Below are 277,210 nucleotides of genomic sequence, written 5' to 3'. Positions count from 1 at the left end.
AGTGAAGCTGAAGTGCCTCGAGAACATCTACAGCAGTTCCACAACCCACGGACAAAGTACGGCGCAAAGAATGAGGTGGTTTCTGTACAATTCACAGACACGCCCGCCAAAGAAACTGGTGAAACAATAGACATTTGCCAGTAGTCAGCGGCAGCAATACCTCCACAGGACCTCCGTTAAATCCATTCATTTCCTTTTCGCACAACGCAGCGCGCGGCTACTAATCTAATTCTCCGGCAGCAGCGTTTAGGCCTTTCGATGACAGGGCACGATGCCGTGTTGCTTTCATCAATCATCTTCCATCGCTCCGCGGGAGCTTGCGGGCGCCCCACGCGCCACGCTTACTGACGTATGCTGCCGCCGCTGCTAACGAGCCACCGAACCCCCGGCGAAGGTGATTAATGTCGAAAGACACGCTTGTGGTGCGTACCCGAGGGAAATGGAAATCATCAATTTCGACCAAACTCGCCCGGTTCCACGGGCGCTACCGAAGAATGGTTCCCCAGCTGTTCCGTGGGAGTCGGGTGGACAGTTAAAAAGTACTACGCATCCGCCGGTTGGAGGAGAAAGAAAATTGCATCGATCAGTGTTCCCACGGCGACAACCGATCGGCGACTTCCACAGGTGGTCCTGGGTGTTGAGACCCATCCCTGGCCAAGGGATGCCACCCGGGAGCACAAGCGGAATGGCGGGCCATTCGAAGCACAACACAGAATGAACAGATGGCAAAATAACCGACTTCCGTGCGGAGTCCGGTTTCCGGGGACCCGGCAATCAATATTGAGTTACAGAGCCACGGTCATGGTTCGCCCATCGCCCGAGCTACCGGGTAATTCGGGTAATCGATTTGAACGACAGAAAAAAAAAACGATCAAATAATCATCCCTGCTCCGGGGCAGCTCGGTTGGCCACCCACTCCGGTGTGTGGGTGTTTGTGGATGTTTGTATTGTTTGCGACATGCCACAAGGTTCTTGTCTTTCCAGCCAATGTCAGCAAACAGGTTGGCAAACTCAAAATGGCCAACCGCCGACACTGTCGCCGTTTGAAGTGGTTGGGTCGGGCAGAAAGTGTTGATCGTTTTTTGATCGATTTAAAGCCGATCTAATCAGTTAGTGCGTGGGGTTTGTATTACTTTTTATCAGCTCACCGGCCAATCCTACTTCAGGTATCGTATCGTGGGAGTGATTAGATATAATTATGAAGTTAAGCTGATGTTTCAAAAAAATCGGAAATCTGGTCTTCCTGATGACAACTTTACGGTCGAGTTTTCGTGACCGAAAGAAGAAATAAGAGAACCGTCACGACGAAACATGACATCACTTTCAGTTCAACCTAGCCAATGGGCAAGATGGAAGAAAAGTTTTTCAAATCATCAAACCGCGAACGGTTTCTCGGTATTAATCGAAACTTAATTCACAAAGTAATCAAAGTTTACGCGTCGCCGAAAGAAGTATTTCTGCGGCGAACGAAATCGAGCCAAAACCAAATCGTCCACCGGATCCGTGTGCGGACCACGTTGCCACGTGGTGCCCGTCGCCGCCGCCGCCGCCGTGTGCTAATGATCTTGCTTCGCCGATCAACGCGTCCTACGCGAATTCCTTCTTCTGGCTTGGCGGACGGGCGTCCGGCGTTCGTGAAATGGTGGTCACGCTGGTCTGAGACACATGACACACGGCCCCATGAATGTGCTTTGGTGCGTTATTTGCTTCCAGCAGCTTGGTACTTGGTCCGCTTTCCAGTGGATACCAAATTTGGGCACCGAACCGGGGAGCCAGTTCTTGGCGGCTTCAAACACGCAAATGGCGGCGCAAACAATGCACGGATTCGTTGGCCACGCTGCTGGCGTGTGGGTGTCCCTTTCTGGTGCCGGCTCTCCCGGGAAACGGGTTATGGCAGCTGGTCCGTGCGTGTTCTTCTTTGGCACCTCAAAAAGATGATCATACGCGTGCGGCGTGGGTTGATGGTGCTTTTTGGCATACTTTCCGTCAGAAGCTCAGTCGTTCCGTTGGCCGCCCACACCGACGGGGAGGCCCAAACTGAGAACCGGTAAACCGATATCGATCCGTGGTTTTAGGATGGCTGCGTAGAGCGTCCGTCCAGATTTTCAAGACTCTTGCCGGTGTTCGGTGATAAAGCGCACGTCTACGATTGTGCAACACCGACAGATCGTTAGTTGCGCCATGCCGCAAGTCGCTGGCTAATGAGCGAAGGTCAGCAGCGCTCGTGGCCCGTGTCCGTAAAAAGACCCGGCACCCTGAGGCGCATTGCTGGTGCTATCGATCCGCCGCGGGCCGTGTCGTGCCGTGTTGCTCTTCGGACGCCCCAGACGGTCCGATTTCCAAAAGAAACCATTGCCAAGCCATTTTCGGACACGCGCAACCTCCAAACCGGGGATGGCCGGCTCGTGGTGGCCACTTGATTTGTTTATCCTTCCACCGCCCAGAGTGCAGGGGGGAGAGAAAGAGAGTAGTAGAGAGTGCCCGAAAGCCTGCACTTGATCGAGTCCGTAATGGGCGGTCATCGACCAAAAGCCGACCTGGCTCTGCCCAGCAATTTCGAAATTAGATCCGATCGATTTCGCTCCATCAGCCGCGAGCCCAGGGTCGGGTCGCGTGGCTCCGGTAATTGATGGCTCGTGTTCGATGGACACGACGGAGAGGAGGTAGAGGGGCCCGTCCCCGAAAAATGGGTAGCTCGTGGCGGTGGCTCCGTTGTTGCTCTGGCCACAAATGGCCACTTGGCATGTATTCGTGGGCAATTTGCGTGCGCATCAGCGTCACTGCCACGGGCATCATCTGCTCTGCCCCCCGGGCCGGCTAGGACACTCTCGACGGTGGCGGCGGCCACAATTAGGAGCTCAATCGATAGCCCACCCTCTGGTCGAAAATGGACCGGAAAGTTGAGTAAAAAATCGGGTGGAAAGTTTGAAAGCTCCGCAAATGGAGCGCACTCAAATTGTTCTTAAATTATCAGCCCACGATTGGCCGGTCCGATTGCGATTCCCCGCCCGATGGGGACCTCAATTAACACTACCCGCGAGGGCTGTCGAAAACCGGAAGCTCCCACCGACGATCGTTTACGGCCGGTGGGCCCGAGCTACCGTAAGCGGCGAATCGAATTACAGCCGCAATCGATTACGTAGAACTTTCCAACCGCCGGTGCTGGATTATCGGTTGAAGCACCGAAGTTGTGGCAACTCCCAGTGGCATTAATTTACATCGCCCACTTGCCGGCCTTTGGAGGTTGCACTTGCAGCGGCCCTCGGTGGGATCCGGCGCTTCACTCGAACTCCGCCGAAACCTGCCGGGCTGGATGTTGGAGCAAAAAAAAGAATCACTTACTCAATCGTCAGCCTGTTGCTGCCGTCGGGCTACCCTGTCGGAGGGGTGGGCGGGGGGTGGGCAACTTTTGTGCCGAAAGTTGCCGATAAGCGAACCGAAACAATTGTAAACCGGAACCTGATGCGTTGTTTTCAATTCAACGATTCATTATTGATTTCTGGATCGAAAAGTTTTCCGACAGCCCGACTGGATGTTGGTGCTCGCCTCTGACTGTCCGACGCCAGATGCGCCCAAAATGCAGTGAGTTCATTGTGAGACTACTCATTTTTGAACAATATTGGAATTTTATTGAAAAATTCCAGCTCGGATGCCATTGGATTCAAATTCAAAATTCAAATATCCATATTTTCCTTCGGAGCTTGACTTTCTATTGGAGCATTCCCGAGACACGCCACGGATTCACCTCTGTTTGTTTTGTTTCGTTCGAACAAAATTAGTCCATAAATTGGCATTTTTGATGCTTTGTTCGCTGCCGACAAATCATATATTTCCATGAGCCACAATCCGCGCGCGTCGGATCGCAATGATATTAATTATTGATTTATCGCCCGTGGCGCCGTTTGAAACTCGTGGCGGCCGCCGGAACGGTCGATAAGCATTTTTAATTAAATGTGCAAACCAATCGCACATCTAACATTTACCAACCATCGTCCAACCAAGGGTTGCCCGGTGGCCGATACGCTCGTCCGCATGCGTATTGGGGCAATCGAAAAGCAATGCCACTTTTGCTGAATCCTTTTAGTGAAAGGACTTTTTGCAGCTATCCGCGTTTTTTTTCATCAATTATTGCATAATTCAATCAAACAAACTTAAATAACTCAAGCAATAGAAGAACCTCAAGCAATAGAAGAGGTCCTCCTTGCTTCGCTAGATATATTCTCAAAATATTATGAACATTCAGCCTTAGTGTCGGAGCACCACAAACACCGAAACCTTAGGACGGTCCCAATACTCATGTTTTGCCATGCTGGACAGGCCCCCCCGGTGGACCAACAATTGGAAGCAAATTGATTCCGATTTATATCACCACCAACCGAATCCGGAGTCCGTATTGGGAAAGAAGGAAAGAAATACCCGGACCAGCCCAGGTCAGGCCCGTTTACGGATGATCGATACGATTGGGGTGCTCTCGAGGGGAAAACATCCGCAAGTATTGACCAGGAACACTGGGCCAGGCCGACCGCGAGAATGGGCGTTTAGGAAATGCTTTTTCATTCTTTTTCGGCCCTTCCGGTTTCCGCCAGGACGCCTCGTGCGGTGTGCAGTCGAGCTTTGCGGTTTGCGGCCTGAACATTTTGCCATCGATCCACGGGCGCGTGGATGTGTGTTTGCCAAGGTGGACCACGGCGGTCGGTGCGCTTGGTGCTGGTGGTGAGTGGGCCACGAATGCGTATTATTTATGGAAATTGATGGGGCGCGCTGGCCATGGTAACCTTCGACTCGTGGTTGGAATGCTTCGTGCGCGCGCGACGGCGTTGGCGGTAAACTTGAAACGCTCAGCGGAGGCGGTGAAAACACCCGCGCATCGTCACCTTCGAGGTCACTGTGCTCACTCCGTTGGGGGGACTATCTGTTTGGAGCAAACGAATCCCGGCCGATCGGCAGAAAGCTCTGTCCGAAACTTGGTCCGTTTTCTGGGAAGTGAAATTAATTAAAATGGTATACTTTGCCACGCCGAGCCACAATGATTTGTGAGAGTAATAAAAGGGCACGGTTGCGGCTTGAAATGGAACCGTTGCGAACGGAAAGGAAAGCGTTACCAACAAAGCGGCCAAAGGAGTAAACCTCTTCACTCTCGCGCTCACAATGTGTGGCCTCTATCGATGGAGGCCACACAATGTTTGATTGGATTTTCCATCCGACTTTTGCTCGTCAATCAGTCTGCCGAATAGGGGCCAATTAAAATGTGCAGATCGAACTCATTCATCCGGTGTTTGCGCTCCATAAAATCGAAAAGATTGGCAACATGCCAAAAAAATGGTGTCTCAACTTAAAATGCAGATGACGGTCGTAGCTAGTTTTGCATACACTAATGGCCATTAGCCGGTATTGGTCGTTATCGCTTGCAGATTGGAGCTTGCCACTCATTTGATCGCAATCGCACCCTATGCTGGCCAGGAAATTGCAGACCGTTGGCAGCTCCGGCAGATTAAAGCATGGTTGTAATGTGGTGTTTTCGGCATTGTTTATTGCACGCTCGGCACTACGAAAATGACTCAACCCAACAGCTTCACGTTCAATTAGGCACGAAACCAATCAGATAGGACCACAGCTCGATACGAAATCAACCCTCACGTCAACTGAGCGTCTAATGTGTGGTTTAGAAATTTAATGCTTAAATCTTGGTACTTCGGTGAGAACCAATGTCTTGGGAAATCGCTCCGAAACTCTGGCCCGTGCCATCTGCGCTCCAGTTAGGTGTCCATCAGCGAGCTCGGCGTGGAGTTTCAGAAAACCTTCCAAAAACCTGGCGCAAACCACCATTACGTAACCGAATTAATCGTGCTTTCTTCACGCTGTTGCCTTCTTTCGCCCATTCATGCGTGGCGCCGACTATTGGAGCCCTGCTGCGGCCCTACGTGGATTGAGAGTCAATCATAAAAAGTCGACAGCTTCGGGCGGTAAAACGGTAAACGCCTCGGCTACGTTGTGTTGGCTTGGGCTTGAGCTATGCCAAGATCTAGAGATACATCGGCCTCGAATGGAGTCGAAAACCTGTACCGACCGCTCGACCCAAAATGGCATGGACCAGTTGCTGGTGGCTGGTGTCATAAATGGTGTCCAAAACTGGACGTCTTTGCTGCGTGCTGTCTACGTGTGACTGTGTGTGTTTTCTGACGGTCGTCAGGCACCGGTCGGTGGATCTGGTGGAAGATCGCAGGGTTATTAACCTCTTTTAATGAAAAGCGCACACACCTGGGCGGATCGCGAAATAAGGAAGATTATGCAAATTGTACCTCCGCGGGCGGAGAATGTCAGAAGAACCGTACCGCCATGTCATGAATCAATCCCGTGGCTCCTTTTTGGGCAAAACTCTCCTCCGTTGGTGTTTGTTAGACAGATAATGTCAGATTGGGGAAGAACCACTTAGCCGTCTGGCTGTGTCATCAGTTTCGGTTCTGTTTCGCCCCCTTCACGTTTCTGACTCATCTCCTTCGCTGGTGTGCTAATTTGGGTATAAGCATTTCTCCAACGGAGAGCGAGTTTCGCCAGCTCTTCGTTTGCAAGTTCGATAGCGACATCAGAAGGACAGCATCGCTTTGGGCCACAGCATCGAGAAAGCGAGAGAGAGAGTCACCGGGCATTAATTACGTTAATTTGGCCAAACAACTGGCCGTCAATGTTTTCGCCCACACACCGTCCGGGATCCGGCGGGCCCATCAAGCACCGGCCACGCAACAGGTCCCACGATAATGACCGAATGCGAATGCGTCAACCATTGCTGATGCGGCCTACAGATAGAACCCGAAGGCAATAAATTGTACCACCAAATGGGCCATCGCCGCTATCCGTCAAACGGAGCCAGCGCTATGGCTGGCTATTTCCAACCGATGCCAGTTAGGCTCCTGGCGGGCGACCCACAGAGAGAGAGAGAGTCTTTTGATAACGTGCGATAACGCCGGCGTTGAAGTCCGTCGCCTCGGCTGGCGAAACGAGGTGAAAATTATCAATTAATTTCTTCCCCATATGGAAGTGAGCCATTGCGGAGCCACCCCAACACCGGAAGGGAGTAGAAAGCTTGGACCCGGCCATGCGGAAGAGTTACGCCGCCGGGTGTCACTTCCTCTCGGTGGTACGCGCTTGATGGCACACCTGGCATGTAAGCGTGGCCCAACGTATATGCCATCAGCAGCTTTAATCAAGTTTAAGTTTCTAATTTTCGTGCCAATTTGTTGATTGATTGTTGTCGGTCGGTGCGCGAGAGTGCTTTGCCGGCGGCCAGGTTGGCCAGGTTGGGCTCAAAATGAGCTCTTGGGGTCGAAACTTTTGGGCTGGCGCTTCGGGCGCCTGTTCTGGAGCGCTTATTTAAATGACATCCGTAATTGTTGGCTGGCGTTGTGTGCTTCTTGGAAGTTTGTTCCAATGGTTCCTTGGTTGGGCATGAAAAATGAAGCTCGTTTTGGTTGTTGGGTAGGTGCTTCGAGGGAAACATGAGTGGTGTACCAGATACGGGCACGGTGGCGTTATTTATGGTTTCGGTGCCGGTGATCTGTCGGCTGACTGTTGGTGAAGGTGAAATAAATGAGTGTCTGTCTGCGCCGTAATCCGAATGTGGCGAACTGATTAAGCTCTAATTCACACACAGGCATAAGTTTGTGACCAGTAAGGTTAGCATTATGAAATGTTCAACAATATTAGGAGAATAATTGATGGGGCAGTTCATGTCAGCGAGTCCTTGCCCTTGAGCGATTTAAGCCGGCAGTTAACGAGTGTCCCTTGAAAGAGGTGAATAAACACCGCTGTTTGAAACGCCACAATTCAAGTAATTGGATCGTGATTGGCAGAAGCTTCTTTGGGCCACAAAATGGACCAGCGAACCACTCCTGGTTACGATAAATTTCATTCATAAATTAGCAAACACCACACGGGCGCGGACGGCACAAAAAAGCTGCGATCAAAAGAATCCGGAAACGTCGGGATCTGCGAAATCTTGTGAAATATTCACAACCACCCTCACGCTAATTGCCTCAACCGACTGCAAACGTTCGCTCAGCGGCCAATTCCGGCAGCAATGACGGCGATGACGATGCAGCAGCAAATCTCATCTTGGCCGCAAGGAATAAATTCTTGCGGCACTCGGGAAAGGAATATCTTTCCTCGCGCGTGGTGCAACTCTGGAAGCCGACGCGCGCACCCATAAATGTGCACTCCCGGTTGCGCTCGCGAACGGAAACGTGATTATCTGCGGCGGGCACGAACGAACGATGGCGATGCGGTTGGTATAATATTAATTGCATCCGAAAGCATCCCCTGGAGTGCCGAGGGCTGAAGCCGGGTAGAAGCAGATCGTCCTTTTTCGCACTCAACCGTCGCGCTGAAAGTCGTAGAAGAAGTTGTAAAATTACTCTGCGTGTCATGAATGCCGGTACGCCCCGTCGGTGCCGACGAAGTTGGACCCGTTTTTGTGGGTCACTTTAAAACACGAACGCTTCAAGATGCGCTAGGTCGGTGAGATAAGGAGTCGGGTCCGTATCCGGCCAATAACAAGCTTTATTGACGTGCGCGGCCACCGGGTGATTATTACGTTTTATTGTTCCGAAGAATTTCCATCAAGAGGCACATCCTTGCGGAGGCACCCATAGGGTTGATGGCTCCCAAGGTCTCCCACGGCCCCTGTTCAATGATCAATATTTATGGAGCTTCATGTGTGAGTAAAACGGCACCGCTTGGGCCAGGTCTGGGAACGGTAACGCCTCCCGGGGGTGCTCGGTAACTGGAGCAGAAGTAACAACGGGGCCAGTAATCCTTTTCCGGGCCAAGACTTATGCATACCAACAAGCAGTGTTGTGTGTGACGGGTCACCCGATGGAAAGCGCAGTTCAATCTTGCCAACGGGACGACTCGATTGTACCCCTCTATCTCTCTCTTTCACACTCCCCCGGAAGACCCCGATGTCCTGGGGGATCAGCCCCCGGGGGTTTTGGCTAAAAATATCCCAATCAGGCAACATGATCCCTTGACTGCGCCCGGGATCGGGACGATGCTGTGTAACTGTAAGTGTAGTTCCGGTTCCTTCAACGAGAAGGATGCGCTCTGTACGCCGATGGTGTGGTTAACGTGCAACTTGCTACATTCCTGATGTCCCGGCCCCATATGGTCGCCTTATCTACGCCTAGAGCTAGATGTTGCCCACCAGATGTTACGTGTGCGGCCTTCTTCTCGTAACGTAGATGGATCGATCGAGCCGGCCGCTGGAAGGTGTTTAAACTCCATTAAACCATCGCGATGGTTAACGATTTACAGATAATAGCAACCCATCAACGGGCCACGGGGCATCTTCCATCGGCCGCCGTTGCCGACCAACATTACTTTTGACCTTTACTTCCCATGGCCCAAAAGCCTGCGGAAAGGGGGTTTCCTTAGTACGCCGTGTGCAATAAATTAGATGGCAACATACCCGAAAAGTACCCCCAAGGGGTTAACGATGCCCGAAACATTGTAAAATTTCGCTACTCTTACGTCAGGAACTCAACATTGGCTCGGTGGGGGGTGCGCTAACCTAACGACAAAAAATACAAGCCGAAAACGCAATCGTAAAATCTGTCCGTCAGCCCTCCGGCAGCACGTCGGGGGCTTATGCAATGAAGCCCAGTTGCGGTACACTCGAAAAAAGCGGGCCCAAAACTTGTCTTCCTAGTGGGAGTCCTGTCGTGGACTAGGAGTGCTTGATAGACATCATAGACCTGACCCGACCCGAACTACAGTACAAAAACCGAACGAATCACTCATGCTCGGCGCATAACAAAGCACCATCATTAATCCAGTTTGTCAAGCAGCATCCCCTTCCGCGCAGCAGCCCGCCCGTTCCCGGCGGTGAAAGTGTTTTCTTGACGAAAAACATTACCACTCCGACAGCCCACCAGATTACCGCCGTTCCGCCGGCGGCTCGAGGGGCCCCGGAAGCCGGCACCGGACCAAGGCAAGGTGAGAAAGTAATTAAGGTGGGCCATCGGGTGCCAAATTGATGTAAACCACGCGGGAGCACTAGAGAGAGCCCCGCCCGGTTGTTGGTGGGCTACAACTCAATCGACCGACAATGATCGTCACATTTCGGTTATTTGATTAATCGTCGTTCCAGAGGACCGCCGCCGCAAAGCCCACCGGCCGGTAGTAGCTTAAACTGCAATCAACGTCGGTCGCAATGTACTTTGCAATGCCCAACTGGTGGGCAAATATTCAACACCTTCCGCGACCCATTCAGCGGCGAGATCCCCGTGAAGGTAAACCGTGAAAGGGGCTCGCGGCACACACTATGTGGCGGGATCGACAGTTGGTTGGGCAAAATATTTATTCTCAAAACTTACGGCCATGCACCTTGGCCATTCAATGGTGACAGCGCTGCCCAGCTTATTATTATTAATAATAAGGTTATTTTTTGTGCTAATTTTCGTACTTTTGTGTATCATCATTTGTAGTAAAAACTATGAACACCTTGACAGAAGATAGAATTTATCTCAATTTTTTACCAATCACCAATCCCGCTGTGCCTAACGTACTCATAACGTTTGTTGCCGCTCCGAGGTTTGGCTCCATGCCACGCCGCATCGCAGGTGCTCCTCGTTATGCTTTTAATGCTTCCACTCTCATTAAATTAGCCGCCAACTTATGCCACTCCCAAAGTGGCCAAGCTCGTGGCCATTCTGAGCCGAAAAGGGTCGGCCGCTCGTCTCGTACGGTCGGACGAAACCACCATCCGGCGGCTCGCACGATTAATCAACATTTTCACTTTCATCGCTCGGCGGACCGACCGATTACATATGTAGTAGGCCGGCAGCCAGCCTACAGGTACAGGAAGGAAACTCACGTTGACTCCGGTGGCTTGTCCGGACTCCTTTCCACGAGATTACGCGGCGACACGCCACCGACCGGTGTGATATCGGCATCTGCATCCGAGCCCGAGCGCTTCCTGCGTCGAAGTTAATGCAATCACGCTCAAGGGACAGACTGTTATGCAGACGCTGGGCGTCATGTTTGTCGCTCAAGTGATTGATGTCCACCGTCGGCGCGGCCACCGGACGGACGGACGGACAGGCGACAAATCGGTTCGACACGGATTGCCCGGATTGTGGTCACCGGGTAGACCGGGAATGACGGTCCCAGATCTGGTTTCAGTTAACACACGCTGCAGCGCTGGTAGTCGTGCTCCCAACGGCACACCGGCACCGGCGCTTAACCACACTGATGTAAAGTTAATTGCATACCGCAGCATGATTTATGTTTGCAATTAAAGCATCCCGCGCGATAGCTTATCGGGCAGCAGCAGCATAATTCGCGTCCGCGTCTCGATGTAATCTCGTTGGAAAATGTAAACAACGGCCAATGTGTGCTGAATATGTGACTACAAATGGAGCGATGCGAACAAGCGAATGGCAGTAACAAAGAGAGTGAGACCACCCATTGTAACCATCACGTTGCATTTAACATGCTTCAAATGGGCTTCGAAATTAACCGGAATGAAGTGTGCGGTAATTTAGTACCTTCTACCCGCGGGGAAAACTCGGAAACGTCGGAGGAAACGCCACTTTTGGGTGACCCAAACACACCCAACTGTAACGTACCAAAGTTTACCTTTCAGGGCTTCTTATGCGCCATGCACGGTATTTGTGTGTGGTTTCTCCAAGACGTTTTTCTTTTGCTTCTCTGGCTGTGAGAAATGCTTTCACGGTCGCCGGGCTCGTAGTCCCTTCAACCACGTAAGCACTTCGAGGCAGTGCATAGTTTGTGACAAAAGTTGTCACCGTAGCACTTCGGACCTGCAACTGCACCGGGCCACACCGGCTCCGGGTTCGCGTTTCGGGCAGGATGCTGGTTGCTTTCGACCCGGCCCGTAGAAAGCATTTTTCTGTTCGTCGTTAGTTCGTCGCCACGGAGTTTTGGTCCCCTTCTGGAAAGCGGTTTGTGTTGTAAATAACTCGAAGCGGTTCAAAAAAAACTCCAGCCCACCGGTTGCAGCTTGGAGAACTTTTCGTTTATGTGCACTTTTCAAAGAACACATTTTCAGCACCGGGAAAGCGGCCGCACGAAACGATGAGGTTTGCCGACCGATGGTGACTATCGTTTCATGGTGTTGATTAAACTTGCAGTTGCGAGTAGTGAATGTATGTTTTATATTTTGACAGATTTGTTTTCGTAAGTACACTTTCGACGACATCTTCAAAAACATTAAGTTTATTATCTGATAATACCATTTTGGTGAATAGTTTTGAGCATATAAATGTGTTCTTCAACTAAACTGAGTAGGCTGACGAACAAAGGCAGAGAAGGTTGAATTATTTTTATGTTGAACCAGATTCTTAAATTTCTAAAGAGAAAGTGGAAGCAGTAATTGTATAATAAAACGATTGTTACAATTAAATGCTGCTGCTTGCTTTCCCTATCACAGAAGCCTTTGAGCAGATGAGTATGAAGTGAGCATGAGCTATGGCTGAGATGGTACTTCTCACTAGCTATGGGTCTTGTACCGGGTAGACGGTCAAAAGAACGAACACAGATAAACAATACATAAATGGGGAAGATGTAAATGCCTCACAATTGGAACTAATCTCCACATACATTGGTACACAGACCAACAGAACAACTGCTCGAGTTTGCTATTTCGAGCCAAACGGTTCAGTGCAATCAAAAACAACTCCATCTAACTCTCTCTCCTCCGATAGCTCCCGTTTGTGGCTCCAACCATCAACAACTTCAACAACAGCACTTTGGAACGATTAATGTGCATGTGCTGGAGACAGCTGCAAATCACCGGGATCGCCGAAGCCGAAGCAAAAACATAAAACGGATGTCCCAGCCGGTCCCGGTGGCCCGGAAGGTAAAATCGGCGTTTATGAGGAGCGAACATTCCAGAAGGGGTCAACACAATCCGTGTCCGATTTGTTTGGAGTTTTCGTCCCCGGGGGCTCCGCAGGGCTGTACCCTGATTAGAGTCCACCCTTGACCGCCACCGGGTGGCTCTGCTCGGAACGACAACACGACGTCGGGGGGTCGGGGTCGCCGGGTGGCCCCGAGTCTCCAGGAACCGGTCAGCGCACGGACTCATTTAATCATCAACGCATCCTTTCCGTCCGCCCTTCCAGAATGGTGGGGGGCTCCAGAAAAAGGCACTCATAATGTGCCGAGCCGTTTGGGATGTCGCAGTGAGGCAATATAAAATGATTACGTCGGTTGAAACACCGGTCTCGCTAATGTCCCTCCAGGGCCCCCGGCCGGCCCCGACCGAAAGGACGGACGGCTGCGTCCGATGCGATATCGCATGTAATCCTTTGAAGTGCCCGAGCAAGGCAGGAGCAGACAGCGTTCATTTCAGCGTTACTTAGGGGACCTTTCGGCGAGCAGACAGAAAAATTAGCCCGGAAAAGCTTTTCGGGGTTGGTAAATTATGCGAACTGCGTACTGGCGGCGATGGAGAAGTCACCGGAACTCTGGGGAACGATCAGAGCCATTGAAACCACTGAATTAGTCATTACATAATGGATTGTGAGCGCGGTGATTGCAATATGAGCCAATCGAACGAACGTACGAATTGGCTTTGAGTGGTCAGTTTAAGCCCGTTCGGATAAAGCATGCGCCCTGTCGAAATTGTTAACGAAAGCTACAAACTGCGAACAGCATCTAAAACCAGGAATCCAGGCGCAACCATCCGTTGGACACTAACGTCCCTCGCGTGGTGGCAGAAGCAGTGTTCGCAATGTTCGGCTATTATATTTGTAAACATGAGTCACGGCAACGGAACAAGAAATGGAGTCCTGACCGGCCGGCTGGACCGGTTGGACTCGAAAGGTTAGCCAATCACTTCGCCCGAATAAACAATGCGTCCGAATGTCGGTTCCGGATTAGCCATTAGTGTGGTGCTCGTGAAGGCCCCAGATGACACGGACACGGAGCAGGACCCATCGCACGCAGACGTTTTGTGGCTGTGTTTGCCTTCTTACGGGGCGTACACATCGTACATGTGGCCATTGCATGCAGCAGTTGGTGCGATAAATATTATCGTTATTTACTCCCCGAATCACTAATCCGTGCGAATTCCTGGAAAGGACCTGCATGCGCATGACACGGACCCCTTGAGCCGGTTTCCGGTCCGTAACAGTTAATGTTGTGCCACTCAACCCGGTGTGTAGTACGGTGAAGAACGGACAAACAGTTCCACTGTCTCGCTCAAATGGTCTCGTGCAGGCAACATTGTTTCAATGACACCTTTGAAGTAAGCAGGACACGGCATGCAGCCGAGGATTTACTCTGAAAGTGGCCCTTTGTAATGAAGGGAAGCATTCAACAGTCTAAAGATGCAGCGGCTTATCAGTGTGGGTGTGCCAGAAGAATGGGTCGCTTTTGAAGTAACGAACGCTCTTCATTTTAAGCTTAAGAAACTTCAAACGACCTCTCCAAAAGAACTCCAGGGCGAGCCGTGACGGCTGTAAGTACTCTGATGCAGGTGGCAATTTTACCCTCGGAGCCTTTTCGATTCAACCCATTAATTATGCAACGCTTTAGAGTTTAAACACGTTTTACGGAATTGAAGCGCTTAAAGCATTATTTCATAATAAATGTGTCAAGCATTCGGAGATCACAATCTGGATCTTTTTACTTTTGGTTTTAAGTGAGAAAATGGTCGGGCACAATCGAATGACAAATCAATGCTCTGTTTCCATTGTTTTTATTTTTCAACAAATGGGGAATTGAAACGCTACACTCACGGCAACGCAATCCCGCCAGGGGTTAACCTTCAAAAATACTCCGAAAAATAACGTGAACAGCCGACGATAAATAAACTCCGTAATGGAAGGTACCAACACAAACACACAAACTGCGCCCCACATTGGCGGATGTGATTGGAGAAAGCAATTTTCTTTATCGCCGAACGCCGTGTCCTGATGAAGCTTTTACGATCAGCGACTTTCGTTCTATCGCTGATCCGCAATGTCAACCGAACCGGAATGTCGTGCTAACCGCAGGCCATCGCCGTTCGGAGCACAGTTCGGCCTAGGAAAGGATTCAAGACGCGGGACTCGTTGCGGGAAAAACTTCACCCAGCGAACAACCGAACCCGGTGATGTCGCAGCCACAGGGTAAACAAAAACATCCCTGTGCAAGTGGCTCGCACCCGCAAGGATACGCGACACAGGTGAAAGAGTTTCCGAAAGGCGTTCGATCGAACGTGAGATTGATGATGTTCGGGCGATTGTTTTTGACAACAAAACCAATGAAAATCGGCTTATCGGTTGTGGAGCCTTTAAAGTGTGACCAAAACTTTGCAAGCATAAATTCGCAAGCAGCGAACATCTTCTGAACTGTCTTTAAAATGCCAGGACAGGAGAGATTGCCGTCAACCGCTGGCCGGGAGTTTGGGAATTCGCAATGCACCCACCGGGACCATCGTGTTTGTTGGCATCGTGTTTGCCGAGAATTCCCATTAATTCTAAACGGTTTCCACTTTCACCAAAGTGAAATGGTTCCATCTCGGTAACCGGTCGAGCACCGCCGGGGTAATGTAGTACGCCCTCCACTTAACGGCACTCGGGATCTGGAGCACGGGGTTTGTGCGTGTGTGCTTCCACAGCCAAGTAGCATATTTCTGGTGAAAGCACAGAATCATACTCCAGAAGGTGGCGAGGAGGTGCCAAAAAGTCCCTGTGAAGTAGCAGAACCCATGGTACCCAGGGTTTGGTACATTCTTCCACCTTAAAGGCATCTCCATATCGGCATCCGTGCGCCAGGTTGTTTTCGGGGCCAGGTGTGAAAAGGGATCCGGTATCGGTCGAGATCTCGCCGTAACCTTCTTAATCCTAAGCGAAATCTGTATACTAAACCAACTAAAGCCGTTGCCGTTTGTGTCGCTGTGGGAGTTTGGCGTCTTCGAAAGTGGCATAATTTCCAAAGAACAAAAAAGTTTTTTCATTCCCCAAAAATGGGAACACATTCACATGGAGTCGAGCAGCCGCTTCACCGACGGAAAGCGTTTCCTTAGGCCAGCAACGGGCTTTCAATTACTTTGCCGAACGTTTCCGTCAAGCAAATCTACGCGAAATGATACAAATCATCTTCTGCGTGCCAGGACGGCGTGCGATGAAGCGTGTGCGTTAAACGCTGCGTACATCAGCCGCCGGCTTCCTCCCAAAAGTCAGCCTCGGTTTTGGTTCCTAAATCATCTTCGATTACGCCCATCGACCTGTCGGGATTCCCGCACCGCTCTGATGCTGTGCCAGCCACAGCGTGCAGATCGGAGGTCCTGGATCCCCATCGAGCCGAGAGCGTTCGAAGAGAAGTTCAATTTTCCCGCCCATCGGTGCGTTTCATCGCGCACGATGACCGACCGGCCATCGTTGGTGAGTAGGGTTCGACCGGGGAAAACTTGCGAATGTGTTTATCTTTCTTCGAATGGAACTCTTTCATCCAGGTGATTGAGTTGGCAAATATTTCTCTTACCGAGCGCTGGCCGGAAACCAGCGGCCAATGTTTGACTTCACACGAAGCACACGGGCATGTGGCGTGTAATGTTTGCCCCAGGGTTCGGCGACGTGCGAGTTGGCTTATGAAACTTATTTCCGTTCCGAGCGTTACTAATATTAATCCATCGGGTTTCCACTTTTTTCACATAACACAGGGCCAGCGATGTTGAACTAAAAGTGGAGTATCCTGTTGCGTTAAAACTCTAACAATGTTTGTGTATTTAATTTGAGAAATTTATGAATTTCTCAGTAAAAATATAGATTGATTGGCTATCTTTTTGGTTTTATCTAAAATCTGTTTAAATACTCAAAAGTAAAGACAGCGATTACTTCAAGAACTCTTTTAACCACATCTACTTCTTATCAACCCAGCTATTCGTGGTGTCGGCTAGTAAAATGATTAAAATAAAGTTTTAATTGAATCCAGCGACCCAGTTGCAGTGTTGTTGTTAAACGTTGAATTCATATTGTAATTCTCCCTACCAGACCAATCCGGAAAGGTGGCCACCGTTTTATGCATGTTTTACGACCATCCTCAGGTGATGGCAGGGGTTCTCATTCGGTGGAATCGGTGCCACTGATTAAACCGTGTTGCCGCGTTGAAGCAATCGGCATTTTGGTTCAATTTTTGTCCCTGTCCTTTTGCTGGGATGAAGTCATAAACACGCTCCGGGCGCACCGTGGTTTATGTTGTGTTGAGGGCTCTAAAGACAAGCATCCGGCTTTGGCGGCGCGATTGCTGACGATGGGATTAGCGGGCCGGCGGTGCTTGATTAAGCGACAAAGTGGGGCGCATAAAAAAGGATAAACATAATCCTAAATGGGCATTACAAGCACCGGTCTGGCAACCGATCCTGTCTAATTATATTTTAAAGTATAAATTTAGTGAAGCTCTTTTGTACGGTGACATCACGGTACTGCAAACAACACTTTAAAACAGTATGTTGTAAATATTAAATGAAAAGTGGAACCAGTGCGAACCGAAGCACTGAGGTGTTGCTCCGAAACATGGGGACTCCATCTCTCCATTGCTGGGGCTTGTCGAAGGAACTTATGTTCTGATTAATTTCGGTCAATGCTTATCGGTATGTTACCAGCCACCAGTTCATTGGCCTACATCGTACCACGAGCCTAGATGTAGAAGGAAACAAATATGAAAATGGCTCGCCAGGCAGAATCCAATGTCGGGCACCGGTCAGTTTGACCGGAAACCGGAAGTAGGCGAACATGTGGAGCGATGTTTCGTGATAGCAGCGTGTACGTCAACTGAGTCGGACACAGGCGATAAAGGCCCATTCCTGCACCCGTGCCAGGACCGTGCTCGAGAAACGTGCCCATCGCGGCCGATCGAAGTCGGAGAAAATTGGTCACACGCCCGCTTGCCCGCCGGAGGATGCCACCCGGCGGAGGTGCCGCTTGGGCACTCTACTTTTGACCATTTCTACGTTTGTGTGTTGTGCGCTATCAAACGGTTTTTTTTTCTCGGAATCGAACATCACGAAAACGCCATAAAGGCGGATGAGCAGCAGGAAGAAGCAATCCATACTGGTTGGTGGGCTTCCGCCGCTAGCAGACGGCGACAAAACGATGAGGATGATTCTCGATGTTTACGACAATGTTCAGACGTCGTTACGCCGTCGCAGCACACGATCCCATCCCGTCGGCCGGTTGTGCTCCCGACGCCCGTAAAGTTTTGCTTGCGTATTACGTACCGCAGTTTGGCACTGCCGAGCGCGTCGAAAGTGGTCCGTTTGGCCGTGATTGGGAAGCCCAGCGAGCGGGCGTGTTTGAAACACGAAAACATAACATTGTTGAATATATAATCAAAAGCGTCGGGGGAAGAATTCTGTGAAAGATGTTTTCACTCAAAGAACGGGGGTTACATTGTTGCCGACTTCCGTCGGCGTTGTTTGTTGCCAAAGTATTTTATTTCCATCTGATTGGAGTAAAGCCTGATTCGGTTTCGCAATTTACGGTATGCAGAACCCTTTGCCGGATTTCCTCACGGCTACCGATCCCGGGAATCTCAATCAAGCAAAGATTTTAGTTATTTCAAATGGAAATGGAAGTCGTTCTCCGTTGCGCCTGATGCGAAACAGGATACTGTCCTCGGTTGAATGCTTAATCAATCGGTTACCCGAATAGAAGTGATTTTGCATAGGAATTACTTTCAAGTGTTTTTTTACGGATCTCGATAGAGCCGTAAGGCAGAAATAAAAACCTCAAAATGGTGAACTTAATCGCACGACAGAAGGCAGGGATTCCAAAACCCAAGCATATCTTTCTGAGTCATTTTGATCATGGTGAAGAATGGTCCATCGTACGGCGGAACATATACCATATTGAATGCTGCTTTAGGCTACACGTATGTTGGTCAGCAGTATTTTTATGTTTCATCCTCCGAAGGTACAGTCTTTGTAATCAGAGATAATGAATCATTCCCCGAACATTGTGCTCATTCTGCTGCGAGGCCAAATTATGAGACCAAACCTTGATCATGATCCATGTCCCCGGTCGGTCGGTCCGCTCGATGGTGCAGCATTCCCGACAACGCGGCTTATGGCGTGCTATTTGCTCATCTCGGGCTTTTATGAGGAACTCATCAGCCCCTAATTGCATTGTCATCAGCCATCAGCCATTTCCATGAAACCGAAACACGAAGGGATTCCGGGCGAATGATGAACACCACACCACCCGGTTGGCCCGTGGCCAGAGCTCTGCTAAATTCCAGACGAACCCATCCTGGCCGGTTAGTTGGCCAGCTCTGTAGTTTCATCTAATCTATTCTGCGTTCGATCGATTGAGCCCCCGTGGTGCTTCGATCCGAATGGACAGGAAAATGGATCATTCGGTGGTGGGTTTTATTTTAAGGTCCCCTACAACCGATCGCAACCGGGCAGTGTCTAATCTGCCACAATAAGGTTCTGATCCGCGGCTGATTTTAATTACCGCCATGTTGCCAGCGCATCCAACATCAATTGGAGGAAATTCGTTGAATAATTAAATCAAACACGATTACGGGCTTTACAGCTGGCAATCAGCTCAATGGTGAAGCCCAGCCCGACTGCATCGAGCGTACCGATGAAACTGATTATAAATTAAACAAATACCACCCGTTAATGGGTTTTTTTGCCGTTTTGTCACCGATTGTAACACGGCCACATTCTGGCGTTGCCAATCGGCAGTGTCGACAGGGGCATTAAAAACCGATTACACGATTGAACAGCTCAAACACCATAATAGACCCTTCCTCAATCAAGAATGGGCTTTACGCTAGGCCGGTACATTATGCCGTTTAATCAGAAAAGTGAATTATCCCCATCATCAAGGAATGACCGAAGAATGTCTGCCTGGCCGTCATCTAATGTAATTAGCGGCAATGGCAGCCGATGCCAACGCCGCAAACTTTTTCCACCGCAGATGCACTTGGGAGATTCAATGGAGTGCATGATGAGCTTTCATTTTGCGCAGTACCGTTGGTGCATATAAAAATCAATTAAATGCCGTTTTATGAGGTTTGTTGGCTATGCATCGCCTCTTGTTCAGCTAATCAATGGAAGTGAATTAAAGCGATTCAATAGGGTTTGGTGTCACATTTATGGTAAGCTTCTGCTCATCAGCGCTGACATGGTTTTCAGTTTGGGTGACATAAAAACGGCAAAGAGAGCTGAATTATGGCCTCCTTAACCAGATGGCGGTCGGTTACGAGATCCAGCGACATAAATGTGGAGCATATGCATGCGGCTGGTACCTGGTTCCAGCCTGTTTCACTTTCACGTCATCGTGAATGTGGACCACTCTTTTCACAGCTCGTAAACCGTTCGTTACGATATCTGCTAGTAAATTCGTCGTTCACGGGTGATGAATAAATTAATCAATAATACGAGAGGGTTGCGTGGCGAGACAACTGACGAGTGAAATGTTACACTTTGATGCTTCGCTTGTCATCTCGGTTCAGCTTGGAAAAGGTTATGACGACATCGATATGAGTCGAAATTAGGCTCGACATTGTGAGGCTGATTTCCGTAGGTCTTATCACAGGTCCGTTGGCAACAGAAACTTTCTTCTCCATCCTCCGACATAAATCAACTTATTAGACCCCAACGTGAATTAAGTGCCAAGTGAAATACGGCTCACAAATTCGCGCCAACACAGACCTAATGGTGCGTGGAACCAGAGATGACCACGAATTTGTGTCGGCTTGTGGTGTGGCCATTACCGCACCTCCCCCGAGACGGTATCGTTATTCTTCGGAGCAATTATGCTCTTTCTGTGCGGTTTTGCGCACCTCACCAAGTGCGAACATCACTCCCGGCCGGAGATGCATTAAAAATGAGTACAATTTAAAGGCAATTTAGCCGAAGTGCTCAAGCCGTCGGCCGGAGCACTGTGTGACGGATGCCGTGCCATGTGGTCGCGGCCAGAGTAAGATTGATATCGCTCTAGTAACGTACCTGCAACAAGATAAAATTGCGAGGACGGGAAGATGAGAGTAAAGTAAATACAATTTAAGCGGTACGGATAGCCTGAAGCCTCACGGAACGATTCTGACGATTTATGACGGTACCGCGCTTTGGCCGTTGTGTTTCATTTCGTTTCGTGTGGACTTGTGCCACGTTTCTAATCTACCGTGTGGCAGTAATCGTTCCATGAATGTTGTGAATTTTATAATTGAAATAAATCATGAGATGCTTGAAAAACTAGTCTCAGCCTCAACAGTTTGATGAAAATCTCGAATTCAGCTCTCTTGCCGATTCCTTGCGTCAAATCAGATATCAAAGGACAGTGTGAAGTATCGCACTCAAATTACGGGCTCGTAGTTGAAGTTCGTAGTTCGATTTGAATATGTCTCTGTCTTCGCCAACGCAAAACCATTTCCAGCTTTGTGGTTTCATTTGTCAGATCTTATCGATTGGTTTCCGTTGGCCCAGAACGGCGCATCCTGTCACCGTTGTCATGTCATGTTTGCCAAGTAAATGTCGGCCTCCATCTGCCGCGTTGATGACGCACGGGAGCGGAGGTCCTGAAGTGTGCCCAGCTGCCCAGTCTTACATACCGTACGTGGAACGCAGACCCCGTCTCATCCCCTAGACGCCCGGGCCACGGTGGCGAAAGCTCGCCAAAAATAGCCCCAGCCCGGCACCGTTCGTTGACTGCATCTCTAATCGTTAGCCCTGCCAAATGTCAGCGACAGGACAGGCCAAAAGTGCCTCCCCCCTCGGAATGCCCACTCGCCGATCGGTAAAAATCGACCAGAACGCAAACGAAGACCGGCAACGGCGATGGCGCTGCTGCTTGTACTGGAATCGTTCATTTGCATATTTTGCGCCCCGCGGGCCCGTTGGCGCAGAAGCATGCCGGAGCAGCGAGCCGGTTTCGCCGGATTTTTATGTTCTTCGCAGCATCTTGTTTCCCGGGTTTTCGGGACTCCAACACTGACATGTAGCGCCGACGACTGCGTGTTGCCCCTGCCACTGTTCGTCCTCGCGCTGGAGCGGCCAACCGGTTCCAGGGGGCCAATTATTCTCGCCAAAGCTTTCGGCCGGTTTTCGGAGGCCAAAGCCCGGCAAATTGAATCAGGTTTTTGGCGAGGCACAAAAAAAATGGTTAAATGAATTTACGACTATTGAAAAATCACAACATAAAAATGCATCGGTGAAGAACGACGGTGGACGGTCCGCCACGGACGAACGAAGCTTGATCGATCGAAGCGGTCCTTTCAGCGCACCTGTTCTGCAAGTGCCGTGGCCCGTTTGCCTTGAAAAACATCGTTCCTCGTCGTCGGCAAGTGAACCGGCGCGTTGGAAGTTCGCTGGTGGTCAGCCACGGCGGCAGCCGATATGCTGCAAATTGGCAACCGGTTGGCGGTCGGCGTGATCCGGTTGCAGGCGTACGCGTCAGCAGCAGCGCTGATTAACCGGACCGTTTGAAGGTTTATTACGTAAACCCGCGTGGGGCCAATGCGAGTGTGCGGTTTTTACATTTGTCCGCATCGTCGGCGTGCTTCCAAAATACGGTACTATGTTTGGCAGCTTTTGTCTGCATTTTCAAGAACATAACCCCATCATCGGGAACATTTCAGCGAATCCCATGGTAAAAAACGTCCATTCTGTGCTGCTCGGAGATACAGTGCTCTGAAAACCTGTTCGCGTATCCGTGTAGCAACCGTGAAGGACCTGAAAGCACGCGCCCGAGCTGCTGGGCAATTATATTGACGAGTGCAGAACGGCGAAACGGTGATGGTACAGAACAAGTTTGAGCCACTGAGTCGATGCTGAGGTTCACGAGCAGCCAGGTGCAGCTAAAGGAATCATTTCAATCAGCCGAGTGGCTTTGGCTCGGTATCTCGGTTCTTCGAACGCTCCTTCTAATCATCCGCAAAATGGCAGAAAAGCTTTCGGCATGTTAATGAAACAATCTCTTTTTCTGCTGATGTCCGTCAATGCGCCTCATTTATGCATCCTTTCTTCAGCAGCTTCGATGGAGTTCGATTGGAAGACAAACTGGATCGATTTTCCTTCGGAATGCTGCATAAAGGAAGCAACGCTCCGGAAAACTGTTTCATCTTCCTTTAATTTCGATTCCCTCCAGCAAACCGCAATTAAAGGTAGGCAAAAAAGCTAGTGAACCATGTCCTTTCATCCCGGAAGCAGGGAGACCTTTGGCTACGTTAGGGCCCCTTGAAAAATATTCTCTCGCCCCACCGGAGGTGCTCGAAATAAACTCATCAAGAGTGTCACCCATCTCGGAGAGAATTTATTGCATTCTTTATCGAAACGGTCCGAGATGCAGGTGTGCCTCGTGCGGTCGATGCTCTAAGCACGACACGGCGTACTTCGATTCGACCGACGGAGAATCGAGATTTTTTGCCACCTTTTCGAGCACCGTTATGACTAGCCGAACGAACGCAAGAGCCATCGGATCGGTGTCGAAGGATGGAACTTTTGTGGGAACGAAAAATGTGTCCTGCCTCTTGAAGCGCGCACACAGTAGAGAAAAAAAATGCGGGAACTCAATGGCGCTGCCTGCTTCGATCGATGGTACGTAATATCTGTAAGCCAGCACCGAGCTAACTGGAAACGGAAAAGAAAATTCAATTCATTCCACACTCGAAACGGAAATGATCGCCTTTCGCTCGAGGGGATCATTGAAAAGGCACGACTAGGGATGCGAAGGCTGGCTGAAAGGATTGCCACCCCAAACGGGGCACATGCAACAGGAGCTGAAGGACACTTGGAGAATGAAATTTCAATTTCCGCAAATGTTTGCGCTATGCCGTCGGTGAAGCGTATTGCTGGTTAGTGGAGCAACAACATAAAACGATGCGTTTTTCAAGTAAAATATTTCCTCACAACTCATCGCTTGGTCGCTTGTGAAAAATGGATCGAAAAGCTTTTTGCCGGGAGCATGGGACCATGTTGATCGTTCGGTGGAATCGTTTTCGAAGGCAGCATTTAACATGTTCCAAAGCATTCCACATTCGTGGCTACTCGAGCGCCCTTCGGCACAGCATTAAGCATTGTGTCCAGAGCGCGCCATTCGATATTATGTTTCAAACCGATGTTTGCATTGCGATTTCGAAAGGACAATTTACAATGGACGTGCACTCAAGCGGACGGCTATTCGAGATTTAAATCCGCTTTAGCATAGGTGAGTACAGCAAACGCGAGAAGAAGGCGACATTGCTCCCGCGGACAATATGTTGGTGAATAAAACGGGAGCTCACTTGTAATCGGATCGGATGCATGCTGCACCTCATTTTGATGTAATTTAGATCTCGGCACACCGCTACATTATCTGCACAACTCTGGTGTCTCTCTTCGCGAATCTTTGTCAACCGGCGAAGTGGTGCCTTTCAGTGGCGAGCATCTTTTATGATCATACCGTGCCAGCCGTGAAACCTCCATCTGCGGGGCACTCTCATTTTCCACCCCGACCAAACACGGAAACCCGCCCCAAGACGAGCGGCTGCGCTTCTTTGCTTCCGTTAAGCATTTCACGTTTTTATTGGCCCGCTCCCACTCGGCCGTAGTGTTTAATTTCACCCACTGCTCGCCACCCAGTGCCCGTAAACGAGCATAAGTTAGAAATTAAACAAGTGAACAACAAATTAAACCTCAACGAAATGCACTTTCGGTACTTGATTTGTTTTATGGGAAGCCGCCAACCGGGCTGGTGAACAATCGAGGCCCCGGATTGGACTTTCTACCCCGTTTCCTTCAGGCCACCGATCCATAGGATTTGCGACCGTCCTAGGAACGAGTTTTCCCTACTTCGCCACAACAGCAAACCGATAGCCGACCGGCGGCGACCGGGGAACTCTAATCAACCCGATCAAGCAGCCCGAGACGTAAGTGGATACCGACATAAAGTTCCCCGCTTTACGGCAACATTTTGTTTCTTTACGGACCAGCCTTCCAGTGCACCAGGGCCGGAACCGGAGAGGCCAAAGCCCACACACACACACACACGTGAGACGCGCACGTCTTTCGATGAAAAGCGGAAGTCCCGTCCCGTTGGTTTGCTGAAATTTTCCCGCGTATGGGCAAAGGAAAACAATTTCGTCCGATTTTCCGCTACCGGACCGGTACCGGGGCCGGGGCATCCTGGTCTGGTTTCCTTCGCGGGTCGCGATGAAAGTTTCACTGTTGCCGGTGTCGCCGTGATTTTTACTACAGAAAATAGGGCCGGGCTTTTTATGCGACGTTTTACGAACGGTGGATGTGGACTTCTTTTGGGAGACCATATTCTTTGATTTGGAACCGTCAGACGGTCAAAGGGTTTTCCGTGTTGGCGATCTTCGCTGGTCGTCTTTGGCACAAACTATGCTCTGTTTGGTTAGACGGGAAAAGTTTTATACGTTGACGAAACTGACCCGTTTTCATCATTTTGCCAGGAAGTTCTTTAAATAGTTGCATTTCTAACTTTTTGCTACCAAAATGCCGATGGGATGTTGCTTCTAAAAAATAAAGTAACTTGGTTATTCAACTTCCAAATGTTGAGTTTCGTTCCGAATAATAGACATTTGCGGAAATCACTACTTTTGCTTTTTCACTCGCAGAAAAGCCGGTCGAAACCCATCGTTTGTTTTTGAAATCTTATGATGAACATATTCCAGCAGTGAAAACGAACATGTTCCAGTAATTTAAAGACGAGGAATTGCAGAAATTGTTGGATGCAGAACCATCCCAAAGACATGTGTCTCAAACAGCAATTTTCCTTCCTTAGAAAAAACTCATAGAAAAGAATGGTTGTCACACAAATTGAACGAAATGCGAATGAAGCATCGCAAATTCTTATGTAAAATGCTTCTTTGACGACACCAAAGAAGTCGGATGATCACTAAAGATGAAAAATAGATTATTTTTGAGAAGTCTAAGTACAAACAATTGCGGCTTTTTCCTGGTAAAGCCTGCCAATCCACCGTTGTAAAAATTCGTAAAAAATTGTAAAACTTCGAATAAAAATTTGTTGAGGCTCTCCTGAAAATTACGTCTTTTCGTCTTCTAAAACCGGACAACTTAAACTTGTACACATGGTATCTGCTAGGTTTATAAGGAACCTTCAAAAACATTTTTTTGCCATGTGTCAAATTGAATTTTCGAAAAGTATATTGGGATCAGACACTTTTAAAAAAAACTTAACTATAAAACAAATTAGACTCATAATTTAAATACTGTTTCTTAGCCTATCAAATTGCCCTAAAACGTAAAAAAATGTTTAACTCTAAGTTCAGCAAACTTTTAAGGAAATACTCATCAAAAGATCCTCTGATTCACGTTCTACTAGAACTCACCCGTTCGAACGATTTGAGGTTTGCCTTCACTCTGCGGTTTAGTAAAGCAGATTTTGGGCAACCTTTCGGTGGCCCCCACCGTACGGCAGCCGTTTGTCATTCTGTGCTTACAAAATAAAACACCTCGAACCAGATGTTCCTTACCCTAACCCGTGTGATGTGATTGTAAGTAATTTAAGTGCAACACACGCACCCGTGCCACCGTCAGTGGTCAAGCGCCCGTGAGCAAGCCGTAACATTGCTTTCGGGGGGAGGGCCGACAGCATCATTTAGATGATGAATGGGCACCAACGGTAAGCGGCTGCTAATAAGACGGCCTCGGTTCTGGACTGGGGCCGGAGCGGAGAAAGTGGCAAAGGGGCCCCCCCCCTTTCGATTTCCCACCAGTCCAGTTCAATGTGCGGGGCACTTGGCCGTTAAGGGAACTCGGTGGCCGAAAATTGTTCATAAATCTTCGCCACGTCCATCTGCGGACGGGCTCGGGCTCGGTAACAGGGTGTTGACGAGGTAAGCAATGGCAAAAGTGGAAAAAGAAACAGCGTCGGAATGAAGCAAAACACGGAAGTGACGGCCAAGGTCAGCCACCGGATAAATCTTCCACCGCGCGCCCGAAGAGGCGTCCGAAAGTGAAAGCATAGTGGCGAGTGGCGAGGTGCTTGTCCGCCTGCTCGCGCTTTTACGGGTGGTTCGTCGTTTTCTTCCGCCTCGAGTGATACGACGCTTGAGTGGCGTCGATTTCAGTTCGATAAAGATGAGACGTTCGATTCGCGCCGCCGACAAATGGTTCGCCAAAGCCAAATTCTTGCCGTGAAACGTGGACAAGTGGACACGTGGAGGACGCGTCGCGTCGACGGAGATGAACCGTTACAATCATCGCAACCCAAAGCTGGGAAGCCCGAAGAAGGGTTTCACTTTCTATTTTACCCTTTTCCAGCAGCTCTTGAGTTGAGTGTGATGAATTGTGATTACGATTCGAGGTACCGACGGCCGTTTGGAGGGCGATGGGCGATGGGAGTCGCTCTCGTCTGACGCCTGTAGATGGATGTTTGTGGCATGTTGTGGTCACGGGGTGAATTTCCAGTATGCGAATGGCGTTTGTCGTGATGTTTCTGATAACGTATCGGAAAACAGCCACGCTAGGTGCCAGTTAGTGCCTTCTATCGAAGCAATAAATGTTCATGGCGAAAGAAAACGCTTCAAAGTTGAGTAACGATAAAAATTAGTTACAGAAGAGGATTAAGTAAAGGGTACCAAGATATTTTTCTAATCGAGGAATTGACTGTTTTCCTTTTACAAATTATAAACCTAACATGATTTCTCGCCAAACACTTCGTTTGCCTAACGTCTGTGCAAACAAGGAGAAAAACGCTTCGCGGCTCCATTCTATGAATAAAACTTCATTTAAACTGGTTCACCGTCCACTTTCTCAGTATTTTGTGTTTCGTAGCAAGATCTTCCGAAGCCACTCTTCGATTTCATCCCACCCAACACGACGACCGGCCCCGGCGTGGATGGGAAAACAACCTTTTTTTATGGAAAACTCCTCCGAACGCTAGCTAGAAAATGGATTATTTACCTTTGCGCGAATGGATGTAAAAAAAAGCGGAGCACATCATCGGGTTACAGTTTAATTTAATGCCTTTTAATTATCGACAAACGTGTTGTGTGGCTCGCCGCCGAAACGAGGGTTTGACCCTTTTTACTCCGCCCAACAACCCAACGGGGACCAAGTTCAAGCCCGTCCGAACGGTAGTGGGCACCGTTTCCTAACGAGGCCGTGTGTACGAACCACCTGCTGCAACCAAACCCAAGTACACGATGTTGTTACATGCTCATCACCCTATTAACCGTGTCTTCTGCCCAAGATGGCCCCCGGGCACGAGGTGGAAGGTACGCGCATCTTTTGGTTGGTCGTTTTTTTGGGTGGAAATTCGTGCACAGCGGACTTGCGGACGGGTTTCGTTTTATGGTGGATGTTCTTGTTCGTGTGGGCTGTGGAGTCGGAACCACGGGACGAGTCCCTGAAACAGTTCCTACAAATAAGAAAAAACACCACCATCATCATCATCATACATCCGCTGAAACCGTCCGCGAAATGTTTGGTCCGTGACGTTCGCGTTTCGTTTAGTTTTTGGAAAATGCAATCGAGTCCCACTTGATGGCACGGATCGGAATGCGGTACACTTCAGTGGCGTTCAAGGGTTTTTGTTTCTTTTTCCAACGATTCTGTGAATGGAGCTATCGTGGGCATGCGAAATGAAAACGTTGTTTTGTTTTCACAGAGTTGTGTCCAGTGGATATCCAGAAAGGAATCGGCACAGAACGGAAGAAAATTCACCGAAGGCTCTTATTGGGTGGAAGCTTACGCTAAACAGAGCAGAAACAGTTAGCTTTGCCACAGAGAAGAGTGTTACAAATTGAATAAAACATTAATTTAGACGAAGGAATCACAAAAAAATCCAATTCCTGAAAACGAATAAAATAGGCCTTCATTCCATTGAACAATATTCATCACTTCAGATACAAGACTTTAAGATTTGACGTGCAAGCATCCCCATTGCCAGCGCCAGTTCGTGTGCCATAATGATAAATTCATTAAATTAAATTGAAATGACATGCAAATTGAAATGAGGTCGTCCGTTCTAGGCGCCACCAATCTAAAGCCCCGGCAGCCCTCTTAAAGGCCACACAGTTCCGGCGCGGTATCGATGTTTCGATTAAAGTGCGTCTAATTTTGCTAGTCCACCCCATTGGAAGCTCTGGCGGCAAGCTTTTCGGTTGAGTACGGGCCGGTCGACTCGGTCAGGAGATTATGTCGGTCTTCATGAGCTCGCTCCATGAAGCATAGCCTCAGCCTCTACTCGTGTGCCGGTGCCGGTAAATTGGGGGAAAATCGACGCCGTCAGTTTCGATCTCATTTTCACCTCACCTCGTCCTCGGCGGCAAATAAACGAAATGAAGAGAACCTCGAAGCGCGTAGCTCCGAGGGTGGCAACAAAATGGCAACGCGAAAGCCGGCGCCGTTTCCGGCTTCGCAAACTAATCTCTGGCGTCATTATCCGCGTGCGCGTCGCGGAGCAAAATTCCGGCCCCGCCGAAGCCCAACCGTCATAATTCCCGGTGGGGGAAAAAAAGAAACGGAACAGGTTTTGCGGGCTGGTCTGGTCGTGGCTTCGGAGGAGACACACCCGGTGCCGCCCCCGGGGGAACCGAGGCTTCGTGCTTCGATTGCAAAATGTCTCCCGATGCTTCCGGAACGCGCCGTGCGTAATCACGCGACGCCTAATGGCGGTCCGGTTGGGGTGTTGAGTCAGGGCCAAAAGGCAGGGTTTGTTTTCACTGCCATCCAGATAGCGGCTATGATTAATTGAAAGTTATATTGATTGCAGAGGTAGCAAATCTCCGTTCAGAGGTAGCAAAATTAGGCACTGATAAAGTAATGGAAGCCATCTTATCTCTTTTTCGGTAGGCCGGTGCCTCGGAACGTCGTAAGTTTGCAGTTCTTGCTGGACACTTTTGGGTTTAGGGCACCATGGAACACCAGATTTCAGGACAGGGCAAATTGAAAGAACCGGTCCATAAATTTGTGCAACAAAGTTTAATCTTTTTTGATAAAAAAACAGTCTTGAAAGGTTCTTTGGACCTTAATGACTGCGCATTCCGTAGTCTGTATGTTTTTGTAGCACTGCAACATTACGAGACTCGTGTTCTCCATTTAGTTGATCCAATTTGCTGGCACTCTTCGCTGCCCATCCTGTCTGTGTCAGGTAAATTTGCTTTGCATGCTTCAAACGAAAACAAGTCGCTCGACGAGCAACTTTAGTATTCGCTAGAAAGGCAGCTCTCAACGATGGGTGGCCCAACATATCCTCACCCAGATGCTGCGAGTTGCAAACGAAAGGAAACGGATTCCCAGAGTCGATCGAAAGAATGCTGGAGTCCTGGTCCCGGTACACGACTGGAATTTTTTATTGATCCACTTAGAAAACAGAGAAAACACCCGATCGAGAGCAGCCAATTCCGAGCGGCTGCCCGTGTTCTGGGTATTTTGCTACTCTCCGGGCAGTTGGAGCTCCGGTTGTCCTCACCTTCAGAATTAATGGCAAATATGTATTAGGGCGCCGAACGTAAACACCGAAACAAACCCCCCGAGGAAAAGGGAAGACCCAAAATGCGAAACAAAACGAAAAGAAAAGAAAAGGGCAACTCAAACCTTCTGCCTTCGATCGATGCCGTCGCGTGTAGGAGTTTTGGGAGTTTTGATTCGAATTTACACTTCCGGCGAATGTCGGCTGACGGACGGGCGGAACTTAGAGCTGAGCCCCTTTCGTGCGGGAAGCAACAGCCGCGCCCCTGACCTTCGAGGACTCTCTCACACACAAACACACACGCAAAGGACTTTTCACTTTTCGTAGTACGTTTTCCGGACCGTTGCGTTTTCTGTAGGTCAACCCACAGGCCACTGCACAAGCACCAACACTTGATCAACACTCCCCAATCTGTAGGTGTTAGAGATGGCGCTTGTGTGTTACGGAATTCTGCACCTCGCCGATATCAACACGGAGCACTAGCACTCTTCCGGGTGCGGATCCTGTCTCCTGACCGCTGGAGCTTTTTCACCAGTTTTCCGGAGAGGAAAATATTGCTCTAACCGTTCACTCTACTCGCTTCACACGGGCAACTTGATTTTCGCCTTGTTTTCACTGCGATTTCGATGATCGTTAAGTACTTTTTGTGCGCGCGTTGATCATAAAAGCACTTGGAAGATAATGAGAGGATAGAATGTGTAGAAAGTAAGGCAAATATTGACGGTGGACGTACCCACTTTCGATGGCCACGATAAACATGTTTGGGCACGAATGGCCTAACTTGATCCTTGAGTTCCGTTCATTAATGTTTTTATCAGTGTTTAACAAAAGCTTAGCAAAACCTTGGGTTGAATTGGTCAGTTTGGTTGAGATCTTTGAGTCTCTTTTAGCATAGAAATGTGTTAGAAGGTATCACTTTCGGGCTCTATCTATCTCTTTTTCGTTTAGTTATAAATTATTTCTTTTAAGCAGATTTTGTCTGAAGCTATTTTAATTTAATTCTAGATTTTATTGAAAGGTTTCTTTTTCCTTTTCCTCGTTAAAAACAACCGGCTTCAGGGGACTTAAGCGGACATTTTAACTCCAAAAGGCTCAACCAATATCAGCATCAACGTCACACAACAAACGGCATGTTCCCCACTATCTTAGAGTAAGAACCGCTGTGGTTCACGTAAACACTAGTTCCTCGAAAGTATTCTACCCGGTCCTACATTATATACTCAGACTCAGACGATGTTTTAAACCTCCCCACGTCAGACATTCATTTCGAAGGACCCCTCTGGCGTAATGTCTGAATAGGGCCAGTTTGAGATTTACTTTGCTTTGATCTCCTTTTAATTTGCTTCTTCAACACAACTCCGGATGGTGAGTAGCAAACAATCTCTATCGTGCGACCGGAAAGATAGAAGAGAAGTGAGGCTTGTCTATCGATGGCGCCGCCCGGATGAGGGGGGGCCTGCGGCGTACGGCGACGTACGACTAAATAGTTGATGCACACCGCGCTTGCCGACAAATCGACCGCCAACGGGCATGGTCGGAAAAAGGAAACATTTCACTTTCATCATCATCATCGCCATCGCCATCGTCGTCACATCATCGTCCGGGCGACGTGTGGCCAAAAGCAGTTTAGATCCGAGTTCGAGGGTTGGGTGTAAAAACTGCAAAAACCCCGGTACGGATTGCAGTTTGGAATTCACGCAACACACACACACACGAGGGGGGGTTCGGTCACGTACGTCTCTCTCCCACTCTCTGTGTGGCCTGCACAGGTGGTTAGGATGCATGCGATGCTGGGTCTTCTTATCGAAATGCACCTCTCCGTACACCAAAAACCTGTTGCAGGCCCGCGGGCGGACGCACATGGCGAATCACGGCGTCAGACGTGGTCGTCGCCGTCGGAAAAAGGGGCCACCGTAGAAACCATCAATCACCTGCACTTGCACATCGGCACACTGTCGGGGCATCCGTCACTGTTGGGGTGGCCCCTCCGGGCGACCGGGCGCTTTCCTCATAATCACTGTGGCTTTTCTCCAACATACATTTTCGCGATGGTTTGACTCTTGAACTGCTGCGGCGCACGTCGGTGGGAGCGTTGGACTGAGCCCCCCGGGTTGCCGTGACAGTGACACTGCGGCGGCCGGGGCTTCCCGCTGATGGTTTGTCACAGACGGAGCTCACGATAATGCTCGCCACTTTTCGCACAATTAACGATTTTCCACCGCTTTTCCTACCTTTTGTTGCGTTCACCGGACTGCGGAGCCACGATACAGCACGTGAGCAGTCGACGGGGAAAAGTGGTCACATTCCTGAACGGGACATCCGTACAGACGCACGCACACACACACGGACACGGACATGAGCCACTTGGTTTTCTATTCTTGTCGTCACTTTCCTGTTGGGTGAGCGATCAGCACGCAACTAAACCGTCGTCATCTTTTCAAGGCGATCGTTGTATAAGGCACACACGAACATGTCTAGAACGGTTCTACATCGACCTGGGATGGGCCCACGCCCACGGACAAAAGCCGCAAACGTGCTAAGAGCAACCAGCAATGCGTAGAATTTGTAGCCAACATCGCGAATAAAACACTCGCAAAACCCGGCGTCCTAACAATGGCTGAAACAAATCCGTCTCCTCATCCCAGAGCCCAGTGGAAAAAGGGAGTGTAAAGGCAAACAATGCAGGACCCTTTGTCGGGCCCTTTTGACTCCTCTGGGGGCACCTGCTGGCATGCTGGCAACCATTTTACGGCGCGTTGTCGTTCACCCAAAGGTAAACAAAACGGAGTGCGCCATTTTGGTGTGGACCGCGGCGGGGCAGGTGGCCCGCGTGATGGCTTTGCATAATGATGAAGTTGCCCTCATCCTCGCACACACACACACCGACTCCTCGCCACGCTCGCGGACGAGCGGTGATCCTTTTGCCCGCCACGGCCCAAAAGCTCCCAACCCGGGGGCCAAGCTCCCCGGGAAAGCTCCGGTGCCAGCGATCAGCCCTTCTGCGTGCGTGTGGGTGTGTGCGCGCGCGCTCAACACTGAGGGTCGTCCTCCCGAAATCCCCAATCTCCCCACCACTGGCCACCGCCCACCGTTCACGGTTCTCGGCACGGTTTTCGAACGAACGCAAAGGAGGAATAAAAATTCACGAGATGGTCACCGTTACGTTACCTGTTTGGGGCGTCCGCGGCTTGGCGTGGCCCGTCACGGCGCGATCTGTCACCGGCGACGTCAGATTCGCTACTGAGTGCGATTGTTGTTGTTTTGCTGCCGGAACCACTCAGCACCGGTGGAGCCCAACGCCCAGCATCCGACGCTGGGTCACTCACGGTGACTCCGGCCCCATCGGCCGGAGCTTTCGATCCGGCGTGGTCGGTCGTCGTGCGCAAACTCTCGCTTTCGTTCGGCTGAGTGGCCGAACCGACCGACGGTCCGGACGCCGTGCCGGTTGCCGGAGCGGCGTCGGACTCTGGCTTTTGTTTTGATTTGCGGGTCGGCGAATGGGGCGCCACCGATGGGCCACCGGAGGTGGACGAGTGGGGCTGAGTGCCACTGGACGACGAGGACGACGTCGGGGGTTGTAGCGTAAAATCGAAAGCTTGCTTCCCGGCCACAGAGCTTCCCGGAGCACGGTGTGCTACTACGGTCGACTCGATGATGGTGGTGGTAGTAGCAGTAGTGGTGCTGGTGGTGGTGGTGGTGGTACTAGCCGTGGTGCTCACGATGGTGGTGGCCACCGGACCACTTGCCACCGTCGTTTGAGGCGTGGTGCTGGTTGTTGTTGCACTGGGCACCCCTGACAATCCTTTCGTGGAAGGACCCTGCGAATAAATCACGGTACAAAGGGGGTAAAAGTAAATTAAAACCGGGTGAGATGAGCGTGAGAACGAGCTGGGCTGTGCGGATGGTGGTGAGCAAGATATCTCACGCGGGCTGGTGCCATAGAAACGCTTCTTTCGCGGTCGCCCAGGATGAACCGGAACTCTACGGTACCTTCCGGGGTGGCGATTTTGTGAAGTTTTTGGGACACTTTCCATCGGTCACTGCATCACTGAGAGCATGGAGGACTTCCAGGAAAATTACCCCAAAAGAGGCTGCGTGCGATGAACGCAATTACTTTGCACTACCTGGCAGAGGTTGCTTTGCTGCGACCGACAACCGGGACCGAGTGTCGGGAGCGCTTTGCTTAATTAGTTGGCGTCTACGCCACATGAAAGATCTCGTAAACTTCTAGGGAACATTAGATACTGGCTGACACCGGGAGGCGGACCCTCTGGGGGCTTAAGAAGCGATCTGGCTGGCGTCGCAGAAAGAAGCGTTTCGTGGAAGGCGAACCTTTTCGCGATGGCTTCTTTCTTCAAACAACGGTTACGCTTAACAACGCGGCTTAGATGGGGTAGAGCATATTTTCACCCGACGAAGGTGATGTTTTGCTGATCAAATTGGGCATGACCGGTGTTTACTTTTAATTATCTTAACGTAAACGTTTCTTTAAAGGTCCTTTAGCTCATCTGTTTCGCTTGAATGAAGATGAAGACCCTTGTGTTTGTTTGTGGTCAATAAAAGAAAGGTGCATTTAGTGGAAGTCTAGGCCGATGAAAAAAGTGAAAATTTTCTAAGTGTTTAGAATTTTTGAAGAACCAACTACTTTAATTGCATTTTGATTGTGCTGCTGCTTTTCGGTGCGGCTCTTGACGAACGGCTAGGTATCACTTTAAGGCCACAACACCCCAAGCGAAGCGATCAGTCGAGTGGAAGTGTGAACTGGAAAAGTTTGTGAAACAACTACGGCGGAAGTAATAAATACGGTACGGCGCGATTCGCCACGGTCCGGTTTTGTGGAAGTGGAGAAATAGAAACAAAAAGAAAAATCAACGTGCAAAAGTAATTTATGGGATTGGCCTTAACGCGCCACGGCAGTTGGCGTCCACTTTTTCACCTTTGCCTTTGCCGGAGATGGAGAACAAAATTAGACACATTTCGGAAATTCGGAAACACGGTCCGTTGCTGAAACAAAACTCAGTCACATCAAGCGCGGAACTCATTTTTCAATTCAGAGTTTATACCTTTTGCCCGAGGCAGAAGATGTAGGAAAAGCTTAGTTAGAATCGAGCCCGACAAATGGAAATGAGTGAATGGTAAGCCCGCAAAAGGCGAAGACAAAACATAGAACTGGCGATCAAACGGCGAAGGCGAAGAAAAGTGTCGGGTCCTGTGAAGTGCAGGTTGCCCTTATGCTTCAAATTCTGGCCCAGGAATATCTCCCGTGAGTGCTGATAATGAACAAGCCGCGGGTTGGGCCCCGTTGGGCAGGACGCACGTTGTGCATGGTGCACGGTGAGTGCATTGACCCAGCACCACGCACGAACGAACCACTTTCGAGCGAGCGAACGACCGATAGTAAGTCAGCTCCATTGACACGCATAAGAGGCTGGGCGTTGCAAGATCTTCGGAGGGTGACAAACTCAGCCAAAGCCAAAGAAAAAAGACCGCACCCCATCCATCGTCCTTTTTGCCATCCTTGCCTTTTCCAACGGGCCAACGACATGTAAACACATCGCCGTACACCGTGAACCGAACCGCAAACTTGAGCATCCTGGACGTCCTGGGTATTGCGGGAAATCGTTGAATGGGGAAAAGCACGGAAAACGAACGTCTCCGTGTGGCCCTTTTCTCGCACGCCGTGGTGGGCGCGCCACGCCGGCCCCCTCATGGTTTATTCATTGTGCCCTAAAGGCCGAGCCTTTCAGTAAAGTGCCCACTTTAGTGGCGACAGCTCGGAAAAAAAGAACGCGGAAGGCGTCGCCGATTCCGTGCAGCTGAAGGACCCCATGAGGGCGCCTCGGGCTTGATGTGTATTTTCAACAGAAAAGCCCTTCCCGGGAGCGCGAGAGGCCGGTTTTTGAGGACCCGCTCCCGAGGACGAGTCCGAATCCGTTTGCATGTTCATTAATTTCGGTCCGGGTATAATGCACGGAACCGGCACGGAACGTTCCACTTGATTGCTTCTCTTTTTCCTGCATTTTTGCATACATCTCAAGACGCTCGCAAATTTGGCAGCACTGGGTTTGGGGGGCAGCGCAAATAATTAAAATTCCTCACAGGTCCCTCGGGGGTTTTGCTCGCCGGTGCGCAATGGTCGCGCGATGCGAGTAATGGATCTGCTGTGAGCGCGAACGATCAAAGATCTGGTTTCTGGTTCCCACACGAGCCGGGTGCCACAAACAGTGTCCCGTTGGCACCGTAATAATGGTTGCTTCCCGTGAAATCCACCACCGGAGTTGGCTCATGTGAGGCGTGCTGCTTATCGATTGGTTGACTTTCGACGCATCAAAGATTTACGACGAATTCAATCGGCATCGCGAAGAGGCGAGGATACTCTGGCACCGGCGGACCGGGGGCCGGGTCACGGACCCGAATGGCGAAGAGTCGAAATAATTGCGGCCTTCCAAGAACGACGAAGCGGGCGTTCGTTTCGCAGAAGCCCGGAGAACCTGTGGATTATGAGAAGCTGTCAGCGATTGTCAGAATAATTACACACACTTTCCGTCAAGACGCAGATGCAGACGGCCGGAGCAACGTGGGCCACCGTGAGCGATAACAAATCCATAAAAAGAACGGAAAACCGATATCTTGCTCGAAAGAAAACAGGAACGGTATGGCATTAAGGCCGTCTTTAAAGGGGCACTGCTACGGTGGAGAGTCTTTTTTTGGTCTTTTAAATTAGAATCTACATTTTTTTCCAAGACAGAGTTGTTCATTTTCACCTTTTAAAACGTTTTCGTTATTCTTTATCAAAGGAAAGGTATGTTTTGCTGTTGTTTTATGTTTGTTTGTCATGAAAACAATAAATCTTGCCGTGGACACAACCAGCAAAGCGCCGGGGCAATATTCTTCCCCTAAACACGATCATTAAAAATTATGCCCAAATTCTTCCGGCTCTGGCCACAAGCCGGTACGCTGTGTACCTGTCGGAACGAAGGCATGCTTCGGTTGCAGCGTCCCCGGTAACCGATACGATGCGGGCGCAATTATGCAAAAGTCTACTGATAAATTATGCTCTGCTACCCGTCAAAGTTGGACACAAAAGACCAGCACCGGCGATGTGTCGGCCGTGGCGGTGAGCACTGAACTTGAAGGACACCCAGTCCCCGTGTACCGGGTGGCCATTTGTCACCCACGAAGGCGCTCGGTTTGGGGGCCACTATCAGGTGGGCCATGGCGGGAAGAGCGGAACAAAACAGAGCCGTAGAAGATGAAAAGTTGCCCACGAGGCTCTGCACTCTCCGCTCCTGCCAGGCTCGAAGGCGAAGGAAAAATGGTACAACTTTTCCGTGGCTCTAATCTGGCCCGCTTCTGGCCCGAACAATGTACTGTGAATGTCAATGGAGTAATTTTTTTTTGGCCGACAACAGAAAGCTACGCAAGAGAGAGAGAGAGAAAAAGAAAACTGCAAAATACTCTGACGCCGAGTACGCAGCGCGGTAAGTGAAGGGATTTATATTTTGCCCAATTTCATTATAAAAGAAATGAGTATTGCCTACAATAAATCTGTGTACAGGGAGGAACTATTTAAAACGGGAAAAGGAGAAAGAGAGGATGTCAGAGATGGAAGGAGCGTTCGGAGAAGTTTCATAATCTGGCCGGGGTTTTGGGGAAATTGTTTTTGGTTTTGTTTAACAGTAAAATGATAAACTTTGAAGAGCGACACTTTGAAGGCCCTCTTTAAGGAGCTTATTTCTTACGGAAGCGGCCCAGGTTGTCGCTTCGGAGGGCCCTCCCGCCGTAAAGCAGTCGCGCCCGTTTCGGCTGTATTCTGTTTGGGCGCAATGGCACATTAATTGGATTGATGTTTAGCTCGGCCACCGGCTTTGAGTTTGCTGCCTTAATACAATCTCGTGAGATAAGTTTGTAGTTAAAAGTTTTCCCGCTCGTTGCCATCATGTTTACAATTGAAATTAGCGTAACTTTAACGCTAGCTCCATGACGTTAGTCGTTTAAAACGAATTTGGTTGATTTTGTCGTTAAATGACGCGTTTCGTGCGCGTTTTTTAGTATGACAAGACCCAACGTTGAGTGAAATAGGACCTTAATCACTTCAGTTCAGTTGTTCGACATTCAATCCACCATTCAGTAGCTACAATTCGTCGAACAATTGGTTCGAGGATGTGGAACAATTACTCACGAATCAATCATGCACCCAAATAATCATTAAACATTACATCGTGTGTCACTGATTTCATTTTCCATTGATAAAGATTTCTTTAGAAAATATAAATAAAATATAATAAATTGGTGCCCATTGTTGGCGTAAGGTCCATTTTGTTCGGTAAAGCAATTTTACAATCGACCGAAACATATCAATAGCATATTTTTTGTTCCGCTCAAATGGACAATGGATCCTTGTAAAACAAAGAACCGTTCAATCCGAAACCCAATGAATAACGAAACACGGATGGTAGCCGCGCTAATGGATGCCGCCATTTTCGTTTTGCCCATAAACAACGACATCCATGCGCCTACAAAAGATGGCCGAGTCGCCGGTGTGTTTTCAATTTTCTCCGAACGCCCCACGAGCCTTCTGGGCCACAACCCATGGTGGTGGTTTCCTCAATCAGGGCACATTCATCGCTACAAATTGTCGTTCGCCGGGTGCTGCGGGTTAAGCGGATTAAGCGACCGGTACACTCGGTGGGTGGATAATTAGGATGCGAATCAGGGACACGGCCTACCACACTGGTGGGCCTGAGACCGACTATACTGCTGCTGCCGCTGCTAAACAGCGGTTGGAGCCTCATTACTGACCCTCGACAGACACTCTTCACAAACCGGCGAGCGTGGCACGTGGTTCGTTTGGGCCGGGGGTCACGGAGCATCACGGGTGTCTCCGGGTGACACCACTTCCGGGAACAGCCAGAAGGGCTTTAAATATTCACGGCGAAATAAACACGCCACGCGCTTCACGAGTCGCAACCACAGCACGCTTGGCGTGCTGCGTGCCATCCACGTGCCGCGGCGCCACAAAAAGCCAGCGTGTGCTCCTTTGCGTGAGATTAGCTTGCCTTCGATTCGTGGTGGGACGGATACTCCAGAGATTGGCGGCCGCAAGCGCAAGTCCAGGTGACAGGACACTTCCAGCGTGCTGGCGCCCGAAACCCCATCAGCGCGAAACCCATCTCAAGCGTTCAACGTCTTCCCAATTAATTAGCTGAATTATTTAGCGCCGGTAATTATGACGCTTGTTTCCGTTTGTCGGTCTCCTCGCTCCTCGACCTCAAGGAAACACGAAACCCGCAAGTGCGGCGACAGTCTCAGCAGAAAAGTCGGATTACAGCTCCAGGGACACACGACACAGCACGAGTCAGGAGTTTAATCTTATCGCCGGCGTGCCCCGAACCACTGGCCACCAGCGGTCGTTGTCACACGGACGGAACAGACGGAAATACAGATAGATGGACCCAAAAAAAAAACAAAAAACAAAATCGACGGAAGCCAATGAGACAACTTCCCGACAATACGATTCCGGCCGGCGATTGGAATCGATCGAGTGAACCGATTACCGTGCAAACCGTCGGCTGATAGGCGGCGACGGTGCGGGCGGGTCGTAAGTCAGCACAGAAGTACGCCCCCCGCGCAGGACCAGACGATGTGCGACGGTCAATCATCCAAACCGGGGATCGCTTACGGATGAAGCGTTTCGGTGGCGTTCTCAAATGTGCTCGGTTCGAATGGTACAAACCCTGATTATCGTCCTAATCCTTGGAAGTGACCGAATCGGGTGATTATTGAGCGGTAGAGCCGGTACGACCAGATCGACAGTTCGGACGGAGCGTGGACTCGCTGAGCGGAACGAACGGTAAACAGTCAGATCATTGCGGGTCCGTCGGGACTGAGAGCGACTCGCATTCGAACAGCAAATGTTTAATCCCAGCGTACCCAGGGCAGGGCAAAAATTTATTGGAAGCAATTCTCTCAATTACGGATTATGGATTGGATTCTTTCGACAAGTCGAAGGCAAGCATGTTCGGGTAATCGAGAAGTAATCAAGAAATGTTGGAGCACCCTGCATTGTCCTGTAGTAGGGCGAAGAGAATTGCGGCTACTTACTTTAATCTGGGGAGAGGACAATGAATTTGCATCGCTTAAGGCTCTTGTGAGTGTGAAATTCGCCCAGGAATATCCTCGCGCGGATACTAGTGACCGTACAATAAAGAAAGGAACGGATCTATGAAGTTTAGCACCCATAATTTTGTTTCAGTAATAAATGCGAAATCGTCCATTACTTCGGTATTTATTCGAGACGTTCTTAGTGTGAGAACATCGTCTTAACGCCATTTTAAAGTATCCGGTATTAGGTCGTTCCCGAATTGGCTTCCACGGCTAGCCCTTGCTCAATTGTATTGCTTTGCTCCTGCTCCCGTTGTTTTATGTGTCCTGCAACTCGGAATTGCTGTGTTATTGTCTTTTTTCCGGATAAAATGACCCACTCTTTGTCGTAACAATTTTTCGACTCTTCTAGATTATGATGTTTACAATCGAGGAGACACACACAAAAGGAGGCTTAAGAAGCGACATCAATAGGACTGGACATCACCCGGTAAATGGCTAAACGGATGACTGTCTAGGTCCATATGGCAACGAAGAACTAATGATATAAGGCTTAGAAGAGATCATTAAGATTTCTACGACGTGTAAAACTCAAAAGAAAGTTTAAGTAAATTCCAAGAACTTAAAAGCTTGGGAGCTGTTTAACAATAAAGTCAGTTAACAACCATCGCTCTGACCACTAGTAACTAGTTCTCCTGTAGTGTGTTCAATATGGAGAACGGTTGAGTTCAACCCAGAGAAGGCCCCACAATCCGAGGATGTGACTTACCGTTCCCGTTGGGCCACGGCTGCTGACTCCCGGCCTCTCGTACACCTTGTCGCTCAGGAACACCTCATCATCGTCGTCCTCCTCCTCGTCGTCGCTAAAGTCTTGCGCAACCCGTCGCTTGCCCCGCTGATGTTGCTGTTGCTCCCGGGACTTCCCGAACTCCCGGCGCCGCGTGCTACCCGTCGTGGCCCGCCCGGGCAATGTCCCGCTTCCCGTGGTCGGCTCTTTGCGCACCCTGGTGCCCTTCTCCTGGCCCGTGGCAACCGCGTTCGGGGCCACCGGTGAGCGGTCACGCTGTATCGGAGTGTCACCAGCCTGATCGCCTGCCTTCAACTTCATCGTCCGCTCACGAGACTTACGCTCGGCGGTGGCCGTCACTTCCGCCATGTTCGGCACTTCCACTTCCACACGTCCCGTTCGTCCATAATTTGCCGGCGACACGCTTCTCGCAGCCGGTTTCGGTTTACCGCGGCTCATCGATCCACCGGTCCGACCATCCCGGTGTGTCGGAATGGTACTGATCGGTGGCGGTATTGGCTTCCGAGCGTCTTTGCTGATTTCCGCGTACTCGTGGCCCATCGCCAGTAGCGAGGAGGAGCGTCCGCCGACTGACAACGGGACAGTCGGCTGCGCGGGGTGTGGCTGTTGCATGCTGAAGGACTTCGGTAGGGTTGAGCCGGCCCCCATTGGGCGTGGAGCCTCCCGGATCACGCTGTAACCGCCGGCGTCGCTGTACTGTTGCCGGCGTCCGGAGCGTACCGAAGAGGGAAGCGTGCTAGATTGGTGCGGTCGCCGAATCTTGGAGTAGTGTGGACTCGGAGACCGGCGCTCCGCGTACGGGTACTGCTCGGTGTCGGTACTGCGGCTGGACCGGCTACGACGGGTCGGCGAAAGTAGCGCCTCGTGGCTCTGGCTGAATGATTGGCGGGCAGCGCTGAGGCTACCGAGGCCGAGCGCATCGCCGGAAGGGACGCCCACCATCGGGATGGAGTACGGCGGATTGCGGAGCGTTTCGTAGGTCGGTTCCCGCGCCTTAAGCAAACCGGTGGCCGCCGATGACATCATCCCGACGTAGGTCGGTGGCGTCTCGTAGATCTTGCCACCCGCCATCAGGTGCGTTCCGGCGGCCACCGGTTGCTGCGGCGGTTGGCTACCCCGCTTGACCGCGCTCACGTGCTTCATGAAGTCCTCGGCGTACGGTGGGGCCGCATAGTAACCGGCCGCCGGATCCGGGGCGTGCGATGCCCGTGAGCCACTTTTGCTCCGCGAGCCGGCGTGCGTCGTGGTATCGTCAAAATCGGACGAAAAGTAGCTCGACGAGCAGTCACAGTTGCGACAGTCCGAGTAGCGGCAGGTGTCGGAGAAGCTACACTTGTCCACCTCCACGCTGCACCGCCGGCAGCTTTCGGACGCAAACCGACAGCTCTCAGAGCTGCCAAAGTAGCGCCGATTGGCCGGGTACGAGAACAGCGAATCGCCCAGGCTGGAGTCGGACATGTTCCCGCCGGTGCGCCCGTAAGGCTGCCCGGCGGGTTGGCCACCCACTGGCGGTGCCTCCGCCCGGATGCTGGGGTGAGTGAGGTGTGCCTGCTGTCCTTGCAGCTGATGCTGCTGCTGCTGCTGCTGCTGTAACTGCTGTCTGTAAGACCCGTCACTCCGGCCGGACGCTTCACTCAGGATCGACGCGTTCGAGCTGACCTTGTACAGCTTCGCACCGACGCCGGTGGAAGGTGGAGCTCCGACCACTAGTTGCTCCTCTAACGGTGGCGCCCTCTGCTGGTAGACTCCGGTCGTCGAGCGGTGGTACAGTGGCTGGTCACGCTGCAGCCGGCGCTGGTGCAGCGAATCGCTCGACGAGGACGATTTCTTCCGGCTTCCGGCAAGCTCCTGATAGTAGTCGGACCCGGATCCAGACACATTGCCGGGCTTCTGGTGGAGCGGCTTCTGGTAAATGTGCTGCGCGGCGGGATCTTGACCACCTCCTAGAGGTCCCGGCAAGGCTCCCTGGGGGGGCTGGGGTTTGTAGTAGATCTGCTGTAGCGGACTGTAGTCGGAGCTGAACGCGACGGGGGTCGTTTCCAGTTTGTAGACATTCGGATTGCTCGGGTTGTACGACTGGTACTGGAGCACGTTCCTGGAGGCGTACAGGGCTGAGGCGGCACCGTTCAGGTCTTCGACGCTTCCAACGTATCCTTGACGCTGCTGCTGCGGCTGTTTCTGGCGGCTTTGCTGGGCTTGCAGTTGCTGCTTCTGTCGCTGGTACAGCTCATCCATGTCCAGCGATTTGGAGGCCTTCGTCCGGGAGGTTAACCCAGTGCCAGATCCGCTGCCAGCGGACGAACCGCCGGAACCGTGCTGCTTCAGCTGCTCGTAGATGTTCTGTTGCTTCTGCTCGGCCTGCCGCTGCTGCTGCAGCTGGTGGTGGTGGTGTTCGTGCTGCTGGGCCGTATGCTGAGCGGCACGGCCATGGCACAGGTCACAGCTGGCATTGCTGCACTGCTGGACGCACAGCTCGCAGTCGATGAACTGGATTTTTTCGTCGTTCGTCTCGCGACGCTCAGCGCCTGTCGCCTGCTGAACGGCCGTTGAATCCTGCTGTGGGACGTCCTTCAAGTAAATCCCTTGCGCCTTGGGCCGGTCCTCGAAGTAGATCTCTTCGTAGATGTTTTCCTCACACTTGGCCACCGGCCGATGTACCTCATCCGGCACCCGGTGCTCGGGTGGACTTCCCGCGTCCATCACGGCTGCCGGTGGTTCCGGCAACGCAGCCGATTGCTGCCCATCAGCCACCGGGGCCACCGGAGCCGAGCGTTGTTTGAGCAGATTCTTCTTCGACGACTTCAAACCCTCCTTCAGGAGGTAGTAGTTGAAGCTCTTGATGCCGATCTCGCCCTTCAGGAACCGTTTGCCGATTTGAAAGCGCCCGCCTTTCGAGGCACTCGCTTCTCGATCGCCCGCTTTTGCCTCCTCCGGGTGCGAAAGTGGGTCCTCTATCGGCTCGATCGGGATCGGAACTACATCCCGTTCGATGGTCTGCCGTCGGGTGTGGTTTCGATTCTTCCGACTGCCACGTTGCTGCTGTTCTGTTGCTCCCGCGTCATCGACGCTCGCCACCGTCGTTACGTAACTCCGCCGGTCTAGACTTCGTCCGCGAGCCCGATCGAGGGTCGTCGCTTTCGCTGGCAGTCCGTCGGAACTGCTCGACTCGTCCGTATTCAGCAGGCGGTTCAGTAGCTCGGCGCTCGTGTGGTGATTGTACTTCTTGCGCCGTGGCTTCACTTCCGGCACGTTAAGCCCCGCGCGCCGTATCGACTCCACGTCCAGCGTGTAGAAGTCTTCGGAGACGCCGGTGCCACCGCCACCGATGTGCAGGCTGCCGGAGCCGCGCGAGTAGTCCTTGCCGACCGAGTTGGACTTCTTCTTCGGTATCATGTAGAACTTGCGGCCGGGATCGTGCTCGGGGCCGCTGTTGCGGCGCATCGGAAGCGCCAGGTGGCGCACATCCTCCGTGTACGCCGGATCGTTGATGAACTTCTCCCTCACCGACGACGACGAACGCTCCTTCAGCTGTGGATTGGGGAAAGGGAGAATTGGAAGACGAGGTTCATGTCGGTTCTCTGTCCTTAAGCTTAAGATGTTCTCAAAAACGTTTTTGTAATGAAATTAAAACGAAAGCGCTCGATTTAAGTTAAGCCCGATTTGCTCACCCGAAACTTGCTCTTCTTGCGCTGCTTCTGGGCCCCAGGTACCGGTGCACCGGTGGGGTCTACGAGAGACCCGGCGGACCCGGCCGCAATGGCAGCCATTGGTGGCGTAGGGGGACTTATGATCGGTAGCCTACGCCACCGGTACTCGGCAACCTGGGGAAGTGCTAATCAAATGTGGTCATATTTAACGGAACGCTGCAGCTTCAATTCCTAACACGTCCCGGCGATTGTTTGTCGAACTGGATTTTCTGGAAAAAAGAGACGACGAAATAATATTAAAATACAGTTCATTTTAGTGCTCGAATCATATTAAACGTTTGAATTGGAAGAGATACCAGAGTGTTTCAGAAGTCCATTCCGAACAGAACATCCCGATGGGTTTCATTTCAAGGACATTCATTTCAAGAACTGAGGAATGGCAGTCGTGCAAAAGAAGCACCCAATTCGAGAGGATTCGTCAAGATTGGCACATTGATTAATGATGCACCCGAAACGCAACCGGACTGCGACCCCGGACCCCGTTGCAGTGGTTTAGCCTCAGTGTCTGTGCTGGTGTCAAAATGATTTATTGCACGAGGCGACTAAAGTGACACACACGCCGGGCCAACCCCAGGCCGGGCCGACTGTCACCAATTTAATGCCCGTTTACACAAACCCTTAACCTGTGCGCCGCCGCGGGTTCGCAGGATTCGGAAATCGATCGAGCATGCAGATTGCGTACGAAGGCTGCCGCACCAGAAGTGCTACCGTTGATTGGGATGAAGTCTTTAAATAAATCTTTGCACGCTGACTGACGAATGGCAGTTTTGGATTATTTTCTGCTTTTATGTTACAAAAATTACTGCGAAGTCTTAGCGTAAGCGAACGGAATGAAGGCAAACCGTCTTGCATCGTCCGCCGTTTCGTGACGTTCCATGCCGGCAGTGAGTTGTTGGCAGAGCTAAAAGGCTTACAAAGTTCCCGGTCCTTAATCCGACTGGGTCGTGGGAAATCATGGGCCAGCGTTATGGGAAGTGATGGCGGTGAAAAGAAACACGTTGTCCGTCAACCACTCAATGTCACCGGCTCCGATGGTCGAAGCTTGGCGTTCGCGGACTGAGCGCAGAAGAAAAACTATCGTCTTAAAAAGCGCTCACCAGCGCGGTTCACAATTCACGGCTCGATGAACCTGACAACGCAGAAGCCCGTCCCGTTCTAATATTTCTTTCGCTCTGATATTCCTACGGCTGATCCGTTTTTTTTTGCAACCAAATCACCTTTGTACGTTGGGTAGATTCATGTTTCGTTTCGTGAAATCTGAACAACGGGAAAGGCGAATGACTTTTTGCTGCTGGCAAGGCAAGGGCTTACCATTCTTTCTTTATTCTTATGCCACTTACTTTCGCTAGACATCGCAATACACTGGAGGACACTGATCTCCTTGCACCGAGTATGTGGTTTGGGGGGATGCAAAAAATCAATGAGAAACTATCCTTACTAGAATTCTGTGCCTTTTGGATGACATACTCGTATGCTGCAAACTCGACAGTTTTATGCGAAAGCTTAGATGACCGAATATTTCTTTTTCCTCTTTCCTCTTACTCTGGTATCAAATCTGGATAAAAAAGCGACTTGTCGTTTCAGTTTCTGCTCAGAGCAATTGGTCAACAAGTAAGCAGTAGTAGATACTAAAATAGTTACCAATCCGTGAACTAAACTTATGAAACTTTTAAAGTAATTCAAAACGTGTCCGTCAAGTCCGTCAAAATCAACTTAAAGTAAGAACAACGAATCCATCAGCCCCATTAAAGCATGGAGAACTGTCTTCTCGAAGTTGGTAGTTGAATAAAGTTGTTTTTTATGGTAGGGTAGGAAAGTGCCTTCTGTTTAATTATTCGTTATTTATCGAAACGTTGAAGGTTGCAAAATTAAGACTATTTAAGACTTAAAACCTACTTTATCCCACCCTACTGTCCACCCGTGGAATGCTCATCAAATCAACGTACGGAATTCCGTGTGCCCATTCCATCGAAAAAAAGTTCTAATTTTAATTGGCCTGTGCCGTGCTGATGAAGCCTGGACGGCCTGCGCCACTGCCGCATAATCCGATTCTTCCAGGGAAACAGAACAAATTTAATGATCTAATGAGCGTCGCTTCATTTCGAAATGTTTCGCCACGGCACGCTTTGATTGACCCCATTTTTCTGCTTCGCTTCGTTCCATGAAGAAGGCTCTTCCCCACGGTTCACTTCCGCCTTCCGAGGATGCCAAAGCATCCCGAAGGAGCTCCTGGAGACTTCGGTCGTCCTGGTCGAGACCCGTTCCACTTGGAATTCGATGAACTCCACCGAGAACAAGAACATAACTTTGCAATTAGACTTCATTCAGCAGCAGTCGCCTCGATTTAAACGAAGCACAACATTGGAAAGTGCAAAACCAACATCTTTAGTGCAGCAGTGGCAACGGTGGCAAAGAAATCAATATCTTTCGCAGAGCTCGTTTTGTTAAGAGTAAACGGCTACAATCAGGGCGCCTCCGGAACGGCAGACTTAATTACGGGCAAAAATATTTCCCGTCAAAGGACTCTAACCTCCAGCCTGGAAGAATCGCTGGAGACTTCTGCCAATTCCTATTCTAGTATTCATGGCTTGTAAAAACCATCCATTAATGCACGACGTGCGAATTGTTTGTCAAACGAAATCTCCCGAAATCTGTGCCGCACTCGGGAACCACTCAACGGCCAACTAGCAACGGGTCGTTATCGGTGCTGCGGATCGGAAAATACGGTGCCACGATGGTGTTTAGTTTTTCATGTGGTTCCATTAAAACTACAAACCAGGACCAAGCTGTGGGGCGTTCCATTTCATCGCTTGCCGCCTTCAGAACGTTGCCGGGTCGTTGTCTCACTGCGCTGCGGGCGCAAGACTTCCGCCGTTCCGGGTAATGGTTCGGCGTGCAAAGAATTGGATTAACCGCAAGCTTGCGCATAGGAAAGCGATAAAAGATGAAAACCTTCGCATACATTCCGCATACTGGGCCAGTGTCTTGGGCCCAAGGGCTCTTAAAATATTTCGCAGCCCTGCCAGAAACCCTCGGGGGGTGTGTGTGTGTGTGTGTGTGTGTGGAAAGAAACAACAATCTCCAAGAATCAAGAATGGCGCCGTACGGGAGGCTCGTCCTTGGGTGGCGAAGCGCAAGGACAAAGAGTCACAGACCACAAGAAACGAGCCCCGAGGACAGGAAATAAAAGCATCCATTCCAGGGTGAGCTTCGGAGACGCCGAGCAGAGTGTCACAACCGACAATCTCCGCTGGGCTCCGAGGAGCATCTGCTCTCTCGCTCTCGCTTTCGCTCTCGCGTGTTTGAATATCCCACGGCGAGAAAAGAGGTCCTGGTGCAGCCGTCTCTGCCGTGGTTAGCGTGCTGTAAATCGTTTACTTGGCACCCAACGCTCCAAGCCGGAGGTGCGCCATCCGGGAAACATCCGACTCTCGTTAGAATCCAGTCCTTGGACCGCGCCCGAAATAAAAGCAGCAAAAGAACACCGCACCCGTAGTGGGGCCCCACAAGGACCTCTTACATTTTTGCACATTCTGACGAACGAGAAACCTTTTCGGCTAGCTTTATGACTGCGCTGCGAGTGCGCGAAGGGCCAATACACTCCAGAACACGCACCAGAATGGGCTACCGTGGCTGCCGGGCGATTCCACGCGAGTGCCTTCCGATGAAGAAGTTTCGCCGGCGCTTAGCCGGGTGCTGATGGCTGCCGCTATCATCCTGGCCCCGGTTCGCTGCGCTCAGCCATTTAGCGAGATTGTTTTAGCCAAACACATGGCTCCGGAGCAGCGGCTCGGGTCGCTTCAGCTCCTCCCAAACGTGACGGCGGCGATGTATTGTTAACGAGGTGTGCTGCGAATCTGGTGCCTTCCTTCCGTCGGCGGGCCACTAAATCAGTCCAGCGTGTGAAGCAACCTGTAGTGTTTGCCACCCCTCGCGCCATGGGGCCTTCATATATGCAGCCCTTCATAGTATAGCAGGAACTTGTAATGAGAAATTGAAGAGCAGGCACACTTCACCAGGTATCCCGTCGGCCAGCCGCCTTCGTAAAAGGAACTCCAACAAATTGCAGGCGCGATAGTGTGAACAGCCATTGATTGGTGGAAAAAGGTTGCTATCGATTTTTCTGCCGCAGATAGAAGCGATGTTGTTTTTCCGACCAGTGTTGGGTCCAGTGTTGTTTGCCCACAGAGACCACAGAGCTGCTTCGAGTGGCACAGAAACGGCGTGGAGTGATTTGATGTGTTTTTGGGGCGCTTTTATGAGGTTGTCTTTGTTGCACTGATGGTGGTGTTTTTCGGTTCTTTTATTATTTGTTTGTTTCAATCTACTCCAAACTATTTCATGTTTGTTTCTGTTTCATTCACTCACAAGATGGATGCTTTCATTTTGTATAATATAAAAACTTTCCGGTTCATTTGTTCGTTCTGTTTCTGACTTCTTCAAAATAATAATGTATGTTGAACTAGTACAAGTGTGTTTGAATGATATTTGCATAAATTCTTTCCTAGACTGTAAATCATCATTATCATCATTAATCATGGAAATTTAACAAGGCAGATATTTTGTTCTTTTCAATTTAATGCAATATACATGGAAACAATAGAGTTTCGCGTAATTTGTAAATGAAAAGGACTCGAAAGTAAGTTTACGTTTTATGCTCGTATATAAAAGCACATTAAACCCGTATAAAGGTTTGCCATGTGCCTCAACCGTCACTAGAGACGAAAAGCTCCAGCTATTTCAGGGCCCAAAATAGCGCCGCCAGTGGGCGTCGGCAACGGTCCCAGCTGTAAATTTGTGCCCGTAAACGACCAATTAACAAATCGTTAAAACTGTTGATCTCCCACAACGGGCGGAAGTACTAAACAGCTTATCCACACTCGTTCCGTACTCCGTCCGTGCCCGCGGAGATGAAGCCGTGGGGCCAGTGCTCGATTTACGGTGCTCGACGGTGTGGCCGTGGGGGCCCCCGGGGCGGCAATCAATTTCCGTTCATTATTATATTTGACGTGAGTTTTTATTTTATTCACAACAAAGAAAAGGGAAACATAATTCGATTCGTTGTACGCCGTCACCCTTTGGAACCGGTGGAATTCCAGGTTTCGTTGAAACCTGGAACTCTGTCAATCAATTACTTGTGCGAACGACAATAAAAATTATGCGTTAATACCAATCTTTTGCACATGTTGACGTTGCTTGCTGACATCGATTGGATGGAATCGGAAGGTATTATTTATTCCGCCCATCGTTTTTTTGCATTCCATTTTAGATGTTTTCATCACATCAAGCCCTACGAATCGAGCGATACCCAGAGCGGTCGCAGAAAGTTCCCTCTGTGGACTGTCGTCTCGAAGGACCAATTCCAATTATCCGCTTATCGGCCCATGTGCGTCTTTCGTTGGCTAATTTCAAGAAAATCCAGCTTTCCCATTTCCGGTGACGAGCGACATACAAATTGTCTACCGGCATCCGGCACCACCAGCACCGTCATCGATCAATTTTATTCCCTTAGCGTGCGGTCCCTCAAGATGTCGGTTTTTTTTTGGTCCCGGTCCCGCAACATCCGTGGACACTGACGGACTACATCGACTGACGTAACGAAAATGAATCGACGGGTCCTCGCGACATGGGTTTGGGAGCGAGAGAAGAAAAACAAAAACACGCCTTAGCCATATTGGCGAGGTGTAGAACGGGCAAGTAAACTGCAACAACACAGTTTCAGTTTTCTCTACATTAGCTACATTAGTCATATTTAATGGCCCCGGGACGCAACATGAAATCAATTTACTTCTCTTTTGACAGCAAAAAAGAAAAAATAAACACAGAAGCGACAGCACGGAAGAGATTCGGATTAAGTAGCGCAGAATGAGAGACAACCTTTTTGAATTTAAAACTGCCACCCATCCCTGAGCTGAGCCCTGTTTCGAGCCCTGCAAGTGACCAGCTGCAGTTTACAAATTTAATAAAAGCTCCCTGGGCCGGAGTAGCCGTTCCATGCGGCCGCTCCTACTCAAACTATGGTAGTGGTCTCCGTACCGTGCGAATGGCCATCGCTGCATTGTGCCGTGCATTGTTTTTTATTACATTGCACTCCACTTTCTGGGTCTTATGAAATAGCAAACAACCGTCCGCGTTCGCTTCGCTTTTGTGCCCATCGGGGGCCCTTGGCCTGGCGTGTGGCGCAACGTAAGCACCGTACGGTACGGTGCTGTCAGGATCAACAACAACAGCCAGGGTTTCAATTTCGCCATCTCCAGTGCCAGTGCCCCTCACTCAGCAGAAGGCAGCAGAAAGTAGTGTAGCAAATAGAAGTGTAGTGAAAATTGCAGTGAAATAGCGTTTCACTCCACCGTAAGTAATGTGCTGTGCAGTTCAGTTGGTTCAGGTTTTCGCCAATTTGATTCATGCCTTCCAATTGCTGCTGGAGGACGGCCGGGCGATCTCCCTCGGTTGGCTGGCAGGACACACTTGTGGTCGGAAAGCATTCGATAAAAGAAACAAAGTTTGTCGGCAAAGCAGTTGTGCAAATGCAAATAGCCCTTCACCAGTGAGAGGGTCCATTTTCGTACGTTTTATTTCGATCACTTGACATTGATTAAAAACGTGTTTTATGGCAGAAACAATATTGGCATCAGAAAACACCACTCCGCCAATCACTGTGTAACGAAATCAATGTAATGAACTGTCGTGCATAAATATAAAGGCTTCTGCTAGCAACACTAAATATAGTTTGTGTCACGGTTTGGACGGCGAACCAAGATCGTCTCGATTCGCCGGCTCGGCAGCTGGTCGAAAGTCACACCACACCGACGGAAGAAGTCGAGAGACCGACGCAGCCTGTCGCATGATTGACATAAGACAGGCCCTGACACCCCACCACCCGGCACCAGGGCGTGCTGCTGGAATTTTCTCCCTGACTTGAGGCACGTTCCGCCCAATGAATAAATTACGGAACTTCGGACCTCGCTAGGGCGTCCCAAGTGCCAAGGGGAAGGGCAAAAAAGCGAGGCCAAACTAGCCCGCCACTGCTGCGAGCGTGTAATGCAATCAGTCATCGCCAGAGTCAGCCAGCGTATCGTACGCCGCCGGCAACGTCTCGATAAAATCTAATTAAAGACCGAAGCTTATTGGCTCCGTAGCGCCCGTGTTCGGCACTGTTCGGGCTGCCACATTGCAAGATCAATCGGCGCGAGAGGGATGATTATTATCATTTGCGGGCCTCAATTAGTCGCTTGAGAGGAGGCTTGACAATAATTATTCAATTTTCCCCATCCGATCCGATTTTCCCAACGTAGAGATTATTTGTTCGAATCAAACAGAATAACGAATAGATTGTTTAACGATCGCATCATTATTTAAACGATTTTACAAGCCACCAGGCGTCTCCATCGTAATCGCATTCAACTACCAGGCGCCTCCATGCGGATATTACTAAAAGATAAATTTAATTTTGCCATGCCCTTTGTAATCCTTAGTTACCTCGTTTTCACGGGAAAATCTGTGCCGCAACCTGCAATGTTTCGTCACAGTTAGCTTCCAACGAGCTCTTTTAATTAAACTTTCTTTCCGCTTCATTTCACCACCACGGCAGTGGATGGATAATGAAATGAAAGAGGCCGTTTTTCTGCGAAATTATTCATGACTTACGCTTCCAGTACACACGGAACGCCTGTCACACCGGTGTCTTCGCCCGAAATCCTTGTCTTTTACAGCTGCTGCGCAAATTGGCCTCGGTCTCGGTCGCTGCTGACGGGGGCACTAAGTAACTGTCTGGAACAGTTGTTTCAGCTTGGCGGCAACCATCGTGCAGAGGATGTGCGTTTACTTACGCTTCTTCAATGAAGCGCTAAAGTGTTCGCCCTCGATGATCAACTACGTCGCTTCCCACACACTCGCCCAGACACTTTGACAACTTAAGTCACTATTTCGACGTGTGCAGCTCATAACGGAGCGGCAAAACAAGCGCCCCACAGTCACTCGACAGTGTCTGACGAAGGCGCCAAGCCACGCAGGGATACACGATGGACACGCACAACGTCACCGTTTCGAGGAAGCTCTTAACAGACACGACACTTTTGCCCGTCCGTCCTGTAGAGCACTGGGGCAATGAATTATCCCGCACCCTGTGCGTGTGTGTGTCCACTCCAGTTTTGTGGCACACTAGTTTTGGGACGTGTTCCGAGAAGTGGGGCGCGTGTTGGAGAAGTTTGAAATGATTTTCCAAATTTCCCGAAACGAGCCATGATTGAAAGCGAAAACTTTAGTTCCGCTTCGTGTGGGGAGGTTTCCCGTTTTAAAGTTGTTCCGGAAAGCGGCCAGTGGATAAATGTTTAATAGCAAGGCACGTGCAGGGTGCCGATGGAACGTAAGGATTCTATCGATCTCTTTTCCGATTCATACGGTGGAGCCGGTTCGTTTAGTAAACCTAGGCCATGGTTGAGCACGTGCCACAATGAGGTACATGAGACGTGCATTAGAAACCCTAGTTGGGTAACAGGGTAAGAAACAATAAACCCAACGGCTGTGCGGCTGATCGAAACAAATCGATGTGCCAACGGCAACCATTAGCCGGTTGTATTGAGAGGATTTTGCAATTTGAAAAACAATTTTTCAACCGCGCTGCAAACGACAGCCGCCGTTCGGACCATTGGGTTTACAACGAATCGAAATTTGTACCAACCAAATGTAGCCGTGGTGTTGGTGGTCAGCGGCCGCATGCCAAGCGGTTGACCTTGAAGGTTTACTGACACGTGCGCTTATCTCACACGTGTCCGGTTCATTTCTAAGGAACCTAGTAAGGGTGCTGCTAGCGCAGCCATGTGTAATGGGGACTGTAATGGGATTGCCAATGTAACAGTTTTTTTTCTAAATCAAACATCCACCAGTATTATTATCCTTTCAACATCCATCTCGGTGTGACGGTGGGACGGCAATTCGATTGGAAAATAAAACATAATTTTCTGTCATTTCTGCTTACAACGGTTGGCTTTGGCCTTGGCGCAGGCCCTGCGTGAAATTCAGAATACTGAATAATTCATCATTTAGGAAAAAGAGATCCTGGCTCGGGACCGACGCTGTCCAGGACTCGTAGCAGCAATAATGTTTATCGTCGTTCTAACCTTCCAGCAATCCTGATCCAGGGATTTTGGATTTCCTGTTCTGTTATGGTGTTGGTTTGCTCGCTGAAAGGGTCTCGGCTGCCAAGCGGCAAGCCGGCCATCGAACAAACATTGTCATAATCTTGATCCACTCGCCAATCGCTGGGCACGCGAAAAAAGCCATTGTCAGGCGCCTTCAATTTGTCTCCTCGGCATAAATAAGAATCCACGGCCAATCCGCGGCGTCGTGGTCTTCGTTCAAGGGGCCCGTAAATTGTCTTGATAGCGCACGTTTTATGATTAAGAAGCACTCGGGTGGCGTCTTTTTAGCGATGGCTCATTCGTTTGACTTTCGATCCGATCGGATAGTTAAACATTGATAGTGCTTTGACCCTGACGCACGAGCTGTCGTATATCAGCCAGCTTGTTAGTGGCGTACTGAGAGTAGCTTATGCTAAAGCCACATAGTTAAACAGTTCTGTTTTCTTTTATTGCATTTCTGACACGATTTGGAACGTGTTGGGTGAACAAAAAGGGAGCGAACAAGCTCTGATTGTAGACACACAAGCCCAAGAAAGTGGTGCCTGAAATGCCCGATGTCAATTAGGGGCGTTCGCTTTAGCAAACATAGACGGGGCACGTTTCCTGGCTACGGTCCGTGCGTGTATTATCGTTCGAACGAGGTTCTGTGTGCGGTTTTGACCTTGTTGAGACTGTGTTCCAAAGACACTTCGAAGCTTGTCAGCGACACGTGCAATTAAAGCCACTGTTTAAAGCCGACATTATATTGTGGTCCGAGGCAAGGAATAATCATCGGAAAATGTCGAGGGTTGACATCGAACGGCGACCTATCCATCGTTGTCACTTTTCATCAACAGTGACCCCAGAGAGAGAGCGCCTCGTTCATTTATGCCCGGCGCTACGTGACCCAAATAGAGAAGGAGAACACATTTTTTAACATGCCTCGGTAATGCTTCGATGAACGACGTAACCTTTCGTTCGGCCGGGTGGAGGTTGTTCCATATTCCTACGCAGCCAAAGAGAAGCTCCCGCTATTGGAAAGGTCGTCCGGTGGGTGCTCATTACGCAGAAGCAACAGTAACTGAATACGTCCACAACCCTGGTACGAACGGAGGCTCAGACAGGTTTAGGCCAGCGTTGGAAGAATTCATCGTTGGCGGATCGATCAATTATCGGTTAAGAAGCCAAATACGTTTCTTTTTTAATCACCACAAACCAACTGTTAAGGAGTGACTAGCACCATTAACGGAACTATTTACACTTGCTCCTCAGCAGCCAAATTAATTAACTTGGACGATATTTTATTTTCACGTCCACATTCTGGGCACTCAGGAAATGGACTGAATGGGCCAACATCGTTCAGTAATCAGTTTCGTACAAAACCGGTAATAAAACTTTCTGGCATGTCAGCAAATATGCGAGTTCCGAGATGAGTAAGTCCGAACCACGAATTTCGCTTCCCGGGCCTGGACCAAAAGAGTCGTCGAATTGACGTCGTTTTTTACGGCCCGCGCCAGAGTCTTGCCAGCCGTTGGCAGTCGGCTCGTTTCGAACGATGAGCAATTTCCGTGTCCGGCGAGCGGCGAAGCCGACGACTTTGGTGTTTGCCTATTTGCTCGCTCGCTACACCGCTGCAGGTCGTACCGGAAATGGGAACAGACAGTTATTTGAAAAATCAACCAGACTTGCAGTCCTTACAGGATCTTTGATTTTGCTACGCTTTCGCTCATCCCGACGGCCGTAAGATATTTTGCCAGCTATTACGAAACGAAGCTGAATAAATATGATGAGTTATGTGTGTGTTTTTCCAGGGAAAGCAATTTGAGTAATAGGCTAACAAATATCGCAATAAGGAGGTTGGATAAACCGCAGGACAGCAGAGGTCACGGCTAAACCAACTGAGCAAACGAAATATTTTGAATGTGTTTTCTATACTCGCAAAGTTTTCTGTTAGATGAGCAAAGAGAAAATCTTTGGCCTTTAAAATGGATGCTTTCGAAATGGCGAGGTTCAAGAATCACGGTAACAAAGTTCCTTTCATCAACGAACAATACAACGCCTTCCTGTGAAACTCTGTTCTTGGAAGCAGAAGACGCAATATCGATTGCTTGGGCCACAAAATTAATTTTAGACATTAAATTAATCTTAATGCGCTTTTTAGCATCACATTCCAAGCGTGCTGGCCAACCAACGGGCGTAACGCTACTCCGTTTGGCATAAATATTTATTGACTCGTTTGGGTATGCTAACTGGCCCGATAAACAAAAGGCGAAAAAACCACAACTTCCGCTCGAAGCTGACTCATCGATCATCTTTCCATATTTCGCTTCCCGCTCACAAAAAGATCTCAAGCAGCAGCTGCAGCAGCAGGTTCCGGTTCGTCAATTCCGCCGGCGGTGAAGCTGCCGATGGTTGTCGCAAAACGAGCTCAGTGCAAAGAAGGAAATTATTACGACAAAACGAAACCACTAACGGTGGTTCGTTGTGAAAAACGATAAAAAAACATCGACAGTCCCTATCGAACCGTGGCGGCCCGTATTTATGTGGCGCGATGTTTTTATATTCGTTCTTTTATGCTTAAGTGCAAAAGTTTCCGCCGGCGAGCAGACCAGACCAGGCCATGCCATGGCCGGCAGTGACGGAACCGATGGTGCGACAGGCAATTCAATGAACCGTAAAGCTATTAAACTTAAACATTTTCGCAATGAATAACAAAACCGATTCGCCATCGCCATGGCGAACCGATGCCGATCGGACGTTGGCGGTCACTTTGATGCTGAAAACTTTTAATAATACCCTGTGAGGTTTAACGCAGCAGACGCACTTCAATGGCGGAGCTAGGCTGTGCCCTGTCTGGAAGGTGGTTCAAAAATACGTCCCTGGTTGAATGGTTGATGGAACGACATCATCGTCTCGACGGCTCTGATTCAATTTGTGAAAACACATTCGGTCGTCTTAATCGAATCGAAAGAGGACATGCCGGTTTTGCTTGTGGCTTGGTAGCACCACGCATCAGGCCTACTGTGGTTGCCAAATTGGAAAGCCTCTTTCAATCGAAACCGGAAGCGTACAAAAATGGATCGAAACGTAAGCAAATGGACCACCTTCTACCTTTATCGATCACTAGTTCATTAATGTTCATACGTTTGTGGATAATCGGAGATTAGTAACTTTGTCATATATGAACCATGGCCGCTCAACAGCGATCGTGACAGCGATGGTTTTGACAGATGGTCTGTCAATGGGCTCACATGCTATAGTAAGTTCTCGAGTTATTCAATAAAATACCTTTTATTGAATAACGCGAGAACTCTTTACTCGCTTACTCTTCAAATTTCTGTAATTTTTCCATTTGATATTGAATTTTTTAAAGTCATTATTCCGTAATGCTTCATATTTATCTCTTCACGATACGTTGTTTCAGCTTTCAACACTAGGGCAAAAAAGTTTAAGAGCTTATAGGCCTTTAAAAAAAATCTATAACATATGCATGTTGTTTTATTTCCTGTGTGCCATGTTTCTGTTACCCGTTAATCTCTTCGAAAGTTCCTACCAGACACTTCATTAATAACTACAGAGGCCCCCAGCTAAGCCCCTACCAATACAACTGGTCTCAAGCTTAAGGTTTTCCCATTTCACCTCCATATGTAGAGCCTGTACCATAAAATGCCTCCCGTAACCCCATTGAGTGGCAGGGTTCAACGGTTTGCGGTTTCAGCTGCCCGTCGCGAGATAGCCGGTGAGATGGTGGATGAAATTTGGGCAAATTCTTTCGGGCCAACCAACGGGCCGCGTTTCGGTCCCTGCGGAGCATAAAGTTCTGATGCCCGCGAACATTTGCACAGCCCGAACCCCGCGGTCGCCGAAAAGCCAGCGAAGGCTCACGGGAAAGGATTGCTGGCCCCGTTTGGCCAGCGTTTCGAGGTGGATTTTCGGCGCGTCCCAATGAAGCCGTAAGCCGATTGTAGATAAATTTAATGGAATGCCTCCAATGCTAGCTAGACAGGGGCATCAGGAGAAGCAACGCCGAGTTGCCGAACAAATGAGCCCGGTGGTGTGGTTGAGTGCAACAATTTCCAAACGGAGGGCCAAGATTTGTTATTGCTGGGTGGCTTTCCCAGTGGTCCCACAGCAGCGGGGCCGGGATTTTGTCTGCCAGCAAGCTGGAGTTTTGTGGGCAAACTTTCCTCAACTTTTTCCTACCGTCCGTGGAAGCTGAGCTCATTTGTCAGGGGACATAAAAGCGGAGGTCGTACGGTTTACAACCCTTCCAGCAGCGTTCCGCTTCTGTCATTCTGTAGTCGTTAACAATCGGAGTATATCTTATGGGGGGGTTTAAACTGTCACTGTGAGTGTTGTGGCTGCCAGTATGGCCAGTATTTTTAATTGAAATGGAAATCATTATCTGTTTTATAGTGTTACACGACAGCTAAAGTTCGAGTGCGGCCTCGTAAGGCTTTTCGTTCTATTGGCGAGCCTGTTTAGTTGCCATCAATTTTGACAAGAGGTTTTTAAATACGCTTTTAATCAATCGTTGCTCAAAAGGTATTGTATGTTCCGTTTTCTTCACGAAAATACATAATTGGATTGAAATATTCATTGAAAGCAAAACCACAACATAGTGAAAACATTTTAATCTTTTGAATTCAATGATATTGGCTTTAACTTTCCCACTAATAAGGAAAAGTTGGGAAATATGATTTTTTCCTGAGACTTTTGCAGACGTTCTGCTGAATGTCCTTACATCACGGGGATCGTATCAGCGAACTGGCGATACTTCCATCCATCAGTAATTTCAATTGACACACTCGAATACATTCCACATCAATAGATGAGCTAATGTGGAGCAGAAGCCACGCGTGTTTGTACATTCACAAATCGACATCTCAGACTCACGTCCTGCTCTTGTTTCGTCCGCACATCTCGGCTCGGTGCTCCAAACGACGCCCTTGGCAATGCCTGTAAACGAACTGCAAACAAGCGACCTTCGGCGAGCATTGTAAGCATCGTGTGTCGAAATGAAATTAGCTGCAGCCGTTCCCAGAATCCGACCCAGTCCAGTACGGATGGCCGTATTTGCAAGCCATACGCACCGGAAACGAAACCATGAGCCATCACAGCAGGATGCAAACCGCACACACCATACACGCTACCAGATGGAAATGTGGCCGACAGTCACTGCCGCTCGGTGTCGGTGTCGGACCATTCCGTCGGGAGTTTCATCCACATCCTGCAGATTGTGCCCGGGTCCTGCTGGGCCGTGGATTTATGCTCGCCGCGCGTACCACGGCCATGAACGAAGCGCTTTGTTAGCGCTCTGTGTCCGAGGGAGCACCGGATTAACATCACTTACAAATCGCTTTCGGTTCGCAGGCTTCGTTCAGCTGCAACGATGCAGCAAATGTGTGTGTGGTGCAATGCGATGCAATCGGTGTGGTCGTTGTTTGTTTTGGAGATTTAATTTTCCACTCTTTTCCACGAACTTCGAACGCTGCGAGCTTATCACAATTCGCGTTTTTGGACCGGCGGCGCGCATTATCTCGCCAGGCGATTGTTCGGAACGATTGTTAAGCATAATACTTCAAACTTTAAAATGAAAACCTTTTTTGACTTAAACTTTACGTGAATTCTAAACCCATTGTCTACGGCAAGTGTCCAACAAATTTCGTATTAAAATTTGAACCCATTTATGAAACGACCAATGATTGTGTTAAATCTTATTTTTTCACAATTAAAACGTTTGACCCTTTTCCAGCGGCGTAGTTTTCATCGAATTTTCATCGAAATTACGCCTGAAAGCACACAATTTGCATTACGCCACAGCGAACTGCCAACCAAACGCGCCTCAAGGTATGCAATCGTGGTTGCTCTCGTTACTACTTTCGGAATTTCAACCGCAGATTTAAATGCTTCAACGAACTCGATTTAATATTGTGCCAAATTCCAGCAAAAAATATGTGGAATTTTATGTGGAAGCTCGAGATCCACATAATTATAATGGCCAAACGAAGGGCGCGCCCATTGTGTGCATTTCCCAATAAGCGCTATCCCCATCATCTGGTGCCAGTGCAAAGGCGCAATTTAACTTTGCCAGGCTAACCTTCATCGCTCTCAACCGAGCGCCGGCCGTGAAGCGGTAAACAATCGCCTAATCAAATATGCCCGGATTAGGGGCTGAAGAGGTAGCGCTTCGGAAGCCCCTTGGCTGCCCGGCGGCAACCGAAAGGCATAACCCGGGGGCGCTCCGTAAGCAGGTGGCCCTTCAACCAGTGCGCGCGTTAGCGATAACATCAGCGGCCTTCCGGTGCCGGTGGCAGCGTGCGAGAAAAAACAAACAGCACGTAGAAACAGCCCCTTCAGTGCAGAGCAGCGAAATGCGCAGCAAAGTGGCAGTGTAAAGGGGGCGGCGAACAGTAAAGAAGCAAAACCGTGCTAGGGGCACGGCTGGAGGCGTCCTTACATCCCACACAAAGGGACTTCCTGTTCGTTTCGCTTTTCGCCGTCATCCCGGTGAAACGGCTTGTACAATGATTCATTGCACTTTGGTGAGCAAGAAAATGGAAGTGCTTTTGGCGCGCTCGGCTGTCCGTGCACTGTCCCCTTCTGCTAAGGATGCTTTCCGCGGCCAGAAGAGTCCTTCGACACCGCAAGAAGCGTCTCCCATTAGTGGGCGCTAATATGCGCCACGCTGTGTGTGAGTGAGAGAGGCAGAGAGCAGAAAGGAGTAGTTAGGTCCACTGGCCACCATGGTCAGTGTAAGCGCAGGACACGTGCACCGGACTGGAGGCATCTCGAGAGCGTAGCCCAGAGTTGTTTGTGCACGCGACTACACCTAGCTCCACGGGTGGCAGCCACGTTTTGTGTGCTCCACGGTCCTGACGCGGTCCTGTCACGGTTCCGAGCGACCCAAACCATGCGCTACGCGAGCGTGAAGCAAGGATTTGGGTTTAAATTGGATTTTCCAGTTCCAGTCTCGGGTTCCAGGGCGGTCTCGCAACGGTTCCCTGGCCGGGATGCACTGGATGCAACCAGCGTAACGACCGCTGCAGCATCCCTCGTTTGACCTCGCAGCGTGGTGCGCGCCGGGTCAACCCTTGATTGGTTCCCCAGCGTGTCATTGACCTGATTTGCTTGCCCTACTGCACCATCACGCGCCGAGTGGGGCTGTGTGTGTGTGCGAGAGGGAGTCATTTTCGCAGAAGCGGACTCTCCGGGGTGAACATAAAACGGAATCGAAAAGAACACACCACAGGACCACCCTGGACTGCTGTTGATGGGATCGAAAAAGGGGTACTAACCTTCCGTTCCATTGGCTTTTTGCAATCCTTTGACCGACGCATGACGACGACCGAGTAAAATCCGTCTAATTAGTGAACTCGCCGTCGTTTCTGGAAGTCTCAAAGGACATCACAGTCGAAAGCTGAAACTCACTCATAAATCGCACGACTAGACGCCGCCTGCCCACCACAGCTCACTGCGTTAAGGGTTGCTGCGCCCCGTCTTACTCTCTCACTTTTGCTTTTCGCACTACACACACACACACCTAAGCACTAAGGGCTGCTAATCACGTGCGCGATGATTTTCCCATTCGACACACGACACGCGCGGCCTGCCAAGGCCTGCTGCTCGTTCGCACTTTAAATTTTCCATCAAAGCCGCTTCCGCACTCACACTCACTAATCACACCCTCGAACACATCATGCACACAGTTGCACACTTATTGCTCACACACACCCAGGACACTGACACGGGGCCTGTGGCACGCATTCGGAATGAAAAGGACATTTAGTTGCGCTGCTGCCATTATGATTGTGTTTTGTTTTTGCTAATAATTCGCAGCTCGCAAGCGAAGAGTGCATCCATTCTCTGTCTCTTTTCGTCTTCCCCTCTCACTCGCTCTATTTTTCGCTCTCTCTCGCTCTCTCTAGCAGCGTTCGGCGCTCACTCGAGCGTAATTATGTAATCCATCGTCTCCGTCGCCGTCGTCCGCTCGAACGGTCCTGATCGGGCACTCACGGCCACTCGCGGGCTCCACACCCCAATTGAGGAGTCCCGTTTCGCCACCCTCGGTGCGGGTACTCACGTGGAAGAATTGGCAAACAGCGAAGCTTTCTCGATGGTCGTCTGCAGCATCCTGGCTTTGGAGGGGGACCGTGTTGTGTGCAAAACCGCCGCCTTGTGCAGGACACAGGGCACTGGGTTCAGCGAAAGGAAAAGTCATTCTCTTCCACCTCCCGCTGCTGGGTGGCATCCTTTGGCTGTGGGGTGTTATCCAGCCACTGGCGGCGGCCGGCCTTCTTCAGCCAGCCAGGGCGTGTGTAGAACCCGCTCACACACACGCACGTACACACACAGGAGACCGACCGGAATGGAACCGGAATGTCTGTGGGCCTTCGGGCGGTTAGGCGTTTTCTTTGTCTCAGCCCAGCGAGTCGGCCTAGTCTGCACCTAATGGCGCATGAAGAGTCTGCGTTTCGTCCCCCCTTGGAAGAGGGCTGCCATTCGAAGCAGGGAATCCTGAAACACGTGCCCGGAATGTGAGGCGAACACACGGCACGCACGTACCCACGCACTGACAATCACTCGCCGCCGTACAAAAAGTTGAAACCGTTTTCACTGTCTTGCCTTTCGTGTGTTGCACAATGCGTTGGAAAATGCGCCTTTTTTGCACCGAGGATCCCGGAAACGGAAAACACAGAACCTAAATAAAAAACTAAAACCATCGCTTCACGGTGCGCGACAGATTGGGAGGCCCTTAGGAAGACATCCAGTTCCGACAGATGCTCACCGTCTACTGACGGCCCCGAGCACGGCCCGAGCGAGCCCACCGAGTGTCAGCTGCTCGGGTACCGTGGAGAACTCGGCCCAGAACTCGGCACAATCCAGTCGGAAAAGGACATCGGCTCTCTTTCTCCCGTTCGCTCATCACTTTCGAAGTGCCATTGTTTATGTTGTTGTTCTCACAACGGTTCCCTGTGCCATTCTCACGCTTTTTGGAGTGTGTTTAGGTTGCCCCTCCACTGGCGGCCTTTCTGTTGTTAAAGGATCCGAAAGCGAGTTCCGTGAGAAGCGTGTCTCGGTGGACACGGGTCTCCTCTATCAATGTGTATCGCATTCATCTTCGCTTTCCCGGCCTTTTTTTGTGTGTGTCGTGTGTCAAACTCTGTCGTGAATAATGCTTTGGCAAATAATAAGAAATGGTGTCGTTGCTGAAAGGACTCGGCTGAAAGCTTTCGGTCATTTGCTTTGGTTTAAGGGTGATAAAAGGAGGCGAGGCGAAGCTTTCTGAAAGCTCCCTGTTGGTGTACGTGACTCTCTGAAAGGAAGCCAAATTTATGTGAATGTAGACCAGGGGCGATGCTCAACGTCAAAGTTCTAGCTACTTTATTATGACAACGCGCGTGGGCCAATTGAGCTGGTATTTTATGATGGAGACGCCCAGTGATTTTCATTCAAGTTGTGATTCAGGAGAACTCCAAGTGTCGTATTGTGGAACGATATAGTAACATTATAAATACCACAGATTATGGGTCCAATAAGTCCTACAAATTCCTTGTAGTGCGACTTTAGTAAACTTTGTGAAGAAATCTAGCCTTACACACAACTTTTGGCCAGCATAACCGCTTTATTTTATAAACCGAAGCAAACGGCCAGTCGTTGGTTTGCTTGCCTCTTCACCGCAAACGTTTCGGATTCGGAATACTCGAAACCAAACCAAAAACCTGTAATTTACAACGTTTTTCTTTATTATGATTACCAGCAACATATGCCATAAATAAATAAAATTATATTTGTATCACACACAAAGAGAAAAATAAAGTAGCGATGCTTGCGATGCTTCTTCTATCGGTAGTTTCGGGTAGTAAAAATAAGGCGTAAGAGAGTAAGAGGCTGCGCTGTGTACAAGGAAGAAAAGAACGTTAAACATCAACACATTCGGACACGGGTACGGAAGCGGATTAACGGATCGCCCAGGCCGGTTCCGCCGGTGCCCCGGTTGCGAATGCTGGGTGACGGCCGCAAGCCGTCACTATCGTACTACCTACAAACGTCTCACCAGCTGCGTGAAAGCTCTCTATGAATCTAGCATAAATTTGCGATGCTCTTAGTAATGTATCATCTCTTGTTTTGTGTAACTTTTCGTTAAAAATCAACCCCTATCTGTCGTTCTCTCTCTCTCTCTCTCTCTCTTATACCGTCGTGCTATTCATTCATGTATTCTACAATCTTTCAACCATCTCTCTCTCTCTCTCTAGCTCTCTCTCTCGCTCTCGCTCTCGGTCCGTTCTCGTCGCCACTTCCTCGGCAGCGCAGGCAAGCTGAACGGCTTTTCTTGATCCGAATGGGAAGAAAAGGGTCGCTTGAAATATTTCACCATCTGCCACCGAAGCCACTTGCATGGTTGTTGCGATGTTGTACGCAAGTGTTTTCCTTCATAGTTCGTGCATTCGAGTAGTTCTGCTCGAACGCGCTAAATACGCGTGCCTTTTTGGGATTGTACCGAAAACTCTGCGCGCTCTCCCGGTTGTCGATTAGTGTTTTGCTTGTTTTTGGTTTCGTTCGAATTAAATGACGCATTAAATGTGAGGGTGAGGGTACCGGTGTGCTGACCCCGTTTAGCGAGCATGGTTTTTGCAGAACGGGCGTCCGCCCTTCGCGAAGAAGCTCTGTCCCTCGAGGTTCTTTTTGCAGCTCTGAAAAAAAGGATGTTGAGCGATGAGTGGTGTGAGCCGAACCGAGGAGAACCGGCGATCACTTACGGTGCAGTTGAAGCACTGGCTGTGGTAGTTGTTGTTGAGGGCCTCCACCCACTTGTCGCCGGCCTCGACCGGGAAGCCGCAGGCGAAGCACTTGGTCGTGAACAGGTCATTCCAGTCCTTCTCGCAGTACGGCTCGCCCTCCTCCAGGAAGAACGGGCTGTTGCCGAACTGCTTGCCGCAGTACGTGCACTTGAAGCACTCCGGATGGAACTGCTTGCCGATGGCGTTCAGGCAGTCGCCCTGTCAACGGAAAATCCCGTTCCAGTCACATTGGATTGCTCACCCGGGGGGAACCCCTTGTCAACTAACGTACCTTAACTCTGCCATTGCACTTGGAGCACAGCGGCGCCAGGAACTCCTCGAAGCAGTACTCGCAGTACAGGTCGCCCTTCTCCTCGACGAACCCGATGTCGGCCAGCGGGCGCTTGCAGTTGGCGTTGTGGCAAATGAAGTGGTCCGGGCACCAGATGCGTCCGAGCGCGGTGATGAACGGACCTCTATAATCCGGAACGAAACACCTGCCATTAGTCTCTGGGCCATGCCGCATCTCCGGATTCTCACTTCTCCCCACACAAGCAACCAAACCGGTTCAGTAGGACCGGACCCACTACTTACGTGACGATCCGGTGATTGCACTGGTTGCAGATCGGTACCTTGTCCTTGAGCAGGGCGGCCAGCGCAGGCCCACCTTCGGAGGCATCCTGTGGCTCCTCCTGGGGTTCCTCCCGAGACTGCTTCGTGCCGCTCGGCTGGAGCAGATTGTTATTGCGCTCCACGTACGATCGGCGATCGCGGGCATGCGAGGTTAGCTCCGTACCTACCTTGCGCCCATTCACCACCGTCTGGGTGCCGTCCGCCTGGCTGTTGCCGTTCTTGGCGCGCAGCACCACCTTACCCAGTGCCGCGGGCGCGGCAGTGGTGGCGCTGGCCGGGTAGACCGTCAGATCCCCGGTAGCGGCCATTGGGACGAACTTCGCCACCGGACCGATGGGCGCCGCCGGTGCCTTCAGTGACTCTATTTTCTCGGCAACCTGCGGCGACTGAAGGAAGACTCCGTTGCCCGGGAGGTTCTCCTTGTTCTTGGCCCGCACCGTCGCGTCCGTCGTGCGGCGCAATCGCGCCTCGAGCATGTCGCGCAGCACGTTCGACGCCTGCTTGCGGTAGTCGGCGTTGCCGGTCATGCAGGCCAGCTTGCTTACCGAGCTGTCCAGCAGCACCGTGGCGGCGTCTACCTCCTCGATCTTGGCCACTGCGAGCCGAGTACGGGGGGGTTAGTGACCGAAAACAATGAAAGAAAAGCAGCACACGTCAAGCAGCGAAAACAAGCAGCAGGCTATTCAGCCCAGCGATGGACACAGCAAATAACCTAAAACTTCTATGTCGATATACCCTGCTAAGGCATGCCTAGGATTAGCTCTCAACACAGGTCTGACATCAGCAAACGTGTGTTCTTTCGAGATTTGTGAGCGGAACAAAGGTCTGCGTAAAGGAGTCGAAGATCCGGCTATGTCTTCTTGTGACGTGCGACTGTGAGTTGCATTATCAGACTGAGAATGCTGTGAGTTGAATTGCAGTGCACTGACAGCTGTCAAAGTTTGCTGAAAACAATATATGACTTGGTTGACAAATGAAGTTGTGACCAAAAGGGTCACAACTCACAACTCCAGACTCGAACTATCAATAGGATCCACATCCAGTTGACTTCGATAAACTAATCCTTGTTTGACTTGATGACTTACATCATTGAATTGTTAGTTTTGCTGTGTCCATCCGTTAGGTTTCCGTTTTCCGGTGTTCATGCTCACGGCAGACTCACGGCTCAGACAAGATTCTCTCAGAGATCCTCGGGCAAGCGAAGAGAAAGGCCAACCAAACACACACACACACACACACACACAGGGAGCATCCAAACGAGAAGTGGCAACGGGCGCACCTGATCTGCTGGCTGCAGCACCCGCAGAGCGGGACTCGTCCGCCCGGGCCGACCGCCTTGTTCAGTACGCCCCGTCCGCGGTTCGGGGCCGACGTGGAGCACGCAGCCCGTCCCTTGTTGTACGCGTTCGAACCTGCACCGGAGTGGCGGCGATCAGAATTGGGAGTGAAAGTGGGTCGATTGAGGAACTCTAGAAAGGCGTTGCTGTTACTGCGGCTCGACGGTTTGCTTGCGGTGCCACCGCCGTTACCGGCCGCCCCCGCCGGTGCCCGTCCATCGGGACCGGCGGTGGCGGCGGCGGCGGCGGTTGGCGGCGCCCCGTTCGTGTTAGTGGCGGCGCTGATGGGTGGCGGAAGTTGTGGTGGCCACGATTGGATGAGCTTCTGCGTGTCGCTGCGCGTGTCCTGCGGGCGTCCGTCATCCTCCTCGCGCACCGCCGGCATCGGCGGTAGCGGAGCGGCACCGATGATGAATTCGTTGAACTGCGCCTTGAACGACGACGGGCTGGGGCAGTCGCCGGCCCGACCAACGCCACCCTGCCCCGCCGACAGCAGGACGCTCACCTTGCGGGCGCTCTTGGTCGGGAAGTGGTCCACGTACTGCTCCTCGTCGAAGAGCCGCGTCGACGGGAAGGCCGAGGGCGGTGGCGCCGGTTTCGGGGTTGGCGGATCGACGTGCCGGATCGGTGGGCGCGGAGCGGCGGCTGCGGCCGCTGCCGCCTGTCGCTGCGCTTCCTCCTCGGCACGCTCCTGCTGCTCGATCAGCGCCTGGATCTGCTGCTGCTGCTCGGCGGCTCTCAGCTCCTGCTCCGAAGGTGGCGGCGCCACTAGTGCGCCAAGCGACGCCTCGTCGTGGCCCGAGAAGCGGCGCGTCTGCTGCGCCACAAAGCCCCGCTGGGGCGCCTCGTCTTCCTTGATTTTGGAAGAATACCGTAAGCTGTCGGAGGCAGGATCGGAGGGGCCGGCGGTCTGGCCGCGTGCTATCGACTGACTACGGCTACCACTACCCGGTGACCCGGTGTCTTCTTCTACGAAGCGCGTGCGCTTTTGGATCAGCGCATTGCCTACCTGCTGGGCGCTCTGCTGGGCGCTGGACGCCGCTGCCGCCGCCTGCTGCTCGGCGTGTTGCATAGTTACCTGGGGCGGCGGCTGCTGCTGCTGCTGCTGCTGGGCGGCGGCGGCAGCGGCGTTGCGGCCGAAGCGTTGCGTCGCTTCGGCTGCCAGCTGGTGCTGCATCTTCTGCTGGATGTCCTTAGGCACGTGGTCGTGGTGGGCATACCAGGGAACGCCGTGCAGCTTGCCCATTGACAGGTAGAGACCCGACTCAACCGGGATGCCCTCGCGCGACGGCGGAACGTGCGGTTTGAGCGGGTTCGGCGGCGGGCCGAAAGCCGGCGACCGGGTGCGGCTCGGCTGGGGTGTCGTGTGGCCATCGAACTGCTTCACCTCCGCGAAGTACTCCTCGAAGCCGAGCTGGTGCTGGTAGTACGGGATGCTGGTCGCGTGCTTCGTGAGGATGAGCGACGGCGTGAAGGACTGGCCGCGGTCGATGACACCTTTGTGTTGGAGACGCGCGTGAGCACTGGTGTACTGGGCCAGCTCGGCGTCCAGCTCCACCTGCCCGCCCTGCACGACCGGGATGGCGCGGTTCTGGATGGTCGTGTAAGGGGCAACGGCCGCCCGGTGGCTCCCGGGCGTCGGCGGCTTATTTACAGTCGGCGGCTGAGGCTGCGGCTGCGGCGGCTGTTTGGCGATGGGTTTGGTTAGGTGCGCGTTAGAGTGAGTATTTACAAAGGCGAGCGGCACGTTCGTGCGGAGCTCCTCCGGCTCGGGCGTGTGCGGCGGGTTCTGGGTCGGCAGGTTGAACCACTTCCGCTGGTACGGCGGAATCTCGGCCGGTTTGTTGAGCGGCGAAGCCGTCTCGCGGCGCGGTGCCAGCGAGTAGTGGGGCATCCCCTCGGCCAGGTGGTTCCCGTCCCGTTTCGGATACGGCGGTGCGGGGCCGCCCACGGCGGCCGCCACCGCGTCACCCTTCGACGAGCGGCGAGAACTTTCGGCCGTCGGTGCTTCCGGCGGCGAGCTACTTTTCTCCGACGAGGGTGGTGCCTGCGGCTCCTCTGCCTGAACCTCCTCCTCGTCGTCCCGGATCCGCACCAGTGGTTCCGGTTCGCGGATCTCGGGCACGCGGATCGGGACGAACGGTTTCGGGGTGCGGTTTCCGCCGACGTTCGCGAACGCCGAACACTGGCGGTCGGGGTCGAGCGGCACGGACGGCTGCTCGGACACCATCGCCCGGTACACGTCCGAGTTGGTGCGGTGGTCAAAGCGCACCTCCGAGAACGGGGTGTACGGGCGGTCGGGTGCCGTGGCCAGCGCGTCCATCATCGAGACCCGCCCACCGACTGCCGCCTCCGGCAGCACCGGGGGTAGGTCCTCCAGCTGTGACGGGATCTCGCGACCGAACGCCTGAAACGGGGTGTAAGGGGCGGTCTTTAGCGCCTCGACGAACGGGGACGGTGCCTGGCCGGAGGAGATCCGCTCGGTGCGGATCGGTTCCATCGAGTGGGGAGGAGGGAAGTAGGGCTGGGTGGCGGCCGGCAGTGGCACCGGCGGTGGCACGAACCGGGCCGGGAAGCGCTCCGACCGGACGGTCGATTGGGCCGCCCCGGCCAGCACCTGCGCCATCACCGAGCCGGTGCGCGGCACCTCCAGAGGCGGTCCGGGTGGCGGCGGCGTCGGTTCGGGCGCCGGCGGCTGCTGCTGGCCAAGGCGACGCTCGAGCGCGTCCACCTGGCGCCGGAGCGCCTCAAGCTGGCGGCGCTTCGTGTCCTCCTGTTCCCGCCGGTACGCCTCGTTGCGGGAGCGCATAAAGTTTGCCTCCTCGATCTCGGCCGCCGTCAGATGGATCGGTTCGGTGGGCGCGACGCAAAGGGCCTGCACCAGCGCCGACTGCCACTGCTTCGGCGTCGGATTCGGGATGGCCGAGCGGGGCAACTGCGGCGGTTCGGTTGGCCGGATGAACGGTAGCTCGTAGTGCGGGAGTTGCTCCTTCGGCTCCTCCCGGGGCCGGGCGGCTGCTTCGGCGGCGGCGACGGCCGCTTCGTGAGCTTCCTGCTCCGCCCGCAGGAAGCGCTGTAGCTCGCGGCCGTAGTCGACGAACTCGACGCGCTTCTCGGGCGCCGTCGGCTGCGGCGGCTGCTGGCAGCAGCTCGCGTCGGTCAGCGGCCCCAGCGGGGGTCCCTCCTCTTCCTCCTGCTCCTGCTCCTCCTCCTCCTCCTCCTCGGGGGGCGGATCGCGGAACACAAAGTGCGTGTAGGATGCGTCGGACATGGCGCCGGTACTTGCCTGGGCGCTGCTGCGCGGCCCCGACCCGGAGAAGGGCCGCTCGAGGACCTCGTACTGGGGCGTGTCGTAGTACGTCACGATCGGTTGCGACGTTTGCGTCTGGTACATCCGGTACTCCTCGGACGAGGCCGACGTGGCCGCCGTCGTCGTCGTTGCAGTCGTTGTCGTCATGCCGAACGAATCGGACAGATCCTCTTCGTCCTCCGGCGGCTGCTGGGTGCGGGAGCTCAGCTCCGGCGCTGACTTACTCTGGCCCGCCTGATTCGGCCGCCCACCATCACCGTCGTCCGGGGGTGGCGCTCCATCCGACGGCTCTTTCGCCCGGGGTGGCGGCGGAACCACCGTGAGCGGTTTGATGATGACGCGTTGCGTCTCGGGCGGTGCCACGTAGATCGGCGTCGCCGTTGGGATCGCATCCGGAACGGACGGTTTCGGTGGCCACGCAAACAACGGCACCGGTGATTCACCGGCCCCTTCCTCCTCCGCCGTAGGATCCACCACATTCTCCGGTGCGCCATCAGCGCCATCTGGCGACGCCACGCCACATCAACCGTCGAGCGTTAGTTTAATGAGAAAGCGGGCAGCGGCCAGCGAGCCACAGAAGCACACACGTGAAGCGGGACGCCACAAGAGATAAAGAGAGAGAGAGAGAGCGAAGGGACAAAGAGATGGAGAGAGAGAGAGAAAGAGAGAGAGAAAGCAAAGCAATAGAAGCGATGAGCGCAAGGCGACGTCGGTTCGACGGAAAGACACAGACACGCACGCCAAGACTCACGAGTCAGGCCAGCAGGTTAGCAGCCGGAAAGGAAGGTGGGTTTAGTGGCACAAAGAGGGACGCACACGCACACACGCGGGCAACAGGGTGAGGTGAGTCGAGCGGTCAGAGCGCGCTGTTGCTCCAGGAGGTCCTGGGCGTACCTCGGAAGTTAAAGATCGGTCTCTTCGCAATCGGTGTCTGCTGATGATGGGGATGATGGTGGTGTTGGTGTCGATGAGCATGCCCTGGTGACGTCAAACGGGCGACGGGCGGAATGACAGTGGGGTTGGCGCAAAAACAGTGGGGTTTCGGGTCGGGAAAATATGGATGATTGAAAAATGTTTGAACAGAAAGTGGTCAATGTGAGGTGGTGGCGGTGGGGTGACCTGGGAACCTATCTATAATCGGGTACTCGGGGAGAACACAAACAAACCGGAAACGGAACGAAAAAAAAAGCGGGAACGGGAACATTTAGTAACAACCTTGTGGAGCTGGCACGTTCGCCGGAGCGAAAGGAGCGACTGCCGGCGCTGGGGCCTGAGCCGGGGCCGGGGCCAGAGCTGGGGCCGGGGCCACAACCGGAGCCGGGGCTGGGGCGACCATGGCCGGGGCCGGGGCTGGGGCCGGGGTCTGCCCGGTGAGGGCGGCCGAGAACGGGGTCGGGACGCTGCCGGCCACCGGCGGGTACGATGCCGGTGGTTGGACCTGCGCCAACGGGCTCACCGGAAGTGGGGCACCGAACGGTTTCGGCGTAATGTTGTTCTGGTTCACCTGCGGACGAGGACGAGACAGAGAGAGAGAAAGCGAGAGAGAGAGGGAGACAGAAAGCAAACAGAATGGTGTTAGGTCGGCGCCATCTCGGTCGGTCGGTCCTCGGCGGACCTGAACTGAAGTGAACTGAATGCGAATCTCGCGATCAGTGGAATGCGTCAACCACTTCTACGTGGCCGTCGACACGCAGCGAACTGTCAGCCATTAACATGCCGCTAGGGGGCCGCGCAGCGTGAAGACCTCGCCTAATCTGTACGGAAATAACCTTCCGAATGATCGTCCGTAGCTCATCCGTCTACGCTGTGGCAGTGGGCAGTGGGTTAACTTGAGTGCAAAACGTGTAAACAGATGCACAACAACAACAATAACTGCAAAAGCCTCTATGCTAAGGATAGTAGGCTTCTCTTGCACGACGCGTGTAATTCGTGTAGATTTCCACCGAGGTGGAAATAACCATACACGAATTGAGCTTTTCCAATTTCTTACAGTTTGAGTTGAAGACTAGACATTTTGGAAATATGTTTAAAGATTTTCTCAATTTTCTGCAAGCGTCCCATTTCGGTAATGTAAAAGTTTTTACATATCCACAATGAAGTTTGAAGTTTTAAAAGTAAAGTAAACGGTAGTTTGAAAGACTTGATGGATCACCCCATAGAAAGGTTTCAATGAGATTAAACCATCTCCGCATTCGGGCAGGTACGAAGTTTTTTCCAATAAACCTAGTTCCATGAATATTGAACCAGTTTTCGTATGTTTTATGTTTATATTTTCCTATGCCCCATTTCGAAGCGATCTCCATAAAAACAGACACCAAAAAGGATCCAAAGATACTAAAAAGAGACTGTAACATGAATGTCAAACAATTACCAGTGATGAAGTTTGCTGTTTTGTATTTCGAGTTCAAGGTCTGCGTGTCATGAAAACGATCCCTGTACTTCCTTAAGTTGGGAACCGTGCAGATCCAGTGGAGATCGTTTACGGTTGGAACCCGAAGGAACCTGATTTTCACCCAATATAAGGTCCTTATTCAATGTCTATTTAGTGCAAGTTTTGTATTTATAAGATTATCAAAACCTAGCCCAAAAATATCATCAAAACACAAAGCAACGTCGAGCGTTGTCATCGGTTCGTCGGTCGGTGGTCTCCGGCACAGATGGGCTTCGTCAAGGTCGACCATCACGATTCCTGCCTTCAAATCGTCAAAACACGAACATTCGAGCAGTTTCGAGCAGAGCCATCTTGAAAATAGCGCACAACCAAATCCACCGGTATCTATAATTAGGTGCCGCGAACGTCTCGAATCAGAGAAACGTCTCGATTTCAGCTGGCCACGCGAGCGCGCGTGACCGAAGTCACGTGTCCGGTTCCGCTTCGCGTGCCCACAACCACGGCGGATGATGATCCCGTATCCCAAGCCCCAAAGGATCGAGTGTTGTGTGCGGTATACCACACCACGTGACGCGGCGACGACCACTTTCGTGAGCCAACCCCCCTGTCCGACCGGAATCCCTTCGGGTCGGCACTCGCGCCGTCGGTGGGTGCGCTCGAACGAGAAAAAAAAGAACGATTATATTTTTATGTCCTCACACAGACAAGACAAGAATTCGGGCCACGCCACGGCATCCTAAATATTTCAACACGTTTCCGCCGCCGTCACCATGGCCGCCACCACGGGTCTCTCTCAACTTCCTTCCCGTACGAGGCGAGGACCTCGCTCGGTGCAGCGACGGCAACATTGTCACCGCTGAGAAGTACGCACCGCACCGAGCGTGCGCGCACACACGATCTTATGTAAAACACCCCCCGCGCCAAGGGTCAGTCACTGCACTCGGCTTAGGATGGCTCAGGACACTTCACTTGCGTTAGTAGAACACACACAGCCCGCACACCAAAAACATGCGCCGTTAGTGGGCAAGCCCGGATCCGGATTCCCGGCTTCCGAATTACCTCCTGCTGCTGCCGCTGCTCACACAGGTCCTGGTCCCTAGGACCCGCACTTACCTTGTAGTTGGAGCTTTTGCCCGGCGGGAACACGCTGCGGATGACGCGGCCACCCATCGTTTGGTAGTAGAAACCGTAGTCGTTGTCCGTCACCATGGCCCCCTCCGGGGTCGGTGGTTCGGCCGCGGCCGGCGTGGCCAGCCCGTTGGCCCCGAACACCAGTGCCGCCCCGGCTTCCTCCGGTGGTGGCGGTGGTGGCAGCGGCAGTGCGCTGTCGGACGCGTCCTCCATGATGGCCGGCGTTGGCTGGTGGTTGGCAAACGGAAGCGGTGGTGGTGGCGGTGGCAACAGGAGCGGCGGCGACGGGGGGGAAGCAAAGCTCCGATCGATCAGCTCGTTCTCGCTGCTGGTCCGCGAATGCAACGGGGACACCTTGGTCGACGGCACCGGCGATAGGGAGCTCGAGTTGCAGTAGCCGCTGGTCGAGGACGTGGTGCTACTTGATCGCGAGTGGGACGGCGATTGACTGACGGTGCCCTGCGCGGCGACGACAGCATTGTGTTTTTGCGGTTCCGCCGTTCGTAGTGTGCGAAACCGCGAAAAGTGTCGCGAAAACCCACGGCACGGCACGGCACGGCGCATGTCAGTCAGCCCGCAGCGAACGTCATCGGAGCACACGCATTGCATAAGCGGGTTGTGCAAGCCCACGAACACGCACACACGCACACGCATGCAGAGGTTAGTTGGGGGGAAGGAAAAGAAAAACGTTAAACAAAAACACACACAAAGCACAACAACCGCAAAACGACACCTTTTTGGTGACACTGATCGACACTGATGGGTTCAAATTTTGGGCGTTTATGGCGCCACCCAGCTGACGTCAGTCGGACGTGGACCAGCGTGAAAACAAAGGGAGGCCGTCGCCGCCACCGCCACCTACGGTGGGGTGGGTTTCGGGGAAAAGCGCTGACGAAAATTGAGTCGCCGCGAGTCGTGGCCGGTGACTAAATTTAAATCGCCCCCCCGAGCAACCGATCGTCGATCGTTGATCGGGATCGATCGCGACCATCGAGCGTCGATCGGTGTGTGTGTGTCAAAGTGTGCCACTCGCGGTGGGCCGAAAAGGAGGTCCCAAAAACGGAAAACACGACATGATTGAAACACACCCTTTACTTACATTAGCACCGTACGGTGACTGCGAGCGGCCGTTCAGGTTGGCGTGTGCGTTGAGTGCGGCCGAGATCGCCTGGACGCCCGTTTTGTGGCCCCTGTCGTGGGTCGATGAGAGAGAGAGCAAAGAGAAGAAAATGGGGGAATTAGTACGGTGGGGACCGGCGGACTTACGGTCTTCACCGCCGACTGACAGGCAGCCGTGGCGGGTGACTTACGCGGTCGGAGCGATTTGCGAACGGAAAATGGGGTTTGGGTGGGATTAGCGATTGGGATCAGGATGCGCGGTCGGTGTGGCCAGCTCGAAAGCTCACCCTATTCTCATGAAACTAGCGACGATGTTTTGATAGAAACTTTCTGATATTGGCTAATCGAAGATGCTCTACATGAAACTCAGTTCGGGATGGCTCAGTGATGACAGAACGGGACGGAACCATAGCAACGAGAGGGAACGACACTTACTTCAAGTTCGAAATCTATTCAAGCGGTTCCTGCAAGCTCCACTCCTTGTCTGCTCGAGTTCTTCTCATTCACTACCAGGCATCGGATCAAACGAGGTTCGGGTTTTATTAAAGCTACTTCTAGGGGTTCTGGGTTCCTCTACAGCGCTAACGTAAGTGGCTTATCCTAACTACGGGCGGTGGCAACCTGTCACCTGCCCCTCGCTAGTTACTCTCTAGAACGGTTTTGCTCGGAATGCTAGTGTACACAGCTTGGGTGCGCCACCGGGGGTTCATCGGGGGTAAAGAATAAGCCGGGGAAAAAGGAAGAAAATAAGGGCAAAGAAAAAGGAGAAAGTAACAAAACAGCACACCAAATACAAAACGGCACAGAAAGACGTGGAGAAGTGTGGAAAATTGTATAAAGAAAGTAACGAAAGAAGAATAATAGACAAACGAAAAGGAAAAATAATAAAAGCAATAGAAAAAAAGGGGAAAGAAAGAGAGAAAGAGCGCAGTTTTAGGTCCCGGACTGGTTGTTGGGCCCCCTCTCGATACGTACGGTTTCGTGACAGTGAACGGAACCATGCCGTTGGTGCCGGGCGGCGGGCTGTTGAGGGCCGCCAGGCGCGCGTGGATGTCGCAGTACAGCTTGTCGTTCAGATTGAAGTAGCCCTGGTTCTTCAGGGACGTGCCGCAGGTGGCACACTTGAAGCAGTCGGCGTGCAGGTTCTTGTCCTTGATGCGCACGAACACGCCACTGTGGCGGATGTTTATTGTTGCCCCAAAAATCGGGGGGTGTGTGTGTGTGTTGGGCGAGTGACGTGAGAAAGTGTACAAAGAGTCACAACAAAGTCACACGCACGGTAAAAAGAAACAACAACACACACAAGAAAAAAACACAAACAGCAAACGGCGACGTCGAAAGTGATCCCCGGAATGGAAACAGAAAAAAGAAAAACAACAGGAAAAAAGTAAACCATTAATGCGAATGAAGGTCCATGCTGAATCGAAACGAAACGATGAAAAATGGTGGAAATGGTGAGGATGCGATGAGACACGAAACCACTCGATCCGCAATCGATCGGTCGATCGACACATTCACATTCACCGAGATCAACACACGCGCACACACACACACACTCGCACACAGAGCCGTGAGCCTTTCGCATCGGATTCACCCAAGTGCCCCATCGAGTCGTCGTCGATCGTCGTCCCCGAGAAGATCGAGCAACGAGCATCCCGTATCCCACCAAAACGGAACGAAAAAAACAATAGAAACTCATGCAAAACTTCGAACACACACACACGGAACGGCTAGCGGAAAGGAGAGTTGGAAATCGCAACCAAAGTCAACCGTGTCGTGTCGTGGACCTCTGGCGTTTTTCTGGAGGTCCCTTCGTGTGAGCTCCTTCCGAGCTGTCTGTGGGTCCTTACTCGTTGTGAACCCTCGGCGGGATGCCGGCCCGGGGTGCCGAATTCGGGGCAGGCCGGAACGCCGAGCCGGCGGGTGCCGGAGCGGCGTGAGTTGGAGCTGGAGCTGGTGCCGGTGGCTTGGCTGGCTGCTGCTGTGGATGCTGCTGTTGGAAGGCCGGCATTTGCGGTGGGGCAGTGGCCGCACCCATCTGCGGCATCATCGGTGGCCGCGGCAGGGGCGAAGGACCCCGCGGGCGCTGACCGGTCAGGGGGCCGACGGGCAGCCGGCCAGCCGTCGCGTACCCACCGATCGCGTGGCTCTGCGTGGCGTAGAAATGCGACGACGCTGATTCGAGTTTGTTGACCGAGTAATGGAAATTGTTGGAATAAACACTATCTACTCTCAGGTGATGGCCCAGGATACCCCTCCCCCCCATTCCAAGAACGAAAACACACAGAGACAGAGTAGAGTCCGGGGGCCGAAAGGCCGAAGTCCAGGAAGTGTCCAGGAGCGTCAAGCGTCACACGCGGCAGTTGGAGTGGTTTTTAGTTCGTCGTCGGCGTATTTACAGCGGGGAACACACGACAGGACAGTGGACACAGGACGACGACAGGACGACATGATGGCGAGCAATCGAGGAGAGAGAGAGAAGGAGAGACAACAATTAGACAAACCTCTACGGGGAGAGTGGTGCTGAACCAACACGGAACCCGAATCGCAGAGTGCGTGTGTGTCCGTGCGTGTGTGTGTGTTCTGATCCTGAACTGAACCACGTGGACCCCACTCCGACGCCCGGCCCTCAGCTCACGATCTCATTCGCGCAGACGAACCATTTCGACCTCTCACACACTCTCGTTCCGTTCGCACACGCCCGGATCCAGTGGTGGAGGCGCTTGGCCATCCTCAAGGACCCGGGTCAGTAGGATGAAGTAGAGAGACACAGAGAGAGAGAGAGAGAGCGAGAGATGTGTGGGAGCCAGCTAACTTACACGATCAAGCGCTCGCAGGAAGAACAAATGTTCTGACCCGGCGGAAGTCCGTTGGTGGACGGAGCGACCGGACGGTCGACCGGAGCGGCCACGTGGCGTGTAACACCGGTTTGCTGTTGTTGTTGTTGTTGTTGCTGCTGTGGCTGCTGCTGGTGTTGGTGTTGGTGTAGTGCTTGCGCTGGCGGCTGCTGCTGCTGCTGTTGCGCTGCTGAGTTTGACGGAAGGTGAGGTGGTGGTCGAGTGGATGTGATGTATTCTGGTCTGAGGTTAGTGGCTCGTTAGTGGGTTAGTCAGTAATGGTCAGTAATCGTTGTTAGCGCTGGGTGGCGTCCAAGACAGTAAGACAGACAGATGTTGAACTCAAAAGACACGGCCAGGTCCAGGTCGACAATGCAATCTACAGTCTCGAGCAGGTCTCAGTAAGCAAAATTGGAGGTTAGAGTTCGAGTTAGCACCGTTAGTTAGTGGCACACACGTTAGTCACCCAAACCACACAGAGTCGTAGACGTCTGCCAATGGCGGTCCAATGGGAGTCTTTGGGGTGTCTAGTGTCTGGTGAATGGGTGCATGTTACGGCTGTGAGGGCTACTACAAATCAGATCCCGCTCCCTGTACTGTGTCCAGCATCGTGTCCGTCACCGTACGGTATCAGAGTATCAGGTCCCGGGGTGGCGGTCGTAGAAGTCGTTACCTGGCTCGGGATCGTCACCCTGCTCGTGCAGCATCTTGTACACCTCGGAGTTGGCCGGCGAGTAGACGCGCTCGTTCTTCTTAAAGTTCACACTAAAATCAGAAAGAGAGAGAAGTGAGCGCACTGTAGACGTTGGGGGACCCAAGTTCTGGCCTCTCACTTACCCGAGGACACCGCCGGCGAGGACTTCCGCCTGCGAGGAGAGCGTTTCCGCGATCGTTTCGTCACTGTACATGCCCACCGGGGTGTTGTACTGGTTGTTGACGATGCTCTTGATCTGTCCGTCGTTTCCGTTAACCTGCGGAAAGTGAGGAACCCAGTGAGCGAGTTGTTTGGACTTCCTGGACGTGGACTTACGGCTGCGAACGGTTTGGCGGCATTGTTGTGGCCACTGCCGATGGGCTTCATCTCCTGCGGGGTCGCGGCCAGCGAAGTTCTGGTTACCGGGGTGACGTTGCCCGGCAGCGATGGCGACGGTGATGGCAGCGATCCGGTCGGCGTCACCGAGGGTTTCCAAGTGGCTCCACCTCTGCAAGATCGAGAATAGGGGACTGCTGCCACGGACAACGACCGGCGAGCGACGACTTACCTGGACACCGTCAGCTCGAACGAGTTGCCGGCGGCCACGATCACATCCTGGGCCTCTTTGTGGCGCATGTTGAAGACTTCCGTTCCGTTGACCTTGATCAGTGCATCGCCGGCCATCAGACCGGCCTGATCGGTCACGCTGCCACCGTTAACCTAGAACGAACGAACGAACGAAGAGTTGAAACCAGCGTCAGTGACAGCGCCCCGTCTGTGGTCGCTTTTCGTCCTCAAAATAGTTCAACCCCAACCCTGTTGTGTCCCAGGCCCCCCGTTCAATGTCAACCGTGGTTTACCATTCACGCGCGCGCCCGATCCGATTCCCGCAGTCGGCAGGTTTCCGCTTTCGATGGCATCGAGCCATAAGCTCAGCCTCCCAGCAAACCGCAATCGACAAACCCAGGCGCGTCAGACAGCGCGGGATGCATAACGCGCCGAGCGCTTCTTTGTTGCGAACCAAGGACCCAGCAACCGGCAATGTCACGCCGCGCCATAATTAACCAACACGCGCACTTCGGTAAGGGCTGAAGTGGCTCGCGAGGAATGTGACGATCAGCAGCGCCTCGTTAATGAAGCAATTAGCGGGGCGTTGAAGGATCTTCGTCGCGTATCGCTCTCCGATTTGATCGCTAAATCGTTTTGATTCCTTTAATGGGTATATTTGTGTGGTGTCTCCGAGGTTTTCCGCTTTATTGGATAATTGAGGTAAATGGGCAACGGAACTGCACGACGTCATTGATCTGCTCTGCTTTTGGAGTCGATAATAGGAGAGTTGTGCAAATAAAAGATTGTTCGATAGATTGTTCCATTTCCTTATTTGATTACGAAGATTATTTGGGATCCAAGCTTTTTCTTTGGCCGAAACCTCGAAGTATTGTAAAGTGAACTGATCCAATGGGATCCAGGAATGTGAGTTGTAATGATGTACGGTTAACAAACTGAAGGCCGTGTTCGTCGTATTAAAGCAGGTTAAAAAAATCAATCAAATCCAAAATATTCGACAAAAAATTCAGTCAGAAGGTTAAGAAGTCCTTTCTGAGCATGTCATCCGACGTAGTCTATGGAATGCAGGTAATTGAAAATGACTACCTAGCCGACACCACATCAGCACATTTTAACACCCAATTTATTGTGGTCAAAGGTTCTCTGGACTGATGAATGTTTACTGGAACTCAACTACAGTTATGGAGAGTTCAATCTTGTCCCGAAAAGGTTGACAAATATTAAGAAGCAAATGGAGAATAGATTACCAAGACCAGTTAACTATTGAGAACGTATGGCCTCTAGTCAGCAAAAATATTAAATCTGAAGACAAATGGTAAAAAAATAAACATTATGTTACGTGAGAGGAATTTAGGTGGGTCTAAATATGTATGGCCAAATTCTTTCGTGTGCATCAATGATTCCTAAATAATAAGCAGAAGAACATGAGTCGATGAATTTTGAATTTTGATTGAGTAAAGTACACTTTCCATCCTCAAAATTCATATAATTGTTTTGTTGAAACAAAGCTTGTTATGAGTATTGCTTATACCTAACCAATAATGAAAATTAAATGAGTAAAATGTATCTCTTGACTAGTTATTGCTTTATCAAACGAGTCTCTTTACGGTGCATGAGTACTCATAGGTTCTTGAGATACACTGCAGTCATTTGGTGTCCATCTTTCGTGATTGACAGACCTCAACACGAGGCCTTACGAGTGGCTAGACGTGTAAAACAGCATGCAAAGTTTGTTTAACCAAATATGGGCTTTATCAAGGCACTCTGTGGTCTGAGGTCTCGGGGGCCTGCAACTACGTCAGACCCACCGTTAACTGTCAGCTCATTGTTATCAAACATTCGAAAGTGTTACGGGCTTGAGCGGTCACGCTCGTTTTGCTCCGTCAACGAATGTCAACGAATGTCGGTCCGCACAACCGAGCACGCAGCAACGCAATGCTCCGGTTTCCAGCAAATCAACCCACGGCGCACCGAATTCCTACGAACGCAGCGGGAAGGCAGTTGCTGCACCGCGATGCATCGCCCTTCACCGTGCCGATTTCACTTGCGTTTCGGACCGGGCCAACGGAGCCACCGAAAGCAGCCGGGCTGCCGGGTTGACGAATGAGTCGCGCGAACCCATTATAAATCAATCAAATCCCATTAACACGCCGCGCCGCGCCGCGCCCGCCCTGGAATCCTGTAGTTTCGCTTGTGCCAATAATGTCCGTGCGGACTTCCGTGCGAAAAGAACGCTGCTCGGTACGTGCTTCTGGCAAAACGGGCTCAATGTTTAGAAAAGAACGCACGCCACACGGGGCCACGGGGTGCGGCCACGTCGAGACGTCGTTTTTGCTGCTGAACCGCGGGTTTTTGCGGACCGATTTTTGCGCGAATCGATCATGAGTCACACACGCCCGGGCGTTGAGTAATGTACGGACGCTTCGGCGAACTCTTATCGTTGGTAGGAGCTCGCGAACATGTCGCCCGCGGCACTCGAAGGTGCGTAAACCGGTCGGTGGCCGCGGAATGCCCGAAGACGGTGCCAATCAGCGACTCCACGCCGACTGGCCGATGAGATCGAGCCCGTTGTGTCCGAGCCCGGAGTAGTCCGCGCCAAAATGGACCTATTTAGGAGTTTGATTTATGATTCATTTTCTTCGCTCTTCTGGCAGCAAACCAACGGAAGCGGACAAAAAACCTGAACTCACGAACATCTCACGAAGTTCCCGATCGCGCTGGAGTTTATGAGAACTTTGAACTTCTTGCGGGACCCACAAGCCTATCTGTTGCCCTGCGCTGCGTACCATTTTATCGCACCATTTTATTCTAGGTCATAAATTATTGGTCCCACTCCAGTGCGGGGCCGCCAATCCTGGGCCGATACGCCAACCTTTATGGTGTTGTTGCGCTGCTGCTGGGCGTATGCTAGCGATATGCTGCAACATGAGCAGCATAATGGCAGGAAAAAACCCCCGTGCCCCGTGCCCCACTGATAATTACCAGGAAACCGGAAATTCACACACGACTCCTCATCGGAGCGCTTTCATTTATCTTGCCCGTCAGCCCTTCTATGCTTTGTTGCTCGAGTGTTTGGGTGTTCTCGAAGCTTAGAGGTAGCGTTGTGACGAAACTGGAGCATGATCAGTCCCCGATAGCCCCGAATGGTGCGGGAGCTGACATTTCGAACCCTTCGGGTCGCTCGATAGACTAATTTAGGTGAAAGACAATAGCAGTCCTGGGTGGATTGCCCACCCATTAGGGCGGCTCTTTTGGGTCAGGAGCGTTAGCGTTGGAGGATGACTCACTCTAAGACACTCATAATGTTTTATTATTGAACTATGTATTAAACTACAAATGCAGCATTGAATAAAAACAAATAAAATTGAATAATAGAGTAAATGGCAGCATTTTGTGAATGTACCAATAATAAGGCAATAATTTGAACCGTTCCACGGCATGTTTTGCACCAGGTGCCTGCGCATTGGAAACACTTTAATGAGCCACATTAACCATTCTTTTTAGCCCATCCAACATACTTCTTCGCCGCGGGCCCACCACAGGTGAACCCACGGGCGTAGTTACGGCCGAACAACTTCACACGCTGCGTTTAACCACTCCTCGGTGGTGCGGTCGTAAAGTTGCAGGGCCGTGTTGAGGTGTTCCCCCCCTCGGCCAGCAGATTCGACAGCGCAAAACCGACCATCAACCGGCCCACGGCACCCCATCTTGGGTGGTGGTGACCACGTCGTGGATGTGCATAAAAATTTCCCGTAAAAATTTCAATTTATGCACCACAATAAAACAGGTTCCCGGGGTCCGCGGCCCCGGGGGTCGGACTGCCCATTTGCGATTTCACTGTTGCTCACTGTCACTTTCCGTTGTGGCTGTGGCAAATATTGTGACGAGAGTCGAGCGTCCCGAAAGAGACCGAAAGTGGACTCCGCCGGCCGATCGCTAATTTATGTAATTTTGTTTTCAATTACAGCTCACGTAACGTTGGCTCACGGCGGCTGAGTGTTGTGTGTGGTCCGTGCGCTTCGCACCTCAACGAGGGACCCCTCGACCCGAAACGAAGCCCAGCGGACAGCGAGATCGCACCTACAGAGATTACCGAATGTTTCGCAATCCTGCGTGGGTCCACCTCAATCTCTACACACATACCTTCCTAATTTCAGGTGCGCACCGGAGGGTGAACCGAATTCCGGTGCACCGAAGCGAAGCGAAGAAGAATTCGGAGCACCAGAGGTCCCCAGACCCCGGCCGGGAGGAATTCCGATCAATGAATCATGGGTGCATTCCGGAGAAGCTGCGAGGGTCCGCCGGTCCGCCTTTGACTCGTCTGCCGCTATCGTCGATTCCTTTCGTTTACACACTTTCGCCCCTCCACACAGCATAAAACCCCTTTTTCGGTTTCCTTGATATCGTCGTCGTCGTCGTCGCACGGTGCACGATGCATTATTGAGCTCCAGATAACCAGCCCGGTGTTGGATACCCCGATGACTCATGCACCGAAAACCGGGGCATAGAAACTGCGGTGAACGCATAAAAGCCCAAAGCCACTTTCCCCCCTATCATAGAACTCGATTCGAGTCCTCGAACGTTCATTCCGTTCATTTTGAGTTCATTTTGCTATAGCTTTCTTTTTCTGCCCTCTCTCTTGCTGTATTCGGCTTTCTCTCTTGTTGTGTTCACTCGAACGGTAGAATTTCCGTTCGAGAACCATAATAGGGGGGTTTGTCTGCGTCATGCATCGGGGACCCCTACGCAGGGTCACTGAGGGCGAGAAAATGCGGGGAAAAAACAGCAACAGGTTTCGCCTGACACTGAGTGCGTCGCTGGTTTCCGCGTTTTTCTTGCGGTCTAGACGACGCTCGACATCGCACACCGCACAGCGAACAAAACTTTGTGAAAAGTAATTAAGCTAAACTTAGTCGTCAGCCAAGCGGGAGCTACGTGCGAACCGGGGCGAACGTGTCCTGAAGTTGAGTGTACAAAATAAACTATACCTTTATGTGTGACTAGAGCCGAACTGGGTCTTCAAGCGAAACGATACAGAACGATTACTTATTGTGTGTTGTTTAAAGTATGGAACTGTAATTTGAAGCACATAGGGAATGCCAGATACTGGGAAGGTAATCTGAAACCTGCCTCTCAACCTGTTGCCTTCACTGCGAAGAGGAACAGGCGTTCACGCTTCATTAATCGAAGCTTTTTTGTAACGCAGTATGCCCTTCAAGGTTCCAGTTCCAACGTAAGTTTCTTTAAGCAAAAATTTTTCATTTTTATTTTTGTTCAATTCAATTCTAAGATTCGCCTTCGACTGCATCGCGAACCCGGTTCGAGACAGACCGTCTGTGCTACCTTCCCTGCGCCGGTTAATGAGCGTGGCACTTAATCACGAGTCCCTCGAGGAGCCAGATGAATGAAACACACCGCTACCCAGGCAGCCCGGGCAGTGGTCGCGTTTTACAACCCTGCTGCATCTCCGGGCAGGATGCCTGCCGGGTTGTTTCGCATTTGATTTAACCGGCGGAATGTCCCAAACATGGCGCACGACATGCCGTAATCGGTGTAACGTTTTATGGCTTAACCGCCGGGTCCGACCCGACCATTGCCCGGTGGACAGTTTCCGGTCAGGTACCGGGGTACGACCACCGTCAGCCCCCGACGTCTGCACCGTTTCCCGTCGGGGACCTGCCGGCAGGTACCGTCGGTGGTGCCGGACGGTACCGGAAAGGACCGAAACCAATCATAATCGTTAAACTGTTCGGTTGGCGGGTTTGTAGCAGCGGCGTAACGATTATTGACAGGAGATGTAAGATAGGGCTGGCGGGTCGTCGCCGTCGTCGGCTGCCGGTTGGTTATCGACCGCAAGTGATGCCACAAACAGCCACGGAGACATTTATCTGATAAACGGCCATGGGCATGTCGCCGCTGTAGACACAAACATGCGGACCTCAACGAGCGGGCTCTGTAATTCTCGATCGGCGACATCGCTAGACTTCGAATTGATGGAAGTTTGGTGCTGCTTGAAATGGGATCTCAAAACAATCCGCAAAACGATCCTACATGAAAAATGATCGTTCTATCGATTGCCGGTTGTGTTCCTAGTTCACCAGATAACGACAGGTACAGTGGCGGACAGAGTAAGGTATCTACTTTACTGCTTTTTGAAACAAATTTATTTTAAGCCACTGGGAGATACACGTTTGATTCTTGTTCCTGTTTCAAAACCGTGAACCTAAATTAATAAAAATATTCCATACATTGTGGAACTCATTTTTTTCTGTCGGTCACTGTACGCCAAAGATTCGCTGCAAAGAATAGCGTCGTGTCCGTGTGGTACATCCTTCCGAGATAGGCTCAGTAATGTGGCACCCGTGTCGCTTGATGGTAACGTTTGACAGAATAGATCGATCTCGAGATCCCCGGGCCATCTCTCTCTAGACGGCAAGAACCTGCGAACCACGTCAACTCTCGGGCGTCGGTAAAAAAGTGTACGCAAGAAAGAAAGAATAAATGACATCACTTAGAAGCGCGCCGTACCGGCGAAGGAAATTATTTATGATCGTTTCGGGCCCGTTCGCTGTTTCCTTTCTGTCATTTCTACTTCCTGCGGCCACCACGCGACCCACGGCGCACAGTTCCAAACGCAGCAGCAGCTAAAGTGGCCATCGTTCCCATCGCCAAGAATCGCCGCGGCTTGCGCTTTCCGACGATTAACAGAAAATTAATAGAACTAGTGCACGCGGTTGGCGGAAGAAAAAGTGGCAACCCTCGCAGCCCGCAGCCTGGGAACATTCCTCGGCGGCGGCGGAGAAGCGTCCCATCGGCATCTTTCAAGATGCCGCCATGCCGTGAGATTATGATTGAAATTGAATCCCGTCGGCCGCGCGCCACGCATTGCGCAGTGCGCTGCACTTTGCGTTGCACACGGGCGGGCGGGCGCGGGCGTACCGGGAATGGGCCGTGGCAAGGCTGACTGGCTGGCTAGAGTTCAAGGGCATCCACCCCCTGGCAGGGGAACTGGCCGGCCCGCCCGCCGGTGGGCGATTGTTTTATTGATAGCTGGCAGTTTATGGGCCATTTATGGGCCTCATTGTTGTTGGCCCGATGCTGGCGATAAGCGCTCGGAGTCGGATATCGGACGATGATGAACAATTTACATTGCCCACATTTCGTGTCGCAACATTCCTCGGCCACTGGGGAATTGAAACGAGTTTGCTATATTGTTTTAAATACATTAAAGTTACCAAAACTTCAGAAACTGCAACTTCAATCTGTCACAGTTTACTGAAAATATTCTCCTAATCAACTTACGCGTCAACATATTTCAACCCAAAGCCCGAAGATCGTGATCTTCGCGTGCATCTTTCATCTCCATTAGTCATCCCGCGCGCAGGGATTACTCATGGCCTTTCGATCGGCGATCATTTTGTCACCGCTCAGCGCTCGAGACTCAACACACTCAGATGACACATAACGAGCCGGCCGACCGAAGCGTAGCTTTGCATACATCAACCCTAAGCCCTAAGCATCGCCGAGACCACCCTGCGCTACGCTAAGCCCCCACCCGGGTGGGGGATGATCGCCGCCCGATGAGGCCGCTTGGCCAGCCATTTCGACACACCATTGCGACGGCGACACACCGTCGTGGACACTTTAATCAATCATAATTTAGCGCAAACTAAATCGGCCGCCGGGTCGGACCGGGCCCGTTCCGATCACCTTAATTACGTGATCGATCGGTGCGATGTAGGGTTCCGAGCAATGGGCACATAATTTCGAGCATTAGCCCAGTTTAGCCGCGGTAATAATTTCCTGAAGTTATGGTCCCCACACTGGCGCGTCGCGTAAATTCTGTAATGATCCTATCTCTGTCGCCAGCGCAGCCAGCGAACGGGCCACCCTCCAACAAATCGATGGCTGGAACCGTACCCGTGTTCGAACTCGGGCTTTTGAATGCATTTAAGTAACGGGAAGTTTGTATTAAATTGTAATCAAACCTATTATTCCAGTACTTCAAAAACTGTCCTGAGAGACTGCTGCCGCTGCGATCCAAAGCAGTGACGCCTTCAAGGTGCCAACAAGCGGGAGTGGCCATTCCCGCGCCTTAGACGCGGCCCTCCAGAGATTGTGCCGGTGTTTATTTTTCCATTTTATTACGGTTGCTCATAAGCAACGGTGACATTTATCACTGTCGATAATTAATTGGACCCACCCGGGACCCGGCACCGGCGCCGTGCAAGACGGGTTCGTGACACGCGGTTGGCGCACGATCTCGCACGGTCCGGAGCTGGGCGAAGAAATTTGATCAGCCAGAAGTCTGCCCAAAAAGTGGGTTAACACCAAAGGCGGTTCCGAAAGCAGTCCCCAGACCACGCAAGGCCCGCGCGCTGGAGTAATGGTGGTTTACTTAATTTATTGAAATATTGCCCACATTGTTGGTCGGCCGCGGCCGCGGCCGCACAGCCGCAGTTGGGTGATAAAATATTGTAATTGGAGCGCCATTTTGTTCGACGGCGGCCACGGTGGGCGTGCGTGAGGTGTGAGGCACCGAGCCGGTTCCAGAAGGATCACGGACGGTGGGCGCGATGGATTAGGGCGAGGGCGATTAGATGGCAGCCATCTTAATTGCTGGCTCGCGGGCCGCGGGCCTGACTAATAGGTCCTTTAATTGGACAACCATTTACAAACAATTTACGCCCCGACCGCGTGGTAGCGTGGGAGCCCCCGCTCCGGTTTCTGTCCACTCGCTGGCACATTCCGCCAGGCGCACTTTCACCGCCACCGGCGCGACGCGCTCTGTACTTACCCTCTGTAGAACCAGCGGTGCCGAGAAGTCCTTGCCACCCTGCAGGCGGAATCCCCACGCCTGTCCGTCGGTACGCTGCAGACGCACTGTCATCAGATTGGCCATATCTGGAAGGACGAAGAATCAATATACAAATAAATCAAACCATTCTCTGATTGAGTTGTAGAGATGTGCCCGCTGGTGCCGCCGTTGCGGACATCGAACCGAGAGAGCCGGAAGTTTATCGACGGCGACTGCTCCCAGACGATCGTCGACGCCGATCTTGCTGACCTTCGTGTAAGGGGGGGGGGGGGCCTTCTCTCGTGTGAGCGATTATTATTGGTATTTATTTACTTTTCAATTTGTGTCCGCGTCGCGCCGAGCAGCGGACACTAACTTGTGGCGGTGGGACCTGATCGCGCTCCGCAGTGCATCCGCGAAACCGGAGCCCGGAGTCTGAAGAATGGGCTGCCCGCCAAGGGCTCTTGAGGTGGCGTTTGATCAGTGCCGCCACCGGTGCAATCACCGTTCAGCGTGGGGTGGGCCTTCGCCTTCGTGACGAACTCTTCAATTGGCGGCGACGATCGCCGCGACCCGACCGCGACTGGCTGTCGTCGTGATGCACTTTCTGGTCCGGTTCACTTTCGAACAACAGAACGGAACGCAAGCGCAGAGGTCAGCCGCTCAGGACAACCCCGAGCGATTTGGAGCACTATCGTTCCGGCAGGAATGCGCAACTTTCGCTCTCCGGTGCACCCAGGAGGTGCGATCCTGAAGTTGGGCGCCGTCTCGTCCGCCGATTGAAGCACCCCCCGTCCCCCTTCGGGTGTCCATTGATTGATCGCTTTTCAACCCGATCGCCCGGCCTCGATAGGCTGCGCCAAAAGGGCCGTTTCATCGTTCGCCGTGGAAAGCCGCAGAGTCTCGGGTGGGGAAAATTGCGCCCGAGAGGGCGCACTTGACAGAGAGTAATGGGAAGATTGTTGGGCCAGTCAATAGGGGTCGCGGGATGCAAATTTCTACACACCCACCGGCGGCCACTCCACGGAGACTTCAACGCGCGTCCGAAGGGGCGTCATCCTTGCGTGATTAATGGTGAGTTTCAATAGTGTTCTCCCAGGGCCCGGTCCGGGCGTTTAGTGTTTGTCAAGCTGGCTGACTGATGTCCGGGGTTGGCGCGGGGCAAATTAATAACTTCGCTGGTATGTTGTCCTCCAGCGGGTTACATTTTATGTGAATTAAGGCCGCGTGAAAGCACTCGGTGCGCCAATTATGCGCCGCAAGCGGCTCGGAATCTTTGAAGATGGGCTACCCATTATCGATCTTTCGTTTGCGGAGATGGATTTCTATTAAAGGGCCGAGGTTGGCGGAAGGGAAAGCTGCTATCGGTGGACGCTTATGGGAGGCGATAATTGATGGATCGGTAATGGCTAAGTAATGAATTTGTATCACATTTGTACAAAACCTGGACAACATTCTGATTCCGAAATTTGGATACAAGTTAAGCATGAACAGCATCAACAAATGTCTATCAAAATTCCAAGAACAGGCGACGGTCTTCCTTGAAGGTAAGGGAAATTTGCGCCTTTTGTTGTAGCAGTTCATTTTAGAAAATAAATCGTTTACCAATAGAACAACGTGTTAAAATTATTAAAACTTACTACTATAGTGGGGATTCAAAAACGCAAAATTTTCCAGTAAAATTCCAGCTCAGCGACAAGTCAAATTTTACACTTGCCGGCTACAGAAACAAGCAAAATTTCCAAATCTTGGGAATTGAAACCCCTTAATCATTATTATGGTGGCTGGTGGCGTCATAGGACCATATTTTTTCGAAAACGACAATGAAAGGACCACTATTGTCAATTCCTAGCGATATCACCAGATAATAAAAAATGTTGTTTGGCCTGCAATTGAAGATATGGACTTAGGAGATGGTGGTGGTTTCAGCAAGACGGAGGAACCAGCCACACGAGCGGTTTTTGATCTATTTTCTGATAAAAACAGCATTTCATAGAATTCTTATTTTTTCATGTTGAACGGATTTGAACTTATAAATCAGCTCTGTTTTGCCTTGTGTCTTGTCCTTCAGGACCTTCAGGAGTCCACTGGACCACTTCCAACCATCAAAATACGAAATCAGAGCTTCGCAATTCTGCACTGTGCCTTTTTCAGGATGCTTACTAGATTTAAATGCCCTTACTCCTGAATGAACGTTCATTACTCACTGAAACACAGTGAGTAAACAATAAAATATGAATCTTTGTGTAGCCCATGCCTAGTTTTTATATTGTAAAGATATTGGCTCCGTTCGCTTCTTATCTTTCTTTGTTCGCTCCAGACAACGTGCGTGTGCCATTTCGTTGTTGTTGTTGTTGCCGTTCATCACACACAAAAGTGTCTGCTTATGTCATGCGGCTTGTGCTTGTGTGTTTACATATGCAAACACGAAAGGGTTTCTAAAGACCCTGCACTTTGCGATCATCTTTAATCACTTGCAGCGTTTGCTCGTCCGCTAAATTAACTCGCCGTCCATCCTCACTCGCTCTCGATCATATTTCATCGACACTAACAAGGGACGCCTTTGTGTCGCGATCCGAACGAAACTGGACGCCCGGCATGACATCATAATGAGTCTCCAAGCCGGCCGGGCGGTTTATCGGTCGGCCAAGTCCGATCCTTTCTTCCGCAGTTTGTGGCGGAGGCCGTTTCAGCGACTGCAAACACCGTCGGCCGGCCAGTGACGAAATGGCCCCAAACCTTCGACAAACCGTGACTCAACGTGTGCGCGGGGTTGAAGTGTTTTCACTTTTATTTGCACCATGTCAACGGCCATTAGCAAACAGCGTCATTGGCTGGGGCCATTTAATATCCTACCTAAAAAAAACCTCTGTCTTCCAAACGCGCCGTTGAGTAATTCGTATTGATCGCAAAAAAAGACGCGGCATTCAATGACAGCATAACTGTCTGGGGCGAATGAAAACTGAAACGGCCAGCGCATTCCATAAACGCGCCGGCGGCTAAGTGGAGACCCTCGGTGAACCTTCTGGCGCCTTGACGCGCGATTAAGGGGCCACTTACAGGGGGGAAAGCCAGCCAGCCAGCCAGCCGCAGCCGTTTTGGGGTCTTCTTCGGCAGCGTCAGCATTCTTGCGCCTTTCGTTGGGCACGTTGGCGTAGAAAACAAAAACCATCAGGGGCTGCAAAAAACACAGAAACAACATTACCCATCACCGGAACACCGGAGCGACCCCCAAAGGGGCGCAATGCCGCACATGGCTCACGCAGCACCGAGGAAAGTGGAAAAGAAAATAACATCTTCCACGGCCAGCCAGCCATGCCATGCGAACGTCGGAATGGCTCCAAAACGCACCGGATTTCCCAGCCGCCTTTTCCCCGTTTCTGGACGGTTTCACGTGCAGCAAACTGCACGTTTTCCCGGCACTTCACTAGTGTGATGTTTGTGTGGGAATTTTACATCGCAAATAATTACGGACGTTCCGACGTTCCGTGGTAAGTGAAACAAATGTTGGAGACGGTGTCCAATGGTGAAAAGCCTAAGGAAACCTCCGAGCCCAGCTTCTTGCTCCAATTTTCACAATCTTGTTGAAAGTATGAGCTATGCTTTGCAAAATGAGAGCAAAAAGGAAATAAAACCAATAAATCACATGGAATTGAACCGTTTTTAGTATTTTAATATTAACTTAATCCTTGATATCTTCAACTACTGAATTTCAACAAAATTAGTTGCATCCATTCTAGAAGCCATGCGAAAAGCTAATTCTACAGGTTCTCGAACGAACGATCCATTGCCAAGGCCCTTCGCAAAGTGTTCCACGTGCCTTCGTCGTCTGCCAAGGGGGCGACCTGCCAAGAATCCCGTCGTCGTCGTCGGCAGCCCCCGACTGACGGGACGGTCCGCGTCAAGAGATCGAGCCAAACCGATTGCCCGCGTGCAGGCTTGGCTCGACTCGGTGTAGCAGCAACGACGACGAAGACGCCAGGATGTGGAGCCAACAATTATTTAGCCCAGCGCAGCGCAATGAGCACTGCACCGTGCCGAGTGACTGTGCACCGAACGAATGTTTAAATCGATGTTGGCCGGTCGGTCGGTCGGTCGGTCGGTTGGTCGGTGGAAAAGAAATTAACATCATTTATCGAGCGTTCTAGCGCGTCACCCTTCCGTGGGACCCTGACTTGCCTCCCCCCTCCCCGCGGGTGCTGGCATCTTCGCTTCGCGGGGTTCGTTACGCTCGGCGCGGACGCGGGCGCGCTATCAGATTGGGCGCGAGCGGAATACGAGCGAACACGAGCTTCCTGTGAGCTCAGGACGGGCGGGGACACAATGGGATGCCCGCAGTACCGGAAAGCTGCTGCTAAGTTCTTCCGATCGTGAGATTTCACATCGATTACGGTGTACCCAGGTTCAGGAGCAACTGCCGCTGCCGCCGCCGCAGTGTTGGGAGCACTGAACTTCGAGGCGAGTCTCAAGGTGTCGCCGACGAGGCGAGGCTGACGATTCCGTTGACACGCTGGATCGCCGGTTGGCCGCCAAAAGGCCGGCCGGAGTATTTATGTAGCGGAGTGTCGGTCAGATGACACCCATTTAGCTGCCAGTCTCGCGACACCATCCTCCTCCGTTGGAGGTGATGATTTATGGTGAGATCGGGACGGTGTGAGCAAACGCGCGATCGGGCAAGTGCGAGCACAAGTGCTCACAAATCACGCCACGGCAGGGAAGAAGGCATTTAATTTCATTTTTATGATAATTTCACTGTTCGCTTGATGGTTGCCATTAAAACAGGGCATTGAATCATAAGGCCATGTAAGTGGGCAATCCTTCATTTTACAATACGGATCGCTTGGGATCGTTAAGATACGAGGGAATAAGATAGTGAAATTTGCAGCATATCTTCTGACAGTGATCTCACCAAAGTTTCAGTCAGTTTGGGCTCGTAGTTGCTGTGAATAATCGTTTGAGCGAGTTGATGTCAGATTTTTGATTAAATAAAATCGTGTATCATACAAAAACATCGCCAAAACATTGCGAAAACATCGCCAATGAAACGCGTTGGTCACTTCCTACATTTCAGCAGATCTAGCCAAACGTGACTTCTTTTTGTGCCCTGATATGACAATTTTCGTCAAACGAAGGGGCAATCAACTTCAGAAATGAAAAAAAGGTCCTTATCTTAAACTTTTACAAATAATACAACAAATATTTTACATTACAAATAAACAAATAATATTTTACCCAAAACCAAAATTCTTAGCATGCTTGAAGTGTATCGGCACTCCGTTGCACCCGGCAACCATCTACCTCATCTCCTACCCGCCGGCAATGGTCTATTAAATGGAATTAAAAATCACCACCGATGCTATTGAACTAATTTGGAACCCGTTCCGTGGACCGCGGCCACATGCACCAGTTAACTTCCCATAAACAGTCGCAGACCCATCTTCGGGCGGGAAGCATCCTGAGCGAAGCTCATTAGTGCAGCAAATTTATGCACTCCGATGCCGTGCCGGTGCCGTGTGGCCGCGGAGCATAACCGAAGAATGCCGCCCTTCGGCACGGCCCGAAGGCGGTTTGATGATTCATTAGCAAATGAAATGCATCGCTCCCGCCTTCTCGAGCTGAGCCCTTCTGCCCCGGCGCGGCGCGTTCCCTCGGGTGTGACTGATTTACGCCGAACCGGTGCACCGGTGTTCGCGGGGCGATGCAACGCGATGCAATCACCTCGCCACGATCCGTGGCGCGTTACAAAAAACAACCTCTCCCCCAACCCCGCCGGGTGTGTCACCCACCCTTCGCCGCGGTCAGCCACGCTCTCAGCCGCGTGTTCGATTTATTTATGATATTTTTTCAAACGAAACGTCGCTACCGGCGCGAAACTCGAGAGGAGTTATTTTTAAAACAAAGTCCCGCTCAAAGTGCCTCTTTGCGTGCGCGGTGGAAGCCCGTTGGAGGATACTCTTTTTTATTATTGTTGGGGTAAAAAGTGCATGGAAGATAATCGCGGTCGAAAACGTAGACAGTGGCCGTTGACGGACACTCAGAGTGTGGCTTTTGAGAGATAAACACCGTAGCCGCAGACGCCTTCGCGCCCGGGGATGCATTCACCGTCCCGCCGTTTGATGGCAAAATTACTGCCCAACGACGGCGACGTGTCTACCGCTCCACTCTTCGACCCAAGCGCGCGCATCTAACATTGACATTGAATTCACCCGTCACACACGCACCTTTCGAAACGGTTCGCGACGACCACCTGCGGGCCACCAACCCAGAAGACGGCCGTCCTGCGCCGTCCGCTACTTAGTAGCATCACTTTCTCGGCGGCTCACGGCGGTGAGTGCGCCTTCCCTAGCGCCTTTCGGTGACCTATTTTTAAACATTACTCAAACCTCGTCGGGGTCCGTGGTCGTCGGTGTGTGTGTGTGAGATTTTGCTCAATTGCGCACCTTCGCGAAGTGTTGCACACTTTTTATGCTCAGCATGCTGTTGGGATGGGATGTTCCCGGAGTGGCCACGCAGAATCGTGCACCACGCGTAATTGGACACCGTGTTTTGTGTTCGAAACCCCAATCAAACCACCGCTTGATGTTGCCCAGAGGCAGGCGATGGGGCACTTCCCGAGAGGATCAGTTTGATTTGTACGATCTCAATGATTTTGCTGAACATTTCTCAGTTAAACTAAAATCTAAAATCTAATAGACTTCTGTTTACCACGAAGTGCTCTGCAGATCTGGTGATTGACACGAAATTCCATCCTCGTTGTCTTCGATGATTTAAAGCACATGACACATGCGGTCGGTAGGTTGCCATTTTGTTTTTTGTTGGCCGGTAGCTAACCATGTTGCCAACCAACGGGGGAGTCACGGGGGTGACCCAAGCCATGTGGGCGAGCACTTCGGGTTTATTTATTCTGCAACAAGCACGAAAATAGATCATCCGTTTGGCGTTGTGGCGGACGGAAGCGGATCTGGCCCATCGGACGTCGGACGATGATCGTCGTGTGCAGGCCACGCCCTGAGAGTCATCGTTCGATTTGTCCGCAAATGTTTGAGGTAATTTCGGGCAGCAAACAAAGAATGCTGCCATGTTGCAAGATTTGCTGGATTCTTGGACATGTTATCGATTCGAAGTTCAAACAGGAACGGCCTTTGGCCTTTGAACCTCCAAGAAGCAGGGTCTCATCTTCTTGATCGGATTTGCAACGAACCCGAACGTGATTGTTGATTGGACAACCAACGAAAGAGAAGCGAAACTCGATTCTTCAACGTGGCCGTGTCGAAGAAAAGGGCCGTGAGCCGAGGCAGACTGCAAAAGAGAAATTTCGTAGGTCACCGTTGTGCCGTTGCGTGCCTTCGGATCGTTCGCCAGCCGCCGCCGCCGCCACCACCCACCAGGAGGGCCTTCTGGTCCTTCATCCGGGTTGTAAATCATCCGTCCTTCGCTTAATTGCATCGCTTTTGTCGCTCGGTTCGCTCTTCGCCTTTCCGGTACGGGGTCTGATGGCGGGACAAAACTCGGGCTTCTCACGCGACAGACGTGCGTGGCCCCCTGTTCACGCGATCAGCTTTCGTCAGCCGGCCATTTGCATTTCCCTGAACCGTTCCCGCGTGGGGAGTCGCCCGCGGGACGCCAAATAGTCCTTTCGTCCTGGCCCAAGGGTGCTGGCTGACATCAGCACTTCTGGCACCCGGGCACGTACTAAGCCGTATTGTTTAACATAATTACTGACCCCGGTGACGGCGTCCCGCTGCGCGTCCCGGATTGCGCATTGGTTGGAGAAGCCGAAGACGCGCACACGGAGATGGTCTGGCTGTATCCTTTTCCGCCGTCGGTGCACCGATTCAACGGCACACGATCACCACGGGCACCCGCGGGGATCCCGGGGGAGGTCAGACACCGAGACGAACGTGATTTTTTCGGTTTTTCCACCATCCCACAGCTTCGTGATCTTCCGCTCAGCCGCTCCGGCAGAGGCAGTCCCGGGCAGTCGCCGGAACTGCCTCGGAATTAACTTCGGACGCGCACCAGACGGGCGAATTATTTGTTTAATTTTCGGTCCGAATTCGCGCGGTCGGTGGGATTTCGGTGCAATCCGGTGGAATGTGACCTTTTTCTGCTCGCCGAGCGAACACGAGAGTAATCCACTGCTGGGTCGCGCGCATAAATAAATGTCAGTTCCAGCGGATTGGATTTTTTCCACCCATTTCACCAACCGGGCCGGGACCGGAACCAACCGACGGCGAAGCACCCCCTCCAGGTTGAGACGGAAGAATTGGGTCCGAAAACAGAAATAAAGGCGGACGAAAAATGAGCTTCATTTTGGAAAGCGCAAATACATCCCACGTTCCTCGTGGACCACGGGCGGCAGACATGGGGCAGAACATAACTTGAGGCACACGGTAATTTACTTCGATCGTTGATTTAACACACGTTTGTTGTGCACATCACCGTATTTGGGAGAACATTCAGTATGTTCCGCTCGCTTTAAAGCAATCAAACCAAATTTTGTGTCACCCTGTGAAGTGTATTAACTTAAAGGAAGGTAAACGTGCAACAGGAAGTTGAGGTATCTCAAGTGAAATAAGATGGATCAACCTGCGAACCTTAAATGAACCTGGCCCAACCGGGCAGTGTGGTCCAAAAATACATCCTTTCCTCCATTGCAACAAAGCTCCATCTAATCCTGTAACTCTCGCAACGGTTCGCTTACTCTGCCCGTTTGTTTTTCCCGACCGTAATTTAATCCATCGCGCAATTTGGCACCACTCTAAGCCCGCTCTCGAGTGTGGTCCGAGCATCTGGTCCATCGTGCCTCGTCCATCCTCAAAACAACAGGAAAAAGTCTGCCTTCTGCCAACTGTCAGTCCACGGCACGGTGGCGAAGATCGACACCAAAAATGCTGATGCCCTCGGGGGAGGCGCGAGCGGGGGCCCACGGTTCTAATTTTACAATCCGCGGTCCGCACCGGTTTCGCTAATCCACTTTCGTTTTCCGCCTCGCCAACTCGACCAACCGATTGCCCGACCGCGACCGCGGGCCGAAGGAGTCTCGGCCGAACGACGCTTGCCACATAAATTCGAGGCCGATTGTTTTCCCGGATCCCCCGGATTGCATCAGGTTTTCTGGATTTTCCCGTGTTGTTTTCGATCGCCCGAACCCGCAACCCGACCGCTGATCCAATCGGAACTTCCGATCCGATTATGTAAACGGCCCGCAACGAGGGAGAGACAACTAAAACGAAGGATCTATTTTCGAATTCGAGTTCAATTAGCGTGTTGCTGAGCGAAAGACAACGCGACTCTTTGGTCCACTGGATGACACTCGAGCGGCTGGATCAAACTGTCCATCCCAGGCACAACGGCTGGACCCAGCCGCGATCGAAGAGTTCAAGGTCGTCGGACAGCAAAGTTGGTTGCAAAAGTGAAAGTCCCGTCCCGATGTCTTCGTCACGACACGCGAAGAACTGGTTTGGAACCTGCACACTCATCAATCACGGAGACCTTCTCCTCCTCGACCACATCCGGAACCGGCGAAACCGGGGTGTCCTCTTCGTGTTTGACCAACGCGGTCGCTGTGTGAGGTGACGTGTGCGCGACGCTACGTACGTCAGCGTGACGCAAAGCGGGGAAAGAGTTAACGGGCGACGCGTTACGTAAGATTTCCGCTCCGAAACGGCACATTTCCATCGGTTCAAGAAGACCTGCTCATTACCTGCCACCGCGAACCGATTGATATTTAGCTGAATCAACAAGCGGCCGGTTGCAACACCCGAGAATCCGAAAGCCCGGCGCTCACTTGATGTGGCCTAGTTTCGCTTCCGCTTCGAAGGGCACCTAATGCCCCGACCGGCAGCCGCATCTGCCTTGTTGGTACTGTGTTCGCAGTCAAAACAGATTACTCGCGTCCGACACAGGATTTGTGCCGGAGAAGGTCGACCGACCGACCGGCGGCTGAGTCAACACAGCACACGTTCGCTGGGCCCCATAACATAACTTGGCTGTGGTCGATCGGTCGCCCCGGGCATGGTAACAAGCCGTCCAGCATACAGAGTTGCAGTCGCTGATAGTTTGGGACGTGTTTGGGGCGAGTCAAATTAATTTTGTTTGTATGTTCATCAGTCGCTTGGTGTCTCGAACGATGCGTCCTGGGCAGCTGCTGCTGACACGTTCGTGTCGCTTAACGAAACCCATCACAGGATATTGGATGGGAATTTAGCAAACGCATGGAGCTAATCACTTTACCTAACCTACCTCAAATGTTTAGGGCTGTACGAAATGCTGCAACGAAAAACAAATGGAAATCGAAGCGTTAGAGATGCTACTTTTTACAGTCGGAGATTCACAATTCCTATAGCTGTGAGTCATCGCGCGCCAGGGGGTTTTTGCGTCTCAATTGGCGACTCAAACACCCGAATCACGTTAATCGAATGACACGCCATTTTTATCACGTATCTGGTAATTCGATTACGATATCTGGGAAGGTGTTGCTTTTTGTGCTGATAACGTGCAAACTCACTGTGGCTTTGTGCTTTTTGAACGGTCGAATGCTTCGAACCGAAAGGTCGAATCGATTTCGTGTCGTAAGATTTTTTGCTATTCGAAGAGAGTCCAAGGTTGGTGACAAACCAGCTTTTAGTAGTTGATATGAGGTAGACAAACCATTTAAATTGGTTTAAACTATAGGCGACCAACAAACTTCGGGCATGAAACATTCACTAATCTTAATGTGCTTCTCAAAATGCTCAGAAATAGCAGCTTTCCTGACAGCAATCATTGAGTAAGAAGCCTATCATGAAATCGGCGAGAATAACTCCCCATTAATCGGCCTCCACGTGAAGATCTGCTACGGAGCGGATACTTATCGTGTGGGATAAAAACGGCGTGTGAAGCCGCGGATTCGAGGGCACTGGGAATGTAGGTAACCGTCCGTTTGATAGGCGCGTCGCATTTATTTACCGTCCTTTCCTAACGGGAACCAAAGCCGAGCTTCTCCGAAGAAAGCTGTTGGGCCTGCAGTATGTGTTATCGCCTCTATCTTATCGGAAGTCGCGGCTGGACACATTAATGTCACGTCGGATGGGCCATCAAGCAGCACTAGTCACGTTTGCTGTTGCGTGTTGTTTGCGCACTTTCGGTTGCCGGCCTGGCCACCCGGTTTTCCCTATTCGCCCCGTTTCTGGTTAAATAGTTTACTTATTTGCAATCTCACCACACCCTGCCACACTTCGACTTCCGTGGAAAGTTTTGTAACCGAAATGAAGGCACAATCGGGTATCGGAACGCTGCTCCTTGGCCGCTAGCGGGTTGCCCAAAAACCGAAACCAGATGAAATTGAGTGAAAACCCTCGAATGAAATCGAGGAAAGCGGCGCGAAATGTGCGACTGCGGCCTGCCGGTTAGGCCCTGTTGCTGTTCGCTCAAGATTTGGGGCTAAAAATACTCATCCGAATCGTCCCAAACACACACACACGCAGACGGGGTGGCCGTTTGGTGGAGGCGAGCTGACGCACCCGCCAGGAACTCTCGCCGGAGCGGCCCAACCAGCACCGACCTGCCCGCCTTGGGCTGAACGAATGCAAAGGGTTTTCACCACCAAATTGCGGGTGTGTGTGTGTGTGTGACCTCGGAACCACATGCCATCGCAGTGTGTCCTAGCGGCGTACTGTGCGCATGCGGCCCCCACCGCGGATCGCGAGAGATCTTGAGGCCACACACTTGAGAAAAATTGGAGAAAAACGATCTTCGGTTTTTCTTCGAGCATATTTTTAAAACACCGATGCGCCCCAGAAGAGGGGCCCAGGGGGTGGCGCATACGGAATTATAAATAATGCTTACCTTCGGGGCCAACATCGGGGTGTTACAACATTTCGGCGCGAAATAGGTTAGGGTTACTGTTTGGCTACCGAAGCGCCTCGCCGACGGCGACGCATTTTCCCAAACATGATCGATGGCCAAGCACGGCCAAGACGGCCGGGTTCTCACGCCCACTGGGGGTGGCCCACCTATTTTTGTAGGTCAGGAAAAAGGGCGCCCGCGTGTGTGTGAATGATTTGCAGCCAACAGCAACAGGTGGGTCAATAAGTAGTGCAGCTAGTGTCACTGGCCGCATGGTATCGGGACTTTTGGGGAAAGAGCTGCTATTTGAGTGCAAATGCTGTGCTTTGATTGAGCGAGATCCTTCAGGGTCCCAAATCCACCAACAACTAGTGCGATTCGTAGCTGTTCACGAATTTTAGAGAGCTGTGGCTTGGACTTTGATTAAAAGAAACGTTTCGGCCAAAGTAGTGAAATGTTTTTGAGGCTCCGCAGCCTACTTCTGCCAACGTAGATGGCGATCACATATCGCTTAAGAAGATATCAACACATATCACCCATCTAATGGCCGTGCAAGAAAGTTGTCCTTCTGACGTCAAATTTTTGTCGTCCTGATTCATGAGAGTAATTAGAGGGTAAAACCTCAGGACCCGAACCTGCCCAAGGGTGTCGGGTGATCATTCTTTCGACGCGACGCTACATTGCTTGTAACACGCCCAAGTCCCAGCACGTGTGACCTTGTCACGTGGCCAAAATAGAACGATGGGGTAACCGCAGCTAATCGAGCCATCTCGCGCCCGTCGTGATTCGGAATGGGATCAAGATCGCGAGACTTATTTTTACGTTACCGCGGGAGACACTTCAAACCCTCGCCGAAAGGCTCGCTCGCTAGCTTGAAGGACCTCAAACGGCACAAAAGAACACAGTTGACCAATCGTAGCTACGCCATCGCCGGTAGCATCTTAATTCTTCACAAACTCCACACCGAGCTCCACAGAGGAATCGCGAACCGAATTGGCGCAAATTACGGCACGCTGCGAACTTGAAATTCCTTTGCGCTGAAACGGCCGGCACCTAGGAATGCAGCTCGTGGGGTGGATTGGCGGTGAGTCGACCTTCAACTGGGGCCCGAATAAAACCGGCTCTGGCGATCCCCGCGCGGCTGCTCCCGCGATGTTGCCGGGCTGGAGTGTTGCCATTTTGCTTCCTTCTTGCATCGTTTTTCCCCCCGCTAATTCCAACGACCATCACCGGGATGGCGGGAAGCCGTCACAACATCTTTTGACGATCTGCTAATTGAAGCTATACGCTTCGGCTGCAGAACTCAGCGCGACTGTGTCCAGCGGGGAACAGATTTGGGTACGCAATAGATGACGCATTAGGACGCCAATCGGTCGACTGCCGAACCCAAAACCAAACGCAGCCCTGTGGGGAAAGCCTCTCTCGGTTGTCGGAGATCCGGAGTCGGACACTTGTTTGCCTGTACTTCAGTTTTGGAATTCGCCACCGGAGGGGCGATGCGACCGTTCCCGGTCGCTGCCACTGTCCTGAGACACGCTCCGCGAGTGGGTGTTTGAACAGCTGCGTCCCACTGCCTAACCGATTCCGCACCTTCCACAGGCCGCCGCGGTGGTCGGTGTCGGTGAATTAGTTTCGTGCGCCATCGGAGGCCATTCCGCGGCGGTGCGGCTAAATATACGCTCGATGCGTTCAGAAAAGAAGCAATTGGTGTTCTTATTTGCCGCCCGCTTTTTTTTCTCTCGGGGTCTCTGGTCTTGTTGTTATGCCTCGCGAGGATCCGCAGAGGGACGCGAAGCTCCCTGTGACACTCGCCGTGCGCTGGGGTTGAGGGTTTTCGCTTTTCATTGCGCTCGGCGCGAAAAGGCGCGTCGTACGCGCGGACGTATATTTAATTTTTAACGGCCCCAAGACACCTAGCGGAGCTGCGTTGTAGTGTGGCCACAGCCAGTCGGTGGTTTGCGAACTCATTAAACTGGTTCCGTCGCTCGGTGTTCCGTCTGTCTCTCTCTCTTTCGCTCTCTGCGGGAGGATGATCGTACGCAGCATACACGCGTGCGCCGCGAGTTTCGCGCTTTTTAGCCCAAGGAATGCTGGCCTTTTGAGCGCCCAAGAACGATGGTGGTGGGCACCGGAACGGAAGGCAACGTTTAATAAAAAAAAAAAAAAAGAGCGGGCCACACGAGAACCAATCGATGGCAGATGGGAAGGCCTCGCCGAAACAGGTACGATATGCAAAGTAGCCTCTCTTCGACCCTCCGGATTGGGGGCCATAAATTTGGCGCTTCCATCGCGCTTCGTGACAACCGCTGGACCAGGAAGAACCCGGCGGCGGCGGCGGCCGGCACACGGAAACGCACCGGCTTGAAGGGGTGCCGGATAAGCCTTCGCCCAGGCTCGCTGCAGGCGCATCGAGCATCGAGCCCGGGGCCGAGCAGTTTATTCAACTCCAACTTCCGCAGGCTCTCGACGTGCACATCTTGCGTGCCGGGGCGTTCTCGTCCCCTCGGCTCCGGGCGAGAAAAAAATAAAATCAGTTCTCTTTTTGCCCGCGATAAAGCCGATTTTGCATGCAAAACGAGCAGCAGCAGGTCCGTGGCGCGCCGCCGAGCCGATAGTCGTATTTTTAGTTCCCCGGTCTCCGGTCGTATCGTCGTCGCCGTGCTGCCATCGAAATGGCGGATACTTCTGCCTCGCCGCCCACCGCCCGGCGCATCCGGATCCTGCCTGTTTTGATTCCTTTTCCGAACCCCCCATCGTTTGCGTGTTGCCGCGCCATCAGACGACGCGGCCTTTGGCCTGTTCACACCTTATCCCGAAACACTCACCTTTGCGTTGGAGTGGTGTTGGAGAGGTCACCGAGAAAAATCGGACCGGGCGACAACGGAACACGCTCCTCAGTGGCGGAAGAGCTTCCTGCGTGCCGTGCGAGTTGATTACACACACTTGAGGTCACTGTTTTGGATTTTGATTTCGATTTGTTGGCTCCTTTTTACCAACACACAGACACTCTCTCTTTCTCTATTTCTCGCTTTCGATCACAACGCCCACTCGGTAATTATCACACACACACTTTAGGGAAAACTCACACACGCTCACTTGATGGTGTTACGCAAACCGCAAAATCTGCTCCTTTACGGATGGGGTGCGCCTGTTGAATCTCTATACTGCGGAGAGATTGAACTGATTAGTGGGGTTTGTGGGGTCCTCGAACAACGCGTATCCTTCGCAGGCGATCCCGCCGGAAAACCTAAACACTGGAACAAGGAACGGACACAGCACCAAGCGCATCGGATCGTTCGATTGATTTTGTGCGCTTAAAGTTGTTTTCGATGTTACCGTGTTCTATGTTTTTTTTCCTACTGAAGTCGGGCTACTCGGAGTGGAAGGAAGCCACAGACAGGGACAGCCAGGTACGCTTAGGACACGGGAAAACCAAACTACAACCGAAACGGTGTTTGAAGAACACAGAAGAAAATCCGTCCTCTGGCTGTGGCTGAGCAGCGTTGCCACGACGGGTGCTTGGCGAAGGGGGTCCGCGTATCCCGCCGTCACAACGACCGCATCGCCACACGTCGTAGGGGATGAACAAAAATGTTTGCTGATTTTTATTTTTAGATTCAACTGAAAATTTCTTCGAAATCCACGGACTCGGCGGAACGGGCTTGTGACGTAACGTGCGGAGACGGAGAGCGCGGGGCGGTGCACGAAAATCGGACAGCACTATCACCCCCGGCAACACTGGGCCAGGATCGTCACACTGTAAGGTCTGCACTTGATGAGTGATCCTTCCTGCACCACCAACAAGATCCCTGAAGGCAACTCCGCACACGAACTAGTCATCAATTTGCCTCACATTCCGAAGGGTCTAATCACGGTCAACACACACGAGTCATCAGTCCCTCAACTTTTCACCCGCTTCTCTGTGGTTCGTGAAGTCATCGGAACCGCTGAGGACTACGACAACGACTCCACACAGCACGCGAATCCAAAGCACGGACCCAACACTTGCCTTTCGCCCCGACTGTACACCGACCAGCTTTTCCGAACTAACTTTACCAACTGAACTGAACTGATGATGCGAAGACCTGATTCAGTCGAACTGCCCGTGAGTTACCCGTGGCGCTCTCTCGAGCGCCCTGCGCATGCTCTCGCGCGACTTACGCATCCACGGCAAAAGCGCAACAGGTATCTACTGAGGCTAAAAGTCGAAAACCGGATTTTTTTCAAAGAAATCACATGTTTATTGCATTGAAATGAAAAACTCTAATTTATTTAAAGTATGTGCCATCGCTATACATTTCTCCAAACCTCTCTGCTAAATCGTGGATGCCACACCGAAAGAAATGTTCGTCTTTTCCGATATGGAGAACTTCCTTTTTAATGTGGTTTTTTCGGTTTTCCTGCTGTCTTACATGTGGCACACATTTTCCAATTTTCTAGATCTTCCACAATTCTTCTGATTCGCGAATTGTTGTTGCGTTTGCGTGTCATTTTCGCTCAAAAGTGCTTGTAGTTCAGCGTCCTTTCTAGAGTATCGTCTAGAGTCTTCCGACGCTCTTTGTTTGTTACGTGAAAATCGCCATGTTAACATATTTTGAATCGCTTAAAGTACTGCGATCTTCCATGATGTAAAAGCAAAGTAATGTTGCCAAAAACCATAATTAGGATGACCAAACTGATAGCTAGAAACATCTGTTTACACAATCCGATTTCATGGTTCTAGGTCTGGTAGGGAATCGATGGTCAGGGCGAGTGCGTCGAGCCACACGCGCATGCGAGAGCGCCAAGGAGAGAGAGAGAGTGAATCAGCACCAGGAACCCACAGAAACCCACCGGTTGCTGAGTGGTTCGACGATCGCTGCTAGCAACATAGGGATTAGGGAATTAGGGATGCGTTTGGGATGGCCACATAAAACCGCTTAGTTACTTATCACTTAGTACTACTTGATTGTTCGAAGTGGCGCCCGGGTTGACCGTTTCACTTTTCAAACAGCCCCAGCTCCCGTTGAGTTCGCCCGCGGATCCCCCGACGATTGCAACATCGTCGCACGAGGTTCAGAACGTGCCAAACAGGTTACCGACGGCCGAGAACACAACGAAACGATCAAGCCAAGAAAGAACATCCGCCGATGCTGTGTTGCTGTGGAGGTCACCGAAAATTGCGCTGCAAGATTTTCGATGCACGGCGTCAACGGCTAATCGAAGCGGCTTCCCGAGGCAACATACTTTTGGAGGGCAACATATTGCGGCAGTCGCGACAGCATGCTTTGAACTTTGTTCTGAATTATTATGAAACTATATTTATCCATCACGGCCCACAAGCGAGTTGATTGCTGTTATCTTCGGACTTTGGGCGCGTGTCGCTAAAAATATCGCACCGCGAACACCTTCATTTTTGCCCTGAAGCACCATGTACAAAAATGCTTCGGTATCATCCATCATCGGGTGCTCCTGAACCGCAAACTCCCATCGTTAAATTGTGTATCCTTCGAAGCTCACATTCCTCCGCATTCTCACTCACTAGCGAGAGACAGTTTCAAATATTTTGGCACGTTTCGCGTTTCTCGATTTCTGGTTTTGTTGACGTATCATTTTTTTCACGCAACAAATTTTTCTATTGGAAAACATCGTTTTCTACTTATTTCTTTTTTGCATCATAGGTTTTCTCAAAACCACGGACAGAACTACGTATACCAGAGCGTAAATACAGCGACACGTAGAAATCGGATGGTTTTGTAGATAACTTTTTTACTCGGCCATAAAATGTACAGTCAAGCAAAACTATAAATACATTGTGCGAATCGAGGAAGAGGGATGTCGCGCTATGGAATCGGCCACTTAAAAAACATTTTTCGCAGAATATGAACCATTTGAATATGAACCGCAGCCGACCATTTTGAAAATATGTTTGTTGCTCAGCGATTAAATCTAAACTCTTAACGTTGCTGAACGTCTAAATTTATGCAAATAAATAAATAAATAAATAAATGAATCACCCTAATCACCGTGAGTAGTATTGCTAATTTTTCAATGACGCGTATTCGTTCGTGGTTCTCCACGCAGACTCCAACGCCGACCCTCGGGCGTTTCGAGAGTCCTCCAACCCGGGGCACGCAAGCAGAACGTACTCCGGCGACTCCACGACGCCCAATCCGGTGAAGGTACTACGGGAAGTACGCATGCCCAGTGAGGAACTGGGTTAGGGTGGGTGTTGATATCCGGTGTAGCCAGTATTCAAGGTCCGTGATTGGGCGACACGTCAACGAATCTCAGTGCAGCTGAGTCGACATGATTTCATCGTGGGAAAAATCAACCCAGAAATCTAAACTAATCCTTTAATCGCATTGTTCTTGGTTTCAGGACGATTTCAGAGCGGTCGTCTTTTTGTATGCTACCTCGGCCAATACTCTCTTCTCTCGTCTCACGATGTTACTATTATCTTCGCACGCCAAAAATACGCCTGAAATGGCTGCAATTTGCAGCACAAACTCATGCACGAAAATTATTTTGTGTGCTATCACATTGCACACAAGCTCGAGAGACATGTGTGCAAGAAAACTCAAAAGTCGCAGAAAGCTCCAGAGTGGGCGCAACCAGTAGCTCGATTTCAAACTGTAACTCATTCTCTCGACAGGTTTTTGAATCATCAATTTCATCACCACCATTAAAATCGGTGCGCTGCGATTGGAAATGTCGAGCGCGGGGTTCTGTGAACCACTTCATCACTTCGGCACCATTACGCGGCTTCAAGAGCACGAACGAACACCGGGGCAATGGGATTTTTATAGTCTGTATACATCATCAGTGCAGCTCGTTGTGAACTGCTTAGTGAGTGAGTCCTTTGATTAAATCTGATTCCGTTCATTTGTACCCGGTGTGGCTAGTTACAACGGCGAATTTAAATTTGATGTTCCTGCTCCTGTCATTCGGCGGTGTAAGGGACACCGGAAAAAGGTCACCTCGTGAGTGCCCGAAATGCCGGAACGGAAGCCTGCCACGGTGGGCGAAGCTTTTTCGTCCCACTTTCGGTGCAGTGCCTCTGTTGTGACCGGAATGAGCGTGCGGTTGGTTGGTGTTGTTGGTGTTGGTCTCTCGTTCACTGGCTCTGCTAGCTATCGTCACGGGACTCGGGAGAGGTCGGGAGAGCGGCCGAGCGGCACGCTTTCGTGAAAAGTAGCAACCTTGTGCACTTCCAGCACCAGCGAAATTCTCCGCTCGCGCGACCACTGACAGCAAATCATGATCGGCGATCAGAGAGGAGAGCGTTCCGAGAGTCTACCACCAACGCGTGCGTGCGTGCGTGTGTCGGTGCGGTACCCACACAGGCGAGCGAACGGGCGAACTCGGAAAAATCGTTGCCCACCGAAGCCACAGTTCGCCACAGTTGGGCCAGTGAGTGAGCGTCGAGGTCAGCAGGTAGCAGCAGTGCGTTTTCCTCCGCGTGCTAGGTCCTCCGAGAAGTTTTCGCGAGCGCTACCCACAGCCGTCGCTGTGAGGAGGACAAGGTGTGTGTGTGTTTGACTGTGTAGGTGTTGGGTGTACGTGTGCCGTGTGGGAATCGCGTGATTCGCGCCTGGTTTTCCGCCACAAAACGTCACAAACCCCGGGGAAAGTCGCCTTCGGGAGTCCGGAACTCGGACGGGAACTAGTGAACCGCACCGCGAAGGACTCCCGTAGTTGTGTGGTTTTTTTCTTCTTCTCGCTGTTAAGTAACCAGCCAGTGAATGGTTTTGGGCCACCCCGAGACCCATCGTCCCCGAAAAACTCTAGTGCCTGTGAGCACATTCGCATACTAATTGGCACTCGAGCGGTTTGACGGAGTACAGCGAGGTGGAGAGACTCAACCTCGAATATATATGGGTTTCCGGTTCGTTGGCGTGTGAATGGTAGCGAGTCGTTAACGCCAAATTTTGCTGCGGCACGGAAGTCTGCTAGGGAGAGGCGGTACTGTTGGGTACGAGCTGAGGTAGAGCTAGACCCACCAGGGCTATAGAGTGGAGGAACTTCTGCACCTGCCATCACCATCATCATCATCATCGCCAACATCATCGTTATCGCCTCGCACGCTTTATCATCTCAATCGCACATCCTCGCCAACCACTATCACCGCAACTAGGGCACACTCCCAGACGCGGCCACCAATACAGTCGGGCGGACCGTTTCCAGGAGTTCCCCTGGCTGGATGGCACGGCCCAGGATCACCCACTCAACACTCAGCGTACATACGACCACACGACCACACGACCCCAACACACACACCCGGACGGACATTCAGACTCAGACAAACATCACGCACCGGACTAGGATATACGTACGGTGACAGCGTTGACAGCGTGCTGTGCGCCTGGGGCTGCCTCAGATACCGACTTTCCACCCGGTTCACCGGCCGTGCATAACGGTCCAACCTCACACCCCTTCAGGCCGTTGGGATTGTGGCCTACCGATCTGATCCTTAAACTCACCCGCAATCCCATGAGGCATGAGGCAGAAAAGAAAAAACGGATGACGGGTGACTAAGTGCCGTTCATTCAGGCAGCCTCACATATGATTTCGTGAGACGGTGTGTGTGCGTGCGCACGCGTTTCCGAGAGAGCGAGAGAGAGTTGGAAATCAATCGGAGAGTCCGCGGGACACTGAGAGACACATGCTACCCCTACCGGAGCAGCAGTGACTAGTAGCTGCACACCGCGGCGAGTTGATGTCGGGGATGAAACGACTGCGAAAAGCTTGAGCACCGGTGCCCCACGTATCTGTGTGTGTGTGTCAGGAACGAGTCGAAGGCGAACATAGGGGCCACTCACTTTACCACTACGGGCTACTAATATGCGTCCAGGCGCGCCTGATACTAATTCCGAGTGGCCGTGAGCGTAGCGAAGAGAGAGAGCGAACGAGCGCTCCATGTTTTGTGATCCTTTTTTTCTTTTCCTCCTTTTCGGTGCTGTGCCGTGCTCTCCGCACTCTGTATACCAATCCAGTGACCTCGCAGTACGCATGAGTGATGTTATCGATTGATTGCGCACGCAAACCCTTTGCTCGTCGCGCCATCTCGCAGCAGCAGGAGCAGCAGCAACAGCAGCAGCACTAGTCGCAGCCGAAGAATCAGAAACACGTTCCGTAAAAATGCTGCTGCGTTCGCTGCTACCGTGGTGCCAGTAGTAGTAGAGTGCGTTCACCGAATGCCGATTGTCCGGCCCGTCCGACCAACCGTTGCCGTTGCGGTCGGAAGGAAAGTAGCAGCAGCGAAACGGCCTCGCACACGGGACGGGTGCTGTTAACACTTCCCGCACGGGGCGCAAGGAGGGTTAAGAAAAAACCCTGGCACCCTGTCACGGCCCACGGACTCTCGGCCTGCGGATCCTCCGAGCTATAGGGCCCGGTCCCGTTTCGTTCCCGGGGTGATTCCTGATTCCTGGTGCTGACCTGGTGATTGTGGGCCAACGGTTCGGTTCACCTACCCAGATCTTCCCGTCACTTCTACTAGAGTGTGTGTGTGTCTGCGTGTGTGTGTCAGTCAGGCCCAGTGGCGGTGTGCGGCGTTCCGTTTCGGGCCAAAATCGTTCGGTGTCCGTGTTTCGTGTCCAGGGTTTCCAGAGTCGGTCGGAAAGTGAGGCTAGGAGCCTGGCCTGGAGCCCGCCGTGCGGTGTGGCAGGGGACGGGGCCCGGCGGGGAAGTGCTGTTGTGGTGAGGTTGGTGTGTGTGTGTGCGTATGTCGGCGAGGCGTACTGTTGGCAGCGCGGCTGATGGCAAGATGGCCGCAGGCGGGCCACGCTCCGGTTGCTAGTGCCTGCTGCTGTCCCCGGTGCTAAGGTGGTCAGGGGGGGGGGCTCCCGGCCCGAAGATGATCCCGGCAGTGTCCGTGATCCGTGATGTGATGATGCTAGCGCAGTTGATGGTGCTGATCGTGTCGCAGGTGATGATGATGGTGGTGGAGAGCAAGTCACTAAAATCGTTCGTGTCGCAATCGCTACTAGTGCCAATGGTGAAAGTGTTCCAACAACAACAGCAGCAGCCACAGCAGCACCACCAATGTCCGCAGCAGCAGCAGCCACAGCAGCAGTTGTCTCCAGTAGTGCCGTGCAGTGTCAGTAGCGCGTGTGTCGCCCGCGTAAGTGCGGGCCGTCAGTGCGGACCATCAGTCCGACAGGTACAGGCGGAGCGCCAGTGTGCGGCGCGGCAGTAGAGCGACCGTCCAAGCGTCCCCCACCCGGCCACAGGAAGTAGCAGCAGCACCACCAGCCGCAGCAGCAGCAGCAGCAGCAACGGCAGCAGCAGTAGCAACAGAAGCGGCAGTGGCAAGCAACGGGACGGACGCTCGCGCACGGACGGTGGAGGAAGATGATGGGGCCATGAGCCCGAGCCCCGAGGTCGTCACGAGTCGCAAGCGCGTCTCAAGCGGGCCTGCACCATGCTAGCGCCGCCGAACCCGAGGTCAATATGCGGCCAGGACCCGGGCTGGTCGTGATGGCGCTTGCGTTTATTTCAGGGGCTCGGCGAGGCACCGGTCTACAGAGCAGCAGCAGCACCAGCGCCAGCAGCAGCAGCAGTGCCATTGAGAGTGGCAAGTTGGGCAAATTTGGAGAAGACAATACGGCAGCAGGAGCAGCTGGAGGTGGAGGTGGTGGAGGAGGCGGCGGACGGGGAGCACTATCGCGGATAAATCCGTGGCTTTCGGCGTGCGATCTGGAGCCCAACTCGGCACCGGATCTCCAGGTAGCGTATCCTCTCTCTGTTCCCGTGTTCCCCCTTTTCGTCCAAACCACCCCCCGACATATCCTAACGGGAAGCCAGGATCCTGGCCACCGGTGACATCATGGTCCCTCAAGGCGAGCAACTTCCTACGGGTTGCCAGGGACTCTGAAGCCAGTTCGTGGGTCGTTTATACGAAGTGATTAGGTGACTGCATGACTGTGTGTGTGTGTGTGTATTCCGGGATGACTTTCGTTTAGTGGTCCTGTCAAGTCCGTTGGGGAACCAATGCCTTTCGGGCACATCACAGTACATCCCATTCATCAATTATATAATAATAAAATTCAACCGAGACCAGCATCCTGCTCGCAGAGCGTGTCACAGAGAGGGAGAGAGAGATAGACGGATAGAGAGTGCGAGAGAGGGAAGTGGACACAGAAGGAGAGCGAGAGACAGATTCGTGGGATGCCAAACAAAAACCTGGACCGCGGTCTTCCACCAACACCATCAAAAAGGGCACAGGACCCACAGAAGTTACCCAAGAGATCTGGTGGAGCATGTTTCTCTCTCTCTCTCTCTGTTCGGCGCCCAGGTTCTCTCCCACGGCCTCTATACGCGGCCTGGAACTGTAATCTCATTCGCACAAGGAGCTCCGAAGGAAGACAAGCAAAAAAACGGGCGAAAATCGAAAGAAAAACACCATTGACTGCCCGCTCGAGCGTGCTGCTGCGCGAGGGGTATGGCGACTCTCTGTGGGTGTGCGTGTGTCGTGAAGGAGACCACCACCGACACACACGTGGGCACACGGGCGAGCCACAGTGGGGTTCCGATTCCGCACTTTCTACAACAAATTATGCTAATGTGCTCCTGGAGAGAGCGGGCTGCGAGTTGTGATTTGGTGGCGACCAACAACGGGGCCAACAGCCAGACATCCTCGCAAGGAGCGGATATGAGTTGTTGGCCGCATGCTGGTCCGTTTTCCGTGGGTATGTTTTTGGACCACAATCGGGAGCACGTTGATTGCTTTCATTGATTCTTGGCCAAAGGAAAAACATTCGCACGGACAGAGGATATCCACCCCGATTCGGACACTTTCGGGGCGGTTTGGGATACCGTTCCGAAGGGCGATACTTGGAATGGCCAACTGGCATCCACAAAGGTTGGGCAAGGGTTCTAAGCTTCATGGGTCTTCCTAGGAAGCTCTTACTTACCTTACTTACCTCAACTCTTAGACGCAAAACTAGAATGTGAAGGTTTTGGGAACTCGTTGATTTATTGGCCACTATTAGTCGGTTGACTTATTGTTTCTTTAGTTCTCCAAAGAATTAAGAGTTCTGGTCCTAGTTCGACCCTTTTCAATGCTGATAGCTAGAGAAGGTGATCCTGATACATTGTTGCTGTTATCAGATCTGATGCTATGTGATGTTATCTTGTTACATTGTTACATTGCAAGACTCCATACGGTCAGGGTGCGAACTGGAGATGTGTTCCACGAACTGGCTGTTATAGACAACCGGTTCGGTTATCAGTTATGTGTCTTACACAACAACCAGCGAAGAATCCCTCAGCGTCGGGCTGGTAACACCGATGGATTACCGCGAAGTAGCGCTGCACACCCGTTTCTAATGAAGTAAGCCAACCGATAAGAGGCACGCACTCCGTGGAGAAGTAGCTCCGACACTCCGCCCCACGCCACTGTGCCTTCGACCAGCAGCCGCGCGTGTATCGGAATTTGCGCTCAAGAACCAGCTCCCCACCATCCATGGGCTTATCCCATCAAACCCCGAGCCGACCTCGTCGTGTGCCCTTCTGGCAAACGTGATAAAAATGACTCCGGCCTACGCCTACGTTGGCGACGCGGACGTACCGGAGGACGGGCCCCGCGGGAGATGGATGGATTGATGCCATCTTCATCAACCATCGACCGCATGATCACCGGTACGTGAGATAAGCGGCCCCGATATTGGCCCGCGCCGTGGAGGACGTTCCAATCTTCGCGATTGGAGGGCTCCGGCTCCGGCAGCCACTCGAGGATGCGGGCCTTCACCATCACCACCATCATCATCATCACCACGCGCAGCATTACAACAGTGGAGGGTGTGAAAAAAGAACTCCCAACCACATCGGCCATACATCGGCCAGCCATTTTGAGAGCCACACCGAGAGTATGTGTGTGCAAGGGAGAGAGAGAGAGGGAAGATAATGAAAGAAAACCCCCCGTTCAAGGGGCCAACCCCCCCGACGTCCGCTCGGTGGGTGTGCGGGCTCCACAAAGTTCTAGGCCTCATCAGTCTTCTGAAGAGACGGCATTAGCATAGGACGATTTTATTGCTCAATTCATCCCTCCCGTTCAATGCGAGTGGTGGGGTCGGGAGGCCCTCTTTGACCTACCCTCCGAATCGATAAGACTCGTCTCTGGTCACCCCCCAGCGGCCGGAAATATCACTTTTTGCACTGAATCCCCCTCCCGGTGGAGGTCCTTTTTTGGGCGCGCGTGTTGTTGTTGTTGGTGTGACGGTCCAGCTTTCGTCCTTCGAAAGGTGGTTGCCCCACCGCGACCACGAATCATTAACATACAGCAGTGGCCGTGAGTGTCCCGTTCAGATCCGCACGCCCGGAGGTGAGTGATTCTGGCTCTCTCCCTGTTCCTGCTATTGTTTTCCCAGCAGCCATTGGGGAAAATTTGGGTTTTCCGTTACACAACCCACATCTCTTGGGCATCATTTGGGGTCGGTCGTGTCACGATGGCCATGCACGACTCGTACCAACCCGGGAGGGGGGGGCGGCTGCTAAATCTGGTCTCAATAAACACACACACTCGTAGCCACAGGGCTCCCGAGCTCAGCTGAGGCCATCCGGTCGTGTCACCAACACCAGCGCAGCCCATTCCGACGAGAGCGCGAGCAAAGTCCTTCCAAGGCTCACTCTCTTTCGCGAGTACAGCGAGAGAGACAGAGAGCGCGAGAGCAGGAGCAGGATACGCTGCCTTGACACACTTATACCCCGACCGACGGCGGCCGACGCTGCCTGCGTGTCCTAATCCGAGCCCATTCACAAACTATCCCTTCTTGGCAGGAAGGCGCTAACACCTCGAACGCCCTGGAAGCCGCCATTCAGCCGCGGGCGCGAAGATCGCACGGACCAACTTTTCCGGGGACCCACGACCCACTTGCGAGGTAGTTGTCAGACCTCGCCCTGGGGCCGTGGAGGTTTTATCCCATGTGGCAGCGGTCTTGTCTCGCCAATCTACCCTCTCGTCCGCCGTATTGATTTTAATTGACCACTCCGTTCGTTATTTGAAGCAAATGGCTTTATTTGAGCACATGTAATACATCCTATTCGAGAAATGTTCGGGGAACGATTTAATTGGCGTCATGGTTCCAACAGCGGGGAAGCTGAATGTCCTCATGGGACTAACGGGTGAGGATTTGCCCAAGTCCGACATGCTTAGGGAGAATAAACTAATAATCAACCAATTGAACCAATTTGGAAGCCCCAGTTCGATGCGCTACCCGTGAAGTGCTGCGACAAAAGACCTACCAATAGTTCCAATAGCTCTGAAATAAATTCAGTTTAATGAACATTTAGTTACTCGTTTTCAGAAGCAATATTTTGAAAATCGAGGGCTATGAGAGATTGTTAAAAAAAGAACTTAAATGAAATTGAACTCAGAAACTCGACGTTGAAACTAACGACCAACTAATAGACCTTTTTTGTTACCCTAAAAGGGCTTAAAGTGTTCTTATGTTTGTACATTTTTAGTTGTATAAAAGTACCCACAAATGCCGAATCTCGTCCCATTTATTTGTGGCATCCCTGCGTCGTAGGTTGCTTTGTGAATCAATCTTAAAGGAAAAAAGTTTTCAATCGCAAGTCGTTCCAGTTGAAGCGGCAACTCTTTTCGTTTATATCCATTAGAGAAGCCTACTGTGTTCATCGACTCTGAAAGCGTTTGACATTTATTTTTGTGTTACATTTTGTGTTATGTTTTGTGTGGTATATTTGATCCTAACAGTAGTTCTAGAATCAAGTTTTCACCAAACTATTGCTAGCCTTTTTCTCGGCTTCGTCTCCAAGAAGCATTAACCCAATTTGGAAGCATCTTAAATGTAACTGAGCAAAACTAGACAGGAATAAATTTTAGGTCAAAACTTAACGTATTCTTATATAGTACTAAGTTTTAACACAAATCTAAACCTACTTTATTTACAGTTTACCGATTAAATGGTCCCCAGAAAATGGAACTCAGAAATTCAATTATGTCTGATTTAAATGGAGTAATATTTATTTGTTGCGCCCCAAAATTTATCCGTAAAGGATAAAACACTTTGTCAGCAATCGTTTAACCACATCGACTTATCAGCAGTCAAAAGCTTATAACTTTATCATCCACTGAACTAAATGTGAAGAACTATAGTTATGAATCCAACGCATTATATCAAACCCTGCGTAACGAGTCACGGTGATTGCATAGCTTTGATCCACAACCATCAAACACTGGTTCGGAGTATTTTTCTCCCACTGCCGAGCACTGAAAACTTCGCACAGTTCCATCGTGCGCATGCAATGATCGTGCAACTTTGGTCACGCCGAAAGTTTCAGAAAGAAGACACATCATAACATCTTCGTTGCTTTGCTCTGGCTTTTCCGACACAATGGTTTTTGGTGGTTCGAACTCTCGACCGTCCGTCGAGCGTCGCGAGTTCGCTGTTACGAAACCCACAGCCCATCGATCCGCTGTGCGGCAGCGGCACGGCAACAGACGGACAAAAACCGACCGAACGGATACCGGTGAAGGGAAAACTTTCCAGTGTTTACCGGCGCAGCTCTGGTTCCTGCCCGACCCTACCTTTTCTTTTCCATTATTTCTAGCCTTTTCCGTTTCATTGCGCTCGATCACGAAGATTCCCTACACACTTATCACCCGTGGCCACCACCACCGTTCGCCGCTCTCGCTCACCCGCTCACCAACCTCACTCGCTCTGAAGTGGAAAACATTTTCCCGAGCACCCCCGAGAATCGAGAAACGAAGAAACTGGACGAATCCCCTGGCCGTGCCTCGGACGTTGGAGCATCTTCTTCGGCCCTCCCCATTCCCCTCCCGGCTTTGGAGCACTGTTTCTCCTGGCGTCCGGTTCCGGCCGCACGGCCGGCCGATTGTCCCTCTCTCTGTTTCTGACTTTTATTAATTGATCGGATCGATTCCGATCCGATTCCGGAGCCGCCCGCCCCGCAGTTGGCAGTGGGGGTTGTTCGTTTCCTATCGCTCCCATTTTATCGTCTTTCTCGCTCTCTCTCTCTCCCTCTCTCGGTCAGGCCATGAACCGGGGTCGGCAATCGTGTCCGTTTCGGGTCGCCATCTAAATGCCAGACCAGACCGGCAGTGGGGTAGCGCTCCGGTTCCACTATCGTTCCGGGCGTCCCATCGCAGACGGTGATTCGGGAGCTCTTGATAGAAACCGTGGCTAGAAGGGATCAGCCCTTCATTCGTTAATGTGTTGCAATGCTCTTTGTGATGGGCGCTTCGTTGGGGCGTCGGCGATGATTGATTCCCCTGATTCGACCATACGCCCGGGTTCGATTGGTTCCCGGGCCCCTCTCTCTTTCACCTCCACCTTCGCTCTCTCACTCTCGCGGCTCATGGCCTCAATTTTTCAAACACTCATCATAAACACGGACCGAGGTGGCTAAGGATTGCATTGACAGATCGACGATGGTGTGTTGCTGTCCGCTAGAAGGCCCCAGGGCCGGCCCGAGATGCGGGTTTTTGTCGATGTGGCAAATATTTGCCCCATCACCTCCGTGTCAGTGCGTGTGTGTGTGCGCTAAGTATGCTCGGCGACGAGAAATGACAAGTCCAGCGAGAGCGTTGGTACGGCCGCTGATGGTATCCGTTTCGCCGATGGTCCGGTCGAGGCCGGTCGAAGATACGAATCGGCCGCCCGTTCGCATTAGCCGCTTGCCGCTTTCCTTCCCGCTTCCGCCCGCCACATTGTGGTCCCTTTTTCGCAAACCCTCGTTCGGTGCGGTCGTTCCTTTCTCCGAACCCACGGCCCGCCGAGTGGATGGCGGAAGGAAGGTGCGAAACGGACCCGCATCGCGAAGGATTCGTCGAAAGAAGCACCGAAAACGAGGTGCCTCGGAATGGTACGGACGTCGATAGGGCGGACAGGGATAGGGCCACGGTTCCCGCGAAACCGTGTCGTGTCTGCGGTGGTGGGTAAACATGGAAATTTCACTCTCCGTCTGACAGCCAATTAAATTAATATCGTATCAAGAGTGGGGCCCTACAGGCCACCCATTTTCCGGGAGCTTCTCGGGTGCTGTTGTTGCCTGTGAGAGGTGGAAAAATTTAGAATAAATATCGACCGTGGTCTAAAATTAGGACCCCAATAATAATAAGGGAACCCCCCCCCCCCTGCCCGGTGGCCGTCGAGCTATGCTGTGGACCAAGTAATTCATATTTTAATCAAGGTGTGTCCCTCCTTTCTCGTGCCAAGCAGATGGTCTCTGTGACAATGAGTGTAGGGGATGATGGGTATTTTTGGTAGTGCCTGTGGGGATGTTATGATGAGGTTGCGCTACGGCATGATCATGCAAAACTGGCAACACTCGGATAGTGTTCCAAAATATGGAACCACTTATGTAACCTCCTGTATAGTATGTATGAGACTGTGTTGCTGGGGAGATCAAATCCGTAAACTTAACAGGTCCGAATAAGGACTTAATAAAATATTCATTTAATTTTGTTAAAAGAAAGTAATGCTGCAAAAAAACCTCAAGTCACTTGATAGGAAGAAAGGAACAACTAATGCCGCCTTTAGTCAGTTACTTTATTTAAAGTATTCATCTAAATTGCGTAACGTGTAATGTGAGAATTACGTGAAGGTCAAAATGGCATCCTGTACCGCAACTTCCTGAAGAATTAATTAGTCATAATCAAGTGGCATTTGAACCAACTCAGACGTGCATTGATTTCAAGAAGTTTGCCTTCATGCCGTTCTCTCGCGGCCCACTTTTGCCCGGTGGCCGGTCGTATGGAAAACCAACCAGATATCCTACCCGTCCATCATGCATTCCGGTTCCGTTTGACATCCCAATTCTCAGATCTGCTCCGATTGGCTCGTGACTGGACCGTAAAGAGGTGTATCAGATGTTGGCGTGCCCTGTTTTTTTTGTACTCCTTTGCGTGCCGCTCCAACTCCGGATCCAAGATCGGTTCGAGCCGGTACTGCACGGAGAAATTGTTCGGCCTGAATATTTATAGGATCTGCATGACGGGCCTGCCTGCCGGTCTTACGGCCCTGCACGGCGGCACGCATGTGTCGTTGATAGTATCGAATTTCGAAAATAGTCCTTCTCGTGTTCCCCCTTAGGGGCTCGCCGTAATCTCGGCGTACTCTCGGGGTGAGCTATGGAACGAATTGGTACAAATTATTCTTCAACCAAATCGAGCACCAGCCTGTGAAATATAGGTTCCAACTATGCTGCTCCGAAGGAGAGACCCGTAATTTTATTATTTTATTTCAATCTCAAAAGTTTGCTGTTCTATTTTCGAAGTTTCACAAAACTTTTCGCAACTGCACTCAGCATTGTGGACATTTTTAAAAGATATTGGAAAAATTTTCAAGGGTCACCCCTTGCTAGACTTCCGGAACAGCACACATGTGCGTTGTCCGTAGTGAATTAGAAAAACTCCACCGTGCGACTCTTCAAAACTTGTCAGCCAACCCTGTATAAGGGAAGTTGTCCCTGCACTGGACAGCACTGGAGCAGAAGCAGTCGAATTTGTCGATGCACCGTGTTGTTGCGTTCGTTGTCGTGTAACTCTTTAAAACATTTCGCCTGTCACGGTCCGCCCACGGTTGCCCTTGTAACATCCTCCAGCTCGGAAGCACTGCACTTGACTCGTCCGAAGCAGCGAAGAAGAACGTCCATCCTTGGAGCGCCCACCGGAGGAGCGCAGTAGATTGCCAACGTCAACTGCCACCACCAGGCCAGGCGTAGGTCGTCCTGGAAAGGAGCGAAGATTTGAAGGGGTAGGAAAAAAGAAAACACGCTCAAGTGCTCTCGGGGGCAATGAGACAACCACAGAGAGGGCCCCGAGCAACCCGAACCACCATCCACACACATACACACACACGTACACGCACACAGTCACGGCAGTAATTGACCTTCGATTTTATGGAGCTGGAAAATTTATTGAGTTTCCTCCGCTGGAGCCACAGCCACAACCTGCCCACACCCGATGGCCACAATGTTTTCCGATGTTGTGGACTCGCTTCCAGGAATGGCGAATAATGCGATGCTCTGTCGGTGGCGGGTTGGGTTTATCGGCTCGCTGACAAATTGGAGCCATGGAGCTCGCTGGACGAATCGGCTCCATCGCTTAACGAGTTCACTTCGTTCGTTAACTAAACTAAAGCATTGCCTTATGCTTAGAGTAAGCTTCAAACAGAACCGCAGAACGCGCGAACATTCAGTGCAAATGATCACCGATGGACCTTAATCAATGGCATCATATTGATCACATCATTCAAGAGAAGCAATTTATGCTCATAACGATCATAGGAGAGCTTGCGATCATCTCGAACACTGTAAACAAAGGGGGTTGGCACGGGGCCAACAATCCCGCCAGTAAAAACACAACGGAAAGCAGTTAAAACAGTTAAATTGAACCCATAATGGTTGCAGTAAAACGTTGAGTAACTGTACTGCAATCAGAAGTAGCACAGGACAGGAACGGATCGATCGATCGGATTTACCCTAATCTAATCTCTATGGGCATTGCATCCAATTTGTTTTGGCATAATTATGTTCTTCCTCCTGAGGGATTTCCGATGCTTTTCGAAGCGAACGATATTGACGACAGCTCGTCGGATCGGTGGTCGAAACCCGCAACGCTGAGGATCGCTCGGCAACTATTGCCTTTTCCCTTTCGCCCACCCGGCCCGGTCTAGCCTGGCGAGGGATGCTTGGAATGTTATGCTGGCCCACCGAACGGCGCATCCGCACCGTGTTCCTGTCCTGTGCGCGTGAGTGGCCCATAAATCGACGCGACCGCTCGGTCGCTCAGCTCAACCTCGTGGCGTCGATGGGCGATAAAAATAGACCACCCGCAATCATGCTCCACCCCACACGACGGCCACCCCACAAACTCGCCCACTCGCCGCCTGGCCGCTGACCGATAAGATTCGATAACCGATTCGTCATCGTCTTCGTCGATTCGCCGACCGCGGTCTCCTGTCCGAATCGACTCATAACCGGAAAAATCCAGCGTCCGCAGCGCGTTTCCGGACAAATCCAGCCCAAACCACAAGTGGCTCGGGGTGAAGCGAACCCCCGGCGGCCGACGGCGGCGTTCTAGTATTTTGCCGCTACCGGGTCGACGCATTGACGGTTATTTATTTGCATTATGCTGCGCATGCGAGACTGCCCACTTCGGCAGCCGCCCTTTGGCCTCCGAATTTTCCGGATGCAAACGGACGAAAGTGAAGAAAAAGAAATACTTCATCTCCTTCGTTTCGAAACGTCCGGAAGGTTGTTCGCTTAAAGTGGCCATTAAAATGTTTCCACAGACCCAACGGCACAGGCCACACATCACCGGGGTGGATCACCCCGGTCGGATCATCGTTTGCGGATCAGGTCAGCTTCGGGGCGGGCGGACCGGGGTGCCCCGCACCATTATTCGGCATGACAATGGAATTTGTGTGATGAGGGAATCCGTTGGCTCCGTTTCCGGGGCCGTGAAAAGCGAAATGCGAAGTGTGCTAACATTTTTTTCCAGCCAAACCCCGCGGTCTCGTCTTCCGCCTCCCAGGCGACCCCGACCACTTCTTAGTCGGGTGTGAAAGCCGCTGGGAGGTGGCACCACCCTGGTGGCCGCTTGGGAAAACACGCGAGTGAAGCCGCGAGCCGAGCTGTTTATTTATCCAAGACGCTCCGGCGTGAGGCAAAAGTTTATTGGTGAGCGATGGAAATGAAAACGCTCCCGCCCGATGGGGCCAACGCCTTCGGGGTGAGCAGAACAGGCAGAATTTTCCACGTCGAAGGAGCGCTCCCTGGTGCGGCCCCGGAACAGTTCCCATGCAATTGTTTGTCTCTAAGTCTGCGTGTGTGTGGAGTGCTGGCTAATGAAAACATCAGACAGTCCAGATAGATGAATTATGGTTATGGAAACCCGACCCTCCCTCCCTTGGCCACCCGCCACCTTCTCCGGTGCAGCCTCAGCCTGGTGATCGCGAAGGCGAAATGCCGGCGAAGCCGATTCGGCTGGCGGATTTTTCTCTCGTTCGCTTCACTTCAAGTTTGTTTTCGACGATCGTAATCGATCAGGAAGTGTTCGGAAATGTCCGAGCGAGGCCGATGGTGGACGGTGGGCGGCTACCATCAAACACTCTAACGCCAACATCCGGCGGAACCCGGTCGGGCCCGGTCAGATAAGAACAAATAAATTAAAACTTCATTGAAGTTCCGGCGCCGGCACATGACACGCCGGTCGTTAGCTTCGCGGTTCTGGTTCGGGCTTTCTTTTCTACCTTCTCTGCGGGAGATAAATTCCTTTCGTTGGTTTGGGTCGGCGAAAACGTCTTCGGGCAGGAACACACATAATGGTGCCACGCTGACGACGGCGAGCCCTGAACACACGATCAAAGAGTTGGCCGAGTGTAACATGCATCGGAAGAGAGATTAAATCCCTTTCTGTTTACAATTGCTAATCAAAGGTTCCAATTGGGAATGTTTGTGCCTTTTTGTTGAACGCGCTAATTGTTGAATCATCAAATGGATTATGTTTAACGAATATTTACTAACTGTGCGCTTTCTTCCGCTTAAACTCCTTCGTTTGATTCCTTCCCATTCCCACCCATTCATCCTGTGACGCTCAACCAATTGAATTGACCCTAACGTGTCGCCATCTCTTCTGTTTTCGCAGGGTCAATGTTCAGCCAGTACACTGCCCGTGGCCTGGATAGACGAAGGTCCTGGACCACCGCGGTGTCCACCGCCGTGTGAACATTTTCATACACATGCTAAATCTAATAATAATAATAATAAAAATAATAATATGAATAATAATAATAATAATAATATTAATAATAAAGCTAGCGGTAAGTCATACAATATTGATAATACTAACTATAACATGGAGAACCGGTTAAATGATAAACGACAGTGCCTTGACTATTTGGGCGATAATGACGAGTTAAGTCCAGCACAAATTTGTAAAAAATCGTCACAAAGTATTGAGACCAAGCTGAAAACCTTACGTTTAAGACATTGTTGTGAGCGTACCGTTGGCAGTGCTTTACACAACGCGGCCCACGCCGAGGTGCTGGGCGGTGGGGCGCCGTGCTCCGCCCGGCTGCTCGAGCTCCTGGAGACGGACGCGCTGGCGGCACGGATCACATGCGAATTTACCGAGGTGCTGATACGGTACGACTGCGGACAACCGTACTCCATCATCCACCACTGTGAGGATTGTAAGGTAAGTGCACGCGTTTCTTCTATCAGAATGTCCCTTTGAGCCGTAGCGTTCGAAGCTTTCAATATAACCTCATAAGAAGTACTCAATTAGGTTCAGTTCAAGCTATAAAAGTTGGATCCTGTTAAATGAATTTATTTAGGCCAATCATTGGGCCATGCAATCATTGATATCGATTATGTTTATTAATATTAATATACGATTATTAAAGAGCGGCTCCTAATGCCATATCAGTTTGTGATGCTCTCATTATTCTGAGCTAAATATTAATCGCCTACTGTGGATGGTGTGCTCCTCAATGTTGCCGTTGGTCTGGGACGGCCATGAGCAAATGATTGATGTTTCGTCGCTATGGTAGTATGGTGAAGACTGAGGCCATTCCAACAAATTTCAATATTACATTTTCAAATGAGCAGCAACAAGAATGTTTTTAAGCTGCAAAACCATTCAACCACAACCAACGGCCGGTGCGGATTGTTCATTAGTCGAACAGGATACATTCCGTTGAAAATTTCGTTCGTCGAATAGACGTTCGATAATTTCCCCAACAAACGTCACGCACGAATCGTATTCTGGTTCCGCTGCCATCCTCGCAATGACGGTGGCCTCGCTTGAAAAGGGTGTTATTGTGGGACGACGCTGACCGCACGCGCCGCGCCGCTTGTTGTTCGCGGTGCCCCGCGGAACAGAGCATAAACGGTTTTGGGCCACACGGTCTGCTACAATGTTGGCCTCGCCTTCGTCGGCGTCGCCTGTTTGCGACTCTCGAAATCATCACGATCATCACGAGTCGGTAATGAGGGCCAAACCGCGTTATGATGGAGCAGATGGTGCCGGTCGAGGTCACACGGTGACCAAGGTGATGATGACGATGGCGGCACAAAACACACCGAGAATCGGTTTGAGCTTCGCCAAGTTTTACGATTCCTGCGCCATGATTCCGGGTCCCACCCAGGGTTGGGTGGCCCGGAAATGAGCAAACCGGAAGCTCGGGCTCAGGCTCGGAATGGAAACGGAGGACACATGAAACCAAGCGACCGGACTCGGACATTGTCTCGGAGGAATTCGGCCGGGCTGAAGATAACCGCTACCGGTACCCGGCCCGTTTGTCGAAACTGGGCCAACACATACCGGACCGTCCGCTGTGTGTGTGTGGGTGTGGGTGCAAATATTAGCGCAATGCAGATGAAATGAAAAATGATCCTTAATCGGTCGCCGGCGGTTGCGACAAACCGACGATGGGCCAGCGGGCAGCTTGAGGTTATCCCCGGGCTTGGTTGCTTGATGGTTGGCAAATTATCATATCTCCACCGTGCCCTTCGTCCCCCCGACCGGGAACGAGGGTTGCAGGGCCACCACCGCCCCCGGGGGCCGTAATTACTGCTAATGTTTCAATGACTACTTGTGCACCGTCGCGCGCTCTCATTGGCGCTACGCCGTTTGTGTTATGCTGGAGGGGCATTTTGAAGAGCCTCAAGTTCAAGTGAGGCTACGCCGGAACTTTCACAACATCATGTGCGCGCTCTCCCTCTCTGTCTCTCTCTCTTTTTCTCTCCGCTTGAGGACAAAAATGTTTGAAGTAGAAACAATTAAAACTATTAGCCCAACCACGCCTGTCCTTTGCGTTGTTTGGCAACGTGGTTAGGGGGCGCCCGTACGGGACCGTCAAAACGATGACGATGATGATCCCGAGGGGCTGATGATAATGGGCATTGCGGTGAATCGCAATAGGAAACGAACGCGGTTGTGTAATCTGCTCATTCTTCGTCGTCGTCGCCCTCATTGAGCTGGACATCTGTCTACTGAGTCTACCGAGCTGCATCCAATGCTTGCCTTTGTGTTTCCAAAACTCAAAAGTGCATCTTCAGTGCACCAGTTCACGGACCCTCCGGTGCCGCACCAATTGCTGGGTAAAACAAGTTTGAAGCACTTTGCCCGGCGCTCGACTCGAAAGAACTTTCGGTGAACAGAAGATAGGCGTTTTTCTTTTTTGGACAGTCTGTACTTCAATCAGCCCAAAATCACGCTGCCACACCGTACCAACTACGGCTACCAACGGAACGTGATACTTTTACCCGTGACAATACATTGTCTGATCCGTGCGCGGTCCTTCTGAAGGACAAAGAAATGTTTCATTTGTTTTCGCCCACGATTACGGCCAACACCGCGACGGATGCAACTCAGCCGGCAGCGGAGGGATTGACAGGAAATTGATTTTAATAATAGATTTGACAACGATGCCACTCCATCAGAGAGAAAACCAGAGCGTGGTGGGCCGATAGGGCCCGGCCCGCAAGGATGCACGTGGCTTCAGCCGAATCCCGGTGGCGGTGGGACCCGGTGGGAGCGTCAGTATCTGGGGCGGGTCAGCTGATTCAATTACTCCACAAGGCCACAGCCGAACGGCAATATTGTTGCCCAAATGGCCCTGTTGCAACACGAAACCCCCTGAACACCGAACGAAATCCCGCAGCCCAGCAGCTTTCAATTAGCGCCGATCTATTAGCGAATCGTGCATTAATAAGGAATTATCGTGCGGTTGACGCTCGCCGCAACAAGCTACCGACCCGCAGGGAGTTTGTCTATTTTTAGGTGTTGCCTACTTTCCCACTTTCGGCAGTTTTGTCTCCGTCAACTGGAACTGGTGGAGGCGCCTGGTGTTCCGTCCGCCGCTAATGGAGGCGCCTGGTGGCCTTTTCGAACAGAAAACAAGTTGAATGGCTTGACAGTAGCTCAAGATACGCGGAGGAAGCGTGTAAATGGTAGAACTACGAGCTTGCGGGTCGTATACGACAAGGCAAAACGTAGCAACATTATTTGCTATGTGCCGTAAATATCGCATTCCTTGGATCCGGCGGATTCCGGCCCACGATCTTTCCGCATTCCAGTCCGGGTAGCAGGAGCACTACCTAGACTCGAAGATACACAAACACAATTCCGGGTACTGCAGCGGAACCAGCCATCAAGAGGTTGTGATCTGCGCCAGGGCGTACGAGAAGGCGTTTGGTGATTCCTAACCTCAAAAGGTTAACCTCAAAAGCGTTTCGAGAGTAGGACGGACGCCGCTAGCGGAGTGAGCACCGACACCGACGTAATTGCCACGAAAATATCGTTCTTATGTTTCCATTTCATAACGCCGAAAATTACCATATCCGGACTAACCCGGTTTGGTGGCAAACCTTTTCTGGCCCACCTAAACAAACACCGATCTTTCGGACCGAACACCGAAACTGATGCCATTGTGACATCCTTTTGCGCACGATGCTCGATGCTACGGTTGGCGGCTGGCTCACGTTTTTCCATTTGACAATCGCACCGCTGCTGCTGGTGGCATGCATCAGTTTAAAGCGGATTTCGCGGAGCATTAACGATCCGCCGCCTTAAAGCCGCCGCAGCGAAGTGGCGTATGCGAAAAAGGGAACGCTTAAACGGATTTTCCGGCCTCACGCTCCCAGCAACGTGCTCCCGCGGGGTTGCGGACGGCACCGTGGCCGCTGTGGCAACAATAACGCAACAAATTGGATCGATCGGGATCACAGCGGCCTGCCCGCAAGCCTGCCATTCCGCAAGCGACTGCAAAACCTACACCCGGTGCCCGGTGTCACCAAACACTGATGGCAGTGCACCGTGGCAGAACCGAAGACCTCCAAAACGGGGCCACAACCTCGCTTCGTTTTCCGCTTTCGAGTGGGGCATTGATTTCACATAAATCTTGTTACGACCCTCTCCTAGCCCATAAACCTGCCAATCTCGATGGTCACCGGTGTCACCAACCGGGAATCGGGCGGCCCTCCCTAGGGGTGGAAGGCAAAATAGAGCAACTCCGGACGAACCGGGCACGTCAAGCATGGTGGCGGCGGCGGTGGCGGCAACATGGTAAACTGTGTCATCCCGTCCACCGTGGACCACCGTGCGCCATATGTCACTAATTAAAGGGCCGGGACGAAGTGTTAACAATGCTCCGGAGGGGGCCTCGCCCGATGTTTACAATCAATTTTACGACTGTTGATTTGGGGTGTGATTTTTTTCTCGCTTTCCGTGTCCCATCACCCGTTATTGAATCCACCAGCAATGGGTCATAAAACAGTGGAATTTCCCGTTTGTTGGTGGACGGGGACGGCTACGCTCTCCGTGGTGAAGGCTGGATTAAGCGAGAAGATGTGGTATAAAGTATCCTACGGGAACGGTGCAAGGTTCTGGTGTAGTCACCATTAACCTCGCCTGGAATAGGATACTGCAAACGAGACTCATTGTGGGTGTAACGAAGTCTAACTCCAACATATCGCATTCCGATCTCGGTCAGACAGTTCAATTCGAACAGGACGTGACGCGTTATTTAAATCCAACCAAGGTAATGTTCCAAAACAATGAAAACACATCGTTGTTTTGTTGTTCGATGTAAATAGCCATCAAAACAAATGTTTATAGTACCGAATTCGGGGATTAGAGTTGAGTTGTTATGAAGTTATGAAAGCTGCTAACCGCATGAATTTTTAATTATCCTGTACACAATTACTCATTAAAGTGGCCAATTGATGACTTCTTTCCGGTTAGTAAGTGGTGTTTGAGATAATGGGAGCTTGAAGAAGCAAACTGCATTCGACACGACTCACTTTACTGTCAAATTCATCGGCACAATTTCAACACCAACACTCTAACCCCAGCCTACTTCGGAACTACATAAAACGGAACACATTTTCGGTAAGGTCAAATGAAACACAAAACGCGCTCGGAAAATAGTTTCCATAGGATAGGGGGCAAACTTTCCAACCACCGTTCCCGTTCGGACACTGCGAAAACGTGATGACCCGCGTCCCAGCGGCACCCGGATAATTGGGTGGCAATTAGCAAAAATGGGCCGAAACGGCCCCGGGTTCGCCTAGCACCGTAGTGCGGTGCAGGGTACTGTCTCGTGGCCTCTCTTGGCCAATAATTATTATCCACGACGCCGAACGAACGGGATGATGGACACACATACAGTACACTGCGGCGTGCAACGTCCCACGGTTCGGTGGAGATTTTCCGAGCCAAAAATCATCAATCCAACCCACAGACCCCCCGAGCGCCGACGTAGGCCGGTTGGTTGACCTTCGTCGGTGAAGGATCCGCATCAATCAACATGGAAGCATTCCGGCCACCATCAAGTGAATCACGCTCGCGATCGGATCGTCGTGGGGATCGACGGGGCGTGATGGGTGCCGCCGATTGGGGGTTGATGCGCATTTGCATATCCGCGCAAAATCGGCCGATGATGAATGCTATTTCGGTGCCAAATGGGCCGATAGTTGCACACCGTGAGTGACAGCTTCCACTCGTGTCACGTCGCCGTGATTCGCTTATGGTGGTGGAATTTTGGTCGTCCCCACCGAAGTTGAATGTTGATAAAAAGACACGAAGAGTACGTGTTTATTGTACCAATTGCCACGCTCAATTATTCTCAGAGCATTGGCATTGTCTTTCTCATAATTCGTTTACGAGAGGTTGAACAATGCAACAAAAGGTTTTATTGTACAACTCGAAAGGACTAATGAATATGCTTACTGATGAAGGTGCAACACTAAATTATGTCTTGTACTTGATCGAATTATATTCTTTTCTAGCGGAAGTAAATTATACATTTAATTTACATTTACATTAAATTACTATTTGAGCATTCGCTTTGAAGCTTGTTTGTGAACCTGAATTTCCCTTAAATGTTCCCAAAACACCATAAAAAATGGATTGAATTTGTTGCCGAATCGAGTGGCTAGAATCAGCTGCATGTTGCAGGAATCCTGTTGCAGGATTGAGGAACCTCAATGCTGGCCAATGGCCGCCATCACCGGTGAAGGGTCGCGCTGAAACCGGAAAGAGATTCATCATCCGTCCACCAAACTGAAGATGGCCTGCCCTTTCGCATTCACCGCAACCCCCGTCCCGGCCCCTTTGGCCGTGCACGTTGCCAAAAATGTTTGATTGACACAATTTTTGCCACCTCACCCGGCTGGCGGGGTGTTATTTTTACCACCCAACCGCGACCAGACGCCGCAAGGGGGAAAGACATTTTTCTTCGGCCCATTCGAACACAACAAGCAGCAACGGCGAAAAAGGGCCACAAAATTGCGAAAGCAAAATCCATTTTCGAGCAAAGTGAGCTACAATTTCGGCACACACACACACACACTCAAACACAATTTCGGAGAGTGTGTCCGAGTCGGTCGGAACCTCCTGCGTTGCATTCGCGTCTGCTGTCGGTGCAGATCCGGTGCACTCTCGATCCACCATGCACCTCTCGGTGTTCGCGTTAAAGGGGGCTACCGAGGGCCTCGGACGGTTGGTTGGCTGCATAGAATAAATATTTTCGATAATAATTTCTTCGGTTCTCGACGCTTTTGCGGCTGCTGCGGCGAAGGAGGCTGCGGCGTGTGAGTGTAGCGCGGCGGCTACTTCACCTCACGAGCCCTCGATACGCAAGCCACTGGGATCCACATCTAGGTCACAGCACTCGAACCGGGCGGTGGGGGACCTGGTGGTGTAATTCAGTTTTCGGCGGGGATGGCTGGTGGCTGAATAAAGGATGAGCGGCACTCGGATTCGTTCTGGGTCCGCTGCTCACGCGCCGCGCCAGCACTGCGCGTTGTTCCGCTCTTTATCCTTTCTCGCTTCCGGTGCGGTGCCGATAGTTTTTGTTTCCAAGTGTGTTCGCGCGGCTGTGTGAGTGTGTCTGATAACGGGCGACTGTGTCAGTGAGGCAAGAGTTGCTTCTCCCTCACGCACCCACACCCACAACACTCTTGTGCAGTCGGGTCGAGCCAAACAGGACGACGTGTCGGGCGATCACGTAGAGACCATCCATCTGAAGCATTTCAAGCAAGAGGCAGCCCACTGGAGAGAGAAAGAGTGAGAGAGAGACAGAGAGAGAGAGAGAGAGAGTCTTCACCGTCGTCGTCGTTGTTCCGAGTCGTCCCGGTTATTGTTGTATCTGGGTCAGGCGAAAAGAAGAAACGAAAGAAACAGCGTTAGAGCAGCGAGCAGAGTGCTCTTACGCGAAAGACATAGTTGCCGGGTGGTGGGGGCCACAGTCGAAGAAAACCCGCTTCGACCCGCGGCCGGAAGGACGGCGGCTGCACGGCACGACGTCTCGTGGGTGGCAAGCCAAAAGCGAAGGAAAAGCAGCGCGCAGCACAAATGTAACAAAATGTCAAAATGAAAAAGGTGCAAAGCGTCACCACACACATCCTTTCGGTGCTCCGGCAGTGCCGTTTGAATTGTTTGTGACAACCGAGGATAAATCAAATCCGCCACGAAAAAGAGAAGAAAAAAAGGAAAAACCCCAAATGGGTTTCGCTCGGTCTGGAGTGGGCCCCGTGGAGCGGTAACAATGGGCCTGGGCTGACTAAGAAAACCTCGCACCCGGTGTTGGATTTCGAGACGGATGAACAATGTATTAAAAACATTACAAAAATTCCAAAACACTCCAGCAAGCGAGCAGGAGCAGGTTGGTGGGATGTTCCGGTTGAAAGATGCTGCGTTCGGATGGGATTTGAAGTGTTTAATCGATTGTTTAATTGTTTGTGAGGTGGTTTTCCAATTTTCCCATTTGCTTTGCTCCACGTTTTGGGATCCGATTCGAGCAGTTGTACCGGTTCGTAGCTCGATCATAGTAGTGCGTACCTTTTCGACATTGCTTTGGGCTCGTGAACCGGTTTATAACCGGTTGAAAAACGGTTCCCATCGGGCCCATTAGCGAACCCTGACCGATCCGTAGACAAGTTGTCGGCATTTCCATCGTGTCACGCATTCGAAACCAATATCGTAGATGGTGCAAACTAATCGGAGCGACGAACATCGGCCCCGTTCCATGCCGTTGGCTACCCGTACATTGTTGTGCACCCAGCCCAGCCGTTTATCGTCCTGCGCATTTGGTGAGGAGATTGAGTTTGTGTTGTTTTGGCTCGCTCGCCCCACAAATGGGGCCATAAATCATCAACCGCTTTACCAATAACAACCGCGGCGCACGGCGCGTTGTTGCACGAACCTTGGCCCTGGCTTTCATATAATTAGCTTAACGCTTGCTCCGCTCATGACATCGTCGTCGTCGTCGCCGTCGTCGCGGTCGCCGATTGTGCATCGATGACGTGACAAAATGGCACAAATCTGCACTGCGACGGCCACGACGACGACGCCGACAAGAATCCGTTCAAGCGTTCAGCCGACCAATCGTCGTAAACTTTGCTCTACTTAATTCGCAAACAACCTTAGAACGAACGGGGTCCCATCGACGAGAACACGACTTTGTACAGTTTGTGTTGCTGCGGCGTCCAATAGATATTGGTCCGTTCCACCGGCAGTTATAAGTGCGGTCCCCGTTCCGAGGTTTAATTGTCTAGAAAGTTTCCGGGCCACGGTGGTACCGTAGTGTCCCGGGCAACCATCTTCGTGCCGTGGGTGCGTTCCGGTGCGACAAAGAACCCCTGCGGTCGGTGATGCTCGGCATCCGCTTGAGTCGAAGCAGGGAACGCACCATAAATCGCACCGCCCGGTATCCGTTCTGATCTCTCTCTCATTCAGACGGGGTGGCCAGAGGGGGCGCGCAAATAATGATGATGGTCCATTTGGGTGATCCGGACCCCGGATACCTGGGGCCTTTCCGGTTCCTGTCTGCCGGTATTGTCATGTTGGTGTCATGCGGAAAGAAAAAAACAACAAAATGGTTTCGCTGTTTTCCCATGCACGAGCCGTCAAACGGTGCGACCCTTTATCGTGGCCGCCTTTGGGGGGGGGGGGGGGGGGGATGGGCGACAGGTACACACGCATTTCAGACGCCGCATACGGCCAGGGCGGACTTCCTTGAAGGACCACCATCAATCGACTCACGGTCGCCCGCTGTGTAATGGTGTCCTCCGGCGCACCGGCGCACGACGCAACCACCGACGGCTTGACATGGCCCGATGAAAAATGGATCCCTTAAAATGGGATCAATCTGTGCTGGAGGATGAGCAAAAAAAAGGCAAATTTATGCCATCCGCCGCCATTCCAATCGCACCGCATTTTATGGCGTTTGCTGCGTAAAGCAAAAACTTACGGCAACCGAAGCCTCAAACACAGGAGGCAGCAGCAGCAATTAGTAACAACACGCCTTAAATCGTAAACAGTTTTCGAGGCACATGTCGCCAGTGACTTCCGGTAACATTGACGGAATTTTCATTGTAATTCGCTCATTACCGAAAAGAACTAGAACCGGATTAGTCACTGTTTCGCAAGGAAGGAAGATCCGTCGCGGTTTTCTCTCGCTCTCGCTCTCTCTCGCTCTCGAAATGATATAACAGACCCGCACACGGGACACCCGACGGCGTTCCGATTGTCTGTCAACGGGGGCCGCCGCGAGTGTATTGGTGCCTGTGCGGAACTATGCGCAATAGAGTTCAGCAGGTTCGCAGCGACGGTAACCAAGCCGATGTGGCTGATGTGCACACATCATCATCACCATCATCACCATCATCAGCAGCAGCACCGTCATCAACCGCTCAGGGCAATGATGGGACCAGCGCTGATTCATTGATGTTTTTATTGGCCTCGGCGTGAGCGCGGATGTTTGGGGAGTTTTCAACCCAAAACTATGAACTCGTTAGGCACGTTTTACGAGAAAATTGTGTTCTAACATTTCTTAACAGTTCCCAGAGTAACCACAAGCAATGATCAATGTTTATTGCATTCAACATCGAAATCATCGTTTGTTATAGAATTGAATGGTCCTATCGTCAGTCGAATTGGTTCCCTTTTCCGATAATTGCCGTCGATAACAGATTTCAGGGGGGTGGTTTCGGGAAAACCCTTATTGAGGATCAGATAACCCAGGTCCCAGGAAAGTGAAGCCTGCTAGCGACAGGTCTGAAAGTTGCAGGCCAAAGATGTATCATGTTTCTGGACCGCTGCTGCTGGCAACTGCGGCAACGGCACGGTCACCGGACCGCTCACGAGCGACGGTTTTCCCGTGTGCTCTCCACCGCATTCCAACTGGGAAAACTTGGGGAGGCTAATAGCCACCAGAACCAACAAATTACGTACCAACACTAGCGTGGGGCTCTCAGCTCCTACACACGCAGGTTCGCAGGGGCGCTTGTCCTGGCTGGTGACAGAATAACAGGGACACACACGCGCAAGGACTCGGCGGCCTTGGCCAGCGCGCACTCATTCGCTCTTGGTCTCGTGCTTCTCTCTCTCTCCCTCGGTATCTCTCTCACTCCTCTCCTCTCTCTCTCTGTCTTTCTCTCGCTAGTCTCGGTAGGCCATTAGAAGGTGCAGTTCCGGAGTGAAGCAATTTTTCATCCAAATTTGCTCGACACGACACGGGCCAACGTGTGTGTGTGTGAAGGATTTTGACAGGACTTCCACTCCGGGAGTCTACTGAGTCGAAGGCGACGATTTGTAAATACATTGCCACAGCAGGGGCTCACACCGAAATGAAGAGTATTTATGGGGTTAATTTAAAAGCACGGGAGCGTTAGTGTGTGCGTGCGCCTGGGAAAGTGTGCTCCCGACGGGCCACCTTCGTTGGAGCCCCCCTCCGCACGAACGAGTGAAAGAGCGCGCGGCAGCGGGATAGAGCAAGAGGCACTGTGCCACTTTTGGGATGAATGAGTTCACGACAGACCCAGCTCTGGCTGTCTCCGAGCCCAGCGCCTTGCTGGGGTGACCCGAACCGAATGCTGCCCATGGCCCAGGTGGTCGGCTGGGTCGAAAAGTTGTGTTTGTTGAAGGTTGGAGCACCATTTAGCCTGACTCGACAATAGTTTATCGAAGCTTTCGTCCTAACCAAGCTGGCCGTCGTGCATTCTGGCTCCAGTTTGCAGTCACACTTCCGGGTGCGGAAATGATGTGGTCGGGACACGGGTGAGCGGGACCCAGCTCAGCCCCAGCCCTCGGAGGCCACACACACGCGCTGCTGCCGAGTGACAGATGCAAGCTGTTGCGAAACTTAGTTACTGTTACGTAACTTCGAGCGCTGTCGATGAGATGGTTGGCGCAGAGAAACCGTTACATAGACGCGTTGCTACATCATCTCAATGGTGCACGGTTTGGGCCGTCCGCTGGTAGAGGGGTGGTCGGTTGGCAAGCGAAGGCACATTAGGGGTGCTAGTTATGTCATGCCGTTCGGGTAAACTTAACGCCAAAAGGAGCGAAAATATTTCAAACTTTGCGAGACTTTATTTATACGCTTATGGGTAAGTTAAATAATAAGTTAACAGAAAGGCGATTTGTCATACTAATTAATAGGCGATACGTAATTGATAAGCAATTCGAGGCTATAACCGGAAACTGTCTACTCAAAGTCGCCGAGGGGATTCTCCCATCATTGGCTTCGCGACTCCTCGGCGGTACGCACTACCGACATTTATTGCTCATTAGCTTCGTCGTAACAGTATCCTGGGAGCCATTCGGAGAGCATAAACCAATCGCAACCATTGCAATGATCCAAATGTGCTGTCCAAAGAGCCCTCAACAGTCGTATCAGTGGCTATTGGAGACAGTTGGCTCTCTTTCTCGCACGGCACACATAAACCCCCGTTTGGCTGGTTGGCAGGCAAAAGGGCTTCTTCATTATGCGTTTCGTAAGTTTAGTTGATTACGTACCGACCGAACGCCCGTGCCCCAGGAATGGTTGGTTGGAGGGGAAGCAAGCAATCCACTCGGTCGTTCCAGCTTACAATCCGTTGCGACTTTTCGTCACCCTCCTGGTTCGCCGTTGCGCCTTTTCTTTCGCTGGGAACTACGGCGGCGGCCATAAAAAAGAACGCTCCAGTCGCGCTACATAAGAAACCGGCACTACACGAAGACACCGGCCTCTTAAAGTGTGTTCTTTGCTTCCGCTACAAGGGGTCCGTTTTTAAGTCCTGCTAGCTCGGGCAGCTTTATGAGGTTTGGCCTCCTGTACACACGACCGACCTATTACACTGTGAAGTAGCGACTTCCGGGAACTTTAATGACCGAAACTTATGGGCCAACCAGAACCAGCGCGAACACGAACACGGCCTTTTATTTTTGCTTCGTACTTTAACCTTTCGCTGGGGTGTGCATGCCAAAGGGCTAACGGTCACGAAGGGCTTAGGAAGTTTTAGTGCGGTGCAATGTTCAGTGCTGCAGATATTATGTTGAACGAACGAGCCAAAGGATTTGCCGTGCGCTGTTTGCACTGTTCGACGCTGTCCGACGCGAACCTGTGGCTTAAACGGTGCTGCCCTCTCATTGTGCTGCGGTGGTGACGGAGAAGCACCGCTACTTGAATACTACTTTAAATTCGTACGGTTTGTTGGACACGGCTCGCAGCTCGGGCAGCGGAAAATGAGTTGGAACAAAGATTACATAAGAAAGCTTTTCTAAATGACCCTCAAACGGGCTTTAAATAATGCATTTAGCGGTAAAACATCTATCGCCAGTATCTTTTCTTAGCAATAATGGAGCTGTACCTGCTATTGCATACCTTTAGGCGCACACATTTTTAGACGATTTCGAAGCGATAGAACGGCTAGATTAAAAATATGTGCATTCTTTTATTTGGTTTGTTCGTTTGGCCGTCGGTCTTTCTTCTTAAATAGCTATGTATTCACCGGAAACTAAAGCATGTTTTACCACGAAAATAACTTAGTTGACTCACCTTATTCATTTGTTTCTGTTCACTTTCTTACAGGAGGCATATCGAAGGTGGGGCTGCAGCGTTTTTATACCGTACTTCGCGTCGGGGGACGACATCGAAAGTGTTAACAATAAAACCGGTAATCGAGACAGTGACCGAGCAACCCAGGGTAAATCGAACGCCAACCACGTGGATGCCGCGAACAAGCAGACTGAACCGAATTTGAATGATGCGAACAAACAGCAGCTAGTAAAAAATATATCAATCACTATAAAAAGGTAAGCGCAAGTGGCTGAGGAAGCGCCACGAGGCACCGATAAACTGTTTTCAGGGGCTCTGAAGTGACTGCATAGTGTACAGTGCCATCGAAGCTCGTGAATCGGTGCACCTTTAGTGCCCTCGCTGTTTTCCGTTTCCGTAAGATGAATCAGTTAACAGGCTGCTAAAATCAATCAATCAACCAAACGTCTCCCATCGGGCTGTGCTTTTTACGATCGACGACTGTCGACAGTCGAAATCGCACGCTTTGAATGGTCCGCTTCGAACGGATCGTTTCCCCCTGAAATGAAGGACAAACTGCAGGAACGGGTGGACAGCACGGGCTCTGCTACGGGCCACTATTTTCACTGCCTTCCTAATTCTCTCAACTGAACCCCGGGGCTGGGTCTCTCGAGTCGCATCGGGAACACTTTTAACACGAGCGTTCGTTGCTCGTTTGCCCGTCAGTCGCCCGAAAACCGCCGGCTGAACGTTGTGAATAAATAATTCGGAACCATTTCATTCGGGAGTTTCGAAAGCCGTTCGGTCGGCTGGCCACAAACCGCTAGCTGCTGCTAGGGAAAGAGCTAGACACACGAGTAAAAGAGAAAGAAAGAGAGAGAGTGCGACCGAAAGCCGAAAGGTGGAACACAAGAATGTTGTGGAAGTCGGCACACTAGAGCCACTTTGGCTGCCGAGTTCGTTCGTTGGATTGGAAAAATCTTCAACACACTTCATCCGAGTCCGAGTCAATCAAAGGAAAGTGAGCGGCAAGAGTTTTGTGGTAAAGATTTTTCCCCGAGAATCAGGAAAAGAAGGTGTAGGAAAACGGAACACCCCGAGAAGCCTGAGCTACACGGCCGTTCCTCGTCCAAAAACCGGTGCAGCCAGTAAAGCGAAACCCTGATGGATCGCTGGGCAGACAGGCTAATTGATTAGCTAAATGGATGCACATCAGGGCAAATCGACAAAAGTTACACCCTCTTCACCGTTCGCCGGCACCGACGTCGGTGCATAATATATGGGGACAGATTAATAATCGCTCAAACTTCTTCTTCCCGGACCATCGGCCCTATCTTCGCTCGAGCAAGACGAATTAACACGGCGTGAAGGGCCACATCCTTTAGCACGTCGTCGTCGTCTTCGTAGTCGTCGTCGTAATCGGGAGCGAACGATTGATCGGGGCTTGAGCATCAGTCTCGGGGAGATTACCTCTTCTTTTCTGTGCCCGGTGCGGGGTTTTTTGCCCCACCGAACCTTCGAATCCGGGCCGGGGCAAAAGAGCGCCACCAGGCGTCTCCATCGGGTTACGGGTGGAAAATAAAAACTCCCCACGGAGCAAAACACAAACACCAACAAACTAAGGGCACACACACTAACCGCCGGGCAGTTGGATAGACTCGCTGCCGTGAGGCAGCGGCCGACATGAGAACTCCAAGTCCGTCGGAAACGGATAAGTTTTGCAATGAAAATAACCTATCGAAGATAGAGAATGGAGAAAAAAACGGACAGGAAGAAGGCAAGTGAACAGAGCAGTGAACAGAAACACGAGTGACACACGAAAAAATTGTCAGCTTTCGGAAACTTCACAAAGGTTAAAAAAATGGCAAACATCTGACACAAGGGCTGGAAGTTGAGCGGGTTTTTGTTAGGGACAGCTCACGAACTGAGTGTGTTTGAGGAATTTTCAGTGGTACTATCCGACCACGCGCTCTCCAGACGTTCTCCCTTTGTCACATCGTTAGATACGCTTTGGTTTTTGGCTCACTTTATCCTTCTTGTCTTTCAGCGCACGCCGAAAAACGCAACGAGTACGAGTACGACCGTGTCTAAATGTATGCCAAACCGTAGAGCAGAAGTGCCCGTATATGCTCCCGGGGGACCGAGCGCCAGCCTACCCGACGCAGTACGCCGGTGAGCCGACGTTTCTTTGCCGAGGTAAGTAGCCCCCTTATTGGTGGCCGTCAGGTCAGCTCCAGGATTCAAGACGAGTGTGCCAATTGCATTCGAAGAAACATCAGCACCAGCTCAACGAAATTTTGTAAAACACACCTGCTATTATTGTTAATGCTTTTGTTAATAATGACCGTGCCAAAAATTGAAAATATGACACCTCGTCTAATACCGTCTTTTTGCTCCGTGCCAGATCTAAACATCGAAGAGACAGGAGAGCAGCTGCGCAAATCGAACAACGGTCCGACGGGGTGCTGCTACGATTACTGTGGGATGAACCCGGCCACGGGACTGTGTGCCCGCTGTGATCCGCTCCACGGTGAGGTGCATTCGAACGATACCGATCTGACCGACAGCAGTGAACCGCCAACGATATCAGCCGCGTGCCCGAGCATAACGAGCACGACGCCGAGCTCCTCCCTGTCCGAACAGTGCCGGTTGGCGCAGTCCGGCATCAGCTCCACGGTGGCTACCACACCGGCGACGGCCATCAGCAGCAGCACCAGCACCACCATCATCCCGAAGGGCGTAACTAGCGCCAGACCGAGCACTGCGCCCACCACTACAATCATGCCGACGGCGAGCAGTACGGCCAGGGCGATGTCGTCGTCATCGGCAGCAAGCACTTCCGCCTGGCGTGCCCTTGCCGCACTGCTAAGGACCCTGTGCGCTCTGGTGACGGTCTACCGGACGCACTCCGCCCACTGGTGGATTGTCCTCGTGGCGATGCTGACCATCGGTACCGAGTTGGTCACCTGTACGAAGCAGCTGGTGCACCTGTTCGTCATGTTATAGTTCATGGCGTCCCGGCGTCTCCTGCTGGGTCTCTAGCAGAGCCCTCTCCGAAACGGCAGGGACACCGGGAAGTGACCACTCGCAACACACATCTCCAACGAACTAGCACCCGGGGCCAGCAAGCCGGGCTGGGCCGGCGCGTGCGAAATAATCATACCGGATAGCGAACCCGCAACCGCAAAGGAGCTGGTCGCAAGGAAATAACAAAATAAACAATACCAAACAGTTGGTTACAAACAGTTAATAGTAGTTGTATGCAATTGTGACCCCTTCCGCAGTGGCGGTGCAAACGCACTCGAAGCGCAAAAGTAGACAAACCAAGCCGAGAGGAGCAGGTGAACATGAAAACCCCAAAGCGGAGCCTTCCCTCGCCCACACACACACACAGGGGCGGAGGGTGGTGCGCTGCTCCGCCGACAGCGCCGGCCCGAGTACTGTGCGTTCAATTTTAGAAAACATAAACTAATGATTACAAACGTAGACGGGTGTAGAAAACCAGCACATGAGCCCTGTAAGTTGTCACACGCGTAACGGTGACAGATAGCCGCGCAATAAGAGGGCAAAAAACAGGAAAACCGAGACGAAACAGAGTAACACGAACATGGCAATGGCGAAAAGAGTAGAAAAGACAAAACGCCGAACCAAATCCCAGAAACCGGGCAGAGCAGCGGCGGTGCTTCGGTGTGTTCGCTTATTATCTTTCAAACTCACGCTCGGCTTCCGGTTGGTACCGAGCCAAGCTGTAAAACATATAAAACAAATAAGAAGTGGCACACACCAAGCGGCAGTAGTCTAATGGTACTGGTTGCACCACCGGTAACGGGTAGAAGTCGGTTCTACACACGGCACGTGTGTCAGTTCCGCCGTTGAGCGACTATTCGGGTATCGGGTCCGGGTATCGGGTATCCAGATCTGATAAGGCTGGCAAGACATATGCGTATACAATAAACGTTAGATGGTACGGGAGATGGTACCGGTTGACCAGCAGGTGGGCAGACAGAGCGCGAACAGCAGCCGACCGTTAGTAGGCAAACAGCAAATCAGCACACAGATGGGCAAATTAGGTGAAAATATTGAAAATGACTTATCGCTAAGACAGATAGAAAGAGAGCGAGAGAGAGAAAGAAGAAGAAAGAAAGGACGTTGCAACATAGATTTAGTAAAACAGCACGAAGAAGAAGAAGAGAAGCAAAAACAACCCAAAGGACATGAACAGTTTTTGACACTCTCAACTCGTTAAGTCGGTTCCGTAACGCGTCGTAACGCGTCGGTAACGTTGGCTTGCTAGGTTATGGTACGAAAACCCACAGGTGTTGACAGGAGCTACTCAATAGCCGTAGTGCGGTTCCGGTGAAACCAAACAACATTGTGTACATTGTTACTCTCTAGGAACGGAGCCCGTCGGGTGTCGGGTTTTTGAAAATCAGACGAATAAATAATCGACGAATCGAAACGGAGCCGTAGGAGTAGGACAACAAGTGGCGGGAGCGAACAAGATTTTAGATAAGAGCAACGCATGGGCGGGATTAGTAGGACAAGTGTTAGTTTTGTTTGTTGTGATGTGGAACTGTGGATGTTTTCCGTGGAACTGGTTATGTTGTTTGTGTTGAACGTTTTTGCACATCGGTTCACAAGCCGCGAGCAAGTCCCCGCGAGAGAGACTGTTAATCATGGTGGTAGCAACAATAAAGTAAACATAATATTAAACGGTAGTCATAGTAATAACGGGCCAGCGGGCCAGCGGGCCAGCTGGCTGAAAGGAACCCAAAACCAAACACGAACGCAACGCTCCTACCGAGCTGACTTTGACCGCAGGAATGTGAGATGTACTCTAGTTTTCACTCAATCTTCCACTAGCGGACTTCACTCGCGAAACTGTAGGCTGGCCAGAGGGGGTGGCTGAAGGTGCACAGCTCACGTACACACACTGACTGCACTGTCCCCATTCACCTCCCGGCGTACTCATGAAATACACCTACCTTCATACACCATATATTATCTCTTTCACTCACTAGCAATGAGAAAGTTTACTACAAAAGAAAATAAAATAAACCCAACACACAGCCACACACACACGCAGACACCCACATACAACCAGCAATGGTAGTAAATCTAGGCAGGTGCAAGAAAGAGAGCAAACAGTCAACAAAGTAGCAGTAATAAGATCAGCGTGAAACACAAACACACCAACCAAACGGCTTGTTAACGGTTAACTTTGAGCGTTGAGGAAGATGAACGAAACGGAATAATTATGACATGAATCACGAAAAGGACGCAAAACTCATCCCAAGGATATAAGCGACGAGACAAACAGTGGTCGATACCACAAATACAAACACACGGCGTTACCAGCAAAAACATTGGGCCGAAGAATACACACACACAACACACACATACACAGACAACCGGACAGATATCGATGGTCCCGGTATCTGAGACTAGTAAACCCGTGAACACACTCTTTATAGCTATATTTAAGTAACTACTATTATAATTAGTCCGTCAATTTTTACAACAATTGTTGTTAGTTAATGAGTATAAAACGCAAGCCGAGGGGCGAGCAGGACGCAATTGGCAGCACGCAGCCCGTGGGAGTTCCGTTCGCGTTCGAGGCCGCGTGATCGATGGGAGGCGGTGGCTAGGCGGCCGCCCCACACCCAAGAGGGCACTCTTTACCACCACTAGTTCTAACAAATTCAAATCAGAAGCTAGGGAGCAGCAGCAGCGCGGCGACAGCAACTCAGTAAAACCCAACGATCCACGTGCAATGATTCGGCGCGTCGTCGTCGTGTGTATGTGTGCGTTGTTTTAGTAAGCAAACAATCGTTGACCAGTGAGATGCACTAATGGGAATTAGTTTGGAGGCAGTCGGGGTACCGGGCCCCGACAGTATAGGTTCGAAACCGCCGAACATATTCGAACACCGTCATAGGGAAAAGGAAGTTTAGGAGATTTGCACACCAGCATCCCGAGGTAAGGTGAGGTGGCAGCACTTTTCCCAATAAATTATAGCAATCGACTAGCGATAAAGGGCACCAAGGACCCCAGGCAAATCCCAGGCAGGCTTTCTCGTGCAACGTCGCCAAAAAAACCCTCCGATGACACGGGAAAGGCAGAGAAAGTTAACAGCTGACATTACCAACCGCTAACGGTCGACGATACACGTGCATCGTGTTTATTCGAAAACCGAACGGAAACAGTTGGAAAACAAAGCCACACACCTACACACACCCGAAACAAGCAGAGATGGGCACGCAATGAAACAGGCAGCCAGTTCTCTAGAAATTATAACCAATAGTTGTTAAAATATAAATGTGAGACGTAGAGCATAAAACAGAAACCAAAACAGACAGCAACCACCTGGGGCAACTGGGGGTGGTTCGGTAGTGGAACTACCCGGTCCCAAGTTGGCTCGACTTTGCAAACAGAACAAAAAAACACGTGCCAGGAAAGTCGGTTGCGAAGGCGTGTTGTTCAACGGGGGGGGGCTTCGGGATGTATCACAATTTAACTGACGAAATGGTAACAAACGTTTAACATGCCAGAAAACAATAACATTAATGATGAAACATTAGCAGAGTACGCGAATGGCGGTAAGTGGTAGAAAAAGGAGCGAAGCAAAACAAAGAGGAAGAAGAAGGAGAAGAAACAAGAAACAAAACATTAAATCGTTCGTAAGATACCAAAAAACTGAATTAAACTACGAATTAATTACAAGCGTCTTCAGGAAGGAACTAAAAATCGTTGAATTTAACAAAGTTGAACAGTGGGGGAGGCGGCGTGAAACGGAAAAAGCGGCGAACAGTGAGAGGTTAAAAGTACACCAGCACCCCTAGCACACACACACACACGCACACGCCAACATTCACACACAAGCAGCACCATTTGAGGAAAATTTAAAACGTAAAAAAAAACAAATACAACACAAAATCGAAGCATAGCGTTGGATCGAATACGGACTCGATAAGGACACGAAACAAAGCAAACCATTCAAAACACGAGAAGAAGGAAGTAGACGATGAAGTTGGCGAACGCTGTAACAATGTTTAGGTAGCCGAGTAGCGTAGCATCCCAAATAAAAAGATCCCACCCAACAGTTGTTAGAATGCCATGGACACAAGCACACACACAAACACACACACGCAAGCTAGATCGGGGCTAAGAAATATCGCACAAATCCACGACTTTTTTACGCGTTACGCCATGCCACTCCCGTGTGCATGGGCGTCTATGATTTCGTTCACGCCGCCGACCGAACGAGTGTGGACTGAGAGTTTATAACCGAAAAAGGAGCTGCGGCCATCAAACGTGACACACACACACACAAAAACACACACTACTTTAATCGCTCTCCGTGTCTGTCTGTCTCTCACTCACTCACTCTCGCCCTCACTGTCGCTCTCGCTGTCTCTCCACAATCTTTGCCGCATCGTTGATAAAGTGTTTGGTATTTTGACGTAGACTGCTTAGAGTATTGACGGATGGTTGACGGGATTAGTGCACTGGGCAGGGCGACTAATAGAGAAACCAAAAACAAAACAAAGCGCAGTATTACCGTCGCAGCCCACTGCCGAGCGAGGAAGGTGTTAGAACTTCAGAAAAAAGGAAATACGATAAACAAAGCTAAAATCGAAACCAATCGGGGCTCGTGGAACTCGTGGTTACAAACATAGTGATCGAAAGAATTTGCTGTTGGTAATAAATTTGTTGTGGTTGCGGGTGTGGCGCCAAGCGAAGGCCGAGAGACGAGGGGAGTAGGGACGCCGAGCGACAGAAGGGAAGAAAAATACATATATAACAAGCAGTATCATTAATAAGCTAGAGTGTACAGATTTGAAATTGGTCATACAAAGCCGAAGAAGAGCAAAAAAAACATACAATAAAAGGGAGCACTGGGACAACACGTGGGCACGTGTCGGACGCAACGTATTATAATATATGGCAAACGGAATCGAGAGCGTGAGCGGTGGGACGCAAAAACTGAAGCAAAACCGAAAACACAAAACCTTCAAACAAACGAAAAAAAAAATTCCGAAAACAAGCCAGGAAAAAAAACAAACAAGCAAACAAACGACATAAAGCAACAAAACGTAAAAATCAACCGCAATTTAACCTTTTGCGCGGAACACGACATGTTTGTACAGTAGATGATGTAGCAATTGTTTTCGCAAATCTATAATCACCCCAGGGAAAAGAAAAGAGAAAGAGAAAAGAGAGAGAGAGAGAGAGAGAAAGAAGTAGGAAAAACTACCAACAAATATCCCCGTTATTGAGCGTCCCGATCATTGAGTGTAGTCTTTCAGTTAACTTCTGCTGAATTCTGCCTTTGCCTAGAGCACTGTTTTCTAGCTAAACGGTCGACTGTCGATCACAAGTTTAATAGTAATGGAACGTTGGTAAAAGAAAAACACAGAGAACCACATTCCACGCGAGCACGTGTGCAACAATGAGAGAACAGGTTTGTTTCCCTTTGCACAGCATAAATAACGTACTCGCTTCGAGTTTGAAGCGGTTGTAAGCGTCAGGAAGCACAGGTACTAATTTTACATACTTTGTGGAGAGATTCTCGTATCGTCCTTATTGTCGGTCCTTCGATCGAACCTTTCGTTTGAACAGACTTTCTGGAAAGGCAATCTTGGATATGTCGAAACCGTTAAGCAAAAAAAAATGGAAACTCCATGTTGAGAAAACCCCGTCTAGATGACGCGGCTGACGACCGGAAATCGATGCGACGTTCAAATTGTGGAACTGCAGCGGAAATGTAATCGTCCTAGTGCATAGATGATACTGCGCAAACTTTAACAGGCGAAACAAATAAACTCAAACATAAAACCGAACAACCAATACTCATACTCAAACTTCTTCTCACTCACCCGGTACTGTTCAGTTCAGTTGCTACCAAAAACACGGTGCACTCGACGGCACCGGCTAGTAATCGATTGGAAACTGTTCCCCTCAACCCGACAACCAAAACCCAAACAAAACAAAAATAAACCGAAACAAAACATCAAATAGCGTAGAGGGGGTGCGAAAGAACGTGGCCCCGAGCGCCAGTCAGCAAATTCATTAGATAATTTCAAAAGAAGGATCGCACCGGTGGACGGCCGAAAATATACAAAATCTAGGTGTGTTTTATAGAGCGAAACCAACAAAAAAAAACCCAAAAAAAACAAAACAAAAGAAAACCCAAAACTAGGAAAACGTAAGTAAAGTACGTGAAATACCACAGCCATCATACGGCAGACAAACCGTTTACCGACAGGCGAGGAAGATGAAAAGTCGAAAGAAACATAGAACACAACCACAAGCGCAAAGTCACTACGTAGTCTACGGCGGCACGTGGCGGAACGCAAGGCAAAAGTAACAAGAACGGAACCCGCAAAAAAGTATATATATAATTGAACAGTAAGCATTGTTAAGGAAAGTTATCTAATTCTACATTGAAAGCACGAACTGCATGGCGGAACATAGACGAGACGCAGCAACAGTCAACAGGAACACAAACCGCACACAGACACACCACCAATCAAATTCAATCAACAAACAACCAAACCGGAAAAACCCCTTGGAACGTTCGTTCCAATCGTCCTCACGCATCAAACGATTGGGAATGCACATTAGTGTTAGAGGGCGACACACTTTCCTGTTGTTCATGGCAACCTACGAAAGAACTAACGTTCTGATGGGTGCCGAATTATTCGAGCATATTTTGTTTCCCATTTTTACAATCTTGACAAGGAGGAAAAATTTCGTACTGCTCGTTGTAACGGCTTCGTCTTAGTAGAATATTAGCCGCGTTTTTTTCTTTCCACAAAGCTACCCGTGAGCCATTTTGATGTTCCATGGAGTTTCTGTGGTTCTGGTTACCAGCTAACAGTAAGGGACAGTGGGCATCCTTTTCCAGACAGCAAACTAGCTTTGCCGCGGGGTGTTGCGGTGATTTTAATAACCTTTGACTTACACAAAAGCACAGACACATCGCAAGCGCACGTAAGAGTGACGTGTGGCCTAGTAGACTGTTATTACACCAAATCGAACGAGAACGCTGAGCAAAACGGCAAACGTGCGCGAGAGAAAACTCCAGCAACATCAAATGTTATGGCCTTACGAAGGCACGCGCACTTGTAGCAAAATTGCTGGCTTGTTTGTGTGATTGGTACACCTTTGGTGGCCCCAGCAATCGAACCGAACCATTTCGCCATTTGCACCGCGCGTTTGCTTATTTTAGTATAATACTCTATTCACCACAGGTGGCCACAGCTTCGATGCTAGTTTTCTGCCGCTTGTTTTATGAGTTAGTGTTGCGTTGTTATCGAGACGGAGTAAGGCAAACATCTGGGCATCTGGTCTCGCACATTTTACGGAAGTAATGCAAGGGTCGGTAGATGGCAGTCGGCCACACTGAAGCGGCGCCACCCGAAAAAAAAGAGAAAACATTTTGAACATGCGAATCAAACGATAAGACAAAACACAATGAATTGAAAGGCGTTCTCATTGCACCAGTCATTGCTATCTGAAGATGATTTGTATATATTGTTTGCTTGCGTATACTTTTCGACATGCTGTTCATACACGTTAGACGCCAAAAGTATATTGAATAAAAGAAGATAATGTTAGTAGCGAAACAAAAGAAAGTGTTGAAAGTGAACGAAACGAAGCGAAAAAATTAACAAACAAACGAGTTATGCAAAAGTTCTAGAATTACGAGAAAAATACTCAACAAAACAAACAACACACTGCAACACGATACGACCACAGACACACACACAGAGACACGAAGACACAGTTGGTAGGCCGTGAGCCGCCGCGTTGGCGAGATGTAGCGAATCAGTAAGCAAACAAAGGTAAACGAAGACATAAATAAATACAAACAAACGAATTCACGCGCGAATGCAGCCAAACCCATAAACCCTATAGAAGAAAAGAAGAAGATGAAAAGAAGCGAACGGGGCGCGAATTAAGATGCGCGGAGAAAACACGGCAGAGCGACAGAGAAAGCCAAGAGAAAACCTATAATTTGTTTATTATTTCTAGCGAAAACAAAACATAAGAGAAAAGGAGAAAAAAAACAAAATAAACAAAAACCGAAAAGAAAGGAATAAAGTATTAATATCCGAAAATGAACAGTGTGTTTTGTTTGATTTCTATTACCTCTATCTGTTGCCTCAAACACCGAAACCTGAAAACCTGGAATGAGACGTTCTGTTCTGTCCGTGGCCTCTACTTCTGTGTGTGTCTGTGTGTCAGTGTATGTGTGTTAGCTTATGGCGAATTGTTTTCCCTAGAGTGTCCTTCATGCATGTGTGGCCAAATTTATGTCTTTTCTATCACACCCTACCTAGCACAGTCTACCTCGCTAACGTGTTTTCTTTCTCCTGCAACCGAATCTCTCAAATCTGTTGGCAATACACCTGACTATTAACCTGTTTCTTCGTTTCCAACTATTTTCTATCTACTATTCCCACGGGTCGGTTCACTTTTCCAGTATTGTATTTTTAGCACATTTGTATTGCCTGTCTGTTACGACCTTTGCTTTCTGCCTCTATTGCAAGTCTCTTTTAGCTCTCTCTTCAATGATTATTAGCGCTTCTTCAATAATAGTTTAATAACACAAACCGCTACAAATAATCGCGCCGTGCGAAGTGAACGTAAAGTAACAAACCTCCAACAATTAGTTTAACGTATGAACAGCATGTAGCAGCAGCAAAACGCACAAGAAAATGGTAAACACTTGCAAGGAAAACATAGACTAGGGTTCGCTTGAAACGAGTTGACCACTCTAACCGAAACTTTCCCAAAATAGTAAACAAGTAACCATACTGCCAAATAACCACGAACAGTCGCGATGCGGGATGTAAATTCATAGTTCTAACTCTTAGATCGCTCGTCGCAGTCCAGCCAAAGCTAAGGTACACCCTGCAGGAAGTAGTAGTGTTTGCGTCACAAAACCAGGAAAGCAAAAATCGGCAGCTGGTCTGCCGGCGGCGGCAAATGTGCTAATTGACAAACACCTTGGCAAAAAACCCCATTATCATGCGGAACCGTCGCGTGGAAACATGTTCGATGTTGTGTTTACAGTCGCAAAACTGAACCTGAACGATGTGAATGAAGAAAAAGCCTCTTAAACGCGGTACGAGCTGGGAAGATAAGGACACTGTAGGAAATCAAAACGCGCATCTCATCTCAAAACGAGAATGAGCATCCAAACGATGGGATTAACTGTGTAACGCTGGTGGGTGATGTGGAACCCGCACTGATTTCATCCTTTGAAAGCCCTATGCGGAAGTATTGGAATCATTTTGAACTGCTTCGAACTACCGCTTCTGGCACTGTGCACGACATCTTTCGACAGCGGCCAAATACGGTACGGTCCCCAAAAAGTGGCACAAGGTTTGAACAGTTGATGCGATTGAAGTAAGAACTCAAAGTCTCACCAATGCAAACCGCCCTTCCCGCGTATTGTTCACCACCACGGTCAAAAAACGGCAAATAAACACAAACACAGCAACAGAAAGAAGTAAAAATACTATATTAGGCCTTACAATGCAATACACTATATTTTTAAAGTAGTTGTGATAAAGAGAACAAGCCGGACATGGAAACCAAAAAAAAAGACGATGAAACAAGTAAAAAAATACCGAAACCATGAAACCATCGAAAGAAGGATCGAAACCGTGGAGTGGCGTATCCGGCCACGAGCATACGGGATCAGACGGGTACAGGCGGTAGCGATGGAACGGGCCACTCGACCAGAATCCGGCGGTTGAGCGCGGACAAGAAATCAAAAAACCAAACTATTAAAGCTAGACGGGAGAAGAAAACTGATCAGCCAAGCTATACATAAACAATAATGACGAAACGTAAACCATTGACCGCCACCACGTTTGGAATATTTGATATTAGTAAATAGATGGTATGTTGAATTGTATTTAATAGTTAACATGGATAGTTGCCTATAGCGGAAACGGAAACATGACGAGACAGACCGAGAAAAGGAGCGCAGGGAGAGCGAGAGCGAGCAAATGTAAGAGGAAACCACAAAAGCCAACAAACGGTGTTTATTAGCGGAGTATTGATATAGGGCGGTGATGTTTCAGCGTTTGCTTTTTTGGTAATGTCATATGTTATCCGTTATCAAAGGGTTTTCTTTTGGATGTTAGAGTATATGTTATAGAGTGTCCCTCGTCAAACGTGAGAAGTAACGTTACTATAGCAAAACTAATAATAAAATAGCAGAATAACAAAATGAAATTAATGGGCTCGCGTTGCGGAACAGGGTTCCGCGGAAAGGAAGCGGACTGTTGAAGAGCCTGTGGACGTAGCTGAAGCGACGCGGCCCCCACGTTGGGCACGTTGGGTGTGTTATCTTCGGCCAGCTGGCGGAGAACACTTTCTTCTAACTTTAAATCTAATTGCAAAGAAAACAAATGCAAAAAAACACACACACACGCAGATACACATTGAACTACTGTTACTGTACCAACAATTGATAACACTAATTTCTTACACTACCTAAGCGAAAGTAGCAGGCGCCGGCGCACACACGCACCGGGTGCGCGATTGATTTGCTTGAAGGTGCTTGAAGTTCGATCAAGTCGACCAACCATCCTCCCGTTCCCGTTCCGGTAGCCGAGGCTGAGACCGAGGCAGGAGCAGCAGTAGTATGCAAACAAACAAACAAAAAACAATGGCCAAAAAAACACACACAACACGTGCACAATGTTTTCCACATCAAGTAATTAGTATCGAAGCTACGGTAATTTAACGATTGAAGGACACGTCGGGGTACTCTCACTCTCACACTCTTCGATGGCTCAGCGGACGGGCGAACGAGCGAACCGGAAGTTGTCGAGCAAGTCGACAAACCACGAAGGATTCTAACGAAGAGGCGCACCGAAGCAAGAGACACTCGAGAACAGACCACTGAGCAGCCTACTGAGCGGGGAAGGTACTTGTACAATTGTGACATAGTAAATCGTAACGAGTAGGTATAATTTAATTCACGATCTCTGTACGAAGACAGCTAACTAGAACTTGAAGAATTACCTATGTAGAGTAAAAAAGTAGAATAAAGATATATTAATTACGACATGAGAATAACTAATAACTGGGTTGCTGTTTACTTACTGATTACTGTTCTTGTTCAATTAAGATGATTTCACCGAAGTGGGTCTATTGTCCGAAAGGAAAGCATAATATGGCCATTGGGGCAAGGAATCATAAAAAAACAATTGCCACCAAGCCCCGAAGGCCTTTGTGCTATGCAAAACCTAAAAACATAAAACTTAAAAATATGGTAATTAAATAGCATGTTCGCCGACAATCAAAAAGTTTACATTCGCTCTGCTTGAATACTTTTGGTCCACGGTGTGCAATGCCTGAAGTAATGCTCGTCTCCCGTTCGGGTAATTATGTTTACCACGCAGTGAGCTTTCCGTGGCAAGCGCACCGTTATGTTGCGTGAGGTAGGTAGAGGAAGGATACTCTCCGAACGGCATTAAGGATCCATCAGCATCCGTCATCTGTTCCGTCGTCGGGTCCAGGCGCCTGCGTATTGGTCGTCCAACGAAGGGCGTATGTTTGAAGCGGTTTTTTTGAAGCGACACTTCATTAAGGCGTCGAGGAGCCACGACGACGTGGTGACGGACGTATCGGTTGACAGTGTGATTGTTTTCCTTGCGCTTCGGAAAGCGACGGATTTTTAGTTTTGGTGTGCCGATTGTAAGTGCCTAATGTTTGCAGAACTTCGACCGTCGAGTTGGGGACTGGAAAAAGCCTCCACAACGGATACCAAGGCCAGGAAAACAGGAAGGTATTTGATGAAACTTCCTCCACGAAAAACCGAATTAATCTAAACATTTTATCTTGTTTTAACATTTAATCAGTGACGCAAGCAGAGCGATGAACTGTTAGTATGATGCCCATCGTGAAGCATACCTTTAGGCGCACCTTATTCGTTCGAAGCGTAGGCCCGGATCAACTATAATGTTGCCATCGTTCCGGAAGTCGCAGCTCCTCGGCTCGTTTGCGCTATTGGCAGTGACTTTTGTAGGTAAGTAGTTCCCTCCCTAAACAACAGGAAGCTTATATTTCCTCAACGTTAAATTAATAATCTGTTAAATAGTCGAAACACATCGGAAGGAATTGTTCGGTCTTCTTAAAAATCAAGCACGGTTCAATTCTGTTCATGCTACATTTGTGACACGGTGCTCTCTCGAAGGTACTTAAAGGTTCTCTCGTGCATTCTAGGGGCCTGTGCGCTCGAGAAGCGCAGCGTGTTCTACGTCAAGCTCAACACGACGGAGAAAACGTACAAAGCGAGCGACGAGAAGCCCACGCTCTGGTCGAAAGAGCCCCACGATGCCCCACGGATACGGCCCCACTTTAGTCTGGCCAAGACGTCGCACTTTTTGTTCGACCTCAACCGATACCGTTGCGACGGGACCATCCCGGCGGACAGCAGCGAGTGCCACAACCGGACCGCCCTGTTCCGGGCGAAAGTCATCGGCGAGCTGAGAAAACGCATGAAGGAACCGTTCCCCGAGAGCGACCAGTATCGGGTGCGTTACAGCCGGCCTTTCGTCCCGGTCGGACCGGGCCAGTGTCGGTTGAAGCGGGCGAACGTGCGGGTCCTGTCGTGGAAGGAGCCACCGTTTGCGTGGAACGAACTCGGAACCTACCTTCCGGTGACACCGCTCTTCGGTGAGGTCACGAACGCGACGTGCGTGATTGTCGCCAGCGCGGGGTCGCTCAAGCGATCGCAGCTAGGCCCGTTCATCGATGGACACGATATCGTGATGCGCTTTAACCATGCGCCCACCGATGGGTTTGAGGCGGACGTGGGCTCGAAAACGACGATCCGTGTTGTCAACTCGCAGGTCGTAACGAAGCCCGAGTACCGGCTGCTGACTGCGCCACTCTTCCGGAACGTCACGATCGCTGCCTGGGATTCGGGGAAGTTCGATCAAAGCCTTCCCGAGTGGTACGTTCCGGGCTGGGCGCATGTGGCCGACGGTCATGTTCATTGTGTGCTTCCGTTCCAGGTTAGCCAATCCGGACTTTGATCTGTTCGAGAACTTTAAAAAGTTTCGAAGCCAGCACCCGTCGGCCAACTTTCACCTTATCGATCCTCGCAGTATCTGGAGGGCGTGGACCGCGCTGCAGGATCTAACCCAGTCGCCGATACGACAGAATCCACCGACGTCCGGTTTTATCGGTAAGTTTCGTTCGGTTTGTGTCCCAATCCGACACTTACTCTAATCAACTTACCGACAGGATTGGGACTTTTGCTACCCGTCTGTCGGCACATCGACATCGTAGAGTACATCCCGAGCACGCGCATGAACGGTCTGTGCCATTACTACGACGAAGAGGTAAAGTAGCGACTCCGGCCACGTCTCCTTCTGCCGAAACTCTATCCCTGCTCTGTATCTTCCGTAGCTCAATCTTGGCTGCACTTTCGGAGCGTGGCACCCGTTGGCGGCCGAGAAGCTGCTCGTCTTCCAGATGAACGCGGCCAGTGACTACACCGTCTTCCAGCGGGGCACCATACGCATCTACAGTGAGCCGCCCGGTGGCCAGTGCTAGAGAACGGTGCCCTTCCGACGTAACGGCACGCTTCCGGCACCTGTCAGTCGATGGCCGATGTGTGGCCGATGAGTAAGGACCAGCGGAATGCTCCGAGAGCTACGGTGATGGTGGCGCAAAACAATTAACAACGGAACGAATTAATTAAGCTATTCAAATCGACACTTGAGGTCGAACCGGCGCGTGGCCTATCGTCACCTGGTCTGGCGGCCTCGTCGTCGTCGTCGTCGGCCACCATTAGACATTCCGCCCGGGGCGCGCTACGATGTCTGCGATCCGGCGGCGATAGAATAGGGCTCGGGCCGGCGATGCGTGCCTGAGAAGGATGTGCATCACGCAGCTTGGCAATAAAGAATTTGCAAGCTACCTGTGGTACCGGACGGACAAAACGATGAAGTTGCAGTATGCGTCTCTCGGCCGCGGCCACGCTCCAAACAGGGATCCTGACAGGTGCGAAACCTTGCGATAATTTATCGCCGGGTGGCCCTTCTCGGGCCTTGATCGGGAGCACCGGATTGGGCGTCCGCCCGAGACGTCCTCGACACTTTGCCGACATCCGCCATTCGTTTCCCGTGCATCGTGCACTGCACCCGGAGGCGAGTCGATTTGTCGTGACCAACATACAGTGTGCGCGTTACCTTCTGGGAGATTTTTCGGTCCACCGCATCACGAAGCTGCGCCCAAATCGCAACCGTAAATCCGATTTTATCACTCCCGGCCGATCGGCCCGGCCACAGCGGAAGCGACGTGCCGCAGAGCACCAATGATTCCGCGTGTCCACCGGTGACCCGAAGCACCGGCTGTCCGGGATGCACTTCGACTTTTACGACTCACGGGGGAGGTGATGCGTTTTACGAGTGGTTTGTCCTAGGCCCGCCCGGAGCACAGTCAGCCCAACTGGTCACGGCTGCCTCCGATGGCTCTGCAGCACACTTAATTAGGCGCGCGTGCGACGGTTTCAGTGGCTTTTAATTCTCGCGCCAAGCACGCCCATCAACACACACCCGGTGACTCAATCATAGATTTCAAATAACGTGTTCAAAATAAATGCGGCCAACCGCGGTATGCAAATGCCGGGCCGCGAAAGGTAATAAGATTGGTTAACCCGACCAAAAATAGCTTCACAGCTGGCTACAGCTTCTCTTTGTTCGCGCACCTATTGTTCACAACACATCTGTTGACTAATTTGTCGTCTTATCTGTGCCCGGCGCCCGCGCCGACTAACTTCTCCATTATTTTCGTACATTTTAACCAAAAAGTAACGTGTGAGGTGCACACCGCAAGTCTGGTGGATTGCTCCATGCGAATATAATTAATTTAGTTAAAGACTTCCTACCGGCCAATAAACCGTGACGCAGTGCGAACTTGATTGTTCGGCTGTGGACGGTGCCTAATTTGGGGTCCTTAAATTTCGAGCACTCAACAAGCGATGCATACTAAACAGCCATCCGTAGATTAGCTGATTCACACTGAATGGTGTCGTCCAGTTCGGTTCATCGAATGGGAAAGAATTCTAAGGATGCTTCTGGACAATGCAAGGCCACCCTCTGACAAGAATCGGCATCCAAAGCGAAACGGTGGATCCTCTGGCGCACTGAAAGTGAGAATGCTGCACAGTGACTTACACCTCAAGAATGATGCCCGTTTCCGCGTGGCGCTCGAAGAAGAGAAAAGAAATTGAATTGTATGCACACCGTCTTTGGCAGATCACTTCCCTGCGGGCGATCGGCCGTCTCGGGCGGTGGGTTGATTTATGGTCTCTCTCATTGTTTTCGAGCTACTCCGGTGGCACTTTGTCCAGTGGGCTGCCACCATAAAACCGGGCGGAATGCTAACAGCAAAATTTCTCCATCATCCATACTCCGATTTTGTAGTCTGTTAAGCTATTTTTAAATCGTTTTCCGTTGTGTCTGTTGCTAGTATCAGTCATTTTTGGGGTAAATCCCTTATCCCTCTTAATTGCTCCATTTTTCAACCGTTGCCCGAGGCGGTGCATTTGGAATATACCGTGCCGCCGATGCGTCATGCGACTTCTCATCTGGTGAGCAGCATGGTCTGCTCACGTTCACTCGCGCTCTCGCGGCCGGCCCCAAATCGCGTAACTCTTTCTCCGGTTGGTTCACTCTCCGTGTTGCGCGCTCTCCTTCTCGCTCTCGCGTGATGTTTTTCATAAATAACACAGTTGTTCGCAGTTGTTGCACAGTTCAGTTGTTGTTCTGCGCTCCCGCTGGTTGGACGTGTTCGCGTGTTCGCATAGAGCATCGCACGCAACGGCAAGTCACGAACCCCCACTGCCCACTGCCCTCACCTGAAGAGGGCGCCGCGAGCCTCGAGTGTGCCTGTGATTGCGCGGATTGTGATTGCACGACCGAAAGTGAGCCGTGGTGTTTGTGTCGCGCACAACCTTTCCAGTGACACTCGCTCTCGGTGACCGCCCCGAAATCACCCGAAACCGTGACTCACCGGGCTGCTCCATCGGTGGCAGGCAGGATAACGGCGCGTTGGCGACCCGATTAGTGACCCGGCCCCGGGAAGTGCGTTGCGAGCGAAGGCGATTGTAAGGATAGAGTGTGCCCTGACCGATTGTGCGTTAAAATTGGAAGGAATCGTGGCCAAAAGCTTGTGCTCCGTGCCGAGGATCGCGCTCTTAGTACAGAACTGCAGACGCGGTGCAAGAGTTTCTAGATTGTCGATCTCATCCACAGTCGGTCAGTTGCTTCGGAGTCGGTGGTCGGAGGTGGAAAGTGTTAGCCATCGGCCAGTCCTGCAGGGAGTTCGTGAAAAAGAAAATTCGAACCGACAATTCGCCGATCAGTCGATTCGCTTTGCGTTGTTCAGGTGAGTTTTGCACGCGCCACGCGGTCAGTGCGCAAAGTGTAGGCCATTTTGTGATACAGTGATAACCTCGTTTACTGGTGTGCTGAGCCCAGCAATCACTTGCCTAGCTATCTCTTATCGCACGATGAGAATAACGCGAGCGGGACTTAAGTCGGTGGCAAAGATATGGCACACATTGTTTGGTACCGTTTGGATCACACAGGAATGTTTCTTGAGGCCGGGCCACACAAACACATGAATCATCCTGGGCACATTATTATCACGATTTATCAATAGCAATTCGAGGACGGGCGCTTCCGTGAGGTTTACACTCTGACGCGAAACACCGAAAATACACCACCGGAAAGGACGTTACTATGGAAAAGTCATCAAACACCGTGCTCACAGCGTCTGCGGCCGGGCTAGACACTGCCCTCCTTATGGGGTGGGGGGTGGCCAAACAATCAGCCCTAACCGTGCCCGAAATGGTTGTGCCGAAATGTTCGCCCGATGACGAGCGAAATCGCAAAGGGGCTTTTCGATCGAATTTCCCAGTGTAACGCCCGAAGTGAAATGGGAAAACAACAAAACGGAGCCCACGCCATAGGGCCAGAAAAAATGATTTGTTTTGATAAGTTGGCGCACGCCACAGCACCAGCGTGGGAACGCAAGCTGGAAGATGCAATTTCCTCCCTCTCTCTCTCGACACCGATCGAGAGAACCGAGGTGAAGTGTTAATGCACAAACAGGCAGCGGGCGCGCAAAGATGCGCGAAAACAAACTGTGTTCGTTAATCGCATTAGAACAGGCGATGTTTTGGTAAAATGCTCTCATTAGCTCGGCGGTGGTTCGGGTCCAGCGATGAGAAGCCAGCAAATTGGCCGGCAGGGTGAGACCTGAAATGAGATGGTTTAGAGCTCGGAACAAAATAGTAATGGGTGGGTTGTTGTTGGACCGCTCGCGGGCGTAGGGATGCTTATTTTGATGCTATATATTGGCTGCGAATTTTACCTCGTCGGTATCTTACGCTTCTCTGTACAAACGTACTTTGCCTTGCAGTTGCGTTTGACTAACTCTGTGTCACTAATATTTTGTTTTTATAATAAAGCTTTAATGGTTTTCCCTAGTGAAATTGAGATCCAATGGACAAATCAAGAATTATAAGGACTGATAATACCCCATTATCCGCTAGCCATCGTTCGGGTGTTCCATAAAGATCCTTAGATCCTTATTTGTTTTTGTTCAAATGCCTAAATAGTTCAGAACAATTTGAGCCTTTATTTGACAGTGCTCGTTTATGTATCATCGTTCAAAAGATGAACTTACACCAAACAACGTGCGCCATAAATCATCATTGGCAAACAAGCGATTCCAAGCATTTCTACCAATAACACTTCTCCGAGGGCTGCCAAACTCTGGCACGACTCCACTCAATCGGCCGCCGACGATCATTATGCACCGACCAGACAAACACGCCGGTTCGCATGTCGATATGCTCGCCACGGGAGATTGATCACTGCGAAACGTGCCGGGCCGTGTGAGAGATTCCGTCAGCAGGCCGCTTGTTTCCGCCAGATCGCAGTACCGATCAGCGCGCACACGATGCACGACAAGCGGGGCGACCCTTCGCCCGCTCGCATGAGTAATCCATTTGCCCTCCGATCAGCACGATCCGCACAACATCCCCTTCCGACGATAGCATCAACCCGGGGGCAGATGCGTACGCCAGTCGTTTCCCATCAATCGATCGCCCCGCTCGATCCCGGGCGCGCACCGATTTGAATACCGATTCAAGAGCCGCGCGTCCTTCGAGCCCCGGTTAGTGCGCGTAGCGCGCGTAGGTGCTCCAAATCAAGAGGGCTCCAAAAAACCGAACATGACCAGCAAGCATGATTCGGCCGCCCCGAGGCAGCCACAAGTGTCAAGGAACTCGTTCTCGCGGCGACGACGCCACACCGAAAGCGCGGTGGACGAGAGCTCGAATTTGGGAAATCGAATTCGCACCACGTCCGGGTGCGGGCGGCCATGCCCTTTTGCAGACCCGGGTGGCGGGCGGCGATCCAAAACGGAGGAGGAAGAACGGACGGACCGACCTTCGGGCGGTGGAAGGGCCGCCGATTTTGCATATGCGCGCCGAGGATGCGCGATCCTGCGCGATCATCGCACCACCGTCCCGAGCGGCGAACGACCTCCAAACGTCAGCGCACAAACGTCAAGTGCGGTCACGCGCAGAGGGACGCTGCGTACGGGAAGGGCGCGGAAGGTCTACACCGCCATGGCTCGTCGCCGGCGGTACGTGAAAATAATTTTTACTCAAAATTAGCAAAAGTAATTTATTCCACCGACCCGCGGGACGGGATTTGTCGTGCCATTTGCTTTTGCGATGCGCCGATCGGTGGCCCGCTCTTTGACGTGTTCGGTTTGGTTTGTTTTGTTTGCTTCGGTTTCCTGTTTTCTTTATTCTCGCGCTTGCGATCATCTTTCGCGGATGACAGGTTCCGTCAGCTCGCATCGCGCACTTCGGAAGGCGATCGCTGAATAATGAGTGCATGACGGCGTGCGGGACGGGTGCGTCTTTGTGGTCCACCCCCCGGGCGGATAGCTAATTGTTGGCGGCGGGGTGTGGGGTCGCTTTGTGCTTGCCGAAGGGGCTGGAAGTCAACATTATGCAAATGCCGGCGCGGGAAGTGTAGTGTGTGTCCGATGGCGGGCTCCCGCGATCCAGCTGGCCAGCACTCACTTCCGACCGACGGTTCCGACCGGTTCCAGAGGTAATCGATGCCACAGTGCTTCGGCATTTGTGGCCGCCGGGCGAAAGTCTTGTCTGCGATTGCGCGGCGCTTTCGGTTTCTGAAGCACGAGCCGTGCAAAGGTTTCTCATTTCACGCCCGTAACGGTGGCTTAAGATTGTCGCGGGTGGGCCAGAAAGGAGGACAATCAAGGGGCACCACGCAACAGTTTGTTGGAGGCGAGGCGAGTTGTCGGAGTGCTGATCGAGGCCTTCGAGTGTTTGCCGAATGTCTTGGCTGTTTGGGGAGCGCAAGAAGCGCAAGGATCACAAACTCCCAAACACTGGACGGAGCATCACTAGCCTTCCTATGCCAATTGAGTAACGGTTTCGAGCACTTTCTGCTCGAATTTCACAGCAATTCTTGTTTATGTTGATTTCGATTATTTTATTCATTTATTTATTAAGTACGAATGTAGTCAACGTGCCACATGGCTTAGTTGACACTTAATACTGTACAGCGGAGAAACCTAATCCTACATACGGGAGGGTCAATCGAGGGTTGAACCTTGAATAAGTTCCTATCATTAGTCCCATCTTAAATATTTGATGAATTGATAGAGCACGATAGTTGTAAATAATGACAGCAGCTGTCAGCCCACTGGTCCATTTTGTAAGCCAACCACTTTTCGGAGTTTCGAGCGCTTTCGATATTCCGGACCGATACTGAGTGTGTTACCATGGTAACGCTTCAATCTGCTAGCCATACGCAGCCTGTCTCGTTGTCCATTCCTAATGGCACTTGAAAATTGGGTCCAAATTATCTCCACGATGCGCCACGTTCGCTATAGCGCCCTTCCCATTAGCGTCCCCACAGAATGTCGTGCACATCTCGCGTCCGGAGCAACAACTCATCGAGGTCTAGCTCCGGTCCACACGGTTGCCGAAAAGCGCGTGAAAATGTTTGCATTCTACCATTGCCCAACGGTCCCCGATTAGATATGGGCCCTCCATCACCGGCAGCAGCATCGTATGGGTGAGGCTGTGTGTCCCGACTCATTTCGCAAGTCGCACGTCGTAGGGCGTAGGCCGAGTGCGACGGGTGCGACGATAAGATAGTGCGCGCCGTTACACCCCGTTACGCTGGACCTTCGTGGTCGATTACGGTGCATCACCGAATCGGTTGTGGTCGACGCTACATGGCCGACGCTGCAGGGCTAAGGGCTAATAATCCCGCGCTACATGTGCTGAGCTGCCTGGCCTTATCTGATCACCGTGCCGGTGGTCGGACACTTCCGGATGCGACCTACCGAAACCTTGACCACCGGCACGACCGTCACCCAGGCCCGAGGTTAACATTAACCCCCCTATTATGGATCTCGAACGGAAATTCTAGCGTTCGAGTGAACACAACAAGAGAGAAAGCCGAATACAGCAAGAGAGAGGGCAGAAAGAGAAAGCTATAGCAAAATGAACTCAAAATGAACGGAATGAACGTTCGAGGACTCGAATCGAGTTCTATGATAGGGGGGTAAGCTGATTAAGCATCGGAAAATCGAGCCGATGGAACCATGCCCGATAGTGGACCGAAAAAAACATGTTCCTGTTTTTTTCGCTGCGTCTGTGTGCTGCCGTCGCTACCCGTCGGTACCCCTCCGTCGGTTCCGGTGGCTGGCGTGATGGCGTCGCGGAAACTCCCCGTCAATTTTCCCAGTCCCGGTCTGCCCCGTCCGCCAGCGGAGCAATTACCAGTGGGACGCTCTGTGTGTGTGCTCTCGTTTCTAAATTGTCCCCCCACCCGGCCCAGGCCCTGCCCCAACCAGGCTTGCCCTTCAGTGTGAGCGGCGATATTTCAATTTTGTTGTCACCGACGGGAGGTTTGCCTTGCTCGGGGGCCGGTTACATAGTTGCTCGGGAACTGGGTTGTACTTTTTTGCGCTGCACAATTTCCGCTCAGCGGCAGGTCGGTGGGCGCGGGATCGAGTTTGACCAGCACGCCAACTGGTGGGTTAGATTCGATTCAATTCGCACACCGCATTGGATTTCGGTCACATTGGGTCACTAAAATACTCGTATCGTTATCGTTTCAGAGTCTACCGATGGTGGTCTGAGGCCGGCTCCCTTGGAGGATTGGATTGAGTCGAGCCAGTAGTCGAGTGCCGAGCCCCTGGAGGCCACCAAAACCGCCCACCACGCACCCACCTGGACTGACGTCGCACACCGCACCGCAACGCAAGTAACGATGCTACGCAACCTACGAAGAGACTGCTGGCTGGCCGCGGCTATACTGGTGACGGCTTTGGCCGCCTGCTCGAACGCCTCACCCATCTCCACGACACCACAGGCCGAGGTAAGTGTGGGGGCCAGGGACACGGGAGGCGATAATCAGCCGGATAACGGCCAGATGAGACAGTTTGCGCAGCTGCTTGCGCTGGGCGACTGCTTGCGCCCCACCCGAAAACGCACGACAACGTCCATAATGGAATTAATTAAACTCAATTCAAGTCCGTGCGAAGGCGAACTCCGTCGCCTTCGCCGCCCGGGAATTCATTTGAATTCCTCACCAACGGCGGTGTGCGGCGGCCGGCCATTTCTGTGTCGGTGACATTTGTTTCAATCCGACCCACCCGCGAGAGGGGGACCTCTCCGGGTGCAGCCGGTTCCACCAAGGGTGTGTGTGTGCCACATGGTCAAGTGCAGCGCTGGAACCGGTTTCTTATCAACCGGGCAAAAGCGGACCGCCAATCGGAAGCAAAGTGATCGCGATCGGTGACCGGATCTCGATGACAGCCTCGAGCGGATGTGGTGATCCACGTGTCTCTGTGTGTACCGAGCCATCCCTAATGGCCTTTTAATGAGTCCGGTGGGGTGGCCCATATTTTTCGGGCTGGGAATTGTCACCCACTCGAGTCGGAAAGGGCACGCAATCGCTTCGCTTCCGGCAGAAGTCACCAAACTCGACACCAATTTGCCTTTCGGAACCAAGTGTGATGTGTGAAACGGGCGATCAGTTAGCATGTTGACCATCGATAATGTCCACGCACGTGGGTGTGTTTATCAAACACCTTTATTAAGAGACCACAAATGGGACTTCAGGAGCCGCTGCTGCTTGGTCTGCTTCGGACCACACCACAGACACAATGCACAATTAGAATGCAAACGTGCAGCCAGTCTGGGCTGGGCTGGGCCGGGCCGAAACGTAGTTAATACACGCTAGTCCCAGCCAGTTAATGCCGGACCAGAGAAGCCCATAAAACAAGGCGGGGCGCGCCCAAGGAGAGCCCAGAGTGCAGCGGCTTCATTGAGGAGTCGCCCCGAGTTAGGAGCCATAAATTGTTCAACAATTTGTCGTTTTGTTTTTTTATTTTCTAATAATTTATGTCACGTACGTACGTGCCCCGGGTGGGTGGGACCTCGGACGACCACGACATGCGGCCCGTAAATCGCGGCTCCGGCTCAGTTTTATTGAAAAGGACACCGGTTTTGATCGAAGCGGCATCCTTAGCCTTAATATGCGGGTGCCATTCGTTTCCCTCGGTCAGGTCTTCGGCGGGGCTAGCCTTCGAGGGGCTCGACCTCGGCAACGGAGGGGCCTCCAGCACCCCTCGCTCGATTCTGTGGAGTGACACTTTCTCCTGGCTGGTAGCCATTTTTACTCGCCAGCTCCAAATGCAAGACTCGGTGGCTATTTTTCGCCCCACGCTCAAGGCTATTTTTGAATATTCGCATTCAGAAATAGCGGTTCCGCTCGCGAAGGGAATTGAATTATGGACCGAGTTCGCCAGTGCGCCGGGCGAACGCGATGTCGCCGAAGCAATCTTGCAGCGATTGCACCGGCGAAGTCGCACAGGATACGCCGAAGGGTCCCGAACGGTGTCGCGTTGACATTCGCGGCGGAGCCCTAACCTTTTCCGAGTTGTCCCGCAAATAGGGCAATCCATGCTTTGCCGCCATAAATCGCATCGCGCGAGCGACCAAAGTTGCGCCGCGAATCGAATTAACACCCGACATATTACGGGACGAGTTTGGACTCCAGCCGGGCGGGGACCGGGGACCTCCGCGGGGGGGTTTGAACTTTCGGATCCGGAAGCTTGCCCAGCGGATCGATTTTGTACCCCACAAAAGTTCACCGCGGAATGTCACCAACACCAGGGGGTTCCATGTTTAGACCCGCGCAACGTCCCCTAGGTCAACGCTCCCGGCAACGCGGTGACGCGTTGCCTTGGCCCGGCGTTGGGACGGCGCTGGCGCTGTTAATTATGCTTCAGATTCTCTAATATTATTCACCGCCGCCGCTCTGTTTTTCGGGCGGCGGACGAATAAGAATTCCTATCGACCTTCTGGCGGGTGCCTTAGGTACGGTTGTGGCCCCCGGCCGGGGCCGACCTTACTTTTGCCCAAGGCAACACATTACCGTGGGACAGTAATTCCCCGGGACCGCCGAAGGTTCTGTTACCCACGAAGGAACACGGCAGGTTGCGTGACTTGGTCAGTTGTTTTCCACAATTCTTCCCCGCCCGAGAAAAAAAGGACCTCCTGGTCGGGGTGTTCCTGTGTGTGTGTGTGATTGTATCGACTTCCGAAACGACCACAAAACAACGCCCTGCCCTGTGTCCTCGTGCGGGTAAATGGATTCCGTATGAGACTCCATTATGCTTCTTTTTGGGGGTCGCAGGTCATTCCTGCGAAGCGTATCCCAACGGGCGAATATGGCACCCAGTAAAAAGGAACAGAAACGGGGATGCAGCATTCTAAAAGTCATGCCCCGAGTGCCAAAATTTGACGTCACCGCGGACCACGAACTACCGGTTCGCCTCGTCTCGGCAGCGTGGCCGTGAGTCATCGTCACCTACCGGCTCAAGTCGCTCGCTCGCTCGCTCCGACCCGCTGATCGGCGCTCGTAAACGAGTTTCCTGGAAGTCGGCGTTAGTCAGCGTGAGCGCAGTGAAACCGAAATCGATGGATTGCCTCCAATCGGCGGGATGCCGGTGGGTTCCATGCGGAAGAATCCAGCTGATGGGTCACTTGGTCTGGCTTTGGTTTTGGAAGCGATACTCATCGTGGCAAATTGGGAAGCCACTGCAGGAGCCGTGATTTGGAGCTCTTCTCTCGCACGGGAAGTTATGTGCCAATCATTGCTGGATTCAACCGAACCAGGGGCATGATTCTACAGATGGCGCGGGATATAAATAGATTCCCTCAAGGGGAAACAGAAAAAATCGGTCCTCCCGGCGATGCGCACTTGTTCTAAGCTAATGAAGCTAAACGATGATAAGTCCGGAACTACGTTTCAGTTTTTGCTTGATCCGTTCGTAGTTAATGACGTATACGTGATCTATCGATTGCCGGGTACACAGAAGATCAACGACGTGTGGTGATTGACTCGGCAAATGGCCAACAACATTTTTGAACAGATATGAAGCCGAAAGTTGCCATTATTTTCTCGGTAGATGGCTTTAGTGATCGATATCTCGTAAAGTATCGAAGTTATATTTCTTTCGTTATTAAACGCAGCAGAAATCCGCACGGTTCGGCTGTTAGGACAAGACCAACTTCAATTCATCACAAATGTGGGTTACCGGGTGTTAGTTATCTGGCGTGGGAAGTTATCCTCTATTTGACCGCTGACATCCGACACTGCACGTGAGTATGTCGGAATGTTTATGCTTGTTGCGGCGCTGCTGACCGGTGCCTGGGACGGCGCTATCGTTGTCTTAGAAACTGCTTACGACCGTAAGATCGATCATACAGTTTCAAGTTTATGCTCGTTTTCAAACTGACACTTCACGCTTTAAAAACATGCTTTCATCGTGTTTTGTTTTTTTTTTCATTTAGCCGTGAGTTACAGAGTATCCAGAAAGGATTGTGAAAATAGATTGCTAGAGTTTTTCGCCAATAAGGATCATAAGAGAGGCATTATGTAGCATTTAAAATGGCAAAAAATATTTCATTTGAATATCTCGCAAAAATAATGGATTTCTTTTTAGCCAAACTAATGTTTCTTAGCGAAACGTTTCTTTGATTGATTCATTGACAGTTGAATAATTATGTCTATGATTCTATTATCTCCACTTAACACATTCACGCGCAAACGAGAATCCTTTTCTCTCAAATTTAGGCGCCTAAAAAACGGCGTCAAATTAATATTTGTTTGAACAGATGAAACCTGAATTCGATCCCTCGCAAAGAAAGCTGCAGAGTAGAACCCGCGGAGAATAGTTCCGACAGCCGGCAGATCAACCCACACGCCACGGCATGTGTCATCTCGTCGCCGTGCCTCTCGTTAGTTTGTGTCTCTCTCGTGAGTCAGTCGGCAGTTCGCGGAACGCCCCATGTCTTCGACGAGTCGACACCTGAAACCCCCGGGGTGCCTCGGGGGGACGAGCCAGTAGTGTGCCCCATTGAAGCTGCACTGTGTCGAAAGCGACGCGCATCACCGATGCAGCGCAACAACAGCGACACTGTTGTCCGGACCCGTAAAGTTCACAATGCGCCGTTTAAATGGAGTTGATCTTTAACTTGTCCATTCAATTAACGCTTAATGAATCGCTGTGCCTTTCCGCGCGCGCCTCCTGTGCCTCTTGCGCTCGGCGGGTGATGCGGTACTGGAAACGTGATCGAGAACGATCGGCACCGCTGGCCCATTAACAGGTGCCAAACACAGATCAACACCGGCCCGGCCCAGACCGATCTTCCTCGATCTTGCGCCGGCAGGCGAAAAAGGTCACATCACGGTGGGCTCTGTTATGCAACCGATTACCGGCACCAGCCGGCGGGTGCATTTCCGCATTCTGCCCCGGACATTGCGGGATGCGCGCGCCCGGCGGAGTTGCAACCGATACCGATGCGCGTTTAATGCTCGTGACAGAGTTTTTAGTACCGTTAGGCCGTTACTCACCCGGACAGGAACCCGGACAGCGTGTCCTAACAGGGCGTGGGGTCGGTTAGGGCGCAAATGTCGAGTGTTTGCCATTCTGCCATTTAATTGCTTTGCCCACTATCGTCGTCACCCGGCCTGACACTATCCGATCACGGCCTCCCTACGGTATCTTGCAGTGCGCACCGATCGCCCGATAAGGGATACCCGGCTGCTGAAGGTTACACCTTGCGCGGCCGACGGGAAGGCTCCGTCAGTTTCGTCATCGGTATGTTGGCCGAAGGCGCGCAGTTAGCGCGACGCACGATAAGATGCCATTTTGAAACGGTGTTTGTGTTGATAACGGCGTGTACGTCCACCCGAAATCGCCCAAGGTCCATCGGGCCCGAAAAAAATGTTTCAATGTTGTGGCCCACGCCCCAATGGCCGACGGAACCTGGCGGAACAGACAATGGAATCGCTATTGTGGTCGGTCGGTCGGTATGTCGCTCTGTGGTCGATTATGTTCAGCCGGTGTCGTCGGTGACTGTGGCCTAGTTTCGTGGGTTGTAGCAGTGACCATGTTGTGCTCAATTTACCATACCGTGCTGGTTTATCACCGATAACCTCTCGATCGAAAAGTCCCTTCCCAGGGCTTCCGCGTGTTTCGCGACCGTACTTTTTGCGACTCTTTGCGGCCCTCAGTGCACACACACACCGAATAAGGTGGATCGCGACCACACACACCAAAACGGCCAGACTGCCTGTGGCTGGGTTGGGCTGGGGGTTGTAAATAATAATCAATCGCCGTGGGCCACCACCACCGCCGAGCTGTTCGCGCGGGTCGTGCGAGCAATCATTTGTGATTATCATCCGCGGGACGCGGGGAACGCGGGAAAAACGCCCGCCCGGCTCGGAGATTAAGACGCTGCAACGGAACCACTTGCCTGGGCTGATGCGTCATTTGACGGTTGTTTTGAACGGCGTTCGGCTGTTGAGGATGAACAATTGTTGCTATTTAGTAGCGTTTAGTGGGTCCTCCGAACAATGAGCTTCTCTTATTTTTGGAGGGTTCAATCTTTGTTACGCAACTTTTGGGGGTTTCCTGCCGCGTTCTATGCTTCCTTCTGCGTTATCCACATTAAGTAATCGTCACGGATACTTTCCTGGCTTACGTTAAACGTTTAACTCAATTTTATAGCATTTTTATAGCATCTCTGTGCTGTGCTGCGGCCCCCTTAATTATCTTATCAAACACAGCCGTGCATTTCATTCACAGCTCACCCCACGGCATACGTTCGTCCCATGGCCAGACACACACACACATGCTCGCACGCCATACACCATTAACCTAATGAGTGGCATGTGACGATGCAACTGCATGTTTGTTGCGCTTTGCGCCGTGGCTGTGGCTTTGTTTCGATTGACTGACTCAGTTCGCGGGGCACCAACATAGCCGCCCCATCGCGATCGATCGATAGGGAAGACGGCCGCGAGTTGAACGAACTTTGGCGTCACCCAGATTGACCACCCCACTCTCTCGAGTGGCTCCCGACCAGCCCCGGCAAGCGCCCAGGCGGTGCCGGGTCTTTGTTTTAGGTCCCCATTTTTTTTGCTCTCTCTCTCTTGCTACAATAAACCTACCCCTCGGAGAGGTGGTTCCCAGGCAACCCTACACCCCCCCACGGGCTGACCTCGGGGATGTCGGACGCGGTCCCAAAAGTGTCGCAAAACTCATTCGACCCATTCCGGTTCGCATCGGCCACGCGCTTTGGCATTGGCCGCCGCTGCCGCCGCCACTCGGTTCATTATGTACCCCGGCTGGGTTTATGATTTTTCATTGCCAACCCGTGTGCACACGCACACACACAGAGGGGGTTCCGATCGTGGGGCTCCGGCCGCCGATGAGCTTTGATTTACAATTCATGCAACGAAGCGCCGCCGCCGCGCCGCGCGATTGTGATGTTTGGGCTGGCTGCGGTGGTGGTGGAGACGGGTCCGGATGAGTCGGCTGGTTCCGGACGCCGCCGCCGCCGCGAGTAGGAAGTGCGGCGATCGGACACGCCTGAGATGCGATTAACCTTCCGCGTTGATGTGTTTATTGATTACAAATGAAGCCGTCACGCTGCAACCGGCGACAATTATTCGCAATATCGGCCCCGGGTCGGACTGGGATCATCTTTTCGGATGACCTTCGGGTGGTGGGGTTTGCATGTGGTTCCACGGGGCCGCTTTTTGTGACAATTATTAAAAAGCGTGTCAAGAATGGTGCACTGTGGCGGAACAGCAGCCGGGGCTGGCGCTGGGATTACTTTGTTGCATCTCCGGTTACTTCTTCTTTTGTTGTAACGCCCTTTGTCACCCGCGGCGCCGGGGTGCACGGGCGGAGAGGGCCGAAGGAATCTGCCGATTGTTTTGAAGACACACACGCCCGGTCTAGAATGGGAGTTACACGCGCCCGTCTGTGGTGTAGTCTTGGGGAGTATCATTGTTGCAGATCAGAACCCAACTGAGTTGGAAGCGATGATCTGACTCATGCCAATACTGTTTCGACTAAATGAATTGATTATAAAAGAGAAATCATTTTAATCTGTAAGCACAACATCCGTCAACGACTTTTTCAATTATTCACTGACGATCGTAGGCTTATCTTCCGGTTTTTGCATTCCTTTCCAATTGACATGACATTGGTTCTTCAAAGTGGCCTCCGGAAGCCATGTCTGGTGAATGTGGGGCTCATTTGACTTTCAATGTTCCAGTTTATGGCCAAGAAACGGACGAAAATGAAGGTTTTCAAGAGCTTTTATTTGGAACAATCCCTCAATCTTACAATACATGTCCATAATCCGTAATGTTCATTTTAACAACGCACTTCTCAACAAGTCTTTTGAGCGATTCCGTCCAAGAAAAGATATTAAAAGTACAACATTTACAGCAAACTAAGAATGATACAAATGGACCTGTGATTCGTCCGTAGATCATCCGTGTACGCTGTACCGATCTGTCGGTTCCCAAGGAAAGGACGTCAGTTTGAACCTTGACAATGCATCAACTTGAAGGCGAATCGTATAGGTTGGCGACAAACTGAAAGACAGCTATTGCTCAAAGTTAGTCACGTGGCGTTCTAAACTAACTGTACAATGGACTTAATAGAAACTAATTCCTAACCTGATTTACATCATATGTACGTTTATTTATTTCACAACACCAATTACACCAAAACTGAATTAAGATAGAATTAATTGATAATGCAGAAAGAGATGAATGTAAGGCTATTGCAGCTCAAAGTCTCCATAATACATTAGACAAACGAACTAACAAACAAACGAATTAAATTCGCCAGTTTGGTTGACAGGAGTCTGCTCATCGTTATGGTACAGTTCGGAAAATTTGATAGGTTTTGTAGCAAGTCATCTGCCTCAAAATAGGCTCTCCGTAGGGAACACCGTGTAGAGGTGATTAAAACAACTCCACGCATTTGGCCACCTCATTTAAGGTGCCACCTAATTGAGGCTCCCGAGTGCCCATAATTTGCCTAAAATATCTCATTACTCCGGAGGCCGGGACGACCTCACGAGGCGCACTGTTTGCGATGTCACGGAGCCGCTATCGGACCGTGTCCAACCCGTGCCGTCCCAAAACGGGAACCGGTCCGTGACTTTAAGAAAGGCAACATCTTCCTGCCCGTTGAGAGTGCCTTGTTTGGCGGGTCCTTCAATCGAGAATGGAATGCCAAATCAAAACACCCGGCAGCCCGCCGGCACTGGAAGTGCAAAATTGGCGTAACGTCTCGGGAAACGGGGACACCAATATTGAACCTGGCCTGGATCGCACCACACAACACCCGTGATCGTGACTTTACCCTGAAGGGCAACTAACCGGAGGATCCCTCCGGCGGCGGCGATTTATGACTTCCTCGGCGGCGCCCGGCGCTTTCAAATTGCTAGGCTTCGGTCCTGTTCGGCGCGAGCGGGAGCGAGTGGCCTTGCAAGGCACGTGCCACCGCCGCGGACGGTTTCTAATCGTCTGGATAACATCGTGCCTTACATCACGGTTTGGTCCGCCGCTCCATCCCCAAAGGCATGCTGGCGGCGTCGGGGCCTTACAATTAACGCTTGATTCAATTGCGCTACTCCCGTTGATTTATGCAACCAGTCGGCCAGCCGGCCTGATGTGCAACACCTTCACTGTGTGATATTTTTAGCCCTGTGGCCTCCTCGTAATCCGTTCGCCTCCGGCAAGCTCTTATCTGCAACCGGCCGGGCCGTAGTAGCGCATCCCGGGCTGGGCTTTGCGCCCTTTGAGCCCTCCAGTCAATGAACTGGGAAAGGTCACCCTTTCCGTGATGTTTTGAGCACTGGAAAACGGGAAATTGCCGGAGAATTCCTGGTTCTGGCCACCCGAAGGCTGTCGCCGGGTTCAAAAGGTCGAACGAGCCCGAGTTCGTTTCCTTGGGCGTACTTTCCAGTACGTAGCAATTAAACAACAACATGTTACATTTCCTACCGAAATTCCCGTCCAACGGGGAACTGCGCTGTTGCCGACCGCTGTAGGGTGCTGCAGTCTGACGTCAGTTTGGGTCATAAATCTTCGAAGTTATCTCTACTCAGACTCCGGCCGAGTATTTTTGGGTCCCCGTTAGCTGGACAAACTTTCCGAGTAAACCCAAAGAATGCCGGACAAAGACGTAGAACGTAGTGTCAATTGCGGCCCATTGCGGGGCAGAAAGGGCAATTAGCGGCAATCTCCAATTACAACTCCCGCGGTGAGGGAGTCACGCTTCTGCGCCGGAGATGTCTCATTAGCACAACTTACCTGCACGGGGCCATCTTCCCGACATCGGACACTGCTGACGGGTGACAAATTACCAACCCATCGGAGGCCCTCGGAGCGGTAGCCTCGCGACGCAACCTTTCGCCCTTGCATCGGCGATTTGCATTTCGGGGGGAGGCCAGCCGGCAGTCAATCCAAATCTGCTCTGCCGGCCAGAGCCTGTCGGAATGTGGCGTCGTATAAATATTTATTGACAAACAATCTGATTGCGAGCACGAGGCTCGTGAGGCTTTCGTTGGCACGCGTACTTCTTAAACGTTGCTGTTTCTGAATCGCTAATCTGCCGCCGTGGGCAGAATAATCCCCGGGCGCGAAATCGGTCACGGACTGCAACGTGAGCCGGGTGCTGAGTTCTGACCGTCTCGGCTTATCAGTCGCCGAGATGAGGATTCCCTGGATGGTCGTGTTCTTGAGCTGGTCGCAGGCGTCTCCTGTCGGTAGCTTCGGCGGGTTACGTTTAGTTTTTTGCTAACAGAATATCTGGTTCCGCCCTCCCGTCCCTAGCTCTACCTGTCACAGTTCGGGTACCTCAGCCCACGGTACCGCAATCCGACGAGCGGTAACCTGCTGGACCACGAGACCTGGGAGAAGGCCATCATGGAGTTCCAGAGCTTCGCCGGCCTCAACGTCACCGGCGAGCTGGACGGCGAGACGATGCAGCTGATGTCGTTGCCACGGTGCGGCGTCAAGGATAAGGTTGGGTTCGGGTCGGACACACGCTCGAAGCGGTACGCGTTGCAGGGCAGCCGTTGGAAGGTGAAGGATCTCTCGTACCGGATATCGAAGTACCCGAAGCGACTGGAGCGGGCCGCCGTTGACAAGGAGATCGCGAAAGCGTTCAGCGTGTGGACCGAGCACACCGACCTGAAGTTTACGCCGAAGAAGTCGGGTGCCGTCCACATCGACATCCGGTTCGAGGAGAACGAGCACGGCGACGGTGATCCGTTCGATGGACCGGGTGGCACTCTGGCTCACGCGTACTTCCCGGTGTACGGTGGCGATGCCCATTTTGACGATGCGGAACAGTGGACGATCGACAAGCCGCGCGGTACGAACCTGTTCCAGGTGGCGGCCCACGAGTTTGGCCACTCGCTCGGCTTGAGCCACTCGGACGTCCGATCGGCGCTGATGGCTCCGTTCTACCGTGGGTACGACCCAGTGTTCCGGCTCGACTCCGATGACATCCAGGTGAGTGTGAGCCCCTGAGTGAGTCTTTTCCACGAAATTCATTGAGACTGGCAATCTTCTCCACAGGGAATTCAAACACTGTACGGGCCCAAGACGCGCAACGGTGGTGGTGGTGGCGGTGGTTCCGTGACACCGACGCGCACACCCAAACCGAAGGACACGCCGAAGGAGGTGGACTCGGAGCTGTGTACCTCGGCGAACATTGACGCCATCTTCAACACTGCCGACGGAAGCACGTACGCCTTCAAGGGCAACCAGTACTACAAGCTGACCGAGAATGCCGTCGCCGACGGCTACCCGAAGAAGATCAGCGACGGGTGGCCCGGACTGCCAGGTTCGGTAGCTCGCGAAGGAGGTGTAGTGGCGCGAATCCTAATCTCAATCCCAATCCCCCGCCATTGCAGGAAACATCGACGCGGCGTTTACGTACAAGAACGGCAAAACGTACTTCTTCCAGGGGACCAAGTACTGGCGGTACCAGGGGCGCCAGATGGACGGCGACTACCCGAAGGAGATCAGCGAGGGATTCACCGGCGTCCCGGACCACCTGGACGCAGCGATGGTGTGGGGCGGCAACGGTAAGATCTACTTCTACAAGGGCAGCAAATTCTGGCGGTTCGACCCGCTGAAGCGGCCACCGGTCAAGTCGACCTACCCGAAGCCGATCTCCAACTGGGAGGGCGTCCCGAACAACATCGATGCCGCCCTGCAGTACACCAACGGGTACACCTACTTCTTCAAGGACGACAAGTACTATCGGTTTAACGATAGAACGTTCACGGTAAGTCACGGACTCCTGGGTGCCCAGAGTGTGACAAAGTGGTCTGACGGAGACTCCACGCCCCCTCGCAGGTCGATCAGTCCGATCCGGCGTTCCCGCGACCGACGGCCCACTGGTGGTTCGGCTGCAAGAACACTCCCTCGACCTTCAACACACTAGGTAACGTACGGTTGGAGCACTCCAACGAGCATCCGGGCGATTTGGCCGATCTGAACGCGGATGCCGGTAAGTGAAACCGACCTGCCTGTTTCGCGTTCTCGACTTCCTGGGCCCGCGCGCCCCGTACTCCAAGATCCGCCGCGCTCCGCCGAGGTAGTGGCCAGCAGCCGTGTGTCGTGTGTCTCTGTGTTCTTCTTCAGCATTTGTAATTGGTCCGTCCGTCCGTTCGGTCCGTCCGTCCGTCCGTGGTGTGAACGGAATGTTAAGCAGGGCCCGAGTGGGAAGCTCGCCATGGTCATTCCTCTGCAGCCTTCGTGTCTGTAGCTCTACTGTGTGTCTGTGTCTGTGAGAGTTAGTCTGCGGTATCTGCGGAGAGTTGGTCAGTGACAGTTCCCGGTGACTTACTTCCCAGTGCGCGAACTCCAGCCTTACTGCACGGACCGCATCTCTCTCACCTACTGTCTATTGTCGTCTATCTTATAGCCACCGATATGCTTCAACCGTACAATCGCAACCGGCTGTAATGCCGGCCAGACGACGACGGCGACGGTGACGACGACGACTTGGCTTCCGTATCTCTGCAACTCTGCTCTATCGCTCTCGCTCGCTCTATCTTACTGTGTCTCTAACTTTCCTGTGAGTGAAACTATAGCCGTGCAAGGTTTGTCTACCATACTACCCGAATGTGCACCCGAATGCTGCCTGCCGCGAGATTGCATTAGCTGATAGATCCACCACCATTATTACTAGGACATTCTCGATCTGTCCGTCCCGTGTCCTGTATGTGCTGGGTTTCGTGTTGTCTGGTGTCTAACTCTTGTGTCTCCTGTGACTCCCGAGGGTCTTAACCTCCATTTCGCGCACACAGCCGGAAGCTCTAACGCGCGGCGCGTCCTGGAACTTCATCCGTCCCACTCACTAACGTCAGACGGCCCCACCGCGCGCGCGCGCCGCAATTCGATACTCCCGCAAAGTGTTACAGCAAACAGGTCGGTTTCACCAAACCCGTGCGCCGTGCGCCGTGATTGGTACACATCGAAACCGAAACATTATCGGAAGCCGTGCCAGATCGCGGTGATAGCTGTAGCACGTAGCGATACGCACGTAGAGAGAGTAGTGCCCAGCACCGGCCACAGCGGCTGCACCAGTAGTAGCAGCACCAGTAGCAGCGCACGCTTCGGTTTTTGATGTCTCGAATCGATCTACTCGCTTGCCGTGGCCGCAGAAACGGTTACGGCGCACTGCACACCCACCTAGCCACAGAGAGAGAGACGTTGCACTTTGCGTAGCATACCGGGTAGCGGGGCCCGGACCTAACCTCAAACCAAAGATTTGGCTCCGCGCGTAGTAGTAGTAACGGGGTTGGTGAAATTGGGACTAACCATGGATTGCGTTATGCTGGTGACAAGGTGACTAACAAGGTGGGCCAGGGTTGCATAAGCCACAACAATTGCATGTCGTAAGCTGGGCTGGCCAACTCATTCCATACTCGTGTACTAACTCGAGTCTAACCCGCAAATCTTGATCCTCGAATCGGCACGCCACGAAAACACCCAATCCAGCCACCGACGACGGCAGACGCCGTGGACAGAGGCGTGGTGGGCACCTAGAAGCATCAGCTAATTGCTTCCGTCCGGTGACCGGGACGGAAGGCAAGGCACATACGAGTATATCTGCACGCACCATTAGGCACTGACCTGTCCCGTAGCATGCACGAGGGCTTGAGGGCCATTAGTAGTCCGGAGTAGCAGCATAGGCACTGGGTTTTTGCACGTGTGTGTGTGTCCGCACGGGTTTGTGTATGCCACAGAAGTAGTCACAGCACTCATTTTTGGCGCACATCTCTTTCGTTGTTCCTGCCAATTGATTTTTCTTTTCATTTTATTTTCTCTTCTTTTCTTTTCTTCTTTCCCCATGCGAATTCCCATGTTCCTCTTTTTCTCTATTATTTTAATTGCGGCCTTTTATGTTGCGCAATGGCGTCACCGATAGGGTAACGCCGAGTTCTTGATTTCCTATCCGCCCGCCAGTAGCATGAAGATCACAGCCACAAACCACCGGGACCGGGAGGTCAGTTAGGGGGATCAAAGGGGCCCCGTGTGACCTTGGTGCCCGTAGCCGGCTGGACTAGAATTAAGAAGCGAATGTGCTCCGCCAACCCCCAGTATGCCAGCCTCCACGGTGGATAAGCTACTACCGTTTAGAACCCTACCTAGTGTCAGTGTGCTAATCAGTTGGCCGGGCCGTCCGGAAGTGCCCGGGGGAAAGTGGCCTTGCCGTGACTACTACCAGAACCACCAATACGTCCAAGACCACAACTACTACTACTACTACTGCGGAGCCATATTAGCCATTAGCGTCCCCGGGGCCAGACACCACCCGGAATGCGGATTTTTTCGCACCACGATGCTTTGCCGCGCGCTTAGATTGTTCCGTTGTTTTCCACCCAGTTCAACCACAAGCACACGCACACACAGACGCACTGTATGGCTGTGCCGCCGCTCTTTTTCGGTTTTGCCTCGGCCAAGGCGTCGGGTTTCCCATCACACCGCCAACACGACAGCAACGCCGGAATGTGTGCGCCGAGACGGCCTTGCTGTGCCAGTAGTCGCGCCCCACAAGAACACAAGTACGCGCCGGAAAGCCGACACCCAGCGCTAACTATTGTTTTTTCCTTCTCTTTCGCCTTTCTTGTGTGTGTGTTTGTGCGTGCCTGTGTTTCCATTTTGTCTATCTCCGGAACCCCCGCAGCCGGAACCGACGAGCGGCCAGACCAACCGGACGACTACAGTGGCGGCGGAGCGACCAGCATCAGTCTCAGTATTACCCTCTTGTTGGCCGCGCTGGCAGCCCTGGTTGTGGTGGAGCGCCACTAGCCCCCGATGATCCAGAGCTCCAACTTCTGCACGCGGCTCAGCTCGACAAGAAAGCAGGATCCTTCCGGACCTAACCCTGGAACCCCTCTATTTGGTAGTGCGGAACGCCCTTGAACATCTTCGGAAATTGATCTCATGTGCGAGTGACAACGTCCGAACCGGATCGGGATCGCGACCAAAGGGCAGATTTCATACGAGAGTGTAGAACGGGATCGAATTAGTCTAAGATCGAGAGTCCTGAGTGAGGGATAACATTGGCTAGCAAATTGGAAGCCGGGACACTGCCTCCTGCCGCAACGGCAACTAGGTGACACAGGTGACAGGTGAGAAGTAGTACAACCAGCGACCGTGGTGCCAGGTGCCTTGTTAACGATGTGCTAGGAACAGGAAGAGCAGGAAGCTAACCCCGCACCGCCCCGCCCAATCAATCTGTACATATCGCTGAGCTGGTCCGAGGATGTTAAGTGATAGAATAGGCCAGAAGGTCCAGGAGCGTACGGCAAAGCAAACAAGTTTACAGTGTTAGCAGTTATGGTGCGATTAGGAAGCGAAAACAAACCGTGAAGCCGTGTTGAGCCATTGGTCGCGTGCGGCTCAACATCCTTTCCGTCTTTTAAACCAACCTTCCCCCCACGTCAACGGTCAGTAGGGGCAGTCACATTACGGTTTGGTTTGAACTGCCTTACCTTTACCGAATTTGTATATATTTATAATTTTATCGTTCCAGAGCAGAGTATTTTAAACGAACGCGGCGCACCGCGGTGAGAACAGGAAATAAACGGACAGACGGTTTTAACCTAACCACTCGGGCTCGGTCTCCGGTTTTGGGATTGGGAAAGAAACGCTCATTTTTCGCTCTACCGTGTTTGCCTCCCACGGTGACGTTTTGCGCTGCAATTACCGGGCCGGGCCGATGATTTGCATAAAAATCAGGTCGCCTAGCGCCGGAAGGTCAGCTACTGCTACTGGTCAATGGCAAATTGGCGGCTCGAGTGAACGATTGGGCCCGATAGTATATCTGGCAGACGGTCGCCTGCCATTGTTCCCCTTCACTGATATCATGTGGCACTCATTCGAAAGAGTTGTTAGAGAGTTGATCCGAAAAGCGTTTAGCAGTAAGAGTATAACACTTATTAACCGACAAAGAACTCTAGGGGCTTGATCGTCGTTGGTGAGTTCGCGTTATTTTCCACCGACCACGTGCTGGGTAAAGCAGAACCATCGCTTCAACAATTCCTTCGATCACGCTCTTCAAACTCAATATGCTGATAGTCGATACCATCTGGCAAACTAAAGTGTTTGCTACGAAGATCGAATCGTACTATTTTAGGCTAAAGTACGTGGCAAACGTGAGTGAAGTAGTCCACAGACCGCACTAATGTCCGTTCAGAGTCGAAATTGCTGAACGCTTTTTAAAAACGTATCAAAAATATAATGGGAAAGAAATGGTCGTTGATTTTCGAAGCTCTTGCGCGCAATAGACTTGTTCGCTACTTGTATGAAAGTATCTTTAGTGGCATCCAATCCCGTGCCATTAGACGCAAGGTGGCTCGAGTTTCGGAATATCGACTATGTCGACAACGATCATTTAGACGCTCGAATTGGGAATGAACTCTCTTTAATTGGGTGAACTCTCTGGAATGAACTCTCTTTATTTGGGTGAACTCTCTGGAATGAACTCTCTGGCTATTGAGTGTTTTTCTCACTCCGTGCTACGCTTTTGACCAGCCAAATGAGGTGCTGCATTATCGACTGTAAAACGGACGACCAGATTGTGAGCCAGACGTCCGTGTTTTTCGTCAGGTATGGCTGGCGCTCCCAGGCGCGCAACCACTTGTGGCGTTTGCCAACTGCCCCATTCACATCGTGTTTTTCGCAGCTTTCCAAACACTGAAGCCCTGCGCGAGCAATGGCTAGACGCGTTGGGTGAGTGTTACAATTATTATATTAACCAAAAACATATTGTCTACCATTTGTGGTAATAATCGGTGCATTTAGCTCATTGCAAGTCTGCCAGCGCTGGTGCTCTAATTAGCCATCGATTAATGAGCATTCTTTGGATGAACAGTAATGCAACAACTAAAAATGCAATGCAATAGGAAGCAATTATAGCCTTAACTTATGCATGATAGTAATTGGAAACACGTCTCTAATTGAAACTAACTACACCAAATCGCACCAAAGCCCGGCTTTAATTTCGAGCGCGTCGTAACGGTTTTTATTCGCCATTAACTTTAGTATCCCACGGAGAGGGCTCGTCCCTTGGGGTGCTAAACTGGCTGATGAAATACTAATTAAAATCCGGCACACAGGCTTTATCGGCACCGTTGAAAAGGTGAGAACGGTGGCCATAAATCAGACACCAATCATCAGCGACGGTGACCCTTCGCCCGATTGAACGGAAGCCGGATCTCTGATCCGATCACCTTCGCGCCAAGGCTAACAAGACAGAGCGATACGCCGCTTCCGGTTTAACGCCTCGTACCGTTGTTGTGTGGTCGAACTTTCTTTTGTCCTCCACCGAGCGTTTGATTTGGGCCGTGGCTAGTGGCGGAAGGGTATGCTGCCATTAATTGGCACCACACCATTGCCAGGACCTGCCCCGGATGGCCGCCGCCGCCGCCGCCAATGGTAATTAATGACTTTATGGCACCTCCAATAAACAAAGGGTGGGTGCGAATCAATATGATATCGTCGAGGAGGGCTCATAAAATCTCATATCAATGCTACTCCTCCCGTGCGGGGCCACCGATTATCGTGTTTTGCGTCTGTCTGTGTGTGTGTGTGGTTCGGGCCCCGGTGTATTAACAGGTTGGCATGTCGATGAGCCTCAATTGCACACTTTGCGGCGTACCGTCAACAACCTGTGCTCCTGTTGCTCCGTGGCCGAACATAAGTAGTTGCGCTTCTTTCTTCAACGTTGGAGCCTACTCGGCGCCTCTCGGGTTCTCGGGTGCCGGAAACTAAAAGCCAATTAGTGGTGTTGTTGTTGCTTACCCCAAGCCTCCCGTTCGCGAAGGAGCCAATTATCGGTGGCCATTCCCCGAGCCGACTCCAACTCGAGCTGGAACCCGTGTGCAATTAACACGAACCGATCATCGTGGAAGTGAAAAGGCCTGGGAAAGTGTTTGTGTGTATGTGTGCGTGAGTTTTTCTCGGTTCTCGGCTGTGCCATACGAAAGAAACGATTCGGTAGCCTTCATTATCTTTCGGCGAAAAAGGGCTAACGATTATCGGCATCCGTTAATCGACGAACCGAGCGACAAAAAGTGTCCCGAGTGTTGGCCCTCGCACTAGAGAGCGTGTTTTGATACACACAAGACAGCAGCAAACAGGATGTGGAAGATGGCACGTGCCCACACGGACCGACAGCCGAGTCAGTTCGGAACAATTCTTCTGCTCGCCGTCGGTTTGTTGGGTAAAGTTTCCGCCACGGGTGCAGCAACCACCCGTTCCCGAGACCAATTGTTGTCGACGCCCGCCCAGACTTACTTCGACGCCGTTGCACCGGAAGGTAAGGAAGCCACGGCAAGATACTGCTCATTCGAAGCAGTAAAACCGGCAGCACCAAAAAGTTGGAATCGTTTTAATTAGTTTTAAGTACCACCGTTCAGTGCAGCGCCCGGGAAATGTTTCAATAGCGCCCCGGCCGTGAGCCATGTGAGCTCATCATCAGCCGGGACAGGAATTAGTTTTCTTATGCTACCGCCTACGGTAGCGATTGCATCCGGCGAGAATGCAGCTACAGTCTAATTGGAAATCAACCAATCAACAACGCTGCCGCAAGTGCTTCGCGGGGTTCCGAAAAGGGGCCAATAAAGTAGCTGCGGCAACCTTCGCCTTTGTGTCTGGAGTACTTGTTTCTCCGTTCTGGGTGCCATCAATGTAGGTCGTAGAAATGTCACAGGCCATGATTTGTTGTTCAGCGCACTCTCTGCAAATTATTATCATAATTAGTTTATGATGGGGCGCACCATTTTTCCCACCCACTAGACGGTGGGGTGGCCTCCCCGCCAGGGGAGTGCTGGCCGCTTAATCTTCCCATTATCGCTCACTGCAGTTTCACGTGCTTGTCTGACTCATCGATTCCTGCCCAACAAATTACGTTGTGAATGGCGAAAGATATTCGAAAGTCCCACTGGAACGGAATCAGGCCATGTTTTGTTTACTTTTTACTTACTATGTTTACCTAACTCCAAGGTAGATGAGTCAATAATGACTCATAATCTGGATTGCATATATTTAGGCGTTTTTCTGACTTTCAAAGGATTCAGACAATCGACAGACTTTGAAGATCCGAATCGGATCCGAATCCAATCCGATTCTTTTTATGGCGAATTCGTTATCGTTCTTAGTTTTAAATCTAACTCAAGACCTCGTTGGGTCATTGGACACGAGCTGAACTCAAGCTTGGTTTCATTCGCGTCATTAATTGCGATTGGTTCCCTTTTCAATGCTTTTCTTTCATTACTTGTACTTCAAACACTGCACCAGCGTCAAATCACTCGCTTCCAACGAGCGGAAAACGGAGTAAAGAATCCCCCCCAAAGGAACACTGATTCATCGCGCCAAATCATTAGCGCTGCTGGCTGAACGCAACTCCTGCAAACGCGTGACGCAAAAGTTCTTTGAAATTTATCAGAAAAAAAATGAAATAACATCAACATCGAGAAAATTACTCTCGGACTAAGATTAATTAGTGGCACCGTGTGGCTCGGCTCTGGCCGTTGGATGGGGATGAAAAGGGGGCCATCAATCATTATAAGGATTCGATCGGATTGCTAACCCAACACACACACACACACACACACACACACACACAAACCATCTCCCTGCTTTCCACAGATCGAGAAAATTTCATCAAGTTTCACCTGGACAAGGCCCTAGGACAGCGCCTACCGTACTACACGCCCGGCACAGGAAAGGACTTTGAGTTCAGCAGCACCCATCAGGTGAGTTGGCTTGCAACCTGCCAACCGACGTCGCTTCAAATTGGCCCAGCTTTGGCTTCGATCCCATCTAATCGTTTCTCGACCGGGTACCATTCTGGTGACGGTGACCAGCACATCATCCCGCCCACCGTAATATCATCCCGTAGCCAATTCTTTGGATAATATTTTCCTACGAACAACCGGACCCCGGATCCTCGGAGGCCACTCGGGCTGTCGGTTGCACAGTTGGCTCCGGTTTCCGGGTGCGATAGGTCAAGATTCGATGTCGATCAGTTACAGCCACAGGATTACGACGCACCCGGGGCCCAGCGCTTGGGCTTTAAGAGGCTTGAGGCCGTGACTTTTTCACGTGGCACCACCAGAGAACACTGCTCTCGCCTGCGACAGACGGACGACCAGATGGTGGTGTCGCCTTTCGTGTCGGCCCGGAACGAAGCCCCCGGAAACCCGGGCCCGTCATCGTTCATCATCAATTAGGAAGTTTGCACAGGAAAATGCATTTTGCCACTCAATTACGGTCCCACAAAGAGACACTAATGTGCTAACGAGCTTGTCGATATCGCCGTCGACGGGCCGGTTTGAAGGTTCCTGGTTGGTGCCAATTACACCGGACGAAGAAAGCTGGCTCCCCGGACCCGGTCTAAATCTTACACGGTGCCCCCCCGGTCGGCCCGGTGTCAGTTTTAATTAATGACAGTCGTAGCAACCCCTTTTCGCACGTTACGCTTTCGCAAACTTTCAAAGTCAACCTTTATGCAAATGTCATATCGCCCGAAGTCAACGTATTGGTCGACTTCGGAGGACTTCTCATCGTGGAGGGCCAGAATGAAACATCAAGGCAGCTTCACTTCAGACGCTTAGCTTAACGGCGTGACGTAAAATAATCATTTTCCTCTATTATTTTACGGTTTTGTTGCTTAAGCTAATAGTTACAAATTTGATTATTTTCATAATGCATCATTTTGGTAGCAACAAACTATTTCATAAAAAAAATAGAAGAATCGTGCCCTTGCAGTTTCTGAATCAGTGAAGCAGAAACAGAAAAACAACAATGAAATCGAGGTATGGGATTGAAAACATGTTGTTTTTACTAACATAGACATACAAAAAGCCTTCATTAATGTAATCTCATCAATCGAAAATCATCCACAAGAGGTCCCGATGGCCTTCGTTCATTTGATGATTATTCTGTTAATCTATGAGTATGTCTAATTTAAGAAATGACGTACACATTGTTTGTGGATTCCAATTTAACGCGCGATTGCTGGACACATCTTTCAACAGATGAATCACGATCAACGAATAGATTCGCGATTCTCAATAGGAACGAAAAGTCCTCCGGAAGCGATTAATTTCATTTGTAAAGCCCTTTCTTAAGTCCAACACCGAGAGAGAATTCTTTAGTGGCTTTAGTCAAAAATATGCTTTTATGCAAAGATTGCAATCAAAGTGATGTCTGAAGCAGCAGAACGTGAAGTGCCCGAAGAAGAAATAGGTTAACTCAAGTAAAACCAAAGCACGACGGTGACATTCGCAGACACTCCGAACCGAACCTCCACGGGTTCTCGGGCCGGGTGTTCGGGCGGGACGACCAAAGTTTGCTAACTGATAAAACCAATAGCTCCTCCCAAGCAACCCAAGTGGCTCCCTATTAATCCTGCCATTTGACCGCACCAGCAGCAGCCAGCAGTGAGCGTGGCGGGATGAAAGTTTTCGATAAATTTCCTTATCTTCGTCCGCCGTCCCGCTGATTCGTCCTAAACTGACGTCCTGACGGCTCTCTGGCTCTGGCGCTGGTGGAGAGAAACGAAGTTTGTGCGGCCTGCTTCTATCGAGTGGCACCCGCTTCGACGCAAATCAATTTGCACAGTTCATTAAGGTTCCGTGCGCGGCCCGAAACGGGGATGGGTTTGCCGTTCTGATAAAGCAGCCTCGAAGCCTCCGAAGAAGTGGGTCATAAAACCGGAACGACGCCAGAATCGGCCCCCCGTGGCGCACAAGTCGGTGGGCGCCAGGAAGAAAATGGCGACCAGACGGTCTCCGGAGCAAGGAACCTCAAAAATGGTGACGTAAAAGAAGCTGCACCCAAACCCGTCCGAGCCTTCGGAACACCGTAAGCCGCGCCATGCTGCCGAAGCACAAAGCACCCGATGCAGCGATCTGGCCGCTCCACACCGCTTACCGGTGGTTGTGAGATGAAAATTTAAATATAAATTAATTTCGCCTCAATCCATAAGAACCTGAAGGCAGCGTAAGGTGGTTGCCGACTTGGCCCGCAACTATCACCGGAGCCCCGGAGACCAAGAGTCGGGTCTTTTAATGGGTGCCCTTTTCGTGGAGCCCTGCTAGGTCTTGAGAAGCGTACGGAAATTTTATCCTTCCACTTAATCGTGCCTCCGGTGGGAAGGGCAGGATCCATGTGCAGGCTGTGTGACCAGAAGTTCCAGTCTGGTCTGGCAACACCAACTTGTGTCTCGGCCAGCCAATTTCGTAGCTCCATCGGGCACGGGCAGACATTTAGTCGAATTGGTGTGGTTTTGATGCCAATTTTCTCCCTCCCGTAAGAGTAGAATATGGCCAAAGTAATTCATATCTGTGCTCCTGGCTTCCCATTTACGGCCAGAGAACAAAGGCTCCCGACTGGAGATACGAGTGGGGATGCTTGAAAATATTGAAGACTTACCCTAAGCCATATTTCATACACGTTCGGTGAAACCCACACTTAACCTGCCGCACTTTAAATCAACAGGTTGCACAGGCCACCTGATACGCCAGATTTCCACTGCCCCATCGAATGGTGAACAACGAAAAATCCCACCAAACGAACCCAGCCAATCGCTCGAATCGTTTATTGCATTCGAAAACGACACGTGTTCTTACGGACTTTTGCTGCCCAACTTCATCACGACGTCGGACGATGGCTGGCGTGTTTGGTTCGCCAACGAATGCTGTCTGACCGGCGACATGATGGAATGTTGATTAATAAAGATTTTTCATTTAACATACCGGCACACGGACGGAATAATTTACGGGGGCCGGCAGTTCGATCGAAGAAAAGCAATCAACCCGGCCCGAACGTTCGACGGCCGGCACTACGAAGTGAAGAAGCAGCAGGCGAGTTTCATTAAAATATCTCATCCGCAGACTAAAGCTGCTGCCGTGCCGACTCTTAAGGCCCGTTCCCTACCGCGGTCGGAACGTGTTCCGGGAGGACCCGATCAACCTGCGCCATTGCTGCATCCGGTGCAGACGGTGTCCCACGACACTGCGGCCGCCACTGCCACCTTCCTTCGATATTCAATCGTTTGCTACAGCTCCGGATGCATCGACACCGCTGACATCGGTTACATCTGCTGTCCATTCTGAGTCGCCGGGGCCGGGAAAAAGGCAAACCAAAAAATGGCGACCCCATTCCATCCGTCATACGTCATAAGTTCCATCATCATTTCATCGGACACAGCGTTTTTGCCAAACCATTCCACATCTTCAGCCGGGTTCCAGCGTCGGGTAGGTCCTGCCAAGCCAAGGACTATCGCACCAGCTTTCTATCATATTACCAATGCACACCGGCTTCCCGGCTTCATTCACTCTCTCTCTCGCGCTCTGTCTACCCGCAGGACGCAATGGAACCGGAGGATTTTTCCGTCAACCTGTTGGGCCACTTTATGGGCACCTTCGGTCTGACCGAGACCGACGTGATCCAGTTCGTGACCCTGAACGTCATCTGCTTCCCGTCCGGCTGGTGTTTCAATCCGGACGACATCGGCAACATCTGCTGCCCGTTTTGAAGCCCCGGCGTTTGGCCAGCGCCGGGTTTAGGGCAAACCCCACCCAAAAAGCTAAACGCATATGAGGCCCATGGAAACGTCAACCTCGTCGGTCTTGCTGGCCCCGTGGGCAAACTGGTCATCAATAAAGCGAAAGCAAATTGCTAAATCAATTACGGTGTTGGTCGCTTTCATTCGGTCCAGCCCTGCCGCCGGAGCTGCTCGGCTCGGTGATGGTGGTGATTTTACATGAGTGTTGTGTCAATTTTAGGTTTTTGTGGACCCTTCTGCGACCTGCCGTTTGTGGCGTCGAAATAGCATTTCGGCACCGCGTTCGTGATCAGGATTCATCCGAAACGCCGGATTTGGGACTGGGCAATCGAGTTGAGCAAAAACATTACCACAACATGGACGCGCAGTGCAAATGAGCAAGTGATAATCAATGGATTAATTATTTATCGTTCGATTGCGGCCATCACTCTTTCCGGGCAGCTCTAATGGCGATAGGGTTTTAGTTTTGGTCACTCACAGGGAGGCACTCTTGGTGGACAGTGCGGTTTCATGAGTAATTCATTGTAAACTAAATGTATCCTTGGCAGTAGGGATTGGGGCAACCGGAAGGCAGCCGGAAGGTGGACCACAAATGAACAACACGTTAGTTAAGAAAATCAAAATAATAGATGTGTCGCAGTCAATGCGCAAGTGACAGTCGCTCATGTTGACGTCTGAATCAGTGAATAATGGACCGGAAATTGAAGATTTCGAATGCACGAATTCGAAAAACAAAGCGGAGCACTGAATCTCGTGCCTCTGGCGTGTGCCCCGTGGCTAGTCACGAGTCGCCCCCTGATTGGGAACGGAATCAATCATTTCCACCTACCAACATCAATTCTGGGACGCACACAAGCAATGGCTCCCGGCAAATGGGGCTCGGGGGCTAGCAGCCGAAACCCAATCATCTCCGCTCTACAGAGTGCGAGAGAGGGAGACAGAAGGAAGGTCACTACAAACGATCCCGCTTTCGACTGACAAGTCCCCACACTTGATAAGGCCGCGCGACCGTCCGAGATCAATGAGGTGCAGCTCAATCTCGGACCGGCCCGGCCCGGCTCAACAGTACATAGCCGGCAGCCGGTGGCAATTGGTGTGACGTTCGAAACCCGCGGACCGAAGCCTCTGAAGAATCGTTGACTTTTTGGACACGACCCGTCGGCATCGACACGCGATTTAGCGCGGCCTTTTTGGAGATCAAAGTGCGACACGGACACGGCGCGCCATCCGTCATTTGGTGCGACAGAGGGAAACTGTGTCCGCTGCAGGTGAAAAGTCACTGAAATAGCATCGTCCGCCGTCACCACGGTCACAGGTAAAACGAAGCACAGTTTCCGTTGATCTAGTTCCAACTCGGGCGAGTATGTGAACGTAAACACCATACCAAACGGCAAGAGACTTTGTGAAACAATCGGGCCGTAAAAAAACGGTGGAATGTGCAGTGTCCAGACAGTCGCTGATTGACGACTTTTGGGTGACCGCGTTCCACAACTTTGCGGTGCTCTCGTGTCAGCGTGATCAGCGTGTGCCAGTGGAGTTTTGTGGCGACAATCAACGGAGGCCACGAATTCGTTTCCCGAAGCAAATTGCGATCAAGTTTGTCAGCTTTAATGGGCCGCAGCTTCCCGTAGTCACGTGCTGCCTGGTGCTCCGGTATACAGGGAGCGGCTGATAAGATAGAATTTCGAATAATATACTATTGAAAATTTGGCACTAAATTATGTGACGAATGGGGCGCCATTCAGTACCATTCGTCTTTATCACCACACACAACGTTTTGTGACATAACCGTGGGAGACTGTAATGTATGTTCGTTCTTTTAGCGTCAACACCATGCTTATCTGGAGCGCGCTGCTGCTAATCAGTTTCACCACGTGTGAAGCGAAAATGATCATCGACCGGCCTGCTCGGCCAACGCCCGACGAATACCACCGGCAACGGCAGGCACTGGTGCAGCAAGAGGCCGACCATGCTCTCGGGGCTGATATTGTCCTCACCCCGAATGAGACTGTCGTCAACGAGCACCTGATGGGGCTGAAGCGAGCCGAGCTGGCCGAAGGATTCGAGAACCCCTTCCAGTTCGTACCGGCACGCCATATATTCGAGGTGCTCGACAAGATCGAAGCTTCACCCCTGTTTCAGCTGATCCGCAAGATGCCCAAAGGAGGTGTACTGCACGCGCACGATACCGCTCTAGCGAGCACAGAGGTGATCGTGAATGCAACCTATCAGGAACACCTCTGGCAGCGTGGTGAATTCTCTCGCGAGAATGCACCTGATTTCCGATTTTCTACCACTGTCCCTGCAGGCGACGGTTGGGAGCTAGTGGGTGACATTCGGAAAAGGGTGGGCGACGGTCAGTACGATGAGGCGGTTCGGCAACACTTTACGCTGTACGATAAGGATCCGATCAACGCGTACAAAAGCATCAACGACGTTTGGTCACGGTTCACAGCCATGTTTTTTTCGTTGGAACCCATCGTAACGTTCAAGCCCGTCTGGGAGATGTACTTCCGGCAGGCACTGGAAGAGTTCTACGAAGATAATGTGATGTATCTGGAGTTCCGCGGAGTACTGCCTTCGGTAAGAGCTAACGATCAATACATTTAGACATTGACGATCATAATGGAAGATATGTATATTCTTTGCACAATTGCAGCTGTACGATTTGCATAATAAAACATACACTCCGGAGGAGGTGGTTCAAATCTACATCAACATTACCGAGCAGTTCAAAGCGACACATCCTCGGTTCGCCGGTACCAAGTTTATCTATGCGCCTCTGCGACTAGCCGATAACGAAACGGTCGAACAGTACCTCGGTATCGCGGAAAGGCTGCACCTTCAGTACGGTCACTACGTGGTCGGGTTCGATCTGGTCGGCCAGGAGGACCTCGGCCGACCGCTGCTAGACTTTGCCGATATGCTGCTCGCCCTGCCACCGTCCATTAACCTCGTGTTCCACGCGGGCGAAACGAACTGGCACGGAATGCGGACGGACGAAAATTTGGTAAGCTTACCCGAGCGAATTTACAGCAAACATCTGAACCCGTATGGCTCGGTTTTCCTTCTCAGATCGATGCCGTTCTGCTCGGAACGAAGCGAATCGGCCACGGGTATGCGCTTCTGCAGCACCCGCTACTGTTGGAAGAGGTTAAGCGTCGCCAGATCTGTGTTGAAATTAATCCCGTCTCCAATCAAGTGCTTAAACTGGTGGCCGATTACCGGAACCACCCGGCGAGTGCACTGTTTGCCACCGACTTCCCGCTGGTGATATCCTCCGACGATCCATCGTTCTGGCGGGCGAAACCACTGAGCCACGACTTTTACATCGCCTTCCTGGGAATAGCGTCCGCACACCAAGACCTACGGTTACTGAAGAAGCTGGCCCTCAACTCGCTGCACTATTCACTGATGAGCGGCGTTGAGAAACAGTCTGCCTTGGTGCAGTTCGAGTTGGCGTGGAACAGCTTCATCAACCTAACCGTCGAACAGATGTTGAACAAATAATCTATAAACGACAAACATGACCAGTACGGATATTGTTGGATAGTGCTTCTCTCTTCGAAGCTCCCGTTATACCGAGGACAACATGTTCTCAATAAATGTTTGCACTCACAAATATTCTTCTCTTTCATTGCACCAACATCACTAACACTGACTAGTGATGTCGAATGCTTCCAATTGAGAAAAAAAATGATTTTCTTTTAAATTTATCGTTAAAATTAACAAAGGCATCACCAAGAGTTCGAACAACTCCCAAGACCCTTCGCGCGAGGGCTTCATCATCATGCTGCTCGCTTTTTTCACATCACAATTGCTGGTGTTTGGCTTTTGCTCCATGAGTTATGAAACGGTCACCGTAAGTGTTGTTCTTATGAAGAAATGTTTGTAGATAAATATTGTTTTTATTTACCACCTTCGTCCACGAACGGTCGATCCATAAAAGGGCTGCACGGTCTACAGGGTTGTTAGTTGGTTTTCAGCAGCGGGTGCTAGTTCGTCATATTCCTCGTGTCCGTGTTCCAGCAACTCCCGTGAACGATAGCAGTTTCGTTACAACGAGACAGAACACCATAGAACTGAGAAGAAGGTCACTGAGTTGATCCGGAAAAGCAAAGCATTTTGTTTTTCACGTCAAACCACCAAGTCAAATCAATCGTTCTAGCTACTATCAATATTAAGCAGGTAAATACTGTTATGACAAAAGACATGCTTTATAGAAAAGCATAAACAATAAAATCTATTTGATTTGATGTATCCACGATTCAAAAACTCCAAAACGCAAAAGTGAAATGTCGTGCGTGTTGCGCATGGTGTCGAGTGCCTTTGATTGACGGATTTTGGCAACGGATGCCGCTGTTTTGTTCTCGACGTCATTTCACAATTGCTCGGACCTCCGGTTATGATCGGAGCCAGCGACGGTTTGTTGCGCACGTCAATCAACATAGGCCATGATTTGGGCTTTGAAACCAACCATTCTGTCAATTTATTGGAACAAATTGTTAGGAACATCTTTTAAATTTAGCTTAAAACGAATTCTAAAAATAGCCATAACGTTGTAGTTCTTTTGCAGTCTACGTGGTTAAAAAATGTTTCTCTGGAGTGTACTTCTGCTCATCAGTTCCACTCTGTGTGAAGCGCAATCAAGTTCAAACCCTCGAATGACACCTGACCAGTATCACCGGGAGCGCCAGGAACTGGTACAGAAAGAGGCCAACACTGCGCTCGGGGCAGACATTGTTCTGAACGAGAAAGAAAAGATCGTTAACGAACACCTCATGTCCCTGAAGCGAATGGAACTAACTGAAGGTTTCAAGAATCCTTTGATGTTCGCACCGGCCCGTCATATCTTCGAGGTGCTCGATAAGATCAACACTTCGCCCCTGTTTAAACTCATCTGTAAGCTGCCCAAAGGAGGTGTACTGCACGCCCACGATACCGCTCTGGCGAGCACAGCGGCGATCTTGAACGCCACCTATCAGGAGCACCTCTGGCAGCGTGGTGAATTCTCACGTCAAAAAGGGCCCGAATTTCGCTTTTCTCGCACTGCTCCTGCGGGCGATGGTTGGGAGCAGGTGGCCGACGTTCGGAAAAGGGTAGGCAACATCAAATATGACGAAGACGTTAAGCAGCAGTTTACACTGTACGATGAGAATCCAACCAAAGCTTACAAGAGCATCAACGACGTTTGGTCGCGGTTCGCTGCTTTGTTCATGGCGCTGGAACCCTTAGTCACATTTAAGCCCGTCTGGGAGCGGTACTTCCGACAGGCGTTAGAAGAGTTCTACGACGATAACGTGATGTATCTTGAATTTCGAGGAATATTGCCAAAGGTAGGAGTAGGAAATAGTGTCATAAATTGAACATTCTAGAATATGTTGAACATTGAATGACATTTTCACAATTTTTCAAATGGGCAGCTTTATGATCTGGATGGCAAAACCTACGAACCCGAGGAAGTGGTTCAAATCTATGTTAAGGTAACGGAGGAGTTCAAGAAAACACATTCTCGATTCGCCGGTACCAAGTTTATCTACGCACCGCACCGACTGGCGGACAACCAAACGATAGACAAGTATCTGAGCATAGCCAAAGACCTCCACGAAAAACATGGCAGTTATGTGGTGGGATTCGATCTGGTCGGTCAGGAGGACCTCGGCCGACCGCTGCTAGACTTTGTCCACAAGTTGCTCGCCCTGCCGCCGTCCATCAACCTCGTGTTCCACGCTGGCGAAACGAACTGGAACGGATTGTCGACGGATGAAAATTTGGTAAGCTTAACAAGCGGAAAAAGACTTCTCCTTGACCGGCTCACTCTTTTCTTTTGTTCTACTTTTTGCCAGATTGATGCAGTTCTGCTGGGCACGAAGAGAATCGGGCACGGTTATGCGTTGCTGAAGCATCCCCTTTTACTGGAGGAGGTCAAAAAGCGTAAAATCTGCGTCGAGATCAACCTGGTGTCGAATCAAGTGCTCAAACTGGTCAACGATTACCGGAACCACCCGGCCAACGAACTGTTTTCCACCGACTTCCCGCTGGTCATATCATCGGACGATCCATCTTTCTGGAGAGCCACTCCACTGAGTCATGATTTCTATATCGCCTTTCTGGGCGTAGCTTCAGCGCACCAGGACCTGCGGTTGTTGAAGAAGCTGGCCCTCAACTCACTGCACTATTCGCTCATGAGCGATCAAGAGAAGGAGGCAGCCATGAAACAGTTCGAGTCGTCGTGGAATTACTTTGTCGACAATACCGTCGCCGAGATTCAGGCTAAAAAGAATTGAATAAATTCGAAATGATTTCCAATGACGCTAAAAACAACTGATAAACTGGAAACAGTATTTCTTTCAACAAAATATTCGGTTTATTCCGTTCCGTTCCGATATCAAATAGAACAGTTTCCGTATGCTTCGGAACGAATGAAACTTCTAGTGAACTGTATTCTGTATCCACTTCTCGGGCGTGGCTTCGGACCGGAATCACTATTATTTGAATTTCACTGTCGAAGTTTACGACATGGTCACACAACCATTGTTGACCGGTACGGTATGATGAAATGTTGATGGATCAATATTTTTTCTATCTTCCATCACTGGAGCAACGTTCATGCTCGGAGTTACCGTGCATGAAAGTGCTGATCAATGACACAGTCCAACAGTTTATTTTACATAGTCAGTGTCCGTCGTATTGATTCTCAGTCGGCAAAAGTTTTCTCGGCCCTCCAACTGGAACACACCCATCGCTACCGTAAACCAATACTGTGAAAAAGATTGGCTTCTGTCTGTGTTAAACAAAACATAATTTAAATAAAATATAAGTGAGAGGTCGGTCGATTTTTAACCTGGTTTGATTAGATGAAGAGGTGCAGAAGGAGTTAAATAGAAAACATTGAAGTCATTCTTTCTATCTCTGTTGGCAGCATCAACCTTAACATGCATTTCGGGTGCCTAGTTTTACTAGCTAGTCTTAGCACGTGTATGGCTGATGGCAACTCGCGCCTACCGCCCGAGGAGTACTTCAAACAACGACAGGCGCTGATCGAAGGCGAGGCAAAACTCGCTTTCGGGGCTGACACTGAACTGAGCGAAAAAGAGCAACTCGTCAACAAACACCTCGTGGCACTGAAACGGCCCGAGCTGGCCGAAGGATTTAAAAATCCCTTGAACTTCACACCGGCCAATAACTTCTTCGAGATGCTCGATAAGATGGACGCCTTGCCCTCGCCCTTGTTCAAGATAATCCGCCAGATGCCGAAGGGAGGTGTACTGCACCCGCACGAAACGGCTTGGGCAAACACGGAGATTATCGTTTCAGGAGCATCTCTGGCAGCGTGGTGAATTCAGTCGCGAAAAAGGGCCCGAGTTTCGCTTTTCTCGTACGGCACCGCCTGGTGATGGGTTAGGCGACGGTTGGTATGATGATGCCGTTCGCCAGCAGTTTACCCTATACGATAAAAATCCGAACGAGCATCAACGATGATTGGTCGCGGTTCGCAGCGTTGTTTGTACCGCTGGCACTCTTGCTAACGTACAAACCGGTGCTGAAGATATACTTCCTTAGGAATCTGCAAGAGTTCCACGACGATAAGGTGATGTATCTGGAGTTTCGTGGAGTACTACCGAAGGTAAGACGCTACAAGTACGACGATTGGGTTCTCTTCGTCTAATTCATAGGCACAATATATAGTAAGAATCTTGGTAGGAGGAGGATTTTGGTCGACCGCTGTTAGATTTTGTTGACAAAGCGAATCGGACATCGTCCATAATTAGTGTCGATTTCAATTGCTGAAAAAAAAATTAAATGTATGTGCTCCCTACACATAGGTGCATGAAACAATGCAATCAATTGCAACTTACTCGGATAATAATTCGGATAAAGACTGAAGTTCGTTTCGCATTAAGTAAATCTAGCCTGGCAACACATTTTAAGGTACGATCTATCCCTAACTTCGGTGATGCATATTTTCATTGGTATGTGTTATTGCCCATTCGATTCTTTTCGTTGTTTGTCTGGTTAAGAGATTGATAAGCTGCGGACGATAAAGGTGCGGTCTGCCAGTTAGTTTCTAGCGCCTCCGAGCGACAGTTCGTTAGCGCTTCCAATCACAGCAACCCACAAATTTCAAAGACGGAAGATGTATTTCAAACGGTAACTAACCCAGTAACTTCGGAGTGACGTCCGTGTGTCTTGGGCAAACAACAAAATCCAACTTTGAAACAAATTCAACGAACTACGCCTCTGTGGCTGATTCATAGTGTAATGTTTTAATTCCAGTGTCGCCCAAATGCTTATCTGCAGCAGCCTTCTGCTCATCTGCCTTACCATGGGTGGGGCCAAAACCATCATCGATCGATACCCTTGGCTTTCACCAGACGAGTACCATCAGCAGCGGCAAGATCTAGTGCAGAAAGAGGCCTCGCTCGCTTTGGGTGCCGATATCGTTCTCAACGAAAAAGAAAGGATCGTCAACGATCACCTCATGTCACTGAAGCGTGCCGAACTTGCCGAGGGTTTCGAAAATCCCTTGAAGTTTGCTCCGGCTCGCCACATTTTCGAGGTGCTCGACATGATCGAGACTTCGCCCGTGTTCAAGCTGATCCGTCAGATACCCAAAGGAGGTTTGCTGCATGCACACGCTACATCGCTGGCCAACACGAAGGTGATTGTACGGGCAACCTATCACGAGCACCTCTGGCAACGTGGTGAATTTACCCCCGAAAGGGGACTTGACTTTCGTTTCTCTCGTACAGTCCCTGACGGTGAAGGTTGGGAGCTGGTGCAGGATATTCGGAAAAGAGTTGGTGACGCTCAGTACGATGATGCTGTTCGGCAGAAATTCACGCTATACGATAAGGACCCGCTGAATTACTACAAAACTAGTAACGACGTTTGGTCTAGATTCTACGGCATCTTTCATGCATTAAAATCGATGGTTAACTATAAACCATTCTGGGAAAGCTACTTCCGTGAAGTGTTGCTGGATCTTCATGAAGATAACGTGATGTACCTTGAGATGCGATCTGGATTGCCGGCGGTGAGATAATTGGTTATCAATTTATGGTCATCCTTTGTTCCATCGTCATGTTTGTTCCACTCAATCATTTGTTGCCAACGATCGGTTTTTTATCATTATCAAGAGTAATCTAGCGACGCACTTCTTCATTTACCATTCTAGAGATACCGCAGTTGCTTCAATTGCTTTATTTGAACACAATTTCCCTTTAAACACCATACGCAGCTCTATGATCTGGAAGGAAAAACCTACTCTCCAGAAGAGGTAGCTGAAATCTACATCAACATTACGGAGGAATTCAAAGCGACACATCCCAGCTTTGCCGGTACCAAGGTCATCTATGGGCCCCGGCGGTCGCTGGATGATGCAACGTTGGAAGAACGAATAGACACCGTCGAACGGGTTAATCACCAGTACAGCAACTATGTGGTTGGATTCGATTTAACCGGTCAGGAGGAACCAGGTCGGCCACTCCTCGAAATGGCCGATAAACTGCTCACCCTGTCGCCGTCCGTCAATTTCGTGTTCCATGCGGGAGAAACAAACTGGAACGGCATGGAAACAGATGAAAATTTGGTACGTTTATCGGGTTGCTGTTGCTTGCTTGACCTTTCAAAGTCCGGTTTCCTTTTCCCGATAGATTGATGCAATTCTGCTCGGTTCGAAGCGAATCGGACATGGCTATGCACTCCTGAAGCACCCGCTGTTACTGGAGGAAGTTAAACGGCGCGGGATCTGCGTCGAAATCAATCCCATTTCCAATCAAGTGCTCCGACTGGTCACCGACTTCCGGAACCATTCGGCCAGCGTGCTCCTTTCTACCGACTTCCCGCTGGTCATATCATCGGACGATCCAGCGTACTGGGGGGCCACACCACTGAGCCACGACTTTTACATCGCCTTTCTGGGAATGGCTTCCGCACATCAGGACTTGCGGCTGCTGAAGAAGCTCGCCCTTAACTCTCTCCACTGCTCATTGATGGACGACCAAGAGAAGCAAACGGCCATGGAACAGTTCGAATCGTCGTGGCATAACTTTATCGACCGTACCGCTCGACAGCTATTGGCCCAATAATCGATAACCGGTGGGGATCTTCACGCCAACGAATCGGTTCGCCGAACCGGTTAATCTTTGTCAGTAATTTGTTGGGTAGATTGGACGTTGGATTGTTGGGGAGGTCGGATTTTGGGTGGGGGTTGGACATTTTCCGTATAAGAGCCTCAATAACTGTTCGTCCAATATTCCATTCGATGCTGAATTGGACCCTTTGGATAAGTTTCAAAATTTCGACATGAAATAGAAGAGAAGGAATACTTTACGAGTGCAATAACAAGGAGCGAATGTGCTTCCTTTTCTTTCTATTACTGTTAAAAAAACATTGTCAAATGAAAAAGCGACAGAAGATCTAATCGAAAGTGTTCAAACGTTCCAGATTACTCTCGGAAAAAGCATCGCATGACGGACACTGGCAACCGATTCAGAGTTTTGTTTTTTATCAATGTTTCGGATGACCTTATCTGTCGCGTACACACACCTTGCGCAGCCACGGAAAAGTGTAAATACAATAGCGACGGCGAAAACATTATCACCCCGAAATGGGTCCTCTATTTTTAACCGCAACACGCGAAGCAGCTGATGCACCCAGTAGACCACGGAGAGATGATAAATAAATACAGAACCAGCAGAAAACAGCATCAAATACAATCTCAACCGTTGTTTTGCTCTGAATTCTATCACCCCGGTCTTCTGATGGCAAACGCGTGGCTCGCGCGAAGCATCGCCTCTCGCTTCAGGCGATGGCCCCCCCAGCACACGGTGATTTAATGATGTATTTATGCTTTGTTTGTTGTTAAACCCATTCGTAATATCTCGTCAGCCGCAGCCGCCATCGAGCGTCACACAAACACACGCGCGTCTCCAACGGGCGAGTGTCGGTGTGTCACATTTTTATGACCACGGCGCTGATAGCGAGCAACGGTGACGCCATCCCCTCGGGTCGGGTGGCCGGGCGCTGGTAGTAGTGCTCGCGGGTAGTACTTCACCACGACCCAACCGGTCAAGCCTCAGTCGATGGTGTGAAACTTTCGGTGGTGGGTCGTGCCGTGCCGTTCTCCTACAGGGCCTCTCCTTTGCAACTACTTCCTTCGCGATGGAACGGCCAACGCACGAGGAGTTCTCGCGCCAGCGCCAGGAGTTTCTGTCGCGCGAGCAAGGTCGTGGCCTTGGCGCAGATCTGGTGCTCAGTGCGAGCGAGCAACTGCTGAACCGCTACGTGATGGACCTGAAGCGCCAGGAGCTCGCGAAGGGTGTGGAGAACCCGTACGAGCTGGTGTCTGGGCGGCACTTCTTCGAGATGCTGGAGCGGATCAATGCGTCGACCCTGTTCAAGCTGATTAAGTGGCTACCGAAAGGCGGTATCCTGCACGCACACGACACGGCCATCGGCAGTACGGAGCTGATCGTGCGGGCCACCTACCGGGAGCACCTCTGGCAATGTGGCAACGTTGTGGATCGCACCGACAGCGACCCGTTGCCATCGTTCAAGTTCGCCAGCACCAAGCCGTCGGGCGAGTGGCACTCGGTGGCGGACGAGCGAAAGCAAAGTGGTGACGAGGCGTACGATCAAGCGATACGCAAGATGTTTACGCTGTTCACCGCCGATCCGCTGAATGCGTATCGCGACATTAACGACGTGTGGCGCAAGTTTATGGCACTGTTCATCGCCTTCGAACCGATGGTGACCTACCGGCCCGTCTGGGAGGAGTACTTCTATGGGTCGCTCGAGGAGCTACTGGAGGACAATGTGACCTATCTGGAGTTCCGAGGGCTGCTGCCACCGGTAGGCACCAGCAAGAAGTGTAATGAGAGTCAGAGAGAGAGAGAGAGTGATTCCGATTCCTTTTGCCGCCGTAGGTTTACGATCTCGACGGACGTCAGTACACTCCGGAAGAGATCGTGCAGATGTACGTCGATCAGTCGGAGAAGTTCCTGCAGGCGCATCCTCGGTTCTTGGGCGTCAAATTCATCTACGCACCGCTACGGTTCTGTGACGATCAGACCTTCGACGGGTACCTGCAGCTAGTGCAACGGCTGAAGGCTCGCTTTCCCGACTTCATCGCCGGGTTCGATCTCGTCGGCCAGGAGGACCTCGGCCGACCGCACATCGACTTCAACGAGCGCCTGTTGCGGCTGCCACCGGAAATAAATTTCTTTTTCCACGCCGGCGAAACCAACTGGACCGGCCGGGCGGACGAGAACTTGGTGAGCACAGCCCGATAAGATACGCGCATCGTTTTTTCGGTGGTTTCGTGGCGCAGATTTGGCGCACATTGTTGAGCTCGAAACCCGTCCCGTGTCTTGATTGGGCGACCGATCTAATGGGAAGATAATTTCGGATGGAGCAGGGCCGACGATAAGCCGCGCTCGAGGCTATCTCGCTTGGCTAATTGGCGCTCTGACAGGGGGCGCTATTAGTAGCGCAATAAATTGAAATTTGTCACCCCTATCAGCGGCAGGCAACCGGAGCACCGGACATTTTCTTATCAGAAAGTGGCCGGTGTGCAATTGGTGCGCGGCTAGATATGTTGCTAAGCCTCGCCGTTATCGGCAGAAACGCTGGTACTCAAGTCCTCAATCAAACTCACTGGCTGTTGGGGTTATTTTAATTAAATTACATTTTTTTTGTGTCCTTTAAGATCGACGCCATCCTGCTCGGGACGAAGCGCATCGGGCACGGTTTCGCGGCCCTCAAGCACCCGTGCGTCCTGGAGGAGATCAAGAAGCGCGGCATCTGTCTTGAGGTGAACCCAATTTCCAACCAGGTGCTGAAGCTGGTGCAGGACTTCCGGAACCACCCGGGAGCGTTCTACTTCTCCGACAACTACCCGGTGGTGGTGTCGTCCGACGACCCCTCGTTCTGGAGTGCGGCCCCGCTGAGTCACGATTTCTACGTCGCCTTCATGTGTATGGCCTCGGCCCAGGCCGATCTCCGGTTGCTGAAAAAGCTGGCCCTCAACTCGATCGAGTACAGTTCGATGAGTGCCGCCGAAAAAGTGTCCGCTGTCGAGCGGTGGACCTGCGCCTGGGATGCTTTCGTCCGGAAAGCGATACGGCACATGCCCCCGGAGTACTGACCGCCCGGCACTCGTCGAATTCCCAAACAGTATTTCGTGATGATCACTTTTTGCTTCGGTATTATTGATTTACTGCTTGCCTTACGGGACGATAGTTTTAATAAAGCATTCAACTATCCTAATCGCGGTGTAAACTATTAATAGCACTCGGGAATAATTCATTAACCTACACACACACTGTATGATCTAATCAATTTCAATTCTTATCAATTCTAACACTCAATTTGGAGGATGTGAAAAATAAGGCTTTTGTAAGGCCGGCGGGACACTGTGGGCTTCAATTACTATTGTCCTATGCCGATGAGACCGCAGCCCAGTACCGAGAATATGTTGATCGTAAAATTCTATGTTTAGCACGCCGAATGGTGCACACGTTGGCACCACTTTCGCTCACCCCCAAATGTCTCCGTTACGTGGGTCCAAGCGCCCCGCCCTGCACACGTTGACCAACGCCCGGTGGTGTCGGATGGCATCAACAAATTGCCTCTCCCGCCCGCCAGCTAGCTGCCCTGGCTCACCGCAATCGGGTCCAAAAGCGGCCTGCGTCTACAGTGAAGACGTTCGCCTTCGCCAGAGCTCTGGAGAAGTTGCTTCGGAGAAAATGAAAATATCGTTACATTATGAAGCGAGCAACGACTGCGGAATGAGCCGGACGTGTCCGGACTGGCCAAGCAGGGAGCCGAGCCGAGTCATTTTGTCGTTGTGGGTTCGTTTACCCTGACCACCCGGGAAAGGACGCTGCACGCTCGCCGACAGCACGACAGGACGGGGCAAAAAGGACGATGGGCACGATGGGCTCCATCATATATCACCGGCTGCGTTGCCGCGCCCGGGACCGGGCGCCGGGCGAAGGAAATCCTTGCCAGACCCTCACCCTCAGCTGTCTCAGTCAGCCACAAGACGTTCGCCGTCGGCCGACAGCAAAACTCGGCCGCGTATCACGAGAGAAATATCGTTCGAACTAAACGTGACGACATTTCACATACATTTTTTCTTCCCGACAATAAATCTCCAGATTCACACCTACCAGGCTTACCAGGGTGATTGGTAGCGTTATTTATTGACTAATTGCCTGTGTTTGTCACTCGATCCCCGAACACTCGAGCTCGACCGATCCGCGCGACCGGTCGGTGGGAACTATGGGCAAGATTTTTAATGATTCCCAAGAGTTTTAATAGTTTTTATTTTAAAATAAAAATTGTTAGAAAAAAGATTGCTATAGTATAGTCGCCAATAAGCATCTTAAATAATGTTTTGAATTTCCCGCAAAAATAATGCATTGCTTTTTCCCCAACATAATACGATTGAAGTTGTTTCGAGGACCACGTCTTGTTGTACGATTGCTGCGCTATTTCACCGGTTCTGCGGCTGGAACTACGATAAACGAGCATGTTATTAGTAGCGATAGCGATTAGCGATAAATTCATGTTATTAGTAGTGAACATTAATGTAATTGTGCGAGCATAATTCCACTCAATTCTATACCCGATTCAGATCAATTCGCTCCCTTCCGGCGAAATGTCATCTTTACCACCCATAGTCGGGTGAATTTAATTTAGTACGGCACCTAATTAGCAAGCCGGTGTATCGGATGCCAGTGGATCGATTCAGAAAAGGCAATTAAATCAATCACCGATACGGCCAAATTCCAAAACCGGCCATCATCCGTTCGGTGGCTTGATAGCCATAGTTTATTATGTCAACCATTTTCCGGAATCAGGTGAATTAGTCCGCGTCGCTCCGGTTAGTGACGCCATCCGGCCGGCCATCCCGGTGGTAATCGAATGATAATCCGCCCAAAAACGATTCGCCCTTCTACGGGTTTTCCGGGAAGGACCGTGATTTCCGCTTCCAAATCCAAACGAACACAAAACAGGATTCTGTATTCGGTCCATCGCCAAACAAACCGCAAATGATACAACGGTTAGTAAATTATATTATTGTCTCACCCGTCCCCGTTTAGGGATAACGAAAATACAACCTTTTGCCATCCGCTTTCGTCCTCTCGAAACAGGTCTGGAGAGGGTAATGTTTACACGTGGCCTCATGTAATCTCTGGCACGTGCAAATGTGCGCCACACGAAGGCGAACTCGTATCCCATTCGAAGGCAGTCAACACGTTTCATGCAGACCCACGAGATGAAGGCTCATTTGTGAACAAAGGAAGGAAGCTACCATTAGAGCGGATTCAGGTTATCACAGTGTAAGCTGGCAGGCGGGTAATCTGGCAGTCGTTATCGGCACTCATCTTTTCCAACATCATTTTCGTGTGGGTAAAAGAATACCTGCTGGAAGTTCAATAAATTGTCAAATTGCCTCTTCGCAAAGTCGTTAATGAGATATCAGACAGATACTCGCTATCGACAACTCGTTCAAAGGCACCCGCGTTCGCATACGTAAACTTTTAAGCAGACTTTTGCTGGAAACGTGTAGAAATACCGCTCGTGCCACTCCGGGGCTCAAATTCACGCTAAAGGACTGCATTGCGCGCTACACTGCCTCACACCGAATTGATTGCCTAGCAATTGCGCGCCGCCCATGCAAGGACCCACACTCGAGTAATGCTTGAACCAATTCGCAATGATCGCGAAAAGTTTGCAAAAGAAGCCGGCTCCGATGCCTTCCGGGGACGGGGAACTAGTTTCCGGCCCCATCCCAGCAGGGCCCGGTTAGTTGAAGGATAATAAGCCGCAGCACGTAGCACGCGGGAAGCCAACGTTCCGCAGTCGGGACCGACACGGCGGCAGCTCGCTGCATCAATATTAGAGTGGGTCGAACCCGCGACCCTCCTCGGGTCGATTGATTGGCCGTGGCTTCGACCCGCCAGCCGGTTGGCTTTTTATGCGGGGCGTGAATCAACCGCTCCAAAAGTCAGCCCCCCTGCCCCGGTCGGCCGTGCGGGCATCTCAATTTACGGACCCACGGGTGGAATGGAAATTTAGCTGCGGTGCCGGATCAAAGGTGGCCTCAAGCGATAGTTCCACCGGGTATCGGGTAGCATGGCATGAAATTTGTTTTTCCGTTTGGTGTTCGAATGCCAATGATGCGAGACCAATGATTAGCAACCATCCAGGGTGGCTATGGTGCGAGGTCCTCGGCGGCTGTCAAACCGCCGCTATGATCGAATGATACGCTAAAGGCCTGCCATTTTCGGAGAGTGTTGTATTGCGATCCTTGCCAATTGAAGGCGGCGCTAGCTGGCTTTATGACTCGTTTTATTTTAGGTTAGCCACGATAGTAATGCCGTGGTAACTGCCACTATTATAACACTTTTTCTATAGAAAAAAGCATTGTTTTTTCTCATATTTAGATATTTATTTAAAATCCGTAACTTACGTAGTGCTCATTTCGTGTGCTTCTAACGTGGTTTGTCTGTAGAGTGTTATGTTTCCTATACACTTTTCCAACTCTAATTTTTTAATTGTGTTCCAGTTTCGTGCATTTTTTTCTGTCCTTTTTTTGCGAATGGAATAGAAAACAGAAACCCCTGGTTGAGTTCAGCTAACACGACGCTACGGGCCGTTGGTTTAACCATCAATTTCAGCCACCGTTCGAGCACCCGAGCTGTTGGAATCTGATTCTCGTTCCGATAGATTCATTAGAAGATAACAAGCCAATAAACAATGTCACATGTCTCTCGGTTATGCTGCGCTGCCGGTGCTGGGGCTGCCATCTTCCACTACGTCTCGAGTGCTGCGAAAAAGGAATCCAATCTCCCGTGGTGTGTGTTGCAAAGCTTCACCGGAACTCGATCGAAACGGGCAAGTGTTTGTAGCCGGCAGACGACATCGCGGCGAACAGTCAAATGAAAATGGATGGTGCAGTATAAATCTGGACATCGAATTTGTTAGCCAACAAGAAACCAAGCTCTGGAGCAGCAGCAGCAGAAAAATGCCCGAGCCGACTCTAATTCAATTTGTCTAACAATCGCCGTTTCTGCGGCAGAACTCCAGAGCACCCATTAGCTTATCGGGCACTGCTGCAAAAAGGACGATAAAGGATGCCGCGCTTTCTCGTGGCCGTGGCTCTCGCACTGATTTACGCTATCATTTGCAGCGCGATGGAATATCACTGGCGCCCATTCATCATTTCCTTTTCTGGTGTTCAATGCGGAGTCCATTCCTATAGACCGACCGACCGGCCGGCCAGGATCCGAAGTTGGGTCGTCCAATAATGAGCTTTAAACAAACGCGCCATGGTTGGTGAGAAATTTATTGGAAATTTATTCGCGCCAGTCCAATCAGCACCGTGGCTGATTGGAAGTCAATTTGCACTTCTCATTTTTAATTATCGCACTTGGACGCGTTCGGCCGTCGTTCGTTCGTTTGGATCACCCAGCGTTCGGGAGCAACCCGCTTCGGAATCACAACGTAATGAATGCTTTAAGTAGTCCTCGGTTTGCGTATGTTATTATGGATTTCAAAAACCGGGCTCCGTTCTTGAGATTTTCAGCTCAATTCGGCAGAAATGCCTCCGTACTCATTGAGGTGCACATTCGATCTGCAACACGAGCGCAAGCATTGCTGAATTTTTGTTGGCGAGAAGTGTGCTTCAACCCAACGAACTTGTTACAGGTTTCCCCATTTCAAGCCCGGTTAATTGGCTCATTCGAACCACCAACGAACAGAAATTGGTTTCATTGAAAACTGAAGCATGCTGATTCGACGAAAGTAACATAGAGCACTATTACAAGGTTGAACTCAATTTTTTGGATATTACATGAGTGGAGGCATGAACGAATACTATATTTACTATCAGTATACGTTTTCCAGTAATTTATGTTACCTTAGCGCTATGAATTCCTTACATTCCTTAAACAATTGGAATTGTTTTAAGCAAATTTGTAAGCGAAGCGCGAAACTTCAAAATGGTAAAAGTAACCCAAATCAAATATTAAATTGATTCGAATGGTTCCTGCAAAAATTGATACAATAAATGAAATGTACATGCAGAAAATGTTCAAAGGCCATACCGATTTGGCATACCTCATTTACGAAATTGATTTACCTTAAAGTTAAACTTGCTTCATCAATCAGTGAGGCCCGGGTCTCTGTCAGCACGTAGAAACATTAAACTCATCAACCTCCTGCTGGTTGTTGCCACTGTTCGGGACGGTGTCGGTTACCGGTTCCAATTCAAGCAAACCGCACACGGAATTATGTAACAATGCATGCTTCCTATCCGTGGCAGTGTGGTGATGATGATGTTGACCGCTGACTCCGTCCGCGAGCTTGATTGGATGGCCGGTCAATTTGAAGGACACTGGCGCAGGAATCGGTTTTTCTTTCTAACGGCAACCGTTGGCCACCGGCAAGCGTTCCGGTGCCTTGATACGCACTAACAGAGTGGGATTAATCGCTTGCGTCAATAATGCTGCTGCCTGCCACGCAAAATATTTATACTCACGTGTCACGCCCCGCGGCTTCCGGTGTATCAATACAGATCGCTTTAGTTCAACCGAATTGCCCAAAAAATAAATGCCCATAATACGAATAGTCGATAATGAAAATAAGCTCTCTTGGCAATTCAACTGAATAGTGGCCACGAAATAAAATTCACACAGACACACTGTATTACAGAATGATTTCCATTGCAATCTCTTTATTAGGTTTCCATTTGTTCGATGGACATTTCGAGAGCGTGTGTGAGGGAGTGTAGGGATCTGTTTACATGCACTTTTCTGCAGGTGAAATTGTGTTCTAAGAGCTCGCTGCACTCGCCTACGGGGGGAGTGTTGCGTGAAATGTAACCTTTTATGTGTTATAGTTCCTGTTTTGTCCCTCACCGGCGGCCGTACTCTGTGGTGCAATGTGTGACCGAAAACAAATGTGGCGTCATTCAACTTTCTTCCATCATATCGCTAGCCCCTTGTTATATGTACAGAAATCAGTGCACCGAATGGGAAGCTTCGCAAGTAAGTGTCGGTCGGTAAGTGTTGACCTCGGTGAAGTTCACTGCTTGAAGGTTTGCTGTGTGCTGGGCTGGGTCTTCTTCGTGCAATCGATAAGTTTCTGCGTATCACGTTGAAAGTGTATAGAAAGGAAGGAGACCGTTCCTGCTCCTCGCCACAAGCGGTGAGAATATCTCTAAGGGTGTACTATTTTATTTAGGGTTTCGTGTTGCTCCGCCTTTGCTCCATCGTTTCTCCGCAGGTCGTGTAAAGGAAATTCGTATAGGTTTTTACTTTAGCTTATTATTCTTCTTTCTAGTTTACTTTAGTGCTGTATTGACAATTCCATCATCGCGCCCCAGTATTTCGTGCCGCATTGCAGCATCCATTCCCAAGATACTGTACAAGAAAAGGAAGCAAAAGATGAGCTCTACAGTCGCCGCCAGTACAATGTGATAAGAAAACGATGACCGATGTTGGCGATTTATTCGAAGCCAAACAAACGCTCCATCTACAAACCTAAAGTGGCCAACGCTAAAATGTAAAAAAGCATATTTAATTTGGTGTTTCTATTGTTTCGGCTTTGATGATTCTTCTTAAGCTGTGTCTAGCTAGACCTATAATAGGAGGCTATGACGAGAGATTTTATCTAACGTTCTTGTGGTCTGCGCTTGGACACACTGCAAATTCGATCGGTTGGCATGGCGACACATCGTAGACAGCTGTGTTAAGATATCTCCCTGCCGGTTATGTGCCGGACGCAGGCTTTCCAAAAGCAAAGTAAGACCAAAATGAAATTTCAATGCACAGTCTGGACGCGGGTGCTCCGAAAGCATAGCACATTTCAGCAGATAGTTCGGCGAATGTGTGTCTTAGAACACTATCGGACCGTTCTTCTCAGATCCGATATTTAGCACCGCGCGAACGGCACCGTCCGACGTATCGTCCCTTATTTGCTTACCACTTCACCCAACGGAGGTAGCCAAATGCTATCTCCGTTCACTGGCCGAACGTTCCCCGGTGGCTGATTCTCTTTCTTTTCCCAATTTCACTCCACAACACAATTCCCCAGAACCTCGTCACCCGCGGAATGCATGTGCAGCGGAGTCTCGGACGGGCCGTGTTCCGGGTGTTCCGAAACCCAGAAACGACACGCCAATCCAATCGCTGTCCTGTCACCGAACGAAGATGATGCACTCGTAGAAAAGCTTCGCCAAATACAAAAACGAAACTCAAAACCTGCGGCAGATGTATTCATTGGGATTCCGTCGCCCGGAAACCCTCCAGGAATGGTGGACCCCCGGTCGCGATACGTACAAGACCTACAGTGGCGAGAGATTTGAAACCATTCACGTGCCCCGACGTGCAGGGCGACGACTACGATGTCTCCGATGAAGACGACGCTGAGGATGTGGCGGCGCTAGCGTTATACTTGAGGTTCAATAGGATATGGTGGTTGCGGATAAGGTTTTTTTTTGGATGCAGGCTTTTCTACCCCCTTCACTGTGGGGGGGCTGATCTGGTCGCGAGCCGATTGAGTGTCAGATCGTCAGAGATTGGTTTTGAGTGTTGGTTCCGCACTCCGTATTTTATCACACGTTCATAATTTAAAAGCCGTGTGCCGATAGCGTCGCTATTAACGGGACCTCCAGGAGTCCCCTTGGTTCGATTCCGCGGCCGGTAAGTGGGAGTTACTAGAAGCAGCGCACAGACTACACCACGCGCGGCTTAATGCTAATTAATTGCTAAGGGGGAAATGAAGCCTCTAGATCTGCGACGCTCTGCTATCGCCGACCGTGTAAATACTAGCCTCAGATGTCGGTGCTGGTGTCCTTGCCATCGTTAAAAACTATGTACAGCCACCGCGGCTCGAATCAGCGTGTCCGCAGTCGTCCGTAGTCTGAGCTCCCGGGCGACACACTACAGGGAGATCGAAGGGACAAAAACGCACTTGCGACACCACACCGTTCCGTCTATTCCGATCTCAGGTGTCCTGCAGGTGTATCGTAATGCCGCAAGGGCAATCGGGAAAATAAAACCGGTGTTTTGTGTCGTACCTGCGCACCAATATTTGTACAAACCGATGTACAGTATGACAAACGTCACTCGAACTGCCACTTGCGCGCCTGATCCTATCACCCTTTCGCTTATGGTGGCCCTCGGCCCTCGCTACTTGACCGGGATGTGGGGCGCAGTTTATTATGTTCGATGAACTCGCTTCAGTAGCTCCTCCGGTCCGGCATCCTGCTCCCAGTGCCGGTGCTGCCGATGCACCTTCGCCCGATGCTGACGGCGATGGGACGGTCCGATCGATCCCGGTGCCGTCGGTGGCGCCAGTTGACCATTGTTGACGCCGGCCGAATCGTCCGGCAATTGTACCAATCGGTGCCGTGTGTCCTCGATTGGTTTGCCCGCGCTAGAGAATGCAGTCTGCGAGGGGGGCACACTGCGAGGGTGACAATTTTTGCTCTGCAAAAAAAGGCGGAAGAGGAAAAGCGGTCTGCAGTTTGTGTTGTGATCTGGCGGAAGCTGGACAACGGCAAACAAACACGTCGCACGAAGCGAAGCGACGGAAAACTCGAACGAATCGAACGGCCCGGGGAAGGTGATGAAATACATTTGCATCGAATCCCTTCGTCGGGCGGACGGAACCGGGAAGGGGGGAAATTAATTTCACTTGCATTAGAGAGCGACGACGGACGCGAACCGTCGGGCATTAAAAAAATCCATTAAATTGATGTTATTTTTTAATCCATTTGGACCGGGCAAAGGGACGGACTGGCCTGGCCGAGACCTGGCGGGGTCCTGAAAATGGAATCGAAAGGAAAACTCGAACTCAGGCGGCCCCTCGACGTTCGGCGTCGGAACGTGCACAACAACATCACCGGCCCACCGGGGAGATGCAACATTAAAACATAATCGAAAATGAACACCCAGCGATCCTCGTCCGTTGTTTACAGTCGGTTAGGACAAACCGAAAGTAGTGCCGTTTGTGTGTCCCTGTACTTGGCGCTATGAGGTAAATATTATGCAGAAATGGTCGATCACTTAGAATGTAAGGGTTTGATTTTACTGAGACAGTTCAGAGGTGATTCATAGGAGTCACCATCTTGATGTCACCGGTTGGTTCCAACGAAACAATCCCACAGCGCGCAGTAACTCACAAGCGCGTAGTATCTCGAGAACGTTTCATGTTTAAAGTTTTAACTGCTGCAATTGAAGTCCTCTTCCTGTAACCAATATTCACTTGTCTGTATCTGCGCAGGTTATACGAAGGCGTCCTAAATCAGAGTTGAATATTTATTCTCGTCAATCTATTAATCTGTCTATTAATCAGCGAATACTGTACGGAATAGTCTACGTATTCCTTTTCGTTTTGACGTGCACTTTTGTGATGTTTTTGTTTTTACGTTCATCTAGGATCTGCTCTGTGGCTTTGACTATGAATAAATTATTCTATTTGCACAAAAGAATAAAAAAATAATTCGTAAAATTTAATTCAAACCCTAGCCGACCGAAGAAATATCAATGGTCAAAAATACAGCTATTGCCCGTTCTGATATAAGCCAACAATCATAGAATATTCATTCGGATATTCTCCGCAGAAAACTTAGTTTAACCTACCGAAACGATTGTCTATGCTGCGCTTTTTGTACGCTTTCGTCCATAAAACCACAAAAAGTAGTAAAAATGAATGTTTGAAAACATGCCACGCGCTTCTCACAGCACCATTACGGTACGCCTTGTGGGTTGACCCACTGCGAGCCACAGACATGAAGGATCTCCCCTCATCAGCCGGTCGCTACTTCCCTCTGAAAGCGACAGTCTTAATGCCTCTCCGTCTGGCAGGCAGAATATTATACAAATTCATCAGCAGCCGCATTGTTCGTTGGAAACTTTGCACAAAATACATAAAAACGGAACATCTTCTTCGGGCTTTCGGACGCCAGCGAGGGCTTCCGTTTTTCACTCAATTTGCAGTGGCTCGGCGCGCTCAACAGTATCGGTCGTTAAAATTCCTGCACATTGTGACACCGAGAGCAACGGTGTCTTGGCCGGGCCGTGCTCGGTTTAGGTGTCATTAGTCACCGGCGGTGTAAGTAACACGGGTTTTCCATAAACGTAACTCACGCCCCGGCACCCTCCAAGACCGGAAAACCGACTCCCGGTAGTGCCGGTAATGCCGGGGGCCCCTGTAAGCTCCAGTCCTGAGGTTTTTATCAACTGCCTCACACAGTGGCCCCCGACACACACACGTGCTGGGCCCAAATTTCTCGCCTGCCTGCCTGCCTTGGCGAAGAGATTCTTGCTTGTCACTCACAATGATTGATAACAAAGCGACCCGCATGTAATCGTTGTGACACTTTTCGCCGGCAACGGGAGCGACCCGGAGCCAGTCAGACGGCATCTGTCTATTTTTGCAGCGCCCACTTCCGAGGATCACGTTCCAGCCGCCGCCGCCGGCGCCCGAGGGGGCGACACGATGAAGTTCCCGTGACGTACACCTATCGTTCAACGGATTCTGTGGCCTCACTCGTCTTTTTGCTTCATTACACGAGCCCGATCCTGACAGTAAGCGCCCGGCGGTGGAGAATCCGGAACACTTCGGAAAATAAAACCGACTTCCGACGGTAAGGGCCGCGGCTCTGCCGCCTGTAACGGTACCCTCATCACGCGCGAAACGGGTTAAGGCCCCGAGCGCACCGAAGCCGAGCGTAGAGTTTCAAGAAAATTTTCCACAATTTTTCACCTCGAGGCCCGACACGAGGCCGTGTTCCGGCTGCGTGTTGCTGCTGCTCACGTAACACCACAAACCCGGCTGCGGTCGCCTGCGGGTGCCTACTGAAGTCGTCACGAGGACGACGACGATGGTGATGATTATGATGATGATGATGATGATGATGGCGGTGATGAACGTGAGGGTGCCAACCACATCACAAGAAGCTCGACCGGATACGGCTACGGCCCATAACCGTTAACCGTTCGATTTTATTTATATTACGGCACCCCGACGGCATCCGGAAAAATGCTCCGAGGCGATCGAGACCCGGTCTAATGACATCCTTATCGACGCCGAACTCGAACAAGCGTCGTCGGGAAACCGATTCCGGCGGCGATCGGAACGGCGTTATGGAAATTGTTTTGATTGCACACCGGGAGCACCGGGCACGCCGCGTCTAACCGGTGGCCCGTTGGGGCCACGGTGGGTTACGCAAACAGATGCAAACATGTAAATATGCTCACCGGGAAAACCGCAACCGGTTCCCGGTGAGGACCGAGGCGCTTGTCAACAGATCTATGGCACAGAGTGTAGCACCAGATGTCGCTAGGAGAAGTAGTCAGACTCCACACGGAGCACCGGCACGCCGGGGGCCGCCACAGCCACCTGCCACCGACGCCCTTAATGATCCGTTTCATTCTTGTGTTCAATGGTCCTGCGTAATGTCGTCGGGAATGCCGGGACCCGAGCTACCGACTCGAGAGAGTGGCCTTTTGAACTTTGTGTCCCTGCAGCGATTTACTTCGCAATCACACACACACACACGTGCAAGTATGTGGTCCGTGCCTTCGAATCCCTGTACGAATGCGAAGTCATCGGGACCATCAAGATACCTCGGCTCGGTGTGCATTACTGTGGTCCTGGACCTTTGGCCGAGAGATAAATAAAAAATGTACCTCGTGGTAAACCCACCGGCACGGCGCATCCCTGATCCCGGCTCAGGAGCTGATGGTGGTAAGTGGTCCAGGTGGCCTCCGGGAGGCCAATCGGGGGTAATTTATTCCGGGCGTCGCATTCCACCGCTGGGCCACCCCACTGCGACGCTGCCGCTGCGGGCAACCGATGGCGTACTTCCGCCACGGAAATGAACTAATTTATTTTAATACACACAGCCTAACGAGAGAGAGAGTTGCGCCCGGGAGTTGCCCGGATCAAAGGTGGCCAAACGAGCGGCACGGACCGGTCGGAATACTTTCTGTGTCCCCGTGCCGCGTGACGTGTTGAAGATCGTTGTCGGCTGCCAGCCAGCCAGCGACTAATGAGGTCAGTAGTCAGGACGCAGCATCCGGCTGGCGGACACTTACCTTCGGACCGCATTCACACTTCAGCACCCACTGCACGTCCACGAACTGGTTCTCGATATGTATCTGGCGCGACTGCAGCATCTCCTGGTCGAGCGGATCAATCGACGCACTGTCCCACAGGTCGTACCCGTGCTCGATGAAATCGAACGGATCGCCGGAGTTCAAAGGGCACAGTAGCTCCACCTGGCGTGAAGGGGGGAAGATAAAACGGTGCTGTAGTAGATGGTTTCCGGTTTGATCGCAGTACACGGCGACGAACGTTAATCAGCGAGCGGTACGTTTCGGTTCGCAGGTTGCTGGGATGAGCCACGAAGCAGCTAACCGCAACTAAATGAACTCGGTTTCGTTAAATCTTGAACTTGCTTTTTCCTACTGTTGGTGGCAGATTCAATTAGGCTCATTTCCGGTCCGGGTGCCCGCTGCGATTGTGCCGTGCCGGGCCCTTTGGCGAGCGATTATGCGTTTAATTCTTTACACGAATTCCGACCGACGCAAACGCCGGTGGGTCCGTACTCGGAACGATTACGCCCCGGGGGGTCTACCTACCTTAATCGTGGTGGTTATTGAAGGCACACAGCACATGTTGGCGTCCCGGCACAGGCTGCAGGACTTTGGTCGGTAGAGCTTCCGCGAAACGCACGGCCCGAGCCGCAACCGGGACGCGGCCGTCCGCTGGATGCTTCGACACTCGTGGCCCTTCTGTTAAGCGCGGGCAAAAGAGATCGCAAATCATTAGATAATTACTTCGAAACGCGGCTCCGACGGTGGCTATCTCTAATGAGCCATTGGGAGATAATCTAACGCCAATGAGTGCGCAATGTCCAGGACACGGCGTGACCTTACCCGTCGCCGGTGTTCGCTCTCGGCGAGCAGCGCCACGCCGTTCGCGGCATAACTGGTGCTGCCCTCGTACGGTCGGTGCTTGCGGCTCTGGGCACCGTCGATGCCGGACTTGGCGACGTACTCTCCGCCGCCGCCGCCGACGTAGTAATTATGGTCCGACCGCGCACACCGATGGTTCTCGCACAGCCGTATCGTGCTCAGCCGCTGGCAGCCGGGCGTGGTGGTGATGTTCCGGGTCGACGTGCCGATGCCGCAGCTCTGCGAACACGCCGACCACACGCTGGTGGACGAGTTGTAACAGGTGGCGTTCACTGTTGGTGGTGGAAGTGGAAAACCCGAAGGCGGGAACGAATGAGATTACACCTGCAGTGCTACCTATGTTTTATGGGAACCAGGGAGAACTCACGGAAAAAAACGCTACACAGAGACAGATAGTGTCCGAGGCAGGATGTGAAACCCAGACCGGGGACCCAGTGTATGAACCGCAATAAGAGGCAAAAACTGGTGGTTGCAGCAACATAGAGGTACTCGAGGAATCCATAACTTACAAAAAAAAAACGGGCGGCCACATCACACACACACCTAGAGGGCGGTGGACTACGTAGCCCTAGCCCTACCGGACGACGACGACACAATACGGAAAGTGACCGAAATTAATGATGCCCCAAGATATGACAGCCCACCGCCGCTGATGTATGGGCGTGCGCGAAAACGGAACTGGGGACAAAGAACACCAAAACTGTGTGTGTGTGTGTGAGAGATGGAATGAAAAACGTTCCCCCCGGGGGGTGGGCGGTAGAAAATCCGTGTACATAAAAATCTATGTTCGGTGCGGTGTCCGTAAATCACTAGCCGTCGACTCGGCGATGACCGCCAGGGCGCGGACCAAGACTCGGACCGGGCCATGATAGGACCGGGCGCCGGACACGGGTTTGACTTTCGAGCGCCGGAACTCAATGTCTGTAATCTCAAGTGTCATAGTGTTGTAGCCAAATAAAAAGGCGAAAGACAAAAAATGCCGGCCCCACAAACAACCGGAACCGGACACTTGGAAAGGGGTGCTGATTCTCGGACCTCCGGCACAGAAGTCCGGAATGCAAGCGCTTGAAACGGGCATTGCATGTAAAGTTTAATACGCCGAGCGCTGGGTCTGCGAAAGGGGTCCATTAAAAAAGGGGGCGATTCAGTTTATGTGTTCACTAAATTTAATTTAACGGCTTAAGGCTGGGGTTTTTATTGTGTCTATTTGATTGACTAATTATAATTAATTGCAGAGTTAATGTATTCGATTACAGTGGAAATCATAATATACTACCTTTGAAGAATGCATTAAATGTACCCTCTTGGACAAGCCCGAGAAACTCACCATCGGTGGCCGGTTGCTCGCAGAGCCACACCCGGCAGCAGTGGTCCGGAAGTTCGACGAGCTTCGGGGCAACGCAGATCGAAGTGTCGACGGGCGGAGGCAGGTTCTCGTGTGGACACAGTGTCGAGCACGCGTGTCGTCCATTCTGCGGAAGATAAAAGTAGTCACATTAAAATGCCCTTTCTCCATTGCACAGCCATCTAAAAATTGGAGTTGGACAATCGGCCACTGCCACCCTGCGATTGGCGTTCCTCAATTCCCATCGAGATTCCCAAGATTTCCCAAGAAGTTGGTGCCCAGATCAGTCCCTAACGGAAGGACCAGTCGCCCCTTCGGAAGGACCAAATCAAATATTGACTATCTTGTAATTGGTTTTCCTGGTCCGCGGATAAAAGGGGGAATCGATATCCGGCTCGATTTCACCGCTGATCAAAATTCAAATTTCCCCCTAACCATTTCCGGTTTCGCTTTGGTGCGTTGTATTGTACTCAATACCGGTGGGCCAGCGGACAAGCGGAAATGGGCGTCGCGTTCGGCAGAACTTTGCTTGATCGGACGCCAAAGTTCAGGTTGTTCAGGCTGGGTTGGGCCTTCCAACCGGCCACCGGGCGCGAACCCTCCGATGCCCTGATTGAATTTGGAGTAAAATTACCGAAACGATCTTCGGATCTTGGGCACTGCAGGTGAGAGAGAAAAGAAAGAAAAAAGCCAACGGGCGATGATGATACCTGCCGCGAGTGGGATGTTTTGTGGCCGATGTTGATAACCCGGAGAAGGAGAAAAAAAACCGGACGAAAATGAGAAAAATCAACAAAGTTCCGACGACAAATCGAAACACGACCCACGAATTTCCCACCTTCCAGTTTTTTTGTCCCCGCCCATTGTAATGCCAATAGGACGTCGCAGTCCTTTTGAGGGGTCCGAAAAGATCCGGGCTGTAAAATGTAATTATCAGTCCCGTTTGCTCGTTGTTGGTCGGGAGTTAATTACAGGACCGGTGGCGGTCAGTAGCTGGATCACCGCTTAACGAGCGGATCATATTTCGTTGCCGCTTTCAAAAAATCTTGATCCTTTTTAGCACACACACACACACAGAGCGATCGATCGAAACGCAATCAGCCCACACTTTGCCGGCAAAGTATCCGAATTGATTGCGTTACCGGGTGGACCGATAGACGCGGCCGGCACCGCGGCAGCACACAAAGGATATTGTCGCGCTCGCTTCACTTACCTGACACACGCACTGCGTTCGGCAATCGAGTTTGAACGTTTCGCCGTGGAAGTATGTCGCGTTCCCCACGGTACAGCCATCTGCAAAGATAGGCGATAGGTGATAGAAAATAAGCAATAGGGCTAACCGCACCGAATGGCGCATTGTGGCTGAGCTCGTATCACGCACGCAGCTCCTTGAGGGCCGGGCCACCGTGAAGTGATGCGTGAAAATGGCCGTGTTTCCGTTTCCGTGTGTGAGATCGATGGCATCCTTCATCAGCGCTGGGAGGCCTCTTTTCTACCAAATCAATATTCCGACGATGCCGCATCGGTAGCCCACGGAGACGTTCGTTTAGGACGGCACTAACGGCAGGACAAAAGTCAATCTTCTTAGGATGTGCTCGACAATTTCTGAGTCACGCACCGAGTACCGAGTTGATTGAAGTGGAGCACACACGGAAGAAAAAGATTATGTGCCAAACAAGGGCTTCCTATTTTTCGAGAACGGTCCTCCATGCGTCAAGCACTCTCATTCGATATAACTACAATACCTGGACCTCATAACCTGGTCTGATCCGGTTGTTGATTAATTTGTTTAATTCAAGTCGCAGTGCTATCATTGTTCCCATTGTTTCACGTGCAACCCTGCCGAGTACACTTACCATAATTTAGCGCTATCTGTGGATCGTAGACCTGGAACGGAAAACGGAAGACTTCATTAAAACTAGAGCACCTCAGATTGGGTTGCCTGGAAGCCCTTTTATTTGCCCGACAAAGCGAAGCTCACAGAGAGAAAGGTTTTTCGAATAAACAGCCGGCATGCATGGGCCCTTCTCACCCGGCAACGCACGTCACAAACGTGTGCAAACATAATAGTATTTTCGATTCCGTGCCGATGTGGCGACCCGGCTCCAATAATCCAATCACAGTAAACGATGCCATCGGCTGCCGGAGGCACCGAATCGGACCTCGGTACCATAATCTGGCCCCCTGAAGGGCGGTAAATATTCAATAATCTATATCGGGGCGGATGCAGCTGCCGAGCGGGACCCTCGGAGTCGTGCTGTCCTCGGGTTGCACCGGCACGAGTAAACTTGCGAAGAAAGTGTCCTGCCCCGAAAGGGGTCCCTATAAGGATTTGTTGAACGAGTCCACCAGCGAGAAGGCCGACCGCAAACGATACAACGCCCGAGTTGGTTGCCAAAAACGGGAGCGGTTCGGGGGGTGATCCAGATTGTTTGAGAGGTCGTCCCGGAACCACAACGGGTAGCCAGGGCTCGGAAGCTCATAAAATTTTAAATTTACTTCCTGACCATCTCAATAACTTTTACTTCACTTTCGCCAAAGTTCGCCAAAGGCTCCGGGGCTTAACGAGTTTGCTCCAAATGGTGGCGGCAAACATATTTACGGTGTGTGTGTGTGAGTGTGTTCCGAAAAATCCACGGCGGAGGAGCGGTTTCCTGCTTGTCTCTTGAATGGTTTCTGGAGATGAAAAAATACGACAATAGTTTGCGCGGCTCTGAAGAGGGCTTCTGCAACTCCGAATGAAGCAACTGGAAGCACGAGCCGGGTGACACGAACTGTGGAACCGGGATCTTGAAGCTAAACGGAGCACAATTTAAGGTAGTCAGTGCGCGCGCCACCATATATCCTGATTCGATCAACCTCAAGGCGAGCAGGTAAACGGAGCGGACCGCACCGAACGATCTAAGGACACAACTCACTGCGAGGAGCCATTGAATCGGTGCCATAAAGTCTTGCGGCCATTATGCGGCCCCCGCGGTATCGATGTGCTGAGGAGAATGGCCGATAATTTTGCCACAGCCCACTCTCAGCTCCACTGACAATGGGGCACAATCCAATCGGCAGCCGTATAAAAAGCGCCGTTCGCATAAATCTATGCGACATTTAGTGGCGCAACTTTTAATTAAACAACATTTAGAGAAGCCGGAGCGATTTCCACTTGACTAGCCAAAGACAATAAAAGTGAGCCATTAATTGTGCTGCAAACTTTTCTACTGCCATAACTTTGTAGCCACATCAGACGCACTGGGTCTGTCTTGGGTCTGTGTTTGGTGGCCTCGGTTCAACGGTCTCCGTATTTTATTTTTCACCGAACAGATTTTGATGAACCACCGCAAACTCAAAGGAGCGAAAGAAAAAAACATCCCACCGATTGTTGACTTGTCTGTTTCGGAGTTTTCACTTTTGGCTCTTCTGTTTACCCAAGCTCGGTGTATGTTTTATGCTCGCCCATGCTTTCTGGCTAATGCGTTGCTGTTCATTTGCTTCTGGTGCACGGCTTCCAGGGGTTCTCTCTTTTTTTTGAATAATGTTTGTGCGTTCGACCTAAGATCCAAAGATTGTTGGATCCAAAGGCGCTCTCTAATCGTGTTGAGTTGTTTTTTTTTCGATAAACGCGCTTCACCAACAGTTGATATGGCAGCCCATAGGATGGCGAACCATCCGTTAAACGGAATAACATCGCCGTTCTGTGCCCAAGTTGGGGTCTTACCTGATTATCCGTGTTGATGGAAAACGCTGTGATGTCGAGGAGCCCACTCAGTACGCATCCGAGCAAAGCGTACACCCACATGGTCCTGCAAGGAAAGAATTGAGAAACAAAAAATCATGTTATTTGCAAAACATTCCTAGCTCCAACGATTTACTTGGTCCGCCGGAAGCCAATCGAACGCCAACTTCCGTGAACCGTGAGTAGCTTTTTTTGTGCCCAATGTGCAACTTCTTTACGGTAACACTTTGTTTCCTATTTTTATGCTTCTTACGCCTAAACTTTTCCACGAAGATCGACTCCTTTTTCCGGTGGGCCGCATTTCCTATCGAAAAAATATTTGTTTGCTAGAAAAACAGTAGCAAAATTCGATAACGTTGGATTACGCGCCTTGTGCGTGCCATTTTTTGCCTATCTCAGTCCCGTTTCCAATCCAAACCGGCACCAATTTTGCAATCCGTTTCGGGAAAAAACTTCTGCAATCGGGGCTTCGGTAGTGAGGGGAAAATCATCCCTCTTTAGCTTGCTTACCTTACCGGCTCTGGCCGGCTACGGAGAGCAACTTTCGGAGTAACAAGGTTTTTGCAAACAAGTTTTAACAATTAACCGACGGTGCTTCAAACACTGAAGTGAAAATGTTGGTCCTGTTCGACCCGTTGCCGTCGGGTGGAAAGTTTGTTGTTCTGTTTTATGATTACGTGTGAAGTGATTTTCCACGACGCGCCCCAAGCCGGTATCGATGACAAAAACTTTGGCGGGTGGAGAGCGCGTACAATGGTGCGATCGTCGACTCCGAGTTCAACTTTTTTCCTGAAGATTCGCTTATCCATAAAATGCAAGGAAAAACTCGCCAGTCACCGCTGTACTGGCTTCCCCGGCCCGGTCGGTAGATTGCGATTTGTTCCATCTTCCTTCGGGTGCGTAAAATATTCAACAACTTGGCCGCGGGGAGACCGTAAGATCGTCGCAAGGACGCCAGACACCTTCCACCTTTCATTGATATTCAAACCCGGCCACTGGTGGGCGAAGTCGGGCGGGCTTCTTCGCGACAGGCTCCAGTTGCTTTTCCCTGCCGATCGATTTCGGAGGACCAGAGGAAACTTTTTCATTCGATGCCCGCCCAACGCCCAGTGCCGTTGTTGGTTCGATGGCAGTTCCTACGGCGGATTGGTCCAGATTCAAGATTTGCCCTTTCAGGTGGCATTAGGTAGACGGCCAGCACCGCGACTGCGAGGAAAAAGTTTAAGCACAACCCAGCGGTGCGAAGAGGTGCGATTCGATTTGTCGCACACACACACACACAAGGCACACCGTGGCACACACTTTTCCGAAAGAAGGTAACGAACCGGCGAACCCGCTGCCACTTAAAGCCCGACCGCTTTTTTGGACGATGTTTGTGTTCGAAAAGGACACCTTTTCTTCGTGTTTTCTTTAAGACGAAGCCCGTGGCTCGTGGCCCGTGGCCCGGTGTTTGCTCGAAGTGTAAACGGGGACTCGGGCGAAAGTTGGTCTTCAGCGTTGGCAGTGTTTGCAGCAGGCACCAGAAATGAGCTATTATTACTTAAACGGGCGAGTCTTTTTATGAGCGCCGGGCTTTATTTTACGCCAGTTTTATGTCGGTCGTCCGGCGGAGAGCTGGAACGGACACGTTTAATCTGTACGGGGGGGGCCACAGTAATCTATTTTCGGCGACGTTGTTATTTTTTAATGCCGATAAGTTCGAAATTTCCACGCGATTCCCCAAGGTGAACTTATAATTATATTAAAGTGTTAAATTAAATATGACAATATCAGATGGGTAAGTGTGTCTAAGGCTTTGAGACCAACTTTAAGGCTTTAAGATAAAGTTGAAGCGAATAAACTTGCGGAAATAATTAACACCACTTAAATGGCATAGGAAAATTGATAAATTTACCATAAAAGTCATTACACAATGTTCAGCATCATAAACAAGGAGACAAGTAATAAATGTTTAAAGTTTTGATGCAACTTAGATTATTAGTCGAAATAAAAAAAATTTAAAACTAAACCAAAGATACAAGCTTTGGCTAACTCATGCGTACCACTTTTCATCAAATACGATCGAGAAAAAGCTCGAACATTGAAACATTCCGCGAACAAATTTCATATCAATCCACTTTGTCGCACAAATCAAGCCGTCTGTTTGTTTTGCGGATGATGCTGTCCGGTGATAAAAACAATAGAAAAAAAAGAAATAGAATATGCTGATTCTATGCAAAACATTGGACCAACACAAATTGCCAGTCGACTCACGCAGAAAGCCTTTACGCCACGGGACGACGTGGAAACGTGGCCCACACCACACTCAGCTTGTCACACCATTTGCCCTCCGGCGATCGTGTGTGTGTGCGTGTGGTGGTTTGTGGTGGGTCCAAAAAACAGCAACAGATTCAAAAACCAAAGCACAGAATGTCAAAAAGTGGCTGGTTGGCCGGGCCGGTGATCGCCGAGCACAAACATCGATTTGGAAGAGTTGGATGGTCCAACTCCCGGCGGTCTCAACGGTTGCAGTTTGGGTCCGTTTCGCTTCATAGTCGGCGCCCTGGACTCACTCAATGCTTAGCAAAGGATTTTAAAGAAAAAAGGGGGGAAAATACCATCGCAAATGGGCCCACCGGTCCACTGCGAAGTGGTGAATGAAATAACAGAGTCTCCCCGGATTCCAGAGTCAACCTTTTTGCCTGCCGCAAACCACCGGGGCAGCAACCGGCGCGGAACCGTAGCCAACCGTTCGAGGGGCGCTAAGTAATCGAATTTATATTTATTGCCTATAAATTGTGTTTTATTTTCCCGCCGATCCATAAATTGCTGCTGATTGTGGAGATAATTCGGCCAGCGGGCTCCACCGTGGGTCTTGGCCTAGCGGCCAAGGTGGTGGCCGAGAACTTGCTCGCAACCTTCGGCTGCGTGCTTCCCGGTCGGTGGCATCAGTCACAACCGGGCCTAGTGTCGAATATTCTGTGGGTGACACGATTCGCATCATCACATGCGCCGCATAATGTATGCATTATTCAGTGACAGCGACCGCCGGGACCCGCTCACCGGTGAAAGATTGTTAGCTAGGAATTATCTAATTTGCCGAAGGACTTTGATGCGATGGAGAATTTTTGCCGCACAACGCGCGATGCGGTGCGGTGCGTTGCGTTCTGACAGACGTTGACTTTTGCAGTGGCCAAGGCCACGTCCGAAACCCTCCACTGGGAGTGCCGTGTCGTGGTTCGGTATGGAAATTACCTAATCCGAAATGATAATATTTGTCTGCTGATTAGGCAAGGCGGGTTTGCCGTCAACGACGACGACGACGCCGGGCAACTCCCGGTATCGGCACGCATGAATATGGTGAAACGCCATTCCGAAACTAATTGAAACTCATTTGCAAATGAAGTTGTGCGGTGCGTTAACCACCTTTGGCCGCGCCGGGGACGGAAAGTTCTATGGAAAAAACTAACATCTGGGAGCATTTTTGGGTGGCGATGCTAGACGATTTGTTTTGGAAGTACAAACAGTGTTTTGAATGTTTACCTGAATGTTGTTCATTATTAGCTTAGTGTAAAACATCAAGAAATACCTGACCTGCCTGAAAGGGCTAAAAGTATTTTTCCGTAAATCTGTGTTTGTACTGTATTTTAGTTGCGAGGATCAAGATCAGGAAGAAAGACGTCAGTTTGAACCCTGACAGTGCATATCAACTTGAGTGCAATGGTTGGTTTCTAGTGATGGTTATTGGTAGTGTAAATCCCAATATGCACTTATGGCCACCGTTCACTAATGTATCAAGTAATCATTCAAAAGCTCCACATGTTTCTGATAAATATACATGCTAATATTTTGCATTTTTATTGAAACGTCTTAAACGAAATGTACGTGCCAAAAAGGCTCAACCAGACCCAAAACTCTCCTCAGCTACAAATAAATTCAGCCCCGAGGGGGCTTAAACATGTGAGCGATCGTTCAGCTTCTCGATACTTTGAACCTTTCCGGGCCGTCTCCCAATAAGCTTACTTCATGTGAAAGGCCATGTAGCGACGCGATAAAACACTTCTCCCGTAAGATGGTGTTCCTTGTGCGGCGTAGCTTTTCCTTGGCCAAGATACTGTTGATCACGGTCGAAACTTTTGCACCGAGGCCCCACACAACATTCCCGTCACGTTCCGAATGCACACACACGCTTATGGTAACGGAATGATAACATTTACAAGCCCCACCGGGCGCTGGACTGGAGCACGGCACGGGGCGTAACCGCTGCCGGGTAAGAAATTATTCTTAAAACCACAACCAGCCCCAACAGCCACGGCACAGCTGTGGTCCGCTTTTTCCGCAAAATCGCTGCACATTCCTGCACACCCGACGCGAAGGTCAAAAGTTGCTCTCTGTGTGCTCAGGGTGCTAGAATCCGGAACGCTTGCCCACGTACGTCACGGCGGTACTCTGTACGCCCTCCGATCTGATCCGGTAGTAGATTTGGCTCTAAAAGTTTACTTAAACGTAAAGTGCCCACATTCTAAGACGTTCCGTTTTTAATCTCAGCCCGTAATTCCCGCACGTATAATTCCAATCCATTTTCACCGATTGCACATAAAACTTCCGTTCTTCTCGGCAGCCGAGAGGTAGCTGCTGGAAGTCCTGGACCACAAGTGGTGCCGTGTTCGGACAGAGTCAGAGCCGGAGCGTGCCTCCGACCGCACCCTCCCCGATTCTTTAACAATGAACTATGTAATTTGAGGCGAACAATCGTTTGCTCAACAAAATGGCTCAATTACACATTCTTCCATTGCTCCGGCCGACTTCCCGGAGCTCCGGGGGGCCCGTGGACCACACCGGCTGGGCCCTGCTGGGTGCTTTCGGCATTCTTACGATTGCTCAGATTGTGCCACGCAAGCTGGCCACCGTCGAGTGGAAGCGCTCCGTTTCGCGCTCCGTTCGGCATCGGCATCTTTTTGGCTTTCCAATTTTTCCACATGCCACGTCAGAGAACCCTCAAGCTCGTGGCAGGTCGGAACGGAACGCCTCGCCCGGAACAGTTCCGGAACAAAACTTTCCGACTGATGTATTTACCGGGTCCGAAGAACTTGCTCGCACATAATTGTGTGTGACTATTCCATTTCCCGCGAACACGGGCCAGCCTCGCAAGTGGCGCGCAAGAACACATCCTCCGCTCCACACCGAGCTTGAGGCGTATAGTTCTCTCTCTGGGAAAACCCCGCATCGCTCGACCGGTAGCGCGTCAAGTGGCAGGGAGTGGTGAAAAAAGTAGTAGCTCACGCTGCAGACCCGACGGATCTGGGTGAACACGTTCCAACACGCGGCCGTGCAAGAGACAGAGAGAGAGAGGGGCGCGGCTTGAGCGCACTTCAAGACTTTGGGCACGTTTACTTCACACTTACAGGCTCGAGAACTTGCAGGACCTCCAGCACTGGACGAGCAGCGAGAACAACAGCCATCGCTGCACGAACCTCTTGACGGCGACAGCTCCATGGACGGTGAAGCCGGCCCGGTGTGGTCGCCGTTGGCCACAGCTTTAATTAAAGCACATAAACGGACCCAACGGAAAGGACTTTGTTCCCGGCCGGCGATGTCGATCCGTTCGGTGGCTGGGTGAAATAAAATATTGCTTTACTACCTTCGATACGGTCCGTCTGTAGTTCTCGGCCTGCGAGATAGTTTTGGAGCACACACACAGAGTGGCACAAAAATGGCAGCAATTTCGCAATTCCGTCTCGGACTCCCGGGTCCACCACGCCAGCCGACCGGTGGCTGCGGCTTTCCGGAAATCGCATTTCGAAACACTTGCCGAAGACGATAGTTTTCTGACACTGGATGCTGTGGTCGATAAATTAGGACAGAAGTATTCGGACCGCATCCCGGTTCCGCACCCCGGAAGTTAATTTGAAGTTTTGCCCACGAAGTGAGGACAAAACTTTACCCAGTGGTAGTACGGGGTACGGGGATTCAGCCACTTCATTCAGCGGCACGGTAGCAACTCCGACACGCACGTCGTCAGCCGTCAGTGGTGTGAAGTGCATGTTCTCCGGTGACTCCCGGCCCCCAGGTTGGTGACTACTTGGGACAGTAAATGTTAGAACGTGAAACACGGACACTCGAGGCTCCTGAACTTTACTTCAGCACGTACCGACAATCGTGGACCGTGCGATGGGGCTGGCACCTTCCCGGCGGGAGCCGTAAAAACACGACCATTACTCCGCAGGCAATGCAACGTAAAAGCAGAAGAATCACGGACGGAAGCTGTACAGGACAGACGGATGTAACACGGATCAAGCTGAACGGCATCAAGATTTTACGGGGAGCCGTGGGGTGTAAACATACACAGAGTGTGGCTTTGGGCCAGATTTTGGGAATCTCCGCACTTGGCCCCCAAAGAGAGCTGGCCCGGTGGACAGCTGCGCTATCGAAACGGATTACATATTGCGCCGGTTAATGGGACAATGGAGTTTAAATTAGGCTGCTAATGGTGCGGCGCTCCACTTTCAGGGCTGCGAGTTGTTCGGCCAATATTTGCTCAGTTTGCCGGGAATTCCCTCTCGCCGGTGCTTCTTGACGTCAGGCGCCTGGCGCCGGCCTTAAGTAAACTGCAGGTGCCAAGGAATATTTCGCCAAGCTAGATTTATGACCGCCCGGATTGGCTGGACCGCCTGCCGGATTAACATTTCCCACCGGTGATGTAATCCTGCAGGACATCAACGGAGCCGTAATTAGATTCCGCCAAGCCGAATACGACCCGAAACTGAAGCCCACCAGCGATTGCAGAAACCAAGCGCTTCCACCGGCAGACTAGTTGTTGGTAATCTTTCGTTAGCCGTAACGACAACCACGACACAGTTTGATTAGTGAAGTAAACAAACGTCATGTCAAATCTGCTCAGCATGACCGATAATGGAATAACCAATTCACACAGATCGCTTCCGACGTGAGAATGCTGCGTGAGTGGTCGGGCGCTCCTCTCACAGGTTCATCCGTCGTATAATGCTCGCTCGATCACGCGAACGATCGCTTAACCCTCCGCGGTGCTCGTTCTGCAAAACAGGCCGACAGTAGGATTTTGCGCGCATACCGCGGAGGATCGTATGGCCCGGTTTTGCCCATCGCTCAGTCACACGTTCACGATAGCCGCTAGTATCTCGCCGGCAAGGTCAACCTGGCCCGCCCGACGCCGTCCCCAGGTGTGCGGCTCTTCGTTGCGGTGTGTGCGTTTCGCGTGGCCACGAAACAGTACGGATGTGATCCGGGTTCACGCGCAGACGATCCACGAGCCCCGACGTAAATAAAAACAGTGCTCGGCCACAGCAATGGCCCGGCCCGCGACCTGCCCAATGTGTAAGTGTTAGCTCGAAATCCCAACAACCCGAAACTGTCCGATCCGATCCGATCCAGAGTCGAGGCGTCATCGGCGCAGCGGAACACACAAAACAGATCACCGTTAGCCGAGCCCACATCCAGTGGCCACGAGCTCAATTACGTGCCCAGCATTCCTGCCTCGATCGTCAGCGAGCGCGAATTGTGTACGCTGCTCCCATCTCTGTGGCTAGGTGCCTCTCCCACGGGTGCTACATCAGAGCAGCAAGTACCTTCCCGCTCGCGTACCTCCCCCCGGCCATCGAGTGCAGTGTTTATGTACCGATCCGTAGCGACGCGTCGTGACTAATGAGTTCTCGTGCCCAATGTCGAAGACCAAGGTGGCGCGTGTGCCGCCATCGAACACCCTTCAGAAGGTGGGGAACCTGCGGCTCGGATTTCATGGCCGATTCGGTTTTTGCGCGTTGCGCGACCTCTCTCAAGCGTGCCCAAAACAGCCCTGGGGAAGCCCCAAAAATCGCATGACAAACGAACACGCTGAACGGCGGCGGATCTGCTGTCTTCAAAGTCGTCGTACCGTAACAGGTTTTCTTAAACAGGTTATCCGATGTCAACGGCACCGTCCATCAGGGAACAACTATTCGGGGAACCGACCAGCGCACCACAGTTCGAATGGCCCCGAAGAGATGATCAACCGGTTACTCAACAAACCGAAGATGTCAAAAACATCTTTCGTAACGCACTGATAAGTGGCCGTCACTAGTACAGCGGAGATTGAAGCGCCCCAGACTCCCAGACCGAGATGCCTTGCCTAAGGTTCCATTCTTAAAACCTATTCAACGCCGCGTCCGGGTAAAGCACCATGGTGAACAACCGTACCACACGGCTGGGGAAGTTTTGTTTGTTTACAACTACGCCAAACACCACGCGATTCGGTCGCTTGCCTTGCGATCGGCCGTCCAACAAAACGCGCGCCTGACGAGTAAATCAAAACACATGGAGAGCACAATTCGACCCAGAACCGGGTCACCGTATGGTCTAGATCATACGCCAATGGGACTTTAAGAAAATCCCCTTTTTGAACGGAAATTACACCCTTACTACCGGAAGGGTACCACAAACGGGAACATTTACCTACGGGTTCCCGGGACAAACATTATGTACTGATGAACTGTACTGATATGCGGCGCGGTTGGTTTCATTACAGATGCATTACTACTACCACTACTACTGGTGTCAATATGCACGGCTGGTGCCGCAACGCAAGAGGCCACTCTAAGAGATGCCGCTATGCATGACTTCGACTGGAAGCTGGTCCGGGTTGGTATATTTGCACGGTTGATAGTCAGACAGCCTCCAACTAGCCCGCCGTGTTTCATCAAACTTCGCTTATCTCGAACCCTGCCCCTTTGGCCATAGGAAGTGTTCCGGCACGAGGACTCCAATGTGGTGTTTTCACCGTTTTCTCTCAAACTGCTGATGACGCTGCTGTACGAGGCCAGCGAAGTGGGCTCGCAAACACGCCACGAGCTCGAGGCCGTTCTGGGTGAGCGGAATCTAAATCAAACGCGTGACTTCTACGGCCAATTTCTGGAAGCATCCACGGTAACCGGCGAAGGCGCAAGCCTTTATCGGCCAACCCGCCGAGGTACTCATCTATCGTGAATCTTTTTCATCTTCTCCAACGAAAACGGTAGAAAACGAACGGGGATTACGATTTCGATATCGGCACCCGGGTGTTTCTGGACAAATCGCACGGAAAACTTAATCCACAGTACAGGGAGCTGCTCGAGCGCACGTACCGTACCTCGCTCGAGCGGCTGTCATTCAACGAGACACGAGTGGCCGCCGATCGGATTAATCAGTGGTGCGAAAAGGTGACACAGGGACACATCCGTGACCTGGTAAAAGAAGGTAAAAATGCCAGTCCAGTAACATTGTCCGTATCGCCCGACAATTTGATCACCGTGCGTCTCCGCTCACAGATACCATCCACGGGTCAATGCTTATCTTGGCGAACGTGCTGTTTCTGAAGGCATCCTGGAAGAACTCGTTCCTCGACGAGCATACGCACGACCGGGAGTTCCACATCGGGCCCAACGCCAGCGTCGCGGTACAGTTTATGCACCAGACAGACCTGTACGATTATACCGACCACGCGGAACTGCGAGCGCAAGTGCTGCGCCTCCCGTACAAGGGCCGTCAGTTTAGCATGAATATGGTGCTGCCCCATCCGAACGTCAGCCTGGCAACCGTTGCCGCCAGCCTGTCATCCAAAATGCTCGACTCTGTCGCCAAGCGATTCGTACGGGAAGAGGTGACTGTAATTATACCAAAATTCAAGTTCAACTTTGGCACACTCATGAACGAGGCGATGCAAAGCGTAAGTTGGACTGCCGGTGGGCGCCCCGAATACTGTTACTCAAATATGTTCCCGATTACAGCTCGGAATACGAGACATTTTCTCGCGCAACGCTTCGCTGCCGATGCTTTCTTCGTTCAGTAACTCCTCGAAAACTGGCGATCTGGAGGTATCGAAGATTTTGCAGAAAGTAGGCATTGAAATCAACGAAAAGGGAACGCTTGCCTTCGCCGCCACAGGTACGATGACGATGCTGTTCGGAACGGAACCGCCACCGTCCACTATCACCCTCGTAGCCCCAGCAAGCTGAGCTATTGATAACGTTTTAACCTCGAGCCATGTTTATTGTGATGCTAGAAAACTAATGCGTCGTTCCCGTTTGTTCCACAGAAATTCAACTGGTAAATAAATTTGGCTACGATGGCGATCCGTTCATCTTCGAAGCGAACCGACCGTTCGTGTTCTATATTCTCGACGAGGAAACCAACACAATCCTGTTCGTGGGACAGGTGCTGGATCCGTCTCAAAGAACGGCCACATAGCGAGCGTTCGCGGTGGAGGAGAGTCTTGCCTGTACTAGCTTTAAGATGACCGATCCATTCCATGGCCTCGCAATGCTCAGTAAGAAAGGCAGTTTGGGTGAACTTTAGCAAGCCGAGGTTAGCATTTACCTTGGAATAATTTCTGTAAGCCATCGACCGGGAACACTACATTCCAGCCAACCACTTAGCGGCAATTAAGCCATCATGCGTCAGGGTACAGTGCCGTGCAACAAACGACTGACATAAATTGGGACTGCGCCCGGAATGATGCCACTCGCGAGTTAGTAATCGACAATCGTTGCGTTCCTTTAGTGACTAAGTTTAATAGGGAACAAAATAAACAAAAGCATCGTTGTTGCAATCTACTCATAGACTTTCCAACCACTTTCGCAGGAAATAACCTGGAAAGGGGATTTTCAGTGCTTCACTCCTGGCTTATCAAACAGTGCGATAAGGTGTCGAAGTCTTCGGCTGCGAAATTCCTAGGAGATAACAAAACCAGGGCATGTATATGTTATTTTATAAAAATAGTTTCCATCCAGTGAGAAGTATGGAGCGTTCTAGGGACTAGGCGTTACGTAACTGAAATTCCAAAACCGGACCAAAAGTTTATTTCGGAATTGATCTTACAACTCTGATCAATGCTATTAAGATGCCAAACAGAATAAACAGACAGAACACAGCACAGAAGTACAGAACGCGGGACAAACTTGTTGTGCCATCTGTGCCACGTTAAGTACGATGTTTACGCAGTCAGTTATCGGTCATAGAGTGTCCTTGCTCAGACTAAGGAGTTCAAATATAAGGAATTGTCACTACCGGTCATGTTTTGGTTCGTTTTGGATGGCGGTTCGACTCTTGATTATCAATAACACTTGTCTTACGCCAGATGTGATCATATTGGTTCTCGGATCACGATGCTCGCTCTCTGTGATCACGGTGCGGTGTCTCGGCTCTCTTTCTCCCACCCCGGGGTAGTTCATCCCCAGCGCGAACTCACCGGGTGAATAGCTGTATCAGGAAACCCGATTGTTCCGTATCAGTAGTCATTTGCAAATCAAAGCACTCGGTCGGATATGGCCTCTCTCCGCGGACGGTGGATGGTTTGTTGCCTGCTATTAACGCGTACGTTTAATCGGTTGTTTGACACCAGATGTGTCCCAGCAATGTTCCGTGTCATCTTTCTCATCGCTCGTTTCAGTGGCCAGCGCAACAGCACAGAGGAAATTTATCAAGAATCGATTCGCCTCCGCCTACGAACCATTCGCCGGAACATGGAACGATCAGTTCGACTGGGACTTGATAAAGGTTCGTTCAGTCATTCTGAAGTGATTTTTCTTCTAAATCCGCGTATCCGCGTACTCGCGAACAGGAAGTCCTACAAAAGTCTCCGGGAAACGCGCTGCTGTCGCCGATCTCGATCAAGGCGATGCTGGCGTTGCTGTACGAAGGGAGTGGCACCCTCTCCGAAACGCAGCGTGATCTGTATCGAACACTGAGCGGTGAGAACCCGCAGGCCATTAGCAAACTGAGTGACGATCTGCTCCGGTACAAGAGTCAGCAGGGCAGCGGTCTATTGATAGCGGATCGCGTCTATCACGACAACTCGATTGAGGTGAAGCAAAAGTTCCTCAGCATCATTGGCGCCCATTACAATGCGACAACCGAGGCCGTCAATTTCGGCGACGCCATCAGCGCCGCCTCGCAGATCAATCGATGGATCGCACAGAACACTGGCGGACTGATCGAGGACGTGGTGCGATCGGATGCGCTACGTGACACACTGTTGCTGTTGATCAACACGATCTACTTCAAGGGAACCTGGTCGGTACCGTTTCAACTGAATGCTACCGCAGAGCGACCGTTCTACACGTCCGGTCGGCAGGGCACCGGAAAGGCCACATTCATGAAGCAGCGCGATCACGTCTTCCACTATCGGCGTTCGGAACAGCTAGGGGCTCAGTTTCTCCGATTGCCCTACCACTCGAGCCACCTGTCGATGATCGTCATACTCCCGGACGAACAGGTGACACTTGGCCAGCTGCTGCAGCGACTAACGGCCGCATCCGTGCACCAGGAACTGGCCCGGCTGGAAGAGGAAGAGATCGAAGTTGAGCTGCCAAAGTTTACCATCCGCTACGCAAGCCCGCTTCGGGAGTGCCTGGAAAATCTCGGACTCGGTCGGGTGTTTACCGATCAGGCCGAACTTACGCTAATTTCACGCGGCAATGCCACTCCCCTAAAGGTCAGCACGATACTGCAGAAAAGCTGCATCCTGGTGGACGAACAGGGGACTGAAGCCGCAGCAGCCACCGAAGGATCCCTCGTGTTCACAATCCTCAACGAACCGACCAAGTTTATCGCGAACCGTCCGTTCCTGTTCACGATCTACGACGAAAGCAACGGCAATTGGCTGTTTGCCGGGAAGGTGGAAGATCCGGCATCGTAAAGGGACCAAATGTTGGCCGTGCGATTGACCAAGGCAAATAAAAACGTGTCATAACTAACCAAACATTTGCTTCTCGTTTGTCTGTTCGTGAAAACGAGATTCGTTTATCAATGTGACAAAACCATCAGTCGTTTATTATACCGGATGAACACTCCGCCAGCCGAGCGTCGGATCGGTTCACTCCGCTTGAGACGTGATCGTCGCCTCCCAGGCAATCCATCGTTGATCTTGAAACCGGTTTCTCATCAAACCGATCATTCGCGGCACGGGAAACAACGTATCAACAACGTTTGGTCGCTCACCTAACCGGTATTCGGTCACAAAGTGGCCTACACTCATCACAACCAATACACTGTAGAACCTGGACGATTGCGACCCCAGGCAGATGATCCGCGCGATCGCGCAACCAGACTCGACTCGGCCGTCACGTTGTTCAGTTCGTTCAGTGTTTTCCCGTGCGTGTTTTCTCAGCCATGCTTAAGTTAAGCTTCGCGATACTGTGCTGTAAGTGATCATGGCCCAGTTAACACCCCGAGATTCGTTTATAACACCCCGAGAACATACTTCTAATTAATCGATCGCCGGAATTAAAGCATTCTATGCAGCCAGCCATTCTCAGGAGCTGGCAGCTGATAATTGACAGATAAGAACATCAGCCAACCAAAGCACCTAGCTGTGGTGTGTGAGAATTCCCTATTGGCGTGACCCTCGCTGGCGAAGGTCGCGATGGTCGCTGGTAAAACTGTTCATCAAATCGAACCACCACACCAAAGTTTCGTGCTGGGCAGCGCTTCCAACGCGGTGGTTAATACAAATACGCGCAAAGTCTTCTGCTTCTCTACCAGAACTCGTTGGCCCAAGATACAACGGTGCCGAATTCCGGTGTAGCGCTGCATTTGCCCGGTGTTCGTCCGACATTAGGAAGTGACATCATTTGGCAGCGGCCACAAGCAATGGAAAACGAACCGCAAAAGGTGGTCAATCTCGTTTTGCAATGATCGGAAGATCGAATTCTCCTCAGTTTGAAGAACATCAACGACGATCGGTGTCATGTAGCGGTCAGGCGGACCGAAAAAAAACACGCGAAACGAACAATTTAACCCACGCGGTTGATGGTGTACGTGAGCGCGGCCAGCCTGGGATTCCCGTTAACCGATACTGATAATACCGGTATTTCCCGGTTCCTTGACTAGAGTTCCTATAGCCAAACAACGCTTTGCTCTACTTGCTGGAACGACCGGTGCAAATGATTCGATTGGCCCAGAGTTCAAGCTTGGCCAGAAGTAGAAGTCAAATCGCTTCCTAGAAACGAGTTTAACTGGAATTGCTTTATTACGGCCGAAAGGCTCGACGGTGGCATCTTTCGCATACGAGAAAGCTAGGAACATTGGAGGTCACAACCGTCACAAGCAACATTTTTATTCAGCGTTCCTTATGCTCGCATTACTTATTCCACCGAAAGTGTGTAAACATGTCTATTTTTCCGTTTGTTTTAGATTCGGCACTTTTACTTCTTGACACAAACGCCCAACAATACCCACGGGGGCCATACCAGGCAAAACGAGATGTGCAGTTCGATTTGCAGTTTCTGAAGGTACATAAAGCGTAGAGAAAGCGGCCAAAGTCGGTCGTTGGTGGTCATCCATTATTCACGCGCCCAGGACCGTTTTATTCCCTCTACAATCTGCGCGTAGGAAGTGTTCCGACCTCAAACAACGAACGTCATCGTGTCGCCGTTTTCGGTGAAAATCCTGCTCACCCTCATCTACGAGGCGTCCGACACGAACTTCGGTGACTCGTCTTCGGCGACGAGGCGCGAGCTGGGAGTGGTCATTCGCAACGACGTCCCTCAAACGCGCTCCTTCTACAAGGAGCTGCTCGCGTCGGCTCAGCGACAGAACAAAGACTTCGATCTGAACATCGCCACCAACTTCTTCGTGGACGACTTCATCGAGGTGATCAACAAGTACGTGCAGATCGCGAAGGAGCACTACGATGCCTCGGTCGAAAAGGTGTCGTACTCGAACCCCTCGGAGGCGGCCGGAACCATCAACAACTGGGTGTCGAAGTCGACTCACGGGCGGCTAACGGAGATCGTCTCGCCGGACGCACTCGAGGGCGCCGTCATCACGCTCATCAACGTGATCTACTTCAAAGGCCTCTGGTCGTACCCGTTCCCGGAGACTCCCAACAACGTTCAGCCATTCTACCGCAGCCAAGGCAAGCCAACGTCCGTGCATTACATGGAGCAGAACGGTCAGTTCTACTACGACCATTCGGACGCGCTCAAGGCACAGCTTCTGCGACTACCGTACCGTGGCGATAAGCTGGCCATGTTCTTCATCCTGCCGGACCAGGACAGCTCGGTTTCGGAGGTTCTGGACCGCATGACCAACGAGTCACTACACCTTGCCCTCTGGTACATGGACGAGCGCGAGGTCAACGTGACGATTCCGAAGTTCAAGATCGATTTCAGCGAACAACTGAACGAACCGCTCCAGAACGTAAGTGACCCCAGGACCATCGTAAGTGGATCAATCTAACCGTTCCTTAACAACCCTCTAGATGGGCATTCGTGAAATTTTCTCTCAACGCGCATCGCTGCCTCTGCTTGCCCGAGGCGTTGGAGCTCGTAATGAGGTGCGCGTGTCAAGGATCTTCCAAAAGGCCGGCATCACCATCAACGAACTGGGCAGCGAGGCCTACGCAGCCACAGGTAAACACACCGCACGCCGACAGCCATTGTTTTCTACCATTGCTTTGTCCACCCACAGAAATTCAGCTGGTTAACAAGTTCGGTGGCGATGGGGTGCACATCTTCAACGCCAACCGACCGTTCATGTTCTTCATCGAGGACGAAACTCAGGGCACGATGCTGTTCGCCGGCAAGATTGAGGACCCACAGGTTTAAGCCAAGGAACACGCTTCGTTCGCCAATCGGACGGGTGCAACACACCAGCTCCTTTGCAGCCTTTTCGAACGTTGATTCAACAATAAAGACTCGGGCGCTTCGGCGTTTAGGATAAAATGCACACAAAACAACAAAATCGATTCGCTTGCCAAGTGAAGTGTAAACTTTCGGATGACCGAGCATCGCACGTCGAGATTTCTTCCCAACCTTGGGAGCCCACTGTATGTGTCCCCTCAAGAGCTCGCTCGTTTTGCAACGGTTTCACTACACAAAACATCAATCATGCGAACAATTGGTCTGGCGATCGGTTGACTATAAATAAAGTCCATTAAGATGCACTTATCGCCTTGGTCGATGGTCGGTCGTGCCACCGCAAAATCACACTGACCCAGAACTCGGACAGCAACACAAAAAACACGGTATCTCAGCCGAGCCAGCAGATGCTGCAGGTACAGGTGCACACCGATGCCATTTTGCAGCCCCTCCGAAGATGCCATTGCATCGGAGCCAAGCCAAGCGGTATCGAAAGTGCTGACACAGTGCGGGGTTCCATCCCCGGAGCCATATTGTCCTCAGCAGCCAGCGAGTTGCTTTATGTTTTACCTTCGGCGCAAAAAAAAATGGTAGAACCTCCGCCGGTGCTGTCGTGGGAAAGGAGAGCACACGATAAGCCGCTAGACCCGTTGCGTGCCCATAAATAAACGCTGATTCATCGATCGGCCATTACTGGGCGGCATGTTTAATTTTCGCTGACAACCGATAACGGGAGCGCGTGAGTGTAACGTAGGGAAGGTGGCCATATTTCTTTTTTGTTGCTCGCGAAAATAAACAAAACCAACGTCCGCAGGGTCCGTGGACCTATTCTGGGCGTTCGGTGGATTTATACCCTATGGACACGTTTCTAAAGAACATCACTTACCCTATCGGACACTGTTATTCAATCATTCATTCTACTCCATTTTCAGGCTCCTCTGAGTAATTATTGGCCAAGCTGAATTGGTATTCGAAACATGTTTGCATAATAAAAAAATTATTTATTGAGTTGCATACCTCTAGGCGTAACTCGGGATTTTCGCGATTTAGAATTTTAGAATGTTCAAACAGTTCGTATCAAAATACAGCTGAAAGTAAACTGTTTGAATACTTTAATCAAATCGATCAGAGTTACAATTAAAGGAAGAACGCGGAATCGGACTGATCGGACTGCTTAAAAAGTGAACAAACTTTACGAAAGTCCTTTCGCGAACGAAACGACACACAAAAGCCATCTTATATTCCATCTTCGTGTTGCTCAACTTTATAGAGCAGCTTTTCCGGATGTCGTTAAACCGGCAAAGTTTGCTATCTACCCAAGCCAATCTTTATCGTCTTTCAATTCCAAATCGACGATAATGTGTCGCTCATTTCAACACCTGCGTCGTTCCCGGCAGCACCATTCGATCGATAAACAGACCGCTAAGAAAGTTCCAAGACGGAACCTTCACCGCCGGGGGAAAATTGCAGCCGGCGAAGCGAACATCGTCGACACTTTCCGACGTAATCAACTGCCAATCTCCGCGCACCGTGGTACGGTCAGATTCGGATTTTACTGAAAATAAAATAAATCACCATCAATTTCTTGCCAGTCAACCTTTTTCCGGCCATTTTTCCCCGCCCCTTTCGATGTTGTTTCCGCGTTCGCAGCACTGCCCTGCCCAGGGGCCAGGCTGCAACGGGTACGGAAGGGACACACAATTTCCGGCTGCCCCTAGGTTCGAACCGACCGTTCGAGTTTGAGAGCCACCCCATTAGCCGCCGTCGCCACCTTCGGTTCGCGCGTCCTGGGGCGCTCCGTCGATGGTTGCAGTTTTATCGATTCCGGAGCTCCCGCTGGCCGATTAAACTCGGCACAATCTGGTTTTCTTTTTGTAACGTTGACCTGCAACTTTTTCTGCTTTTGCCCCGGGTAATCCCTTCGAAAGCCGACGGTAGAGTCCAATTTCATCGGAAGCCACTGGTTCAGAGCGTGTAGCAGAGCCCTCGGCCATGTTGTGTCCGAGCCCCATCCCGGGCACGATTAACATTCGACGGCTCGCTTCATTAGGATTACCGACGGTTCGGGATCACGTTTTCGGTGCTGGCGAACTGGCCGCATGGGCTCCGCAATTCACCCGTGTCAAACCGAGGTCAATCCTTGATCTAATTTACAGAGACTAGGTTACGCTGCGCTGGACCCTCGTTAAAACAGAAACCCGATCGCCCGTGGTCGTGGCCGCGGTCTGACACGGTGTGCGAATAATGTGGTGCTACGAAAGCGGATGCTTCTTGCATCCATTTCGACGGCTAAGCTTTCTAATCGGGGCTCTAGCCCTAATATTACCTTCGTTTCGAGGGATAGAGTTTCACTGTACGGCAAACAGTGCCAAAGTTTGACGTTTCCTTTCAATCGGTTGAAACTCGGAAGCGGAAGTCCAACAGTTATTTCGGACCGATGGATTTGGAACTCCCATTTTTATTAGATTTTACCGGAAGCATATTTCGAACCTCGATTGGCATTCGGCCTCCGAACCTGCATCGTGCCGGGCCGACACTATTTTTGGAACAGGGAGTTGCGCCTTCGCCAGGTCGAATCGGGTTTGATTGGTTTATTGGATTGCCCCAAAGCCGGTGTCGAGTACCGCCAGGGGCCACACCACACAAAGCGGCGAGGCTTACGAAAATCAATAAAACTAATAATCTCACCGTCGGTTACCTCGCACACACGGGGCCATTAAAACCGACCACTGGGCCATAGGTTAGCCCGGGGGGCAAGGTCCGAAAGGGGCATGTCGCCTCCGTGGATTGGCCTACTTCGGTCGGTGGCGCTTGCCATCGCTCTTTCGCTCACGGAAACCACACCAGTTACCGTCACGTTTGGTTCACGGGGTCGGTCCCGTATTTGCTGCCGCTCTCCCCCCGCCCCCAGGACTATCCTCCGGGTGCCACCTGTCCTGCTGGCCGCTCATTAGTCATGCGACTCCACAAAGGGAAAAGGTCATTGGGCGAAAGCGGGAAATCCTTTTAGCCGGAAGGGACAAAGGCAAACTACGCCGACGATGGTAGGGATGCATTAAGCTGTGGCTTTCGCCGTGGTGGTTTTGGGGTGGCACGAAGGTCCCTGAAGGCCAGGAGGTCCTGGCACGGGCCACCGTGTGTTCCTTTACATCGCCCGAACACGCTAGTCCCGACCACAGGGGAGACATTTGTTTAAACCTCAAAACGGTCACCATTCGGTCACCGGCACCGGCCGAAGGACAACCCGTGAACCGCACAAACACACGTGTCTGGGTGGATCGTTTTTACCGCGTTGGTAATCAAACCCTATTTTTCTATGCTCCGTGCAGCCCGACCGACCCGTCTGTGGTGGCATAGAAATAAAGTTCGCCACAAAAGCCGAAGCGACTCGGATCTTTTGCATATTTAATTTCGCGCACACGGAATCGTCAAACCGTGGTCACCGATACGCCGGTTGGAATGTTGGCCGCGGCAAACAGTATGACATCACCGGCAGTTGAATGGCGTGAACTGAACGAGGGCCGGCAAAAGAACGCCGCAGCGGCGCGAAGGTTGGGACGATTCGAATGGTTGCTGTTTGGGGTTCCCGTCGTTTAGAGTGCTGTATTCAATTTTGCGGTTTCATTCGGTGAATTGGAATTATTTGTGAGCCAACAAACGACGGGTTTGTCCAAATTTCTTTCTTTCGATTTTTACATGGGCGTAGTATTTCTAAATGTTATCACATAAATAATTTGATAAAATACCATACTTTGTCAATACCATAAAGTCAACCCATAAAAAATTATATAGCAAATGAAGGAAAAATTCACGTCGATGGAATTTCTTTTTTTTATTGGGTTAGCCAAAATTTAAATTTTTGCTAAAGATTGATAAGCTTAATTATTGTTATGGGAATGAATACTGTAATCAATGCTGTGCATGCATTATTATTTGCGTTATCGTCTTTTAAAAGTTGAACCGATAGCTCTTATCGCATTGCATAATTTACCAAAACCAAGCATAAGTTGCTTCTTTTCAGCTCTGTTCCATGCCATTTAACGCCATGTTCTCTCGTACCAACAATGGAATACAAGTGGCTGACTTGAAGTACTTCCCCAATTAGTTTCAACTATCTCAGAAAAGCTTTTCAAGGTGCGAGCTTTGCAATCATCACTTTTGATAATTATGATTCATCGCCACCATCAGCAGCCGGTACTTGACTATTAAGACCATTTCCTCAACCACCGTACAAGGATTCCCTTGTTTCGCTGTTTAGTAAAACAAAAGCTTCCCAGCCACCGAAAAGTCTTCCGTTTCCACCGTTCGAATATATGGCTGCAGAAATATATTAAATTTCCTTCACTTGTTTGATACTTTTCACGTGTTTTTCGGTAGCAAAAATGTTCAGCTTTAGCTTTTCAGTTTTATAGCTACAAAATTCGTCGCATAGGTTGCGATCGCGCAAAACTCCACGGTTCCCTGACAGCGAGTCCCGGTGCGAGCGAGAGTGTTTCAGGGCACAATTATGCACACGACACACTTGGCACGTTGGCCTGACATATTTACAACATACTAGTTCCGTCGCTAAATGGTAAACGTTTCGGCAACATTTTTTTTTCCATCGAAATGAAACGAACTCCGCAGCTACTTGCGGTCCGGTGAGTTGATGCAAACGGAACGAGAAAATGAATATTTAATGCCCCGTGCAGCTCGGAGCTTTTGCCGCGACGTTCTGCGTTGGTTTGCACGTTTGGCACAGTTTACCGTTTCCGGTTGATTTTTGGAGACTTTCTGCAAATGCGGAGGGTCCCAAACGGGAGCCTTGAATTGTGAGTTTCTCTACAGAGTATTTTTTAAACCACCAAATTGGGTTGCAGTGTCGGTGCCGGCTATACGAGCGGTGTCCATTCCTGCGGGAATGATTCGTTTCAGCAATTCGTTTGTTTGGTGTGTTCATCAACTTTCAATGGAAAGCGAAAACAGTTTGACCTACGATCAGTTTTATCACACGATTGCAAGCGTGTGCAAGGAAATATTGAGGATCAACCAAACTCGCAATGAACAACCTTTCACAATGATCTTTGCTCAAAATATAGAACCGTTCGTCCCCAAGGAAATCAAATTTGAATTACAGTCAGCCAGAGTGGTCACGCGACATTATGCCTGGCATTCAGTCGTCAAGAAGTGGGCTTGAATTTCGCTAGTGGCATGAAGACCTTTTGGATTTCAAGTGCCCTGAGAAATTAAAGTATTTTGTCCCGTTACAGTACAGTGTACAGTAAAAAGCGAATAAATGAGGCAAGTTAAAATATTATTAAAGCTCAGGAAAATATGAAAACTTAACTGCTTTCTCTTTGGAAACATTAATACGAGATTCGATCTTTTCGAAAAATCGTTCGATTATTATCCAGCCATATCCACGTATAGTCCAGTCGAGTTTATTCTCCCATCTTCACCACCGCAAAGCTTGTTTGCACAACAATATTCAACAATGACCTCCATCAACAGGTCAATCAGCCGAGACTGACCGAGATGACCATAGCTTGTTTGCTTAACAAAACTGTGTATTGACCAACCTTCCAGAATGGAATGGAGAATCCCCTTTAACGGTATTTTGATTTCAAACTCTTTGCATTCCTAACATTGAGCTCAATCTCCATCCCGGCGTCGGTGCAACCGAAGCGAATAATTTGTCATCCCGACTGGAAACATTCCGCCGACCGATGTATCCAAATCGGAATTCCCTTCGAATTGCTCTGACGCAAATGAAGCGCAACATAAACGCACAACTCCGAGCTACCAGCATTCATCAAAGGGCCCGGATGATGAACCGGAAATTACTGTCACGGTGTAAACGAGTGATGGTAATTCCGCGAATTCCGACGGCAAGCATTCGGCGCGATTTTATCTTCACCATGAAGTCGGCGCCACCGGGGGACATGATTGAATGCGAATTGATTAATCAACAGCCGAAAGCATTAAAGCCATTCAAAACCCGACGCCGGTGGCGGCGATCGATACGCTTCGCCATGCAGCGTCTCATAATTAAGCATACCGGAAAGGGATGAAACATGACCGTCATGGTCTTGCTCGCTAGAATAGGGATAGAATTATCACCAATCAATCGGTGAAGATGGCGAAGATAAATCACTTTACCATCACCGAACACGGCCGATGGCACCAGCGCCTCTGGCAGACATTAATTTATCCGCACGAAACAACGACTTCAATGGGCTGTCTAACGACGATGTCTGTTTCACGCGAAAACATGAAGCACCCAAAATGGTGGCACCGCCAGAACCACCGCCGTTTCCGGTGCGAACCCGCGGCTTAGCTGGAGCTTGACTTTTACTGCTCATTCATCAAAATTGAAACTACCACCTCATCCAGAGGCCACGGAACCCCCAAGGATGGCGCGAAACCAACAACATCCATCTTGGCGAACGGCGAAAATGCGCCCAACCGGAAACCATAACCAGTTCCCAGCGCCCGCGAAGTGGGTGCCGTGAAAATGTTAATCTTCTCAATTTACATGATAAAGTGGGGCAACATTTTCACTGTTATCGAAATATTTTCCCCACTCGCGCGAACCGCGGCGTCCAAGATGGCACGTGGCACTAGTTGGAAATAAATTGGAACCGACCGACCCGCCCGACCGACCGACCGACCGACCGGGCGTCCACGGATAATGTTTCGGCCACCCAGGATGACGATGATGATCACCCAGCGAGTGCATCATCATCGTCATCAGCATCATCAGCTGGCCCGGCAGGCGATTATGTCACTGCATTTGATAGCTTTTTTGAGGGTGCACGGCTCCCCGGGAACATTCGGCTTCGGGCGACGTTGACGGCCCCTGATATGTCACAGCGTTTTTGGGGCGAGGTTAGATTGAGAAGCGATGATACACACTTTTCCCTCGGAGGGTGATCAACCCCGCAACGGGAGGGAAGATGTTTCCGGTCGAGCGTTCTTGACGCAAATCCTGACGGCTCTGGCGAGTGCTCTTCGCAGCGTCATCATCGTCGTCGTTGCATCGCGTGCACAAGCTTTTGCCGGCTGCGATGCATTCGCTCCAGATCCTGTTGGACCGGGCAAGACGCCACGGCACAAGTAATGTATTTATTCTGCCGCGCTCTCGGCGCTACGTTAAGACGAATTCGTGATCTCTTCACGGAGTTAAATGGAGCGTGCAGGTGGAAAATATTTTCGCGCCAAGATTGAAACCCGCGAAGGAGCAAATGGAATAAATCAGTGGCTTGATTAGGTCGCCCAAGCGCTGTCGCTCTGCCGATGCTAATGCGTTGCGCCCGCCATCTGGAGCCGAGGTTCTGGCGGCGTCGGCGGCGGCGGCGGTGTGTAACGGGCCGGAAGTAACGAAGAAATAGGATTGAAAGTTTGGCGCGCCGCTGAGACATTATGCTGAGCAGTTTCTTGCGGAAACTATTACACTCGCAGGCCTTGAAGTGGAAATTTGCACGGGTTTCCCATAAATTTTCCGATTCTTTATTCCTCCAACGAATGTCCCATACAGCTAGAGACACTACTGCACAGATCTTGGTTCGGTACAGTACGTTGTGCGGATGCAACAAAAATTAATTTATCAAAGTTTCTCAGGCTCACCTTATTTAAAAAAAACTATCTTCTGAGTGTCTTCTAATACTCCAATACTTGGAACCTAATTTTTGGCGATTGGGAAGCTATTTAATTCTTTGTAACGACACCACTCGCCAAATGCATGTCACATTTTCACCGTAGTCAAATCTCTCTTGAAAATCTAAACAGCTTGACATACACTAGTTTTGCTACTTTCGGTCCTGCTGCCGGTACCGTAGCACACGTGTCTGCTCGAGAGGGTAATGCACAAATCCACTTTAGCGTGGGAAAATGGGTGCAATCTCGTCCGTCGGTTCGTTCGCTGGAAGGCCGTGGCTTTGATGAAAAATGTAAACCAACCAGAGTGACTGGGAAACGAAATTGAAGGAACGAAATTTTAATGCATAATGCTGTGCTCGAGTGTATCGCTGACGCTGACGACAACATACGGCACTTCATCTTGGGTGTGCCGTCGCCGGTGCAGCGTCGAGCACATCACAAAATCATCTCATCATCCAGTACTTCAGGTGCAGGTAAAGGGTGCTTACCGACGAACTACTTACGGCCACGAAGAAGCTCCCGAGGCCCGAGTAGCATCGTGCACCGGGCGCCAGAGTGTCGGTACACATATCGTCAGCGTTTTGGCACGGACGCGATAAGCGTTCTGACAGGCGCAGATCTGTGCTGCCATCGGTGAGTGCGAAGTGAGTGTAATAGCATCGCGCGGTGCAAAGTTTGGTGGCCCAAACAAGGGAAAAGGAAACATTTGTTTCAAACCCCGGTTTCGCGGCACTCGCTGTTGGTGTTTATATTTGCATAATGAACTTTTCACTTCACTCGGTCGAATTTCAAACTCGTGCCGCCGGTTTTTTTGTTCTAGAAAACCCTAAACACAGTACGGGCTGCCAGAGTAAGATTATGTGTTCCGTTGTCGTTATGCTTTCAGTGCTGCTTTGGCCCCACTTCGAAGGGCACATTTTAAAACATAACCCTGACATGTGGGCTCGGTGAGAAGCAACCCCTAGAAAGTCCCGACAGCACAACTAGTTGGGCATCGTTGCGTCAAAAAGGGAGCCTGACTTCACCATTTCCGACGCAGTGGTGCCATTTTGTGACTTTCATGTTTGACTCGCCACGAACCTAGCCGAGGAAACTGTTATTGCCCGAGTTTTTGCCGTTCGCACATGATCAATCGGTTGGCTGCAGTTTAGCGAGGAGTGGTGATGGCTTCTAAACTCTGTAGAGACCTCAAAAGTCTCGACCTTCTTGAAACAGCCGAACACATAAAAGTGTATGCATAAATTATGTGAAACCACCGAACAACTTTGTAAAAGATTGTTGGTCGTTTATCAAAACAGTTCGCCGCGGTGCCGGCGTGTGGCTTTGTGGTACTTCTACGAAAACCACAATCTTTTTTCGATTTTCAGCTTTCTACCGAGCGCAAAAGATACACACACGCATTTAACTCAATTACTTCACATACTCCAGCGTGTGCACACAAATTATGCGAAGCCGGCAGCGGTTTCCGAGCAAACGGGAAAACGTAAGCACATGAACCGAACTTTGCAAATGAGCCCGAGTCTGATGGAAGATTTTGTTAAAACACCCTGACAACGGGATAGGTCGTAGGTTTGAGGACAAAAACAAAACGCTCCATGTTCGTCCCGGGAATCAATTTTCCATTCAACCCTCTTGGAGATTTCATCACTACGCTAAGCTACATTTAATCATTTCATGCAACAATCCGTGGGTTCCTCGTTCTTTCTCCCGGTCTGACGGAAAACAAAACGTTGTAAAGCCGTACCACCGTAGGCCCGCTCAATCCTTGCCGTCTTTTGTGTGTTTGTTTGGTCCTTCTAGACCAACAGTAGGAACAAGCTCAGCAATCGATACGGCAACAGTGGCTGAGCGATTGTTTTTGCATTTTAAATTATTTATCGATCCCCCGGCCGGCCCTGGAATGGAATAGAGTCCTTTTTTGTCAACCTCCCGTTCGACGGGTCTTGTTTTCTTCACTGTCACTCTTCCCGACCGAAAAAAAACCGACGACACAGGACTGCCCTGTCCCGATAAACGTGCCGAGCTGTCGCTTGTTTGTGATCGGTATGCTAATGACGAGCGAGCTTTTTTGTGCCTTTCCTTGCTTTTCGCTCATCTGCATTTTAATCACCGTCGGTAAGCCGGCAGGCCGTAGGCTCTCCGACTGATTATGAATCGTAATCGAAATTGGATTACAATTGCGAATGGGGAGTGCAACTGTGAATGCAATTTGGGGACTCTGTATAGCCGGTTTGTTGTGTTCCGCCATTATCTGTGGATTCCGGCATGCGTTCTTTTTTTATATTAATCCCCGTGGCAAAACATTCACTTAACTGGCCGACAATGGTGAACAAGTTTTGATTTATTGTACTTTTTATTCCAATAACGCTTTTACTGTAGCTTTTTAGGTTTTTTTAGAAAGAAAAGAACTATAATAATCACCTTTTCAGTTTTGCATGCAATTATGGTACAGCTTCCTGTTCCTTTAATTAACAATTCCCGAAAACTATCAGAGAACGTAGTAAAAACAATCTCAAATCGAACATAACTATTAGTAACGGATTTAGTAAATTTATATCCTTAATTTTAATGTCGTAACCGACCATGCGCCTCCACCGCATTTACGTACGCTCAGTCAGCAACACCGAAACAGGGGGGCGCATCTTGACGCGGGGAATTGATGACGCCATTCCATCAACTTTTAAAGGATACATACACCGAACCGATGTCCAGGTTGTTCATCATCAAGCGAGTGATGCCGTGCCGCAGCGTACGACCGTAACGCGAGCATAATTCGGTTTGTTATCTCGTATTATGTGCCCACATAATACGTTTAATCAAACCTAAAACATACCGTTGGTGAGACTGTGAAAAATGTGAAACACCAAGCGCCCCAAAATCATCAAACAAACCGCTTGATCGAACCAACGTTTGGAAAGACACGGAACGTAAATTCAGCGTAACGCAAAAAACGTCACGTTGTGGAATACATGAAAGAAAATGGAATGTACGAGCAGCATATTTGCGAAGCAGTGAAACTTTTACCCAGCATGTACTTGCACTTGAAATTAAACGCAACTCGATATACGATCTCTTTCATGTTGGCTCTTCCCGAAATGACGCATCTCCGTCGGTGGAACTCACTTACCAACTCAAACAAAATCGCTCGGTTTAATGTTATTGGAGAAAATCAAATAAAATTGGCGAAGGATCACAACGCAAAGTTTACGGTGGCTTCAAACACCTCAGATTGAGTCACCATCAAAAAGCGTGCTTTGGATCTGGCTAAAGCGTTCAGAAGGTACCTATGCGGTGCTCCTGTTTTCCCGTAAGGTCACCAGTAAGCTGCCACAGTTTTTTCTTCTCCTTTGTTGTATTGGCATCTTGAGGTTGGGGCAAAAAACGAAACTAAGACAGAACGTCAGAAGTCGGTGCGAAAATTCTAAAGAAACACCAATTTTCCGCCATTAATCCCAAAGTGCCGAAAGAGGGCACGAATCCGATGACAGGGGTCAGCATTACAGCAGTGCAGCATGAAGCGGCTCTCTTTGTTCCCGCTCCGCGCTGCAATCGCTCCGGAAATCTGTTAACACCGCCCTCAAGGCTTCCATTTTCAAAGCGAAAAACTTGGCACGGCTCTGGCGTTTCTTGCTCTGTTCATTTTGCACTCCGGTTCCGGGACACTCTTTGTCATGTCGTCACGTTACGGTGGTTCTGATTTATAAATTCAGCATACACAAAAAAAATCCCTTAATTACACTGCACTTCACCGCCAGCGAACACGATGCTCGCGCTGGCGAGATTAAATTGGTCTCCGTAGCACCGAAGGCCTCTGCGTTGGTGTTAACTTTAGACTCGGCAGTCAACAATAAAGACCCGGGCAGCCCCAACGAATGGCAAGTCAACAAAGAACCCACCCCAAGAATGGATCCAGAAAACACAGGACCACTGGAACTGGAAACTCTTGTAGCCTCAAGCCGCACCATTGCTGTTGTTGTGCCGTGTAGCGGTGAAGCAGTTTATTTTATTTGACTGTAGTTACAATTCTAACGGCAGGTTACGACAAACTCGTAGCCGTGGTGGTCGAGTAAACAGTGTCTGTGCTCGCCTCGCAAAGAACGCCGGCGTCCGGTCCGGATCCGAGGCATCGATAAAACATGGACCCCAAAGGCCGTGGAAGACGACAACAGGAATCGACGCTGCGCGCCACGACGTAACCCTCATCTCTCTACAGATAATCACGAACAAAGAAAATTCAATTTCATAATTTCCTCCGACTCGATTCGATTCCGATTGCCGCTTCCTACTACGCGAGTGGCGAAACCCGTGTACCCGACAAAAAGGACCTCGTTACAGAATCGTCCCCATCGTGCGATCGGTGATCGGGGGTTGCAATCGTTCGGAATTATTGGCAAACTCGGATCTCGTAGGCCGGAGCCGGGTTTGTCGGTTGATTTCAGGAGCTCACTCTATCGTTACGCATCGCCAAACGCACGCACACACACAGCCAGAATGTGGCTCGTTAATGTTTGCTTTTTTCGCCGGAAATGGGAAACAACGCACGGAACTGAGCCGGGTCCTTCATGCCATTACCTGGCTTGGCGTTGCGTAGCGCAAAATGAATTGGATCCGGGGCTTAGAACGGGGCGAACATAAAAACACGACCCTTTTCGTCGATAACCTCTTATCGGTGATGTTATCAAGACGGTTCGCTCACTTTCGCTCGGCTTCAGTTCAGTGTGGGAAGTTCCAATTTTATTTTGCCCCTCTCAACGTCACTTGGCTGAATTGATAATATTATTAAATATATACAGAAAATCCTAAAGGAGGTGTCATTAAGATGGGACTTCAATACTTGTATGTTAAAAGTAATAAATTTGGTCGATAATGGGTTTTGTGTAATTTATAATGGCGAAGAAAGTAAGTAGCTTAATTCGATTTGTAACTCAAATATGTTTTCTTGACAATGAATGATCGGGATGTATCATTTCACAATACAGGCTCAGATAAATCATAAACGACCGTTAAGCGGCTTACACAACAAGACTTGTAATAAGAATAATTCCAATTTTCCAGCTCTAATGGACCATCGCGCCGAAGCATCCATCAAGCCCGAGGGAGATGACCCGCACACAGGTACCCTGCGTCGGTTATCTGAAATTTAAAAAAACACAAACTCCAAAGGCTCCAAAGTTTTCGGCAAAGTGCATTAATAACCGTTAAACAAATGAGCGAATCTAATTGGCCGAGGTTTGGGAGTTTTTTTTTATTCCTTGCGTCTACAGGTCGCGGCACCAGGAGAAGCTTTATGCAGTGAATAATAAATACCAAAGGGCGTACGGAACGCCACTTAAAAGCCACCCAATTGTGGCTCGGTCTCGGAAGGCGACATAAAGCGGTCCGCAGCGCGACTCTGGGGGACGCCTCGCGGCCGGTCCAAGACACGACGCCGATGATGATGCCAAAGATGGACGAAACTCACTCGCCTGGAAGTGGTCGATAGAGCCGGATGTCCCCGCCCGAGTCTCTGTCTTTCTCTCAGAGGACCATATTTCGTTTTCAACATTGTTTCGGCCGCCGACTGGGCCAGGTAGGCGCACTCCGTAACGGTTATGATTTTTACGGTAATCGTTGTGGCTCCACCGGGAACCGGCAACCGGCACCGGTCGGTGATGCTTAAAGCTCAAAAGAGCATTAAATTTACCGCCAGCCATAGACGCTTGGTAGATTGGGTCGTTTATTTCTCTCTCTCTCCCTCTCAAAACCTACGCTTCCGACGAAGCTTGTCTGCGGTTTGGCTATTGCGCTGCTAAAATGGCGGATGCTATTTTTTTAAAGGAAGGACCTCCCGAGCCAAACGATACGCCGGGGTCTTTACCGGCGGATTATTGGAGGCTATTCTATATGTTTCCCTGTGGCCTTTCGTTCCCCGGGCTGGCATTGGGCAGATTTTGTGTAGCGTCAAGTGAGTGATTCGCCGGTCCCTCGGGGCTCGCTAGTTGCGTGCTCCGATTTTGGTCACGTACGAAACGTCCTTTCAGCATCTTCGGCGGAACTTTCCCGGGGTTCTGCTTCTCTATTTCTGCTCATCGTGATGGTGACTCTATACATCTGCGACCGCGCTGCTGACCATCGAGTCAACGTATTCTAAACGATGTTTGTGGCCCGATTACAACCACCACCTAATGATAGACTAGAGAGCGTGTCGCTAGGTTTTGTGCAAATGGTTCTTTTTGTCTGGGTGTAACTCTGAAAACTTTTCCGAACACAAACACCTCCCGCTCGAAGTGGCTTTAGGGAAAGACCCTGAGAAAAATCCTGGAACAACTAACCCGAAACAAACCAATCCAATTTCGGACAAGATTTAGCAAGATTTATCCCGCCTGGGTATTGGCACCGGGGGGAAACAATTTCATCGGTTTCGCGGCCACCACGAGCATGATTTATGGATCGGTCTTCTCGCTCAGCGGTCAGCCCGGGTAGCCCTGGTTCAATTACGGGTCTACAACGGCACCGAAGAAGCAGGAGGTTCTATCAACTCCCAGCAGACGACAGACAGCTGCTGGCCATCATTTTCGTTACGGATTACACATCGACGGTGTAAACAATCTGGAACCAGTTTCCGTTTTAGCCCGTACCATTTCATCGCTAACTCAATCACCGACAGTCCGCGGATCGCCCCGGTCCGGGATCCTTGTAAATATTTGACGAACATCCGGCCCCTTAATGAGCGGAGACAGTGGGTGAGCTGCGTGCCGCACGCAGGACGGGGCCGCCAGCTGTGGCTTCAAGACGACGACCTCTTGGCCCCGTGGCCCAATTAATTATTGATGGTAGAAATGTGGGCCCACCGCAACCGTGGTGTCGGCCATTTCTTCCGGGATTCAATCCCGGGCGATGGGGGTTTGCTTCTTAAATCTTCCCGCGCCCGGGGTTAGAAATAGGAGCCCGCCCCAAAAAGCGGCGTCAGCTTCACACGGAAGTCCTGTGCCCATTTTCTGACCTGGCGGGATCGTCTCACCGATCGGAAGGCGAATAATTAATTTCTTGCAGCTATTTAACCAAGCCCCGGGCAGTTATCGGCCGGCAGCCGACCTGGTATGCGGGACCCGATAGAACTTTTGCAAACACACCGAACAGGCCGATGGAAAGGGTTTATGGTTTTTAATTTATGCTCCGAAGGGACGACAAAACATGATTAAAACCTTCGTCATCGTTGACACACACCCGGTGAGCAATCGGCACCAGGGACTGCTCATGGATTTCCACTACCGGCTCGGTCGACGGTCCGTTGGGCGTACAATTAATTTAACCGATTCCATCGCATTTTAACTGGGACTGACACCTTTGAAATCAGTATTAATCGTGATGCGAATGATGAGTTATCTGTCGTTTATCAAATAATTGAACCAAAGTTGAGACAGAACAATGGCAGCCAATTAACAGTGCAGATTGGATCACTCGAACGAAGGGTAAATTAGAAACTCTTTAGCTGAAAGAAACTTTGTGTGTGTTTTGCTGACAGTAAACAAGTTTCTGATTTAACATTGCTTGTGCTTGTAAGATTTTTCACTAGCTGTTTGTTTTCCACACAATGTTTTCCGTGTTACTTGAAATCAATATTTTACCCAACAAAAATCAAGTTTTCATCCAAAGTGGCAATAATAAAATATCGTGCAGCGATAATTGGGCACCGATTGGGTGAAACATTTCGTGACCAATTATCATTCCACCACACCGACGTGATTCGCTTTTCGATCAAATCATAATTTTACTCGTTTGCCCAACGCGAGCCTCGTTCGAATGAGAGTAACACAATTATCGTGTCACCAATCACCGTTCACCGCATCACGAACGGCATCACCTTCCAACACCGGTACAACACCGCAAAGCCCAAAGCTGTTGCTGCGCTGTCCGTTGTCGTGCTATTTTTATTTTTGTAGCCAATTACACGATCACGACGGTACACGCCACGGTAATGGTTACGGATGCCTTCTTTTTGAAGGGGGCAGCCCTTTAATGAAATTCATCACATTTACAGCCCCGCATCCTGTGTGCCCACAAACGGAACGAGTCCTCTGGGGGCCATACTCTGGGGGCCACCTTTTACGATGCAAACAAAAATTCCATTCACACCCCTCGAGAGGGGAGGGTTAACCCTTTGAAGTCATTAAAAGTCCAACCCAACACCACACGGCGCACGGCGAGAGGGCCATAAAGGGTGCACCAAAAGGGTGCCCGAAATATTTAAAGAGCCAACGACGACAACGATGGCTCAGAACCGAGAACAAGCTTTAATGCTCCGATCATAATCGCGATCGCAGAGCCGCAGGACACTGGCCAAGGACGTTAAGATAATTCCCGTAACCTGTCAGCGTGGCTCGTTGGTCGTCGGTGTGCGAGAAACTTTTGCTTCCGCTAGGAGGCCATAGAATGCCGGCATAAGATACGGTTGCCTCAAACGGTTCGCTCCGGAAGCCAATCCTTTACAATCGACCAAGGCACAAGGAGGCGGACAGAACGTTCCACCACCGCCACCAGAGCGGGTGCTGAAACTGCACGAAACTGTCATAAAATCCACCCTTTCCGGTGGGGGGCCAGTGGAAAAGTTTGAATATTTTCCGATGTGGTTGACGTTGTTTTTACCGTGCCGTGCCATTGGTTATGTTAACGCTTTCTGGCGTTTGGCGGCTGATTTCCGGTGCGCCTATGCGCGGCCCTCGGGCGGGAGAATGAATGGATGCTGTCGTTGCTGGTTTTTGATACGCCGTAGACGATAAGGAGGAAAAGGTAAATCGGGTCCCATTTATCTCTGCCAAGCTCCCGCACAAACACACACACAAAAGGACACTCCGGAACCGACTAGAGTGTTGGGTACAAATGTTTGGACCACCCTACCCACCGTTTGGTCCCATCATCGGAAACTCCGTGGTTCCTGTTTTTGTTTCAAATTTTGCGCCACTTACTTGGAGGAGGTTGACCGATCCGGGCCAACGGTCGGGTTCGCGGGTTGAAGCAGCGGTCGGGTTGGTAGCCCCGTAGGTAGCACTTCCGGTGTCTTCGTCGAGATAATAGTGCTTCCGGACACTCTCCTTTTCACACCATACCACAACACGGTGATCTCGCGCGCGCGCGCGTTCTCACGCAATACACTCAACAACACTCAACCGGAACGGGACATACCCGGCGTAACGGCCCTGGGAGTATCCTGTGTACCGCCGCGCCGCGTTATGCACGTGCCTGGCCGAGGACAAGGTGGGCCCACGAGAGCCCCGCCGGGGCTGGGTTTAAAAAATCACACTCCATTCACATTCGCATGCAAATGCTCCTGCTTCCACACACGCGCACACACACACACGGGGGACAGCGGTTCACCGGCTCGGGTGGTCTGGCGTAACAATAGAAACAGACACACGGGTCACACGGGAGCAAAAAAGATAAATAAACATTAGAAGCGCGAAGAGGCAATTGAATGAGGAATGTAACGGCGATGGATGCGAGGGCATTAATCATCTGCCCTCACGGGCTCCACCCCCGGTGGTGGTGCCGGTGTCCGTGCCCTCGAGGGGTTAATCCTTACGATTGCGACTCTTGCCGTCGCCGTTCACATTTCACATGAATCGCGCACGGGCACGGGCGCGCGACAGGATGGACGTTAACGGGCGCTGCTTTGCTGTTGACCGTGCCCGTGTTCCGTTTGCCCTCGAACATCCTGCCGCGTGAAGGTGCCGTTGCGGGGGGCCCTTTATCGGGTGCGGGAGCGCGTGTAAATTTCATTTTCCTGCTACTACAATTTTATGAGATTACAGCGTCTTCCTCTCGGGCAGTTTTCGGACGGATGGGCTAGCCCCAAACGACCAGCGAGCGGTTATTGTTTCCGTATCCTTGTTCTCGCCGTTGGCCCAAAACATGTTCGAGGCTTGCGTTATTTTTGCGTTATTCGTTTTCCACCCCACTCGCCGGGCACTCGTGGCCAAGATGAGAGATCCAATCAAAAAGCGGGCGAGTGCGGATCGTTAGACCAGCACGCGAGCACACACACACACCGACACACGCACAAGGAGGCCACGGGCCACATTAAGTCTCGGGGCTCATACTCTATGCGCGGCGCTTTTTTTTCCTTTCGGCTAACGCTCCGTAGACCCCGCCGCACGGTGCTTATGCTGGCCCAGCTGCGCGATGGTAACGTAATCAAAATTTATGTGGATTAATGACGGCAGCCACCGCGGTGCAAGGGAGCAAGGGAGCATTAAGACGAGCATCTTGATAAACCTTTCCGGGCCCAGGCAACAGCAGCAGAGCCGTACGAACCCCGCCGTGTTGTTGGTCGCCATCGAAAAGTGCCCCACGAAGAGCCACGTTAATTTGTAAATTTATTTAGTGTTCCATTTGTTGCTCGGGGAGGCCGCACCGCGCTGTGTGTGTGTGTGTGGGAGAAGGATTTTTTTGTGCGGCTCCCAAAACACCGGCGTAGCGCGACGTGTCGTCGGGGCCATCGAGTTGCCCGACGCCGTGGCTCCTAATTAGCATTCCTTGGTTGCGACGCCACCAGGACCACCGCTAGGCCGTCGCGTCACCGGAAAATTAGCATACGACCTCCACCCAATTATGTGCCACTTTGCACTAACTGGCACTGCGGCACTCGTGCAGACCGCGCACCAGGCGTCTCGTCTCCATTGGCACTGTGGCGGTTGATTTTTTTTTTCCAGCCACTCGCCGCTCAAGTGTGTTCCCTTCAGGGACAACAGTGAAGAGGACCCAGAACTCCACTCGGGCGATACATTGTAATCACACAAACACACATTCGGGCGGTTCGCAATCTAATTACTATTCCTTGTACGATTCGCTCACATCCTTTTTGAGGACAAACGTCACAACGGCTGCCAACGCACTCGGAGTGCATCACAGGCCAACGCCACTACAAACACCGGAAGTCGGTGATCTTTGCAAGTGAACTGCACCGCAAGTCACAAAGTCACAGACCCCTTGACACAACAACAATGGACGACTGCACACCACTATTACCTGTCGGACAATGGCAAACAACCCGCTTCCTGAGCCCGCTCACCGGAGGGCAACCGGCAACCGGGCTGGCAAATGGACGAGAAAAAGGAAAACACACGAAGTCACACACACGCGGCAACAGTTTGACGGCGCTCGTGGCACGGGCGGGGTGGCGAACCAACACGAACCACTGCCAGCTGGTGACTGAAGGGCTTTCGGGTGGTAGTGTACGCTTTTAAAAAGCATCGCCATCCCAGACGACCACGACGACGGCTTGCTTCGGGAAAGCTCGGTCGCTATCCTTTTCGTCCCGAATCGTTCTCTCGCTCTCGTTCTCGGTTCACGCTGGTATTCATCGTAGCAACGCATGAGTTTCACTACGGAGATGAACATTGAAATGAATGTCGCTACCCAAACCCATGGTTGTAGTCAAGCCATGCTTCCGGGCGCCGAACGATACGTTGGTGGATGGTTCGTAGGCTCTTTGAACTTTAAATTGTTGTTTGAATGATGCTTATGCTCGAACGATTGTTGAGCCAACATAAGCCAACAAGATATCGATAGATTTGTAAAGAGAAGCCTCGAAGGATCAAACCAAAGCAACGATCAGAACGGATACTTTACCCAAACGTTGTTCGATGGTCGATGGAAACTAAAAGTAGATGTAGGTGTTCAAGAGCCACAAGTTTAAAGCATTCAGTTAAAGCACGGCCACGGAAGAATAACACGATACGGTACTCGGAATGAAATCACAGGCTTCATAAATTATTACAAACTCACCGCGATAGAATGGTACCATCTTCGAGTGCATCCTTCTTCGCCGCTTCGTCTGTTGTTCTCTGTTAAAAAATGCTAATTAAATTCTGTTATTTAAATGTGCTCCCGAACATCCAATGCATCACTGCCGAGTGCACCGTCCCTGAATTCCGGTCGGCTGCCGGGGCACGGGGAATGAATTTTAGCTAAAAACGTCTCCACACGAGCACACGGTGACCGTTTTCTCATGAAAATTTACCAAACCTGCTTACCCATTCATTGCCAACTGTAACAACGCCACCTTGCCGGCAACCGGCTCAACCGGGGATGTGTTCATATTTCAGCTTTTTGTGCCTATTCCGGCCAACCGCAGTGCCGGTCCGGTGCCGGTGCCGGTGCTACGTCGAACGGAAGCCAGCTTCGAGCGCACTTCGCCCGGCCCGTGCCGTGCCGTGCCGGGCTCTTTTTATTGTTCTTTGCTACTGTTTCCGGCCATACATTCATCCTCATTCACTCACTCGAGCGCCAATCGGCTGGACGGACGGGCCAGCTCGGGCGGTGCGCTGGGTACCAAATAACTTACTTCGGTAAACATTCGGTCTGACGGAGGCACATAAAGTACCTCCGGCTCTCCGGTCTCGTAAATTAACTAAAAATAAACCCCAAATCACTTACGCGACGCTGCTAAGCCTCGCTGCGCGGTGACGGTGGCGACGCCAAACGTTGAAGGCACACACTACACGCGTGCCACCGTGCATGCGTGTGTGTTTAGCATTCACACGAAAATGATTTTTGCAACACACGTTTGAGTGTTATTTTCCCGTCGACCGGCCTCCGGTTCGAGCGGTGCCCCACGGAAGAACACTGGACCTGGCCCGGGGGGCCAGCAGTCAAATAAAGACATAACTTCCACCGCCTCGCTCACTGCAGACACTCGGCCAACCTAATCGCCCGGCACGCACTTGCGGCGAATGTGTTTGCTCAATGTACGTGTATTGTTATTCAATTATCTATGCGGTTCCGTGTGTGTGTGTGTGTGTGTTCAAAAATTGTTCGTACACGTGTTCCAGCTCCAGGCACGAGCCAACCAGTCCGGCAAGGAATGGGGACCACACACCCACCTGCCCCACCAGCAAAATCCTTTCGATATTAAAAACTGCACAAGTTGCGATTCAATCTCAAACTCAAACAGTAGCTCCTTCAACAAGGTCCGTCCCGCCATCGTCCCGCCGCCATCATGCCGGACTCTGAACTCCTTTAGGTCTTTTTGTGGCATTTTCTGCTTACCCATTTTGCGTGCTCGTTGAAATTATAATACATCGAAATCGCTTGACTTTTCTCTGTATAATCGTTTGTCAATCCGAACAACAACAAAAATCCCACCACCATCACTTTGCCGGCCGTTCATTGGTCCTTTTCCCTTCCGTGTAGCCATCACGTACCAGAGCCAGAACCGAAGAATAGCTCCTTGGACGCAAAGGAGCGACATAAACGACAAACAAACGTCACGCTGCGCGCCTTCGTCGCAGCGCAAACGCGTTGCTAGTTGCCTGCGTTGTGTAAAGGATTAATTGTATATCCCCGCCCGGCATGCCGGCGGAATGGTTGGTGGCTGATATTGACAACCGGTGCGGTGGGGTGGGATTATGCTGCCACACAATAAATCTACCGTATATCGATAACCGTCGGGAAAAATTTCTTCCAATTTCTCCCCGGAGTACTATTCGAGGTTCCGTGCACAATGGAGACGCTTGGTTGCGCACACAGTGGAGACGCCCGGTCTTCGACAACGGAGGCCACGTGCCATGCCACGTGCGGAGACGACTTTCGCCCTGGCAGACCCGGTTGGATCCTTTTCGAGACGGTGTGCCCTATACCCGGGATACGGTCAGAAAAGTTTACAAAGCAGAGCAGTGCACAGCAAAAGCAAGGCAGAATGAAAAATTCAAAACAGCGACCCAACGACACGACGGCACACTCCTCTGCGTTACGCTACATGGTGGATGCGTGTTTTGTTTGGCTCACTCCGCACAAAGACCAGCCAAGAGCCATCCAGAGGTGGGACTAGTTACACCTTTTGTTCGAGGAATGCGAGGCAAAAACCAACAAACGGAGAGCATCGAAAGGTAGCATCCGTGCACGGGACATGTGTCGCTGGCATCAACAAGCGGACTAACTAACGAAGCGTGAATGAAGAATTGAGGGCTCGCTCACAGAATCAACCAAATGGAGGCCTCTGAAAAAGGGCACTTGCCCGGCACCGAGGGGTCCCACTCGTTGTTGTCGTGGTAGCGTCGTCGCAACACCGCGTGCATTATTTTTTCAAGAAGGCTAATTATCAACTCGCGAACTGGCACGATTTTGTTGCATTCATCCGCGCTGTTATTGTGTGTCTTTTTATTCTAAATGATGAATCATAAGTAACTTGAACAAATGAGTTCTGTGGCTCAAGATCAGTCGATTGGACTTTGGATTCGATTGGTGTAGCTTCAATCAAAGGGAAGCTGTAGAATTTTAACTAGAACCCCTGACATTTGAAAGCTTTGAAGAAAATGTAGTGTTTTATTATCTTCTTTCGTAAAGCAATTGAAGGAAATCTCGAGGCCTTCTCTAGTAGCGTAATCAGCGGCTTCTGATAAATAGGAAACAGACAATAAACTTAATATGATACACAATGAGTTGATGAGACAACCTTTGAAATCCTTTGAATTATTATACAGGAAAAGTGTGGTCCTTTTCCTTATTTAATTCACACAATGGCCGTGTTTTAAGCTCCGACTCGTACGATTTGTTGAAACTCACCCAACATACAAAGCTCGCACTGTTTATTCGACAGTTTACAGTGAGTCGTTTGAGAAACAGATTACACTACAACACCCCATTCTGTAAACAAACACCAAAAAAGGAACCATTACGGCCGCATGACAAGAAGTGCTCACGGCCCCGCTATCAATTAAACCGGAACGCATCAATCTACTTCGAGGCGAGCGCTTCAGTCAATGTTTTCACTTGGCAGCACGAGATTGAATTAAAGGCTCGGTCCCAAATCAACACCCGCGAGCCTAACCGGTGACACATTTGCTAACAAACTTCGGCTCCGGAGTCCCGCCTCACGTCATCGGCTTCCGGCCGGTCCCTCACAAGGTTGGGCTCTCGGTGCTTAAATCAAATCTCGCTTTCTCGCCGTTTCGCACAAGAAATTCACCAGTTCTTATCTCGCTGCTGCTGCCGCCTGACGGTGACACCCGTCACGGCCCCATCGATATCTATTACTCATTTCTTCCATGTGTTTTTGTGTGTGTGTGTGTGTGTGTGTGCAACGGAAAGGGAATCGGAATCGTAATGCGCACCCGTCAGACCCGTATCATGGCGCTATGTGTTTCGAAAATGTTGACAACTCTACACCGCTAATGCTACCAGTTCTTTTCCGCTCTTTTAACCAAATTCTTCGCTTCACGCGCGATGCGCACGACGTACGGCGTGCTTCCGCCAGGAACCATAAATCACATTCCAGTTCCCGCCGGTTCCGCCACGTCCACCGTCTTGCCCGGCCCGCCCCGTCGTCAGCAACGGTGTGCTTAAATTTCTCGCTCGACGCATCGAGTAAAAGGAAAGCCATGAAGCCCCCTCAAAAAATATTCCACAAACCATGGCCAGCATCCGGCAGTTGCGGCCGTGGCTGTGGCTGTGCTGCCAGTGAAGAATTGATCCCCGTGCCACCATTTGCTGGCAGGCAGGCTAGGCAAAACAATTCCCAAACAATTCTCCAGATCGACCCGGGAACTGGGAACGCGTGCGGGAGACGCTGGGTAGCACTGCAGCAAACATTCGGAATCTTCATTTCCGGGGCTTCAGACTGCGGAGCAATTCGGAGTATAAAAATTACGCCCCGGAACGCCGTACGTCAAAGTCGACAGACGGATCCATCTGCCATTACGCGGCCGGGTTCGTATCGGCGTCCGGTAATTGAAGCGAAGCGAACCGGTGGAAGGCAAAGGACGAGAAACGGTCCGCGCCGGCTCCTCGACCGCTTTTCATCGCATTCGAAGAATCCGACAACGCCGCCGGTATTGGGGGAACACGAAAATTACGTCCGCCCTGGGCGCGCCACCCGAAGATCCCCGGTAACAACTTAATGAGCAACGAAAACAAACCCTCCATTAACGGGTCACGGGGTACGCGACGGCGGGGTCCGTGGGTGGGCGTGAGAGGCTACGCGCACCCGCAATAAAATACATATTAATATTCCTACCAGCCAGCCACGGCCAGCGTATTTATTTTTTTCTCTCCCTCATCACGCCCAACACGAACCACTTCGGGTCTCGGTCACAATGGCAGGGGATCGTTGTTGGCCCTCCCGGTACCCGGAACACCCCATCCTGATGACCACCGAACCAGAACGCTTCGGAACGAAAAAAGGACAACAGGATGCGGAGTGCGGGCCCGGGCAGATCAGAAATGGTCCATTCACATGAACTCCACTCCTGTGGGAAGCAATCCTAGCAACCGATAGCAGCAGTTCCGGAAAACGACAATCGGCCCGAACGGTGACCGACCGGGGGTTCGCCGAACTCGGACTCCGGCGAACGGATCCTTGTACTGTTATTTATTTCGTACCATCCCAACCTGTCTCGATAGCGATATGTGGACCCGCGTGTCCACCGATCGATACCTGGGGGTAGAGGCACTACTACTTCGGTGGTACCCCAGTTCACTGGAGTATCTTTGAATTGTGGTCATAGCGTAGCCATTCTGGTTGTTGAATATGGATGACAAAATATACTCAATGCTCGCTGCAAAGTCGGATCTGTGGTTGGACATTATTCGAATGCTACACAATTTTTGAACAAACTTTCTTTATCAGGCGCATACCGACCTGACTTGACTTATTTATTACCTTATTCATACTGTTTTAAACGTGGTGTTTGTTTGATTGTTTGCTCGTGCTTGTTCTTCAGTTTGCTCACTATAATTTCTGAACAATGTTCTCCACTTCACATTCACTTTCTTGTTTGACTTACTTTGAGTTATTTATTTTACTGTTTTATTCAGTTATCGCTTTTTCCACAAAACTTTTATTTCTTTTGGCCCATTTGATCATTTTTCTATTGACAATTTCCATTTCCATGTTCTCCAATTTCCAGTTTCTTGATTTCTAGCATCTTTTTCTTCGTTGAAAACATACTCAAATCCTTTTTATATTTATTTTCACTTCTCATTTTATTCATAGCTTATCCGTCATTATTCGTTGCTTACAGCTTGCCTTTAGTCGTCTTTTAAGAACTTTGTTAAAGAAGCGTTTTGTTAGTTCTGCAGAAGTCCTTCCACACATCAATGCTGTAATGTGCAACTAAAAACTAAACGTTATACGACCTCCGCCACACGTTAAAGGGTCATTCCCGTCGAGCGCACGTTGTCAAATAAAATATTCATCAGCGCGAGGCTCCCGAACCCTTGACGCAAACATTTAATCGGCATTACGCTGCCGATTTCATCATATTCGCGCGATGGCCACCGACCCAACACTTTCTGGTGCCAGTTTTTTTCACCTCCCCTAGACAAGCCGTTCTCCGTCGGCCGCTGGGTAGGGGTCTGCAAGTGTTGTTCAACCCAACCCGGCCGCCTCGATGGCCAGGACAACGGGGGCCCAGCGCTAGGCTCTAATTGAAACAAATGGTGCACGGGCGGGCAAACACTGAACACTGTCACCTTCGGGCCAAGGCACACTCACCAGGGGCAAACGGGCCATTCAACGTGTATAATATATTAATAGACTTTAATTTTTCCTCCCATCACTATAAATACTAATTAATTTGAGAATAATTCCATTAGATTAACTGTACCGTCGGTCGCCGGCTCGGCTCGCCTGCAGCCCCGTAAGCCGGTTGTCGCCCGGCGCATTCGGGCCCCAGTTTTAGATTCCCCATCGCTCCCCGTCGCCGAAGCGGAAGAGGAAACTTAAATTCGGCCCCACCGGATGGCACGTTCCGGCCATCAGCCGGGGCATAAAACACCACCGCACCGCGCCACGTCAACCAGACGCGCGCTATCTGCGGTGTTCTGCGTTTAACCGACGACCCTTTCGTTCCGGTGGCACCCGGCGCTTATTTTCATATTATTTTTGCACACCGCCCGAAGCCCACAGTCGGTGGTTCCGCTCGCACCCCCACACACACACACACTCGAAAAGAAATTAAGGACCGCTTACAAGAAGCATCTCGCTCGACGGCAGGCGGCATCTTAGACGGTACGTGGGACGTGGCCTTTTTATGAAGCTTTTCCGGGTGCTTTTTTTTTGGTCTCCCTCAAATGTTTTCCTTTTCACCTGCTCTCTCTCGCGCCGTGATTTTCCGTGAGCCAACCCGGCCAGACGACCCGAGACCCCCTAGAGACCCCGGGTGCGCTGGATGGGGTCCTGATAAAATTCTAATAAAAAACAATCTTTCCGCCTCTTGGGCCGCGCGTCGGAGGCGGTCGGGAAAAATGTGAAATAAATTATTACCTGCACAACGGCCGGAAAGTACCCTTTGCCGTGTGTGTGTGTGTGAGGTAAAGTCGAATAGGGCCGTGAAGAGGATTTTGTTATCGTTTTTCACGTTTGTTAAGGAACCTTCCGCGTGCACGGGCCGCCCGTTTATTCACCTCATTTTTTCGCCCATTTTCACGCCTTTCACCACCAAGGCGCACCGAGCCGCGCATCCATTCGCATCCGGTTGCGATGAAAGGATTTACGCGCGTGTTAATGAACTGCCATTTTGGGTTCTCGCGCCCGTTTGCGCGGGCGTAACATCTTCCAATTTATCTAATCCCATCCCCGGCTGCAGCGTGTGTCTTAATCTTGTGACGCCGCCACGCCGATGGAGGAAGTAAATGTTGATGAAGCATCTTGCGTAGCCGCCAACCCCGGCGAAAGACCGAAAACTTAATCATACCGAATTGAGTTAACCTTGCCGGTGCTGACGCGCTGCACCATAGGTGGCCTGACAAATAGTCGGGCAACGGCAAATTAATCAATTACGAATCCAATTTTCGACGCCGACCCACTTTTGGGGTGGTTTATAATTTTTCTTTCGGCTTTGTACCATAAATCTTTGAAAAGGATTTGGGCGAACAGAACATGGAACATGGGAAAACCTTCTTAGTTCTCGAGGCGTTCTTTTGCTACCATACAAAGGCTTATTAATTATGAGTGGCCGAATTATGCAAGTGAAATAATGCTTCGCTTTACTTGTTCATTATATCACTCTTGAAGTCACAATTAAACATCCGATACAAATTTATGCAATTTCCGTACAAAATCGGGCGAACATCAAACAACACATCAAAAGCATCAATTGCCGAATTTGGGTGAGTGGTGCGAGGAATTGAATTGAATTAAGTTTTAATATTTTTCTAAACACAATGAATAAATTTAGGTTTAGTATAATCATAATTTTAAAATATATTTCAATATGTCGGGAGACTTTGGATAGTGAAAGTGAATCGTCCAGAAGCATTCAATAGCCAATAGCTTAGCTTCATTTAATTTTCCACATCATAGCAAAGCATAATATGAGCTCCATTGTTGAAGTGTGGTGTGCATCAAATTAATTCTTAATTGAAATTTAAGGAAAGAGGTTGCTCTTTGCCCTACATTCTTCTTTCCACACCGTGCAGCCCGTCCGCAAACGAAACCTTATTATTCCGCCCCTGATTGAATGCAACCCCGAGTTTCGTGCCTCTAATGGAAGTAATTGTAAAGCATATTCGAGAGCTTTCGCTACCGAAAGATATGAAAAAAAATGAAAGAAAGCGGCTTCACTTCGGTGTGTGTGTGTGTGTAGGACACACCGCTGAGCCTGTGCCGTATCATCCGGCCGTCTATCAACCGGCCGGATCCGGAACACGGGCAAGGGGGAACGACACAACAATGACGTCCCGAAAAGTACCACTTGAGCCCCGCAGCAGCTTGAGCCCCCGTTCCTGCTCCGACGTCAACCGTAACGCTCATCGCTTCCTGTCAAGGGCCTCGCGAGCGCCGAAAGCCGATGCTGTGCAGCGTGCGAAGATAAAACACATTCCTCATATTTCATTTCGGCTGCACGGTTTATGCTCTACGCCTATCGCCATATTTCCATCCTCCCTCCCTCTCTCTCTCTCTCTCTCTTTCTCACACTCTCGATCGTGGGTCTCTCTCGCCGGATGTCTTCCCGCCAATGTAAACGTCGGCCTCATCGTCGTCGTCGTCGCTGTCGCCTAGACAGGACCTGGTCGCCGTCGGTTCAGTAAACGTTCACCAATAATTTACGTGTCCTCCGGGCCATGTTTTTCACCCGCCACAAAACCACCCATTGCCGCGCTCGCGTCCGGACCAGCTCAAACCATAACGATGCTCGATTAGGGAAGATAAAAAAGGAGCAAAAGAACACACATAATAACCGCTCAACCGGGTACGCGGTAGGCTCCGTCAAGGAGTTGGGCAGATTGGCCATCGAAGAGGGACGGCGACGGCCAGATCGATGTTCCCCAGGAGCCCAAGACGTCCCGGGTCCGAGGACTTCCATTAAATTTAGATTATGACATCACTTAATACTTCCAGATAATGATACTTTACGATACATCATTAATGGCGGCTCGCGACTTCCGGCATTGATTTCTGTGAGCGCGAGGTTTTATGGTGGTCCTCGCCGGGAGAAGGACCAAAGCCGTATCAAGTTCCCAATGTAGCAGCTCGAGTGTCTACGTGAATACGCTAAGCCCGCCGCCACACGAAATTACTTCCGTTTCCGGGTAAAGGTCGTGGTCTCATCGGGTGGTCTCGAATCGCCCCCCCAAGTTGGCTCGAGTTTTATGAACGCTGTCAGCCGCAGATCGCTGCCCGTTAAGTGACACCTCGGGTGGCTAGGGTCCTCCTGCTCCATTGTGCGCTCCCACATATGTGTTTGGCGTGCGCCTTTTCATGCAAATTCTGTTGGACTGCGATTTTAAATACAATACTCCTCGGTAAGTGGTAAGTATTAAAGGCAATCGGCAATGGAGGGCCCTCCGTTGGGTTGTAGGATCGAACTCGAGAATGCTGATGAAGGTTCGGCGAAGCGCAAAGAAAAACGCTTTCATCCGCCAAGTTGGCCGTCCGTTTGAGTTCATATCCAGAAGTTAAGATTACGCAAATACGACACACACACACACATAGCGATTCGTGGAGTTCCTGAGGAGGCACAGGCCTGTTGCCTGTTGTTCCGGAATCGCTCAACATATTTGCAATCGCTCCAATAACTTTCAGAGCCGGTAGCCCGCCTGCAGGCTTCACCGGACCTGAAGTCCTAGGCCTCCGGGGGCCTGTTTGCTTCGTTTGCCGAGGATTCATCGATTTCTTGCCACTTCCCCTCGGGTTCCGGTTCCGGTGCCCGGGCCCGTCCGTGTTCGCTCCGGTCCGCCGGTAGATATCGATTAAACGTGTCCAGTTTTTGCATCCATTTTTGCTGAAGGCCACAGCGCCGCCGAAGGTAATATGTGTGGCAGCAAAAAAGCGTAGATACAAAGCAATGCCACGTGCGCACGAGCTGCCTCACGTAACTAATGAGGTTGTTGGGAAATAATGTCGGTCATCCGTTATAGTTTTGCGTGTTTCGAAGGTGGAACACCTTCTAGCTGGAGCCATTCTAAGCTCAATTGACGAAGTTCCCTTCAAGGTACCTTCAACGGGCCCTTAGTGTGTCTGTTGAGACGTGTTCAGTTGACTTGTGCTGTAGAAAATTTCATTATTGGACTACTTCCCCGAGACATGCGTTAATCCGTGTAATCCACCTTGATCCCTTTGGGCGGTACCCGTACCTTTTCACGGACACAAGATTTATGTTACATTCCTGGCCTTGTTTACATCCCAAACACGTCCTTCAACTGGTTCCTGGCAGCCATGGTTCGTCCGAAACACATTTTTGCTCGCAAGCCACATAAGCTAACAGTAATTGAATGGATTTCCAAGAGTCAACCCACAATGCTCAATGCTTTGCGAATATTTACATAACGTCCCGCATCCTGAAACAGTTCAATGTCGGTCGAAATAGACTGTCAGCCACTTTGACTACCCTGCCTGCAGATGAACTCTAGAACCGCAGTTCGGTTCGTCCATCATACTCACAACTGTCGTACGGTTCCTCATTACCACAACCGTGTGCGTCATTAGCATAGGTCGTTGTTGGTCAATAATTTCGCCTCCGCTTACGGCACCGGAAACACGTTTCCACCATTAACATCCAAAAGCCTTTCAACCGGTCAGGTCCATTCTGCGTCAAATTAGAGGCTCCACGCCCGGAAAGCGCATCGCTTGGCTGGAGATGGCAAACTAGGAAGCAACAAAAAAAGGGGGGCAGAATACAAACCACAAACGGCGAGAATAGTAATCACAACTTCCTGCATTAGTTCCTCGGGCCGGCACTCGGACCTCGAGCGACAAGGAAAAAGCTCCGATAATTACGATTGACACTTCATAAAGTATGCAACGCTATGACCCGTTTCCGTGCTGCTTCGGTCACCGCGTCCTTCGGAAGTCGTCGTAGAAACAAACACACACACACAAAGAAAACCGGCACCAGACCAACGATGCATAAGACCAACGGGATTCAAGGCTCGCCCTGATTTCGCCTACAGAACCGATAGGGCACCGTGCCGGATTCACCATCCGGTCCCTTTCTCTGTGCAAAGAATCTCAATTTCGGGTGCGACTGTCAGCGATTTAATGCTACCCGCAGTTCGATAGGCACGTGCCCGGCACGGGCCTCATTTGTCGAGTGATCGGTTGTTCAATTTACAAGGCTCGTGAGCCCGTGAGGTGTTTCGCCATTCGTAGGTCCTACATCGCAGGCTCTCTATTACCGGGTGATGATGGTTGGTGTGCGAAAAGAGGTATCACCGCCCGATTCCGTATTTATGTCGTCCCGGATTCCGGACAAGGACGAGCTCGATTGTCTTGTGTCACAGAGCCTTGTTATGCTCGGTCTTTTCGTTTTCTTTTATTTGGCCTCCATTCACGTCACGTTCTGGGAGTGTCCGGGTGACGGGAAACTACCCGACCCAACCCGCGTCCCTTCACCATGAAGCAGGACGTCGATGTTCGATTCAGGCTTTCGGGGCGACCAGTCGCGTACCGTTGGCCATGTAACAGTTGCGAACAGTCTGTTTGGAATCAAATTAAATTGCTCCTTCCGATGGTGTACGAACGTCACAGGCGGCGTCATAGTCTGGGCCAGAATCCACGCCAAGCAACTGCCCACGTTCGCCCGCTTCCGCCAGCTGATGTTGCTTACCATACGCATCACTTGGAGAGCGGAAGGCCTGGAAGCCAGTGCCGGTCGTTCCGACTGGAACACCAGTTGGTGCTGATTCATGAAAAAACGATGATGTTTGCCGTCTGCGCCATGGTCCCCGGGTGTTGAAGATGTTACAGCGAGTCCTTGACACCACGGAACGTACGAAGAGTAGAGCTCGTCTGGGGCAGGAAAAAAAAGTGGCGGACACTGATTGCTGACGTTCTACATTTTCGTAGCCATTCTCTTGCACCCAACGACACGACGGTAACGGTGATGCCAAATTTATAGCTTGCACCGGGCCCAGCTGCCCTACTTACACCTTGTAAGTTCGGTGTATCAGTGTCCGAGGGCGTGGAGTGGAACCGCGTGATTATCGCTTCAAAACACCTGGTACGAATTGAATTTCGAGCACGATCGATTGCGATTCTAGACTTGAACGTCACGCCAGCAGAATAACTCTAAAGCTAATCCGGCCTATCATTCGCTCCGCTTGAGTTCGCGTTTGCACTAAACATCAGCGCTTAAACCAACCAAGTTGACCAACGGATACGTAGCATCCACAATAACACACGATGTCATATGTTAATCTTGTCTCGTCCGTCCGTTCTGAGTTCCCCGGTCTCGGTCCCGGTCCCGGAGTAAACCATAAACCGCCAACGAGCCGGGATCCGCCCTGTTTCGGTTTGTCCTTTCGAAATGCAAACGTCACGCGAGGATAGTTTCATCGTTTTGGCCACAAAGTTTGCCATCATCCGGGCCACTACTCCCTCTCTCCCTCTCTCTCTCTCGCATCTGCTCTATCTCGTTCACTGGTGGTGCACTTCATTACCGCAGCTTCTCTAGAGGATCTGCCGGGAATCGTGCAGCCCGTGATCAGCGAAGATTATGATCCGTGTCTTTGTTGGCCACCAAACCGCTGTTATTGTTTGCATAACGTCGAGATAAGAGTCGTTGCTGTAGCTACTGCACCGGTCAAAAGAGTCTGAACGTTGTGTAGGTGCTCAAATTTTCTCTTGATATGTCGAATATCTGCAATTTACCAATTTTATTGAATTTCATTATTTTTCATGAACGAATCTCCAATTCTAAAATAAACTCTAAACACGTCCAATTTTTGTGCATCACAGGAACTGGAACTGCCTGTCCTGCCGAAATACATTCGAAACGCAGTGTGCCTGTGCATTGCTCTCGGGTCTCAGTCAGTCTGGCGTGGTCTGGCGAGAACAAGAGACACTCTTGAAGATGCCCGAGAGGCAGACGCCAGCAGAGCGCTGTTTGGCCCACGTACTGGCGAAGCAATGGACTGCGATAAATTTATCGACGAATCAACAAACATACATACATAATCGATTGACGGTGTAGACCGGCGACGACGACGACAACGACGACAAGGACGACAACGTACGCCATATGGCGCATCGAATCGCGACGTTGATCGCGAACCATGAAACGAACTTTTTGGCCAAACAGCCATGAATAGTTCGGCGTGCAAGCTGTGTGCATTCGATAACAGTGCCAGGATAACGGGTTAGTCACGATGCTCTCTAGCCGTAAGCAGTTACACTGCAGACTTTGCCACTTTGTCGGCTCTTGCGTTGTGACAATCTGGTATCCCCGGCGGCTGAGAAAGTGCCTTTCGCTGGATGAACCTTGCATCATTCGATGTACACCACGTTCAACATTCGAAAGAGGTTATCGAATCGATAGAATAAAATATGATAAAATAAATATATGATGAAAGAAGAAAGCAAGGATGATGATGACTTACTACAGCTCCAAATCTAGATAAAAGTAAACAACCAGAACCAGAAGAAAATAAAAAGAATTGAAAATAGCATCCTACTGCAAACAATGGCAATATCTGTCCGAGGGGATCGGCCAATGAGTTGTAAATGTGCGGTGCGCTTATTGCTTCCTTTATGCGGTTTCGCGATCAATGGCATAGAACGTGCGATGGCATTAATTATGGCAACTTTTCATGATCCGCCCGAGCGCCCGTTGCCCAAAGGGCAGTAAAAGATAATCTATCGTCCGAGAGGGAGAGAGAGCTCGCCAAAAGCCGGCGGACTGACCGCGGGCCTCATTGAATCGTTAATGACCCGCGTCGTCTGAGGGACAGGGCCATGCCTTGCGGCACTTCGCGAAATGGACGACAGCTCTCTGCCACTTCTGGCTGGAAGCATAAAATACATCAGCAAAAGGAAGCCGGTTGCGTACTGCACAGCATCAGAATGTTTCCGGAGACTAGCGTTCCGTGGCATCAAGTACGGACGTTGGCGTGTTTTATACCGTAACATGTCACTCACATTCATTACATGCTGTTGTTTGGAAAGGGCGTTTAGTTCGGACCGCAAATGAGGGATGGATTTACCCAGCGAGATTTCTCCAGAGGCGAATGTCTTAATCGTGATTATGGCACGCACCGTGGCTACCGAGCTGAAGCTTCTGTTACCTGCACAATTTTTCACAAACAAAGACACGCACTTTGTTTATTTCCGATCGTATACAGCCCTCGACACCTCATTTACACCTTTCGAAACACTGTCGGAACTCCTTGCAGAATACATCCTCCGTGAATGCTGCCAGCTTGAGCTGGGGAATGTAATTTAATTTAATCGTACACCATTTGTTCACACATCTCCGGTGGACTGGAGCCTTACAGCAGGGCGAAAGTTTCCCACACAAACATCAGAACCTCAAGCGCTGCGCAAGCACCGCAGGACCTGGTGGTCAACCCTCTCAACCCTTGGCACCCATTTGCGTTCATTAACGAAATGGAACTTTCGAAACTTCGGGTCCAACGAACGAAGAGGACACCGGTTTAGCGAAATGTTTTATTCCTTCCACGCCGAGCAGAACATTTAATTGTACGAAACATAAATTAAAACAATCTACCTAACAATACAACCCGCCGTCATCGTCATCAGTCAGTACACGCTATGAGCAGAGTGTTAAAGTGTTGGAACCATTTTCGATCGCACAAAATCCAGCTTCCGTGCCCATCACACCGCGGCACAAGGATTCTGGGTGTACGTTAACCGGAACCCACGGTTGGCCACATCCGGCGTTTCGTTGGCATCCGTCACCGTGTAGACGACGAACGGTCGGGTGCTCGCTGCGGAAAAAAGCGTACGTTTTTAAAACTTCGTAGTTTTGCTGTCCGGCCACGGGCCAAGGCCACTTACTGGTTACACTGTACAGCCCGAGACCACAGAAGCGATCGAGGAACGTTCCCGCCACTCCTGGGACAACCGGGTTCGGGATAATGATGAAGTCTGTCGTACAAGCCGCACCATTCTGACCGACCGCACCGCCACCGACCATCGTCGGATCGATAGCGGACGCGTCTCCGGTCACGGTGAACGCGTATTGATCATTGTTAGGCTGCAAAGGAGAATGGAATGGCTTTAGATCTCCACGCGGACCTGGCACCAAAGAATCCGGGTTCATGGTGCAAGAAAGTCTACTAGAGATGGTGGTACTAATTGAAAGCCTTGAATTTGATTCCGATTCCGGGGGCCGTCAGTTGAGCTCCAGAACGTCGGGTGGTCAGCTGCACCCACTTACCAGGGCGTACGTGATGGAACACTGGCCGGCGTTCGTCCGTATACAGATGCCGTAGTTGGTGCTCATGATCTGACGGCTTCCGCGTGTCCCGACACCCGTTAGCGCCGGGTTAGCGCCGAGCCCATAGTTCCAGCTGCTAATTTCTCCGGTCGGGTCGAAGTAGTACTGAAGGCAGCCACTGGGGGCCTTGTAGGCACTAGTGCACGCAATCAGCGATAGCTCCAAGTTCCAGAGCCGGTTGAACGTGGTGCCCGCGTCCGTCGCAACGCGGATCGTGATCGGCGTGCTGCCGGCAAAGTTAACGTACAGGTGTTTGCCCGTATTTTCACCGCACAGCTGCGTCAAACCCGGCGAGCTGCCCGCGATCGAGAGCCGATCGGTGTTGCACGCACCATCACCGGTCGGTTGGTTCAGGGACAGGACCCGGAAGTCGACCCGCAGCTGACACACGCCGTCGGTCGGGGTGATCGTAAAGATGCACCTGCAAGCAAACAACGCACATCGTTCCTAAGGCTCCCAACTCCACGGATTTCGCCACCGTTCGATTACATACGCTCCACCGCCCGTGTACGGGCCGGGATAGCCCGGGTTGGTAAAGTACGTACTGTTGAAGGTCGTCGATCCACCGCACGATTGGGAGTCTGCAAGAAAGTTTTTCAAGCTCAAAGTCCACCGTCCAATGCTCATGCTCGCCTGAGCGATTACTCACAGACACAGCACACTGCCTGGCTGGTACGGCTGCTACACGAACCGGCGGGCAACCCTCCGTTATCCTTGCACTCGCCGGCCACCAGACACGTCCCCGACAGGCCGGCAGGAGACGTGCACGGCGCATTAGCGACACGGCCGATTGTATAGAACGGGAAAACTGTGCGGGTGAAGAAAGTCGAAAAAGCCGTTAGTCGGTCAGCGTCGATGGGTTCTCGATGGGCCACCAGAGCAGCGGAAGCCTTCCAGAGAGATCCTTTTTTGGTGGGGGCTTAAATCGCATTCCAGTTTTGACGTCAGAATCGATTTGCTCTATTTTAAAACTATTTTAACTTCAGAACTGCTCGGAGGATGAGATTGATTCGTCCGGCACTGGACAACTTCCTAAGGCACTAGAACTGACAAAAACTGTTTAGAGATTCTAGAACCAACATCAACCAGTTTTCTACACCGTTTTGAGCAATTCTTCCTTATGACTCATCAGAGTAACCAGCGAACGAAACGTCAGAAGGCAGTGCCATTGGCGATATGAAGTTATTGACTTATTTTTTATCTAAACATTGGCTTCTCGATTCAATTTTATCGCACTGAAACCACCGGCATTGCGGTGTTTTTAAGCCAAGCATTAAACAGTTCAGTATCGTGTACTAATCACTATCTTAATGAGCTGCCAAGCCGAAAGATTATAATCCGCTTTCAAGCTCTTAAACCGCAAACAGTGTTAACACCACGGCAAAGATGGATTATCAAACGAAAAATGACTCAGATAAACGAGCGCAACGGCAGATGTGGCAAATCCTCCACTAAAATCGATCGAACTTAGCACAGACACCAAAACGAATCCAAGATGACCGCAGCCTTATCCATGGTGTAGAATTTGCCGAACGTCCTTAACTTTGAACCTATGAACTATGAACTATTTTCACGCGAAGCTAATTTCCGCTCCGTCACTAGAAATCGGCACGAGCAACATTCTAGGTCACCTTCACAAGCTTCACATGCCGGCCCCCGGTGTGTCTTGGGCAGCACTAGATCCGCCCCTCGGGTGGCCTTAAAACTCACTTCTTCCACTACGATGCGTGGATCCTAGCTCCGTGCCCACGGCCCCATCGACGGTCCCGTTGGGCACTAGGTCAGAAGCTCCGTACACGGGCAGCCCACTGTGGAGTACCACCAACAACAGTGGTAACCGGATCGCGTAGTTCAACATGCTTGAGTTGGGCCTGATTGGTCGAAGAATACCCAAAGAAATGGGGTTACCAAGACGGGTTGAATCACCGGGTGTAATATCGCTCGAAGCTCGCACTGGACTGAAGTGTCGGTGCGTAGGTTCGCATCTTGCCAGCCGAACCTCCGAGACCTCCTGCGGCAGGTGATAATTTCTTTTCACAGCGAGCGAAACGATACCGTTCCGGTCAGCTAATCGGACCGTGACTGGTTCCGGGGGTCCCGCACGTCGATAACGTGTACGGTGGTTCGCTACGGTTCTACGGCTCGGTCAGGAAGACGTAACACCTTGCCGCACTGTCCGATGCACGGTAGAACGAAGACAGATCTGAACCGGGCCAGGGCTTCTGGTCAGCTTCGCGTGGGGACTTTCTTTTTTCACGCATCCGAACGGAGAGTGAAACCGTAGCAGCTCACTCACGGGCGGCCAGACGAAGCGCTGGTTTCTCACGTCACGGCCGTGTTTGCAGAGCGTTTAGCTGGCTGGCGTCGAATGGCAAGACTTTGGGTCCGAAACGGTGTCCGGTATGTAGGTCAGGCGCGCCTGGGCGCAGCGACAACACGCGACCAGCGTCCGAAAAGTACGCATCGCGATACGCCATTGATGATTGGCATCGCATTAAGCATTTTTACTCGATTACGGTTTAACCAGAATAAACAAATTGTAAACTTGGTGAGGCCAGAAGCCGGTTCGAATTTTGAGCAACGCAAATGTCGCAATCAGAAGTCTGAGCAGAAGTTTCCATATCAAACCGGCAGAAAAGATAAGGGCATGGCCAGAAGGAAGCATTCTCATTTCCACTCCATCAGTCAGCCGGGGACCCTATCTTAACTTGTTCGAGCCCATTGCTCCCAAAGGCTCGGCAGACTGTCGCCGGTCGACTTTCGCTCATTTCGCCATTTTGCTTTCCATAATGCTTACTTTCGTTTCCGATTTTAAGCGATCAATCGGTGAGGGCTGCACGACAAAATATGTTTTCGGTTTCCCGCAAGCCACGTCAGCACTTCAGAATGAAGCGGATAAACGGTAGAAGCAGCCGCAAGGCCATTCGCTGAACGTTCATAATGTGGGGCCTCCCCGGGACTGAGGTTTTGGTGAAATTTTTACCACAAAAACCAACGGAACGAGCTCAGCCGGTTTTACGGAGATGGTTCCGGTGTGCGCCCGGGTCTGCTTCCCAAACAGCACATCCGACATCCGAGCCTATCGGGGCAGGTAGAGCAGCATTTGGAAGTCAGCATAAAATGGGGCCCACCCCGCAAAACAGCATGACGCCTCGACCCGCCGGGTCGGGCCACCTGGTGAGAGTATATTTGTTTTGATCTCCCGGTGCCATAAATACACGTTCGCAACACGATGCTGCTGGATGCATGAAAAAGCGCTTCCGGGAACCAGCCGCCGGAAAATACGGTGTGCAAACACACTCCGCCCATCCGCCGACCCGGCAGCGTGTGCGTGTCTGTCGGAGGTGCCTTACGGTGCCTTCCTGCCGGAGGAAGAAACGCGGGACTTACCATTCGAATCCTCCTAATCCACTTGATGGGTTTCTATATTTCATGACCGGGTTCGGCAAAACGGCGTTTTATGGCGTTACTTTCTTAACCGCTACAGTGTTTTGCGTCGGTTCTTAGGAACACTTGCTTAGGATCTATTCGAGCACACACACACACACACACACACATGCATGTTTAACTACGTTCCAATGGGGTAATGGTACCTCACAAAGCCTTCTGGCGGCTACATACATATTCTTTATTAAAATTCACGCCAAACCGAAACAGCTTTTTTCAACTTATTTTTCTCCCTTGTTTCCAGCGTCAGCAAAATTGCTCCTGGGGATTTTCTGTATGATTGATATGAAACCCACAGGATTCATTTGCATTTAAAAACACACACAACAGCTGCTCAGAATGGTTAAAACTTATTACTACAATTAGAAATACGTTTATACCTTTCTGCCGTTCGACTTTTGTTTGGCCAAATCATTACGATTGATCCCTTAAACGTGTCATTAAACACTTGAACCTCTCATCAACTGCTCGGCGAGGTCGTTCGAAGCCCCGTCGGATTTGCACTGATCGCTGCATTAACTCACCTCAACGAGCCAAATGCCTGCGAAGTCAGGCAATCCGGACCGTAACGTAATTGCTTCCTTAAAGTCTCGATCGAAATCGTACCATTTCCGGTGTGCGAAACAAATCCACGCATCCGAGAGCGAGCGACAAACTACGACTGCCACGTTGCTAACCTACAAACCCCGAGACAAACCGTAACCGGCCTCTGGGGTCTGGGGTCCCAAGGCTTACGTTTTCCACTGGCTGCCCTCGAAAGCCATTCAATTAAGCTAAATGTAATGAAAATCCTTGTCCCCTTGGTCTGGTCTGGTCTGGTCTGGTCTGTGAGGCTTGGCCGAAGCTTCTTACTCTACTTAATTATACGCTACTCCGGACGTCTGTGGCCACCCGCGACACGCGCGACCACCAGTCGGTTGGCCCATCGCCGGTCGGCCGGTCGGTGCTTCGCTTCGTACTGCTGTTTGCTTCGCCGAAGCAACACTACTAATGTGCCAACGGGTGATGATGCTCGCAGCCCAGCCCGGCTCTGGTTCGGAAACGTTAAAGAGCGAAGCCGGATTTGCGACTGATCCTGGCCGGCTCAAGCGTGTCCCTGGCGTGCGGCGCCCAGCAGACCCAGTTCGGGGCGGCCGGGACGACTACCACCACCACACCACATTGACACAATGCAATGGGGTTCTCCCGGAGGGTTTCCGCAGGTTCGCAGCAGCCATCGACGGGGATCGCTGTTTCGTTGTTGCCACATTTACACCACTTTGGCCGGCCGTCGGAGGCCTCGCATATCGTTTCAGTAAATTAGAACCATGTTTGCCGAGCAACAATTACTCACGAAATTCGTGTCCCGTGCTCGTGTCGTGGGGAAAGAAAGGCAACAAAAACAAGGCATGGCACCGGCCCACCGACGGGGCGTTGTGAAGAGTTATGTAACGCGACAGTGTGCTCTCAAGAGCGGCGCCTTCTGCTGTGTCATTTCCTTTCGGCCAAGAATCTCGTCGAACTCATCGAGGGACCACTTTGCGTATGCGCTTCACCGCGCCGGCGGTGATGTCCTGGCTGATGCAGCATTTCACCCCGTGGTCGTCGTCATCGTCGGCGCTGTATCGTAAAACTATCCAAACGCTTATCGTGTCTGGTACGACACGGTGGACAGCTTACCAAGAGCTTTGGGTATCCCGCCTCTCCATTGTTTCGTTTAGAAGTGACATGAATTTGAGAGAGCAGAGGCATACGAGGTATGGTTAAACAGTATTGTGACTTTTGAATTTCCGTGGATAAGGTATATTAGATGTTACGATTTTTTATGCTGACTTATGCCGACAACTTCGGCCTTTTTAAATGTTCGGTTAATTTTTCCCAGCTGATTTGCTTGGACGTGTTTTGGCTCATCTTATATTTTGGACCGAATTCGACCGAAACCATTCAAAATTCGTTATACTTTTTGAACATACCTCATTTTAATGCCTCGATTAATAAATACCTATTTTTTGAACAATTCTATCACAGTAACATTTGCTCCTAAAGATGGCACCGAAGCGAGGCAACGGAATGTTCTGTATGTCTTCAATGTTTAATTTTGTCCAATATACTCGTTCGACAAGCTGTGTTTTTTGAAGCACTTTTGACATCATTAGTAGATGCATCATGTCATTCGCTAGTAATGGTATTAAAATTTAAAATGAACCCACGTCACCATGGAAAAGCAATTATAATATTCGAGCTGGGAACGAAAAAGGACACAAAGGTTGGTCGGTCGGACCCATTTCATTCTGCACAACCGAGACTCTGTTTGGCAAGCACTCCGGGGCTTCGTTTTTTCCGTCTCTCTCTCACACTTTCTCCCTAGAACCAGGACAGTTATGAGTGAGTGTTGGCAAATAATGTCGGCGGCACACGCAGCACATTTTTTGCTACCCGACCACCAACACCGTGGGTGGCCCAACGACACAAAAACAAAGCAAATGACAGTGCGAAAAATTGATAAACCAAATTTGGCTAATTAACGAAAACTCAATTATAAATTTTCAACCAACACCCAAAACCGTACGGTCACGACGTCACGCAATCTGTCTTGCATCAAGTGCGAAGATTAGCATTATTTTTTGTCTACTTTGTTTGGTTTCGGATTCTTCGTTCCATCGTTTTGAGAAGACACAGAAAGAGACGCAGCTTTCGGGTGGTGACGGAACAGCAAAAAAGTTCTTCCGGGGTCTCATTTTGGGGAGGGAAAACAGCAAAGCAGGGACTGTAATCCGCAAAAGTGACACGAGTCGGTGTAATCTAATCAGCGACAACGGTTGCTTCTGTGGCGTCCCTGTGTATCTTCGGGTTTTTTTTTTTGTATCATTTCTTTAGGAATTGTTGGATTTTTTCTTTGGTAACATGTATGGCATAGAAAAAAACAGGTCTTGTTTATTTGCCTAATGGCTTCGTACTTATTCTTGTAAAAAGCGAGTTTTTAAACGATAAAAACGGTGTAAGTGAGACAATTTACGTTGCGTTCATTTGCCGCAATAAGGCTCCGTCGGACAAACAACGGAAGACAGCATTTGGACTTCTATTTAAAGATGAAAAAAATAATATGAAGATTAAGTACACCGTCACATTCATCCATTGCTAATGTTTTGGCCTAAACAAAAGCACCTACGCGATGTGTGGTCTAAAGGCTACGTCACCTTCATTATTTTTCTTCGGCAAGCGGGGAAACGTCTACCGATTCTAAGCATAGACCCCACCGAGCCGAGTCTCAGATTAACCGAACGATTAAAACTTTCGCGCCGCATTGCGTGTAAACGAGATCTTAACTTCATCATCGAATGACTCGCCGGCGTCGGCGGCGAAACGGACGTGTCTGGTAAGGAAACAAGAACCGAAACGCGCCAACTCATGACAGATAATTATGACAAATTACCCGCCGAAAAGAATACCGTCTGCGGGTGTGGGATTTTCCGGTTTCCTTTGCATTTCTTTTGCGTTTTTCCTTTTTTCAACTGCGAAAACTCAACCACAGACGCCGTGCCGTTTCGCTGCGGAAGTCATCCCATTTTGCTCTCCATTTCGAGGCTACCGACGACCACCCGCCCACGTCTTGCGATTCTGCTCCGTCGGAAGCCACCGGGCGGGAATCTTGGGTGGAAAATGCAAATCTTTTCCCGAAAGCCATTTAAAGCTTTCGTTCCGTTCCGGGCGGAACGCGCCCCGCGGGATGCGCCGCAATTCGGGATTAGTTTATTGCCTTCGTTTGGGGCCGCTCGACGTGCGAAGTGATTTCTCTTCACCGTCGGTTTTTTCGGCCTTTTCTGTCGACCACCAGCACCGGAAGTGGCGCACGCTACAACCAACAACCAGCAGTTTACAGCGCCCGGACACGCCCGGATCCGCTTAATCCCTGGCTCACTCTTGCCGAGAGTTCCGCTTTCTTCCACTCGCACACAGTGGCCCGGTTCGTCTACGAGCCGTTTATTTCAATCAACCAACCCGACGGGCCCATCCTGCATCGAATGTCCTTTTTGGCGAACGGCCAAAGCTGGTCGGCGACCAATTTCCGGGCCCGGGGACCCATCGGACGAGCATGCCTCCAGAACAAAGGTGTAAATGGCGTCTCCACCACCGCCGTCCTCGGACCAGAGGCTTCAAATCAGCTTCATGTTCCCGTCTGTCCCCTTCAGGATACTCTCTCTCTCTCTCTCTCTCGCTCTGTCACGCCTGCCTAGCGGGTGTATGATCATGAAAATTAAATTTATTCAAATTAAGAGCACTAAAGTTGTGCGCCTCCTGGCCAATGTTGGGACCGGCTGCCTTCTTCCCTTTCGTCCCGTTCGCAGCCAAGTGGCCATTTTTTTCCTGGTTTGGTCCGGGGTCTTTCAGTGTCTTTTTGTTGTCAAATTTGATTCGCTCGTCCCGTCAGCGTCGCTCTCGGCCCAGAGGGCTCCGCAATGCGTGCAGGTGCTCGGCCAGCCAGTCAGCCAGCCAGCCAGCAGACAAAGTTCTGTGACCAACCTGGGGCCACTGACGGTCATTACGGTCGGCAGGTTGCCATCTTGGCTGTTGTGTGGTCTGGCCGACATGCGGCATAAGAGGAGAGCAAAACCAACAAACGGTGGCGATCCTCGATGCTGCTGGTATTGCGTATTGGTATTAAAAGTTCGTCCTTCTCCCTATGCCTCTCTCTCTGTCTCTTTATTTTCCCCATTTTTGTGTCCCATTCTTCATCTGCATTTCTACAGTGTTTAAGCGACCGAATTATGATAATGATTTCGGTAACGTGGGTAAGTGTTTCAAGTGAAAGTTTTAGGTCGTTCGTTTGGACCTCGACTTCCGGCGGTCTGGGAAAACCTTGAACGAGGTGTGGGAAGGGAGCTGGCATAAATTTTTCACACCCAAAACCAATGAAACCAAAAAATGGAAGCTCTCCACGCGGGACGCTTCGTTTAGCCAATAAAAAAAGTTATGATTCTAACGATTAGGCGAAAGTTGTGCCTTGGAGACACTAACTTTTCCCGTTTAAAATACGAATTCTAATTGGAAGTGGTTCGTTTTCCTTTCCCGACGTAAAATTTCTATTAATTTTTATTATCCCATTTTGCAAGGAAATTCTGTGGTTCAATAATATTTAACACAATGTTTGGAGTGAACGTTAAATGAAATGACCCATCGTTTATTAAACGCACTACAACGTGGGCCCTATAAAAAGGAACCCTTAAAAACAAATCTAGAGCCCACAGGTCATAATTTTAATGACGCATTGGCCGTTGGCCAAATTGAAATGGACCAAGTGGACTTTCATGCCAGATGCTTAGCAGCATTAGCGATCCATGCCAAATTCGCTACAAAGTGATTGCCGCTTTATTGCCGGATCATTCTGTGATTATTCAAATTACGGGGTGCGAAGGTTGCAAATCTCTGATGATGAAGCAGCGATCCTTACAGCGGCTTCACGGCAATCCTTCGGGACTAATTTTAATTGTCTGCCTCAATTTAATGTTCATCGGAGCTAGGCAAAGGAAATTTGGAAAAAGAGGGTAGAAGCCAACAACCGTGTTAAGTCGCATTTTTATGATGCTTTTCGTCAATTTCGAGCTTAGCTCATTGTGATAGACATTGAAGAAAACGTATTTGCCTAGCAATTGTACAGCTGTTTTCTACTGAAAAGAATGAGACCTGGTAACAAGACTACCGTAAATTATGTTTTCTCTGCTAAAGCACATTGCATGCCAGTATTTTTTAAATACATTTTATGCATTCATGGATCAAATTTTGTTTCCGAAATTCGCTCATCAGCACTCATCATCATCCATCGACGGCGGATGATCACTCGAAGCGCAACATTGTAAGATAGCTTGCTCCACCGATCGTTTCCGAAGCGCAGAGAAAAATAATCCACCAACAGAAAACACCCATGGCCATGTGTGTCATTAACCGGCGGCATTATTTGATTCCGTGCCGTGGCCCGGAAATACTGCCCGTCCGAGCGCGCCTTTTCCCACATTTTCCATCAAACCCAGCGAGCTGCATGCACCCTGGGGGGGGCACTGGTCGCTTCCCATTGGCACGATAAATCCGAAACCCGTGTGCCAGTGGGCTCGTTAAAACTTCCGAAATGAATGTATGTAATTAAATGTTCGCATAAGAACGGGGCGAGCCTGGCCCAATATGAACTTTGTTGCCGCGCCACGAGCAACCGTTTTCCAATTTGATTTTTTTGTCTTTCGCCCTGCTTCGAAAGCTTTTGCTACATTTTTGGCCGACCGCAGGATCCATCTCCCGTGGGCTCATTTGCAACTCCACGCGAGAAGCTCAACCAGCACCACCCACCGGCAGCAAATGGCCATCGCGCGCACCGAGCACACGGATTTCTACGGCGTCGCGCACGTCGGTAGGGCTTCGGGTTTGGCGTGGGGATTGGAGAACTTTTACCCTCTGTTTAATTCTATCATCTCGCATATTCATTCTTGCCCAACCAGCCATAGATTGCAGGCTCCACTCATTGGCCCGGGCGCCCTTCGAAACGCAAATGAGACACGATAGCCCCACAGTTGGTTGGTTCCGCGGGTCTCTACCGTTCCCGGAGGGCCGCCTCAACGGAAGTCACCCCGGTGCCGGTTGGTCGGGAAAAGGAAGGCGTGTACAGTTAACTTTTAATCATCTCATTAAAAATAAAATCTTGTAACAAATTTATGCTATCACTTTACTCGAGGCCGCCCGACGCACAACGACACACACACCGAAAGGGTACACACTTCTTTGTTAAGCCATGATGTACGGGTCTGGTTGGGGCAGGCAAAGGACCAAGGCACCCGAGTGGCCACTCGGGAGCGCTTCCGCGCCGTCGTGTTGTCGTGAGAATTAAACTAAACGACCTTCCACGTCAGCACGATCCTTGTGCCCGGCGTGGCAAAGTTTGAAAAATCATCTTCAACCCTGTTCAAAGGGTCCGAGGTGTAAGTCGCCACGTTCTTCTGTTTTACAAATCCGATAAGTACACACCGTGGACAGTCTCTATTAATGCGTGGCATAATGAGTGCCAACCTCTGTTGTCCTTCCGGGTGATCATGTTGGGATTTAGGGAACGCAGAGCTACGTATTTATGTTCTTTCATTGCTAATGAATCGTGGCCGTGTGCATTACAGTTAAATGTCAATGGTGTTTACAGCTCAGTTTTTATACTAAACCTACAGCTCAAGGTGGCCAAATAAGCCTAGTAGCCACTCTTTTAATATGATATTCAATTTATGAAAAGAACAAGATATTGATTTCGTTTTGAGATCAATTTTTTTTCTTCGAGCGATGGTCACAGCCATAACATATCAAAATATCGTACCCCGGCCCAAAAAGGATGCAAGACAAACAACCTTCAGCCGACCGAATCGGACCGAAGCCCTGGAACCGAACGGCCCTCCAGCGAATGGTTTATCCTTGCTGCAAAAACAGGGACAGCGAACTGTGAAGGACATACGCTTTATCGACCATCGCAACGAGTGGCGGTTGTGTATTATTCCGAAAAGTACTCGTTACCTTTTTGCAGAAGCAGAAAATCAATAAACCCCCCGACAGGCTGGCCGCCCGATTCGAGTAGCACTTGGCCCTGTCGGGGTAAATAAAAAACAAAAACGAGGAAGTGAAGTGCAAGAAGAATTGGCAACGTTGGCACCCTTTGTCGACCGTGACACGAGTGTGGACAAGAATTGAAAAGTGTTAGCCAAACAAACTCAACCAACCACACACAACGACGCGACCCTCAACGACACGGATCATATGATTTAAATGTAATTAGCATAATCTTTTTGTTATGCACTTCCGAACGGGCCGATGACTGGAGGCGCACACGCACCGTCGCTTCGCTTCTTCTGCAGTCGCTGTGCGCATATTAAAATTGCATCACTCCGGTGGGTCATCCGGTGCGTGCTAACATCCTCAATTAGTCCCCCCGCAAGGGATCGCCCAGCTTTGCCCTGGATCGGGTGAGCAGGGCCTCAATTTTTCACGTATCCTGCCAAACATGTTTTTATTGTCGTCACACCTGCATGTTTCAGTGCCATTTTTTTCGACCGGTCCGGCTTTGGAGTTCAGTGGCTCGCTTCTAAGCTTCATCAATCGGCCGCGACAAAACAAAACATGGCCCGAACTGCGGAAGCGGAAATTAAGTTCAAACGGGGCGCAGGGCACGCGGACGTGAAACTATGCCGGTGTCCGGTGCATAAATATGCAAATTCTCCTTTCGGCTGTGACCCGGTGTGGCCCTAGTCAACCGTTTTCATCACTTCTGCTTCGCCCCCCCGGGTGGGCCAATGAAATGGTCTTTTAATGGTCGTCTGGACAGTGGTTCGGCACAGCGCTGACAGGCCGTCGAGAGAGTCAGCGGAGCGTTTGAACGTCCTTGGCACGTTTCAATTGAAAATGACGGAAAGGCGAACAAATATATTGTATGGCAATATAAAAGCTGTTCATTTCGCGTTATATAGAAAGAAGGTTTTGGCTGAAATTCATATTTCAAATACAGCACAGCGTGGGCATAAGCACAGAAATCTACTTCAATAGGAATTCTGCTTACACTCTACTCTTGGTATCGTTCATTTATCCGAAACATTCTTCAATAAACCTTATTTGAAACGGAACATTAAAAAATATTTCTGCCATCGGTGTATACTACTCTCAAGCTGATTGCTTTCATCACTTAGGGCACGTGCGCCGTGCGCCGGAATACGCTGACTAACGATGCCAGTCAGGCAAAATGGTGAAACTGATGCTATTTATGAATTATGTATTTCAAGCCGCTCCATTATTTTGCAGCATTGATTCACAAAATTCGCAAGCGAACGCAAAACATGAGCACCCTCCGCACAGCCAGTCTTTAGCAACCGAAAGCGCGGAAGGCTTCTTTCGGGAATGCTCCCAAAACACACCCCAAATCGTAAAGCAAAAGCATTGGGCGACCCGGAACTCGGAAAACGAGGGCTAAAAGCCGAGAGGAAATCACTCCAAACGGTTGATGGACTCTCGTTCCCTCTCGCTGATGGTGTGCTGAAACGTGATCCTTTATCACTTTGGATGGCGCACAACATTCGACATTCTGATCCGCAGCCATTGCGGAGTGCGCTTTATGTCACTTTCGGTTTCCGATTCGCAATCTGGAGGGTTATGAATACCTTAGTGGATTCTGCCTTAACGACGCTAAATATGAAAAATACTGCCCAATGTGAGCATAAATTTCCTACTCTTTTCGGTTGTCCTCCGAATGATTGAATCACCGGCACATTCCTCGAGGTTCACGCATCAATTACCACAACTCGTACTAATCGCCCGCTTTTTAAACTGTAATTTAACTTTCCGACTTCTGGTTTGCTCTTAAATAATTATCCCCCGATTACGGGCCCAAGAAAACGCTCAACGCACGGGTCCGGAAATTGTACGTCCGCCAAAGTCGATAATCCGTCAGCCGCCAGTTAACCGAATTGCCTCGGTCATGGTCCGTCTGGTCTGGCAAGCCGCTTAGTGCGCGTCCGAAAAAGGATTAACAACTCTTAATGCCCTTATCGCCGGCGATTAACAGCAAGCGCTTCGCCCTCTCGCATGATGGCGATGATTCGAGCCGGTCGGGGATTACAATTTTCCACCGTCCAAGTGTTGGCGCAGTATCTCTATTTTTTGAGCCATGCGCCGTCTGCCTGGTTTTTTACTACCCTCTGGTGGTACACACAGCATTTCACCGGATTTCCGGACAACAATTCGTGAACAATTGCTCTAAAATTAAAGCACCACTTCGTCGCGAACCAATCAGCTAATGTTTGAGCCACGGCCACCGCCGTGGCGTGCAACATAGCATTGCACCGGAACCATTTGTAAATCATGGCACGGACCATTCCGCCATTCTGTAGTGCCATCTTTTCTGCCAATCGTAATCTCGGAGCTCGCCAGAACCTGCGAGCATTCCTGAAGTCCTGCGGGTTCAGCCTCGAGATTAAGCTTCAACAATGGACATACCGAGGTCGTGACTCTCGCCCGGAAGCTATTTAAGGAGATTAATCATTCATACCCACTGGCTGTCTTACTCTTTCACAGACACACAAACAGGGGCTAGCGTGACTAGCAAACTAGCAGAATGTGCTGCAGCACAGGATCAACGGTAAGCGCGCACATATGAATAATAAAATTGAATAATCCTAATGGTTGTTGTGCCACGGTGGTTGCCTTACGGTGACTGTCGACATTTTGCCAAATCTCACTTTCACGTTCCTCTCTATCCGGTTGTCTCTCCGGGCAGTGGAAAATCCTTCCGAATCCCACCTTAAGCAGTCCCTGCACGCTACCGTCCGGAAACAATAGAAAAATCCTGCTGAAAACTATCCCAGCTCGACCGACCTCGATTATGGTTCGGGGGCGAACAGCACATAAAGTCTGATCCGCACGAACGTTAAAAGATGTACCCCAAAATCAATCCTTGCCCCATGCGAAACGGGGTCCTTTTTGCGTTTGCTTTCGAGGTCCCTTTTCGACCCCAGCTTTGCGTTTTGGAATACGAGTTTTCCATGCCGTTTGTTGAATTTATTAAAAAGTCGAAACGGCTTAAGGGTTTTTTATTTGACCAGCGATCCGCATTCCGAAGACGCAACATGTTTGAACGACGATGATGGTCCTTCTTGAGGGTAGCCAACAAAGTGCATAACCCAATCCACGATGTGGTTCTGACCAGTGTCCGATAACTGGCCATTTGGTGAAAACCATTTAATGGATCTTAAATGAGTATTAATCGTGAATGAATAAGGCTCTTTATAACTTGCACATTAATAGACATTTCCATTTGATATTTCTTGAATATGACACTATCTACGTTTAAATTTGTTCC

The 277,210-nt window shown here is 50.8% G+C and overlaps 14 protein-coding genes across 20 annotated transcripts; 10 read left to right on the top strand and 4 right to left on the bottom strand.

The window, feature by feature from the left end:
* Window positions 1-20,953: 20,953 nt before the first annotated feature.
* LOC128267012 (uncharacterized) lies at window positions 20,954-45,074 on the bottom strand. The gene is made up of 4 exons (XM_053003802.1): window positions 44,976-45,074; window positions 41,269-44,835; window positions 33,722-33,994; window positions 20,954-20,965 (listed from the first exon to the last, which is right to left on the bottom strand). The coding sequence occupies exons 1-4, from the start codon at window positions 45,072-45,074 to the stop codon at window positions 20,954-20,956; spliced, it is 3,951 nt and encodes a 1,316-aa protein (XP_052859762.1).
* Window positions 45,075-63,856: 18,782 nt separating this feature from the next.
* Window positions 63,857-103,579, bottom strand: LOC128267967 (PDZ and LIM domain protein Zasp-like). Of its 5 annotated transcripts, none has more exons than XM_053004936.1 (17): window positions 103,559-103,579; window positions 102,386-102,724; window positions 97,977-98,003; window positions 87,732-87,838; window positions 78,936-79,087; window positions 78,704-78,875; window positions 78,511-78,644; window positions 78,347-78,438; window positions 77,656-77,863; window positions 75,812-76,009; window positions 74,817-74,907; window positions 73,700-74,176; window positions 71,410-71,698; window positions 66,827-70,697; window positions 65,207-65,390; window positions 64,894-65,133; window positions 63,857-64,827 (listed from the first exon to the last, which is right to left on the bottom strand). In XM_053004936.1, the coding sequence occupies exons 4-17, from the start codon at window positions 87,834-87,836 to the stop codon at window positions 64,750-64,752; spliced, it is 6,291 nt and encodes a 2,096-aa protein (XP_052860896.1). In that variant the 5' UTR covers window positions 87,837-87,838; window positions 97,977-98,003; window positions 102,386-102,724; window positions 103,559-103,579; the 3' UTR covers window positions 63,857-64,749. The 5 variants fall into 5 exon arrangements, with proteins under 5 accessions (XP_052860896.1, XP_052860897.1, XP_052860899.1 ...); XM_053004937.1 differs by having other exon boundaries at window positions 77,656-77,860; XM_053004939.1 differs by lacking the exons at window positions 75,812-76,009; window positions 77,656-77,863 and adding an exon at window positions 76,687-77,062.
* Window positions 103,580-109,994: 6,415 nt separating this feature from the next.
* Window positions 109,995-137,347, top strand: LOC128268214 (uncharacterized). Its single transcript, XM_053005249.1, has 5 exons — window positions 109,995-110,270; window positions 121,180-121,731; window positions 134,396-134,619; window positions 136,389-136,537; window positions 136,746-137,347. Exons 1-5 carry the CDS (start codon window positions 109,995-109,997, stop codon window positions 137,345-137,347), a joined length of 1,803 nt encoding a protein of 600 aa, XP_052861209.1.
* Window positions 137,348-149,332: 11,985 nt separating this feature from the next.
* LOC128267011 (beta-galactoside alpha-2,6-sialyltransferase 2) lies at window positions 149,333-150,934 on the top strand. Its single transcript, XM_053003801.1, has 5 exons — window positions 149,333-149,399; window positions 149,597-150,329; window positions 150,391-150,563; window positions 150,623-150,720; window positions 150,788-150,934. The coding sequence occupies exons 1-5, from the start codon at window positions 149,333-149,335 to the stop codon at window positions 150,932-150,934; spliced, it is 1,218 nt and encodes a 405-aa protein (XP_052859761.1).
* A 2,242-nt stretch (window positions 150,935-153,176) lies between these two features.
* LOC128278332 (matrix metalloproteinase-14) lies at window positions 153,177-173,962 on the top strand. Of its 2 annotated transcripts, none has more exons than XM_053017044.1 (7): window positions 153,177-153,772; window positions 158,570-158,829; window positions 168,673-169,356; window positions 169,423-169,690; window positions 169,761-170,137; window positions 170,209-170,362; window positions 173,048-173,962. In XM_053017044.1, the coding sequence occupies exons 2-7, from the start codon at window positions 158,722-158,724 to the stop codon at window positions 173,170-173,172; spliced, it is 1,716 nt and encodes a 571-aa protein (XP_052873004.1). In that variant the 5' UTR covers window positions 153,177-153,772; window positions 158,570-158,721; the 3' UTR covers window positions 173,173-173,962. The 2 variants fall into 2 exon arrangements, with proteins under 2 accessions (XP_052873004.1, XP_052873005.1); XM_053017045.1 differs by having other exon boundaries at window positions 170,209-170,296; window positions 172,289-173,187.
* Window positions 173,963-176,508: 2,546 nt separating this feature from the next.
* LOC128267010 (uncharacterized) lies at window positions 176,509-181,912 on the top strand. Its single transcript, XM_053003800.1, has 3 exons — window positions 176,509-176,686; window positions 178,018-178,124; window positions 181,742-181,912. The coding sequence occupies exons 1-3, from the start codon at window positions 176,509-176,511 to the stop codon at window positions 181,910-181,912; spliced, it is 456 nt and encodes a 151-aa protein (XP_052859760.1).
* A 1,863-nt stretch (window positions 181,913-183,775) lies between these two features.
* Window positions 183,776-185,454, top strand: LOC128267009 (adenosine deaminase AGSA-like). The gene is made up of 3 exons (XM_053003799.1): window positions 183,776-184,525; window positions 184,602-184,952; window positions 185,018-185,454. The coding sequence occupies exons 1-3, from the start codon at window positions 183,776-183,778 to the stop codon at window positions 185,450-185,452; spliced, it is 1,536 nt and encodes a 511-aa protein (XP_052859759.1). The 3' UTR covers window positions 185,453-185,454.
* Window positions 185,455-185,933: 479 nt separating this feature from the next.
* LOC128268885 (adenosine deaminase 2-A-like) lies at window positions 185,934-188,251 on the top strand. Of its 2 annotated transcripts, none has more exons than XM_053006177.1 (4): window positions 185,934-186,130; window positions 186,519-187,278; window positions 187,366-187,716; window positions 187,789-188,251. In XM_053006177.1, the coding sequence occupies exons 2-4, from the start codon at window positions 186,535-186,537 to the stop codon at window positions 188,227-188,229; spliced, it is 1,536 nt and encodes a 511-aa protein (XP_052862137.1). In that variant the 5' UTR covers window positions 185,934-186,130; window positions 186,519-186,534; the 3' UTR covers window positions 188,230-188,251. The 2 variants fall into 2 exon arrangements, with proteins under 2 accessions (XP_052862137.1, XP_052862136.1); XM_053006176.1 differs by having other exon boundaries at window positions 186,508-187,278.
* A 671-nt stretch (window positions 188,252-188,922) lies between these two features.
* Window positions 188,923-192,033, top strand: LOC128267008 (adenosine deaminase 2-like). The gene is made up of 4 exons (XM_053003798.1): window positions 188,923-189,278; window positions 190,220-190,979; window positions 191,184-191,534; window positions 191,599-192,033. Exons 1-4 carry the CDS (start codon window positions 188,923-188,925, stop codon window positions 192,031-192,033), a joined length of 1,902 nt encoding a protein of 633 aa, XP_052859758.1.
* A 1,007-nt stretch (window positions 192,034-193,040) lies between these two features.
* On the top strand, window positions 193,041-195,194 carry LOC128278224 (adenosine deaminase AGSA-like). The gene is made up of 3 exons (XM_053016903.1): window positions 193,041-193,798; window positions 193,873-194,220; window positions 194,655-195,194. The coding sequence occupies exons 1-3, from the start codon at window positions 193,109-193,111 to the stop codon at window positions 195,090-195,092; spliced, it is 1,476 nt and encodes a 491-aa protein (XP_052872863.1). The 5' UTR covers window positions 193,041-193,108; the 3' UTR covers window positions 195,093-195,194.
* Window positions 195,195-203,181: 7,987 nt separating this feature from the next.
* On the bottom strand, window positions 203,182-213,083 carry LOC128267007 (uncharacterized). The gene is made up of 8 exons (XM_053003797.1): window positions 213,003-213,083; window positions 211,150-211,180; window positions 210,507-210,586; window positions 209,276-209,420; window positions 207,910-208,220; window positions 207,613-207,765; window positions 207,067-207,249; window positions 203,182-203,451 (listed from the first exon to the last, which is right to left on the bottom strand). The coding sequence occupies exons 1-8, from the start codon at window positions 213,081-213,083 to the stop codon at window positions 203,182-203,184; spliced, it is 1,254 nt and encodes a 417-aa protein (XP_052859757.1).
* A 7,055-nt stretch (window positions 213,084-220,138) lies between these two features.
* LOC128267791 (serine protease inhibitor 2-like) lies at window positions 220,139-224,052 on the top strand. The gene is made up of 7 exons (XM_053004713.1): window positions 220,139-220,352; window positions 221,539-221,651; window positions 221,751-221,936; window positions 222,029-222,245; window positions 222,317-222,714; window positions 222,776-222,932; window positions 223,084-224,052. The coding sequence occupies exons 1-7, from the start codon at window positions 220,325-220,327 to the stop codon at window positions 223,233-223,235; spliced, it is 1,251 nt and encodes a 416-aa protein (XP_052860673.1). The 5' UTR covers window positions 220,139-220,324; the 3' UTR covers window positions 223,236-224,052.
* A 234-nt stretch (window positions 224,053-224,286) lies between these two features.
* On the top strand, window positions 224,287-228,891 carry LOC128267006 (uncharacterized). Its single transcript, XM_053003795.1, has 9 exons — window positions 224,287-224,360; window positions 224,437-224,543; window positions 224,608-225,680; window positions 225,896-225,905; window positions 226,131-226,188; window positions 227,181-227,278; window positions 227,379-228,188; window positions 228,250-228,400; window positions 228,459-228,891. The coding sequence occupies exons 1-9, from the start codon at window positions 224,312-224,314 to the stop codon at window positions 228,593-228,595; spliced, it is 2,493 nt and encodes an 830-aa protein (XP_052859755.1). The 5' UTR covers window positions 224,287-224,311; the 3' UTR covers window positions 228,596-228,891.
* Window positions 228,892-262,295: 33,404 nt separating this feature from the next.
* On the bottom strand, window positions 262,296-264,778 carry LOC128267005 (uncharacterized). The gene is made up of 6 exons (XM_053003794.1): window positions 264,631-264,778; window positions 263,570-263,782; window positions 263,414-263,501; window positions 262,861-263,341; window positions 262,479-262,677; window positions 262,296-262,408 (listed from the first exon to the last, which is right to left on the bottom strand). Exons 1-6 carry the CDS (start codon window positions 264,776-264,778, stop codon window positions 262,296-262,298), a joined length of 1,242 nt encoding a protein of 413 aa, XP_052859754.1.
* Between the last annotated feature and the right edge of the window lie 12,432 nt (window positions 264,779-277,210).

The sequence above is a fragment of the Anopheles cruzii genome, chromosome 2 (assembly GCF_943734635.1).
Source record: "Anopheles cruzii chromosome 2, idAnoCruzAS_RS32_06, whole genome shotgun sequence".
Taxonomy (NCBI): domain Eukaryota; kingdom Metazoa; phylum Arthropoda; class Insecta; order Diptera; family Culicidae; genus Anopheles; species Anopheles cruzii.
This window is presented reverse-complemented; position numbering and strand designations above follow the sequence as displayed.

Excerpts from the sequence above, each read along its gene's own strand:
- LOC128267012 (XM_053003802.1), bottom strand. The coding sequence starts at position 45,074 with ATGGCTGCCATTGCGGCCGGGTCCGCCGGGTCTCTCGTAGACCCCACC. Across the intron at positions 44,836-44,975 it reads GCAAGAAGAGCAAGTTTCGG|CTGAAGGAGCGTTCGTCGTC; the intron begins GTGAGCAAATCG and ends CCCAATCCACAG. Across the intron at positions 33,995-41,268 it reads GCCGTGGCCCAACGGGAACG|CAAGCTTTCGATTTTACGCT; the intron begins GTAAGTCACATC and ends GTGGCCGGGAAG.
- LOC128267967 (XM_053004936.1), bottom strand. The coding sequence starts at position 87,836 with ATGGCCAATCTGATGACAGTGCGTCTGCAGCGTACCGACGGACAGGCG. Across the intron at positions 78,439-78,510 it reads CTCGCCGGCGGTGTCCTCGG|TGTGAACTTTAAGAAGAACG; the intron begins GTAAGTGAGAGG and ends TTCTGATTTTAG. Across the intron at positions 65,134-65,206 it reads AGTGCAATGGCAGAGTTAAG|GGCGACTGCCTGAACGCCAT; the intron begins GTACGTTAGTTG and ends TTCCGTTGACAG.
- LOC128268214 (XM_053005249.1), top strand. The coding sequence starts at position 109,995 with ATGCGGCCAGGACCCGGGCTGGTCGTGATGGCGCTTGCGTTTATTTCA. Across the intron at positions 134,620-136,388 it reads ATATCAATCACTATAAAAAG|CGCACGCCGAAAAACGCAAC; the intron begins GTAAGCGCAAGT and ends CTTGTCTTTCAG. Across the intron at positions 136,538-136,745 it reads GCCGACGTTTCTTTGCCGAG|ATCTAAACATCGAAGAGACA; the intron begins GTAAGTAGCCCC and ends GCTCCGTGCCAG.
- LOC128267011 (XM_053003801.1), top strand. The coding sequence starts at position 149,333 with ATGTTGCCATCGTTCCGGAAGTCGCAGCTCCTCGGCTCGTTTGCGCTA. Across the intron at positions 149,400-149,596 it reads ATTGGCAGTGACTTTTGTAG|GGGCCTGTGCGCTCGAGAAG; the intron begins GTAAGTAGTTCC and ends CGTGCATTCTAG. Across the intron at positions 150,721-150,787 it reads GCCATTACTACGACGAAGAG|CTCAATCTTGGCTGCACTTT; the intron begins GTAAAGTAGCGA and ends TATCTTCCGTAG.
- LOC128278332 (XM_053017044.1), top strand. The coding sequence starts at position 158,722 with ATGCTACGCAACCTACGAAGAGACTGCTGGCTGGCCGCGGCTATACTG. Across the intron at positions 169,357-169,422 it reads TCGACTCCGATGACATCCAG|GGAATTCAAACACTGTACGG; the intron begins GTGAGTGTGAGC and ends TCTTCTCCACAG. Across the intron at positions 170,138-170,208 it reads TTAACGATAGAACGTTCACG|GTCGATCAGTCCGATCCGGC; the intron begins GTAAGTCACGGA and ends GCCCCCTCGCAG.
- LOC128267010 (XM_053003800.1), top strand. The coding sequence starts at position 176,509 with ATGTGGAAGATGGCACGTGCCCACACGGACCGACAGCCGAGTCAGTTC. Across the intron at positions 176,687-178,017 it reads CGACGCCGTTGCACCGGAAG|ATCGAGAAAATTTCATCAAG; the intron begins GTAAGGAAGCCA and ends TGCTTTCCACAG. Across the intron at positions 178,125-181,741 it reads AGTTCAGCAGCACCCATCAG|GACGCAATGGAACCGGAGGA; the intron begins GTGAGTTGGCTT and ends GTCTACCCGCAG.
- LOC128267009 (XM_053003799.1), top strand. The coding sequence starts at position 183,776 with ATGCTTATCTGGAGCGCGCTGCTGCTAATCAGTTTCACCACGTGTGAA. Across the intron at positions 184,526-184,601 it reads TCCGCGGAGTACTGCCTTCG|CTGTACGATTTGCATAATAA; the intron begins GTAAGAGCTAAC and ends GCACAATTGCAG. Across the intron at positions 184,953-185,017 it reads TGCGGACGGACGAAAATTTG|ATCGATGCCGTTCTGCTCGG; the intron begins GTAAGCTTACCC and ends TTTCCTTCTCAG.
- LOC128268885 (XM_053006177.1), top strand. The coding sequence starts at position 186,535 with ATGTTTCTCTGGAGTGTACTTCTGCTCATCAGTTCCACTCTGTGTGAA. Across the intron at positions 187,279-187,365 it reads TTCGAGGAATATTGCCAAAG|CTTTATGATCTGGATGGCAA; the intron begins GTAGGAGTAGGA and ends TCAAATGGGCAG. Across the intron at positions 187,717-187,788 it reads TGTCGACGGATGAAAATTTG|ATTGATGCAGTTCTGCTGGG; the intron begins GTAAGCTTAACA and ends ACTTTTTGCCAG.
- LOC128267008 (XM_053003798.1), top strand. The coding sequence starts at position 188,923 with ATGGCTGATGGCAACTCGCGCCTACCGCCCGAGGAGTACTTCAAACAA. Across the intron at positions 189,279-190,219 it reads GGAGCATCTCTGGCAGCGTG|TGTCGCCCAAATGCTTATCT; the intron begins GTGAATTCAGTC and ends TTTTAATTCCAG. Across the intron at positions 191,535-191,598 it reads TGGAAACAGATGAAAATTTG|ATTGATGCAATTCTGCTCGG; the intron begins GTACGTTTATCG and ends TTTTCCCGATAG.
- LOC128278224 (XM_053016903.1), top strand. The coding sequence starts at position 193,109 with ATGGAACGGCCAACGCACGAGGAGTTCTCGCGCCAGCGCCAGGAGTTT. Across the intron at positions 193,799-193,872 it reads TCCGAGGGCTGCTGCCACCG|GTTTACGATCTCGACGGACG; the intron begins GTAGGCACCAGC and ends TTGCCGCCGTAG. Across the intron at positions 194,221-194,654 it reads GCCGGGCGGACGAGAACTTG|ATCGACGCCATCCTGCTCGG; the intron begins GTGAGCACAGCC and ends GTGTCCTTTAAG.
- LOC128267007 (XM_053003797.1), bottom strand. The coding sequence starts at position 213,083 with ATGTGGGTGTACGCTTTGCTCGGATGCGTACTGAGTGGGCTCCTCGAC. Across the intron at positions 208,221-209,275 it reads CGAGCAACCGGCCACCGATG|TGAACGCCACCTGTTACAAC; the intron begins GTGAGTTTCTCG and ends CACCACCAACAG. Across the intron at positions 203,452-207,066 it reads AGTGTGAATGCGGTCCGAAG|AGCAAAAATTGTCACCCTCG; the intron begins GTAAGTGTCCGC and ends CTTTTTTTGCAG.
- LOC128267791 (XM_053004713.1), top strand. The coding sequence starts at position 220,325 with ATGGCCCGGCCCGCGACCTGCCCAATGT. Across the intron at positions 221,652-221,750 it reads TCGACTGGAAGCTGGTCCGG|GAAGTGTTCCGGCACGAGGA; the intron begins GTTGGTATATTT and ends CTTTGGCCATAG. Across the intron at positions 221,937-222,028 it reads AATTTCTGGAAGCATCCACG|AAAACGAACGGGGATTACGA; the intron begins GTAACCGGCGAA and ends CGAAAACGGTAG.
- LOC128267006 (XM_053003795.1), top strand. The coding sequence starts at position 224,312 with ATGGCCTCTCTCCGCGGACGGTGGATGGTTTGTTGCCTGCTATTAACG. Across the intron at positions 224,361-224,436 it reads TTGTTGCCTGCTATTAACGC|TGGCCAGCGCAACAGCACAG; the intron begins GTACGTTTAATC and ends CGCTCGTTTCAG. Across the intron at positions 228,189-228,249 it reads TGAACGAACCGCTCCAGAAC|ATGGGCATTCGTGAAATTTT; the intron begins GTAAGTGACCCC and ends ACAACCCTCTAG.
- LOC128267005 (XM_053003794.1), bottom strand. The coding sequence starts at position 264,778 with ATGTTGAACTACGCGATCCGGTTACCACTGTTGTTGGTGGTACTCCAC. Across the intron at positions 263,783-264,630 it reads CACGCATCGTAGTGGAAGAA|AACCCATCGACGCTGACCGA; the intron begins GTGAGTTTTAAG and ends TGGCCCATCGAG. Across the intron at positions 262,678-262,860 it reads GTTCCATCACGTACGCCCTG|CCTAACAATGATCAATACGC; the intron begins GTAAGTGGGTGC and ends TCTCCTTTGCAG.